The sequence below is a fragment of the Pipistrellus hanaki genome (assembly GCF_964339955.1).
Source record: "Pipistrellus hanaki genome assembly, chromosome: 18".
NCBI lineage: Eukaryota > Metazoa > Chordata > Mammalia > Chiroptera > Vespertilionidae > Pipistrellus > Pipistrellus hanaki.
The window spans coordinates 39769124-40049265 of record NC_140520.1 but is presented as its reverse complement, the minus strand read 5'-3'; the positions used below and the strand labels follow the sequence as shown (position 1 = coordinate 40049265).

General features: G+C 52.3%; 7 protein-coding genes across 22 annotated transcripts in view; 5 read left to right on the top strand and 2 right to left on the bottom strand.

The window, feature by feature from the left end:
* The window catches only part of LOC311613348 (low affinity immunoglobulin gamma Fc region receptor III-B-like), a 10046-nt gene extending 1418 nt beyond the window's left edge, over window positions 1-8628 (bottom strand). Inside the window, exons 1-4 of one of the 3 annotated variants that reach the window (XM_084867169.1) lie at window positions 8510-8628; window positions 7878-7898; window positions 7304-7561; window positions 1683-1836 (exon numbers count right to left, since the gene is read on the bottom strand). In XM_084867169.1, the coding sequence (XP_084723295.1) occupies window positions 1683-1836; window positions 7304-7561; window positions 7878-7898; window positions 8510-8549 (473 nt within the window). In that variant the 5' untranslated portion in view covers window positions 8550-8628. Of the gene's footprint in view, window positions 1-1682; window positions 1938-7303; window positions 7562-7877; window positions 7899-8509 lie in introns of all 3 variants that reach the window. The other 2 variants (XM_084867167.1, XM_084867168.1) reach the window with 2 other exon arrangements.
* An 18970-nt stretch (window positions 8629-27598) lies between these two features.
* On the top strand, window positions 27599-38794 carry LOC311612851 (low affinity immunoglobulin gamma Fc region receptor II-like). Of its 2 annotated transcripts, XM_084866142.1 has the most exons (8): window positions 27599-27821; window positions 29979-29999; window positions 31033-31287; window positions 34830-35084; window positions 35585-35698; window positions 36614-36661; window positions 38174-38211; window positions 38297-38794. In XM_084866142.1, the coding sequence occupies exons 1-8, from the start codon at window positions 27707-27709 to the stop codon at window positions 38360-38362; spliced, it is 912 nt and encodes a 303-aa protein (XP_084722268.1). In that variant the 5' UTR covers window positions 27599-27706; the 3' UTR covers window positions 38363-38794. The 2 variants fall into 2 exon arrangements, with proteins under 2 accessions (XP_084722268.1, XP_084722269.1); XM_084866143.1 differs by lacking the exon at window positions 36614-36661.
* Window positions 38795-40937: 2143 nt separating this feature from the next.
* FCRLA (Fc receptor like A) lies at window positions 40938-46000 on the top strand. 4 transcript variants are annotated; one of them, XM_084867130.1, is made up of 5 exons: window positions 40938-41231; window positions 43707-43856; window positions 44164-44388; window positions 44688-44972; window positions 45650-46000. In XM_084867130.1, the coding sequence occupies exons 1-5, from the start codon at window positions 41177-41179 to the stop codon at window positions 45949-45951; spliced, it is 1017 nt and encodes a 338-aa protein (XP_084723256.1). In that variant the 5' UTR covers window positions 40938-41176; the 3' UTR covers window positions 45952-46000. The 4 variants fall into 4 exon arrangements, with proteins under 4 accessions (XP_084723256.1, XP_084723255.1, XP_084723254.1 ...); XM_084867129.1 differs by having other exon boundaries at window positions 44122-44388; XM_084867128.1 differs by having other exon boundaries at window positions 43662-43856.
* FCRLB (Fc receptor like B) lies at window positions 45957-52903 on the top strand. Of its 2 annotated transcripts, none has more exons than XM_084867123.1 (8): window positions 45957-46068; window positions 48107-48204; window positions 49280-49383; window positions 49589-49609; window positions 49873-50127; window positions 50721-50987; window positions 51883-52152; window positions 52442-52903. In XM_084867123.1, the coding sequence occupies exons 3-8, from the start codon at window positions 49353-49355 to the stop codon at window positions 52840-52842; spliced, it is 1245 nt and encodes a 414-aa protein (XP_084723249.1). In that variant the 5' UTR covers window positions 45957-46068; window positions 48107-48204; window positions 49280-49352; the 3' UTR covers window positions 52843-52903. The 2 variants fall into 2 exon arrangements, with proteins under 2 accessions (XP_084723249.1, XP_084723248.1); XM_084867122.1 differs by lacking the exon at window positions 45957-46068 and adding an exon at window positions 46148-46265 and having other exon boundaries at window positions 46573-48204.
* A 27115-nt stretch (window positions 52904-80018) lies between these two features.
* DUSP12 (dual specificity phosphatase 12) lies at window positions 80019-85441 on the top strand. 4 transcript variants are annotated; one of them, XM_084867139.1, is made up of 6 exons: window positions 80019-80219; window positions 81530-81643; window positions 81728-81846; window positions 82437-82533; window positions 82839-83025; window positions 84820-85441. In XM_084867139.1, exons 1-6 carry the CDS (start codon window positions 80104-80106, stop codon window positions 84979-84981), a joined length of 795 nt encoding a protein of 264 aa, XP_084723265.1. In that variant the 5' UTR covers window positions 80019-80103; the 3' UTR covers window positions 84982-85441. The 4 variants fall into 4 exon arrangements, with proteins under 4 accessions (XP_084723265.1, XP_084723264.1, XP_084723267.1 ...); XM_084867138.1 differs by lacking the exon at window positions 80019-80219 and adding an exon at window positions 80367-80683; XM_084867141.1 differs by lacking the exon at window positions 80019-80219 and adding an exon at window positions 80568-80683 and having other exon boundaries at window positions 81538-81643.
* Window positions 85442-87901: 2460 nt separating this feature from the next.
* On the top strand, window positions 87902-230477 carry ATF6 (activating transcription factor 6). Of its 4 annotated transcripts, none has more exons than XM_084867063.1 (17): window positions 87902-88033; window positions 88740-89179; window positions 96872-96948; window positions 102127-102214; window positions 103698-103804; window positions 105216-105345; window positions 106177-106380; window positions 114639-114859; window positions 125840-126025; window positions 134007-134098; window positions 147998-148129; window positions 162775-162888; window positions 164188-164287; window positions 171265-171332; window positions 172934-173045; window positions 214887-214971; window positions 230096-230477. In XM_084867063.1, exons 2-17 carry the CDS (start codon window positions 89128-89130, stop codon window positions 230299-230301), a joined length of 1974 nt encoding a protein of 657 aa, XP_084723189.1. In that variant the 5' UTR covers window positions 87902-88033; window positions 88740-89127; the 3' UTR covers window positions 230302-230477. The 4 variants fall into 4 exon arrangements, with proteins under 4 accessions (XP_084723189.1, XP_084723188.1, XP_084723191.1 ...); XM_084867062.1 differs by having other exon boundaries at window positions 172931-173045; XM_084867065.1 differs by lacking the exon at window positions 230096-230477 and adding an exon at window positions 215822-216496 and having other exon boundaries at window positions 172931-173045.
* Window positions 230478-243007: 12530 nt separating this feature from the next.
* OLFML2B (olfactomedin like 2B) lies at window positions 243008-262504 on the bottom strand. Of its 3 annotated transcripts, none has more exons than XM_084867057.1 (8): window positions 261928-262504; window positions 259768-260031; window positions 258332-258439; window positions 252373-252528; window positions 248717-248948; window positions 247259-247681; window positions 244345-244521; window positions 243008-244058 (listed from the first exon to the last, which is right to left on the bottom strand). In XM_084867057.1, the coding sequence occupies exons 1-8, from the start codon at window positions 262096-262098 to the stop codon at window positions 243457-243459; spliced, it is 2133 nt and encodes a 710-aa protein (XP_084723183.1). In that variant the 5' UTR covers window positions 262099-262504; the 3' UTR covers window positions 243008-243456. The 3 variants fall into 3 exon arrangements, with proteins under 3 accessions (XP_084723183.1, XP_084723184.1, XP_084723185.1); XM_084867058.1 differs by having other exon boundaries at window positions 248717-248945; XM_084867059.1 differs by having other exon boundaries at window positions 248717-248942.
* Between the last annotated feature and the right edge of the window lie 17638 nt (window positions 262505-280142).

Here is a 280142-nt window from a genome sequence, read left to right as displayed (position 1 = left end):
TGCAAATTGACCACTCCAACACACAAGATGGCTGCCCCCATGTGGTCAAAGATGGCTGCCCCCATGTGGATACAAGATGGCCATAAGGGGAGAGAAGCTGGGAGGGACCAGGCCTGCAAGAGTGGGCAGTTGGAGGCAATCAAGCCTGCAGGGGAGAGCAGTTGGGGGGAACCCAGGCCTGCAAGGGAGGGCAGTTAAGAGTGACCAGACCTTCAGGGAAAGGTAGTTAAGGGTGACCAGGGCTGCAGGGGAGGGCAGTTAGGGGAAAACAGGCTGGCAGGGGAGCAGTTAGGCATCAATCAGGCTGGCAGGGGAGTAGTTAGGGGGTAATCAGGAAGGCAGGCAGGCAAGCAGGTGGGAGCCAGCAGTCCTGGATTGTGAGAGGGTAGTTGGACATCCCTTGAGGGGTCCCAGATTGGAGAGTTGGAGAGGGTGCAGGCTGGGCTGAGGGACACACCCTCTCTGTGCACGAATTTTGTGCACCTCTAGTGTGTGTGTGTGTGTGTGTGTGTGTGTGTATATATATATATATATATATATATATATATATATATATATATAATAGTATTTTATATATATATATATTATAGTATTTTATAATAGTATATAATAGTATATAAAATCTTGGACAGGAAGGGAAAGGGAGAGAGAATCATTGATCGCTGCTTCCTGCATGATTGGGGATCGAGCCCACACGTGGGCATGTGCCCCGACCAGGAATCAGCCATGACTTCTTGGTTCATAGGTTGATGTTCAGCCACTGGGCCACCGTGATCAGGCTATACTTGATTTTTTATTTCAACTTTTAACCCTTAATTTTGATTTAACTTCAAACTGACATACGTTATCAGAACCATACAGAAAACACTTGCCTGTTTTTTCCTGGCATTGCTAAGTGCTGGTGTTCTGGCCAGCTGCTTCATTATTTGTCTTTTCTTTCCCTCACCAGTTGAAAATTTTTTTTACTTTAAATTTAAATGCAATGAGATTATTTTCATACAAACGATGGCTTTGCTGTGTGAAAGTCGCATTAGATGTCGTTCCATCTCTGTTTGCTATGGTCTGGGTCTGGTTCCAGGTGGGTGTTTTGTGGCACCAGGAGCCCAGGAGCACTGTGTGTGTGTGTTTGTGTGAATGTGAGAATGTGTGTGTTTGTTGTGTATGTGTGAGTGTGTGTGTATGTGAGAATGTGTGTGTGAATGTGTGTGTGTATGAGTGTGTGAGTATGTGTGTGAGTGTGTGTGTGTATATGAGTGTGTGTGGCTGCTCTGACGGGTTGATGGGTGCTCTGATCCGTCATGGGCCGAGCCAGCCAGAAGACATGGGTGTGTGAACAGCACACGCACACACACTCTCACACACACACACACACACACACACACACACACGCCCCCCCCCCCACAGTCACACACTCACACGCACTCACGCGCGCGCGCACACACACACACACACACACACTCTCACACACACGTGCTGGCTGCGGCATTAGGGGCTGGACCTTAGCTGTGACCTGAGGACCGGACGCCCTCACCCAGCTCCTCCTGCGGAGGCCGCGGCCTGGCTCACCCTGTGGGGGCGCGGCCATCAGGGGCCCAGCCGTCCGCGGTCTTAGTTACAGAAATGGGGGGCTCAGAGGCTCAGAGAAATGGGGGCTCAGAGACAGGGGGACTCAGCCACCTCACCTTCCACCAGCACGGTCGCAGCCTCGGAGGACACGTTGAGCTTGCCGATGAGGCCGCGGCAGAAGTAGGAGCCGTTGTGTGCGGCGGAGGCGCGGGCCACGCTGAAGGCGTTGCTGCGGTGCGAGAATTGGCGGCCGCGGCCATCCTGGAAGAACTGCACTTTGCGCAGCGGCTTGTCCCTCCAGCTGTGGCAGCGCAGCTCCAGAGGCTCCCCCTCCCGCAGCCGCCAGCGCGCCGCCTGCAGCACCAGCCAGGCTGCGGGACAGGCGGCTCAGCCCGGGCCCGGACCCCGCCCCGCCCCGGGGGACCCCGCCCCGCCCCCGGGGACCCCCGCCCGGCCCCGGGGACCCCCGCCCCGCCCCGGGGAACCCCGCCCCGCCCCGGGGAACCCCGCCCCCGTCACCCCCGCCCCCGCCCCCGCCCCGCCCCGGGAACCCCGCCCCCTCCCCGGGGAACCCCGCCCCGCCCCGGGGGACCCCGCCCCCGCCCCCGTCACCCCCGCCCCGCCCCCGCCCCGACCCGGGGTGGGGGGGAAGGGGGGAGCACACGGCCCTTCCCAGCGGCGCTGCGGGAGGAGCGGCCGCGGTCTAACGGGCGGACGCTCGGAGGCCGGGCGAGGGGAGCCCCGGGGGCGGCTGCGGTGGCGGTGTCGGAGCAGCACCCCATTGCGCAGTGAGGGCCGGGAACGGGGACCCCCAGGCAGGCCGGAGCGGCAGTGCGGAGGGTGCGGGAGGAGAGGCGGCGGGGCTGCGTGGGAACCGGCGTGTCTGCGGCGCCGCCCCCCGGGGAGCAGCGCCCCGGGCCGGACCCACTGGCCGGCGGGGACACGGGAGGAATCGCCGGGGAGCTTCACGGCGGCAGGAGGCCCGGCCGGTGCGGCTCCGCCGCCCTAGCAACGGGGGTCCGGGGTACACGGGCAGGCTGCGGGCTTGATCCGCAGGGTGTGTGTGTGTGTGTGTGTGTGTGTGTGTGTGTGTGGCAGCCGAGCAAGGATTCTCTCTCATCAGATGTGTCTGTCTGTCTCCCTCTCCCTGCCTCTCTCTGAAATCAGTACAAATAAAGTTAAAATGACCCAGGAACATTCAGGAGACCACGTTAGGCTGAAAAGACAGCGGAGAGGACACCCCCGCGGGACACAGAAAGGCGCCTGCACTGTTTTCAGACATGACGCGTCTCCCTTTCACCTCACACGTTTATGAAAACCCAATGGCTTCTGTGAGCAGAACAAAACAGAACTAATTGTGATTTAAAGACTAGGCGCCCTTATGCTAAACAAAATTGGCAGAACATAAAAATTCTCTACCTCGAATATTGCTAAACAGGTCACCTTCATTATTTATCAATAAATATCACTTATCAGAAGAGGCCACATCGGTGTACAGCCCTGGGAGCAGAGCTGGTCGTCACTGACCACGTGGTGCTGTACGATGTGCCTGTGACCTGCTGACTCGGGCGACACACCTGTTCCTGTCTGTCCTGTCCTGGACTCACCTGTTCATCTGACAAACGTTTTATCAAGTATGTGCTCTGATGTGCAAACCCAGAGGACCAGGACCGTGATCCTAACCCCAAAGAACCTGCAGTTTGGACCCAGAAATGTCCCGCAGAGAGGTGAGTGCAGCACAGTCACGGGCTGCGAGCCCGAGCCCGGCGAGGCCCGCCAGGGGAAGTGAGCAGAGGAAAGCCCTCCGAGGAGGGTGAGATGGGCCCCCGAGGGAGAGCGGACCCACCCTGAGAGGTTAGTTAGTGGTCAGGGTCGCAGTTTAACTCAGCCCTCACTGGCTGGCCTTCTGAAGCCAGTCTTTAGACAAACTGACACTCTTAGACTTGACTTTTCTATTGCTCCCTGTTGGCAAATCCCCATTTTATTGGGCCTTAGGCGGCACTCTGCTCCCCGCTAGCTAATAACTCCTCCCGGTGCTCCGTGCTGAGGGTCAGCTCCGGACGGGCAGCCGCACTCGGCGGCAGGTCCGCTCAGGGCTCTCCCTCTGGGCTTGCTCTGCGGGCCTCCTTTAACCCGGGCAGCCTCGGCAGGAACAGGCCTGTGGTGCAGTTCCGGGGACACAGGAGAGTCCCTGCCTCTGCGCCCCTGCCCGCCTCACTGCCCCCCTGCCCGCCTCACTGCCCCCCTGCCCGCCTCACTGCCCCCCTGCCCGCCTCACTGCACCCCTGCCCGCCTCACTGCCCCCCTGCCCGCCTCACTGCCCCCCTGCCCGCCTCACTGCCCCCCTGCCTGCCTCACTGCCCCCCTGCCCGCCTCACTGCCCCCCTGCCCGCCTCACTGCCCCCCTGCCCGCCTCACTGTGCCCCCCTGCCCGCCTCACTGCCCCCCTGCCCGCCTCAGTGCGCCCCTGCCCGCCTCAGTGCCCCCCTGCCTGCCTCAGTGAGCCCCTGCCCGCCTCACTGCCCCCCTGCCCGCCTCAGTGCCCCCCCGCCCGCCTCACTGCCCCCCTGCCCGCCTCACTGCACCCCTGCCCGCCTCACGGCCCCCCTGCCCGCCTCAGTGCCCCCCTGCCCGCCTCACTGCCCCCCTGCCCGCCTCACTGCCCCCCTGCCCGCCTCAGTGCGCCCCTGCCCGCCTCACTGCGCCCCTGCCCGCCTCAGTGCGCCCCTGCCCGCCTCACTGCCCCCCTGCCCGCCTCAGTGCGCCCCTGCCCGCCTCACTGCGCCCCTGCCCGCCTCACTGCGCCCCTGCCCGCCTCACTGCGCCCCTGCCCGCCTCACTGTGCCCCTGCCCGCCTCACTGCGCCCCTGCCCGCCTCACTGCGCCCCTGCCCGCCTCACTGCGCCCCTGCCCGCCTCACTGCCCCCCTGCCCGCCTCACTGCCCCCCTGCCCGCCTCAGTGCCCCCCTGCCCGCCTCACTGCGCCCCTGCCCGCCTCACTGCCCCCCTGCCCGCCTCACTGCACCCCTGCCCGCCTCAGTGCCCCCCTGCCCGCCTCAGTGCGCCCCTGCCCGCCTCAGTGCGCCCCTGTCCGCCTCACTGCCCCCCTGCCCGCCTCAGTGCGCCCCTGCCCGCCTCACTGCCCCCCTGCCCGCCTCAGTGCGCCCCTGCCCGCCTCACTGCCCCCCTGCCCGCCTCACTGCACCCCTGCCTGCCTCACTGTGCCCCTGCCCGCCTCACTGCCCCCCTGCCCGCCTCAGTGCGCCCCTGCCCGCCTCACTGTGCCCCTGCCCGCCTCACTGCACCCCTGCCCGCCTCACTGCACCCCTGCCCGCCTCAGTGCCCCCCTGCCCGCCTCAGTGCGCCCCTGCCCGCCTCAGTGCGCCCCTGCCCGCCTCAGTGCGCCCCTGCCCGCCTCACTGCCCCCCTGCCCGCCTCACTGCCCCCCTGCCCGCCTCACTGTGCCCCTGCCCGCCTCACTGCACCCCTGCCCGCCTCACTGCACCCCTGCCCGCCTCACTGTGCCCCTGCCCGCCTCACTGTGCCCCCCTGCCCGCCTCAGTGCGCCCCTGCCCGCCTCACTGCCCCCCTGCCCGCCTCACTGCACCCCTGCCTGCCTCACTGCGCCCCTGCCCGCCTCACTGCCCCCCTGCCCGCCTCAGTGCGCCCCTGACCGCCTCACTGCGCCCCTGCCCGCCTCAGTGCCCCCTGCCCGCCTCAGTGCGCCCCTGCCCGCCTCAGTGCGCCCCTGCCCGCCTCACTGCCCCCCTGCCCGCCTCAGTGCGCCCCTGCCCGCCTCACTGCCCCCCTGCCCGCCTCACTGCACCCCTGCCCGCCTCACTGCCCCCCTGCCCGCCTCACTGCACCCCTGCCCGCCTCACTGCGCCCCTGCCCGCCTCACTGCCCCCCTGCCCGCCTCAGTGCCCCCCTGCCCGCCTCAGTGCGCCCCTGCCCGCCTCACTGCCCCCCTGCCCGCCTCACTGCCCCCCTGCCCGCCTCACTGCCCCCCTGCCCGCCTCAGTGTGCCCCTGCCCGCCTCACTGCCCCCCTGCCCGCCTCACTGCCCCCCTGCCCGCCTCACTGCACCCCTGCCCGCCTCACTGCACCCCTGCCCGCCTCAGTGCGCCCCTGCCCGCCTCACTGCACCCCTGCCCGCCTCACTGTGCCCCTGCCCGCCTCACTGTGCCCCCCTGCCCGCCTCAGTGCGCCCCTGCCCGCCTCACTGCCCCCCTGCCCGCCTCACTGCACCCCTGCCTGCCTCACTGTGCCCCTGCCCGCCTCACTGCCCCCCTGCCCGCTTCAGTGCGCCCCTGCCCGCCTCACTGTGCCCCTGCCCGCCTCACTGCACCCCTGCCCGCCTCAGTGCCCCCCTGCCCGCCTCAGTGCGCCCCTGCCCGCCTCAGTGCGCCCCTGCCCGCCTCAGTGTGCCCCTGCCCGCCTCACTGCCCCCCTGCCCGCCTCACTGCCCCCCTGCCCGCCTCAGTGCGCCCCTGCCCGCCTCACTGCGCCCCTGCCCGCCTCACTGCACCCCTGCCCGCCTCACTGCACCCCTGCCCGCCTCACTGTGCCCCTGCCCGCCTCACTGTGCCCCCCTGCCCGCCTCAGTGCGCCCCTGCCCGCCTCACTGCCCCCCTGCCCGCCTCACTGCACCCCTGCTTGCCTCACTGTGCCCCTGCCCGCCTCACTGCCCCCCTGCCCGCCTCAGTGCGCCCCTGCCCGCCTCACTGCACCCCTGCCCGCCTCAGTGCCCCCCTGCCCGCCTCAGTGCGCCCCTGCCCGCCTCAGTGCGCCCCTGCCCGCCTCACTGCCCCCCTGCCCGCCTCAGTGCGCCCCTGCCCGCCTCACTGCCCCCCTGCCCGCCTCACTGCACCCCTGCCCGCCTCACTGCGCCCCTGCCCGCCTCACTGCCCCCCTGCCCGCCTCACTGCACCCCTGCCCGCCTCACTGCCCCCCTGCCCGCCTCACTGCACCCCTGCCCGCCTCAGTGCCCCCCTGCCCGCCTCACTGCCCCCCTGCCCGCCTCACTGCACCCCTGCCCGCCTCACTGCCCCCCTGCCCGCCTCACTGCACCCCTGCCCGCCTCACTGCGCCCCTGCCCGCCTCACTGCCCCCCTGCCCGTCTCACTGCACCACTGCCCGCCTCACTGCCCCCCTGCCCGCCTCACTGCACCCCTGCCCGCCTCAGTGCCCCCCTGCCCGCCTCACTGCCCCCCTGCCCGCCTCACTGCGCCCCTGCCCACCTCACTGCCCCCTGCCCACCTCACTGCCCCCTGCCCGCCTCTGGTGCCTGAGTCCCACCGACCACACACTTTCACTCCACGGTCACTGTGCAGGGCACAAGAGGATATGTGTGTCCGGGAGACATTGATGCGGGGAGCCTGAATGTGGTGCTGACGGGAAAGAGACGACGCTCGGCCATTAGGGGTGGTGTGGGGCAGCTCAGGGCTTTGTGGGCCTGAGAGTGAGGAGGAGGTGGAGGTCCTGAGAACAGACCCACTATCTATGCGATCAGCACTGTTGTGTGTCCTCTGCGGTGCGGCTCCTGCCCGGGCAGCAGACCTGTGTCTCTACTTGCGAGGTCCCACCAGGGGCAGGACCCAACTCAAATGCACCCCACAGGGGTCACAGATCCTCTCACCTAAGTCCTAGCCCCTCGAACATCACCTGGCTCTGCCCAGCCCCTCCAGCCTCTGTGTCACCCCTTATTGGCGACGCCCCTCACCCCATCACCGCTCACCAGCGCGGACTTGCAGCTGCACCGGGTCGCTGAGGCTGGAGCGGCTGGTCTGGCACGTGTACTCCCCGCTGTCGTTCACGCTGGCCGAGGCGATGAAGTGGCTGGAGTTCTGGCTTGGCAGGAGGTGGCCATTGTGCCACCACAGTGTGGAACCGTTCCCCTCGGCCTGGGCCCCCTGGCACCACAGAGTCACGTTGTCCCTCTCGAGCAGCCTATCCCATTTCGGATGCAGGGACACCACAGCCTTCTGGAGACTTTCTGAGGAGACAGGAGAGTGTGGGTGAGGTGGCGGAGGTGGGGGGTCCCCTCCCTGCATCCCCGGACCAGCCCCCCCAAACCACAGCTGGCAGCTCTGCCTTGGTCTGGGACTCAGCCTCAGAGCATCTTGGCTTGGAGGCACTGGCCCCACTTCCGGCCTCTTTATGTTGAGGAAAACTGGTTAAAGGAGCGTAGGGCCAAGCCCACTGAGTTGGAGCAATTGTCCCTGCTGGCCCTCCACTCTGCGTGGCCACAGCGTGGCTACTGCATCCTCAGGGCCTCACTGGATCGGTCTGACACCTGGAAGCAGACTCACCAGCTTGGGTGCCGGCTGACGCTGCAGAGAAAAGAGTGAAACAGAAATTGAGCCCAGCAGGGAGTGGCGGCTGCAGGGGCTGAGCTTCAGCCCCCGCCCGCCTTGCCCCGGGCCCGCGGCGCCGGAACCAGGACACAGACAGTGGCCAGCTGTCCCGCTGCCTACGCTCTGGTCTCCGATGTCTGTGACTCCTCCCCGCCCCCATGGTCCACCCGAATCTCTGTTTTCAAAAGCATCCCGTTACTCCTCAGTCCCGTGCTAACTCCCTGACTAACAACACGGATTGGATTTCCCTGAACGAAAGCCTAGAAACAACCGCAACCAAGTCCCCTGGAGAGAAGAGATGCCAAGTCTTAGAGAGGAAGCCTAGGATGTCCCACGGAAGGGACAGGCCTTCGGGACCATCTGTCTGGTCCAGACTCTTCAGCTTGCCCATGGGGAGCCAGAGACGGAGGTGTCGCAGTCCCCTTCCCCTCCTGACAGGGCCCAGCTCAGAGCGGCTCCCTGTCTCTAGCTGCCCAGCGGGTTGTCCTACGAGCTAAGTCCAGGCTGGCGGCCTTCGAGGTGAGAAGGATCCGTCGGGGCCTGGGCCCAGGCGTCCTGAGTGTCTCCCTCAGCGGCAGCCGACTTACCCAGGAGCAGCAGGACTGCCGGCGGCAGCAGCTGCCACATGCTGGCCGGGAGAGTGAGCCGGTGCCCGGAGCTGACGGTGACTCAGCTGGCTTGAGAGTGGAAGTCAGCAGCCTCCCCCTGCACCCCACTACTAAGCAGGTTCCTTTTTCTGGGAGCATTATTGACTCCTGATAGAAACTTGGACAAGGGAGCCCAGGGTGGGGGGTGGGGCAGAGCCTGGGGGAGAAGCCGAGGTGGGTGTGTCCCTTTGGCCATGTAGGTCTGTGCTGAGGCCAGGTGGCCGTCCCTGGGGCATCCTCAGAAATCTCAGGGCATTTGCCCCACCCAGGGGGGTGGGGTCACCCAGTGCCAAGAAGGGGATAGCTGGGCCCTGGGGACAAGACTGGGACGAGGGAGGGCGTCCCCGGGGGTCTCTGTCTCCATCTCAGACCTTCTCCCTCCTGTCTCTGCTTATGTACAGAGAGCAGGCATTTCAGTTTTCAGGCTTCCAGTGTTCCCTCACCCCATATTAACTCCATTGGCATTTTCTTTCAAATTTAAAATGCCCATGCCCTGGGGTCGTGACCCTCAGAGACTCCTAACTTTCCATGTGAATTTGATCACAGGTTCCCATGGTCTGTGAAAAGAAACCCTGGCCGTGGGAGCGAAACGGGCATGGAGTTATTTTAACAGCCCAGGCAGAGGCAGGGCTTGTCTGTCAGGGCAGTGGAGACCTGGAAGCAGGTAGAGTGGGCAGGATGTGGGTGAGCCATGGGCCAGGAGGGGTGGCGGAGGGGTTTGGGCGGTGCTCAGCTTGGATGTGGGTGATCGGGAGGATGGTGTCCACTTCATGGGCTTGGAGACGGGGAGGAGGAGCAGGCTGGGCTGGGGGAGAGATGGTTGTGGTGATTTCAAGCAAGATGTCAAGTAGGCAGGAGACCCCTGGAGCTCAGAGGACAGGTCTGGACAAAGGACACGTTTAGGAGACAAGTGTATGTTTTAAACTTGATAAAAAGCTTTTGTCCTCTCCTAAGAACAAGTGAAAATGTACCCCCTTTTCCCTTAAGTCAAGGAGCTTCCTGTGAGGCCCGCCAGAGGCTCTCGGTCAGGGTGACCACAGAGGAGAATCTGGCTGGAGTGTCGGAAAGGGGAACCAGGACAGAAACTTGGCCCTGGAAGCGGTCACCAGCCGAGAGTTGCTGACAGAGCAGATCGGGAGGCGGGGCTACGAGGAAAACAGACGGGGAGCCCAGAGGCCCCTCTTCAGGGAGGGAGAAGTCACAGTGCAAAGACTGAGCAGAGCCGGCATGGTGCTGGGGAGGCGCTTAGGACATTTGCTGATCCATCTCAGGGGCCGGGGCTGGGGGACAGAAGCCTGAACAGTGCTGGTTGAAGACCGAGTAGAAACAAGAGTGTTTTAGTGAACTCTGGTCCTTTTAGCATCTCTGTTACCAGGAGCCCCTTCTTACCAGCATCTCACTCTCCCTGGGGGAGCCCTGACCCTGAGAAGCCTTAACGGAAAGCGGCGACTGCTTCCACTGCAAAAACCCGAGGGCTGCGTGCCCGTTCCCACCTCGAGCGGGAGTCCTCCCTCAGAGGACTAGCCTGTGTTCTCCCGTTTACACGTGGAAGTCCTCCCTCAGAACCTCCGCGTGGGCCTGCGTTTGACGGTGGCTGTCTCAGGGGAAGTAAGTTAAAACAAGGACATTAAGGTGGACCCTCATTCGGGAAGACTGGTGTCCATAGGGAGACATTAGGACACACATGCCCAGGGCCAACATGTGAGGACACGGACAAGACGACAGTCTCCAGCAAGGAGGGAGCCTCAGGGGAAAGCAGCCCTGACAACAGCTGCAGCTCATGCCCCCTCCTGTCCACCCGCCCTCCCTCCCCCCACCCCAGAGCCCTGGGAAAACAAAGGTCTGTTGTCTCAGCTCCTCAACTGCGGTGCTCTGTTATGGCGACCAAAGAGCAGCCACATGACCCACGCCTGGCCATGTGTCTCCGCCGGGATGGTGGTCTCAGTGGTCACAGCAGTGCGGCTGGCTGTCCTGCCTCCAGTTCCCACCAGCCAATCCCTGTTCTTCCTAATATGTCAGATTCTGAAACCACTGTTACCATCAGAGCCAGGACTTGGGGGGAAGCTCCTGGAGGGAGATTTATTTTGTCTTAAGGGAGAGGCTTGGGCTTGTCCACAGGTCACTGACCACTGCACGGCCAGTTATGATGGCCCACCCAGCTGCCAGGGTTGGAGACAGGCCTCATCTCTCTCTTTTTAAAAAAATGTATTTTCACTGATTTCAGAGAGAAAGGGAGAGGGAGAGAGAGGTAGAAACATCATTGATGAGAGAGTCATTGATTGGCTGCCTTCTGCATGCCCCACTGGGGATGGAGCTTGCAAGAACTGGAATTGAACCGTGACCTCCTGGTTCATAGGTCAACACTGAATCACCAAGCCACATCAGCTGGGCAAGAAATTTAAGTCTTTTCACAGACCACGGGAACCTGTGATCAAATTCACACCAAAAGTTTTAAGTAAATATTCTACTTTTTCATTTAATAGCAAAATATAGTAACCTCTGAACTACAAATGCATAAGATATAAAAATCATTTGTTGAAAACATTTACCATTGCGCCTGCAGTAAAAAGACAAGGGCTACAGCGGCTGCCAGGCTGGGAGCGGCCAGGCCCGGAGAAGCGGCTGCCAGGCTGGGAGCGGCCAGGCCCGGAGCAGCCGGGTCTGGTGCGGCCAGGCCCGGAGCAGCGGCTGCCAGGCTGGGAGCGGCCAGGCCCGGAGCAGCCGGGTCTGGTGCGGCCAGGCCCGGAGCAGCGGCTGCCAGGCTGGGAGCGGCCAGGCCCGGAGCAGCGGCTGCCAGGCTGGGAGCGGCCAGGCCCGGAGCAGCCGGGTCTGGTGCGGCCAGGCCCGGAGCAGCGGCTGACAGGCTGGGAGCGGCCAGGCCCGGAGCGGCCGGGACCGGAGCAGCCGGGTCGGGTGCGGCCAGGCCTATAGCAGCAACAGCCAAGTCCAGAGCAGCTAGGTCGGGAGCGGCAGTGACCAGACCCGGAGCAGCTGGTTGTGGAACGAACCAGAGCAACAGAGGCCAGGCCCGGAGCAGCCAGGCCCGAAACAGCTCACTCCTCGCCTGTACCTGCCCATGGCTGCCTCTCAGACATGGCTGGAAACTTTTGCAGGAACTTGAGGGTCTGCTGAATCAAGTGATGAAGGCTTAGATCTGGATGTGTTGAGTTAGTATAGCGCTGGGGTGTTGATCTGTGAATGCCTTGGGTGGGGCCTGGATGAGGCTGGTTGACCTATTTGGAAATGTCTTTTGTGTGAAGTGTATCATTGGGCATGTGGAGGTATTATTGATATGAGAAAATGCTAAGTAACAGATTTACTATCTGAAAAGGGATTTACTATCGGGGAAAGGGAGGGAGGAAGAGACTGAACATAAACTGTGCACCTATGGATGAGGACAATGGGGGATGGGGAGGGGTCAGAGGGTGGGGTGGGAACCTGGTGGAGGGGGGAAGAAATGAGGAACCTTTGTAATAATATGAACAATAAAGTAATAAAAAAAAAAAAAAAAAAAAAGACAAGGGCTAGGAGAAACCAAGATGGTGGCAAAGGTAAACAACTAATCTGTTGCCTCGAACAAGAATTTCAAAACTACAACTAAAAGACAAAACGTCTATCACCCAGAACCACAGGAAAGCTGGCTGAATGGAAGTCTTACAACTAGAAGGAAAGAGAAAGGAGCACAAACGTTGAAAAGCTGAGGGACAGAGGCATGCGAAATGGGCTGATGGCGAGCAACTGGGCGCGAGGCTTTTTTTTTTTTCCAAACCAAAGGGAAACAAGCTCCAATCACTTTGAAATCCAGTTTCTGGGGCCACGCGGGGGACACAGATGCCTACGGGGAGAAGCTGGTTGTTGGCCATCGGGTCCCAAAGTGAGGGTGACTTTTTTGCAGAGGTTCGTGCAGCATACCAACATCAGAATTATGGGGGTGCCAGGAAAAGAGAGAGAGCAAGACACTGAAAACCTATTTCAAGAAATAATGACAGGAAACTTCCCCCACCTGGAGAAAGAAATAGATTTACAAGTCCAGGAAGGGCATAGAACCCCAAACAAAAGTAATTCAAAGAGGACCACACCAAGACACATCATAATTAAAATGCCAAGAGCAAAAGATAAAGAGAGAATCTTACAAGCAGCAAGAGAAAAACAGTTATCTACAAGGGAGCACCCATATGATTATCAGCTGATTTCTCAACAGAAACTATGCAGGCCAGACAGGAGTGGCAAGAAATATTCAAAGTGACGAATAGTGAGAACCTACAACCAAGATTACTCTACCCAGCAAAGTTATTCAGAATTGAAGTGCAGAAAAAGAGCTTCACAGAGTTCATCACCACCAAACCAGTATTATATGAAATGCTAAAAGATGTTTTTTAAAAGAGGAAAAAGAAGAAAAAAATAAAGATAAAAATTATGAACAACAAATATATATCTATCAACAAGTGAATCTAAAAGTCAAGTGAAATAAAAATCTGAGGAACAGAATAAACTGGTGAATATAATAGAATCAGGGCTAAAAAATGGACACGGACGGGTGGGGTGTGAGAATGTGTCGCAGGAGGAAGTGAGCTCAGCTCTGGTTTCGGTCTGACAGGTGTCCCCACTTCCGTCCGAGCCCTTTCCTCATCCAGGGAGCTCCCCAGCGGCGCTGGGCGGTCCCTCCGCCTCTGCCTCCCCCTCCGCGCCCCGTGGTTCGTGGTCGGTGGTCCGGGCCGACAAAGGCCACGGGGAGCCCGGGCGGGCAGCGCCCTCTCGGAGGGGAGCCCTGGGCGCCCCAGAGCTCGGCTTCTCACTCAGGCGCAGGCGGGCCCGGGGCCGCGCAGTCCTCTCCCTCCCGCCTCCGTGGCTGTTGATGCGGAACCGGTTTTGTTTCCCACGCCCCGGCCTCGCCCGGCAGCGCCGCACAGGAGGCGCGTCCCTCCGCCGCTCCCTGCACACGTGTTCGCGCGGGCACGCGCCCCGTGTTTTGTGGTTAAATTTACACATTGTTTACATGACTTTCTGCAACTTCCACACACACACACACACACACACACACACACACACACACACACACAAATGCGCACACGTCACCAGCGACCCGCATTTCTTTCAATCGGAGGAAATGCGGGGAATGCTTCCAGGCAGGTGCGGGGGGACGGGGTGTGGGGGGGATGCCGCAGCGCTGAGCCTCCTGTCCCCCCCCCCCCCCGGAGCTCCCGCCCGGCGCCCTCCTCCGCGGGGACCGGGCTCTGCTCCGCCGCGAGGCGCCGGGCCTTGCCCAGCCCAGGGGTGACTGCGGTTTGGCTAAACCAGAGGGGCTCACATGGGAGCTGCAGGCACCCCACGGCTCAGAGGACGGTGGGAGCCTCCCCTCCGGTCTCTTGGTTCGGGGCTGAGAGGGTGCCTTTTCAGGGCGTGTCCAGCTGCTGCCGCCGGCCCAGGACCCACTGAGAACCAGGGTGCCCCCCCTGGACCGGACCGAACACCGACCCGCTCTGGCAATGGGCCCGGAGGGCACCCGCTCTGGCAATGGGCCCGCAGGGCACCCCGCGTGGGGTTCTGGGCTAAGAAGCAGACTCCCCTGCCAGGCGCGGGCGGGGAGGCGGAAGAGCGGGGGACTTGGAGCGGCCGCAGCTCCGCTGCCCAGGGCAGTGCTGCCTGCGGCCAGGAGGCCGGGCGGGAAGGGTCGGCGAAGGGCGTTCTGGAGTTACAGGAGAGTTTTGCTCTCTCCCGCCAAGCTGGCTGAAGACAGAGCAGTGACGGGGTTGGAACTGCCGTCTTCACTCACCGTGGCCTGGGAGGTGATGCTACATTCCTTCTCTCAGGAGCCATGGGGTGGAATTTTCTGGAACTTGCTGCAGGCACCTGACTGACTCATGCACTCTCAGTGCCAGGGCTTCAGTGACAGCTACAGAGCAATTCATCAAAGCCAGACTTCCAGGTTTGGGACATTTTTAGTTTTTTCTAATTTTCATTATTTTCCATAGTGCTGCAGAGACCAACAGTATTTTTTAAAAATATATATTTTGGCTTATTTCCAATGGCCATTTCCCCAGAAATAAAATTACAGTGTCACGGGTATATACATTTGTGAGCTTTTGAGCATTTCCACATTTCTTTCCAAAACAATTGTTTGAATTTACTCTCAAACAATTGGGAATCGCTTTCTCTTTCTGAATCTTCGGTGGCTCCGTGGCTGGGAGCCGGGTCTTCCATTGTAGCTGCGTGTCTTTGGTTGCTGGTGTGTCCCTGTGGTTCCCAGCATTTGCTCACTGATTGCGCTTCCTCTACTGGGTGGAGAGCTCTCAGCACAGCGCCTACCCCTGGGACAGTTCGTGTCCTTTTAGCCACATATTTTTGTGGGTCATTGTTGATATCCTGGGAGACACAGTTCAGGTTTGGATACTCTGAGTTTGGGGTGCCTGTGGCACATAGCCAAGTGAGCATATGGAAGGAGAGGTTGGGCTAGAACTAGACACAGACTGGAGCTGAACTGTGCTAAGAAAGCTAGTGACCTGGCTGGCATGGCTCAGTGGTTGAGAATCCACTCATGAACCAGGAGGCCATGGTTTGATTCCTGGTCAGGGCACATGCCCAGGTTGCGGGCTTGATCCCCAGTGGGGGCATTCAGGAAGCAGTGGGTTAATGACTCTCTATCATCATTGAGGCTTCTATCTCTCTCCCCATCTCTATTCCTCTTTGACATCAATAAAAATGTTAAAGAAGGGAGCTATTGGAAGCCATGCAGTGGTCCCTTCATTGCTGAGGATATTTTGAATCACTTAGGACCTCACTTGTCCTTCAAATGTCCTTGTTAAATATTTAGTTGATACTCAACAGCGGACAGCTTCCAGCAGCTCTCAGCTCGCTTGCCTTAGGATGGGGCCCCTCCTCCCGAGCCTCACCAGGGCTGCATGGAGACCCAGGCACAGGTATGTACAGCTTCAAGGACAATGCATCTGAGAGTCATGTGCCACAGGCACCCCAAACTCAGAGTATCCAAACCTGAACTGTGTCTCCCAGGATATCAACAGTGACCCACAAAAATATGTGGCTAAAAGGACACGAACTGTCCCACGGGTAGGCGCTGTGCTGAGAGCTCTCCACCCAGTAGAGGAAGCACAATCAGTGAGCAAATACCTGGGACCACAGGGACACACCAGCAACCAAAGACACGCAGCTACAATGGAAGACCGTGAATGTTGGGATCTGTGAGAATAAACAAATCATCTTTTCTGTAAAAGAACAGTTTAGGTGGCCACCATTTTGGATTGCCTGACTTGGTGGCCGCCATGTTGGCTGCATGGCTTGCAGCTCCCCAGTGGGCCACCATCTTGAACAAGCAAAGGCAAAGCCCTCCCTTTGAATTAGCCAATGAATCGGGAAAGAATGTGCACCTGAGCTCCAGTCAAGAGCAAGGGGCAGGTCATATGCATCAGGGATTATAGAGCAGAGCAGCCCTCCTGCTCTGTGTCCACATGCTTTCAAACCGTGTGTGCACCCTTCTACATAGAAGTAAAAATATTTGCCTTGCTGCCTGGCTCCCATGAATGTTTTGTGTTCTACCAGGACTCCTGAATTGGGGGGCTCGCCTTATTTCTAACAGATCTCACTCCTCATCTTCTTTTCTTTTTTTAAAATATATTTTTATTGATTTCAGAGAGGAAAGAAGAGGGAGAGGAAGAGAGAGAGAGAGAGAGAGAGAGAGAGAGAGAGAGAGAGAGAGAGAGAGAGACATCAATGACAAGAGAGAATCATTGATTGGCTGCCTCCTGCCCATCCCCTACTGGGGATCAAGCCTGCAACCTGGGCATGTGCCCTTGACTGGAATTGAACCCAGGACCCTTCAGTCCACATGCCGACACTCTATCCACTGAGCAAAACCAGTCAAGGCTAACTCCTCATTTTCTACTCTACCTCACATCCCATCACTAGGGGCCTAAAGCCAGACGCAGGTGAACAAAGCAAGTCTCTGCTTGCCACTTTCTGAGGTCAGGAGTTAGCCAAGTGGAAGAGCAAAGCAGTGCTTAAAACCATCTCCCCCCCACTCCACCACCTGCCCCCCCCCGCCACCTTTCCCCATCCCCCATTCTCCCGTCCCCACCCTAACTCCTGAGCCCACCTCACTCTCTTGGTGCTAAAATACTCTGATCTTTAGTTTACTTGAAAACTGGGTGTCTCAACCACTTTGTTTCAACAGAGGGCAGTAGAGCCGCAGACAGCCTACATTCCTCAGCCCAGAAATGAATAGCAGTGTTGTCTGTTGCAGCACTATCCCAATGTCAAGGTGCACAGGGCGTGGCACACCGTGCTTCCTGTGTCCCAGAGTGGGGGAGACTTGTGGAGAGTCAGCCACACCTAGACTCCCCCTCCTCTTGCAAGCAAGAGTCTAACGGTGTGCAATTTATGGAAGGGGTTGGTGCCCCATAGAGAGGGTGTTTGTCTGGAGGTCTCAGGGGAGGAGCCCAATAAATGTTCATCAGCTTTCCAGGGGCGTCCTTTCAGGGTCCTGGTCTCTACTGATTGGTCAGCTCCAGGGCGGGCCATCATCCAGTGCCGCTGGTCCTAGGCAGCCATGGCTTCCTTTGTCTGGTTTTGATGATTTTCTGGGTCTGGAGCTGAAACACAGCTGAGGCTTCTAATCAGAACCTCATTGTCCTGCGGGCTTGAGCTTAAGGGCTGTCGCTCACTCCTTGTTCATTCCTCTTCCAAGGGGTCTACCCGGCAGGATAACAACATGCCAGGGGAGAAAGGTGACCCTGGGGTGAGGCCCTTGCTTTCCGCTTTCCCAGGTTTGCCCCCTGCTAGGCCGGAGCTTTCCACCCCGGCATCCTTCTGTACCCAGACTGCTCACATCCGTCTACCTGCCTCCCACATTAGACTTCCTATACTGCTGTCTCATTGTCTGCCTCTGGCCCATGGGTCTCTCCATTGTTTCTTTAGCTGTAAAGTGAGGAGGCTTGTCTGGATTTGGTGTGTGGTAAGCATCCTCATTAGCACCAACTAAGAGCTGAGCCTCAGCTCTGCTGGAGCTGAAGGGAGCCGGAGTCAGAGTACGGAGGGGGCTGCTCTATGTCCTCATCCCCAGCTCCAGCTGAAAGCTCTCCTTGAGCTCACTCTCCCCACTGCCTGGTGCTGCTGTTTATTTTCCCTGAGGCTCTACTGTATGAAATACAAACATGGGTTTGATGTTGTGACTGTCTGACCCTTCATGGTGCAAGCTGGCCTCTCTGAGCTCACGTGTTCTTCAGTGTTTGTCACATTTATGTTAGCGTGTGATATGCAGACCTACCTTGAGATAACCTGCAGACATGTCTGAAATCAAAGCCCTTTGGATTAATACTCTGGCTTTACAATCCATATTCATTTTCTTCCTGCACTCACACTTGTCCTCAAATTTTAATCCAACCACAAACTCAAAGCTCTCTTCTGCTCCTAACACAGGTGAAGAACAGGAGGTGCTGTGCTGCTTTCGTCTGTCTCCTGCACGCACCCTCGTCCCCTATAGTGAGAGTCGTGTGAGAGACACCATCTCTGTATTTCCTCTCTTGCTCTCCCCCGCACTCTCTTCCAGGCATGGAGTCAGCATGGGGTTGAGCCCTAGGTGCGGATGGCGTCTCTGTCTGGTCAGCCCCTGCCCCTTGGGCCATTCTCCCTGGCTCAGCATCAGGTGTCTTTGCCAACCTCAGATCACTACCCTCATGTAGACTTACTTCACTCCTGCAAATATGCCAGGGCCAAACTGACTCCAGCCCGCCCACCTAGCTGTGTCGTGGCAGGGTAATCTCCGTCTGGGGCCTCCCCTGAGCGGCGGCCACAGGAAAGACAGGCACTAAGCTAGGGACTTGCATTGTCTCTGGCACAAAACAACTCCCCCCAGGTTCTGAACTGACACACAGACTTTTCCATAAAGCTCCTCAACCAGCCACAGTGCTCCTTTCGTACTCACACATTTACTCAGCTAAGGGCAGAGGACACCCCCTGCATTCGCATGTCCATCCTTTCAGGACTGCTGCTTTCCTAGTGACCTGCCAATCCGTGCACAAGAGGAATTATTGGTGGGAACTTGGTGTGGACAAGATTTGTTCCAAACCGGGTCTGGATCCACCACACTTCATCTGTCTCTGACCCCTCACCCTCCAGTACTTCTGCTCTGAAGACCCGACTAATGGGTTTGCCTCTAGCTTCTCCTGCTTTCTTCCCAGGGATGGCATACCTCTCCCCACCTGGCACAGCACCTGCGCTGGGAGCACTGTCTCTGTCTCCACCTTCCATGTACCGTCCCAAGAAGCAGCGTGCCTGGGTCAGACCTTGGGTCCCAGCTCTCTGTGTCCCTGCGGGTGTGGAAGACTGGTCACCCTCACCCTGGTAGTTATTATTGAAGAGATGGTAGAGCCTGGAGTCTGAACTGGATAAAACTAGAAATAAGTCAATGTTTATCTTCATTAACAGATAGGCTAATGAGCAGGATGAGCTCCTTGTGGAATATTATGCAACAATAAAAAAAGAATGAAATCTTGCCATTTTCTTTTTTTTTTTTTTTTTTAATATTTTATTGATTTCTTACAGAGAGGAAGAGAGAGGGATAGAGAGTTAGAAACATCAATGAGAGAGAAATATCGATCAGCTGCCTCTTGCACACCCCCTACTGGGGATGTGCCCACAACTGGGGTACATGCCCTTGACCGGAATCGAACCTGGGACCTTTCAGTCCGCAGGCCGACACTCTATCCACTGATCCAAACCGGTTTCAGCTTGCCATTCACTTTGCAGAGATGGACCTAAAGACTATTGAGCTAAGTGAAATAAGTCAGAGAAAGACAATTACCAGAACCAAGATGGTGGCATAAGTAAATGTGGTCCTCATGGCCTCCCACAACCACATCAAAATTACAACTAAAATACAGAACAACCATCATTCGGAACTGCCTGAAATCTGGCTGAATGGAGTAGTAAATAAGACACACAAAGACTGGTAGGGAGGGAGGAAGCATGGAATGAGCTGGTCTGACACCACATGTGGTGGGTTTTCCATCAGGAGGGATATCTAAGCCACAGAGGAGCAAGGGATCCCAGCCCCACACTAGCCCTGACCCAGGGTTCCAGCCTGGGAAGAGAAGTCCTTGTAACTTCAGGCTATAAAAACCGGAAGGGATGGTGGATGAGGGCACAGAGGCTGTTGAAGTCCAAGGCAATCCTCTTGACGGGTGGCACATGGACTTGGACTCGCTTCCTCTGAGCTCCATCATTGGGCAGCAGCTAGCGGGGATCCAGGGACATACTGGGAGGAACTGGATTGTCTGGCATCGCAGCAAGTAACCTGGGGAGGCTCTCTCCCAGACAACAGTGCTGGTAGAAGTCATTGTTCTTATCTTGAGACCTACCCTCTTGCAGAGCTGACTGGCAGGCGCTATATCTGAGTTTCCATGAGCCTGGCTCAAACTGTTTGCTCTGTCCTGGTTATTCCCTGAGATCTTGCCCCATCCAATTTATGACCCCACCCAAGCAGTTTTTCCATATGAACAGCCTGTCCTGGCTCAGACTTCTCAAACAAGCAGCAGGTGGTGTCAGCATGCCACATTTCTCTCAATAAGAGGCCCCAGGCTCAGATTAACATCAGCCTGCCTTATTTCACAGCATGGCCTCTCGTGGGCACTTCCAAGCCCAAAACAAGTAGCAGCCATCTGAAGATCACTCTATAGCTCCTGATAGGTGGTCCCAGGCAGTGGCTGATTTTGCACATCCTGGGGGTGGGAGGAGAGCAGAGTCACCCAGTGGACAGCTTCAGACCAGGCCAGATTACAGCTGTACACATCCACATGGGGCAGACTCAGTGAGCACCAGAGCCCCACTGAAGCAAGTTCTGCTCCATAGGGGTGTCTCCTGCACAGCAGCTCTTCTACTATAGTTGCAGCTGGTCCTCACAGCCAATTGGCTCAGGAGTCAATTCTTCCCAGTGACACCAATAGCAATCAAGGCTCAACCACAACAAGATAGTGTACACATCCCACCCAGGGGTGCACCTAGAGCTCCCAGCTCAGGTGACTAGGAAGGCTGAGCCATTGAGCCCTACAGGACACCTATTACACAAGGCCGTTCTACCAATTCCAGGAGACATAGTAGCTCTATCTAATACATAGAAACAAACACAGGGAAGCAGCCAAAATGTGGAGACAAAGAAACATGTCACAAATGAAAGAACAGAAGAAATCTTCAGAAAAAATAACTAAATTAAATGGAAGCAAGCAAACTACTGGATACAGAGTTAAAAACAATGATTATAAGGATGCTCAAAGATCTTAGTGAGAGCTTCAAGGATCTTAGTGAAAATATCAAAGTCATGAAAGAGGACCAATCAGAAAATTAAGCATACACTAACTGAATGAAGAATTATTTACAGGGAATTAATAGTAAAGGATGCCAAAAATCATATCAGCTATTTGGAATACACCCAATCAGAAGAGTAAAAAGAAAAAAAGACTCCAAAAATATGAAGATAGTGTAAGGAACCTCAGGGACAACTTCAAGAATATCAACATTCACATCATGGAGGTGTCAAAGGATAAGAGAGAGAGAAAGATACTGAAAACCTATTTGAAATAATAATGACATAACCCCCGCCCCCATGAAAGAAATAAACTCCAATTCCTGGAAGCACAGAGAGTCCCTACCAAGATGAACCCAAAGAGGCCCATATTAAGGCACACCATAATTAAAATGCCAAAAGCTAAAGACAAAGAGAGAAACTTAAATGCAGTAAGAGAGAGAAACCAAGATGGCGGCATAGATAAACAGCTAACTGCAGCCTCACACAACAATTTCAACAAAATACAACTAAAATACAAAATGGACATTACCCAGAACTACAGGAAAGTTGACTGACTGGAAATTCTACAACTACTCTGTTTCCCCAAAAATAAGACAGTGTCTTATATTAATTTTTACTCCCAAAGATGCGCTAGGTCTTATTTTCAGGGGATGTCTTATTTTTCCATGAAGAAGAATATGGTACACATTTATTGTTAAATGAAAATAAAGGAAATTTATTACCTGTATACGGTACGGTAGTTCGGTAGTTGTCAACACAAACCAGACACAACACAAACTGTGAATCCTACAGTATCAAGAATTTACTCCTTTATTCAATGACAATCATGTAATCATCTTCTGGAACATCATCATAACAATCCAATTCCTGAATTTCCTGTGATGAGATTTCTTTCAGAATCAGTGGACCAAATCTCTCATGTGTAGCCTGGGGGGGAGGGGGGGGGCTTATTTTCGGGGGATGCCTTATATTTCATTCAGATGGAAACCTGTAAGTAGGTCTTATTTTAGGAGGATGTCTTATTTTTTGGGAAACACGGTAGAAGGAAGGAGAAAACCAGAAGGAAAAGCAGAGGAGCTGTGAAAGCCTAAGGTACGGAGACACCATGCTTGTGTGGAGAGGACGGAGCCGGAGAGGAGGGAGGCTGAGTGCCTGTTGGCATTCCCTAGCGGGAAGGAGATAAAATCTCTGGACTGTGCTGAACCCCAGCTCCAACAGCACTGAACTCCAGTTCTGGGCGAGACCCTGGGGACCCAGACACATAAGGAGGGAGTCTGGGCTGTAAGGCGGAAACCCAGGGGAGCGGCAAAAGGCAGTCCCGGAGGCACGCACATTGCGTGCAGAGAACGGACTGTTGACTCTGCTGCTAGATTGCCCTGGTGGGAAGGGGACAAAAGCTCCAGACTGCTCTGAACCCCACTTCCAACTGAACTGAACCCCCGTTCCAGGCTCATTGGGGGAGACAGTTTGGTAGTGGGTGAAACTAGAGAGCACCTTTCTCTCAGAGGTGCTTGCAGCGAGTACCGAAGGATACTGAGGAACACTAAGACTCAGGAAACTCATAGGACTGGGCTGACGGAAGCCAAGGCTGTAGGCTCCACTCTGAAACTCCGCCCCATCCAAGCTGAACACAGAGACTTTTAAGGCTACCAGCTCAGGGAAGCTATGAAAATGCCGAGACAAGGAAACAGATCACAAACGAAAGAAATGGAGGGCAAAAAGCAACTGGATATAGAGTTCAAAATCACGCTTATAAGGTTTTTTAAGAATTTCCTAGAAAAGGCCGATAAAATAAACGAGACCTATGAGGATATGAAAAGGGATCAACTAGAAATAATAAGGGATCAACTAGAAATAAAGAATACATAGTCTGAAATAAAAAATATTATACAGAGTCCTAAAAACAGAATGGAAGATCACAAGAATCAAGTCAAAGATTTGGAACATAAAGAGCCAGAAAACACTCCTTCGCAGAAGCAAGAAGACAAGAGAATCCAGAAAGTTGAAGATAGTGTAAGAAACCTCTGGGACAACTTCAAGCGAACCAACATCAGAATTATGGGGGTCCCAGAGAACAGAGACAGCAAGATACCGAAAACCTACTGGAAGAAATAGTGACAGAAAACTTCTCCCACCTGGTGAAAGAATTAGACTTACAAGTCCAGGAAGTGCACAGAACCCCAAACAAAAGGAATTCAAAGAGGACCACACCAAGACACATCATAATTAAAATTCCAAGTGCAAAAGACAAAGAGAATATTAAAAGCAGCAAAAGCAGGTAGTTACCTATAAAGGAGCACCCATACGAATGTCAGCTGATTTCTCAACAGCAACCGTGCAGGCCAGATGAGAATGGCAAGAAATATTCAAGGTGATGAATAGCAAGAACTTACAGCCAAAAATACTCTACCCAGCAAATCTATCACTCAAAATCAAAAGAGCTTCACTAATAAAAAAAAAGCTAAAAGAGTTCATCACCGCCAAACCAGGATTATATGAATTGCTGAAGGGGGTTCTTTAGGAAGAGGAAGAAAATAAAGATAAAAAATATGAACAACAAATACATAACTATCAACAAGTGAAACTAAAAACCAAGGGAATTAAAAAATCTGATGAACAATATTAACTGGTGTATATAATAGAATCAGAGGTATGGAAGGGGAGTGGACTGACGATTCTCGGGGAAAAGGGGAGTGGGGGGTGCGGGAAGAGCCTAAATAAAAACTGTGCACCTATGGATGAGGATAATGGGGGGTGAGGAAAGGGCAGAGGGTAGAGTGGGAACCTGGTGGAGGGGAGCAATTGTGGGGAGAGGGAAAGAGGAACATTTGTGATAATCTGAACAATAAAGATTTATTTATTGCTTTTTTTAAAATACATTTTATTGATTTTGTACAGAGAGGAAGGGAGAGAGATAGAGAGTTAGAAACATCGATGAGAGAGAGAGTCATCGATCAGCTGCCTCTTGCACACCCCCTACTGGGGATATGCCCGCAACCAAGGTACATGCCCTTGACCGGAATCAAACCCGGGACCTTTCAGTTCCCAAGCCGATGCTCTATCCACTGAGCCAAACCGGTTTCAGCCAATAAAGATTTATTTTTAAAAAAATGTTGAGTCACCATGTTGTACACCTGAAACTAATGTAACTAGTATATTATTATATACCAACTACACTTAAATTAAAAATCTTAAAATAAATAAATGAATGCAATCTGGCCTCACCTCTCCCTTCCTAATCTGGGTTCTCCCTTTGTCCTGCATCTTGGCTTCCTGGGAAGTAGCCCTTCTCTTGGGGTTATTTCACTCTCCTCTCATCAGAAGAGTTTCAGCACTCTCCCTTCTGAAGTAGCGCTGAGCAAATCCAGGCAATGAGGTCAATGGTCACCTAGCTCAGAGCATCTGCATTTCTAAAAAGACTGTTAAAGGTGACCACGCTGTCAACAAGGACTTGAATCCCCAGAGGTGTTCTGGGTAGACTGGTGATGCTGCTGGTAGGCCTCCTCAGCTCCATTGCACTCACTTCTCCTCTGCGGTTTTCTTCCCGCCAGACTTTCTCCTTCTATGAGGTGAGCAGCTGTGGTGTTCCTCTGCTCTTGAGGAAGTGGGTGGGAGGAGGAAATTTTAGAGCCGCTGATAAAGCAATCATGGGGACCCACTGAAGGGTGGTCATAGTATGCAGAGGAAGAGAAACAACTTTCAACCAAGCAGGAAAAAAGAGAAAAGAGCAGCTTCTGAAACAAGTGACTGGAATCTCACATGCCCAGAGCTGGCGCCATTTGAGTTAATAGCACATGTCTGCCCTTCTCGCAGTGGGTTCGAAAACCCCAATCACCCCCCCCCCCCCCGCCCCCGTTCTCCTGGTCTCTAATGATGATAAACATATTTATATGCAAGGTTCTGTGTTAAGAATAGTTAAAAACAAGACAACAAGCTCAACCAGTTTCATTGGCACATTTCAGTTTTCAATAGTGTGCCCGCCCTGGTCCATTGCTCAGTTGGCCCTCGGACTGAAGGGTCTTGGGTTCAATTCCTGTCAAGGCAGCAGGTAGGTTTAGGGTGCAGGGGGCGGGAACCAATCGGTTTCTCTCTCCCTCCTCCCTCCCCTCTACTTTCAAAAATCAATGGGAAAAATATCCTGGGGAGATTAAAAATCAACCAATCAATTGACAGTGCACGCTGTTTGTGTCCATTTTTAAAAGAAACATCTCGTTTGTTTTGATCTATTTTGTTTTTTCTTTTATCTTTTCCCAGTTGTCATGGGAAGAGAGACTCCCCTTTCTGTTTTGGGTTTGGAGGGAGGAAGTGAATTGCCCTCTACCCTTCCAGGGCCCCAGCTGAGAACCTGCCAATATAAGACAGATTGAAAAACAGAATTCACATAACACGCACACCTCCCGTACACACGGAGTTCCCTAGAAAAACCGAGTAACTCCCCCAAACGGCCCTGCCACCTCCTTAAATACTGTCCTCAGCTAAAGACCAAAAAGGCTTTTTTGGGGGCGGGCAGGGTGGGAGGTCACAGGAAAAGCGGCAGAGGGAAGCGGGCTGCTGACTCCCAGCTTCTCCCTGCGATAAGAGTCCTTGTGATGGGAGCCGCCCTGATAGAGGACTCGTCCTGACCCAGGGTTTCCCGGCCGGCCCCCTGGCCGGCCCGCGCTGCTCCGGCCCGGTTCTCAGAAATCACCGCCGGGATCTGGATCCCTGAGCCCGGGGCGCAGCCTCCTCCCTCCCGCCTCCCTCCGGCGGGGCTGCGGACGCCCAGCTCTCGGTGTCGATGCTGTGCCATCGCCGGCCCAGTCCAACCGCTGACACGACTTGAGCCTTCACCCGAGGGACCGCCGCCTGGGGGCGGGCAGAGCCTCTGGGCAGCCCCCCCGCCCGCCCCCCGGGCCTGGCGGAGCGGGCGCTGCCCTCCGGGGCGCTGCGGGGCGGGCCGGGTCCTCCAGGGGTCTGCCGCCGGCGCCCAGGGGTCTGCCGCGGGCGGTCAGGGGCGGCACAGTCACCTCTCCCGCTCCGCCAGACTGGCACCAGCCCCTCGCGCCACCCCTCTGGTGGCCTGGCGCCCACAGGGTGGATGTCAGGGTCTTGGCCGGGTGGTGTCTTCACTCCCTTGGTGTCTGCCCCCCCCCCGCTGCGCCAGAAGGATGCGCCCAGCAGGGAGGCCACAGACCGCCTCTACACAGTCACCCCGACGCTGCAGGCCCCCAAACCACTCAGAGCAAAGAGCCACACGAAGACCCTTTGACCGAGCCCTTTCTCAGCCAGCCCGGCGGCTGGGTGTCAGCTGCCCCAGAACTGGGGGTCCAGGGCCGAGGCTGGGTGTCAGCTGCCCCGGAACTGGGGGTCCAGGGCCGAGGCTGGGTGTCAGCTGCCCCGGAACTGGGGGTCCAGGGCCGAGGCTGGGTGTCAGCTGCCCCGGAACTGGGGGTCCAGGGCCCGAGCGGTGGTTTCCAACGAACAGCAGCCGGTCGCCAAGGGCTTTCCTTCGCAGGAACCACTTGGCCAGAGAGTCCAGGGATTTTGGGGGCAGTACACTGCTTCGCTTTCTCTTCTCCAGGGGGGCAGGGCTGCCAAGTGACTTTGGGGTCACGCGAGCCTCCTGGGGCTCCTGCTGGTCTGAGGCAGGTTGGAGGCCAGCCCTCTCTCTCTCGTCCTGCGCAGGTGCGTTTGGACCTGGCGGTGCCCCCGACGCCCGGGGGGTGGGGGCAGGCGGCTGGGCAGCGGTGGGAAGAGCGGCTCAGACCGCTGCAGTGCCTGCTCTCCTCCGGGAGGACGGGAGGGGGGGGGGGCCTTCCTCTCCAGAGAAACTGAGGGCGGAAACAGGAGCCGTGGCCACAGGCAGAGCTCCAGGTGAGGGTCCCCGCAGGGCGCAGGGCAGCTTTCCCAGCCGCAGGGAGGGCCCGGCTCCCAGGAGGCCCTGCCCGGCGGGGGCGCAGAGGCCACCGCCTCCCCTGGGCACCGTGGCGTGGGGGTCTCTGGAGTGGGTAGAGGACCCCGTGTCAGGTGGCCCCTCTCCATGTGCTGAGCGGGGGCTCGGGGACGGGCACGAGGACAGAGCCAGAGGGGACAGCGCCTGCCCACACCCAGGTCCTCTCACTCCCCACACCCCAGGCGGCTTCTCCGCGGGCCTTTCTGTGCCCACACGGTGTCACCGCACGGGAGGCCAGCATGGCGCCCGGACAGGAATCGCCTGGCCCCGCGTCTGCCAGGAGCTTGAGGCCGTGTCCAGCCGGGGTCTGTGTGAGGCCCCGGGAGCTGGCATCCAGGCCTGGACAGGAGCCTCCGGAGCTCGCTCACCTGCCATCGAGAGGCAGCGGACGGCAGGACGGTGACACGTGAGCGGGTACGAGCATGACGAGGGGGCAGTGAGGTGACTGCTTCCTCCTCTGGGCCCCAACACTGCTCTCCCTCGTCGTCCACACCCCAAAAGGGACCCAGGGTGCTGGGTGGTCCGCAGCCGGCACCGATGTCGGGAAGGGCCCCCGTGCCGCCTCCAGGTGAGCTAGAAGCACCCCAGGGCTGCCCCGCTCCAGAGCCCCCTTTCCTGGAGGGGCTGGGAGAGGCCCCCAGGGACCCGTGGCCCCGAGGGAGAGGAAGTTGTTTCCCAGTTTCTCAGATTCCGGTGAATTTGGAGCGGGCTGAGCCAGATTCTGGGAAGGCCTGCATCTCCAGGGAGGGGGCGTTCGGAGGAAGGGGGAGGGCGCGGCCATGATAAAGCCACAGGCTTCCACTTCCCCTTCTGACTCCGCTCCTGTCTGTCCTGGGGTGCAGCCCCCAGAGGACCTGCTGGCTGAGCTGCACCCGAGCACCGCTCTGGAGTCATGGGGGTGCCCCCAGGCCTGCCGCTCCCTGCTGCAGCCAGGCACCAGGTTGGCTGTGCCCTGCACCGTCCCTGGGGACACGGGCTACTACTGTGGACGACTCTGCTGCTCCTGGGTGAGTCGGGGTCCGGGCCAGAGGGCGGGACGGGCGTGGTGCCACTTCGGTCGGTAGGTTGGAGAGGCTGAGGCTGGCGTGAGAAGCAGTCAGGCTGATGGAGACCGACCCCTGGCAGCCTGCTGGCCTGGCAGAGCACGACAGTGGCAGAGCCGGCGTTAAAAGTGTCTTTTCCTAATTCCCCTGGGCCCTGTCTCTGAGGCTCCGCCCGCCCCACATCAGAACCCGCTCCGAGGAGTCCCGGGACCAGACGTGCAAGACTCGGTGGCCGCTCTGCTTCTTCCTCAGAAACATGTTTCCAGGGCAGGGACCACGTCTCAGGGGAAGGTCACGGGGCCCCAGATTGCGTGGGAGGAAGCTGGAAGGCACGTGGCAGGCAGTGGCTATTCTCTGTCCCCTGAATCCACGCCAGGCATCGAGAGGGAGAGGCAGGCTCCTGCCAGCCCACACCACCCGTGTGTGCCAGCACCACCACACAGACCGGCCTGGTGCCCCCCCCGCCCCCCCCCCCCGGCCCTGAGCAGGGAGAAAGCCAGGGGGCCAGAGGCCAAGGCAGGGCTTGGGGCGGGGGCGGAGAGTTCAGGGCCGGCCGCTGCGGGGACCTGCCCCCAGGACCTCCCAGCTCAGTTCCTGGAGCTGTCCCCCCAACACCCCCAGGATGGCCCAGAGGAAGACACACAGCCATACCCTGCCCCCCCGGCCCCCGTCTGCCTGGCTCAGCCTCACAGGGACACGCAGCCTGTGGATGTGGGTGACCTGCGTCTCTGCCTCGGCCAAGGTCCCCACTGCGGAGACAGACGTGTGGCTTCTTCTTTCATTTGTGCTTTGGCTCCGTCACCAAGGAGCTGCCCCATCTTTTCGGTCCGGGAACCATCCTTAGCTCTTTGTTGCTCAGCGACTCAGTTTTCATAGCCCCTCTGCCTGGGTCTCCCCGACGCCATGGTGCTCCGTGCTGCACCAGTGCCTGTGGGTGCAGCTCCAGGCCCCCCCCTCCCCCCCCTCCCTCGCCTCCTGGCCTCGAGGCCCTGCCACCAGGCAGGCCCCTGCGCTCTCAGGGCCACCAGCCGCCTTGTTAAACATTAAAGGAACGCCATGCGCAGCCTGTGCTAGGGGCTCGCCAATGTGGCACAGCGGCCTCCTAGCGCCCCCGCTCCACGTCCCCCGTCCCCGGGCCTGGCCTCCCTGGTGGGGGGGGGGGGAGCAGCTGCCATGTTTCAGGGAGACGGGCCACATTCACCCCTTGAGGCTCGGAGCAGGGACCGGCCCACCAGCAGCCGTCTGTGCCGGTGTCGCTGGAGCTCAGGGAAGGGCTGGAGCGCCAGGCGCGGCCTTGCAGATGCTCGTCTTATGATATTTGAAGAGCAGAGGAAGCCGTGCAGGCTTGCACCGGGAGTGACACTGTTTAAACCACCCTCCTTCTCCAATGGGTGGGGGGACAAGAGGTGGGGAGACAAGTTGGGAGATGGCAGAGCAGAGGCCGGTGGGCACTGGGCAGCGTGGGGCCATGGATGGCGGAGACGGCATCCAAGCTCTAAGTGGGAGGCAGACAGATCGCACTGCTGTGTGAGGGCGGGGGGGGGGGGGGGAGGGGGGGGGAAACTGCAGCTTCCAGGCCCGAAAAGCAGAAAGGGGCCCACGGGCGCGGAGCGGAGCAGGGAGAGAAAGGGAGCGTGTCTCTGTGGCGGATGGAGCTGCCGGAAGGAGCGGGCAGGCGGCTGGCGCAGGAGACGGGGGACCCTGGCTGTGAAGGGGCAGAGAGGTTTGGAATTACGTGTGGGGTCAGGTGAGAGGTTTTCTTTTCATGAAAGATCCTGGTGCACTGACATCGACGAGGAAGATGTCCTTGAAAAGGGGGTGCTGGTGAGGCAGGAGGGAGTACCAGGAGGAAGGGACGGGCAGAGGGGCTGGCCCAGTGAGGTGGAGACGCGGGAGGGGGTTCGGGGACAGCAAGGAGGGCGGTGGGCAGCGAGGTCAGCCCTGGGGGCAGGAGCGTCTGGGCCAGGAGGCCTCTGCGTCCTCCTAAGAGCAGCAATGCGGTGGCTGTGAGGGTGCAGCCCCCGTCCGCCTGCTCCGCGGTCTCAGAGGAGGGCTCCGGGGAGAGGAGGGTGCACCGGTGGGGCGGCTCACAGTGACTCAGACTTTGCTTTCTCCCCCCAGCTCCTGCGGCCGGGACCCCTGGTAAGTCCTGCCCTACCTCACCTGCACAGCTGCCCCTTCCTCTGCAGGCCAGGGAGGTTAACGCTCCTCCCTCTCCCCCTCTTCTCTCCCCTCTCCCTTCTCTCCCTCCCCTCCCCCACCCCTCCCTTCTTCCCTACCCTCTCTCCTCTCCCCTACCCTCCCCCCTCCCTCTCCCTCTCCCCTCTCCCTCTCTCCCCTCTCCTCTTCCCCTTCCCCCCTTCCCCTCTCCCTTCCTCTCCCCCCTTTCCCTCTTCACCGCCCCTTCCCCTCCCCCTCCCTCCTCCCCTCTCCCTCCTCCCCTCTCCCTCCTCCCCTCTCCCTCTCCCCTCTTCCCTCCGCCCCTCTCCCTTCGCCCCTCTCCCCTCTCCCTCCTTCCCTCTCCCTCTCCCCTCTTTCCCCTCTCCCATCCCCCACTCCGCCCCCCGCCCCCCCATGGGGTCAGGCGGCAGGGGCACAAATATTGTCACAGGAACAACCCCACTTCTCTCTGTCACCTTCCTCCCTCCAATGGAAGCAACTCCATCCGGACAGGAGCCCGGCACTTCTGGTTTCAGCCTCCTGTCAGGACCCTCTGCTTTGCTGCAGGCCGGGCAGGAGCAGGAGGGCGCCCGGCTGAGCTCTCCCCTCCTGGGGGCAGGGCCTCTCCCAGGGCTGAGTCAGTCCCTGCACTGGCCCGCCTTTCTCCCTCTTCCCTGGCCTCGTGGGTGTGGGTATGGGGACCAAGGACATGCAGTCAGAACAGGAGCCAGGCCACTCCCGTTCTCACGCTGACACCCCACCACTCTCTTCATGCAGTTCTGAGTCCAGACACCCCATTCAAAGGGAGCAGCCCACAGGGGCGTGGGGGAGGTCAGGTGGTGCAGCGAGGCGTCTTTGTTTAGAGCCTGTGCCCTGTGCCTGGACTCTCTCCTTGCTCAGGAGGTGCGTGAGGGCACCTTCTCAGATGGCTGTGGCCAGTGGCAGGCCCAGGGCTTCCTGTCTGGGCTCCGAGACCCGCTCCGGGGGCTCCTCACGCTCCTCGCTCTGCCGCCAGGTCTCCCCAAGGCCGTGCTGAGCCTCCAGCCCCCCTGGCTCCAGGTGTTCCCCGAGGACAACGTGACTCTGAGCTGCCAGGGGGCCCGCAGCCCAGGGGACAACTCCACCCGGTGGTTCCACAACGGGACCGCCATCCCCGCCCAGGCCCAGCCCCGCTACAGCTTCAAGGCCAGCAGCAGCCACCGCGGGGCCTACCGGTGCCAGACGGGCCAGACCAGCCTCAGCGACCCCGTGCACCTGGACGTGACTTCCGGTCAGTGGAGGGGCCGGGACTGGGAGGCGGCCTGAGAGCCGCTGGCCTGGCAGAGGGTTCGGAAGGTGTGGCCGCTTTCTGGGAAGTGTGGCCCGCGCTGTTGGAAGTGGTTTCTGCCCAGTCATTTCCCCTCGCACCCCGCCTCTTTGCTTCTGTGGGTTCCTCAGAATACGGGAGGCTGCTTGGCCTCAGACCTGATTGAGCAAGAAGGTGACAAGGCCACAAACAGGCCACTGGGTGAGAGCAGCAGAAGGAAACCCCAACTTCCCAGAGCCCCACTTTCCTAGCCAGAGCAGGAGCACAGTGGGGTGCCAGCCGTGGAGCCTGGGCTCCTTCTGAGTCTGTTCCCCCTTTGCTCTGGGAGGTGCTGACCCCAGCAGTCTCACGGACCTGCCCACCCTCTGTGCCCTGTCCTCCTGACACAGGGCAGCTCCACGCACGTTACCGACCCAGCGGGTGTTCTCACCCTCCTGGCAAAACGTGGTTCTCCATGCAGAGCAGCTGCTCACACCGTCCCCTTCCCGCAGCCCCAGTTGTCCCCAGAAGCTCCCGCAGGCCCAGCCGGAGAGGGGCAGGCCCAGCCGGAGAGGGGCAGGCCTGGCCCCTCCGGGAAGGGGAGAGGTGAGTCCTCACCAACGACCACACCAGGCCGGGACCAGCACATGAGGTGGATGCCCCTGGGAGGACCCGAGTCCTCCAGCCTGGGGCCCCAGCCCCCCAGAAGCTCAGGTCTACCACTGAGTGTGCCAGCAGGGGCAGCTCACATGTCACCGTGTACACAGCAAGTGGGTGGCTAGGGGGCCTGCCCTCCAGGTCTTCCCAGCAGCAGGCGGCCATGCCCAGCTCCCTCACAGCAGCCCCCCTCACCCCCTAGGCTAGGGGTGTCGAACTCAATCAGAGAAGGGGCCAAAATCTAAAATCCAGCCTAAATCGCGGGCCGAATGGTTTACTGAACAGTCATAAACTGACAATGTCATAAACTGACAGCGGAGTGCAGTGATGACAGCGCGGTGCGGGCCACATTGCAAGGCCTGGCGGGCTGGATTTGGCCCGCGGGCCTCGTGTTTGACACATGTGCCCTAGGCCCTGCCCACCTTCGGCCTCCAGCTCCCAGCCAGTCCCTGGCAGGTGCTCTCTCAGCCCCACCACTCCGACCCAGTCCGGGCTCCTGGGACAGCACCTCCCAGCCGCACCCAGGCCAGGCTGGGAGACCTATGGCAGGGAGACTGGACCTGGGCCTCCCGCCTCACCCACAGGCCCTGGCAGAGGCTCCGGCCAGTGTGCGGGTGCGGGCGCTCAGCCTCCCCGAGGTCAGCAGGTGTGGCTGGGGAAGACTTGGCAGTGAGGGGCCCCAGCCCTGGCCCACAGCTCCCCTGAGGAGGGTCAAGCCCTGCCTTCACCTCCTCTGTCTGCCTCTCGCCAGGCCCTTGCTGTGGCTCAGCTTCCTCTCTGGACTCAGGCCAGTCCCTCAACCTCAGTCAAGCTGAGTGAGGTGGCAAAAATAGCACCCGAGTCCATGAGTCCAGGTGGACAGAGCCAGTACCTGGGCGTTTGGGTCATTGCCTTCCGCAGGTCCAGCCCGTTCCCCGCTTAGCAACGGCCCCGCAGCCTCAGGAGACGGGCGGGGCTCCGGCACAGCCTGCCCAGCACTGACCCCGCTGGCGGTCCCTCGGCCGCTCCTGGTCCCCGCTGCCTTCCACGTGCTGTCTGCACCTGCTGGGCAAGCCCTGTAGTGGCTGAGGAGACACGTCGAGCTCAGCGCTTGCTGCCAGACACCTCCAGTAGCTGGGCATTCATCCAGGGGTGATGCCAACACCCCCACAGTGAGCTGGCAGCCGTGCCCCACCCCCCAGGAGCACCGCCCCTGGACTAGCCACAGGACCGGACAAATGGGTGACTCAGACCTCCACAGGCCACTGGGAAGCCCCGATTGGCACCCACATCACTGAGGCTTTTGTATCCCAGGAGCAGAACTCAAGTGAGAAGCCAGCAGACAAGAGGCAAGGGCCCGAGTTGTGAGCAGTTTCCCGCTCTGAGCGGTTCTGCTCCGTGAGCTGCACCAGGAGGGCCAATGGGAGCTGTGGCCACAGATCTGGCTGAAGAGGAAAACGTGAGGAAGCTTCAAGAAGCCAGCCCACTGGGACTGCCGCAGCGGGTGTCCCTGCCGAGGCCCAGGAGAACGCTGGGGCGAAGAGCCGGGCTTGAAGAACCGGCCCTGGGAACCGTCCTGTGGCCGAGTCCCCTCCAGCTGTCCCCGCCGGAGGAGGCAGGAGCCGAGGCTCCCAGGAGACGGATGGGCGGTTTTATTACTCAACGAGGAACTCTGAGTGCCGTGAGCTGACAGGGCCTGATCCGCCACGGTCCTCCAGGAGGCCGAGGGTGGCCTTTCGCACACACCGGCCTAAGGAGGACGTGCCCAGGTCCGGGGTTTAGCCTGGGAGCCGCAGCCTCCAGGGAAGGGCCAGCTGCTCCAGCGGTGCGTCTGTCTCTGAGGAGATTCCCAGACAAGGACGCGAGAGGCAAGAACGGCTGCTTTATGCAGGCGGCAGCTTTGACATTTCCCTGGCTTCTGATCCGTGATTCTGAGCCTCCCACTTGCCCTAAGCGTATCCTGATTAAGAGGCCGCCAGGGGGCCAGGGCCGCTCGGTCCCGCCTGCAGGGGAGTCTGAGGGCTACTCCCCAGGAGGAGGAAATGCTCCGGGCTAGGCCAGAGAAGGCGGCCACAGGGCGGTGGGGAGAGCAGGGCTCTGGCTTGTGTATGCTGGTGAGCAGCAAGAGCCGGTCCTCCCGCCCACTCGGTTCCCTCTGCACCGAGCTTCCTCTCTGCTGTCCCTCTCCCGTGTCCTGCAGGCCCCCAGGCCGACTCAGGGGTCTCATGCTTGACTGGCACGCACGCCCGAGGCAGTGGTCACTCTCTGCCCCTCCCCTCCATGCCTGTAGCATCTGCTCCCTCCCTTCCTCGCCAATCCCTGCCCCTGTCTTCCGAGGAAAGCACGGGCGAGCTCAGGACGCCGCACCCTCCTTAGGCCTGTTCCCTACACCAGACAGCAAACACCCTTCCCTCCTCAGTGCAAGGGGGGAAGTGCCCCGTTGCCTCACGTTCACCAGAGAAGCGAGCATTTGTTGGATGTCCACCTACGATCCTCAGAGACCCGTCTCCATGTCAGAGCCCCTCCCTCCTGCCCAGGGGCTGCGCCGGGACCGTGTGCCTCCCTAGAGGCCTGCAGGGCAGGCCAGGGCCGAAGCATCTTTTCCCAGGACAGGAAAGCCCCTACGACATGTCAGGACTGCTGGAGGTGTGTGGTGTCCTGTGTCCATCCTCACAGCTGGGGACACAGGCCCAGAAGGGGAGTGACTTGCCCAGATGACAGAGCCCATGAGTAAGGGGCCAGGGCCGGGGCCAGGACGTCGGATTCCAGGCTTCAGCTCGTCCTGCCCACATCCTGCCCCACCAGCCGAGGCCGAGGGCTTGACGGGCACGCGCATGGCTGCTGCTGCTCTCCGGGTTTCAGAGCTTTGTCCTGTGTTCTGTGTCTTCCAGCCTGGCTGCTGCTCCAGACGCCCCGCCTGCTGGTCCCGCAGGGGGAGCCCATCGTGCTGCGGTGCCACAGCTGGAGGAACTGGCGCCTGTACAAGATCACGTTCTTCCAGGACGGGAAGCCCAAGTGGTTTGCCCACACGAACTCCAGCTTCTCCATCCCACACGCAGACGCCAGCCACAGCGGCGCGTACCACTGCTCGGGGTTCCTGGGGCAGACGCGGCACTCATCGCAGCCCGTGAGCATCACCGTCCCAGGTGGGAGCCCTGCCCAGGTGGCAGGAGGGAGGCGAGGGTTGCCTGGGCGTCTCCGGGGATGCAGAAGTGCCCCAGCAGCAGATCTGGGCCCCAGGGCTCAGGAGAGGGGCCAGTGGCTAGAGGTCGGCCCGAGCTTGCAGGGGGAGAGGCCCCACGCCTGGTGCGGCACAGAGCGGACTGCCCCCGGGCACAGGCCCGCTCCGGGACCTTCCTGGGAACGGAAGTTCTCATGTTCTGTTCCGTGCTCTAGGGAGGGCCCGTGTGGACAGCTCAGCACTGCGCTGACCGGCGGTGCCTCTCCCGCGTGGCCTCCAGGCTCCCCTCCCTCTGCGTGTGCCTTGGTCAGTGACAGCGGGTGGGACACAGTCCAGCACAGACACCGGAGCAGGCCAGGTGGCACGTGGGAGGCCCAGGCACGACGGCTGCGGGGACCAGCCTGGGCACAGCCCTGCGGCGGGTGGGGGGCGGGCATACACCTGTCTGAGTTGTGTCTTCCTCAGTGTCCAGCAAACACTTCCTGCTTGTGGTCGTGGGGGCCGTGATCGCCAGCATTGTTGCTGTGGCTGGTGTGGCTGGCGTGGCCTGGGTCTGCTTCAGGCGGCACCAGAATTCAGGTTTGTGTCTTTTCTTGATTTCTCTTACCAGCTCCTCCCTGGCCAGAACCCTTCTCTTTGGGCTGCAAAGTCTCACGTTCTTTCAGTTCTTCATCCGCCAGCAGCTCCATCCCTGAGGCTTGGCCCCACGGGCTGCAGGCGGGAAGACAGGAGCTCAACCACATCATCCAATCAGAGGGATGAGAGCAACAACAGAGAAATGGAGAGCACGGGGGAGGGGAAGGAAGAGCCCACGGAACCGCGTGGGGTGGGCCTTAGACACTTTCCTGGAGGCACACGTGCTGGCTCAGCACACGTGGGGGCTCAGCTCCATGGCTCACCGCCGGGTGGCCTTGCGACTCCTCAGCTCCCCGGAGCCTCATCTGGAAAAGGGGACAGAACGGCAGCCGCCTCCTGGGTGTTATGAGGGGATGAGGCCCAAGCTCTTACAATGAGGCCCGGCCGAGGGGGAGGGGGCCCAGAGGGGAAGGGCTGGTGCTGAGCGCCAGCAGAGGAAGCGGGGCTCTGGGAACAGCCTCCTCCCGCAGAGCCGAGAGGAGGGGCACCGGAGGCTCTGAGCTGGTCACACCGTCATGGCCTGGAAGGCAGGGGAGGCTGCTCACCAGGCAGAGCACCCCCGCCGCACCAAGCACCCTGCAGCTCCGCCAGGACCTGCGCCCTCAGTAACCGGGGAGATGCGGGACGCTGGGCGGAGGAGGCGGCGCTGTTAGGGCAGAGGGAGGCCGGAGCAGCCTGCGTAGCCTCCCGGGTTCGGCAGTGCTCAGCCGGGCGGTGCGGTCTCTCCGGACCAGGCCCCTGCCCCCTGCTGGTCCTGGGCGGAGGACCCTCTGAATGCCTAACACAGTCCTAACCTGATCCCTGGCCCTGAGGACCCAGGCCCCCCTGTAACCCACTAACCTCTGTGTGCCCTCCCAGGAGGCCCTGAGAGCAGGGAGAGGGGAGACACCCTGCCCCAGCCGCCAGGTGAGTGCAGCCCGGCTCCTCGGCCCCTGCGCCTGTGAGGGAGCTGCAGGTGCTTGTGTGTGCTCAGCGGGCAGCTTGGGAGGGGCTGAGAGGGCCGAGCTAACATCACTTCCAACCCACTCCGGGCCTGGAGAGACCTCAGGCCTGAGGAGAGGGGCAGTGAGGAGGAGAAGAGGGGCGGCGAGGAGGGGAGGGGCGGTGAGGAGAGGGGCGGTGAGGAGGAGGGGAGGGGCGGCGAGGAGGGGAGGGGCGGTGAGGAGAGGAACAGCCAGGCCAGGTAGAGGGAGGAGTTCAACAAATGTCTACTGCCACTGGCTGATCCCTCCCTCCCTCCTCGCTCCCTCCTTCCTTTTGCCGTGGTGTCATCAGATCCAGGACTAGGAGCACTGGCAAACTTCCAGAGCAGGGAATGAGAGGTAGCTTTGGCGGAGCCAGCACAGTGCAGGGGTCAGAATATGGAAGATGAGGTGCCTAGAGTGGGGTAGGACTCCAGGAGGGAAGGAGGAGGCCTGGGGACAGCCTGGCTTTGCTGAGGAGCCTGTCTCTGTGGAGTGATGGGGTCTGGGGGTTGGGCTCAGCTCTCACAGCCGCACAGAAAGTTTTGGACTTCTAGAGGCATTCACAGGCTCCACGGATGGAGCTCAGGTCTAGGCCACTGCCTGGGGGTGCCCGGGCCCTGTCCCCACTGGGCAGAGGAACCACGGCAAGTCATCCCCATGGCTCAGTCTCCTCGCTGAGGAAGCCAGCCTCCAGGTGGGACCCGGAGCCATTGGCCGCTGGCCCCGCCCAGGTGCAGCTTGGTCCTGGCTCCGCCAGCCTGCAGGCACGGCCAGCAGGCCTGCAGGAGGGGCCGGGCCTCAGGGCGGGTGGCCGGAGCAGAGCAGCAGATGTGAGAGCCCAGCCCCTGCTGTCCCGCTCGCTCTGAGCAGTCACGTCTGACCAGGCTTGGCGGGGTCGGGGGTGGGCACCCAGACCCAGAGTGGAGCCTGGCCACCATGCCTGGCCACCCCAATGTGTGGCCGTTTCCACGGGCCCAGATGTGTCCAAGGGCATTTACTTTGAAGCCAGGACGGTTGGGGCTGCCATAGGTGCAGCCAGATCAGAGGGAGTGTGCGGACGGGTCTGTGCAGAGCCTGGGGCATGGCGGACAGGTGCTTTGCCAGGCCGGGAGGATCTGCCGGCTGCCTCAGACCTCGCTGCTGCTGCAAACACGGAGGGCCCCACCAGGCACGGGGACTGGCTGCTCTCCCGCACTGGCCGCTGGCGCGCCCCGCCCTCCCTCGCTCTCCCTCTTCCTCAAGTCCCAGGAAGGACACACCTCATCGGCCAACATGGCCCACGTCTTCTCTCCCTGAAGTTTGTCCCAACACCTCAGGCCGCGGCAGCTGCCTGCTTTACCACCAGCACAGATGCCGCCTCCCTCAGCCAGCGTGGCGGGGGGCTTTGGCCGGGGGCGGCTTTGGGTTGGGGTGGCAGCACGCAGGGCCTGCTGACTGTGCTTCTCGCCCGCAGCCAACATCGAAGGCACTGACGCGGCTGCCAAAGCAGAGGTGAGCCCCCAGCCACGGCCTGCCCCCGTCTCCCCCCTCCCCCCAGTGGCTTCTCTGTGGGCCCATTGCCCCTCTGCTTCTCTAGGCGGAGAACGCCGTCACCTACTCCCTCCTGCAGCACGAGGCCCCCGAGGAAGACACCGGGCCCTAGGATTACCAGACGTGCAGCCGAGGGCAGGGCCGGGCGGCCCAGGTCTTCTGGCCGACCCCCTCGGGCAGGATTCCTGCCGTCCGAAGAGGGGGGACTCTTCCGGGGTCACCTGCGGGGATCCTGGGCCCCCCCGTCCTGACAGTACAGCCGTGGGCCCGACGACAGCCACACTGACCCCGAGTCCAGCACTCCTTGCATCACACTCCTTCCCTCGTCCACGCACACAATAAAACTTGCTTTTAAGCAGTTGTAGCAACACAGGAGCTGCTTATGTTGCAGGTTACAGGGGAAAGCACATTCCTATATATGACCTCAGAAATGCTGAAACAGGAACGCATGCTGGCCTATTAGAGTGGTGGTTTCAGGGTGCTTTTCCTTCCTGTTTCCATCAGAGCTTGTGTTACTTTTATAATAAAACACTATAAACAGTAACCCTTTACCTGGTTAAAATTTTTAATCCTCACCCAAGGGTATGTTTTTGTTGATCTTTAGATTGAGGGATACAGATTGCCTTGGTCTGTGCCCAGGTCAGGAATCGAACATGCAACCTCTGGGTGTATTCGGTGACGCTCCAACCAACTGCCCGGCCAGGACCCTCCTTTTTGAGGCTGAGCCAGAAAAACTCCCTCCCCCGCTTTTGGAGGCTGATTGATCAGCGAGTAAACCGCCCTGGCCTGCTTCCCTTCCCTTGGGAATGACCCTCTTAAAGCAGAGCACCCTTCTTCCGCTGAATTTGCCTTCTTGTGTCCGTGTCTTCCCCTTCCTCCCCGGAGGCGGATAAAGGACCAGGTTGCTTTGTAACCCAGTTCTCGGCAAGCCATGGGTCCTCAGGAGAGACTGCGACGCTTCCTGCTGCTGTTCCTGCTGCCGGCACAGGGGATGGGGCCTCAGAGAGGCCTCACAGCAGCTGGAAGAACCCGCCCCGACAGCCCTGGGGGGGTCAGTGGGTGCCCTGGAGAGGCCTTGTGTTCTGGGGACCCTGAGACATCCACGTGCGACGCTCTCGCAGTCAGGACTTAGCAGCTTCCTTTGCTGGGTGGTTGCCATGGCTTTTGGATACACTTCCTATTCCCACAGTCAGAGTTCACACTCACAGTTGGTGAGTTCACACTCACACTCGCAGTGACTGGCACTGACCTGTGGTGGGAAGAGTGGTGCCTGGACACCCACGGCCGTGGCGGAAGGAAGGGCTCAGAGCTCACTCTCCAGCTGTGCTCTTGCTTTCAAAACCATCCCTGACCCCTCTGCCATTGACTTCTGACTCCTGAGCCTGCCCTGGGGTCTTCCAGGAGAACTGTCTGGCTCAGCAGCAGCCCCTCTTTCAGGACATGAACTCAGTCCCCTGTGGCTTAGTTTCCTGTAACAACACGACCAGAACTTGTGGCCGTCCCAGTGCTCCCGTGCAGACCTCAAACAAAACACTGCTCCGTGGTCGAGTGCTAGAGACACCATGACCTCTTACTCCGTTTATCCTTATCGGACTTGCCAAAGGTTTATTTTATTGCTCTTTCCACAAAATCAGCTTTGGATTTCTGATCAAGCTGTCTCTTATATTTGCTTTCCATTTTGTACAGTGTAATGATTTTAAGCCTTGACTAATATCTCCTTTCTTATTTCTGATACTTTTGCATTTTTTTAATGAAGAAATATGTGCGACACTCCTGCCCATACTCACCTACCCTGAGTCCCAGGCCATCTGCACGGAACACAGGCCTCTCTGACACAGAGACTTCCTGTAAACGCTGGTCTTAGCCTGAGAGCTGCCTGCCCCCGGGGGCATGCCCCGCCCGTGGTTTTACAGCTGGGGGTCAGGCCCCCTACTCGCCCTGCCTTCAAGCCCAGGCCTTCCCTTCCGCATTTCTGACTGTACCTCTCACCTCTGGGCAACCACAAGGGCCTGGGGGATGAGAGGAGGGGGGTGATCCTGTGAGAAGAGGGGTGGCGGTGCCACGGGGAGCCACTGTCAGAGGGACGTCCTGAGGCAGGGCTGTGGCTCCAGGAGGCCCTGGAGCTGGGAAGTGCTGTCGCCTCTTTCTGCGGCTCCTCGGGTGTCTCCAGTCTCCTCAGGACCAGGGCCTTGGGCTGAGCCTGAGCCTGAGCCTGGGCCCCTGCTGGGTCCTCTGGATACTTCTCTTTTCCTCTAGTCTTTCCTGGAGCCAGAGAGCCATAGCCTCTGGGGCTGCAGTTCTGAGACAGGGTCCGAGAAACTGGGTGGTCAGAGCCTAGGAGGGACTCAGCTATGTTTGATGGGGTGCCATCACCGCCCTCTTCCTGTGTCCTGCCGCAACCCAGGCTCTAGAAACATGACGGAGTGTGTGTGCGTGTGCGTGTGTGTGTGTGTGGGAGGGGGGCGGCTAGAGGAAGGGGACAGGGCAGGCCCTTGAACTCTCAGGGAGCCCGCTGGGTTCTGTAGTCTTCAGCAGCTTCTGCCTCTGTTGGCTGATTGTCAGCCTCCGCCGCAGGTGCAGGGGGCGGGGACTCTCAGTGTGCAGACTGATCCTCTAACCAATGAGCAACACCAGCAAGGGCTAGTCAGGAGCTGGAGCAGGAGGCAGGACCCTCCCCCACAGGAGCAGGAGGCCGAGGGACATGTCAGACAGCATGAGCTCTGGAAGCTCCCTGAGCCCACAGGGACCAGGAGCGATGGAGCGCCCCCATTTCCCAGCCCTCCACGCAGCTGACCTGGGACCTGAAGGGTGAAGCCAATCAGAGCTGAAGAGGAGACAGTTAGACTTACTTCCTCTTTTCTAATTTGAGAGGTTTCGTGTTGACGAGGTTCGGGGTGTGAGGCCTGGAGACCTTCACACGGTCACCATGGAGCTGGGCTACTGCTTGCCTGCTGTGCTCTGGGCAGCCCAGGTGCTGCTGGGTGAGTAAGCCTGAGCGGTGGCACGGGTGGCCTGCGGGAGGCCGGCGGGAAGGAGCCTGGACCTTCTCAGGCCTCCGAGGAGGCGGGGCTGGCGGTGTGAAGTGCGGGACTGACAGGAAAACCGCCCAGCATCTCCTGCCCCCAGCCCCGGGGCCACAGAGCCTCTGCGGCAAGGATCTCAACTCTGTTCTTCCTTTTTGCACCAAAGCCGCGGATGCCTCCCTGCTCTGGTGCTCACAGTCTGGCTGCCACGGCGGCCCGGTGGCAACATCTGGTCTCAGGGGCCTTCCCGCATTGTAGTTCCTACCCTGGTGGGCTTCGCTGTCATGCATTCCATCTGGTGTTCCCCCTCCCTGCCCCCAGACATCACTCCCCCGTCCTGCAGCCTCCCTCCTGTTCCCCTCCCCGCAGCCTCCCTCCTGTTCCCCTCCCCGCAGCCTCCCTCCTGTTCCCCTCCCCGAAGCCTCCCTCCTGTTCCCCTTCCCACAGCCTCCCTCCTGTTCCCCTTCCTGCAGCCTCCCTACTGTGCTCTCCCCAGCAGGTTATTTGTCGGTTTTGTCTTCCCCGGGACAGCTGAGATCTGAGATCTGAGTCCTGAATCGCATCTCCAGCCCCAGGCCTGTGCCTGAGCGTCACATTCAAAAGCCTGGCCTCGAACAGGACACACCCACCGGCGTGTCTCCAGGTCTCCCAGCACAGGTGGCCGTGCCGACCGACCCTCCCCTCCTGTCTCTCTCCATCCCCCTCCCACCAGACATGCAGACAGGCTGGTGGACAAGCTGTTCCCTTCCGCCCGTGCTCTGCAGACAACCAGTTACCGCTGTCCCTGGAGCATAAGGAACGCCATGCTAGGACAAGCCTTGTCATTTCTGCCTGGGCCGGGCCCTGACCTCCTGAGTGCCTGGTCTCAGCCTGTGTCCTTGAAATAGTTCCGCACGCGGCCCGCCTGGCCCCAGGTAGCCTCTGTGACCTCCGGGCTCCCTGAGCAGGTGGCGCTCCAGCAAACCCCAGTTGCTTCGGTTCACTCCCTCTCCCACTGCTCTCTAACCTGTGTCCTCGCTTTGCTCACTCCACTCCGTCTGCTGAAAAGAGCACCCATGCCCGTTCCCCTCTCGCTCACAAACTCCGAGCATCCAAACCCTGGGCAAGGCGGCCCTGCCCCAGGAGCTGTCCTGGAGCCTCTGCGCAGGCTGCCTGGCGCCTCCTCCTGAGGAGACCTGGTGTGCACCCGCCTGTGCCATCCACCAAACCTGAGGGACCAGGCCTTTCCTTTGTCTTTCAACCTCGTTTTATGTCTCTGAGTTCTTGCACCTGTGAGGTCCCCATAGTAATGTCCTTGATCGTTTCACTCAACACAGAGCCAGCCCTGGGTGGCCAGCGTGTGGCCAGAGCTCCGACGGGATTCAGACATTCTGGTCTCCACGCCTCTCCCACTGAGGGTGTTTCTTTGAATAAGTCCCTTTCTATCTCTGGGCTTGGTTTTCTTATTCACAACAGGGAGTGGCGATGCCTCCGGCGTGCTCTGAGGGGAGTGTCTGGCAGCCCCGGCAGGGTTTGTGTGAAAGAAGCAGCGGAGAGCGTGTGTGTGTGTGTGTGTGTGTGTGTGTGTGTGTGTGGCGCGGGTGAGGAACCGAGTGAGGAACCGGGTGAGGAACCGAGAGGGCAGCCAGGCGGGGCAGAGGGGCAGAGGCTCTGAGGATGGCACCTGGGCCTGACGGACCAGACCAACAGCGTGGACAGATGGAAACCAGGAAGGGGGAGGGGCCTCGCTGAGAGAAGTGACAAGGTCAAGGGGGAGTGTGGGCCTTTGGGAGGCGCCAGGGCCAGGGAGGGCCAAGGCGGGTGGAGGTGGGGGAATGGAATCTCCTGGCCTGAGCTAAGAAGCAGGGGAGAGAACGGCGAGATTTTGGACTCAGACAGACAGAACTTCCTTGCTGCATTCCAACCCCTTTTAAACGTTGGTGAGTTAATCGGGGTTTCAAAGCCCATTTCTTAAAGATGTAGAAACTCGGGGTGCAGGCTCACACCTGGGAGCTTTGTGATGATGAAACCGAGGGTGTGAGGAAGAGCCGGGCTTCCGGCAGGTGATGCCCCAGCGGGGGTCAGAACTGACCTCTCCCTCCCCTCCCGTGCTGTGACTGCCGCTCGGGCCGATGGCGGGGCCTCTGGTTCCGTGCCCACAGCAGCTGGCTGTCACGCGGGTGAGTCCACCCTTTGGCCACGCTCTTCCCTGCCTCCTCCCCAAACCAGTCATTCACTGAGCACCTGCAAGCCAGTGAGCCACGTCAGAGACCCTCTGAGAGACCCTGTGGGTACCTGGGGAAAAGGTTTTGGCGTCTAAAGACCTTTCTAAAAAGGGAGATTCCTTAGGTGGAGGAGGGGGAGGAGGAGGCACCTGCTGGAGGGCCGTTTCTGCTCTCCTTCTCCAAGTCTCAGCACCGTTTCCTGGCTCCTCTGGGGCCACGCCCTCCTCAGCCGCCAGTTCTGAGACCCTGCAGTGTGAGGGCCCTGTCAGCACCGGGGACAGCACCTGCCACCCTGGGGATGACAGGGGCTCTGGGGAAGTGGACTTCCAGGCCAAGGGCTACACGTTCAGCCGACCGCTCCGTCTGGTCGTGTCCTATGGTAAGGTCCTGGGAAGGTCCACCCCCACTTCCCAGAGCTCCCCCTTCAGCCCAGACCCCTCCGGAAGGCGCCGCAGGAAACGGGCCGCGGGTGACAGCTCCCGTCCGTCTCCTCAGCCCACAGCCCCGGTGCACCCCGGCCCAGGCCCTAGAGAAGTTGTTGGGGTGAGAGCTCCCGGGCCCTCAGAGAGCTGAGGGTCCCCTGTGGGCTGCACGGAGGCTGTCACGCAGGCAGTGGGTGACTCAGCTCTTGCTCTGGGCCACAGACTGGCTGATCCTCCAAGGCCCGGCCACTCCCATCTTTGAAGGGGACCCTCTGGCTCTGCGCTGCCAGGCCTGGCGAGGCTGGCCACTGACCCAGGTCACCTTCTACCGAGATGGCTCCGCCCTGGGTGCCCCCGGGCCCCACAGGGAATTCACCATCGCCGTGGTTCGAGAGGCGGACAGCGGGCATTACCACTGCAGCGCCGTCTTCCGGAGCCCTGGTCCTGGGAGCCCAGAAACGGCATCCTCCGTGGCGGTCACCGTCCAAGGTGAGGGCTGGGGCAGAGTCGCTGGGGCAGAGCCGGGGGCACAGAGACCAGCCTCCTCACGGAGGGCAGACGCGCCAGCCCCTCGGCCCTCCGAGTCCCGGGACCCCTCTATCCCACGAGTCCTGGTCGATGATTGTCAGACGCCCCATCACTAGATCAGCTCCAGTCCAGGCCAGTGAAGATGGGACTGAAAGGGTCAGATGGAACTCTCCTGAGATGGCTCCTTCCCCAGGGAGAGTGTGAGCACCTCCCCCCCCTCCAGGGCCCCAGGCTGAGCTCTTCCTTCTTGTCTCTCCCAGAACTGTTTCCAGCTCCTGTGCTCAGAGCCATACCCTCGCCCTTGCCCCAAGAGGGCAGTGCCGTGACCTTGAGCTGCCAGACAAAGCTGCCCCTGCAGAGGTCAGCCACCCGCCTCCTCTTCTCCTTCTACAAGGGGGGCCGGGCTGTGCGTGGCCGTGGCCTGTCCCCGGAGCTGCAGGTCCCCGCAGCCTCAGAGGCCCACTCTGGCTCCTACTGGTGTGAGGCCGTCACCGAGGACAACCACGTGTGGAAAAGGAGCCCCCGGCTGGAGATCAGCGTGCAGGGTGCGTGGGCGTGTTGGCTCCTGGGTGGAAGGTGGGGGCAGAACGGTGGCCCCTGTGGGGCTGTGTGAGCAGATTCACAGGGACACAGCAGGGGCCGCAGCCAGGAGCCGGATCCCTGGGGACGGTGAGCATACTGACAGGGACTCCTCCCTAGACCAGGGACACCTCACCGAAGTCAGCTCCGCAGCTGCTGCTCACAAATGATGCTCCCAACAGGGACCGGGAGCCCCGTGTTGGTTCAGGCTGCTTCTGGAGTGAAACACACAAGAGGAGTCTGGGGAGCCGGGGAGCCCCGTCGCAGGAATCAGGGGAGGGACGGGAGGCTGGCGGGCGGGAGTGGCTCATGCACGGAGCGAGCAGGGCAGGCTGCCGGAAGAAGCTCCTGGAAGGCCATGCCCAGAGGAGGCTGCGTACTGTCCTCAGGGCAGGTGCCCCCCACATGCAGGGAATGGGGAGGGTCCATGAGGTTCACCCACCGCCCTCCGACCAGCCTCACTGACCAGCCTCACTGCTGACGGGTTTGGGACGTGAGCCAGGATGGACACGGGGTCCTTGAGTCTCCACTGCCCTGGGCCCCTCAGTGCAGTCAGAGCGCAGGAAAGAATGCTGGGGGAGGGGCGGCGGCTAGAGCCAGGCTTCCGGGTTCACTGTATGTGTGTTCCCCACCCCATACCCAGGTCCCTCGCGCTCTGGTGCACCACCTGCCTTGAACCCCGCTCCTCCGAAATCCGTGGCTCCAGGAATGCCTGCTGCGGAGCTGCCCAGACCTTTGCCTCCACCGTCCAGCCCTTCCTCAGGGGGCCCAGGCCCCCCCTCTCCCCTGCAGGCCTCCAACCCCCACCTGCAGCACCGGATGGGCCTTCTCCTCAGACAGATGCAGGATGTGCGGGTGCTCCTCGGCCACCTGGTCATGGAGCTGAGGGACCTGTCTGGCCACCTGAAGCCGGAGACCAGGAAGGGCCCCGCCAAGCAGGTGTGAGCAGGGCCCCTGCAGTGCTGCCAGCACCCAATAAAGGAGCTCTCCCGTCTCCTCTTTCTGTCCTGCACATGCGCCAGAGCTCCTCCAGGTTTCCAGTCTTGTTAGAGTCGGAGGCAGGTGAGCGTGGGTAACTGCGTGCCCCCTCAACCTGGCATCCAATTTCCTCAGCCCCCACGGCGCCCCCTGCTGCTCAGACAGAGCCCGGGCCAGAGAAGCAAGCAGACGGGCTGGGGGGCAGTCTTGATGGGACCACCCCCACCTGCCCAGGGACACTTGAGTTGTCAGTTTGGGGGGTGCTTCTGTGGTCTAGTACAGTGTTTCCCAACCTTCTCTCATGATGAGAATCACCTGGTGGAGTTGTTAAAACACAGATTCCTGAATCCCAACTAAGAAGTGCTAAACTAGAATTTTTGGGAACATATAGGTAAAATTGTATACTTAACTAGTGCTCTAACACAGATGTTATATACAGAGCACTAAGTTAGGTATGCAATTTTACCTATATGTTCTCAAAAATTCTAGTTTAGCACTTCTTAGTTGGGATTCAGGAATCTGTGTTTTAACAACTCCACCAGGTGATTCTCATCATGAGAGAAGGTTGGGAAACACTGGTCTAGTAAGTAGAACACAGGGGTGCTGCTAACAGCCTATAACACAGAGCAGGTTCTCTGGCCCCGAACCTCAATAGTGAGGAGCGGAACCCCGGCCTCATGGACGCTTGGTGTCCGAGGGGGGCTGTGCCTCTTCCACTCGCTCCCCAGCCCAGCCTCACTCAGCAACAGTTAGAGGCCGGCCTTCCTGCCTCTCCTCCTGTGGCTGTTAGGCCCGCGGTCAGCGGCGCTGCCTCTCCAGCAGCCCACAGGCCCCCGGCGCCCTGGGCTCGGGCCTCCGTGGCAGCGCTCGCCGGGGCAGCAAGGGTGTCGTCCGGGAACTGTTCTCCTTTCAAAGCTGGCAACACTCTCTCGGGGACAGAACCACACTTCCCGGTGCTGGGACGGCTGCTGTGGCGCTCAGGCTGGGACAGCGCCCGCCCGGCAGGCTCCCAGCAGCCCCTGGGCAGAGTCCCCCTGCAGCACACCCAGCCCGGCTCCCAACCCGAGCCGCCCGCCCACTTCCTGCCTCTGTGCCCACGGTTGACGGTTCTGTGCTAGTTGGACCCACGGTGCGGCACAGAAGGTGCGTCTGCCCCGCCCGGACCTGCCCCGGGAAACCAGGGCAGGGGCCCAGGCCAGGGTAGCTCAGTTGATTGAGCGTCGCCCCAGGTTTTGGGTTTGATGCCCGTCAGGGCACACATGAGAACCCACCAATGAATGCATGGATAAGTAGAACAACAAACCGAAGTTTCTCTCTGTGATCATTAAAAAAGAACAAAAGAAAAGAAACGGGGAAGGGACCCGGCTGGACCTGTGAGCGGAGCTCGGCCCACGTGGGCGGCTGTGTCAGGGGCTGGCGCCTCCTGTCCAGGAATTCGGACGCGGTAGGCTTCCAGTAGCTGCTGGGTAACCGTGGTAATGGATACGTTTCTGTGAGGCACGGGGTGGAGAGTTAGACATTCGGGGCCAAGTCCTGGATGCAGGGGTGGGGTGGGGCGGGGGATGTGGAAGGAGCGAAGAATAAAGAAATGTTGGGAAGGGTGGATTTTTCAAGTCAGACTCCGAGCACCGTGTGACATGAGCCCGGCCAGGGACCCTGGGAGCTTTGGGGGAAGATTGCACGCTTTGTGGCTTTTCTTGTGGAATTCGGTGAAGAGGCTGAGATGCCAGCTGGTGTGGACGAGGCACGGCTGACAGTGTCACGTTCTGTCATAGAGAAGGCCCTGGCAGGAGTCAGCTCTGCAGAGCTGCGGGATGCGGGCGCCCACCGGCCCAGAGGGAGGAGCAGGTGGGATCGGGGTGCGATCCAAAGCAGGCAGTCCCAGCGCATTCTCCAAGAGGCAGCTGCACTGCTGCCAGGACTGCACCTCGAGGAGGAAGGAGGGAATGCTCAGAGGGGCTCTGCCGTCCCCAGCCAGAGGGGAAGGGACCACCTTCTCCGAGCTGATGTGGGATCATCCTTTCCTGCCGGAGTCCCCAGGGAGGGAGGTGCCCCCGCTGCAGTCCGGAGAGGGGCCTGGAGACATACTATCCGGTGGAAAATCCATTAAGTATTTACACAGACCCAGGCTGCCCGCTGGCTGCTCAGCACAGGTCACGTGGCTCAGAAAGAAGTGGAGGTCAGACCAGAGGGGCCCAGGCAGTGGCTTCTCTGCTTCAGGTGAGGGTGCCGCGGGCATGGGCAGGGGTGCTGCAGGCATGGGGAGGGGTGCTGTGGGCGTGAGGAGGGTGCTGCGGGCATGGAGAGGGGTGCTGTGGGCGTGGGGAGGGTGCTGTGGGCATGAGAAGGGGTGCTGTGGGCATGGGGAGGGGTGCTGTGGGTATGGGGAGGGTGCTGTGGGCGTGGGGAGGGGTGCCGCGGGCGTGGGGAGGGAGCTGTGGGAGTGGGGAGGGTGCTGTGGGAGTGGGGAGGGGTGCCGCGGGCGTGGGGAGGGTGCTGTGGGCGTGGGCAGGGAGCTGTGGGCGTGGGGAGGGAGCTGTGGGCGTGGGGAGGGAGCTGTGGGTGTGGGGAGGGGTGCCGCGGGCGTGGGGAGGGTGCTGTGGGTGTGGGGAGGGAGCTGTGGGCGTGGGGAGGGTGCTGTGGGCGTGGGGAGGGAGCTGTGGGCGTGGGGAGGGAGCTGTGGGTGTGGGGAGGGGTGCCGCGGGTGTGGGGAGGGTGCTGTGGGTGTGGGGAGGGAGCTGTGGGCGTGGGGAGGGTGCTGTGGGCGTGGGGAGGGTGCTGTGGGAATGGGGAGGGGAGCTGTGGGCGTGGGGAGGGAGCTGTGGGCGTGCCTGGGGGTGCCCGAAAGGACAGAAGGAAGGAGGCCCCGGTGAGTGGAGGTGCCACAGGCGAGGCTCGGCGGTGGGTAGGAGAAGCTTTTCTAACTTCTGAGGGTTTGGGGTTCGGGAGGGAGAGAAGAGTGGACACATTACATTTCCTGATGGCACACTGGAGGCCTGGCTGCTGTCTGCTCACCTGTGGGAGGTGTGACCCGGGAGGGCACTTCATGCCAACCTCACACCTCACGCTGAGGTCTGTGCTGGGGCCGCGGAGAAGGCCCGGGGACCGGAGGCGTGAGGGTGTCTTCCACCTGAAGCCCAGGGGGCAGTTGGCGGGGGAGGGGGGAGAGGGATGGCTGGGGGCTGGGCGGCAGGGCAGGCTGTGCTCAGCGGGTTCTCCAGAGGCCGTGGGGCTGGCCTGAGAGGAGGTGCCTGCCTGGTGGCCCCGAGGCTGACGCACAGCGGTCCGTCTCCAGGAGCGAGGAGCTCAGTGGGCAGCACCCCGCCCCCCTCGCGTCTCCAGCTCCGGGCAGGCGCACCAGCTCCGTCATGTGGCCGCTGGCAGCCCTCCTGCTGCTGGGTGAGTCCATGGGAGCAGGGGATGGGGGGGGGGGGAGCGTGTGTGTGGTGGGGGATTTGCAATCCTCAACTCCAAGCAGTCCACCATCTTGGAGGGTGAAGCGGCGGGAGAAAGCCAGGGCCGGGCTCCTCTGAGACCTCCGGAGAGTCCCTGGCCCCCTCACAGCTCCGTCCTCCCTCTGCCTTCCCTCTCTCCTGCTGCGCAGCGCCCAGCAGTGGACACGCTGGTGAGTCCTACGCCCCCCGCGCCCCGTGTTCACACTTGGACCCCAGCCCAGTGAGCTGCGTGGGCCCCGGACTGTTCTGGGAGCTCTTTCCCACCCACACCGTCCGTGGCCGCTGGCCCACGGCTTAGGCCTGGCGCTGACGGCCGGGGCTCCCGGAGGCTGGGCCAGGGATGAGGGCTGACCGGGCGGCTTCCCGAGACTCCCCACCTCCGAGCACACCTGTGGGCACCTCGCCTTCACCCCCTTCCGCACTGCCCCCCCAGTGGCCCTGGAGAAGCCCACCCTGTCTCTGCGCCCTCCCTGGACCACCATCTTCAAGGGGGAGCGGGTGACGCTGCGGTGTGACGGGTACCACCCCCTGGTGGTGGAGCTGCGGCCCATCAGCACCCTCTGGTACTTGGGCCACCTGCTGCTGCCCTCTCACGGGAGGAGCATCGAGGTGCAGACCCCAGGGGTGTACCGGTGCCAGACGCGGGGGGCACCCGTCAGCGACCCCGTCCACCTCTCTGTATCCAACGGTGAGTGTGTGCCCCCCGGGGGGGCACAGGCGCCTGGGGTACTGGCCATCCTGTGGAGGGGCACTGGGCACTCCCGTTGGGACAGGAAAGGGGGGCACGGGGCACTGGATGCAGTCAGGCTCGCCGGTCCCCCAGGTGCCCTCAGCCTCCTGCCGCAGGGGTGGCAAATGGACATGCGCAGCCAGAGCTGGCCTGTCGGTTCCCTCAGTGCGAACACAGGCCCGGGCTCCCAGCCCGCAGGACCGGCGGGGGGCGGGCAGGGGGCAGGACCGGCGGGAGGGCAGGAGCCGCGGGGGGTGGGGGGGGCAGAAGCCTGCGGGGGGTGGGGAGGGGGCAGGAGCCTACGGGGTGGGGGGGGGAGGACAGGGGGCAGGACCGGCGGGAGGGCACCCAGCCGCCCGGGGAAAGCAGCCTGGGCACTCCTCTCCGAGGCTGGAGCCCAGCGGCCACCTGCTTCCCCTCCCCCTTATCCCCCCGCAGCCGCCACAGGCGGGCCTGGCCGGGGCGCTCAGGGGGTGGCGGCTGCGGGGCAGGGCGGTGGCGGCGGAGGCGGAGGGCCGGGCGGTCCCGGAGCCCCGTCCTGTGCCTCGCAGACTGGCTGATCCTGCAAGCACCCTACGCCGCGGTGTTCGAGGGCGAGCCGCTGGTGCTGCGCTGCCGCGGCTGGTACGACCAGGCGGTGCACCGGCTGCACTACTACCGCGACGGCCGCGCCCTGCGCCCCTCCGGCTCCGCGGCCAACTACACAGTGCCGCAGGCGCGCGCGGCCGACAGCGGGCGCTACCAGTGCTCCGGCACCATGCGCCTCCCGCTGGAGAGCGCGCCCATGTTCTCCGCGCCCGTGGCCGTCACCGTGCAAGGTGGGTGCACGGTGAGAATGGGCGCACCGTGAGAGCGGGCGCACCGTGAGGGTGGGTGCACCGCGCGAGTGAATGGACCGTGAGAGTGGGCGCACCGTGAGAGTGGGCGCACCGTGAGAGTGGGCGCACCGTGCGAGGTGGGTGCACCGTGAGAGTAGGTGCACCACGTGAGTGGGCGCACGGTGAGAGTGGGCGCACGGTGAGAGTGGGCGCACGGTGAGAGTGGGCGCACGGTGAGAGTGGGCGCACGGTGAGAGTGGGCGCACGGTGAGAGTGGGCGCACGGTGAGAGTGGGCGCACGGTGAGAGTGGGCGCACGGTGAGAGTGGGCGCACCGTGAGAGTGGGTGCACCGTGCGAGGTGGGCGGACCGGGCTCGGAAGGGAAGCTCAGGGTCGGAATCTGGTGGGGAAGGAGGAGCGGATGTCTCTGCTAACCACGTGGCTTTCCTCTCCGGCTCCGCGGCTGAGGCGCTGGGCCCGCAGCCCACGTGGAGGCGGCCCCTCACCCACCACACCGGCTCTGGTGCCGTGCAGGTCCACAGGGGCCGGGCAGTGGGGCGACCCTGCGGGGCCGGGGCGCGGCGGGCACAGAGCCCCTCCCCGGGCCGAGGCCGCGCTGGGTCCCTCCCTCGTGGCTGCGCGGCCGCCCCTCAGGAGCTTGTCCTTCCCGCGCTGAGCTCCCGGGCGAGGCGTCCTGGGGCAGGAGAGGGGGGCGCCCTCGGGGGCTGGAGAGGGGGGCGCGGGGGGCCGGAGAGGAGGGCGCAGGGGGCCGGAGAGGGAGGCGCCCTCGGGGCCGGAGAGGGGTCGCAGGGGGTCGCGGGGAGGCGTCCTCGGGGGCCGGAGGGGGAGGCGTCTGGGGGGACCCGGCCCCGGCCTCACGCCCCGCCCCCCACAGAGCTGTTCGCGGCGCCCGAGCTGAGCGCGGGCGCGGGGGCCGGCGGGCCGGTGCTCCGCTGCGAGACGCGCCTGCACCCGCGGCGGCGCGCGGTGCGGCTGCAGTTCGCCTTCTACAAGCACCGCCGCCTGGTGCGCCGCTTCGACTGGGCGCCCGAGTACCGGCCTCCCGCGGACGACGCCGGCGAGCTGGAGGCGCACTGGTGCGAGGCGGCCACGGCCTCCCGCAGCGTCCGCAAGCGCAGCGCGGGGCCCCGGCTGCCGGGACGCGGTGAGCGGGCCCCCTACTCCCCCCGCCCCGCCCCACCCCTCCACGCCCCTCTCTTATCCATCTTCCCCCCTTACCCCCCCGCCCCCCCTCCACGCCCCTCTCTTATCCATCTCCCCCCTTACCCCCCCTTACCCTCCCCGCCCCACCCCTCCACGCCCCTCTCTTATCCATTTCCCCTCTTACCCCCCCCGCCCCCCCGCCCCGCCCCGCCCCACCCCTCCACGCCCCTCTCTTATCCATCTCCCCTCCTTACCCCTCCCCCCCCCCCCCACCCCGTGTGCATCCGCAGGGCCGCCCAGCGACCCAGCTGCCACCGCCCAGGGCCCGAAGGCCGAGCCCCCGGCGCCCGGGAACCAGCCGCTTTCCTTCCGGAAGCCCCTGCCACCCACGTCGGCTCTGTCGGTCACCTCCGCCCCTGATGCCGCCTCGGCCGGGCCGCGGGCCCCCGCAGGCCGAGCCCCCGACGCCGCGCCGGCTGCCTGCGCCCCGAAGACGCCCCCGAACCCCGCCACCGGGGCCCTGAAGCCCGAGGTAGACCTGCTGCTCCGAGAAATCCGGCTGCTCAAAGCCCTGCTGAGCCGCGTGGTCCTGGGGCTGAGCGGCCCGCAGGCCTCCCCCGAGCCCCCTGCCGCACCGGGGACCCCGCAGGCCCCCCGGGCGGAGGCCCCGGAGACCCGCGCGGGGAGCTGAGAGGCGCCGCCCCCTCCGGCCAGCCCATCGCCTCCGTCCCCCGCCCCCCCGCCTCGCCCCCCGCACCGCACCTGGGGTCCTGCAGAGCCTTCTGCTCGGCCTTGGTGTTGCTGTGGTTTCCAGAAGCACATAAAGCCTGTGGGCGGATGATTCGGCAGATTCCCTCTCCACTGCACATTGGAGCTGCTTCACCACGGCCTCCCTCTGAGCCCGGAGGAGGGGCCTGGGTTCTTTCAGGGAGTTCAGGCCCCAGCTTCCCATGAGCCCCCCACCCCTACCCCCCATAGCCCACAAGGGCACGGAGGACACAGCCTCGGGACATGAGAGGGTCAAGTTGTACTTACAGATAACTAACAATGCTAATTCTAACGCATCCCTGTCTGCCTATGGGAGCGTGCATTCCCTGCAGGGAAGGTCCATGCCCTTCACCCGTGAGCTTCACACACACACACACACACACACACACACACACCCATACCAATATCCATACTACGGTAATAAAAGGGTAATATGCTAATTAGACCTGGTCAACCAGCCATCTTCTGCAGCCACCACTTGCACCTTCTGGTGCCTGGCCTGGTCCCAGTCGCTTAGAGCTGTCAGCTGGTGTGGGCCGATTGCCCCTTGGGGCTTCTCCACCTCCCCCTGCTCCTGAGGGGCGATCAGGACCAGCAGCTGCCTCTTACACCTGCTGCCCGCCCCATCTGCTTGCACCTGCTGACGGTGCTGGCCCCAGTTGCTCTGTGCCATCAGTGGGTGTGAGCGGGGGCCTGTGCCATCAGTACTCAGGGCCATCAGTGCATGGGAGCGGGGCTGCCAGCAGACAGGACTGGGATTCGTGGCAGAGGGGCTGGGTATGTGTGGAGGATGGGCCAAGACCCACTCCTGTGCCCACAGCAGCCTCATGGCCCACAGTTCTTTTCAAGGTGCACGAATTCGTGCACTAGGGCCCTTAGTCCTATATAATAAAGAGCTAATATGCAAATGGTCACTACACCCTCACACCATCATGCAGTAAAAGCTCAGACACTCAACACTGGGGAGAGAGGAATGAGACTATCCAGGCACAAATGAGCTCATAAGAGAGGAATGGGGACCAGCCAGGCTGTGGCCCAGGAGAGGGACAAGCTGCTGGCCTCACGGTCCTTGCAGGCCACAGGGCAGCTGTGCCTTGGCCCGGGAGAGGGATAAGCCACCTGCCCTGTGGTTCCGGGCGCCAGCGCCTGTGTGGTTTCGGCCAGCCCGGGTGAAGTCGGCCCAGGTCCTGGGTGCCTGCAGCTGGCTGGAGGAGGGAATCCTGGGTCCTGGGTGCGGAGTGAGGCAGAGGTGGTTAGGGATGGTTAGATCATCAGGGGAGCAGTTAGGGCCAATCAGGCTGGTAGGATAGCAATTAGGGGCAATCAGGCAGGCAGAAGGGTTGGGGCGATCATGCAGGCAGGCAGGCAGGCGAGTGGTTAGGAGCCAGCAGTTCCAGATTGTGAGAAGCAGTCAGACATCCTTCGAGTGGTCCCAGATTGGAGAGGGTGCAGGATGGGCTGAGGGACCCCCACCCCCTGTACATGAATTTTGTGCACCAGGTCACTGATATATATATATATGTCCTTCCTGGGCACCGGTGCGCCTCCTGGAGGAGGTGCTGGCTTCTAATTAGAAGCGAAGCATCAAACACACTGTTCTCAGTGAGCACTTGCTTATTTATGCCTGAGAGGTCTGTCCAGGCCCTGGGGTCCGTCCGGCTCTGAGGTTCTGGGTGTCCGGGGATTTGTGTTCTGATTCCCAGCTTCCCTGCACAGACACGTCTCACCTCTGAGAGCCTGCTCCCAGGAGCGCCTGCAGCCCCACTCCACACCTTCCTCCAGGCTGTCTGCCCTGAGGCTCGGCCACCCCTCCTCCAGCATCAGCACTAAGAGGCCTAGCAACCAGAGGGTCTCAGGGAATAAAAAGAATCAGTTGTCATTTTGTAAGACATCGAAAAAGTGAACTAGACCCTCAGAGGAGAGCTAGTGTGTCCTTCCTGGGTCCAATTGGAACTGAAGATGGGGGGAGGGGGGCAATGAAGACTGGTGGGTGAGAATGAAAGTACTTCTGACCCAACTTTTCTGTGTACGGGGTGGAGTGATGGGGTGCCCTCTGGTCACCCTGTCTAAGCTCTCACAGACCTCGGCCTCCCAGCAAGACCTGCACTTGCTGGCCGTGCTCCCCATCCTGTCTGAGGTTCCAAGAGGCACCTGGTAGACAAGCCAGGCCCGGCGCAAGGATGGCAGCACCAGGCTGGGAGCCGGGAAGAAGCTGCTTCTGTCTGCTTCTCTGATCAGCTCTGTGTCCGGCCCCACAGAGGGAGGGTGTCCATACCAGGCAGCAGACAAGGAAGCCAATGTCCTCCACCGGAGAGCAGAAGGGCCTGGCAAGTCCCCTCTGCTGTTAGCCTCACTCCCTCGTTCCGTGTTCCTCAAACCTCAATTTCTTTTATTTATTTATTTATTTTAAATTTTAAAAAATCTTCATTATTGAAAGTATTACATATGTCTCCTTTTTTCCTCTATCTCCTCCTCCAGCCCCCCTTCACCCCGGGCTATCACCGCCCCACTGTCTGTGCCCAGGGGCCATGCGTACATGCATACAAGGTCCTTGGTTGACTACCTCCCACCACCCCACCCTCCCCACCTTCCCTCCAAGATTCCACCTCTGTTCCATGCTTCCATGTTTCTGGATCCACTCCGTTCATCAGTTTATTTTGCTCATTAGATTCCACATGTGAGTGAGATCATGTGATACATGTATTTCTTTGACTTATTTCCCTTAGCATAGTACTCTCCAGGCCCCTCCATGCTGTCTCAAAGGGTGAGAGGTCCTTCTTCCTGCTGCACAGTATTCCTTGATGTAAATGTCCCACAGCTTTTTATCCACTCGTCTGCTGATGGGCACGAGGGCTGTTTTCAGATCTCAGCTGTTGTAACTTGTGCTGCTATGAACATAGGGGTGCATCCATTCTTTCTGATGGGTGTTTCGGGTTTCTTAAGATATATTCCTAAAAGTGGGATCACTGGGTCACATGGCAGTTCCATATTTAATGTTTTGAGGAAACTCCACACTGTTTTCCATAATGGCTGCACCATAATTGCATTCCCACTAGCAGTGTACTAGGGTACCCTTTTCTCCACATCCTCACCAGCACTTGTCATTTGTAGATTTGTTGATGGTAGCCATCTCTCTGATGATCAGGGACTTTGAGCATTTTCTCATATGTTCCTGGACATCTGTATGTCCCCTTTGGAGAAGTGACTATTTAGGTCCTTTGCCCATTTGTTAATTGGATTGTTTGTCTTCCTGTTGTTAGTTGTATGAGTTCCTCATATATTTTGGATATTAACCCTTTATCAGATGTATCATTGCCAAATATGTTCTCCCATAAAGGGGGCTCCCCTTTCGTTTTATTAATAGTTTCTTTTGCTGCGCAGAAGCTTTTCATTTTGACATAGTCTCATTTATTTAGTGAAGAGACTGTCTTTCCTCCTCTGTCAAATATTAATTGGGCATAATGGCTTGGTTCGATTTGTAGGGTCTCTCTTCTGGTCCATTGATCTATGTATATGACTGTTCCTGTGCCAGTACTAGGCTGTTTCAATTATGTTGGTTTTGTAGTATAACTTGAAATCTGATATTGTGACTCTTCCAAGTTTGTTCATCTTTCTCAAGATTGCTGCGGCTCTTCAGTGTCGTTCTTTTTGTTCATTTAAATTTTTGGAGTATTTGTTCTAGATCTATGAAATATGCCGTTGGTATTTTAATAGGGATTGCATTGAATCTGTTGACTGCTTTGGGTAGTATGGACATTTTAATGATGTTGAGTCTACCAATCCATGAACACGGTATATTCTTCCACTTGTTTATATCTTCCTCTATCTCTTTTTATAACGTCCTGTAGTTTTCCAAGTATAGGTCTTTTACTTCCTTGCTTAAGTTTATTCCTATGTATTGTATCTTAATTTTTTTGTTGTAATGGTAAATGGGATTGTTTGTTTATTTTTCTTTTTGAGAATTAATTATTGGTGTATAAAAAAGCCATTGATTTTTGGATGTTGATTTTGTATTCTGCTACATTGCCAAATTCATTTAAACTACTAGATTTAAAAAATCTAGTAGTTTTTTTATGGAGTCTTCAGGGATTTCTATGTACAGTATCAAGTTGTCTGAAAATAATGAGAGTTTTACTTCCTATTTTTCCAATTTGGATGCCTTTTATTTCTTTTTGTCTGATTGCTGTGGCTAGGACTTCCCATATTATCTATATACTAGAAGCCTGGTGCACTACATTCGTGCACTGGTGAGGGGTGAGGGTGGGAGGGGGTTTCCTCAGCCCGGCCTGTGCCCTTACTGAGGGAGCCCTTGGGGGATATCCAACTGATGGCTTAGGCCCGATCCCTATGGGAGCGCACTGACCACCAGGGGGCAACTCCTGTATTGAGCATCTGCTCTTTGGTGGTCAGCATGTGTCATAGCAACTGGTTGTTCTGCTGATTGGTTGATTTGCATATTACGCTTTTATTATCTATCTAATAATAGAGAGATATGCAAATTAGCCAGGACGCCGTAACATCGAACAGCAGGGACCTGAGGCTGCATGGCTCCTGGCCGGTGCAAGGGACCTCATGCCATGCCCCTTGCCCTGAGGGCTTGACAGGGACTTCAGGCTGCATCCCCAGTCCAATCATCAGGCCAGGAGACTCAGGCCGTGTCCCCCAGTACCAGGCTGGGGGACCTCAGGCTGCGCCCCTGCCTGACAGAGCTTGACAGGGGAACTCAGGGCACATCTTCTGCCTGGTAGGGCTTAATGGGGGACCTGAGAATGCACCCCCACTAGGTGCCAGGCTGGGGGACCTGAGGCTGCGCCCCCCCACCTGGAGGGGCTTAATGGGTGTGGGGCTGGCTGGGTCTGGGTCTCCTGCATTTTTGAATCACATGTGGGTGGTGGGCGGGGACTTGACTCTAGGTCCTGCAGCATGCCCTAGATTGACAGGAGGGAGATTTTCATATACATTTTACTAATTTTCTTTCATCTCTGACACTTCTTATCATAGAGAAAGGAAAATAGCAACATTAAAATATTTCCTCTAATTAATTCCCTTTTAATGTGCATGAATTTCATGCACTGGACCACTAGTCTATAGTAATAAATGGGTAATATACTAATTAGGAATGGACTTCTTCTGGATGTCCATCCAGATGTCCATCTGGACAAAGCCAAAGCAGCTGCCAGGCCCGGAACTCAGGCAGCCGTGTGCCCCCCAGGCTGTGAGGGGAGGGCACTTGGGGGCAACCAGGCCAGCAGGGGAGGGCAGTTGGGGATGGCCAGGCCAGTAGGAGAGGGCTGTTGGTGGTGCCCAGGCTGTCAGGGGAGGGCCGTTGAGGGCATTAGGCAGGCAGGCAGGTGAGTGGTTAGGAGCCTGGTCCTGAATTGCAAAAGGGATGTCTGACTGCCAGTTTAGCGGGGTCCCGGATGGAAGAGGGTGCAGGCTGGGCTGAGGGACAAATTTCATGCACCAGGCCTCTAGTATAGGATATAAAAGCCCAGTGACCAAATGGCGGAACAAGCAGATGACCGGTCAACCAGTCGCTCTGATGCACACTGACTACCAGGGGGCACAGACGCTCAATGCAGGAGCTTCCTCCTGGTGGTCAGTGTGCTCCACAGTGGAGGGCCACTTGGATGACCGGGATGAGTGGTGCTCTCACAGCGGGCTAATCCCCGCAGGCCATGCCGCCCACCAGTGCATGGGGGGGGGGGTGCACCGGGGCTCTAGTGTTGCATAAGAGTGGTGAAAGCAGACATCCCTGTTTTGTTCCTGTTCTTAGGGGAATGGTTCTAGTATTTGCCCCTTGAATATTATATTGGCTGTAGGTTTGTCATATATGGCCTTTATCCTGTTGAGATATGCTTCCTCTATTCCCACTTTGCTGAGGGTTTTTATAAAAAACTAGTAGCCCTGTGCACAATTTAGTGTGCCAGTATCTCGCCAGGAGCTTGCTGCTGCCCTCTAGTAGCTCTCTGCCTGCTGCCCTGCCCTCCCTTTCCCTGTAGCTCCCCCTGCTCCTCTCCCCCTCCCCTCTTCATAGCTTGCTGCCCTTCCCTCTCCTGTAGCTCTCTGCCTCCTGCTTGTAGCCAGTAGTTTGCTGCCGCCCTCCTGAGCTCCCCCTGCTCTCTTTTGCCCTGCCCTCCTGAGCTCCCCCTGCTCTTTTTTGCCCTGCACCCTCCTGTAGCTCCTGCCCTGCCCTCAGCTTGCTGCCCTGCCCCCGCCTGTAGCTCCTGCCCCCCCTCAGCTTGCTGCCCTGCCCCCTCCGTGTAGCTCCCGCCCCGCCCTCAGCTTGCTGCCCTGCCCCATCCTCTAGCTCGCCACAGCCAGCTTGTAGCTTGCTGCTCCACCCTCCTGCTGATCAGTGATCTGGTTGTTACATGGTTGGTCGTTACGCTTCACTGTGTAACAACTATTTGCATATTACATCTTTATTACAATATATAGGACTAGAGGCCCGGTGCATGAAATTCATGCACGGGGGTGGGAGGGTGTCCCTCAGCACAGCCTGTACCCTCTCCAATCTGGTACCCCTCGAGGGATGTCCAACTGCCCGTTTAGGCCCAATCCCATCAGGATCGGGTCTAAACGGGCAGTCGGACATCCCTTTCACAATCCAGGACTGCTGACTCCCAACTGCTCGCCTGCCTGCCTTCCTGATTGCTCCTAACCACTTTTGCTTGCCAGTGTGATCACCCCCTAACCACTCCTCTGCCAGCCTGATTGATGTCTAACTGTTCCCCTGCCAGCCTGTTTGCCCCCAACTTCTCTCCTCTGCCAGCTTGGTCACCCCTAACTACAGGCCTCCCAACTCCTCTCCCCTGCTGGCCATCTTGTGGAGGCCATCTTGTGTCCACATGGGGGCAGCCATCTTTGACCACATGGGGGCAGCCATATTGTGTGTTGGAGTGATGGTCAATCTGCATATTATTCTTTTATTAGATAGGATAGAGGCCTGGTGCATGGGTGGGGGCCAGCTTGTTTGTCCTGAAGGGTGTCCCAGATCAGGGTGGGGGTTCCCTTGGGGTGTGGGGCGGCCTGGGCAAGGGGCCTGTGGTGGTTTTCAGGCCAGCCAAGCCTCCTCCTCCCCCCCCCCCCCCCATGACCCAAGCGGAGGCCCTGGTATCTGGAATTTATGTATCTTCTATAATTGAAACTTGTAGCCTTAAGTGGAGGCCTGGGCCAGCTGGGTTCCATTGACAGGGGCAACCCTAGCCTCCCGCTCTTTCTAGCTCCATGGCTGCCACCACTTCTGTTTGCATTTATTTACCTTCTATAACTGAAACTTTGTAACCTTGAGTGGAATCTTGGGGAGCAAGGGCAGGCGGAAAGCGTGGCTTCCTCCATTGCCTGGAAAACCCAAGCCTCCCTGCTGCTTTCTGAGGCTGTAGCCATCTTGGTAGGGTTTATTTGCATACTCACTCTGATTGGCTGATGGGTGTGGCTGGTGGGCATGGCTTGTTGGTGTAGCAGAGTGATGGTTAATTTGCATATTACTTTTTTATTAGGTAGGATGGGTGTTGGATTTTGTTGAATGCTTTTTCTGTGTCTGTTGATATGAGCATGTGATTTTTGTCTCTCAATTTGTTTATGTGATGTATCACGTTTATTGATTTGCGCATATTGATTTGATGCCTTACTGCTCCCCTGCCAGCCTATTTGCCCTTAACTTGATGTACCAGCCTTGCATCCCTGGAATAAATCCCACTTGGTCATGGTATATGATCTTTTTAATATATTGCTGGATGTGATTTGCTAATATTTTGTTGAGGATTTAATAAATCTTTATTGTTCAGATTATTACAATTGTTCCTCTTTTTCCTCCCATAGCTCCCCTCTACCCAGTTCCCACCCCACCCTCTGTCCTTACCCTCCCCCCCACTGTCCTCACTCATAGGTGTACGATTTTTTATTTTTATTTATTTTATTTTATTTTATTTTTTTTAAATATATTTTATTGATTTTTTACAGAGAGGAAGGGAGAGAGATAGAGAGCTAGAAACATCGATGAGAGAGAAACATCGACCAGCTGCCTCCTGCACACCTCCCACCAGGGATGTGCCCGCAACCAATGTACATGCCCTTGACCGGAATCGAACCTGGGACCTTTCAGTCCGCAGACCGACACTCTACCAATGAGCCAAACCAGCTTCGGCGGTGTACGATTTTTGTCTAGTCTCTTCCCACATCTCCACACCCCTTTTCCCCAGAGAATTGTCAGTCCACTCCCTTTCTATGCCTCTGATTCTATTATATTCACCAGTTTATTCTGTTCATCAGATATTTTATTTACTTGATTTTTGATTCACTTGTTGATGATATGTATTTGTTGTTCATAATGTTTATCTTTACCTTCTTCTTCCTCTTCTTAGAGAATACCTTTCAACATTTCATATAATACTAGTTTGGTGGTGATGAACTCCTTTAGCTTTTTCTTATCTGTGAAGCTCTTTATCTGCCCTTCAATTCTGAATGATAGCTTTGCTGGGTTGGTTGTAGGTTCTTGCTATTTATCACTTTGAATATTTCTTGCCACTCCCATCTGGCCTACATAGTTTCTGTTGAAAAATCAGCTGACAATAATATAGGTGCTCCCTTGTATTGTAGGTAACTAACTGTTATTATTGATTTGTGCATATTGTACAGCTTGCATCCCTGGAATAAATCCCACTTAGTCATGGTGAATAATCTTTTTAATATATTGCTGGATCCGATTTGCTAATATTTTGTTGAGGATTTTAGCATCTACGTTCATCAGGGATACTGGCCTGTAATTCTGTTTCTTGGTAGAGTCTTCATCTGGTTTTGGAATCAGGATGATGCTGGCCTTATTAAAAGATCTTGGAGTATTCCTTTCTCTTGGATTTTCTGGAACAGTTTGAGGAGGATAGGTGTCAGTTCTTCTTTGGACGTTTGGTAAAACTCCCCTGTGAAGCTGTCCGGAATCTGCCTTTTGTTCACTGAGAATTTTTGATTACTGCATCTATTACATTCGTTGTTATTGGACTATTCACGTTTTCTGCTTCTTCCTGATTCAGTTTTGGGAGGTTGCATTTTACTAGGAATTTGACCATTTCACCCACATTGTCCAGCTTGTTGGCATACAGTTGTTCATAGTATTTTTTTCCAATCCTTTGTATTTTTGTGGTGTCAGTGGTTACACTTTCATTTCGGATTTTATTTGGGTCTTCTCTCTTTGTTTCTTTATTAGTCTGGTTAACAGTTCATCAACCTAATTTATCCTTTCAAAGATCTTGGTTTCATGAATCTTTTGCATTTTATTTAGTCTCTATTTCATTTATTTCTTCTATAATCTTTACCATTTCCTTCCTTTTACTTACTCTGTGCTTTTCTTGTTCTCTTTCTAGTTCTTTCAGTTGTAGGGTTAAATAGTTTATTATTAATTTCTCTTGTTTTTTTGTTTGTTTTTAGAGGTATGCCTATAGTGCTATGAACTTTCCTCTCAGAACAGCTTTTGCTGGGTCCCAGATATTTTGGGTTGTTGTGTGTTCATTTTCATTTGTTTCCAGGAAAATTTTTCTTTCTTTCTTGATCTCATTGATAATCTATTCATTATTTAATAACATGCTATTTAGCCACCATGGGGTTTACTGTTTTTACTGTAGATGATTTCTAATTTCATTCCACTGTGATCTGAGAAGATGCTGGTTATAATTTCAATCTTCTTGAACTTGTAGAGACTTGTTTTGTGTCCTAGCATGTGGTCTATTTTTGTGAATGTTCAATGTGCATTTGAGAAGAATGTATATTCTGCTGTGTTGGGGTGAAATGTTCTATAAATGTCTACTAAATCCTTCTGTTCCACTGTATCCTTAGAGTCTCTGTTTCCTTGTTAATTTTTTGTCTGGAAGATCTGTACAGTGAAGTCAGTGGGTTGTTAAAGCCCCTACTTGACTATATTGTTGTAGATCTCTCCCTTAAAGTTCTCTAGAAGTTTTTTTTTTAATATATATATTAGGTGCTCCTATAGTGGGTGCATATGTATTTACCAGGGTTACATCCTCTTATTGGATTGATCCCTTTAGTTCTATGTAGTGCCCTGTGTGTCTCTTGTGATGGCTGTCATTTTGAAGTCTGTTTTGTTGGATATGAGTATTGCTACTCCAGCTTTTTTCTTTTCCATTTGCATGGAAATTTTTTCCCCGATCCCTTCACTTTCATCCTGTGTGAGTCTTTTGTTCTGCGGTGGGTCTCTTGTAGGCAGCATATAGTTAGATCATGTTTTTGTATCCATTCATCTACCCTATGCCTTTTGATTGGAGCTTTTAATCCATTTATATTTAAGGTTATTATTAATAGATACTTATTTATTGCCATTTTAATTCTGTATGCCTATGTTTCTCTATTTATTTATCTAATCACAGCAGTCCCTTTATTTGTTATTATTTTTTAAAATATAATTTTATTGATTTCAGAGAAGAAGGGAGAGGGAAAGAAAGTTGGAAGCATCAATGAGAGAGAATCAGTGACTGGCTGCCTCCTGCATGTCTCTCACTGGGGATCAAGCCCACAACTTTGGCATGTGCCCTTGACCAGAATCAAATCCAGGACCCTTCAGTCTGCAGGCTAACATTCTATCCACGAAGCCAAACCAGCTAGGGCTACAGCAGTCTCTTTAGCATTTCTTGTAATGCTGGTTTGTTGGTGATGAACTCCTTTAGTGGGTTTTTTTTTTGTTTGTTTGTTTTGTTTTTGTTTTTTGCCTGGGAAGCTGTTTATTTCATCATCGATTTTGAGTGATAGCTTTGCTGGATATAGTAGTCTTGGTCTCAGATCCTTTTTTTTTTTTTAATATTTTATTGATTTTGTACAGAGAGGAAGGGAGAGAGATAGAGAGTTAGAAAAATCAATGAGAGAGAGTCATCGATCAGCTGCCTCTTGCACACCCCCTACTGGGGATATGCCCGCAACCAAGGTATATGCCCTTGACCGGAATCGAACCCGGGTCCCTTCAGTCCCCAAGCCGACGCTCTTCAGATCCTTGATTTCCATTACCTTGAGTATTTCATGCCATTCCCTTCTGGCCTGTAGAGTTTCTGATGAGAAATCAGCTGATGGCCTTATGGGAGCTCCTTTGTAGGTAACAGTTTGCTTTTTTCTTGCTGCCTTTAAGATTCTCTCTTTGCCTTTAATTTTTGGCATTTTAATGATGATGTGTCGGGGCGTGGGCCTGTTTGGGTTCTTCTTGCTTGGAACTCTCTGTGCCTCCTGAACTTGTGTGACATTTTCCTCCTCCAGGTTAGGGAAGTTTTCTGCCATTATTTCTTCAAACATGTTCTCTGTCCCTTTCTCCCTTTCTGCCTCTTCTGGCTATCTTATAATGCCAGCAATTTCACATCGCACATTGTCCTACAGCCCCCTTACTGTCCTCCTCTCCTTACTTGTCCTCCTGTTTTTTAACTGTTTTTCCTTTTGGGTTCTTTGGATGTGTGATTTTTTTTCTACCCATCTTGTAATTCATTGATCCGATCCTCAGCTTCCCCTTATCTGCTGTGTATCCCTTCCATTGTCATTTTTATTCACGCTGTGTCATTCTTCACAGTTATCAACACTTTTCTCATTCTATTTAGCATCTTTGTCATCATTATTCTGAACTCTATGTCTGATAAACTTTTAAAAAAATATATATTTTATTGATTTTTTTACTGAGAGGAAAGGAGAGAGAGAGTTAGAAACATCGATGAGATAGAAACATCAATCAGCTGCCTCCTGCACACTCCCCACTTGGGATGTGCCCACAACCAAGGTACATGCCTTTGAGCAGAATCGAACCTGGGACCCTTCAGTCCGCAGGCTGAAGCTCTATCCACTGAGCCAAACCGGTTTTGGCATCTGATAAACTTTTAATTTCCACTTCATTTAGCTCTTCTGGAGAATTCTGTTGTTCTTTCATTTGGGGCTTCTTTGTATCCCCATTTTGGCTGCCTTTTGGGCTTGTGATGATGCATTACCAAGTCTCAGGTTCTGATCTAGACTGTACGGAAAGAGGGAGCACGTTGGGGTTTACCTTAGGACTTTCCCCCAGAGAAGTGAATCGTCCTCTGGGTTAAATCCATCCTCCAGGCTTCCTGGCATGGCACATGGAGCCCCTTCTCCCTGTGCTGTGGCTGCCAGGGCCCTGCTCTTCCCCAGCACCAGCCTCATGCACACCTCTGTGCTTCATCCCGTGGGGTCACGGGCCTCCAGAGCCCCAGCTAACTGACGTGCAGGATGAGAGAGAGGCAGACACAGCAGATTCTTTCATTACCAGAGGCTGTAAGACAGGGATGCTGAGGTGCTTAGAAGCACAGAGGAGGGACCCTAAGCCCAACATAGGGGTCCAGAAATCTCTTCCTGAAGGTTGATGGACTTACTGAGGTTTCTGAATGTTTCCTGTTTGAAATTGTGCTGCAATGACGGTTCTCACATCTACACCCTTATGCACATATCTGACTATATCTGTGGGATAGACTAGAAGTTAATTTGCGGGACAGGAGTTTTAACAATTTTAACATTGTCAAATGATCCCTCACGGATATTTACCAATGTGCAGTTCCACTGAGTCTGCAGGAGAGAACTCGTCTCCCCTCCCCTCCCCTCAGGAGGGCACATTATCACTTTTAGTTCTAACTCGTGACCTGGTGCATGAAATCCATGCACATTAAAAGGGGATTAATTAGAGGAAATAATTAAATATTGCTATTTGCCCTTTCTCTGTAAGAAAAGTGTCAGAGATGAAAGAAAATTAGTAAAATGTACATGAAAACCTTCCTCACCACAGGACCCAGAATCAAGTCCCTGCCCACCCACATGCACTTCAAAATTGCATGAGACCCATACAAAAACTCCCCCCACCCCCTCATTGGGCTAGATCCAGACCTGGCCAGTCCCACCCTTGTCAAGCCCTTCCAGGCAGGGGGTGTAGCCTCAGGTTGCCTAGCCTGGTACCAGGATGGGGGGGGGCGTGGCCTGAGGTCCCCCAGCCCAGCTCAGGGCCAGGGGTATGCCTTTAGGTCCTCTGTCAAGCCCCATCAGGCAGGGGTGTGGCCTGAGTTCCCCCCACCCAGCACTGGGGGTGCACCTTGAGGTCCCTTGTCAAGCCCCACCTGGTGGGGGGCGTGGCCTCAGTTCTCCCGGCCTGGCGCTGGGGCGGGGGAGCAGCCTGAGGTCCCCTAGCCCAGCACCAGGATGGGAAGCGCACCTTGAGGTCCCCTGTCAAGCCCTGCCGGGTGGGGGAGGGCATAGCCTCAGGTTGTGCTGGTTGCTCATTAAGGCTTCTTGTGGGAACTTGGCCGCAGCTGTGGGTGCAGCCATCTTTGTGATGGAGTGGTGGTCAATTAGCATATTCCCTCTTTATTAGATAGGATTAGGCCTCCTGTCGCTTTCTGCACTGTTGGGTGACACCCAGTGGATCCTGTTAGCATTACAGCCTCGGGCCAAACAGCCACCCAGCAGCAGTCCCGGGTCAGTGCCTCTGCTGAAGTGCTAAGCCTCCCTTCTGAAGTCCCCCCTCGGTAGTTTCCAGGTGACTAAGGTGAAGGCACTGCTGGCTGCACTTCCTTGTTAAATGTGGACATTGTCCAAGTAAAACTCCTATTCCACGCCGGATTATCCCAGCTCGTCACCAAATTCCCACGAACCATGTGTAACGTGTGGTCTGGTTCTCTCATGTTCGCTTAGTTTGTTCTGCAGTCATGACCTGCAAAGACCATTGGTCTTGTAATAATAGTTGTACCTCTCTGGCTCAGCTGACATCCGAGGATGGAGTTGGTAGCTTCCACTTGAGTCTTTTTCAGTTCAGAGGTGCCGGAACCTGCCGGCTGATCGACCAGATAACCTGAATGAGGGGGTGAGGCTGAGAAAGAAAGATAAGAGACAGGATGGGGTTGGGAGGACTGCAGCTCAAGACTGCAGCAACTTTATTAGTTGCAAGCGTACATTTATGAGGCTTTTCTGGGCATTTCTCCAAGTGCCCCTTTCCCAGGACAAGGCCGCTCGTCAGCCCCTCAAGACATTCTTGGAAAAGATACATAGAGCAAGCGTCTGGTTAGATATCATTGAGAACAGCCTAGCTGAGAACATCCAGATAAGTCGTGCATCACGCGCACTCTCTAACAATGGGGCTATGGTCTGCCCTGTCCTTGGTTGACCCTGAAGGCTTAGGGGAGAGCAGGTAGGCGTCCCTACCCTGCGCTCAATCCCCTGTAGGAGAGCAGGTAGGCGTCCCTACCCTATGCTCCATCCTTGCCCTTGGGCCCCACGGAACACGGCTTCCCACAGCTCCCCCTTTTCTATTAATTAAGGCTAGACTCTATGTATAACTTCTAATTCCTTGGGTTTGGAAAGCAAATGCAGTTTATGCATTGCTATCTTAAGAGCTGCTACGTCTCTAGCCAGCAATCGGATAGCAAAAGGGAGCAGCAGCATTCCTAATAAAACTATCCCTGCCAGGCTCAGGAGGGCCCCCAACCCATGTTGCCAATCACTTAGCGAGGGAAATCGAGCCTGAAATCCTTCAACCATTTGTCTGGCCACTTCGGCTATGGAAGTATCCAGCTGGGGGGCCTGTCGCAGAGCAAGTATATCTTGATGTAGCTCTAACAGGTCAAGGGAAGTAGCCCCACAAGCAACATAAACAGAAACTTACATATAGCCCTTAGGCAGGAAATAACAGAAACTTGTAGATTCTGCTTCAGCTAACAAAATCTCAACTAAAGGTTAGAGCAATTAAGGTTTTTGACCAGCCTTCCTGGCTTCCTGTCAATATCTCTTTTTCAGTGGAACTGATTTGGTTTCCAGCATCTCCCCCGTTTTCTTTCCTTAAAAAATTTTGTATATGTAGACTAGAAATAAACAAAAAATGAAACAAGCAATGCTGAGAGTCAAATGAAATCAGTCTGCAGTAAGTTTCCTTCTGGGCCAACAGTTTTTGAATCCCAGATTCAATGTCAAACAGTTTTTTTAAGTCCAAATTTTAATGTCCAACAGTTCTGAGTCCATGTCAGCAATGGTGGAAAAATAGTGGCAATGCAGGTCCGACCTCTGGTTTGGTCCTGGACAACCTGCAGCGACGCACATCTGCCGACTGCTAGTATGGCAAGGCGTCGTCAGCATCTTCCATCTCTGGTCTGTTTTTCCTCCTGTCTTCATGGCTCGAGCATTCCTGCTAATTCCTCTGTTGCAGGAACCCACATGGTCTTGGAGTTTTCTGAAAATATACAAACATATCTCGACCAAAATTAATAAAGGAATCTTTTTCTATAAATTTTACTTGGGATACTTTTAATTTTTTGCCCAAACAATTTTTCTTTGACTTATTGTGGTACTATGTGTGTTTTTCATGGCTGTCTTACTGTTATCATTACAAATGAAAATTGGTTTTCAAAAGAAGAAAAATTTTTCTAGATGTAATTTACTTACAGGACATTTTTTCTTACATGGTATTTTCCACTATCCCCCTTTTTTCTATTTAATTATTAGGAGGCTTTTGGAAAAAATTTTTATAATGCTGTTTTGATAACTTAAATTTTAATTTTTTGTACAAAAACTATGACTGCTTCAGGGTTTATTGTATGTTAAACAATTTTACCATGAAATGGACTACCAATAGAAATTTTGGTTAATACTTTAGGAACAGCCTGTTGTACAATTAAATTTTCTTGAATATTAACTCACTTCATTTAGCCAATTTAAATTAATCTGAAAACGTGACTATTTTACTATCAAATTTAATACTTCAACAACAATTTTAGTTTACTCTGTAAATATTAATGGAAAAGATTATATGCATCCTTGAGAAAGCCCTGAGCACTCGTAGATTTAGGCTGGATTTAGATGTAGGACAGTCGCCATCAGCCACTTCTCTGTTGCCTGGGTTTCAATAAGAGCCGTGCCAAGTCTCTTGTTTGTAGCTGGGCCTCAATCTGAGCTGGACCAAATCTGTTTGTTGCCTGGTCCCAATCTGAGCTGGGCATGGGAAGCGTGAAGCAGCCATGGGGCAGGAGACATCCCTCAAAAGGGCGAGTGTTCAAGCCCCTACAGCGTTGGGGGGGTGAGGATCTGTGCCCCACCTCTGTTGGCCCCCAAGTTCTCTCCTGATGGCCCTCTGCGGCTGTGCCTGTCTTAGGTTGTCCCTCCCTTGAGGAATCTTACCCGTCATTGGCTAACCAGCCATCCTCCGGGGCCAAGCAGGGTGATGTGAGGTTCAGTTCTGTCTCCTTGGTAGCCTATGCCCCTATGGCCTCCATGCCCAGTACTGCCTTGGGATCCCCTCGCCTGCTGGCGGGGCCCCGGCATTGATCACATATCTTGGGGAACCCAGGTTTCTTCTCCAGGGAGGTCCCAGCTCACGCCATTGGGCGAGAGACGGATCCATGGTACCAGCCACCACGAGGCTTTAACCTCAGCATGAATTGAAAACTCAAGCAACAGCTGTGGGCAATTGGATTGTGACAAGAGGGTCCCTCTTTGCAAATAAGGCAAGAAAGGCCAATATAGAATGCTCAAGTGCCTTTCCAGTGAGGCTTTCCACACAGTGGAAGGGATTAAATCCTTTCATGTCCTTTTAAATTGCTTGGAGGAAGTTTATAGCCATTTAAATGCAAAATATCACATTCCTCAGCTTACTGGGAGAGTGGTTTTCCTTATTGGATCTCTACATGTCTCCCTTCTCCCAAATCCTCCTTGCTCTGGGGGAAGTTTCAGCAACAATTCTGGCCACACATGTTTTCATGCTTAAAAGATAAAGACAGGTCTTAAATTTTTTCTTTCTTTTTTGCTTTCTGAAGTAATAACTAGCACCCAATTTGGCCAAGATCAGCATTTCCCTGCGAATTCTTTTCTAATTTTTAAAGAAAACTTTAAGTAATCTCATTGCAGGAGAGCAGATAGCTTTGCCCTCTCCTGCCACCTTTGAATTTCTCCCTGAGACATTCACAGGTAACATGACAAAAGAAGGCTGATCTCCGGGTGACTCCAACTGGCAGGTTGCAGAAGAGGAGGATTGGGTACATAGGCCCAGTAATTGTCGGCCCGTCCTCCTGGGACTGTAGCAAGCAAGGCAAGCATGGCCAAAAACATCATCTGGGGAGTCGCCGGCTGCTGGGTACTCCTCACCAGGTTCTCAGCTTCCCTCGTGAGACTCCTCATCTGATTCCATGTGGGCAGCGTCGGCCTTGCCCCTGGGCCCCGGTTCGGGGGTTCCTCGTCTCTCAGGCTCAGCTCCTTCATCCGGGTCTCCAGCGGGCGGGCATCTCTCCGCGTGTCGAACCAGCCTCTCCGGCAGCCACCTCGGAGCTTCGGCATCCTGTGGAAAAACACAAACATGCCCTCGGCCCCAGATTAGTACCGGATCTGGCCCATACCATTTTCCATCTAAGGGGTCTTTCCACTTTACCAGTGCTTTGTCATCTTGTCCCGAAGGACACCAGAGGCGTTGGGCCGCCGAGCGGCCGTGGGCATCCAAAATTAAAAAATTTAAAATAAAGAGAGTGTGATTGATATAGTTCTGGGGTGTCAGGGGGTATAACTCCCCCCTTTTTATTTTTTCAAGCTGATTTTTGAGCGTTTGATGCGCACGCTCCACAATGCCTTGTCCTTGAGGGTTATATGGAATACCTGTTTAAGGGAGATTCTAAAAGTTGTGCAAAACTGCTGAAATTTTTTACTGCAGTAGGCAGGTGCATTATCAGTCTTAATCTGCTGTGGAATACCCAAAATGGAAAAGCAATATAATAAATGATCTATACAATGTTTGGCTCCCTCACCTGTCTGAGGTGATGCTAGGATAAAGTGAGAGAAGGTATCTTTAATTTAAAAAAAATGGCAAAGAAACTTATTCAGTAAAACTTATAGGTTTGATACTTTATTGGTCTGATCCAAAAGTATGGCTTTTGTCTTTCTTGAAATTCTACTGCTGTTGAAAAATTTGGCTATATTTAAGAAATATATTGTTTTTGCCTTTCTCACAGGTGAAAACTTTTATAATATTTAATATATACCTATTAATTTTTATTTGATAAGGCTTTCCATGCAATTTCAAGTATATTAGATCTGTTTTAAAAAGTTTTCCTATAAGAAGAGAGAATAAATTTCTTGTATTACTCCGGGCCCTTGGAGCTTTCCAAGAATCATCTCTGTTAAGGCCTTGAAATTTTAACATGGAAAAAACCATCAAATAAATATCTATATATGATTTAAATATTTTAATATTTGTTATTATTATCTATTACTATCTTAAGATATCAATTAGATTTAGACTAGTTTTTGTATAGAAAATTTTTGGCTGAGATCATAGAATTAATCCTCTTTTTAATTAGATCAATAATAAGTAACTTATTTTGAATTCCTAATTATTAGAGGAAATATAACATTTTATTTTCTTAAAAATAAGTTTTTTATGTTTTAAGTATTTAATCACTACAACTCTATAATTTCTCCCAATTTAATTTGTACTCTGAATTTTTAAAGCTGGCAAGTCAAATATATTTAATAGTTCTTAGATTAATAACATTTTATATTTCTAAGGAAAATACAAGACATAATCAATTAATAGATTCAATTCTGTTCTCTAGGTTTTTTGTGAGGTAAATTTAAACTTTAATTTTTATTTGCTAATGGCTCTGGGAAACTAGGTTTTGTTTATTCAACTGTAAATTATCACATTCTTTAAGATGGCTACTGGCAGGACACTATATTAACTGTCTGCTGGGGGAAGGGCCTTTACCCTTTCCTCCCTTAACAAAGGATGTAGCCAGTTATTTGGACTACTTAGATCTTTATAATTAATATATTATTTATTTATATTTCAGTAATCTCTTTGAGATTCTAGAATCAATTATAATTATTTTAAAGTATTTACTTTGGATAAATTCTATGACAGAGACAAATTTATTTATTTTCTTGAAGGCCTTAAAAGTTAACTTTTCAATAAGGTTCACTAGCATTTTGAAAACTACTCTTTATTATGGAAATGCAAATCTTGTTGCTGGAATCAGCTTGAATTTCTTTCAAGAAGATTTTTTTTTTTCGCTGTTTTTCTCAGGAAAAAGAATCAGTTCTGGGTTTTTCATTTTTGTAGCTCTTGTAAAGAGTTAAGGCTAGTTCAAGACTTATCTAATATCCGAAATCGGACGTGCGCGCATTCTGTCTTATACTAGCTTTCTCTTTACACGTGTACAGATATCCCAGATGTATTTCTAAATTTTCAAAACTTTTTTATGGCGAGAAAGGAAACTTTTAATTCATTATACTAGGAGAGCAGCTTCTATATTGGATCGCCTCATGTCTCTCCCTTCCCCACATCATGCTTACTTCAGGGGAAGCATCAGTAATAAATCTGGCTGAATTTCTTTTCATGCTTAAAAGATAGACAGATCTCAATTTTTTTTTTCTTCCTTTTTGGCTTTCTGAAATAATAACTAATACCCAATTTGGCCAAGATTTGCATTTCCCTGTGAGTTCTCTTATAATTTTTAAACAAGGCATTAAGTAGTCTTATTGCAAGTAATCTTAATGTGGGAGAGCAGATAGCCCTTCCCTCTTCAGCTGCCTGGAGGGGGGACAGCATCACTGGCCTAGCCTGCACCTTCCCCCATCCGGGATCATTCTTTTGTCCTGGCCCCGCTTGAGCCATAGCAACCATTAGCCTTTCCTCTTCCTTTAACACCTTCACCTTCTGAGCATACCCTGGTCTCTCATCCTCAGTACCGGATTCTGCCTCTGTGCTCTCCTCTACAGACTCTATCCCTGAACTCGCCGAGCTCGCCCCTCGGTCGTGACGGCTTCTTCTAGAGCGGGGGGCCCTACCTCTGGAGCTGGAGCTTGCCCTGCTCTCCTTGCCCTTTTTCTTCCCGCTTTTTTCCCCTGAACCTTCTTCCAGCTCCACTAACGGGGGTCCCTCCAGCCCGGCCATCTGCGAGGGCGTGGGCGTTGGCGCTCGAGCAAGGATGTTTTTCTGCGCTTGCTGTACCGCAGTTTGCAGTGCTTCCTGCAGCTGCCTAGTAAGCTGCTCCACTGCCTTCTGCATAGGATTTTCCTTTGTCCCTGCTTCCTCAGACAGCATGATCAAATCCTTTTCTCTCTTATACCGGGCAGCAGCCTCCTCTAAGTCCTGGGCGTTCTTAGGATCTAACTCTTCCCCAGCGGCCGACCCCACCACCAGAGCAGGTGGGGTGGTAGGGACAACCGGAGCCGGGGGAGTTCCCTGCGCAGCCAGCTTCTCCTTAATCTTAAGCTCCTCATGCCGGGGGTCTAAACAATCCCTCACCAGAGCCCAAAGAGAGAACGTCTCCACCGGTACCTTCTGAGGACCGTGCGCCTGATAATACCCCTGAATTCTTTCCCCAACCTTTGTCCATGTTTCTATACTGACCGTTCCCTCCTCACGGAACCACGGACACACTTCCTCCACGAACTGCAAAAAAGCTTGCAGCTGTGTGGTGCTCACCTTCGTGCCCCTAGAACGGAGCATAGCTTTAAGAACTTGTGCGAACAGCATTTTGCTATTCCCTTGCCCCATGATTTCTTACTCCCAACAATCGCGCTTAGCCGCTCCCTGAATTCTCCTTACCTTTTCAGGCGTGCAGCTGCTCCCGAGCGGCGGCCTCTACCGTTCTCCCAGGTTTTCAGGTCCCTGGTCGGGCGCCACCTGCCGGAACCTGCCGGCTGATCGACCAGATAACCTGAATGAGGGGGTGAGGCTGAGAAAGAAAGATAAGAGACAGGATGGGGTTGGGAGGACTGCAGCTCAAGACTGCAGCAACTTTATTAGTTGCAAGCGTACATTTATGAGGCTTTTCTGGGCATTTCTCCAAGTGCCCCTTTCCCAGGACAAGGCCGCTCGTCAGCCCCTCAAGACATTCTTGGAAAAGATACATAGAGCAAGCGTCTGGTTAGATATCATTGAGAACAGCCTAGCTGAGAACATCCAGATAAGTCGTGCATCACGCGCACTCTCTAACAATGGGGCTATGGTCTGCCCTGTCCTTGGTTGACCCTGAAGGCTTAGGGGAGAGCAGGTAGGCGTCCCTACCCTGCGCTCAATCCCCTGTAGGAGAGCAGGTAGGCGTCCCTACCCTATGCTCCATCCTTGCCCTTGGGCCCCACGGAACACGGCTTCCCACACAGAGGAGCAGATCTCATTGTCTCATCTCTCAACAGTAAGCATGGTCTGGACTCAGCTGCTCCAGTGTCCAGCCCAAACGCCGTACTTGTCCACAGGAGCTCTGTCTGCGGAGGAAGAGTCAGTGTGCGTCCCCCTCACCTGCTTGTCTCGTCCTCCCATGTAAAGAGACCTGGCATCAGGACAAGACTACTCTTAATAAGCTTGTGCTGCCCCCTGGTGGACGCTGCTGCTTCTTTAAATGAGATACAATGGACATACAGCATTATTTTCAAGTGTACAATGTTAAATTCAATGTTAAATTCAATATTTAAACATATTGTGAAATGATCACACTAAGTCTAGTTTTTTTAAATATATATTTTATTGATTTTTTACAGAGAGGAAGGGAGAGGGAGAGAGAGTAACATCGACCAGCAGCCTCCTGCACAACCCCCACCGGGGATGTGCCCACAGCCAATGTACATGCCCTTGACCGGATTCGAACCTGGGACCTTTCAGTCCACAGGCTGACGCTCTACCACTGAGCCAAACCGGCTTCGGCAAATGATCACACTAAGTCTAGTTAACATTCATCACTACACATAGTTACAGAATTTTTTCTTGTGATGAGAACGCTTTTTTTTTAATATATATATTTTATTGATTTTTTACAGAGAGGAAGGGAGAGAGATAGAGAGCTAGAAATGTCGATGAAAGAGACACATCGACCAGCTGCCTCTTGCACACCCCCTACCAGGGATGTGCCCGCAACCAACGTACATGCCCTTGACCGGAATCGAACCTGGGACCTTTCAGTCCGCAGACCGATGCTCTACCGCTGAGCCAAACCAGTTTCAGCTCGTAATGAGAACTTTTAAGATCCATAATCTATGGAACTTTCAGATATAAAAGACAGGATTGACTATAGTTACCATATGGTTAATATCCTATATAATAAGAAAGGAATATGCTAATTATCCATTATGCCGTAACATCACAACCAATCTACAAGTGGTAGAGAGCTACAGGAGGGCATGGCAGCGGCAGTGGGCGGGTGGTCAGCTGAAGCAAGCGGCAGTCAGGTACTCACACATGGATTTGTGTGCAGGGCTACTAGTATCCTATATAATAAAGAGGCAATATGCAAATTCACCATCACATCCTCACAAGATGCCTGCCTATGACCAGGTCAACAGGGGGAATTAATGAGGGACAACCAAATGACTGAATAAGCAGGCTGCCTGGGGTGACCAGGCTGGCAGGGAGGGGGTGCAGTTGGGGGTGACCAGGCCAGCAGGATGGGCAGTTGGGGGTGATTAGGCTGGCGGGGGGGGGGGGGAGGGTAGTGAGGGGCAACCAGAAAGGCAGGCAGGTGAGCAAGTAGGAGCCAGCAGTCCAGGATTGTGGGAGGGATGTCCAACTGCCTGTTTAGGCCCGATCCTGCAGTTGGACATCCCCCAAGGGGTCCGGGATTGGAGAGGGTGCAGGTTGGGCTGGGGGGACCCTCCACCCCCCATGCATGAATTTCATGCACTGGGCCTCTAGTAGTTAATAAAGCTGCTTGTTTTATAAGCCTGGCAAGTCACTCCTGCAATCACCTGCGCTGCAATATCATTTTGGGTTGGAGGCAACCCTGCTGGTTTGGTGGCCTGAAGCAGCAGGGCTCATCCACGCCGACCCCATGTCCCCACTAGGGGACTGTGACAGTGCAACAGGGGCCATGGGCACGAGGCCCTCCAGAGGCCGCCCCCGCCCGCTGTGTGTGCGGCCTCTTTGATGAGACAAGGCATCCTTTGCTGGACGTGTCAGTGCGTTTGGTGAGACCATCTTGTGTGTAGGCCTCTCGCCTGTGTCGCACTCCCCGACCTCCTCACCGTGCTCCATCGTCCCCTTCGCCCGGGGGAAGGCCAGCTCAAACGCCACCTTCTTGGAGCCCTTCCCCGGCTCCCCCAGCCAAAACAGAATCACGGTGTCTGCGCCCCGCATTTTGCTGTGCCGCCAGTTCAGCACACAGCTCGGCACACACCTGTCTATGTGGTGGAAGTTTGACCTTCACCTGGTCCCTGTGGTGTCCCCAGCGCTGAGCGGGCCTGGGGGCTGGGAATAACTTTCAGGAACGTGCTGCATGGGGCCACACAGAGGCCCTCCCCTGCGCACCCAGTGGTGTCTCCCCTCCGGGCGGTGTCCTCTGCCAGCTCCAGCGTGGGCAGTGGCAGCCCGTCTGCCCTCAGGCTGAGGGCAGGGGAGGCATGGGGCGGAGTGAACAGGAAACACCTGGAAGAGGGAGGAGGTGACCCGGGCAGGGAGGGCAGAGCGGCGGGGAGCCTGCCGGGAGTCACAGGCTCTGCTTTCAGGGGGAAGCCCTTCAGGGCGCAGGGAGGCTTCCTCCCTCACCGTTTTGGAGGAGACGCTCACGGCCAGAGGGCCTGGCCAACTTACACAAGTCACATAGACAGACCGACAGGCCACAGCCGGGCTTTCTGCTGGGCTCAGAGGGCTGAGAGGGGCGGCCCAGAGCTGGGGTGGGGGTGGGGGTGGGGGACTGAGCTCTGTGGTCGGGCGCAGTCGGAGCCTGGCACGCACTCTGTCCCCACTCCGCTGCCGGTCACCAGCTTCTCGGTGAGTCAGAAAGGAACTGAAAGCACAGCCACAAACCCCTAATTATCAGGGAGAGGCCGCACGTGACGACTCTGCACTGTGGGGCCTGGCTGGGGTCGGGCGGGGAGGGTGTGCTGAGTGCTGACCACGCTGTCCCCGCTCGGCAGCTCAGGTCCTGTCGCCTGTGAGCTGAGGGCATTCCCTCCCATCTCGGCACAGGCACCTTCTGGGGAGGAGGACACTGCTTTAGGGCCCGGGCTCTAGGCAGGACCAGGCTCAGGGGTGTGAGTCCGGCCTGGCCAGGGGCTGCTCGGCTCCGAAGCCCGCGGCATCGCTCTCCCCCTGCCCACCCCGCTGCCGGGGCGGGGTTCAGCCGGGTGCCTTTCTCCCAGGAACAGGACGTGCTGACAAATTACTTCTAACTAGAACTCCTCAGCATGGCCACACTTCCTCTGACTGGAGCCATCGCACCGTGTCTGAGCGCGGGCCCTGGCGGAGGTGCCGGGCGGCAGACGGTTTTCTCTGGCTTCAGACTGAGCAGATGGAACTCCGCACGCCCGAGCCCGCCTCCTCTAACAGCAAAGCCATAGAATCGCACTGTTGTTGCTTATTTACACCATTTCAATGTGAAGGCCTCAAAGCGTGCGTCACGGTATCTTCCTACGTGCCCGAGAGCAAACGCCCACCCCTGGCTCACTGGGCGTGGGCACAGGCCGTGCTGGGCAAAGAGGAACAAGGGGCAGCGAGGCCGAGCTGGGGCAGAGGAGGGGAAGTTTCCCGGCCTTCTTCTCAGCAAGTATTCTGAAAGATGGAAATGAACATGAAAATCATCCATGTGACTACATCTGCTTTAAGGTCAGAAACACCCAGAGCAGGAAGTGTGGAGAGGGCCAGGTCAGGTTACATAAAGTGGCTGTCTTCTCAACAAGCAAGCTGCCACAGAGTCGATGATCTCTTAGCAATTATACTAATTTTTATTTAATCCATATTTACCGAGGTTGCAGGTTTGCTGGTGTGTAGTGGCGGTGTGTGTGTGTGTGTGTGTGTGCGCGCGCGCACGTGCCAATCTGAGGACAGAGCCCTTTTCCTCTTTCTCTTTTTTTTGGTGTCTGTGTTAATCCTCACCTGAAGACATTTTTTTCCATTGCTCTTCAAAGAGAGTAGGAGAGAGGGAAGAGGGTGAGGGAGAGAGAGAATCTACTTTGGAAAAACACATGGACTGTTTGCCTCTACAAGCACCCCAACCACAGGTGGGAGCAAACTTGAAACTGAAGTACTTGCTCTTGACAGGGAATCAAGGCGGCTCTCTAACCACTAAGCCACACTAGCCGGGGCCTTTCTCTTCTTCTTCTTTTAACATTTTTTTTTTTTTTTTTTTTTTTTTTTTTTTTTTTTTTTTTTTTTACAGAGGGAATGGGAGAGGGATAGAGAGTTAGAAACACCCATCAGGATGTGCCCACAACCAAGGCACATGCCCTTGACTGGAATTGACCCTGGGACCCTTCAGTCCTCAGGCCGACGCTTTATCCACTGAACCAAACCTGCCAGGGCAAGCCCTTCTCTTCTTGATAGGAAGCAACTTTGACATTTCTCTAAACACATCATTTCCTTCCTCAGGTCCAACCTGCTTTTCTTTCAGGCTCCCACAAAGTACATCTTCCCGAGGGTAAATGGGGCCACCTCGTGGCCAGGAGTACAAACACCGTTTCAGATGTGTTTATCCGGGCTCCGTGGCGCTTCCTGACCATTCGAGGTGCCTTCTCGTTCTACAGAGACTTGGAACTAGGGGAGCAGCGGAAGGCAGCAGCTCCTGCCCTCCCCGCCCCCCCCTCCCCCCCCCGCCCCGGTGCCAAGACCTCTCCTGCCGCTGTGCCTTCCTCTCCTGGCTGTGGCAGTGGCTGATCTTGCCTCCTCTATCCTAAGCCCTTCCTTGAATTCACGGTCCACAACTTTAACAAACAACCTCTCAAAATCACCCACACTCCTTTCCTGAATTCTTTCCTGCTGGAGTTAAGGGCCCAACATTCCAGACTGTGCTGGGCTCAGGTAGAAACTGCTGTTTGGATTCTGTACTTATTTGTTTGCTAAAACAATAGAAAGTTATATTGATTTTCTGAACTTATGTATGCTATCCCAATACTCCATTGATGGTTTGAATGTCCCATTGATTGTGATCTCACTGGTGATCAAAGCAAAATTGCAGAGGGTGCAGGCAGAGCTGGGCGGGGCGGGGGTAGATTCCCTCAGCTCTGCCTGCACCCTCGGCAATTCAGGACCCCTACACCTTTTTATCTAGTTAGCCTCTTCACATTTATTTATTTATTTTTTAAAATATATTTTATTGATTTTACACAGAGAGGAATTGAGAGGGACAGAGAGTCAGAAACATCGACCAGCTGCCTCTTGCACACCCCCCACTGGGGATGTGCCCACAGCCAAGGTACATGACCTTGACCGGAATCGAACCCGGGACCTTTCAGTCCACAGGCCGAAGCTCTATCCACTGAGCCAAACCGGTCCTGGCTAGCCTCTTCACATTTAACTGAAGTTAACTGAAATAGCACCTACTCTAGGAAATCCTCTTTGAACAAATGTCTATATAATCTGTAGTATTTTAACAGTCTACCATTCTTTTTCTTTAACAGCTACTTAGAGTGAGTGCAATGTGGCTGCACCGCCTGTGTATGCAAATTTACCTGCAATCTTTGCTGGGTTAATTTGCATATTACTCCTGATTGGCTGTGGGCATAGCGGAGGTACGGTCAATTGGCATTTTTCTCTTTTATTAGTGTAGATTGCCCAGGTGGTCCCAGATAGTGTGTTTCTGTTGATTCAGTGATTCTTAGATACTTTAGGTAACGAATTTACTCAATTTTGCTTCTGTAAAAGCTTTGCATGAAACAGGTTCTCATTCCAGACCTAAAGACGTAATGGATACCTTTGTGATATTCTGCCAATATATCTGTTCAGGGCAAGCTGTTCAGGGCTGCGAGATTTGGAGCTTTAGCCCCTCGTATGCCGCTGGCCTTTAATAAATGACTCCATAATTTGACTTCTAGAGGCGTCCTTTGTAAGATGGGGGTACACTACAACACTGTCTCAGTCCAGGTGCCACCTTGCACCCCCTCCCCCCAATTCATCCCAGGTCCCCTCTTCCTTCTGTGTCTGTAGCTTCTCTCTCTCTCCTGGGACTTCCCCATACTTTTAAAAAGGTAAAAAAAAAAAAAAAAAAGAAAGAAAGAAAGAAAGAAAGAAAGAAAGAAAGAAAGAAATAAAGAAAGAAAGATGTCCCTCAACTCTAGCTTTCGCTCTGGCTGTAGTCCGTTCTTTCTTGAAAAGACATGGGATTGATTCCTCAAAACACAGAGCAGTGGGCAGGCTGCGGAGGACCCGCCCACGGGAGCTGGGCGGAGGAGAAAAAAGGCAAAACAGTTTCGGAGAGGGACTGCAAACGTGAGCTCACGTCGGAGGAACGCTTTTGTACTGCAGATGCACGATTACGCGGCTCATACGGCCGTGGAGCCACCGCTTCAAACTTGGCTGCAGCTGCTTCGAGCCCAACTCCACCAGGGAGGCCGTGTCCAGGAGGCGATCCTCCTCGGAACGTGAGTCCCAGGCCGGCACGTGAGCGGCGGTGGCTGCTGCGAGGCGTCTACGCGGCCCAAACAGCCCTTTCCCCAGAGCGCACTTCCGCCACCGGCCGGGTCCTCCGAGGGCGCTGCTGCAAAGCTGGCCGGGCGCAGGGTCCGCTCTAGACGCCCACTCGGTGGCGGGCGCAGGGCTGGGCGCCGCGGGGTGGGACGCGGCGCGCGGCGGAGATGCTGCAGGTCCGGCCCGGTCTGTACCTGGGCGGAGCGGCCGCCGCGGAGACGGGCCGCCTGCTGGAGGCGGGCGTCACGGACGTGCTGACTGTGGACGCGGAGGAGCCCGACCTCCAGGTGGAGGGCCTGCGGCGGCTCTTCGTGCCCGCACTGGACGAGCCCGAGACCGACCTGCTTAGCCACCTGGGCCGCTGCGTGGCCTTCCTGGGCCGGGCCCGCGCCGAGGGCCGCGCGGCGCTGGTGCACTGGTGAGCGGGCGGGCGGAGGGCGACCCTGCCCGCATCCACTCACGGTTCTATGGGCTCCTTTTGAAGCTTTTTTTTTTTTTTTAATGTTTTTATTGTTTTTAGAGAGGGAGGGAGGGAGGGAGGGTGAGGGGATGTAGGAAAATCGATAAGAACCATCGGTGGGCTGCTACCTGCACGCTCCCCATCTCGGACCGAGCTGTGACCTCCTGGTTCCTGGGCCCCGTCACGGCCGGTCTTTTGCAGCTCCTTTTTTTGGGTGGGGGGGGGGGGCAGGGGTGAGAGTGTTGGGGGGAGATCGTCAGGTGTCTAGACGGGCCCCGGCGGTGACTGAGGCCGCGGGGATGCACCGGGAAGCGCCAGCTCCCGGAGGAGCTTGTGTTTGGGTGTCGGGACGTGGTGGTTGGTGCAGCGGAGTCAGCCGTCGGTTAGGACACTCGGACCCGAGCCTTGCTCAGCGGAAGGAGCAGGTGGTCGCCGAGCGGCTAGCGTGGAAATGGGGATGGTGTGTAATAACCACAGTTTAAATCATGGGGTCAGTACAGCAGGTAGTGTGAAGAAGGACGTCTGAGTCCAGATCTGGGGCCCTTCGTGCCAAGAGCAAAGGAGTCTGGAGTTGTTCCGAAGCATTATAAAATCTTAGAGATTATCCTAGTCATATTTGGATATATAATGCATTCACATGGTTTAGAATTTAAAAAGAATAAGGAAATAAAGGAATAGTTATTTTGCACACGGGTAGTATGTCAGAAGCAGAGTTTGAAGCAGACAGTGGGCCAGAACGTGACCACAGGGGCTGAGGTGTGTGTTTGTGCTTTTTGTCTAATTGTTGCTGTTTGCTATTTGAAGTCACGCAGGAGTCAGCCGCAGTGTGGCAGTAATGACCGCTTTTCTGATGAAGACTGACCAGCTTACCTTTGAAAAAGCCTATGAACACCTCCAGACCATCCAGCCAGAGGCCAAGTGCGTTCTTTATGAGAGGAAACATTGTTTCTGTGGTGTGATTTTACTTATTTCAAGAAAACTTACCTTTGTTTGTTTTTACAGGATGAATGAGGGTTTTGAGTGGCAATTGAAATTATACCAGCTCATGGGGTGCGAAGTGGATACCTGCAGTGCAATTTATAAGCAATATCGTCTGCGAATGGTTACAGAGAAGTATCCAGGTGATAATTGCTGGCATGTATTGGGGCCTTTCTAAATCTATTTACCGACACTAAGCACTTCAGGTGTATTATCTCACTTTCCCAGCAATCCCTTGAGACAGGTCCTATTATTTCCTTTTGAAACTGTGGTTTAGCAAGAAATATCTTGTTCAGGGTCACATGGATTGTGAGTGGTGGGGTCTGGGATTTGATCTCAGGCAGTCTGCCCAGAACCCAAGGGATCTCCTACCACATCCTGCTTTTTCAACGCTGGGTGCTTTTTAAAAAAATTTCTGGCCGAAACCGGTTTGGCTCAGTGGTAGAGCGTTGGTCTGCGGACTGAAAGGTCCCAGGTTCGATTCCGGTCAGGGGCATGTATGTTGGTTGCGGGCACATCCCCAGTAGGGGGTGTGCAAGAGGCAGCTGGTCGATGTTTCTCTCTCATCGACGTTTCTAGCTCTCTATCTCTCTCCCTTCCTCTCTGTGAAAATCAATAAAATATATTTTAAAAAAAATTTCTGAGGTTAGCACTTGTTGCCTCAACATGACATTAACTGAATTTTGTCTGAAAATGCAGAGTAACCAGTAGGTACATTGTCATTGTCATGTAGAACTGCAGAGCTTACCTCGAGAGCTCTTTGCTGTTGACCCAACCATGGCTTCACAAGGATCCAAAGAGGAGGTTCTCTACAAATGTAGAAAGTGCAGGTAAAATATTTTGTATTTTCTGGAGATTTTGTTTCGGCAGCTGAAAAGTATTGAAAGTTTCAATTTATTAAATCTCTATAGGGAGAACTTTAGTTGAATACTATAGACATTTCAAATTCAAATCTGCTTCCAAGAATGCAAATTCTTAGTAGTAAAGCAATCAAGTTACTTGTAGAGACTATTGAAAATTAAAGTAGTACAATCAATGCCATATTATTTTGCCCTTTAAGAAATAACTGCACATTTAACTATTTTTTTTTATTACTTTGGAAGTCATTAATGTTTTGTTTGTTTGGAGGTTGCAGGAGGTCTTTATTTCGAAGTTCGAGCATTTTGGATCATAATGAAGGAAGCGGTTCCGTAGCCTTTGCCCACAAGAGACTGGCACCACCTCTGGGGCCTGTCCCGGGGAGTCGGGCTCAGTGCACATCCTATTTCATTGAGCCTGTGCAGTGGATGGAACCCGCCCTGCTGGGAGTGCTGGATGGGCAGGTGAGGACACACCTTATTTTCTAGTTTCATTAAATCATCTGTATTTTGTTCCTTGTTGCATTTTAAACCATATTTTATCGAGTGTTTTACTCCATCCTAACTACTTTCTTTCTGAAGATTATATCTTTTTAGTGTAGACAAGAATCTATCAAAAGTTTAGCAAAAACCACGCTGGGACCGGTTTGGCTCAGTGGATAGAGTGTCGGCCTGCGTACTGAAGGGTCCCGGGTTCGATTCTGGGCAAGGGCATGTACCTTGGTTGCGGGCACATCCCAAGTAGGGAGTGTGCAAGAGGCAGCTGATCGATGATTCTCTCTCATCGATGTTTCTAACTCTCTATCCCTCTCTCTTCCTCTCTGTGAAAAATCAATAAAATATATTAAAAAAAAAAAAAGTTTAGCAAAAAACAGCTGTTCTAAACTAGCCCTCTGCATGGGCAGCGGGTCGCCTGGGTCTGGAAGCAGCAAGCTGTGGCTGGAACCATGGCCTGGCCTCTGCCTGGGTGGCTGCAGTTACTGAAGCAGGTTGTACAGTGGAGAAAATAAAATAAAATAGTGAGCCACTTTTGACTGAGAAGTGTTGGTCTAAGTTCTTTTTAGTGTTAAGAATACATTATAAGAAAATACAATAGACTTGTTAAGCATCTTTGTTTTTATTTTTTGTTTTTTAAAAAAAAATATTTTATTGATTTTTTACAGAGAGGAAGGGAGAGAGATAGAGAGCTAGAAACATCGATGAGAGAGAAACATTGACCAGCTGCCTCTTGCACACCCCCTACCGGGGATGTATCCGCAACCAACGTACATGCCCTTGACCGGAATCGAACCTGGGACCTTTCAGTCTGCAGACCGACGCTTTACCACTGAGCCAAACCGGTTTCGGCGCATCTTTGGATTTATCTATTTTACTAGAGTATTAGTTTCTTTTGTTTTTAAATAGATAGGAATCTGAGGCCTAACTATAGGCTCTTAATATCAGAAATAGAACGTGAGAATTCTAACATGCTCTCCTGCTCTTTAGCTTTGATTGTTTTAGTTTGAAGTCTTAAGTTGCAGACTGATTTAAGTCAGCACACATGCCATATCCATGAAACATTCTATTTCATGTCTCAAGCTTCACCTCTCCCCCTGGTGCTGGAATTAATCTGTTCTTCTGTGGACCTCTCTCCGGGGCCTGATGGCGGGGATCTCCCTTTTCCGTGTCCAGCACAGAAAGAGAGATGAACGAACCCGTTCTAAGTGGAGGTGCCCAGGGATTGAGAAATATTAGAAATAAAGAAAGAAGACACAGAGATAGATTTTAAGCTGGAAACTGGGAGGGCCGCCGAACTCCTCTGCTGGAGAGGCAGACTGACGACCTCCTAAGCCAGGCAGCACATCTATACTCCAATCCAACAAGGGGTTTCACAGGAAAACGAGCCTGGGAGAGCCCAGGTCCCACTCACTCCTTCCTCCTGGACAAACACAAGCCAGGAACTAAGAACATCTCCGAAATCCCAGGGCGGGAGTACAACTGACATAATTCTGCCAATATCCTGGGCCCAGTCAGCAACAATCTAAAGAATGTCCAGGTGTCTTCCCATTTGGCCCTCTACACCTCTCAGGGTTGGGTACAGCATGCTTCTTATTCTTAGCACAGCTATTGGAGTAAATTGCTGTTCCCTGTAATCCCATCGATTAGATCTGAACTTCTTGAAGGTAGGGCCCATGTCCTGTTTCTCTGTTCTTTGTTGCCAAAGATAATTGTTTTGTACAAAGTGAATGGATGAAACAGGGAATTTGCTTCTTTTTTCAGCTGCTGTGCCCCAAATGCAGTGCCAAGTTGGGTTCTTTCAATTGGTACGGTGAGCGGTGCTCCTGTGGCACATGGATCACCCCTGCGTTCCAAATCCATAAGAACAGAGTGGATGAAATGAAGACGCTGCTGGCTCTGGGATCACAAACAAGAAAAATGTGAACTTGTGCCATTTGATATCCGAAGAAGAAACTTGCCGGATGGTACCTGCTGCTTGCTTCTTGTCATTCACATGGAGTGCCTGGTGTCAGCATTTCATTTGAAATGTGAGAAGATGAAATCACTTGATGTGCCTTGGGCACTTTAAGTAGACTACTTCATATGGAAATAAAACCTTTTTTCCCCTTTAAATCCTTACCCAAGGATACATTTTTTATTGATTTGAGAGAGAGAGAAAGGGAGAGGGAGAGAAACATTGATGTGAGAGCGGAACATGAATTGGTTGTCTTCATACCAGCCCTTAACGGGGATCAAACCTGAAACCTGGGAATGTGCCCTGACCGGGAACCAAAACCTCCACCCTTCAGTGCACAGAACAATGCTCCAACCAGTTGAGCCAGGGCTCAAAACCTCTTAATCATGTAAATGACACTTTATTCAATAATAAAATCTATAACCCAGATACTTCCTCTCATGCATTTTATTTTATTTTTTAAAAATATATTTTATTGATTTTGTACAGAGAGGAAGAGAGAGGGTTAGAGAGTTAGAAACATCGATGAGAGAGGATCATCGATCAGCTGCCTCTTGCACCCCCCCCACAGGGGATGTGCCCGCAACCCAAGTACATGCCCTTGACCGGAATCGAACCCGGGACCTTTCAGTCCACAGGCCGATGCTCTATCCACTGAGCCAAACCGGTCTCTGCTGAGTCAAACCAGTCTCTGCACTTCCTCTCATGTATTTTAAAGAATTCTGATTTTGAGAATGTTACTTAAGATCTGGACGAACAAAAGTATGTAAAAAAGTTAGAAACTACCATGTTTAATTAGATACTCTTATTTCTAGAAATCTCTCTCTCTTTAGAGATATTAGTAAATCTACATGTCTGGATTTTTCTTGGAAATGTAGATGGAAAGGCTATGAGGAAAACACTGACTATTGTGTAGTTTTTCTGCACTGTTCACGAAGCTGTTACTGAAAACTTCAGAAAAGTGTGTTTAAGACTCCTTGTTTATCTCCAATGTTTTTACTGATTTTAGAGAGAGGAAGGGTTAGGGAGAGAAACATCAATTTGGTTGCCGACCACACATGCCAGGGATCAAACCTGTGACCCAGGTACGTGCCTTTGGACAGGCATCCAACCAGAAATCCTTCAGGGAGCAGGCTATGCTCTAACCAAGGAGCCACACTGGTCAGGGCAAGTTGAGATTTTTAAGATACAAGATTGCTGTATAAAAATCAATAGTTACTCTACCCCAGGAGTAACTGAATTAAAAAGCCATGTAAATCAAGACTATAAAACTATTAAAAGGAAATTAAAAAAGACCCTAATGACCTCAGGAGTGAGAAGGGTTTCTTTAACAAGATACAAAAAGCAGAGATCACAAACAAAAAAGATGGATAAATGTGAGTTCACTGAAATGAAAACTCAAAGGATACTAGTAAAAACTCCATAAGCAAAGACAAGTGTTGGCCTAGAAGCTATCTGTAGCATATGCACCAGTGAAATGAACAGAGAGGTACACATGATTGAGAGAAAATTCAACAGCAGATCTTATAAAAGATAAGAATGGGAAACCCCCAGGAGAGGAAATAAGGTTTAATAAACACAAAATAGATGAGTCACAACTTTGTCAGAAAAATGTAGATTATAGTCACACCCTTCACGGTGGCAAAGAAGTGTAAAGTGTGACCGTATCTAGTGTTGATGAGAATGGAGAGAAGGGAACCCGTCACTGCTAGCCAGGGTGTAAATGGGCAAATATTAATGCTCCTCTATGACCTGGTGTATGTCTTAGACATGCTTGCACATGTAAATAAGGAGACTCATACAAGGATATATTTTGTGTAACAGAAAATTGAACAATTTAAATGTCAATCAGGGAAGACTATATATATATATATATATATATATATATATATCAATATATATACACACACACACACACACATAAATTCAAATAAATACTAAAAACAGTTCAAACACATATTAACAAGTAATGTTGAATGATTGTAAAGTAGAGTATGAGTGATACTTTTATATATATTAAAAACCTCAACACTAGCCGAAACCGGTTTGGCTCAGTGGATAGAGTGTTGGCCTGCAGACTGAAGGGTCCTTGGTTGCCCGCACATCCCCAGTAGGGGGTGTACAACAGGCAGCTGGTCGATGATTCTCTCTCATCAGTGTTTCTAACTATCCCTCTCTCTTCCTCTTTGTAAAAAAATCAATAAAATATTTAAAAAATAAAACCTCAACACTAAATATATGTATCTACAAACATTTAAACATAAAATAAAAAAATGGACTTGAATGGATCCTATAATATTCATAATAAACTGCCTATGTGGATGGAGGGAAAAGCAGAGCTCAACTACATAATGTTTAATTTCTGACGAAAAATCTGAAGTGAAAATGGAATATACTAATATTTGTTTATTTTTGGTGATAGGTACACATGTTTGTTTCATAATCATCTGCCTCCCCCCCCTTTTTTTGTTAATCCTTATCTGAGGACAATCTTCATTGACTTTAGGGGAGAGTGGGAGAGGGACAGACAGAAGCATCGAAGGGAGGGAAACATGGTCTGGTTGCCCCTGACTGGAATCGAATCCAGGACCCTTTGGCCCGCAGGCCGATGCTCTATCCACTGAACCAAACTGGCTAGGGCTCTGCCCCTCTTAATAAAGGGTAAACGTTTTGAAAATTAAAAAAATGAGAACTTGATGGAGTTCAGTCATGGTGGCTTATATATGGTGGGTGCAGAACAGAGAACTCTTGCGGTTTTAGGTCAGTTTTTGTCCAATGTTTGAACTTGCAGCAGGGTGAGAAGAGTGTTAGGAACTTCATCCAATGGCCGCCCTCGCGTGCGGGCGGCAACCGCCACGCCCCGGGGCCGGGCCTGTGGGGCGGGGCGGGCCGCGCAGGTGGCGGTGACGAAACCCGCGGCAACGCCGCGCGCGCGAGGGGTTCTGGGACGTGTGCGCGGCGGTGAGACGTGTTCTTAGGGGGCGCGGCGGCCGCGGCGGCGGAGGGGCGCGGACACAGCCGGTGAGTGGCGCTCTGGCTCGTGGCTGACCCTCCGGCTCAGCGTCGGGGCGGAGTGGGTGATATTTTCTGGCGATACCGAGTTTCTGCCCCGAAAAGGCTGGGCGTGCACCCCGGCGTGGGGGGCGGGGGCGCGGGGGCGCGGGGGCGCGGGGCACCGGGCACCGTCCTCCCAGTGCTGGGCGCGGGGCTGTCCCGTCCGCCCGCCCGCCCGCCCGGGTCTGGGGGGTCCTCCCCGCGGCGGCCGGGCCGCGCAGGCGTGTTTTCCGCGCGGGGGACCTGGACGCCGGTGGCGGGGGACCTGGATGCTGATGGCAGGTTCGGGAGCAGCCGGACGCCCGCTCGCAACTCCGCTGTGGTCCTGAGACCTGATGAAGGGAGTTCGCGAGCCCGCCACTTGTTCGGAACGGGCACCACTTTTCCCTTTTGATTTTTTAAAAAATGTATTTTTACTGATTTCAGAGAGGAGGTGAGAGGGAGAGAGAAACATCCCTGATGAGCGTCATTGATGGCTGCCTCCTCACGCCCCCAATGGGGGACGGGCCCGCAGTCCAAGCGTGTGCCTTTGACCAAGTCGAACCTGGGACCCTGCAGTCCGCAGGCTCACGCTCTATCCACTGAGCCACACCGGCTAGGGTCCTTTTTGGTTTTTAATTTACAAAATTTTAATTTACAGTTGACATTCAAAATTATTTCCCATTGGTTTCAGGTGTACCGCATAGCGGTGGTCTGTAGTGGTGCCGGTTATTCGCAGCCATCGCCGCGGGGCTTTCCTGTCAGCGTCAGCGCCTTCGGCACCGTGTTTCCCTGACGTACGACTACACGTCTCTCTTCCCGCTTCAAACATCCGACGGGCAGTGCGGCGAGGCGGAGGGAGCTGTCAGAGTCGCCTCGGTCCGGGCCGTCCGTCTCCGGTTCCTGCGGGACCCTCGCGGAGTGAGGCAGTTTGTCCGCGTTCGGCCACCGTCGCCCGGGCTTTGCGCTGCGTCTGTCCGCCCGCCCCGCCCCCGTCCCCGCCCCCGCCCCGCCCCGCCCCGCCCCCGCCCCCGCGTGGGCTACCGCCAGAGCGTGTGCCTGGGGGCGCGGGCGGCGTTGCGATGGCCTCGCCCTTTAGCCCTGGGCTCCCTCCGAGGCCGGAGGAGGATTGGGGTAAGTGGGTCCGAGAAAGGAGCGAGTGGCTCGGTTTCTTCCTCCCCGCCCGCCCGCGGTGGTGACAGGTGGGGACGGTCCTGTCCGTGCTCCTGAGGGTGCTGCCGACTCCCGAGGGGAATGGTGCCGATTGTCACTGTCCCCCAGGGGCGAACCAGGCAGGGATTTTGTGGGGTGGGACGTCGTCATCTAGCGCGGAGGGCAGGAGGGCCTCGGTAGAGCGTGGGACTGGTGGCTGCCGGACTGTATGTGCGTGTGTGTATGTGCGTGCGCTTGTATGTACCTCCGTGTGTACATCCGTGTGCACTTGTGTATGTATGTACCCCTGTATGGACACGTGTGCGCGTGTACATCCTCGTGTACATATGTTCATGTGTGTGCATTTGGGTACCCGTGTACGTGTGGGTGGGCTTGTGAGTACCTATGTATACCTGTGTATGCATACCTATGCATGTGTATGCACCTGTGTACGTGCATACACTTGTGTGTGATATGTACACTCGTGTGGGTATGTGTACATACATGCATGTGTCTCTGTGTGTGCACACTTGTGCATACCTATGTTCACCGAGTGCACCCATGTACCTGTGTACGTGCAGTGCTTGTGTGTGTGTACACGTGTATATGTACACATGTATATTTGTCAGTACATGTGTTTGTAAGTGTGTGCACTGTGTATGCGCACATGCACGTGTGTGTGTGTGTGTGTGTGTGAAAATGAGTGCAACAGATGTTCATCCTGCAACATCCACTGTTCTGTCTGTGTAGCAAAGAAGTAGAGACGCTCATCTGGATGGACCCACAAGCCCTGTAGTCCTGCTACAGCTGTATGTTTCCTTGCTGCATAGCGCCTTTTGCTGTCTGGGGTGGAGAAGGATTGCCATCTCTAGAGGAATGTTATCACACCTGGGAGTATGAGACCTGATGCTAATGCTCTTGGGATTTAGTGGGAGTTGGGATTGTGGAGGTCCTGGTGTGGTCCTGTGCTGAGCCTACACCACTCACCAGCTTTGGAATTTGGGGGGAACCCAGAGCATCTTCATCTTTCCTCTTGGACCATCATTCTCAGTAGCAAGAGTGGAATCTCAGTTCCATTTATTGAACTGAAGTCCTCACTTGATTTTCCAAAGGCAGAAGTTCTTTTAAACTATGTATGGTTAGAGATTTATTTCAACCGTTGGGCAGATTTTCTATGAGTTGCTAGAGAAACTTTAGACCATCTACTCCAAGAGTATTTTCCCAAGCTAAATATAAGAGAAATAAGAACAATTGCCATTTATTTAGCATTTTATTGTCAGGTGCCCTGCTGAACTCTTGCATGTATTATCTTTTTAAAAAATATATTTTTATTGATTTCAGAGAGGAAGGGAGAGAGAAATAGAAACATCAGTGATGAGGAAGAGTCATGGATGGGCTGCTCCCTGCACGCCCCCCACTGGGGATGAGCCTGTAATCCAGGCGTATGCCCTGACCGGGAATGGAGCTGTGACTTCTGGTTCATAGCTGGACGCTCAACCAGAGTCACAAATACCAGGCGCTTTATCATATTAAATCCTCCCAAGAGTCCAGTGAGGTTCTGTTCCTTTACAAGTGAGTGAACTGAGGCTGAGAGAATGAATGCTCCGTCTTAGCTCCAGAGGGAACAGTAGCAGGATCGGAACCAGGGTGGTCTACCTCTGTGCTGCTTTCCTGAACTATGTCTTCCGACTGGGTTCTTACCAAGATCTCCCAGTTATATTAGGTCATTAAGACTGTTTCTCAGCTGGTAAACGACTACATATGCATACTGTTCCTTAAGCTATAACTGGTACTTCCTGGGAGCATTGTGTTACATTTTCCTTCCGATACCCAGGCTGTACTTTCCTGACTGATCCCCACCGTTGACCCCTGGTCTCCATGTCCTCATTAAAGAGCATTCAGATCTTGTAGTCGGTCACGGCCCGCCCTGAGTGTGCCATCCCAGGCTTCCCAGGCTTACTTTCCAGCTGTCAACAGTCCCCTGTTAGTTCGCACTTTAATTCTGACTCCTTAGGACCTAAGGAATAGAAACATCAGTGATGAGGAAGAATCATGGATGGGTTGCTCCCTGCAAGCCCCCCACTGGGGATGAGCTTGCAATCCAGGCGTAAGACTTAGGTGATGAGTAAGTAGGATAGATTTTGTAGGCACCAGAGGAAACATTTCTGTCTGCTAGTGATTTTTTCAGTAGAATATGCATTTTGTTTCTGGGAAGTACTTAACTGATTTGACTTTTTATTAGAAGCTGACCAGTTAAATTTAAAGGGTCAGATTACATAATTAGTACTTCTTGTGACCCTAGCATCTGAGTAATTTAACAGAGTTGATTAGCTCAGAACAGCTGTGATGGGGAGTGCTTTTCCTACTTTCACTGGAGTAGTGAAATTTTAGAGCGTGATTTCAAAAACATTTTCTGTGAAGATCCAGATAGCAAATACTTTGGGTCATGTGGTCTCTCGCAATTCCTGGACTCCAGCATGACAGCTTTACTGTGGACACTAGGATTTGAATTTCACAGTTATTTTTAATGCTTAATCGACTTTATCTTTAGTACAGTTTTAGATTTACAGAATAAGCAAATAGTACATTGAGTTCCATGTTACACTTCCCCACCCCCATTACCTTGCATGAGTGTAGTACATTTACGGTATTATAATGATGAGCCAGTAACTGAAGTCCATAGTTTACATTAAGGTTTACTGTGAATTGTACCTTCTGTGGATTTTGACAAATGTATAGTGCCATGTATCCACTGTTACAGTATCATGGACAATAATTTCACTCCTCAAATGCCTGTTCTCCTCTCACTTCCTCCCTTCTTCCTGGGCAATCACTGATCTTTTCACTTCCTTTCTAGTTTCCAGAATATCTTATAGTTGGAGATGGGGGAGAAGAGGGAGGAGAAAGAGAGAGAGAGAAATGAGAGGGAGAGGATGAGGATAGGGGGAGAGGGAAGGGAGATGAACATTGGGGTTAGGACTTCAATGGCTAGATTTTGGTGGTCAGAAGACAGTTTGTGTATCCATTTCCCTGTTGAAGGACATCTTGGTTGGTTTAAAACACTGACAATTACATATAAAGCTGCTGTAAATATTCACGTGCAGGTTTTTGTGTGGAGGTTTTAGATCATTTGGGTAAATACCAGCAGTATGATTGCTGGGTCAAATGGTAAGAGTATTATTAGTTTTGTAAGAAATTTCCAAATTGAAGTGGCTGCACCATTTTGCATTCTCATCAGAAATGAATGAGAGTCCTGTTGTTTCACATCCTTGCCAGCACTGGGTGTTGTCAGTGCTTTGGATTTTAGCCATTCTAGCAAGTGTGCCATGGTATCTCATTGCCCCTTGAGCTGCCTTTCTCGGATGAGAGGTGATATGGAGCATCTTGTCATGTGCTTATGAAGGTGTCCATGTGTCTTTACTCTCCTCTTCTTGCTCTCTTCCTGCCCCTCCCTTGCATTTGTATAAATACTACTTCACACACATCCCTTAATTGTTAAATTTCACCTCATTTGCCCCATTTCTCTCTCAAGGGATGTGTTGACCATTACCCCTAACTCCCTCTCCTCAAACAGGATACTCCTGTATTCTTACCAAACACTCCTTCCCACCAGGATATAAACATTGGTACAGTATTGCTCTCCAGTCCATAGCCACCATTCAGATTTGGCCATCTGTCTTAATAGTGGCTTTCTCCTTTCTTGACTACGGTTCTCTCTGCAAACATGCATTGCTTTCACTTGCCTGGACTGGTTCCTTAGTCTTTTCCTGTTTCTCGTGGCCTTGACAGTCTTCAAGAGCAGTCTTTCATTCTATTAGGTGACCCTCACCCTGGGTCTGTCTACTGTCTCCTCATGATCAGAGCCAGGTGTGTGTCATGGTGGGCTCCTCTCAGTGCATTTTATCTGGAGGCATATGCCGTGGACCTGTCGCACGGTGACCATCACCTTGACTGTAAAGACAGGTTGGTATCTGCCAGGTTTCTCCACTGTCAAGTCACAGTTTTGGGGAGACAAGCTGTCATGATGCCAATATCCTGTTCTTTAGTAAGCCTACCCCCCCGGTGTCCATTGCTAACTGCAGCCTCCACCAGCTCCCCTATAATACCGAGTGGTTCACCTCTGCCATTGTCTCCATTAGTAACGGACTCTGTATTGTGAGACGTGCCTCTGTGTGTGTGTGTGTGTGTGTGTGTGTGTGTATGTGTGTGAATATGGACTCACTGACTCCTGTTTGATTCAGTGGGTTGTGATTACACTCATTTTACTTTGATGCCAGATTTTCCCAGATTTGACCAGTGGGAGTCCATTCATATTTCTTTCATTCTTTTGACATGCTCTCAATACTGTCATCATCTCTGAGAATTTTCTTTTAAAAAAAATATATTTTATTGACTTCTGGAGAATCCAAGATGGCTGCCCAGGTAGACACCTAGCCGCAGCAGCACACAACAATTTCAATAAAATAACAATTAAAATATAAAATGGACATTGCCCAGAACTACAGGAAAATCGACTGACTGGAAATTCTACAACGAGAAGCAAGGAGAAAACCAGAAGGAAGCGCGGAGGAGCTGTAAAAGCCTGAGGTACGGAGACACGCGGCGTGCGCGGAGAGGACGGAGCTGGAGAGGAGGCTGAGTGCCTGGCTGGCGTTCCCTAGCAGGAAGGAGATAAAAGCTCCAACTGTGTTGGGCCCCAGTTCCGACTGCTCTGAACCCCAGTTCTAGGCCAGACCCCGGGGACCCAGGCTCATCCATAGGGAGCTGGGCTGCAAGGCGGTACCCCGGGGGAGAGGCGAAAGGAGGTCCCGGAGGCGCAGAGAAGGGACGGTCAGCTGTGCCGCAGGATTGCCTGGCGGGAAGGAGACTGGGGCTCCAGACTGCTCTGAACGCCACCTCCAACTCCACTTCCAACTGAACTGAACCCCAATACCGGGCTCATTGGAGGAGAGCATAGACTGTTTGGTAGCAGGCGAAAATCGAGGGCACCTTTTTCTCAGAGGCGCTTGCAACTGAAGGACCCTGGGGATTACTGAGACCCAGGATCCGCATAGGGCGGGGCTGACGGAAGCCAAGGCTGTAGGCTCCACCCTGAAACCCCGCCCCATCTGTAGCTGCGAAATGCGACAACAAAATAGATCACAAACGAAAGAAATGGAGGACAAAAAGCGACTGGATATAGAGTTCAAATCTATGCTTATAAGGTTTTTCAAGAATTTCCTAGAAAAGATCGATAAGACCTATGAGGATATGAAAAGGGATCAACTAGAATTAATAAGGAATCAACAAGAAATGATAAGGGATCAACAAGAAATGATAAGGGATCAACAAGAAATAAAGAATACAATGTCTGAAATAAAAAATATTATACAGAGTCCTAAAAACAGAATGGAAGATTGCAAGAATCAAGTCAAAGATTTGGAACATAAAGAGTCAGAAGACACTCCTCCACAGAAGCTAGAAGGCAAGAGAATCCAGAAAATTGAAGATAATGTAAGAAACCTCTGGGACAACTTCAAGCGAACCAACATCAGAATTATGGGGGTCCCAGAAAATGAGAGAGAGCAAGGTATGGAAAACATACTGAAAGAAATAGTTACAGAAAACTTCCCCCACCTGGTGAAAGAATTAGACTTACAAGTCCAGGAAGTGTACAGAACTCCAAACAAAAGGAATCCAAAGAGGACCACACCAAGACAAATCATAATTAAAATTCCAAGAGCAAAAGACAAAGAATATTAAAAGCAGCAAGAGCAAAGAAGGTAGTTACCTATAAAGGAACACCTATACGATTGTCAGCTGATTTCTCAACAGAAACCATGCAGGCCAGACTGGAATGGCAAGAAATATTCAAGGTGATGAATAGTAAGAACCTACAGCCAAAGATAATCTATCCAGCAAAGCTATCACTCAGAATCGAAGGTCAGATAAAGAGCTTCACTAATAAAAGCTAAAGGAGTTCATCACCACCAAACCAGAATTATATGAATTGCTGAAGGGGGTTCTTTCAGAAGAGAAAGTAAATAAAGATAAAAATTATGAACAACAAATACATAACTATCAACAAGTGAATCTAAAAACCAAGGAAATTAAAAAAAAATCTGATGAATAATATTAACTGTTGAATATAATAGAATCAGAGGTATGGAAGGGGAGTGAACTGACGGTTCTTGGGGAAAAGGGGAGAGGGGGATGTGGGATGAGACTGAACATAAACTGTGCACCTATGGATGAGGACAATGGGGGGTGGGGAAAGGGCAGAGGGTGGGGTGGGAACCTGGTGGAGGAGAGCAATGGAGGGGGCGGGGAGGAACATTTTTAATAATATAAACAATAAAAATTTATTTAAAAAAATATATATTTTATTGACTTCTTACAGAGAGGAAGGGAGAGAGATAGAGAGCTAGAAATGTCGATGAGAGAGAAACATCGACCAGCTGCCTCTTGCACACCCCCTACCGGGGATGTGCCCGCAACCAATGTACATGCCCTTGTCTGCAATCGAACCTGGGACCTTTCAGTCCTCAGACTGACGCTCTACCGCTGAGCCAAACCGGTTTCGGCTCTGAGAATTTTCTTATCTTCTGTCACAACAACATTTTCCAGCCTCATCTTGTGTCTGCCACCCTGGCAGGGCTGAGGGAAGTGGAGGCCGCCATCTTGTGGCTGTGGGCACTGCCATCTTTGAGGTTGTAGCAGTCAATTAGCATATTCCCTCTTTATTAGATAGGATAGTAATTGATGATAGTATCCTATATAATAAAGAGCTAACACACCCTCATGCTGTCACACCATAGTGGTTCTAACACTCTACACTAGGGAGAGATGAATGGGGACCACCCAGGCACAAATGAGTTTGCGAGAGAGGAATGGGGATCAGCCAGGCTGTGGCTCAGGAGAGGAATAAGGGAGAGAGGAATGGGGGCCAGTGGCTGCGCCTGCGCCTGTGGCCTGGCACGGGAGAGGGACAAGCCACCCGCCCCTTAGTCCCAGGCACTAGTGGCTGGGGCTGTGGCCGAGGAGAGGGACAAGCTGCTTGCCCTGTTGTCCTGGGTGCCAGCGCCTGCGGCTGCAGCCCTGGAGAGGGACAAGCTGCCCACTCATGGTTCCCTGTGGCTGTGGTCGGCCTGGGTCCTGGGTGCCTGCAGCCAGCCAGAGGGAGGGAATCCCAGGTTCTGGGTGCCTGTGACTGGCTGGAGGAGGGAATCCTGGGTCCTGGGTGGGGGTTGAGGCAGAGGTGGTTAGGGGCCATCAGGCTAGCAGGGGAGCAGTTAGTGGTGATCAGGCTGGTAGGAGAGCAGTTAGGGACAATCAGGCAGGCAGAAGTGGTTAGGGGTGATCAGGAAGGTAAGCAGAGTGGTTGGGGGCGATCAGGCAGGCAGGCAGGCAGGCAGGCAAGCAGTTAGGAGCCAGTGGTTCTGGATTGCGAGAGGCGGTCGGACATCTCCCGAGGGGTACTGGATTGGAGAGGGTGCAGTCCGGGCTGAGGGGACCCCCCCCCCCCCCCCCCCCCCGTCTCCCGTGCACAAATTTCATGCACTGGGCTTCTAGTTACCAATAATAGTAATGCCAGCTCCATCAGCCTATGCCTGAGAGATCTGGCATAGGGATACAATGGTTATCCATGGGTCAGAACATGGAATTGACAGTTCATCTCTGTTCTTTTCTTCTAAGATTCTGCTTTGTTTGCTGAACTTGGTTATTTCACAGACATCGAGGACCTGCACTTGGGGGCAGCAAATGAAGCTCTGGTAAGTACCCATGAGAGGAGAAGCAGTGAAGGGTGTGATATTTCAGTTCTACCCTAGTTATTACAAGAAGTTTTCAGAATAACAGGTTAGGCTAGCTAAATTTAAGTAACTTTAAGTATGATATAGCCATTTGCTAGTCAGTATATTTAGGGTTGTAGAAAGTGCATTGGTCTTGGTGTGAGAAGACTTGTATTCTAAGTCCACATTTGGCCCAGGGGTGGGTGACCTTAGGAAAGTTCTTTTGCTGCCTGCTTCTTGGTTTCTGTAGGAAACTGGCTGTACCAGGGAGATGGTGATGGAGCCACAGACCAGTCAACAGAACTTGCTTTTTTAAGGTTATGTATCTGTAGTGGAGAATGCTCGGACATCTGGCTGTCTCCTTACTTTTTGCCTTTGAGTAGGTGGGAGTCTGTGTAAGAGCTATTGTAGAACTTTGAATCCTCAAAAATACCTTAGGTTTTCTTTTCTGGATTTGAACATTTGTGTTAGCATACAGCACGCTGGCCGAGAGAACTTTTATTTGTCTTATTCTTTAATGGACGTGGTGCTGTTTCAGTTGGGAAATAATTCGCGTGAACAGTGATTTTATGTACACATCAATTGGATTGCATATTTATCACTTATTTTTTAAGCCTGTGTTAACCTGAGTATAAAAATATGTATTGCTTTCTCAGTGGGTTTCTCAAACATTTCTCAAAGAACTAGAGGCCCGATGCATGAATTTGTGCACTGGTGGGGTCCAGTTGGCCCACCCTGCTGGGGGCCAATTAGGGGAGGGACCGCCCGGGGCGAGGGACCGTGGTTGTTACAATTGTTCCAATTATTCTGCCATTTAGTTGCTGTGCTTTTTAATATACAGGATTAGTCAGCTCAGACGGCCATAACAAATTATCATAAATTTGTGTGGCTTACACAACAGAAATGTATTTTTCTCACAGTTCTGGAGGCTGGAATTTGGGTCAGGGTACCAGCATAGCATCGTCCCATACACCAGAAACTGGTGGATCGATTGCCAGTCAGGGCACATGCCCAGATTGCAGATTCAATACCCAGTCCAGTGAGTGCAGGAAACAACGGAACAATGTTTCTCTCTCTCTCCCATCTCTCTGAGATAAATTAAAAAGAATGACAAATAAATAATGTTTTATAAGTATGGTTTTAACAGGAAAGAGATTAGTGATCTATAAAGTGAAAAACTCATTATAACACATATATACAGCATGACCCCATTTTAAAAATATTTACTGATTTTAGAGGAAGGGAGAGGAGAGATAAATAGAAACATCAATGATGAGAAAGAATCTTTGATCAGCTGCCTCCTGCATGCCCCCCAGTGAGGACTGAGCCCAAAACCTGACCGGGAATCATATCGTGACCTCCTGGTTCATAGATGGATGCTCAACCACCGAGCCTCACCAACCAGGCCCCATTTTTATCAATATCAGGCACATGAGGTACATTGGCAAGATCTCACTCCCAGACTCCTTTGCAGCTAGGTTTCTGGATATGAATTTGTTTCTGCCGATTGGATGTGCTTGCACAATATTTTGACAGCAGAAGTGGGGCAGAGGCATCTTCCCGCAGTTTGGGCTTTTTGCTGCTGGTGTCATGTTTGCAGAGATGTGGAGGTTTTCTGCAGGCTGTGCACAGGCAGCTGTGGCAGAGGCAGTGCCCGGTGACTTGTTTTGTGGGAGCTGGAGGGCACTTGCGGGGACAGCAGCTTCCTGATCCCGGGTCACAGCTGTGCCAGAGTGTCCCAGAGTTCAGTTGTGGCTGAGGGGCAGCTCCTCCTGCTGGACAGGGCGTCTCTCCTGGGAGCCCAGCCTATTACCCACTCCTCCAGCTTTCCGATGATTTCCCAAGCACCGATTCCCTGTGCTAAATTCTCTCCTGCCTAACAGAGCAAAGATCTAAAAGCATTTTGGATCCTGTACTTTCAAGGAAAGCAGTGCTGCCCAGGGTCAGAGCTGAGAAGGGGGTGAGGTGCTGTGGAAGGCTCCCTTTTTGAGTCTCAGCTTCCTCTTCTGTGGAACGAGACCAAAGATTATCAGTTCATAGTTACTGAAGACCGTGGCAGCTGTGTTTCCCAAAGATGGCCACGTTTCCCATCCCTCCCGTGGCCTTGCCACTTTCCGCCACGTCTGCTGACCTCCAGCATGCTGGTAGGCAGTACACTGGTTGCCCGCAGAATGCCAAGGCCAAGGCCAAAAAGGTGCAGGCGTGCAGTCCCGCTCACCTCGCCACGTTTTCCAGCTCCGGCCCCGCCCACGCTGCTCAGGGCTGTCTGGCACGGGCCTTGCCCTCCTGGCTGGCTTCCCCTCCCAGCTGTGGCCCAGTGCCTGGCTGCACACCATGGCCCACCTGCTGGTGCTGCTGGGTCCAGTGGACAGGTAGGAGCCCAGACTGGGCCTCGCACCTCCTGGCTCCTGTGTGTCGCTGTGCCTTGTGCCCCGAGGCCCCTATTCCTGCCGCTGCTCCAACCAGGGCCAGACGCTCAGGTGGTGTGCGTGGCCTGAGGAGGCCACCAGGAAAGCCTCCCGACCACCTCCCTGACTCCAGCGCCCTGATCCCCGGTCCACTTCCACCAAAGGAGAGCTTTGCCCACACAGCTGCCTGAGACTGAGCATCTCCAAGGTCCCTGGACTCCAAATTTCTGCCTTCCAAAGTGGTTGGCTGGCTGGCCCCACCCGGATCAGGCTGGTTGGCTGCCTCAGTGCGTGCTGGTTGTTCTGCTGTAACGGTTGCTGGATTTTTATATTTATAGATGGTTTAGTGTTGTTTTATTATGAAGAAGAGAGTGAAAACACTTGATATATTTTGTAATCAGTGCATGGGATTTTAATGTTTATATGACTTTTGTGAGACACTTAGAATGTGGTTTTTTGATTAAATTAACTTACTGTTGGCCGGTTGCCTGTGCAACTGATATTCCTTTACAACCTCTGCCTTCTAAAACGAACAAGAAACAGTGTCCTAAATTGGAAAGATCCAGAGAAATACGGTCCTGACTATAATTCACACTCTTATTTCACACAAGTCCTTCAGTTCCTTTGCTTTTCTGAGTGTTACATGGAGGATCGGTGTGATGGCTTCTGCGGGCCCTTTCTAGCTGTAAATTGTGTCTCGATGCTCAGCCACTGAGCCACGCCGGTCGGGCTGTGCCATCTTCTTGTCACACGGTAGTGGAGTTTCATAGGATAAGTCATCAAAGAGCCAGAGAACATACGTGCCAGTAATAACCCTTTACATAAAACATGCTGTGAGGGTTCCAACCAGATACTGTCCCGATGCTGTGAAAGTGTCTGTCTGTCTGGTAGCCTGGTGCTCGAGTGGCAGGCTCGGGACGTGCGGGAGCTTTGGTGCTAAACGTACAGGGCTGCCTAATTTGTGATGTGTGGATTCAAATAAGAAAACAGCAGAGGAGGTTGATTTAAAAAGTGGTTCTTTCATGACCTAAGTCGTGTTTTCTTCTCATGTGAACTTGAACAGAATTTACTCAGTGATAGACAGTGTGATAAGAGCAGTAAAAATAAACCATATGGGAAGCATTTTGAAATGTTATCCTAGAAATTATTACCAAACTAGAGGGCTGGTGCATGAGATTCCTACACTGCGTCGGGGGGTTGGAGGGGGGGTGAGGAGGGGTCCCTCAGCCCAGCCCAGGGGTCTTCAAACTACGGCCCGCGGGCCACATGCGGCCCGCAGAGGAGTCTGATCTGGCCCGCCAGGTTTTTTGGGCAGTGAGCGCAGCTGAGGTGTTACAGTAGGAATTAGTAGTTCATATAGTCCGGCCCTCCAGCTCTCTGAGGGACCGTGATCTGGCCCCCACTTTAAAAAGTTTGAGGACCCCTGGCCCAGCCTGTGCCTTCTCGCAGTGGCTGCTGCCATTTTTGTTGGGATTTATTTATCTTCTATAATTGAAACTTTGTAGCCTTGAGTGGAGGCCTGGGGCCTGCCAGGGTATGTAGAAAGCTTGGCTTCCTTCATTGCCCAGGAAACCCAAGCCTCCTGCTCGCTCTGTGGCCGAAGCAATCTTGGTTGGATTAATTTGCATATTTGCTCCTGATTGGCTGGTGGGCATGGCTTGTGGGTGTAGTGGAGTGATGGCTAATTTGATTTTACTCTTTTATTAGATAGGATCATTAATGCCCTAGCTTTTTGGTTCAGTGGATAGAGTGTTGGCCTGTGGACTGAAGGGTCTTGGGTTTGATTCCTAGCCCAGGTTGTGGAGGAAGCAGGCGATCAGTGATTCTTTCTCATCATTGGTGCTTCTGTCCCTTCCTCTCTGAAGTCAATCAATCAATAAACAAATGATTGTTAATAACTACTAGATTAATCTTTACTTTTTGCTTGAGACTTATTTTCTCTTTAATTGCTGTTTTGTTACTATTGACTTGATCGCACTGTTTGTGTATTAAGTTCACTCTGTTCTTGCCTCTGCCCCAGACACTGTAAATAGCAGTGGCATTACCTTGGCTTCCAGCTCACAGGAGGGTTCTGAAATTCCTATATATGGTCTGGGTGGGGTTCCAGATGGCCCGAGTGTGCTCATCTGTAAGGAAACATCATAATCTGAATGAAAAGAGACCTTTTAGAGGTTTGTGACCCTGACCAGAAAACTAGGTTCTACCTTCAGGGTTAAAAAATTTAGAAATTGGCAAAGTACAGGGCAGTCCAAAAAAGAGGAAAGGGGCCTATCCTCATGTGGGCCCTTGGTTCTGGCATTACCACTTCATTTGGTAACTTGAGGCTCAGCCAGAGCCCTGTGATTCCCGCCAGTCTTTTGCATGTCTGTGTTCTTTCACTGTGCATAGGACTGTGTAGTAGGCATTGGCTTTGGGTCGTTTTCCTGAATGGCAGCAGGAAAACTTATTTTATTTTGCTGGATCTCTTTTATGACAGGGACATATTTTGTGACTATTGTAATGGTCTGACCCCACTAAAAAGAATGAGGCCCGGGGATCTTCCCCAGCTGTTACTGCTGTGCTTTGGTAACTGCATTGGTTTCTCTGGCCTCTCCACGGTGAGGGTTCAAGGTGAACTGATTGACAGAAAATTATTTTTACTAAGTTTGGTGATAGCAATTTACTTATGGCAAATTGCAGCAATAGTTTGATTTCTAGATGTATATATTTTATTCTTCTAATATCTTTTGCTAATATCTTTTGAAACTTACAGGAAAACAGATTTGATAACCTTGATTTTGATTTGGATTTGATGGCATGGGAGACAGGCATTTGGGACATCAACAACCAGTTCTGTACAGGTAATGATGTATTTCATTGGTAAAAACTTTGAATGGACTAATTTTATTTTGTAGTTTAGTAATAGTCAAAATGAGGTGGGGTTATTGGGCTACCTTGGAGGGTTAAAAAATTCCAGGGACTGTATATCCTACTCCTGGTATGGCTGTGCATACATAAAATTCTTGCCATAACATAGATCAGAATTTCATAGTTATGTTTCAATCACACACAAGTAAAGAATTCCTTTCAGAAATATTGATTTTGACTTATAGTAAAAGACTAATATGCGAATTATCCCCTCGGGAGTTTGACCAGGAGTTTGACCCCTTGCTGTGATGTGCACTGACCACTAGGGGAAGCGGAATGAAGGAAGGCCCTGGCTGGCAGCCAGGGGAAGAAAGGCCTCAATCCACCCTGATTGCCAGCTAGGCCTAGGGACCCTACCCATGTACAGATTTCGTGCACCAGGCCTCTAGTATCTCTGTAAGAGATTAACCTGAGAACCAGACAGACTTAGGGAATCAAAGGAAAAATCTTGGGGTTACTAGCACTTAGGTACTTGGTGTAGGGCCCATGCGTGTGGCTATGTCCTCTAAGGAGAGGCACTCCCTGTCTGGGGAGGGGAGCTCGGGGGTGCAGGCAGGAGCTGGGGCCTGCTGCACGCTGTCACTTCGGTGAAGCTAATCAAGGATGAAAATCCCTTTCCCCTTCTGCTAGTCAGAACCCTTCTAAGGTCCCTACTGACAGCCCTAACGGAAACCAGCTGGGCCTGCAGGAGTGATTCACATCTCAGACTACAGGAGGTGGACTTGGAGCTGGGGACAGAGGGTAGATAAGCAGCAGGTCCCCACACTTCTCTGGCACTTCATGTTGTGTATTTGTGTATCTTGCTCAATGCCTGTCTTCCCTCAGAGCACTGGGCTGCACAAGGCCAGTGTCTGATCACAATTATGTAATAAATGACCCTAAAATGTAGTGGCTTAAAACCAAGGCTTTCAAACCCGGGGGTCAGGAGTTGGACAGGTGCACCAGGAAGAGCTTGTCTCTGCTCCCTGGTGTACAGGCCTCAGTGGGAAGGTCTGAAGGCTGGGGCAGCTTGACATCTCAGGGCTAGAAATCTCTTAAGGTTTCTTTACTCGCTCATTGGAGACCTCATCTGGAGTGACTTGGAGACGAGGACTGCCTAGAGTGCCTACACGTGGCCTTTCTCGGTGCTTGCTTTCCTCACACATGCTATCTCATGGTCATCTGACTTCACACGCACAGGAGTTCCCGTGCACTGCTGCTTAAGGAGCCCTGATCTCTTCGCTTCAGATGGAGGGAGCACACTCCCTCCTGGGTGGGGAGGTGGCAGGGTCTGAGTCCAGGTAGACTGCTTCTCATCTCGGATTTTTACTTGATAATAAACTTTGGTGACCTTCCCTTCTCTGGGTTTGAATTTTTAGAGTAGATTTTACCTTCCTTGTTGCTGACTTTATGGCGTTCATACTCTGTGTTTTTCAGTTAAAGATATTAAGGCAGAGCCTCTGCTGCTTTCTCCGGCCTCCTCCAGCGGCGCAGTGTCACCTCCACAGTCAGTGGACTCCTGCTCTTCAACTCAGCATGTCCCCGTGAGTGGCAATCCTGGCTGTCATGCTGCCTGGACAATGGTGGATGGGGGAAGGGGCAGGGGGCAGTTCACATTGAATGAGTGAGCTCATTATCTCTTCTGAGCCCGAGGAAACTGAGTCTCGAGGAAGGGCATTGGGATCTTGGAAGTTTCCCTGATTTTGGGTTTCCCTGGTTTTACCCTCTTTCCTGTGTCCATTGGCTCATTGTCCTTTCCCAGGATTCAGGGTTCTCCATTTATTGCTGACTAATCTTCCCTGCCACCTGCCCTGGTTGGAACAGATATTCTCTGAGGACATGAAAGGCCGAGAGAGGGTGCTTTTGTAACTCCTCAGCTATGCACCCGGAAGGAATGGTCTTCTTAGTTCAGCAATACCTAGCCTGCCTTTGAAATGACCAAGGTTTTTTCTTTAATCCTGGTGAGGATATGCTTTTGTTGATTTTAGAGAGAGAGAGCAAGGGGTAGGGGTTGGGGGAGGAGAAAAGGGGGGAGAGGGAGAGAGAGAGAAGGAAAGAGAGAAAGAGAGAGAGAAAGAGAGAGAGAGAAACATTGTTCAATTGCTTCCTGTACACTCCCGACCGGTGATGGAACTTGAATCCTGGATATGTTCCCTGACTGGGAATCAAACCCCTGACCTTTCAGTGTAGGGGACAACACTCCAACCAACTGAGATTTTTACAGAAGTCTGGTAGCTCCTTAAAAATGATTGTGCTCTCCATCCAGATCAAAGCTCTGAGGTCAGGAAAAGGATTTAGGTACTTTCTGGAATGAGGAAAAGGAAAATATAACAAGAAAAGTTCAAAAGAATATTTCTGAATGTAATATCTGGCAGGCTCTGTATCTCGTCATTTATGAAACTCCGATGATTCCGTGGACTTAATGTCTCTAGAATTCATCTTCTTGGCCCTGCCAGGCCCTCAGCATCTCAGCTGCATCAAGTAAATAGGAGTATAACTGCTCTCACTCCCCTTGCTCCCCAGACCTTCCTTAGCAGAGGAACCTTCACAGACATCTTTCAGAACCGCACATTGGAGTGTCAGTCTTTTGCTAAAACCTTTGGTGACTTCCAACCCTTCCGAGGGTGAAACTCACATCCGCCAGGTGCTGGCCCTCGTGCCGGCCCGACTTCCCTTCCAGTCTCGTTTTCCACAGTCTCCCCTGCACGCCCTCTTGCGTAGCCCTGGGAGCGTTCCCAGCGAAGAGCTGTGTTTTGCTGTTGTTCAGTGTCGGAGGACAATCTGCTTTATCTGGAATGTCTTAATACTTCATGTTGAAAGGGCTGATACATCACACCTTTGCTAGGAGTTGTCTGGAAAAATTTCTCTGTCTCTGTGGGCCTTGCCTCTCTTTCTAAATGACTTTCTGCTCAAGGATGTGTTCTTCTGGGTGATTTATGTTTGCTTTTGCTACAGGAGGAGCTGGATTTGTCTTCCGCCTCCCAGATGTCTCCCCTTTCCCTCTATGGAGAAGGTGCCAATGGTCCCTGCTCAGCTGAGCCACCGAAAGACGACCAGCCCCTCACGGGTCCCAGGAGCAAACCCGGTATTCCTCCCTCTCTCAGGGCTGCTGTGCTTTCTGGCTGCTGTGCTGCTGTGCTGCCGTGCTGCTGTGCTGCCAGAGGAACTGCGGGAGGGAGCGTGTGCTTGTGGGCCTGGCTTGTGGTTTGTCCTGAAGGCCGAGGTGGAGAGGACAGGAAAGGAGTCCTCTTCTTGGTTGTCTCTGTTTCTAGAGGCAAAAGAGACTGTACAGTAGTCTCAGCCCCTTGCCCTCCACTTACGGCTGCATGTGAGGGCCGTGGGGGTGACCTTGTGGCCTGCAGGTTGTGGTCAGGGGTTTTATATGCTTCTCACAGTTTTGCACCCCCTCCACCCAGAGCTGAGCTATCCGGAAGAGGACTCATTTCTCCATGGGATGAGCAAGTGTGGATGTCATGGACAGCTTGGTGACTGCACCTCATGGCCCTGTCGTGCACATTTGGAAGTTGCTAGGAGATAGACTTTAACAGTCTCATGACAAGAAAAGTAACTTGTCCCTGTATGTTGGCAGATGTTAACTAGACTTACTGTAATCATCACTTGGTGCTACAGATATTATATTGGATCATTATGTTGCACACTTGAAACAGATATAACATTAAATGTCAGTATTCCTCAATATAAGGAAGGTAGTCCTCAGGTTAAGGACTTTACTTCAGTTCATTAGGGTATGGAGTAGCTATACTTAAACTTCAGTTAGTTACTCTGAGGTCATAACCTCAAGATAACCGACTTTAGAGGCCAGAGTATAGAGAGAAGTGTATAATATCAATAGAACCTGTTTTCTGAGATTGGCTTCATTGTCTTCAGATTGATTTGTGGTTTGGTTTTTCTCCAGAAAATGGACTGACTCCAAAGAAAAAACTTCAGATGAATTCCAAACCTTCAATTCAGCCCAAGCCCTTATTGCTCCCAGCAGCACCCAAGACTCAAACCAACGCTTGCGTTCCGGCGAAAGCCATCATTATCCAGGCGCTGCCCACGCTGGTGCCAGTGGCCAAGCATCAGCCGGTTATCAGGATACACCCTGCACCCACGGAAGGTACAGATGCAGCTCGCGCTGCGTGGGACTCACTGGCAGCCGTCAAGGCTCGGGCCACATGATGTTTTAATCCAGGCTGTAACCCCGCAGCACGTGCCATGTGTTGGGAATGGACCTTGGTTCTAGGATGTTGCAGATGACTAATATGTGGTTCCTGTCTCAATGAGGGAGGTGGCTGTCTAGATCAATACATCCCATATGTCCTTTTCTCACAGTTTTAATTATGAAAGGCTTGTGGTTTATATAACCACTCGTAATGAACAAAATTTGTAAAACTTTCTTTTTTTTTTTTTTTTTTTTTTTTAAATCAATCTTTATTGTTCATATTATTACAAAGGTTCCTCTTTTCTTCCCCCCTCCACCAGGTTCCCACCCCACCCTCTGCCCCCTCCCCATCCCCCATTGTCCTCATCCATAGGTGCACAGTTTATGTTCAGTCTCTTCCTCCCTCCCTTTCCCCGATAGTAAATCCCTTTTCAGATAGTAAATCTGTTACTTAGCATTTTCTCATATCAATAATACCTCCACATGCCCAATGATACACTTCACACAAAAGACATTTCCAAATAGGTCAACCAGCCTCATCCAGGCCCCACCCAAGGCACTCACAGATCAGCACCCCAGCGCTATACTAACTCAACACATCCAGATCTAAGCCTTCATCACTTAATTCAGCAGACCCTCAAGTTCCCGCAAAAGTTTCCAGCCACGTCTGAGAGGCAGCTGTGGGCAGGTACAGGCGAGGAGCGAGCTGTTTCGGGCCTGGCTGCTCCGGGCCTGGCCTCTGTTGCTCTGGTTCGTTCCACAACCAGCTGCTCCGGGTCTGGTCACTGCCGCTCCCGACCTAGTTGCTCTGGACTTGGCTGTTGCTGCTACAGGCCTGGCCGCACCCGACCCGGCTGCTCTGGGACCGGTTGCTCCGGTCCCGGCCGCTCCGGGCCTGGCCGCTCCCAGCCTGACAGCTGCTGCTCCGGGCCTGGCTGCTCCCAGCCTGGCAGCCATTGCTCCTGGCCTGGCCGCACCAGACCCGGCTGCTCCGGGCCTGGCCGCTCCCAGCCTGGCAGCTGCTGCTCCGGATCTGGCCGCTCCCAGCCTGGCAGCCGCTGCTCCGGGCCTGGCCGCACCAGACCCGGCTGCTCCGGATCTGGCCGCTCCCAGCCTGGCAGCCGCTGCTCCGGGCCTGGCCGCACCAGACCCGGCTGCTCCGGGTCTGGCCGCTCCCAGCCTGGCAGCTGTTGCTCTGGGCCTGGCCGCTCCCAGCCTGGCAGCTGCTGCTCCAGGCCTGGCCACACCAGACCCAGCTGCTCCGGACCTGGCTGCTCCCAGCCTGGCAGCTGCTGCTCCGGGCCTGGCCGCTCCCAGCCTGGCAGCCGCTGCTCCAGGCCTGGCCACACCAGACCCAGCTGCTCCGGGCCTGGCCGCTCCCAGCCTGGCCGCCGCTGCTCCGGGCCTGGCCGCACCCGACCCGGCTGCTCCGAGCCTGGCCGCTCCCAGCCTGGATGCTCCGTGCTTGGCTACTGCTGTTCTGGGCCTAGCTGCTCCCAACCCGGCTGCTCTGGGCCGGGCTTCTCCGGGCCCAGCCACTCCGTGTCTGGGTGTTCCTGGAATGGCCACCCTGGGCTTGGCCGCCTCTGCCTCAGGCCTGGCTGCCACTGCCCCAGGTCTGGCTGCTCCAGTGCTGGCCGTTGATGCTCTTGTTCTGGCTGCTGCTGCTCTGGGGCCTGGCCACTGCTGCTCCAGGCCCAGCTGCCACTGCCTTGTGCCTGGCCACTCTAGGCCTGGTCGCCGCTGTTCCAACATTCTGTCCCTTTTTTCTCTTTTTTTTTTTCTTTTTTTAAAAAAAAAAACAAAACGCATTTATGTTGCAATGTTGGCTGGTGCGTTGAGTTCTGACGTAGTCTTTGATTTTTCAAGATCTTCTTTGTATTCTTTCTTAAGTAATTTTACTATCATTTGCTCTCACTTGATTTCTTCACATTGAGAACTTCTTTGGTTTCTTCCTCCTTGTCCTGGGAGCTCAGCAGGTTGGCCTGTGGCACCCCTTTGTTCTCCGCGGGCTCCCGCGCTGCTCCAGTCTGTTGCCGGGGTCGGCGCCGCCCAGGAAGTAGCCCCCGTCCTTGGCTCCGTTGCCAGCGCTCAGCAGTCGAAGGCTCAGGGGCACCCCCCCCACTGGGGGCCCCGTCGCCCAGCTCCTTGCTGGCGCCCGGCTGGCCGGTGTCCGGCAGGGGCTCCTGCTCCTCGTGGTGTTCCTCCAGTCTGGAGCTTTCTTTCTTCCTCCCACTAGGGGAGTCCAGGATCAGAGTCAACAGACTGTCCTCTGCGCACAGTGTGCGCGACTCCGGGGGCTCGGCCTTTCGCCGCGCTCCCAGGACTCCACCTCACAGCTCCGTCTCCCCCTGCCCGAGCCTGGGTCCCCAGGGACTGGCCCAGACCTGGAGTTCGTGGCGGTCTGGACTGAGGCTCAGAGCTGCCGCCGGAGGCTTTGTTTCTTCCGGCTAGGGTAATCCAGCATCAGAGTCAACATTCAGTCCTCTGCGCGCCATGTGCGCGCGACTCCGGGGGCCCCGCATTTCGCCGTCCCCCGGGATTGTCTCCCCCTGCCGGAGCCTGGGTCCCCAGGGTCTGGCACATAACTTGGGGCTCAGCGCTGCCGGTTCGGGGGTTCAGCCCAGGCTGGGGGTTCTATTTCCTTCCTGCTAGGGAACGCCAGGCAGCACCCAGCCCTCTCCTCCTCTCCGGCTGCGACCTCTCCGCGCGCGCGTGCGTGCGAGCGTGCAGCATGTCTCCGTACCTTAGGCTTTTTTTCAGCTCCTCTGATTTTCCTTCTGGTTTTCTCCCTCCTTCCTATTGTAGAGTTTTCAGTCAGTCGACTACCTGTAGCTCTGGGCAATGTCCACTCTACATTTTAGTTGTATTCCCTTGAAATTGTTGTGAGCTGCTGCGGCTAGGTGTATACCCGAGCAGCCATCTTGGATCCTCTGTAAAACTTTCTTGGTGACGTTTTGGCCTTAGACTTTTGTGTCTGTGAACATTTTGTTTTTAATGAGAGGCCAGTGTTTAAACAACAGGGTGCATTTCAGGTCTAGTGTGTGTGTTTTGGCAACAGAATCAGGCTCTTCCTCTGAGGCGTGAGCTTGGCCTGGAGCAGCTTTGGGGGTCCTGACCTCTGTCCTCAGCGAGTTACGACTGTGTGTGTTTCTACATTTTGCCCACCAGATGGCCACGCAGCCTGGATTCTCTGAGAAGCGATTTGAAGTCCGTATTGAAAGACGTTGTAGGCTTTGGTCCTGGTGCGCTTTAGGAACCATCGGCCCTCCCTGTCGCTCTGGCAGGTGACTCGTCACCCTCATGCTAACATTTATCCGCATGAGTCCAGGACACCTGTGCAGTGTCTCTCCTGGGTTTAGCTGTCCACTCCCAGGAGGACCAGGTTAATGGGGTACAGGTTGTCAGTAAACACAATATTGCATTTGCCTTTATGGCTGCATTTTCATCTCCTGCTTGCTGGCTCCTTTCTTTGGACTCTGGCTGTAATGAGTGCAAGGTCAGAAGCTTGGTTCTCTGTTCTGTTCCTCGGTCGCAGACAGTGTGACATCGATACAAAGCAGAGCCAGGAGAGACTGGGTGGCATGCAGCCTGCCCTCTCGGTGCAGGGCCACACGCTTCCTCTCCCATGGCAAGTGGCATTCCTGCTGAGTAGGCGTTCTTGTGGCCTCTGAATGGCAGAAGCGTTCATGAACTCCTTGGCATAAAGTGCAGGGCTTAGTGTGTGTCCACATGTGGACCTTTATAGGGTTCAGTGTTCTCCAAAACCGTCATCAGGGTCTCCAAAGGCCTGTCTTCCCAAAGGCTAAGATTTAAACTTGGGAAGAACCTCATTGTAGTTCCCATAAGCAGTCAGAACACGTATAAAAGTATAAGTCTAAGGCTAACTTGGTTAGTGTATAAAGCAGGGGCTGTTCTAAGGGTTTGGTCTTAGTAAACCATTGGCTGTTTAAAGTTAGGAGGTCTTACCTATAGCAAGAAGACACTCTGTTCTTTTCTGAGCTGTGTTTCCGTGTCAGGAGCTGGGACCCTGCACCCTAGGACTCAAGTGCTTTCCCAGTATCTACAGGGGGTTTCAGGGAGCATGAGTTGATTGGCCCTTGTCTGCTCTCACTGTAGATCCAGAGAGGTATCATTGTCACCCGCAGATTGAGGTGTGTGCTTCCCATTTATTTGAGAATGGGGAGGGAGGAAGATGGAAATACAGGAGAAGCGTTTTACGGCAATGAGGTGAGCTTCCATGGTCAAAATCTTACCATTGGAAACAGGAAGGAATTCTTAGAGGATCAAGTTGGGATTCTCTAGTCTGGCATTAAGGCCCCTCCTGGTTTGGCCCCCCTTTAATGTTCTCATTTTGTATTATAGCAGCATCCTTTTCTACAAACCCTCTTTCTACCCAACCAGTCTGGCTACTGTCCCTAAATTGTCTTTGTTTTTTCTAGTTTCTTGGCTCATACATTCTCTCTGCCTTGAACAACTTTTGCCACTTCCACAACTGTGCGTCCATTAGGTGTGTGAGCTGTGCCTGTGACAGGTGCTGGAGACCTGGAATGTCCTTGGACATGGCGAGGAGGGTAGAATCCCAGAGCTTGGTAACTGGCCGGTGTGTGGGGGGGAACAGGAACAGAGGGAACGTATCCTGCCCTGGGCTTTCTTGGTAGAAAATTGTGCACATCGTTGGGATGGGGGCCAGAGGTGGATACTTGCTCAGGTCACTCTGCTGCTGACAGACAGAGTGGCTGGCTCAGCGTCTGAGCCTTCAGCAGGACACTATTGTCTCTAGGAGGATGCTGAGCTCAGGAGGTGGGAGTTACAAGTTTATGGAAACAATAACAGCAGCTGGGAGAACCAGGGGATAAGAATACATGCAGGGCCCCGTGGAAGCTCTTTTGTAAGTGGATGTTCATAAAAGTAGTGGCTGGCATGAGGTGTCCAGTCTGTGCCGGCACTGCTCTGAGTGCTTCCTGTGTCCACTTATTGGTGCCTGCAGCCCCTGAGGGAGGGAGTGTTCTCCCCGCTCCCTGAGCAGCTGAGGGAGTCAGGGCGGGTGTTGGCCCCGAGGCCCAGGCGATGCTGGGCGCGCAGCGACGGTTTCCCACACCATTTGAAATCTTTGGGGCGGTCGGAAAGGAAGGACTGCCACCACACGGAGTCACTCTTAGCGGCGTCCCATTGCAGGGACCTGCATGTGAGACCTGAGGGGAGGTTGAGCAGCCTGGGGCACGTCCCGCTGAGGACCAGTGGTGACTGACTGCAGCTGCCGGCTGGGGAGCATGTCTGTGACCAGTGAGTTCCCAGGGGAGTCTTCAGTGTTTTCTCCCACACGCTCTATAGAAATTTGGGTGTTTCTCCCCATTCTGTCTTGATCCTTGACTTAGTAGATGCTGGCTGATGTGAGGATAGCTGGGCGCTGTGGGTACGGGGCCTGGTGTGCGCTGTGTGGAAAAGTAGGCAGGGAGGCTGGCAGGACTCGGAGCCATGTGGCCCCAGACCTGGAGGGGCTTGCTGGCCTGGGCCCTGGCTGCAGATGTCAGCAAGGAGACGGCCATAGCTCCACAGTGATGTCCACGTGTGGGCTGCACTTCTGCATTTGTTTAGACCGTCTAAACGTCCTCTCTGTTCCTGCCCCCCCCCCCCCCCCCCCGGCAGTGTTTCTCAAACTTTTGTCATATGTGTACCCCTTCTATAATTTTCGTAACGCTGAGTACCCTTTGTACTCATGAGAATGTAGAATTAGGTGCAGCTAAGCACGGTGCAGTGTATATCCCCACCAAACTCTTCCCGTACCCCTGGGGGTACGCGTACCACACTTTGGTTTAGAGAAATAGGACAAAGCCCTACACCTGTGAGTGATCGGGAAGGAGGGTCTGTCTTTGAAATGTTCTCCATTTGACCATGTCCTGCATTCTTTGCAGTAACAGTGTTGTTTTGGGGTCTTTTCAGTGTAGTTTGTGAACTGAGAAGATGTAGAATGCTGCTCCTGATATGCCCTTGTGGAAGGACTGGTGAGAGTCCGTGGTCTCCCCTGTAGCCCGGGACCCGGGCAGCAGAGGGAGGGAAGTCAAGGCGGCCAATGCGTGTCGGTCTGCATGGGGTGCAGGCGGCGCTTTGTCTTCTAAGTCTCCGTGCTGCTGGCTTCAGGCATGTGGCTGCCCTTCTGGTTAATGAGCTAAGATCCATTAAACTCGTTACTGAGTTCTTGCCAAAACTGGTTTGGCTCAGTGGATAGAGCATGGGCCTGCGGACTGAAGGGTCCGAGTTCGATTCTGGTCAAGGGCATGTACCTTGGTTGCGGGCACATCCCCAGTGGGGAGTGTGCAAGAGGCAGCTGATCGATGACTCTCTCTCATTGATGTTTCTCTCTCTCTCCCTTCCTCTCTGTACAAAATCAATAAAATATATTAAAAAAAAAAATAAACTCGTTACTGAGTTCTTAATAGGCTTTTCTCATCACCCCTTTGCCAATCCAAAGGAGCAGAAAGGACAGTCACGACCCTGGGGGCCGTGCTGTGGGGACGTGGTGTCTGATGTGAGACAAGGGCAGCAGGTTCTGGGTGGGGCCGTGTGAGGCTGCATTGTGATGAGCATGACTCTTCGTCATGCTCAAGTGACTAATTTCTTAGTACGTGTCATTAAAGGGCCTAACACTTGGTCAAGTGCTGTTTTATTTATTAATTATTCTTATTTGCGTATTGGCCTAATTGTGTTTATGTCAGCTTATGAGTCATTTCCTTATTTTATGTTTTTATTTCATAAAATAAGTTATTCCAGGGGAAAATAAGATAAAAATGTTTAGTGATCATTTATGCTGAAGTAAATTGTACATATTACAAATGTTAGAAATTACTCTTAGATGTGTCTTACTAATTTGTTTGGGACAAGATGCTATTAATCTGGCTACCTTTTTAAAAAATATTTTTTTAAATATTTTTTTTTAAATATTTTTTATTGATTTTTTTACAGAGAGGAAGGGAGAGGGATAGAGAGCTAGAAACATCAATGAAAGAGAACCATCGACCAGCTGCCTCCTGCATGCCCCCTACTGGGGATGTGCCCGCAACCAATGTACATGCCCTTGACGGAATCGAACCTGGGACACTTCAGTCCGCAGACCGATGCTCCATCCACTGGGCTCCTGCTCCGCTGTCTGACAGGGTAGCGCTTCCCCTTAAAGGAAATCAGAAACGCACCTGCCATTATGGTTGCCGGTTACTGCAGTGCCGTTATTTTGGTAAAGGCTCCCGCAGCTGTGGCTGTTAGGCGAGGCCTGACACCTAATCAATGGGGCAGCTCGGAAAGAAACGCCAGCAGCCAGGGAAGCGGTACGAGTCACGTTAGGTACTTCAAGTCCTCTTTAGGCTGGTTATACTGATTCTGCTCAGATTAGCATCGTTTTAACCATTTGTACGCTCTAAACATCTATAGACACAAGCGGCAGACCTTTTTGAACTCAATTCAAAATATCGTGGCAGTTAACTGGTTAAAATAATGCTAACTGAAGATAAAGAAAAGATTTGTAGGGCTGTTTTTTGGGAAAGGAAGTTATCTACAGACTATTTCACTTTTTAATTTATCTTTATTGTTGAAAGTATTACAGAAGTCCCCTTTCACCCCATTGACCCCCTCCACTCACCCCTATCTACAGACTATTTTAAATTACTATTTTAAATTTTATGTTTCCTGTGCTTGTTGGCTAAGAATTCATCTCAAATGGTTTTAACATTTTTGATATTTGTAGCCCTGTGTTTTTCAAGCATTGAATTAATGAATCTCTGTTTATTATATATATAGTTTTTGGTGGTTGTATTTCTAAAACCCATTAATTTGAAATATGGTTCTGTGTCAGTATAAAAGTTTTTTTTTTAAATTTATAATATTAAAAATCCTATTAGCACTAATAAATTTCAGGGGTTAGTACTTAGGGAAATCTGTGTATAGCTTAGCAAACTTAATATGTGTGTAGTTGAGAAAAAAATACATGGGATTATACTGTTAATGGGAACCTGAAAGGGAAGGAATCTAGTTGGGCTCATTAAAACAGGACAAGGGAAGGCACATGCGTGTGTTGCTGCTGCCTGTGCTGGGTTGGCAGTTTCACATTCCTCAGGGTCAGCTCACCTGTCACTCTACCTGCAGATCAGATCTCTGTGCTAAACAGTTCTTCCTGCCACAAAGTGGTGTGCCCTCTGACCCCTGTCTTTTCTCTCCACCAGGTCAGACCGTGGTGCTGTCTCAGCCTGCCGTGGTACAGCTGCAGGCACCCAGGGTCCTGCCCTCTCCCCAGCCTGTCCTGGCGGTCAGCGGAGGAGCTGCACCGCTCCCTAATCACGTGGTCAGTGTGGTACCGGCCCCTGTGGCCAGTAGCCCAGTAAATGGAAAACTTTCTGTGGCTAAACCTGTCCTGCAGAGTACTGTGAGAAGTGTGGGTTCAGATGTAAGTTTTGACATTTAGTGCTTTTTTAATGCTTGATTTAAAAACAAGGACAAAACACATTTTTTGTTTTTTGTTTTTTAAAGTTTGTTTCAGTGTGTCATGTGCTGAAATTGCACATCCAATCTTTAGTGGAAAGTTAGGGCGGGGTTTGTGGTGTGAGAATCTGCAGGAAGATTTAATCAAGTGTGCAGGGTCTGATAAGAAGTGTGCGTTTGTTCCTCCTCTGCCTCCTGAGCCCTCTAGTATTGACACAGTCTCTGATAGTTCCTGATAGAAGTGCTTTTGGCAATTCAGAATCTAGTTTGTAGACTCCTCCTTAGTTGGTATATTTAGTATTGCTCTTGACTTATGGAAGTGTTCTCAGCACTGCATACAATTGGCTTGCTACTCTGTGGATTAATGCTGGGGGTCTTAATCCATCATCTAGAAGGGTTCAGGAATCTGGAGAAGGTGCTGTGTATAAATTAACCAAGAGTCCAGAGATGAAACATAATTTTGGAAGGCATTTGGAGGGCCTGAGGAGCTTAGCTAAAGGAACTAAGTTCTCTCTTGTCTCAGGATCCCTTGCTTTTTATTAACACAAATTGTCCTAAGGCAAAGTATTTACACATAAAAGGCCAGGTTTAGTATATAGAATCCATTGTCAGATTGGGGAATAGCCTATGGCTGTTCAGATGTTTGGCCAATAGGAGGCAATAACATGTAGATTAAGATGCCCTCAGCTGTCTGGCAGCAAGCAATCAATTTATCCTTTTTAGGTTTGGGGAAATACCTTTAGCTATTCCCAGATGATTCAGCCCTGCTGACATGCTGGAATTGGCTTCCAGCAGGGGATTCTATCTCCTAATGATTACTTGATAGTTTTCCATCTTTACAAACCTTCAAATTTTCTAGCATGGTTGTAGAAATTTTTTATACTTTATAAATCACAGAAAGTGTCCTAAAATCTGCCACTCTCTAAAAGCAGTTATAGAACTTACTGGCTAATTTTTGCCTTCTTTAAAAGTGAATAAAATACCTCATGTTATGTATTAAACAGTAGTTGAACATCATGGCCAAAGTTTAATGAAAGTTAAAGTCAAATGATCAGTCTCTAAAGTTGTGATTGGGAAAGGAAATCCCGTAAAATAAAAGTGGGTATTGCCCTGGAAGGTTTGGCTCAGTTGGATGAGCATCATCTTGTGCCCCAAAAGGTTGTAAGTTTGATTCCCCATCAGGGCACATGTCCAGGTTGCAGGATTGATTCCCTCTAGGGGGTGTGCAGGAGGCAGCCGATCGATGCTTTTGCTCTCACATTGATGTTTCTCTCTCCCCCTCTTCCTTCCTCTCTCTTAAATTCAATAAACTTTTTTTTTTTTTTTTAAAGTTTGATATCAATGGTTGTTAATATTGCTACTTCATCTTTCTTAGGTGTTGCAAAGGTATTTAAAATCCTGTGAGTTTTGTAAGGTTGTTTATCAGACTACAGGTGCTCTGTCTACCAGAATTTAACAAGCACATCAGTAGCCCATGTAGGTGTGAAATTGCTCCACTATTGCATGAACAGCAGCAATAACCTCAGTCAGATGTAATGGAGACCCATGGAAAGGACGGGAGGAGGGGAGTGGAGGCCCTCCAGCAGTTCCCATCCTTTGTCCGGCACTGTGGCGAGCATGCCAAGGCACAGGGAGGAGGAGCATGAGTATCTGGAGCAGACGTGGGACGAACTAGACTTGACTGTGTTAGTTTATGTTGAGGCTGGGAGAGGAGAGCACGGTGCAGTGACACAGCAAGCAGCAGCACTACGTGTGTTTCAGGGGGAGATGGAAAGGTTAGGTGCTGGGATTTGCTGTAAAACCTCTGTGGGAGGAGCACAGGCAGGAGAGAAGATGGGCAAATGCTGATGATCAGTGACGTTGGGTGTGGAGGATTGCGAAAATTTCCACAATAAGTAAATAGTAACAAATCTAAAAATATTTCATGCATACATACATATATGCATATATGAATATATATATCTATGTGTATATACATTTATATGTATTTTTGTTAATACATGAGGATATTTTTTCTATTGGTTTTTCAGAGAGAGTTGAAGTGAGGGAGGATGGGGGAGAGAGAGAGAAAAAAATATTGATGTGAGAGAGACACATCGACTGATTGCCTTCCACATGCACCCCAACCAGGGGCTGGAAGCTAACCCATAACTTAAGTATGTGCCCTTAACTGGGAAACTAATCTAACACCCTTTGGTGTGTGGGCTGATGCTTTAACCATTGAACAACTGGCCAGGGCTATTCATTGTTATTTTAATTAAAAATATGTACAACCAATGGGGGGAAAAAAAGAATATTCTTTTCATAAGAAACTGAGGAGCGTAAGAATGATGAAAGAAGAATTTAGAAAAAATGATCCCTTCAAATTTTCTTTCATTTTTGAGTTTGAATGTTTCCCCTGCAATACTTCCAAATAGAACCAGCAACAGAAAATGGGCACAATTGTTTTTCTATAATGTTAGGACTTTTTTTTTTTTTTTTAAATAAATCTTTATTGTTCAGATTATTGCAAGTGTTCCTCTTTCCCTCCCAATTGCTCCCCTCCACCAGGTTCCCACCCCACCCTCTTCCCTTTCCCCACCCCCCATTGTCCTCATCCATAGGTGCACAGTTTTTGTTTAGGCTCTTCCCGCACCCCCCACTCCCCTTTTCTCCGAGAATCATCAGTCCACTCCCCTTCCATACCTTTAATTCTATTATATTCAACAGTTAATATTGTTCATCAGGATTTTTAATTCCCTTGGTTTTTAGTTTCACTTGTTGATAGTTACGTATTTGTTGATCATAATTTTTATCTTACCTTCTTCCTCTTCCTAAAGAACCCCTTTCAACATATCATATAATTCTGGTTTGGCAGTGATGAACTCCTTTAGTTTTTTTTTTATTTGTGAAGCTCTTTATCTGGCCTTCGATTCTGAGTGATAGCTTTGCTGGGTAGAGTATTTTTGGCAGTAGGTTCTTGCTATTCATCACCTTGAATATTTCTTGCCATTCCTGTCTGGCCTGCATGGTTTCTGTTGAAAAATCAGCTGACAATTGTATGGGTGCTCCTTTATAGGTAACTACCTGCTTTTCTCTTGCTGCTTTTTATATTCTCTCTTTGTCTTTTGCTCTTGGAATTTTAATTATGATGTGTCTTGGTGTGATCCTCCTTGGATTCCTTTTGTTTGGGGTTCTGTGTGCTTCCTGGACTTGTAAGTCTATTTCTTTCCCCAGGTGGGGGAAGTTTTCTGACACTATTTCTTCCAGTATTCTTTCGGTATCTTGTTCTCTCTCTTCTTCTGGGACCCCCATAATTCTGATGTTGGTTCGCTTGAAATTGTCCCAGAGGTTTCTTACACTATCTTCAACTTTCTGGATTTTCTTGTCTTCTTGCTTTTGTGGAGGAGTGTCCTCTGGCTCTTTGTGCTACAAATCTTTGACTTGATTCTTGCGATCTTCCATTCTATTTTTAGGACTCTGTATAATATTTTTTATTTCAGACGATGTATTCTTTATTTCTAGTTGCTCCCTTTTCATATTCTCATATGTCTCATTTATTTTATCGGCCTTTCCTAGGAAATTCTTGACAAACCTTATAAGCGTGGTTTTGAACTCTATATCTAGTCGCTTCTTGTCCTCCATTTCTTTTGTTTGTGATCTGTTTCCTTGTCTTGGCATTTTCCCAGCTTCCCTGAGTTGGTAGGGTGGCTTTGTGTGCTAAGGTGTCCTATATGGTTCAGTGAGTCAGCCTCCCAGTTACCTGAGGTGGACAGTCTTGGTATAGCCCTTTGTGGGCTGTATGTGCAGTCTTGTTGTTAAGCCTTGCTTGTTGTTGGTATCACTGGGAAGCGTTGATTTCCAAGCCAATTGGCTATGAGGATCAGAAGTGTCTCAGCTAGGAGGGTTTCTGTATTCTGCTTGAATGGGGCGGAGTCTCGGGGTGGCACAGACAAGCTTTGTTGAATCCTGCAAGATTGGTTGCAGGCACGCGCACCTCTTTGGTACATGCACAGACAAGCTTTGGATTTCTGTCAGACCCTCCCTAGGAGAGTCCTGTTTGCAGCGAACGAGAAAGCTAGCCACTGGAAGGGCTTCTGTGCACTCCTTGGATGGGGTGGAGTCTCGGGTAGTGCAGACAAGCATAGGTCAGCCTCTCTCTATGAGGGTCTGGTTTCTGAGTCCCGCAGTAATGGCCGCTGGCTTCACACACCTCCGAGAGATCTCTACCCGCTGCCTGACAGTCTGGCCTCTCCCTGTCTGAGGCTGTCTATCGGAGCAATAGGGTGGTTCTGTTTTCTTCCCGAACAAGAAAGCTAGCTGCGCATTAGCTGTCCGCCCTCTCTGCGCGCAGGGAGTAAGCCAGTAGCGAACTCAGCCCGGCCTGCCCTCTCCGCGCTCCGCAAGCAAGCCAGCTGTGAAATCTGGTGGCCGCCTTTTCTCGCACACAGTTTTTTGCACCTTCACAGTTCCTGAGGTTCAGTGTGCCTTTTCTCTCCTTCCCAGATGGTAGAGCCTCCTCTCAGCCAGCCATCCGGCGCTTCAGGGTGATGTTTCCCCTGTTTTCCAGTTCTAAATTCAAATTTGTTGCCAGGACTGGTTTGGCTCAATGGATAGAGGGTCGGCTTGGGGACTGAAGGGTCCCAGGTTCGATTCCGGTCAAGGGCATGTACCTTGGTTGCGGGCACATCCCCAGTAGGGGGTGTGCAAGAGGCAGCTGGTCGATGTTTCTCTCTCATTGATGTGTCTACTTCTCTATCTCTCTCCCTTCCTCTCTGTATAAAATCAATAAAAAAAATATATTAAAAAAAATAAATTCAAATTTGTTGTGGTAGGCTGCATTCAGGTGTCTATCCTATGCCGCCATCTTGGTTTCTCCTCAATGTTAGGACTTTTAAAAATATTTATTATGAAACATTTTAGACATGAAAAAGGTAATGACTATCAGAACTTTAACAACCTTAGATCTGCAATATGTCACAGTTGTTAGACACATTGATGTAACCGTAGGGTGCCTTCATGGAACTGTAGCCAGGTGGAGAGGAGTCTGGAAACAATTCCCAGGAAGAGAGTGTTCAGGTGGGCATGACAGCAAACTGAGGGCGGGCTGGGATTGTCCTGTGCAAGTGGGCTCATGCTGGCAGGGACTCCCCGGACTCCTGGCACAGGTGCCGGAGGTGCACAGAAGGTGCCCTCCCGCCCTCAGGGGCTCTGATCAGTCCTGGTGCTTACTGTCCGAACCACCAGCATCGCAGTGTGCTGCTGGCCCTGTGTATCTCTCAGCACTCCTGGAATTGTTGGTTGGTCTGTTAGCCCGACATCCTTTACTGGTGTGGGTTCTGGGTGTGAAAGACGCCTTTCCCCGCGTCTGTACTGCGAGCGCTGTGAGCGTGTGCATAGTGCACGTGGTGTTGGGGCCGTGGCGGGTGAGAAAGTGCAGAACCAACAAGGACTATCTTTTTATCAATATCTGTTGGCTAGCATTCTTACTACTTTCCACAATTTACAGTTGACAGTATTAGAAGGAAAGCTTCAAGTACTGTGTCCAATGCAATAGACACAGATGATTAGAATGAATTTCCTAGTCAACCTGCATTGAGGATTTTGTGCTTATTTTTCCCTGGCCAGCACATCAGGGAGTGAGCCGAGCCTCTACAGGGTGAGTTTGCTGGTAGAGGTTTTGACTTAGTGTTTATTTCAAGTAAAGAAACATCAGTCTGACCCATCAGCCACCAAGCCACGCAGGAACCCAGAGTGAGCCCTGCCCTGGGCCCCTCACTGCGGCCGTGTCTGCTGATGAGTCCTGCTCGGCCAGGACCACTCGGGTCAGTGTAAGTTCCTGGCTTAAAAATGGCCAAAAAGAAAAGTTTTCATTATGTGCTTCTTGTGCTTTTAAACAATAAGGGTAGTGAAAAAGGAAATAAAGGAAGAGTGTATCAGTCTTCTGTGACTTTGTACTGCTGACACGGCCCTTTCTTCCTCCCTCTGTTGTTTGTTCTCTTGTTGGCCGGCTTTGTGCTGGGCCACTGCCGCCTGGTGCATGCCTGGCGCTCCACGCTCCACAGGCTGTGCCAACTGCCGCATTGTCTTTGTGACCACTGCCTGGTTCAAATTATCTCTCTCTCGTCTTGCCTTTTGCTGGTAAGTGTGTTCTGTTTAAGTCTGGAAACCTCACCTAAGTTTTTAAGAAATATGGTTTGTTTTTGGCTCTGATTCTGATGGAAAAAGTGAACATGTCCTTGTCTCGGAGTGGAAGCTCTCACGCACGCTCCTAGTCAGTGGCAGAGGTGCCTTCCCAGGAGAGCTTGATCCTCTGGCTTCAAAGGGCTGCTGACTGTTGCCAGACCCCGACCAAGGCTTGCAAACCAGCATCTGTTTCCACCTGCAGGGCACCTTCCACGCCTCCACTGCCCACCACCCCTTCTCAGACTCCATGAAGTCCATAAGACTGCGACCTTGGCTTATTAGTACATTAGAGGCCTGGGGCATGAAAATTCATGCATTAGAGTGGGGATCCCTCAGCCAGGCTGCCCCTCTCACAGTCTGGGAGCCCTCAGGGGCGGGAGGCGACCCGGCTCAGGAGAAGACGATGCCCCCATCACAACTCTGCTGGTGCCAATGTCGGCAGCGCAAGCCTCGGCTGGCCCTGGTTACCTGAGCCTCAGGTAGCCCTGGGCGGCTGGGCAGCCGCCATCTGAGGCTTGCCTGCCCCTTGGGCCAGCCCTGGGTGGCTGGGGGTTGAGGGGACTTGAGGACACAGGAGGCTGTGGGTCTGCTGCCCTGGCGGGGCTGAGGGGACTGAGCACCACCATCTTGTGGCTATGGATGCCACCATATTTGAGGGTGTGACGGTCAATTTGCATATTCCCTTCTTATTGGCTGTGGGTACTGCCATCTTTGCAACAGCATGAGGGTCAATTAGCATAATCCCTCTTTATTAGATAGGATTCTTTTGGTTATTGGGGCAAAGGCCAGGAAAAAAGTGGTGAGATTATGTTGTACATCTTCCACGGTGGGCCAGGGGGAGCAAGGCCCTTCCTGGGAATCAGGTGGTGGGGACAGTGGGAAGAAGGACCCAGTAGCCTCAGAGGGCATGAATTAAAAGAACAGTTGCACCAATGGGGCCCAGGTCTTTCTCTCCGCCCATCTTCCAGACCTGCCTTGCTTTGCACCTCTTCCTAATTCTTTACTCAGTGATCTGGACCCTTCCCATCCCAGTCCCCACCCTTGGGAGCCCCCATGCTGGGTCACCAAGTTATCACAGGGGTGAGATCCCCGCAGGTGTTGGACATGGTGTGGAGGGGATGCCCCTGGCAGACCAGACCGGAGCTTGTATTTTTTTCCTGGAGCCATGCAGTACAGTGAAGTTCAAGATTTCAGGAGCCTCAGTGCTGAGTGTGGAGGACTGCTGAGGCTCAGTAGGTGTGTGCCACCACTCCGTTACAGCGGGAGGTGCTGAGCTGGGGCCACCGCTCCGTTACAGCGGGAGGTGCTGAGCTGGGGCCACCGCTCCGTTATAGTGGGAGGTGCTGAGCTGGGGCCACCGCTCCGTTACAGCGGGAGGTGCTGAGCTGGGGCCACCGCTCTGTTATAGCGGGAGGTGCTGAGCTGGGGCCACCGCTCTGTTATAGCGGGAGGTGCTGAGCTGGGGCCACCGCTCCGTTACAGCGGGAGGTGCTGAGCTGGGGCCACCGCTCTGTTATAGCGGGAGGTGCTGAGCTGGGGCCACCGCTCTGTTATAGCGGGAGGTGCTGACCTGGGGCCACCGCTCCGTTATAGCGGGAGGTGCTGACCTGGGGCCACCGCTCCGTTACAGCGGGAGGTGCTGAGCTGGGGCCACCGCTCTGTTATAGCGGGAGGTGCTGAGCTGGGGCCACCGCTCTGTTATAGCGGGAGGTGCTGAGCTGGGGGGTTGGGGGGGGCACTGCTCCGTTATAGCGGGAGGTGCTGAGCTGGGGGCCTGCTGCTCCGTTATAGCGGGAGGTGCTGACCTGGGGCCACCGCTCCGTTACAGCGGGAGGTGCTGAGCTGGGGGCCTGCTGCTTCGTTACAGCGGGAGGTGCTGAGTGGGGGGAGCCGGCTGCTCCTACAGGAAGCCAGAAGCAAGCCTCCTCATATCCAGAGGGAGACGTTACCTCATCTCTCAGTGCTTCTTGGTGGAAACTTGACCCTGAGAGATAGCCTGAGTAGAGGCCCAGGCCTGTGTCTGGGACCCACAGGAGTGTCTTTCCAGGAAAATATGAGCCCTGGCCGGTTTGGCTCAAAGGGTCCTGGGTTCGATTCCAGTCTTTGGCACATTGCAGGCTCCTCCCCGGTCCGGGCACTGCCTGGGGCACGTAAGGAGGCAACCAGTCAATGTGTTTCTCTCATATTGATGTTTGTCTCTGTCTTTCCCTCTTGGTTCCATTCTCTCCAAAAATCAATGGGAAAATATCCTTGGATGAAGATTAGAAAAAAAGAAAAGAAAAGAAAAAAGAAAAATATGAGTGTAAAATAACCTGTTTACAACGCAGAGCAATGCCAACAAGCTCCTAGAAGAATGGAGAGGGCCCATGTTCGGCTTCACAAAGAAAGCACCGCCTCCCGACCCTCCCAGAGGCTGCTACAATTATTTAATAGTTGTGCAGTCTTTATAAACATACCTCCAATGAGTAGCGGGCTGCACAGATGCACTGCAGGAGGCGCCTGGAGTCGGAGCTGCAGGTCTTCGCGTTGCTGGTGTTACCGTGGCTGCGCAGGGCCTTCTCCCGGGCCTTCCTCTATGTGTGGAGCGCCAGCCCCTGGCTGCTGAACAGGGCCCTTGTGGGTCTCAGTGTTCCCTCGCCGTGGCCCTTTCCTCTCGTGACTGGCTGTCCTGCTCTGTGCTTGGGGAGAGCCCATGGCTTCCTGGAATGAAATTCAGTGCCACGGAGTTCACCTTTTTCAGGTGTACAGTGGGGAGGTTTTTGGTATGCTTAGGGTTGTGCTACCTCGTATCACTGCTCTCTAGTCAGCGTGCTTTCATGACCTTCAAAAGAAACTCCGCACCCACTGGCAGTCACTCCTCCCCTTCTCCAGCCCCACAGGGACTGGTCTGCTTTCTGTCTGTATGGATTTGCCTCTTCTGGACATTTATGTCAGTGGACTTACACATGATGTGGCCTTTTGTGTATGACTTCTGTCACTCACCATAGTATTTTCAAGGTCTATTCATATTGTAACATGTATCGGTACTAATCCTTTTTCATGGCCAAATAGTATTCCATTGTTTGGCTGCACCACATTTTGGCTTATCCATTCACCAATTACTGGACATGTGGGTATTTTCACTTTTTGATTATTGTGAATAATGTTGGTTTGAACTTTCATGTACAAGTTTTTAAAAAAATATATTTTACTGATTTTTTATAGAGAGGAAGGGAGAGGGATAGAGAGTCAGAAACATCGATGAGAGAGAGAGATATCGATCAGCTGCCTCCTGCACACCCCCCACTGGGGATGTGCCCGCAACCAAGATACATGCCCTTGACTGGAATTGAACCTGGGACCTTACAGTCCGCAGGTGACGCTCTTTCCACTGAGCCAAACCAGTTTTGGCTCATGTACAAGTTTTGATAGTTTTTTAAAACCATTTGTAAAATAGAGTATTTACAAGTCATTCAGGAAAATGTGAATTAACCCAACAATCAGATGGACAAAATGCTGTGTGCAAAAAGACAGTGGCCATTTTCTCAACAAAAGGATCGGTGCTTTGTATTCTTCAGGAGTTTGCCCTCCAAAAGCAACTGTTTTACAAAAATGTGGAAAAATATTAATTGTTAACAAAAGAGAACTTTGGGTTGGTGAAAGCTGGTTACAGAATCATATGCAAGGATTAGCAGTGTAAGGCGACTTTTCTGTGGCTCTCACCGTGGACTGTGCCTTCTGAAGGAAAGTCTCTATTCTTTATGCCTTTTCAACACTCCCAAGTGCTGTGCGCGCAGCAGGTTTGGCCAGTGGGTGGTCATGTCCTGAAGGCCTGGAGAGCTGAGGGAGCAGCTGAGATGCATGATTATCTTTTTATTTCCAATACAGTAGCAGCATGGGCCTGGCTTTCCGGGGGAAGCGCTCTTAGCCATGGCAGACAGGAGGAGATCCCTGTGGTGGAGGCACAGGAGGCGGCTGCAGCGCTCAGGGATGGCCTAGGAGCCCCTGTGGGAGGGAGAGAGCAGTGGGCGGGGAGGCCCGCAGCCCAGTGCCTGCTGAGCGGGTGTGGAGAGGGCAGAGGGCGCCAATGCAGAGTGGCAGGAAAGTGAGCTAACGCTTGCTTCTCCCTGTATGCCTGGAGGCTCATGACCCCCATGGAAAATGAGAGGGATGTGGTGTGCGCACAGGAGCTGAAGCGGTGGTGGCTCCACAGTCGAGTGGCCTTATGAGCGGCTGAGGTGGTTCTGGAAAATAGCCAGTGACTTGGGTCCCGGAGGCAGCCTGATGGTTTGCGGCTGTTCTTTCGGGAGTCTCCAGGGGGAGTTGGAAGGGCGGGAAGGAGCCTAGAAGACAGGAGAGGAAGTTACCTTTCATTTAGGTTTGAGAAGCCTTACTGAATCATTGGACCTCAATTTGAGTAATGTTTTTAAAAACCTATTTAAGCCGAAACTGGTTTGGCTCAGTGGTAGAGCATCGGTCTGCGGACTGAAAGGTCCCGGGTTCGATTCCAGTCAAGGGCATGTACGTTGGTTGTGGGCACATCCCTAGTGAGGGGTGTGTAGGAGGCGGCTGGTCGATGTTTCTCTCTCATTGACGTTTCTGACTCTCTATCTCTCTCCCTTCCTCTCTGTAAAAAATCAATAAAATATATTTAAAAAAAACCAACCAACCAAACAAACAAACAAAAACCTATTTGAAACAACCAGTAACATGTTTTGAACAATTGTTTAAAATTAATTATGAAAATCTGATCTGATTGGATTTTGGACTCAGATGTTCGATTCGTCTTCACTCCTGCTAGATGGCTGTGCTGAGGAGGCAGCAGCGGATGATCAAGAACCGGGAGTCGGCCTGCCAGTCCCGCAAGAAGAAGAAGGAGTACATGCTGGGGCTGGAGGCGCGGCTGCAGGCGGCCCTGTCCGAGAACGAGAAGCTGAGGAAGGAGAACGGCTCGCTGAAGCGGCAGCTGGACCAAGTGGTGTCCGAGGTGAGGGCCGGCGGGGAGTGGGCTCGGGGTCAGTGCCCATTCTTCCTGACAGGCCTGGAGGGCGTGCTACGTTTCTGATTGAGTTGTAAACAGTCTTAGGAAGGGGGCACAGTGAGCCCTGACACGCCTGCAGGAGGGCTTCTGAGTGTCCCCGCCCTGCAGCCCAGGTGTCACCTTCCCTGCTTCCTGAGGCTTCTTTCCCCGTGGCACCTGATCATGCACCGCGCTGGGCCAGGCGGGCAGATCTCAGGTCTGTCTTGAGGCCTGGTGCTCCAGGGCCCCCCGGGGCTGTCCCCAACCAAACGCGCCTCTGCCTCTGCGGGCTCCTCTCCTGCCCGGCTGCCTGCTGCCTGGGAACAGCCCATCGCATGACTGAATGGTACTGCGGGGACAGGGACAGACGGCAGGAGCCTCAGGAGGATGCAGACTGGCTGACTCCCCATGGAAGGGGCGAGGAGGTTCTGCTCTTGTCTGAAAAGTTTACTTCCCTTTGAGTTTTCTTTTATTTATTTATTTTTTAAAATATATTTTATTGATTTTTTACAGAGAGGAAGGGAGAGAGATAGAGAGCTAGACACATCAATGAGAGAGAAACATCGACCAGCTGCCTCTTGCACACCCCCTACTGGGGATGTGCCCGCAACCACTGTACATGCCCCTGACCGGAATCGAACCTGGGACCTTTCAGTCCAAGGACCGACGCTCTACCGCTGAGCCAAACCAGTTTCGGCTATTGTTTTTTTCTTAAATTTTATTTTATTGTTTAAAGCATTACAAATAGTAGTACATATGTCTCCTTTCTTTCCTCATTGACCTTCCCCTGGCCTTCTCTACCCCCCCAGCACACCCCCATCTCCCTATCCCCCCAGTGTCTTGCGTCCATAGGTTATGTTTATATGCAAGCGTACAAGTCCTTTGGTTGATCTCTTACCAGAGATCTTATCAGAGATCCCCGCCAGTCATCTTCTGACGGGCATTAGGCTGTTTCCAAATCTTAGCTATGGTGAATTGTGCTGCTATGGACATAGGTGTGCATATATCCTTTCTGATTGGTGTTTCTAGTTTCTTGGGATATATTCCTAGAAGTGGCATTACTGGGTCAAAAGGGAGTTCCATTTGTAATTTTTTGAGGAAACACCATACTGTTCTCCACAGTGGCTGACCAGTCTACATTCCCACCAGCAGTGCATGAGGGTTCCTTTTTCTCCGCATCCTCATCCTCGCCAGCACCTGTCGTTTGTTGATTTGTTGATGATAGCCATTCTGACAGGTGTGAGATGGTACCGCATTGTCGTTTTGATTTGCATATCTCTAATGATTAGTGACTGAGCATGTTTTCATGTCTCTTGGCTATCTGAATGTCCTCTTTTGAAAGGTTTATTTAGGTCTTTTGTCCAGTTTTTGATTGGATTGTTTACCTTCCTTTTGTTAAGTTGTAGGAGTTCCCTGTAAATGTTGGAGATTAAACCCTATCGGAGATAACATTGGCAAATATGTTCTCCCATGCAGTGGGCTTTCTTATTTTATTGATGGTTTCTTTTGCTGTGCAGAAGCTTTTTATTTTGATGTAGTCCATTTGTTTATTTTTCTCCTTAGTCTCTCTTGCGCTAAGATCTGTGTGTGTAAAGATATTGCTACGACATATGTCTGCAATTTTGCTGCCTATGGAGTCTTGTAGGATTTTTATGGTTTCCCATCTTACATTCAAGTCCTTTAACCATTTTGAGTTTGTCTTTGTGTATGGTGTAAGTTGGTGATATAGTTTCATTTTTTTGCATTCATAGGACCAAATTTCCCAGCACCATTTATTAAAGAGACTGTTTTGACTCCATTGTCTGCTCTTGCCTCCTTTGTCAAATACTAATTGAGCATAATGGCTTGGGTCCATTTATGGGTCCTCTGTTCTGTTCCATTGGTCAATATATCTGTTCTTGTGCCATTATCAGGCAATTTTGAGAACCGTGGCTTGGTAATATATTATAGCTTGATATCTTGTATTTCAATCCCTTCAACTTTGTTCTTCTTTCTCAGAATTGCTGTAGGTAATTGGGGTCTTTTTTTTTTATTCCAGATGAATTTTTGGAGAGTCCGTTCTAGGTCTTTGAAATATGCCATTGATATTTTAATAAGTATTGCATTGAATCTATAGATTGCTTTAGATAGTATGGACATTTTAATGAAGTTGTTTCTACCAATCCATGAAGATGGTATGTTATTCCATTTGTTTATGTCTTCCTCCATCTCTTTTTTCAATGTCCTGTAGTTTTCTGAGTACAGTCCTTTACGTCCTTAAAGTTTATTCCTAGCTATCTTAAATTTTTTTTTGTGTGCAATGGTATGTAGGATTATTTTTTTTCATTTCTTTTTATGTGAGTTAATTATTGGCATATAAAAAGGCTATAGATTTCTGAGCATTAATTTTGTATCCTGCTACATTGCCAAATTCATTTATTAGGTCTAGTAGTTTTCTGATGGAGTCTTGGCGTTTTCTATGTATAGTATCATGTCATCTGTGAATAAGGACAGTTTTACTTCTTTTCCAATTTGGCTGCCTTTTATTTCTTCTTGTCTGTTTGAAATGGCTAGTACTTCCAGCATTATGTCGAACAGGAGTGGTGAAGGTGGGCATCCTTGTCTTGTTCTTAGGGGAAATGAGTTTAGTGTTTGGCCATTGAGTATGATGTTGGCTGTAGGTTTGTCATATAGGGCTTTTATTATGTTGAGGTATGATCCCTATATTCCCACTTGGCTGAGAGTTTTTATCAAGAAAGGGTGTTGGATTTTGTCAAATGCTATTTTTTTTTGCATTAATTGATGTGATTATGTGATTTTTGTCTCAGTTTGTTTATGTGATGTATCACATTTATTGATTTGCGTATATTGTACCATCCTTGCATCCCTGAAATAAATCCCACTTGGTCATGGTGTATGATCTTTCTAATTTATTGCTGAATCTGATTTGCTAGAATTTTGTTGAGAATTTTAGCATCTATGTTCAAGGATAGGCCTGTAGTTCGTGTGTGTGTGTGTGTGTGTGTGTGTGTGTGTGTGGTGTCTTTATCTGGTTTTGGGATTAGGGTAATGCTGGCTTCATAGAAAGAGGTTGGAGTGTGCCTTCCTCTTGAATTTTTTGAATAGTCAGGACAGGTTTTAGTTCTTTGAATGCTTGGTATAACTCCTCTGTAAAGCCATCCAGACCAGGGCTTTTGTTTGTTGGAATATTAAAAAATATATATTTCTTTATTGATTTCAGAGAGGAAGGGGGGAGGAGAGAGAGAGATAGAAACAGCTATGATGAGAGAATCATTGATCGGCTGCCTCCTGCATATCCTGCAGGCTGACGCTCTGACCCACTGAGCCAAGCTGGCTAAGGCTGTTGGAAGATTTTTGATTGCTGTTTTAATTTCTTTGGTATAGTTATCGGCCTCTTCAGGTTTTTTGATTCTTCTTGGTTGAGTTTTGGGAGCTTGTATTTTTCTAAGAATATGTCCATTTCACTTGGTTGTCCATTTTGTTGGAATAGAGTTATTCATAGTATTTTTTCATAATCATTTGTATTTCTGTGGGATCAGTTGTTACTTCACCTCTTTCATTTCTGATTTTGTTTATTTGGGTCCTCTCTCTTTGCTTCTTGGTGATCAATCTTGTTTATCCTTTCAAAGAACCAGCTCTTCGTTTTGTTGATCTTTTCTATTTTTTTGTGTCTATGTCGTTTATCTCCACTCTGATCTTTATTATTTCTTTCCTTCTGCTTACACTGGACTTTTCTTGATGCTCTCTTTTTAACTCTTTGAGTTGTAGGGTTAAATAATTTATTACCATTGTTTCTTGTTTTTTTGAGGTAGGCCTGTAGAGCTATGAACTTCCCTCTCAAGACTGCTTCCACTGTGTCCCATAGATTTTAGATTGTTGTGTTTTCATTGTCATTTGTTGCCATGAAGCTTTTTATTTTTTCTTTGATCTCTTTGGTAACCCAATCATTGTTTAATAGCATGCTGTTTAGTCTCCATGTGTTTGATTTTTTTTGGATTGTTTTTATTGTATTGATTTCTAGTTTTATGTCACTGTGATCTGAGAAGATGCTTGATATGATTTCTATCTTCTTGAATTTGAAGAGACTTTGCCTGTGTCCCAATATATGGTCTATCTTTGAAATGTCTCGTGTGCACTTGAGAAGAATGTATATTCTGTGCCTTTGGGTTGAAATATTCTGAAGATGTAAATTAATTTCATTTGATTAGTGAGGATTGATGTTTCTTTGCTAATTTTTGTTTAGAGGATTTGTCTAGTGGTGTTAGTGGGGTATTAAAGTCCCCTACTATGACTGTATTGTTGTCAATCTCTCCCTTGATATCCTCCAGGAGTTGTTTTTATGTATTTGAGTGCTCCTGTATTGGGTGCATATATGTTTACCAGAGTTACATCTTCTTGTTGGATTGCTCCCTTTAGTATTGTGAAATGGCCTTCCTTATCTCTTGTAATGTCCTTCACTTTGAGGACTAATTTTTCAGGCATAAGTATTGCTACCCCAGCTTTTTTTTCATTTCCATTCGTCTGAAAAACCTTTTTTCATCCCTTCACCATCAGTCTATGTGCATTTTTTTTTCCTGAGGTGGGTTTCTTGTAGACAGCAGATATATGGGTCGTGCTCTCCTATACAATCCATTACTCTGTGTCTTTTTTTTCTTTTTTAAATATATTTTATTGATTTTTTACAGAGAGGAAGAGAGAGTTAGAAACATCGATGAGAAAGATTCATCGATCAGCTGCCTCTTGCATACCCCCTACTGGGGATGTGCCCACAACCAAGGTATATGCCGTTGACCGGAATCGAACCTGGGACCTTTCAGTCCGCAGGCTGACGCTCTATCCACTGAGCCAAACCGGTTTCGTCTACCCTGTGTCTTTTGATTGGAGCATTTAATGCATTTACATTTAAAGTTATTATTGATAGGTACTTGTTTGTCACCATTTTTATTCTTTATGCCTGTGTTCCTTCTTCGCTTCCTATTTCTCCTTTTATAGCAGATCCTCTAGCATTTCTTGCATTGCTGATATGGAGGTGTAATAAACTGTCTTAGTCCTTTTTTGTCTGTGAAGCTCCTGATTTCACTTCAATTTTGATTGATAGCCTTGATAGGTACAGTATTTTCAGATTCAGACCTTCCTTTGCATGACTTTGTATATTTCATTTCATTCCCTTCTGGCCTGATGTGTTTCTGTTGAGAAATAAGTTGCTAGTCTGATGTGGGATCCTTTGTAGATAACTTTTTGTTTCTCCCTGGCTGCTTTTAAGATTCTTACTTTGTCGTTGGTGTTTGCAAATTTAATTATAATGTGCCTTGGCATTGGTCTTTTGGGGTTCATTTTGTTTGGGAATCTGTGAGCTTCTTGAACTTGTGTGAATTTTTTCTTCCTTATATCTGGGAAGTTTTCTGTCATTATTTCTTCAAACACATTTTCTATTCCTTGTTCAGTCTTCTCCTTCTGGCACCCGTATTAATGTGGATGTTGTTTCGTTTCATGTTGTCCCAAAATTCCCTTAGGCTCTCCTCCTATTTTTTAAGTTTTTTTCCTAGATGCTGCTGTGCTTGGGTATTTTTTTCTACCTTGTCTTCTAGCTCCCTGATGCAGTCCTCTGCTTCTTCTAGTCTACTGTTGATGCTTTCTATTGAGTTTTTTATTGCAGCAATGTCATTTTTCATTTCTTCTTGGCTCTTCTTCATTTCTTCTTGGTTCTTACATATATTGTTGAATTTGTCTTCCATTCTTTTCATCCATTTAATGACCGTTTCTCTGAATTCTTTCTCTGACAGGTTGCTTGCCTCCATTTCGTTTACTTCCTTTTCTGGTGATGCCTGCTTTTCTTTCATATGTGGGATGTTTCTTTGTTTCCTCATGATCACTCCTCTCCAGGTTATGTAGCTCTCTCTCTCCTGCATTGACTTAAAGGCACAAAATACAACACAACAAGGCACAATGCACAAGGCACTGAACACAAATGTGTTCATGATACTAATCACACCAAATAAAGGTGGCCACCAGAGAAAAGAGAATTAGGGGATTAAAAAAAAAGTGCAAAAAAAAGTAAGAAAGAAAAGAAAGAGAATAAAAAAAGGGGTGGAGGGAACCATTAATATGGTGAGGAAACTCCAATTGGACAACAACTAATCCAAAGAAATGCAAACAACAAACACCCAGAGATGAATGCAAACTACAAACAATAACTAATAACAAGCGAGGAGAGGAAACACAAGCAAAAAAACAAAACAAAAACAAGCACACAAACAAAAAAACAAACTAATCAACAGTCAAATAAATAATAACAATAGGACAGAGAGAAAGAAGGGCAAAACAAAATAAAATAAAACAAAAAACCTAAAACAAACAAGAAAAAAGGAAAAAGGAAAAGGAAGAGAGAAAAAAATTGGATAGTGAAGAAAGAGAAGAGAGAAGTTTGTATGGACTTGGATCAGGGGAGCGGAAATTAGATATATAAGTAGGATGAATTTTTAATAGGTGTAAAAAGAATGTATAGAAAAATCTAGAGCAGGATAAAATAAAATAAAATAAAGAAAAAATAAAATGGAACTTTAAAAAAGGTAAAATAATAGTAGTAATAATACTAATTAAAAATAAAAATATGATAATTAAAAAGTAATATTAAGAGGAAATTTAGTTTCTTAAGTAAAAGATAAAAAATAAAAATGTGAGGTGGTGGATGTCATTCACTTCCTCTACTCTTCTGTTTGGCATGCCTGTTTTCGTCAGGTAATCAGGACAGTATTGAAGTTCCCTGCGTTCCACTGCTCCTCTGTGTCATAAGCCACAATCCTCTTTTCAAGCAGGTGGTATTTCTTTTGTTTCTCAGCCTGCCTTTATTTGTGTTTACACAAGAGTCAATTTGTGATTCAATCCTGGTTGGCAGTGTTTCTGGGTTGACCTTTGGGGTTCTAAGTCCTCTCTAGTCAATATTTAGTTTTTGTTTTCCCTGCCGCACTTTATACTGCCCCAGAGCTGGTTTTCTGGTTATTTCTCCTCGCTCTGATCCCCAGGTTCCACAAAAACAACTTTCCCCTGAGTCTATGAGAGTGTTTTTAATTGGGAGATCCTGTGTACTGGATCTTAGTAATCAAAAGCAAGGATTTAAAGAGAAAAAAAGCCAGAGTAAGCATGGGGACTTGCTACTTTTCTCCCAGCACTGCCCACGTCTGCGCATGTCTCTGCACACATCTTTTTCCCTTGGCACTGTGACCGGTGTATTGGTAGAACTTCGGGCTGCCTTTCTGTGCTCAGCCCAGCTATGGGCTGATTTCTAGAGTTCCCTTCTGCCAGCAGCCCTGTAGACCCCCTTCCACCATTTGCAGGCTACTCTGACTCCAATAGCTACGGATTTTGTGGGGTGTTGACTTTCTTAGAAACTTTAGATCCCGCTGTGCTTTTCTTCCTTTAGCCTGGATGGCAGACCTCACCTTTCTCTGGGTGAAATCTGACCATTCGTGAGAAGGTGCAAAGCTTGTCCGAGTCTGCGTATTCGCGCTGCTTGAGATTCGGTGTTTGTGGCATTGCAGCTGGTCCCTGGGTGCTGTGGTGGTAGTGTCCCAGCAAGTATCCTAGTTCTTCCCGGTTGAAGGTGAGGCTAGGCTTCCGATCACAGCCAGTCTCCCCTTCAGCATGGTCTCTGTGGCAGAGCCAGCTGCTCTGGGAGAGATTTCAGCAGCAGTAGGGGCTGCCTTGTCAGGGGAGCTCGGTCCGGCAGTCCCCAACAGTCCCTCCCTCACAAATAGACAACCCCTGCATGTCCACGCACTCTCCTTCGTTCTCTCACACACAATCTTGCAGCCTCCTTCCCAGTGGCAGCAAGTTTTGTTTCATTGTTGAAGCGTTCCTGTAACGTGAGGAAGAACGTTCTTCTCTTAGACATTGTTCTTTGTGAGGCTGAGCTGTAGTCTAATTGTACATCATATGGTCATTTCCCTAGAACCAAAGGCTTAAGGTCCCTAGTCCGAAGCGAAGAGCCATCTGTGTGCTGGTGCTGTTGGCGTTTGTCTTCCTGAACTATGGACCCATCAGGTGAGTGTGTAGATGTGTGCTTTGATATCAACACCAAACATTTAAATTCTTGTTTACTATTTTAGCCCCAGTCATAAGCTAAAGAAAGATGGATTTGTTTTATTCTCAGAGACAAGGGAGAGGAAAGGTTGGTTTCTTCTCCTTTTCTTTGCCAAAGTCTGGATAAAGTTCATGGTTTCTCATGAAGGAAGCATAAGTCACCAAACAGATTGCTGAGGAAGCAGGAAAAGGAAATCAGGAAGCTTGGTTGACCCGTGACTTTGTTGTCTGAGGCACGCAGCTGAGTGTCTCCCAGCCTCTGCTCCCTGCCCGCAGGTGGGGTCATAGTAAGGACCTCACCTGCCTCCGTGCTGTGCTCCGGCATCAGTGCTGACAAGGCACCAGGCTGGCCCACTGCCCAGTGAGAAAGTCAGCAGTGAGACCGGTGGCTCTGTTTTCAGTTCTGCAGCTGGGAACGGTGGTCAAGAATCTAAGCATTTGTGAGTATCCCAGTTAACGGCACAGAATTTCAGCTTAGCACACGTGAGAAGCACTGCTTTTAGGTTGGAGTCAGAAGACAGAGGTCAGAGTGACCCCAGAGTTCATCTTCTCAGATTCCACCTGCTGTGCCACGTCGACACACCGTCAGCACCTGAATGTAGGGGTCAGGAGAGGTCAGGCAGGGCCAAGCTTTCCGAGGCCCATGACGCCCTAGGAGGAGAAACGTGCAGGGTGTGTGCAGGCTGGTGTGATGACCAGGTGCCTGGACACTTTGGTTGAATGGCAGTGACAAGGGAAACCCCATAGAGGAAGCTGAGTCTTGTGGCATGGCAGCAGTTTGCCAGGAGCCACGTGTGGGAAAGGCACATCAAGCTCGTTAAAGGCACCCTGATGAAGTGGTCTTACACTCTCAGAAACAGTGACAAATTCACTGTCTCATGCACATGGGAGCATGCAGGAGGGAAATTCGGCTGGAGGTGCAGGTGGGTCCAGGTTGTGTGTACAGGAGAGGCTGGCGCAGTCAGCATGTGTACTGGAAGGAGCTCTTGGGTGGCATCTGGAAAGGACTGAACTGAGCAGAGAGCATGTTTCTGTCCCCACTGCCCGAGTGCTTACCCCCGAGGCTCTCTGCGCCGTGTCCTGGGCCGCCACCTCCGATGCCACCTGCTCTGCCTTTCTCCCCTCCACAGCCCATGGCCTTCTCACCTTGGCTACATGGGTGCTCACTCCCTCATGGACTCAGACACACAGCGGGCCTTCGGGAGCGTCACTGTCTACCAGGTGCTGAGCAGGGAGCCAGGGCTGGAGGTGCAGGAATAGCTGGAGTATGAGGAACTGCTAGATGTCACGGGAGATATGGGCTTACTGTGAAGGAGCCCAGGAGTGACAGTAACTCTGACAGGGGCCTCACAGAGGCTCCATCAGCAGCCTCCAGTGAACCAGCAGACCATGGCTTTGCTGCAGAGGAAGGGGTGTGGGGAGCCCTTGTGAGTCAATAGAGATTTGAAAGAAAAGGCAAGAACATGATCATTGAGTGAAGTGATGACCCTGGCTGCAAAGGTGCACAGTGGGGGAGGGGCTGGGTCTCCTTGTCGCGAGCAGGCATCCTGGTCCCTTATGGAAGGAGAAGCTGGCTCCACTCTGTCAGTGAGGTTTGGGTAGGAAACTTAGAGCAGTGGTTCTCCACCTTTCTAATGCCGAGACCCTTTAATACAGCTCCTCATGTTGTGGTGACCCCAACCATAAAATTATTTTCGTTGCTACTTCATAACTGTAATTTTGTTACCGTTATGAATCCTAATGTAAATGTCTGTTTTCCAATGGTCTTAGGCAACTTTGCTAGCGGTTCTCAATTTGTGGTTCGAGACCCACAGGTTGAGAACTGCTGCTGTAGAGCCTAAAACACAGATATTTATGATTCATTTACAGTAGCAAAATTACAGTTATGAAGTAGCAACGAAAACAATTTTATGGTTGTGGTCACCACAACATGAGGAGCTGTATTAAAGGGTTGCAGCATTAGGAAGGTTGAGAACCACTTCTCTAGAGGGATAGCGCAGAGGGGAAGTAAGAGTGGGACCAGCGTAGTGTGGTGAAGGCCTGGTGTGGCGTGGAGGGTTCACTTGGGAAAGAAACTGGATATTTGTAAGACTTTCAGCAATAAAGGTAAATTTAAAAGAAAAAAAGAGTGGGGTGAGTTTAAACACTTGCCTCCTGAGGAGCAGCCCCAGAAGATCGGAGGCAGTGTTTGTGTGGAGATAGTAGGAAACGTTCAGATCTAAAAGCGTGTTAAAGGCTTAGATCAAAGAAAAGCAACCGTGAGAGGTGCTGGAAGGAAAAAAGACATATCAGAGCACTAACAGGCTGGAGCACCTCCAGTCCCAAGAAGGAAACAGGAGGGAACTGGCCTGACCTCACATAGCCAGGGCCTGCTCCTTCCCGAGAAAAGTCACACCCGCAGTGTGGTGTGGAAGCCCCCAGAACAACAGCAACGACTCGCACTGAAACGCGCCCCTGAGCCTAATGTGGGGATGGCCCTGCTCACGGTCTCCTCAGCGGTGGACCACGCTGGCGGCCTTTCCAGAGGCTCCCCTGGGCGGGGTCGGCCAGGGGGCAGGAGCCCCATGGAACCCGGCTTGTGCCACTTGGAAGATACTGACTGAATGCCTCCCACATCTGTGGCCTTTTGTAGGCAAGTGTTCTTATGTTTGATTGGCGCAGAAACTGTAGGGTTTTAAAACACAGGTTATGCGTACTTACTGAACTTTCCTCAGGTCCACAACTAAGTCTAGTCAGACAAAGAGAATTGAATCAGAGATTTCCAAAGCATTTGACATGCAGGAACATCAACTCTCACCAGATCGCATCACCATGTAAAGCTCATGTTTCAGACGCTCAGTACAGATTGAATGTGTGTGCTTTATTGGTGTGGGTCCAAGTGAGAAAACCTGTAACCCCAAGTTTGTTAAAATGGGTGTGCCCTAGGCCACACTTGCTGAGGCATTTGGTGATGAAATGTACATGCATCTTACATCTGAAGGGAGCGAGTTTTGTCGGGGTCATGTGCAGCAACACCGACTAGTGTAAAGAGTCTGGGTTCTGATGAGTCATGCAGAGGAAGGAGAGGAGTCGCCAGTCTCCAGGGGTAATGCTTTCTGGCTTATTGCTGTGCGGTGGTGAAGGGGGCATCGAGCTGGATTTGGCACTGGGTTCCAGGATCGGGCACTCTGGGTGGCCTGAAACTGGGACTCAAATGCGCAGAACCCTCTTCTCATGTGGAACTCATTGGGGTGGATTCTGTGAGTATTAATCCTGTTTTACCCTTGAAGAAACTGAAATATAATCCAGGTCTCCCTTAAAAACTAACCTGAAAAACCGCCTTCTCTGGAAACCAGGAAGAGTTTTCCTTCTCCCTCTCTGTAAGAAGCCCGAGGACTCTGTTTTTGGCAACATGGTGGCTAGATATGCAGAGCAGCCCTGCAGCGCAGCCCACCAGGAGGCCCGGGCCGGGGCGGGTCAGAGCTTGTGCCTGCGCGGGAGACGGGGAAGGGCTGCTTGGAGGCCAGAGCAGGAAGGCCACGTGAGCCCGACGGTGAGCTTGCACTGCAGGCGGTGCTCATCTTTCAGGGGTTTCCTGACCCTTTGGCCTAGAGTCCGGCGACAGGAAAGAAAGCTCTCGAACCAACAAGGTAGGAAGTCACAGCTGGGCCTTTCCCCTCCTGCCCCCGATAGCTGGAGCACCCAACAAGGTGGAGAGCCCTCAGAACCCATCTGGGAGCGGCGTTGAGTAGGGTGGAATAAAGCAGGTCTCCCCCAGGAATTCGTTACCAGAAGCCTAACTCGGGCAGGTGTGAGCCTGAGTTTACACTACTGGTGTGACCCCCCAAAACAAACCAAGCCAAACATGTCGTGTAGGGGCCCCTGCCTCCTTAGGGCCGTGTTTAAAGACTTGCTGATGTCTTTGTTTGACCATTTTGGCATTAGGCAAGTTTAACTTGTGCCCCAGTCCCTGAGGACTAATGTCAATGTTAGGTTTGCTGAGATGTCCAGGCTGGTGGGGGAAGGAGCAGCATTAATTTGAGATGCCTGTAAACTATTTCTTTGTAGAAGGAAGTTGAATTAATTTAATAAAAGAGAGGGATGTAAGGGAAGAGGAAGGGAAAATAGGTTAATGCTGATGGAAAACAGAACTTCCAAAAGGTTCTATTAGCAACATAAAGTTTGACCAAGAACAAGTTGTGCTGGAAGTACTTCCTCTCTATGAAACGGGGTGATGGGGAGCTGGCTGGAGGCACAGATCTGCATACACCGGCGATCAGTTGCTTATTGTCAGCTTGTGTGCTGAGCTGTGTTAACGGTTGAGTAATGGTAGGGGCTAGACCTTTTATCACAAAAGTTGGATGTTTTATTTCCCCCAATTGTTGGGGAGGCATTTTTGGTTTCCATCCGTGGCTGTACGTTATAATCACCACGGACCCTGACAATCGCTCTCTGAGCCCCACCGATGGCATGGGCCCAGGTCCCTTGTTTTGAAGACGCTGTTTTCCTCAGGTGGCCCCGCAGTGTGTCCAGCTCTGCACTGCTACGGAGGGTGGACTTCCGTTCTTTCTATACATTGGCCCCTAGGGGAGTTGGTAGAGCACTTTCGCAGTGAATTAGAAGATAAACTGTAGGAGAAGTTTACTAGATGGCTAGATTGACACTCTGTAGGTTTGTATAACTGAGGAAGTGCCTGACCTTCGTTTGGGACGGAACAGGAGCCCAGCATGGCCTGAGCGAGGGACTTCCTCGCCGGGGCGGCCTGGGCAGGCCTTGCGCTAGGTGTCCTCACCCTGCTTTCCGGCCCTGCAGTCATCATCCTCCTGCAGACCACACAGTGGCACCCCGGAGGGTTGAAACATGCTGGTCTTAAGGCTGTGGAGAGAGGCTGGGGTTGGCTGAGCCTTCTCCTCGCTTGTTCTGGGGGAGGGGGGTGCGGCCCCCTCACCAGATCAGAGGCTTTGTGGTTTGAGACATCGGACTGGGACGGGGAAGGAGGTCACACTCTGTTTTCCTAGGAGACGATGTCAGGAGAGGTGGCCACGCAGGAGGTGGTGCTGAGTGCGATTGTCTGGAACTGGGTGGAGACGGTCTCTGTTCCGTGTCCTGTGCGTTCGTCTGCTGTCCTTGTGTCACAGGAAGAATTCCAGTTCCTATCCTGATGAGTCTGCCCCCAAATCCAGCTCAGTTCTTTTTCTTTTCGTTTGCTGAACACATTTTGCTGTATGATGTCACTATTGGCTGTGGATTAAGTCACTGTCATAACTTAAATGTCAGAATTCAAGCCATCAACTCTACTTGGTTTTGTTAAGCCAGAAATTTAAATTAAATCTAATTCATGTTCAAGGCCACCAGTACCATGCACATTATCAAGCGACATGCAGACAGCATGAAGGCAGCACGTCCGAGTGCGCGTCATCCCGCTCTAAGACAGACTGCGGCAGTCGCTCCCCTTTCCCTGTAGCCTCCGTGGATCTCCTCCTTTGTTTTAAAATGTGGCTTAGTCTACCCAGTGCAGAGCCCGGTGAATTCCTGTGGTCCGCCTTCGTGTGAGTGACCCTGGCTTTGTCACGGGTGTGCAGCGGGCTCATTGGGACAGTCCATGCCTTTGTCACCTGGAACTCGGGTGCCTTTCCCCAGACTCGAATTGCTGGGACAGAAGGAAAGGCTGTTGAATGAGGACCCTCCATCCTTGGCTAACTTCCTTCTTTGCCTTGAAAGATCAGTGTCATGCTCAGAGACGAAAGGAGATAGTGTGGGCACTTCTGCTGCCTTCTGTCTGGTGAGAGGGTCAGTGGAAACTAGGCCAGATGAGAAAACCGTTGAGTGCACGTTGGATCCTTTGATATTAAGACCACAAATCAGTTCACACCAATGGGCCGGTCTGGTTTGCTGAAGGGCGTCCCAGCGCCATGCTCAGGCCAGTGTCTGCAGCAGGGTCCCCGGGGAAGCTGCGGGCATGGCAGCGAGGGATGCCCACCTCCCGGTAAGTGGCCCCCAAGCCTGAGACGGGGAGGAGGCTGTGAGGGTGTGAAGTGTACATGCATTTGTCACACATTGCTTAAGCTTCTCGATGCTGAGCCATCAGTGCCTTTTTTTTGTCTCCAGGTTTGAGCTGTTTAGTTATTTCATTTCCCATTTGACATTATTTCAAGTGCGTCACCACAAATGTCAGCGAGCGCTGCGTGCTGTCGCTTAGCCTCCTTGTGTCTGTGTGTCCTGAACACACATGGCACCGTGTCCACTGCCGGCGGGTCACTGGCCATGGCCTCCGCGAGCTGCTGCGAGGGAAGCACCTGTGTCCTTTCTCCAGCTTCTCAGAAAGAGCTCACATGCCATCATTTTTCTTTCCCGATTTTTGTGTGAATTTAAAAATGAGAGATAAATGGAAAACGAACAGGAAAAGAAGACAAATAGAAGGGAAGATATGCAGACTACTGTTCATGATCATGGTGCTTATTATTGACACTTGTGCTCTAGAATGATGCAGGTTGGCTGTGTGTTGGTGCCATCTGTTGGTAATGGTGATGATTTTGTGTGTTGGTTTTGGTAAGCTATTGATCAAACTCTTATTATGCATCTATTGGGTCGGCAGCTAAGTAATTGCGGGTTTCACACATATATGGCTTCAGTTGAATTTTTAGTTTGCAGACGTAGTACAAATGTAAAACACATTTTGTTATTTGATAGTTGGCTATTCAGCTGTTAATCAGTAAAAAAAGTTTTTTGATCTGTTTTGTAGTTTTCGTTTGGCGTTCGTTGAAAAATGGAAAATCAAAAGGAACATTTTCGTCATATTTTGCTTTTTTATTTCCGCAAAGGGAAAACGCATCGCAAGCTCATAAAAAGTTATGTGCTGTTTATGGTGACAAAGCCTTAAAAGAACGGCAGTGTCAAAATTGGTTTGCCAAATTTCGTTCTGGTGATTTTTCACTAAAAGATGAAAAACGCTCTGGTCGTCCAGTTGAAGTTGATGACGCCCTAATCAAAGCAATAATCAATTCAGACTGTCACAGTACAACACGTGAGATTGCAGAGAAGCTTCATGTATCACATACATGCATTGAAAATCACTTAAAACAACTTAGCTATGTTCAAAAACTCGATACATGGGTTCCTCACGAACTGAAAGAATCACAGTTAACGCAACGCATTAGCAGCTGCAATTTGCTAAAGAAACGTTATGAAAATGATCCATTTTTAAAACGACTGATAACTGGTGATGAAAAATGGGTTGTTTACAACAATATCAAGCGGAAAAGATCGTGGAGCAGGCCAGGTGAACCAACTCAAACAACATCAAAAGCTGATATTCATCAAAAGAAGGTTTTGTTATCAGTTTGGTGGGATTACAAAGGAATTGTCTACTTTGAACTCTTACCACCCAACCGAACGATCAATTCTGATGTCTACATTGAACAACTAACGAAATTAAACAATGCAGTTGAAGAAAAGCGGCCCGAATTGACAAATCGAAAAGGTGTTGTATTCCATCATGACAATGCAAGGCCACACACATCTTTGGTCACTCGGCAAAAATTAATGGAGCTTGGTTGGGATGTTTTGCCACATCCACCATATAGTCCTGACCTTGCACCATCTGATTACTTTTTGTTTCGATCTTTACAAAACTCCTTGAATGGTAAAAATTTCAATAATGATGATGATGTCAAATCGTACCTGATTCAGTTTTTTGCTAATAAAAACCAGAAGTTTTTTGAACGTGGGATTATGATGCTGCCTGAAAGATGGCAAAAGGTCATTGATCAAAATGGGCAATACATTACAGAATAAAGTTATTTAGTTCCATGAAAAAATTGTCTTTGATTTTCTTTAAAAAATCCGCAATTACTTAGCTGCCGACCCAATAGTACTAATCTGTGGACTTTATAGGAACAGTTTCTCCCAGGACTAGAAGGGGAGCGTGACCGTGCCCACGCTGTATTCAGGCTCTGAGGTCACGGTGGTGTGGCAGAGCCCGGATTGAGTCACAGTTGGTCTGTGGAGCCCCCGCCTTAGCCCCTGATAGAACAGCAGCTACTCGCCACGGGAGCTGGTATTTACAGACAGAGGAGTTAGGGCAAGAATCCAACGATTTTGCCCATTCCCCTAGCAGTTAGGATCGACTGGGAAATGAGAAAGCATTTATTCTGTGAATCTACTGGGTTGATGTACAGGCAGACCTTGGAGACATCGGGAGTTCAAGTCCAAACAGTGTTTGCTACCCTGCAGTTCAGTAAGTGTGCAGTCATGGTAGTATGTCTAACAAACAATGTGACGCCTTAAGTGAAAACACAGTATTGCCAAGCAACGCTGACCACCACCCAAGCCATCGGGGAGTGGGAGGCTCAGGTTGTTTCTTCTTGGGGCTTGGTGACCCTGGTGCTGGAAACGGCTGTTTAGAGCAGCGGCGCCAGCCTTTCTGACCTCACGGACCACCGGGTGGCCACCGCTGGTTAAAGGGTTGTGGGTTTATTGTTTATTTTGTTTCTGTTAATCCCCACCTGAGGATATTTTTTACATTGCATTTTAGAGATAATGAAAGGGAAGAAGGAGGGAGTTGGGGAGTGGGGAGATAAATATGGATTTGAGAGACATGTTGATTGCTTGCCTCCTGCATGTGCCCTGACTGGGGCGGAGGATTGAACCTCAACCTCTGTATGTTCCCTTGACTGGAAATTGAAGCTGAGACTGGTTGGTGTGTGGGGTGACACTAACCACTAAGCATACTGGCCAGGGCTAGAGGGTTGGTTTTTCAGTCTTTAGTTGAAGATCTACTTTTTTAGTCCTGCTTCTAGTAAATTACCCAGCATGCCGGCTGCAGACATCACCAGAGCCTCCGTGCAGAGAAGCAGCTGAGGTTTGTGGAATCCCCTGAGAGTTTTGTCTTCCCTCAGTTGCAGCGAAAAGTCACACAATTTCCCGTTCCTGGGTCCGGAGGTGGGAGGGTAATGAGATCACCATCTGTCATTTTTCAGTTTGGGGTGAGTCTTCCTAAAATAAAGATCTGGAATTTTTTCTTGGTGTGAGGTAGAATAGTACAATAAATTCATTGACTTGTTGTTAAAAAGAGTAAAACGGAATGCCTCCTATGGGCTGGGCATCCTCATTCTAGCGAGGCAGGCAGACAGCAAACTTACCACCAATAAGGGAGGCAGCTGTACACTGAGCGAAGGGATCAAGCAGGCTTACCGGGGAGGGCTGCTGGAACTCTAGTTGCCAGTAGCGATCATCGATCATCGGGAGGTAGACGTTTGGCCCAGGCAAGGCCACAGGGTGAGACGCTCCCACGGTGTGAGGGGAGGCCTTCCTGCAGCGGGAAGAGCAGGCGAGGCGGCAGGTGTGTGGCTTGTGAAGGAAGACAGCCCATGTGGCTGACAGGAGTGCGGTGCGGGGAGAGGGGGAGGTGGAGGGGGACACTGTGGAGATGACACCGGGACTCCGGTGCAGGGAGGAGTCAAGTCCAGGGGCCTCTGTCTTCGGAAGGCCTCCCAGGACAGAAGGCTGAGCCGCCGCAGGCTGAGCAGAGGAGCGTGATGGTCTGACCTCAGTCTTGCAGGCCCCGCTCTTGGCGGGTGGGAAGCCCAGCCCCCCACTCACTGCTGTGCCCTCTTTGGCCCACATGCGCCTTGGGACCTTTGAAAACCCTGTGGGATATTTGTTTCCCCGTTTTCCCCGTGAGAGGTGTGGGGTGGTTCAGAGCCACACCTGAAGCAGGCCTCTGGCTTGGCTCGTGCTCTCCTGCTCCGCTGCGTTGAGCCGGCCGGTCAGCCTCACCTGCCTCCGAGCTCACGAGCGGCCACATGCGGCTGCTCTGGGGACGAGAGCCAGTTTGCCTCTCCCCTGCGGCCGTGGCTGGACTTTGCAATTTCCTCGGCTGAACTGGTTTGCAAAGGGCGGAATCGGTTGGGTTGTGCGTGCGTGTTCTGCTCAGCTACTTGGTATTAAAATTGGATCTGAAATCATCTTAAGGATTAAATGGCTTCATAAATAATCCAAACAGTTGTTGGCTTCTAGCATTTCACAAATGAAAAAGAAAAGTAACAGTTTTCTATTGGGTCGGCAGCTAAGTAATTGCGGGTTTCACACATATATGGCTTCAGTTGAATTTTTAGGTTTGCAGACGTAGTACAAATGTAAAACACATTTTGTTATTTGATAGTTGGCTATTCAGCTGTTAATCAGTAAAAAAAGTTTTTTGATCTGTTTTGTAGTTTTCGTTTGGTGTTCGTTGAAAAATGGAAAATCAAAAGGAACATTTTCGTCATATTTTGCTTTTTTATTTCCGCAAAGGGAAAACGCATCGCAAGCTTATAAAAAGTTATGTGCTGTTTATGGTGACGAAGCCTTAAAAGAACGGCAGTGTCAAAATTGGTTTGCCAAATTTCGTTCTGGTGATTTTTCACTCAAAGATGAAAAACGCTCTGGTCGTCCAGTTGAAGTTGATGACGCCCTAATCAAAGCAATAATCAATTCAGACTGTCACAGTACAACACGTGAGATTGCAGAGAAGCTTCATGTATCACATACATGCATTGAAAATCACTTAAAACAACATGGCTATGTTCAAAAACTCGATACATGGGTTCCTCATGAACTGAAAGAATCACAGTTAACGCAATGCATTAGCAGCTGCGATTTGCTAAAGAAACGTAATGAAAATGATCCATTTTTAAAACGATTGATAACTGGCAATGAAAAATGGGTTGTTTACAACAATATCAAGCGGAAAAGATCGTGGAGCAGGCCAGGTGAACCAACTCAAACAACATCAAAAGCTGATATTCATCAAAAGAAGGTTTTGTTATCAGTTTGGTGGGATTACAAAGGAATTGTCTACTTTGAACTCTTACCACCCAACCGAACGATCAATTCTGATGTCTACATTGAACAACTAACGAAATTAAACAATGCAGTTGAAGAAAAGCGGCCCGAATTGACAAATCGAAAAGGTGTTGTATTCCATCATGACAATGCAAGGCCACACACATCTTTGGTCACTCGGCAAAAATTAATGGAGCTTGGTTGGGATGTTTTGCCACATCCACCATATAGTCCTGACCTTGCACCATCTGATTACTTTTTGTTTCGATCTTTACAAAACTCCTTGAATGGTAAAAATTTCAATAATGATGATGATGTCAAATCGTACCTGATTCAGTTTTTTGCTAATAAAAACCAGAAGTTTTTTGAACGTGGGATTATGATGCTGCCTCAAAGATGGCAAAAGGTCATTGATCAAAATGGGCAATACATTACAGAATAAAGTTATTTAGTTCCATGAAAAAATTGTCTTTGATTTTCTTTTAAAAATCCGCAATTACTTAGTTGCCGACCCAATAATACTTTTCCAGACCTTTGGGGAAATTGAAATTACTTGTGCTTTATTAATCCTTGCACTCCAGACCTGTTGGCCCATAACATGGGCAAGTTTGTTGGATGATTGTTTTGTGGCTTAAAACTGTTGTGACTCCCATGGTTTCGAGGAGTGAAGAGCAACATGTCTGGTCCTAGAGACATTCTTTTTTCCTCGTATTTATTAAAAATACTGAACAGAACCACATTTAAGCTTGTCATGAAGAGTTTGATTAGATTGCCTTGTTAGTAGTATAAACTGTCGTCAATGAATGCATGACCATTACCTTGACCTTCCTGCAATTCCGAGGCATCCCTTAGCGTTATTGGACATTTAATTTTCCCCAATTAGCAAAAGGGGATATCACATGATGTAAAAACACTCATGCCAAGAATCTAGAAGTCCACATCATCACCAGTTGTCTCATATTCTCCTGTCTGTTACTCAGATGTTAAGTTAGTGTGGCCATTTATTAGGGTTCAGGCATTTACAGCTTTTTGAGCTTGTCCTTAACTTAAGAGAAATTTCATTTCAGTACATAAAAATTACAGGGAATGGAGGCTAAATGACAAAAACAACTTAAAAAATAAGTGAAAAACTTTAAAAGATTCTTTATAAAATTTCTTGGCATATAACCTTTCCAAACTACATCCTGGGCCAATGGGTGGATAATAAAGTTGAGACTCATAGGCTGTTTGGACCCTAATTTTTGCCTGTCCATGACGCTTGCTTGTGACACTTTGTGGACTCCACAGTGAAGAGTTGTAAAGGCCATCGGGTGAGCGCTGACCCTGTGGCTGAAGAAGAGGCAGTGGCTGCAGTAGCAGGGAAGCGTCATCAGGATGACCGCGTGGGGAAGCACGGTCACTGTCAGACCAGGCAGCATCCCACTGCCTCCAGCGGGGTGGCTGCGAGTGATGCCGCCGGTCCCGTCAGGGAGTGGACCCCGCTGGCCCCGCACTCAGGCACCTGCCTGCCACAGCGCAGCTGAGAAGGATGTCCGGTCGTGATATCTTCGGAAGATCAGCCCTCAGTTCAGACCCCTGTAGGCGGGCTCTTCAGAACCTCCGAGTGTTAATAATCCTGCGCTCATTTAATTACTGGTCATCCATCCACATGCAAATGACCACTTGTGATTGTGCCTTCCTCGCATTTGGAGGCAAACGACTGTACTCTGAAGACTGTTTCTTAGGAACCACAGGCCCCAACTGCCCTCTTCCCCAGCCTCCTAGTCCTCCCCTCCTCCCTGAGCAGGTCTGGCCTCCCTCCTCCGCGCTTCCCTGTGGGTTAGAACCAGCGTGAGTTATGTGCCTGGGACTAGAATAAACTCACTACACAATAGGATACTGATGAGCCAAGTTTCCAAGCCCGCGATGAATGGTTTAGTGCAGGGGTCTTCAAACTATGGCCCGCGGGCCACATGCGGCCCACAGAGGAGTCTGATCCTGCCCGCCAGGTTTTTTGGGCAGTGAGCGCAGCCGAGGTGTTACAGTAGGAATTAGTAGTTCATATAGTCCGGCCCTCCAGCTCTCTGAGGGACCGTGATCTGGCCCCCACTTTAAAAAGTTTGAGGACCCCTGGTTTAGTGTGTTAGAAGTGTTAAAATAATTATTGCAATGTTTGAAATGTGTGTGCATGTGTATGTGTGTGTATTTGTTTGCCTCCAAATACTTAGGCCCAGCAACAGAACTTACATTGATGGATGAAAGTATTTGGGGTAGAGTGGCGACAAAGAAGTACATAGGAAATTTTATTTATTTCTTTATTTAATAATTATTTGTCCATTTATCCTCACTCGAGGATACTTTTCCCATTGCTTTTTAGAGAGAGTGGAAGAGAGGGAAGGAGGGGATGGGGGGAGAGAGAGCAAGAAGGAGGGATAGAGAGAGATCGATGTGAGAGAAACACATCGATTGCCTCCCGCACTTACCCCGACACCGGGCTATGGGATTCAACCTGCAAGTGAGATGTGTGCCCTTGACCAGGAACTGAACCCATGACCAACACTAACCATGGGCCAACACTAACCATGCCATGGTGTGAACACACTGGCAGGGCTTATCTAGGACAATAAAAATGGAAGTATTTGGTAAAATAATTTTTGTTAGCTTTATTTAATAGTCTGCTTTCTGGAATTGTGAAAGGCTAATGCATTTGGCTGTTGATGTACAGAGTACTTTCCATTTCATTTGAAGTAGCTCCTCATTGGAGAATTTCTCATTTCACTGATCTGAGTTTAGAATTTGTTTCTGTGTATGGCAACATGAGCATTGAAATGTAGAATACTGGCCTGTTTAAGCAGCCTGTAGATAAGGTACTGTCATATCTCTACAGTTCATTTTCGGAAGTGGTTTTCACATGTTCAGGGTGCTGGGCTGCAGGTCTGACCACTCAGCTTGCTGTTCTTGCTCTGTGCCCAGCATCCCGCTGTGTGCTTCAGAGCTCCCTGGAGCATGTGTGCCTGCTTTTATTTACCTCTGGTTTTGCTTTTTTTTTTTTTTTTTTTTTTTTTTTTTAACATTTAGCATGTTGGAGCAGGATTCCAGGAGAACAAATCCTAGTGTGAACCCTGCAAATCAAAGGAGGCATCTTCTCGGATTTTCCGCTCAGGAGGTGCAAGACCCACCCGACGACATCATCCGGAAAGACAGCCGCAGGTGAGAAGCATGTGTGCTGAGCCACCGAGTGAGGCTGCGCACGTCTGGCCACTGTGTGCAGTTCAGTCAGGAGAGCAGGCGGGCACAGGCCAGGCATGCATGTACTCACGGTTAAGATTGGTTCCAGGAGCAAGTTTGCTCTCTGAAACCTTTCCCTGTATTAGAATTCTCGTAGAGATGTGCTCCTAGAAGCTCGGTTTTCCTGCCCTGATACACAGTATATGTGATGCCTTTACCATACTAGAGGCCTGACGCACGAATTAATGCATGGGTGGGGTCTGACCAGCCTGCCCAATGGGGGCCCATCAGGCTGGGCTGGCCCAGAGGAGGGGCTGCGCGCAATTAGCCAGCCGGCCCTGCCGCCATCTGGGTGTTGGGGGCTGATCAGGAGCCGGGCTGCCTGGGGGTGGGAGGTCAATCAGGGCCCAGATCAGGCTGGTTGGCTTCCACAGTGTGCATCATAGCCACCAGTCATTCTGGTTGTCCTGCCTTTCCTGTATTTACATACATAACACATCTAATTGCTGCTGTATCATCTCCCCTGGATGTGATGTGATATGTGGAATGATGTGGTTAAACCTATTTTTAATGATCAAAGTCATTCACACTTGTGTATTATGATCTTTGTTGAATTTTCCTCCTTTGCTACAATTTAATACTGTCTTGGTGAATTTTCATGTAGCTTTCCAAGTAAAAGACATAATTTTATGGAAGTAGAATTTCTACGTTATGTTAACTAGAAGAAGTTAACCACTTAGTGGAGTTAGTGGACGTTTTCAGAGCTGTGAACTTCTCAGTAGCATTTCCCTGTGTTATTTGGAATTTTAATGAGAGTCAAACAGAGCCAGCAAATGGCTGACGCTTGACTGACAGCAAATGGCTGACGCTTGACGGCCATTGACCTCTCTGAGGTGATATAGGCCAAGGCCCGTAGGGAGTCCCGCTGATGTTCACTGTTTCACCCACACCACTGGCTATGATTAGTTCCATGGCCCTGCAGGCTTTCTTAGTTTAGCCTTCTTAGGAAAATGCTGATATTCATTTATCCAGGTCTCTGTGGTGTACAGCATTAATGCTGTGTATGGCGGAGGATCCGGAGAATGGTATGGTGGTCACTGTAGCACAACAGAAACGTGACAGAGGCCATGGTGTGAAACATACAACAACCCTGACACACCAATCTTAGCGACCCGTTAACGGTGGCCCAGGCATTGCTAGAGTTTCATAGTGTCTTTAACTTTACTAAGTAATCTCTCCTAGTCTGCTGCACATGCCTGCGGTTTTGAGTTCTGTTGTCTACCTTAGATACAGCAGAGTGGCATTTTAAACTTAAGGTCTTTAGGTTTGTGGGAGTTGTGCCCCTCAGGTATGTGCAGCTTGTTGATTAGATATATACTTGACGTCACAGTCAGGTGACCTTTACAAGACTTGTTTCACACCTGTCATCTGAGTTGGAGCAGGTGGCTCCCAGAAAGGCGAGCTCAGGCCACCTGTTCCACCTGCAGGTCTGGATGACTTCCAGGCGCCTGACAGCGTTCACAGTAGGACCTGAAATGCAAGCCCTCTCTGACCCCCGTCACCACTGCCCGCTCAGAGTAGGGTTCTGTAGGTCGTGGTAAAAATGAAAGAGATTATAGATTTTAACCAACTTGGGAGATTTAACTAGTTAACAGTCCAGTAAGTTGGTGTTCTTGCTTTTATCATTATAAATGCTGAATAAGAAATATCAAAAGTTTGCAAAACTTTTGAAATATGGATTTGTTTTTAATGAAATTTTAGGTGTTTTCTTTGTATTCTGCCAGGACACTTGTCTTTATTTATTTATTTGTTTGTTTGTTTGTTTGTTTTAAAGTCTTGATTGTTGAAAGTATTACATGTATGCCCCCTTTTTCCTCATTGACCCCTTCTAGCCCTCCTCTGCCCCCCGCCCCAGGCCTTCACCACCCTATTGTCTGTGTCTATGGGTTATGCATAAACATATGCATACAAGTTCTTTGGCTGATAACTTCCCACCCATCCACTCTCCCCCACCTTACCTGAGATTCCTCAGTCTGTTTATGCTTCTATGTCTCTGGATCTATATTGTTCATCAGTTTATTTTGTTCATTAGATTCCATATATGAGTGAGATCTTGTGATACTTGTCTTTGTCTGACTGGCTTATTTCCCTTAGAATAATACTCTCCAGGTCCCTCTGTGCTGTCCCAAAGGGTAAAAAACCCTTCTTCTTACTGCTGCATAGTATTCCCTGGTGTAAATGTACCACAGCTTTTTATCCACTCGTCTGCTGATGGGCCCGTGGGCTGTTTCCAGATCTCAGCTATTGTACATTGAGCAGCTATGAACATAGGGGTGCATACATTCTTTCTTATAGGTGTTTCGGGTTTCTTAGGATATATTCCTAAAAATGGGATCACTGGGTCACATGGCAGTTCCATATTTAATGTTTTGAGGAAACTCCACACTGTTTTCCATAATGGCTGCACCATAATTGCATTCCCACTAGCAGTGTACTAGGGTACCCTTTTCTCCACATCCTCACCAACACTTGTCATTTTTAGATTTGTTGATGGTAGCCATCTAACAGGTGTGAAGTGGTACCTCATTATTTTAATTTGAATCTCTCTGATGATCAGGGATTTTGAGCATTTTTTCATATGTTTCTGGACATCTGTATGTCCCCTTTGGAGAAGTGACTATTTAGATCCTCTGTCCATTTTAAAAATGGTTTGTTTATCTTCTTTTTGTTAAGTTGTATGAGTTCCTCATATATTTTAGATATTAACCCTTTATCAGATGTATCATTGCCAACTATGTTCTCCCATAGAGGGGCTTCCTTTTTGTTTTATTGATAGTTTCTTTTGCTGTGCAGAAGCTTTTCATTTTGATGTAGTCTCATTGATTTATTTTCTCCTCAATTACCTTTGCCCTAGGGCCGTGGTTGGCAAACTGTGGCTCACGAGCCACATGCGGCTCTTTGGCCCCTTGGGTGTGGCTCTTCCACAAAATACCACGGCCTGGGCGACTCTATTTTGAAGAAGTGCTTTAGAAGAAGTTTAAGTTTAAAAAATTTGGCTCTCAAAAGAAATTTCAATTGTTGTACTGTTGATATTTGGCTCTGTTTACTAATGAGTTTGCCGACCACTGGACTAGGAGATGTATCTGTAAACATATTGCTATGTGAGATGTCTGAGATTTTGCTGCCTATGGTTTCTTCTAGGATTTTTATGGTTTCCCGATTTACATTTAGGTCTTTTGTCCATTTTGAGTTTATTACTGTGTATGGGGTAAGTTGGTGATCTAGTTTCATTTTTTTGCATGTATCTGTCCAATTTTCCCAACACCATTTATTGCATTTATTGAAGAGACTGTTTTGCCTCCTCTGTCAAATATTAATTGAGCATAATAGCTGGAGTCGATTTCTGGGGTCTCTGTTCTGTTCTATTGATCTATATGACTGTTCTTGTGCCAGTACCAGGCTGTTTTGTAGTATAGCTTGATATCTGGTATTCCTCCAACTTTGTTTCCTTTCTCAATATTGCTTCAGCTATTTGGGGTCTTTTTTTGGTTCCATATAAATTTTGGAGTATTTGTCTTAGTCTTGTGAAATATGCCATTAGTATTTTAATAGGGATTGCATAAAATCTATAGATTGCCTTGGGTAGTATGGACATTTTAAAAAATTTATTATTAAAAAAAATCTTTATTGTTCAGATATTACAATTGTTTCTCCCCCCTCCCCCCATAGCTCCCCTCCACCCTCTGCCCTTACCTCCTCTCCCCTCCACCCCACCGCTGTCCTCATCCATAGGTATATAATTTTTGTCCAGTCTCTTCCTGTACCCCCCCCCCCCCGCCAGGCACCCCTTTTTCCCTGAGAATTATCAATCCCCTCCCATTCTATGCCCCTGATTCTGTTATATTCACCAGATTATTCTGTTCCTCAGATTTTTAATTCACTTGACTTTTAGATTCACTTGTTCATAGATATGTATTTGTTGTTCATAATTTTTATCTTTACGCTTTTCTTCTTTTTCCTCTTTTTAAAGAACATCTTTTAGCATTTCATATAATACTGGTTTGGTGGTGATGAACTCCTTTAGCTTTTTCTGATCTGTGAAGCTCTTTATCTGCCCTTCAATTCTGAATGATAGCTTTGCTAGGTAGAGAGTAATCTTGGTTGTAGGTTCTTGCTATTCATCACTTTGAATATTTCTTGCCACTCCTGTCTGGCCTGCATAATCGTATGGATGCTCCCTTGTAGGTAACTGTTTTTCTTTTGCTGCTTGTAAGATTCCCTCTTTGTCTTTTGCTCTTGGCATTTTAATTATGATGTGTCTTGGTGTGGTCCTCTTTGGATTCCTTTTGTTTGGGGTTCTGTGCGCTTCTTGGACTTATAAGTCTAATTCTTTCACCAGGTGGGGGAAGTTTTCTGTCATTATTTCTTCAAGTAGGTTTTCAGTGTCTTGCTCTCTCTCTTCTTCAAGCACCCCCATAATTCTGATGTTGGTTTGCTTGAAGTTGTCCCAGAGGCTCCTTACACTATCTTCAACTTTCTGGATTCTCTTTTCTTCTTGATTCTCTGGAGGAGTGTTCTTTGCCTTTAGATTTGTATTCTAAATCTTTGACTTGATTCTTGCATTCCTCTAGTCTGCTGTTGGGTCTCTGTATAATATTTTCTATTTCAGTCAGTGTATGTTTAATTTCTCATTGGTCCAATTTCTTTTTCATATCCTTGAGGGTCTCGTTAAATTGATTGGTCTTTTCTAGGAAATTCTTGAAAAACCTTATAACCGTGGTTTTGAACTCTATATCCAGTCTTTTGTTCTCCTCCATGTCTTTTGTTTGAGACCTCCTTCCTTGTCTCGGTATTTTCACTGCTTCCCTGAGTTGGTAGGGTAGTTTTGTGGGCCTGGGTGTCCTATATGGTTCAATGGGTCAGCCTCCCAATTGCCTGATGTGGACACTCTCGGTGCACCCCTTTGTGGACTGCGTGTACACCCTTGTAGTTAAGTCTTGATTGTTGTTGGTGTCACTGGGAGGAATTGACCTCCAGGCCAATTGGCTGTGAGGATCCACTGTGTCTATAATGGAAGAATTGCTGTGCTGGAGACACGTTTATGGGGGAGGACTTGTTCCCGTAGGGCTTTGGTGCTCACTGAGTCTGTCTCTTGAATGTGTCCCTTATGAGAGTAGTTGAAATCTGGTGTCATCTCCCACCGACCACTAGATATACTAATTTCCGGATCTCCAGTGGGGTGCAGGTCAGCTATTGTCTGAGACTACCCAGGAGGAGCTACAGCAATAACCACAGTTCTCTCCTCCCTGCTTGGAGCTTGGAAGCTTTGGAGCTGTCTGTACCAGGCCTCTCTGACCATGTCCCCGTGTCTCATGCCCCAGCACAGCAAACAATTATTCTTGCATGCAGCTCTGCAAGCAAGCCACTCTCACTTTCCGACCTGATGGCAGATAGTCTAGCTTCTCTCCAGAAACTGGATTTCAGAGAGATTGGGAGCTTGTCTCTCTTTGGGTTGAAGAAAGCAACGCCCTCCGCCAGCCGGAATCCGCTGCCTGCCTGTATCGCGCTCGCGCCCCTGTACCTCAGTTTTTCAGCTCTTGTGCCTGAATGCTCCTTTCTCTTTCAGTCTTGTTGAAGAGCTTCCTTTCAGAAAGTTTTCCCGTGGTTCTGGGTGATAGACTTTTTGTTTTTAGTTGTAGTTTTAAAAATGTGCGCTGCAGCAGTTTAGGTGAGTTTACCTAAGCTGCCATCTTGGATCTCTAGTATGGACATTTTAATAATGTTGATTCTACCAACCCATTAATATGGTATATTCTTCCACTTGTTTATATTTTCTTCTATCTCTTTTTTCCATATCTTGTAGTTTTCCAAGTACAAGTCTTTTTACCCTTGGTTAAGTTTATTCCTTAGTATCTTAATTTTTTTGTTGCAGTGGTAAATTGGATTGTTTATTTTCTCTTTTTGATAATCCGTTATCGGTGTATGAAAAAGTCATTGATTTTTGGGTGTTGATTTTGTATTCTGCTACATTGCCAAATTCATTTGTTAAATCTATTAGTTGTTTGATGGAATCTTTAGGGTTTCCTATGTACAATATCATGTTGTCTGTGAATAATGAGAGTTTTACTTTCTTTCCAATTTGGATGTCTTTTATTTTTTTCTTCTTGTCTGGTTGCTGTGGCTAGCACTTCTAGTACTAGCCTATATAATAAAGAGGTAATATGCAAATTGACCCTCTCACCCTCGCACAAGATGGCCGCCCCCATGTGGTCAAAGGTGGCCACTACGAAATGGCTGGCAGGGAAGGGTAGTTGTAGGTAATTAGACCAGCAGGGGAGGGCAGTTAGAGGCAACCAGTTCAGCAGTTGAGGGCAGTTGGGAGAGAACAGGCCAGCAGGGGAGGGCAGTTGGGTGCAATCGGGCCGGCAGCGGAGCAGTTCGATGTTGATCAGGTTGGCAGGGGAGTTGTTAGGGGGTGATCAGGTTGGCAGACAGGCGAGCGGTTGGGAGCCAGCAGTTCCTGATTGTGAGAAGGACGTCTGACTGCCGGTTTAGGCCTGATGCGTGTAGGATCGGGCCTAAACTGGCAGTCGGATATCCCCCGATTGGAGAGGGTGCAGGCTGGCTGAAGCACAACACCCCTGCCCCCCCCCCCCGCTCCCCCCTCTCCCCCCAGTGCACAAATTTCATGCACTGGGCCTCTAGTCCTCTATAATACAACCCTAATATTTAAATCTACTGAATGGTGGAATGACACGCACTGACCACCAGGGGGCAGATGCTCAATGCATAAGCTTCTTCCTGGTGGTTAGTGAGCTCCCATGGGGTTAGTGTTGCTCAGCCAGAAGCCTGGCTCACAGCTGCTAGTGTAGCGGCCGCGGCGGTGGGAACATCTACCTCCGCTACAGGTGGGAGGTAAGGAATGAGGGGTCCCAGACTGCAAGAGTCCCGGAGTATGAGAGGATTCTGGACTGTGAGAGGACACAGGCTGGGCTGAGGCTGCTTCTCCCTGCACCCTCCACTCCCCATTTCCCAGTTCACGGATGTAGTGTACTGGGCCTCTAGTGGTGAATACGAGTGGACATCACTGTCTTGTTCTTGTTCTTAGGGGAAATGGTTTTAGTTTTTGCCCATTGAGTGTGATGTTCGCTGTAGGTTTGTCATATATAGCTTTTATCCTGTTGAGATATGGTCCCTCTATTCCCACTTTGCTGAGAGTTTGTATCAAAATGGGTGTTGGGTTTTGTTGAATGCTTTTTCTGTGCCTATTGATATGAGCATGTGGTTTTTGTCTCTCAGTTTGTTTATGTGATGTATCACATTTATTGATTTGTGCATATTGTACCAGCATTGCCCTCCTGGAATAAATCCCACTTGGTCATGGTGTGTGATCTTTTTAATATATTGCTGGATCCGATTTGCTAATATTTTGTTGAGGATTTTAGCATCTACATTCATCAGGGATACTGTAATTCTGTTTCTTGGTAGAGTCTTCATCTGGTTTTGGAATCAGGATGATGCTGGCCTTATAAAAAGAGCTTAAAGTATTCCTTTCTCTTGGATTTTCTGGAACAGTTTGAGGAGGATAGGTGTCAGTTCTTTGGACGTTTGGTAAAACTCCCCTGTGAAGCTGTCCGGACTCGGGCTTTTGTTCACTGAGAATTTTTGATTACTGCATCTATTACATTCGTTGTTATTGGCCTATTCACGTTTTCTGCTTCTTTCTGATTCAGTTTTGGGAGGTTGCATTTTACTAGGAATTTGTGCATTTCACCCACATTGTCCAGCTTGTTGGCATACAGTTGTTCATAGTAATTTTTTCCAATTCTTTGTATTTCTGTGGTGTCCGTGGTTTCTTCTCCACTTCCATTTCTGATTTTGTTTATTTGGGTCCTCTCTCTTTGTTTCTTTATTAGTCTGGTTAACAATTCATCAATCTTATTTATCCTTTCAAAGAAGCAGCTCTTGGTTTCATGGATCTTTTTATTTTTTTATTTTTTTTATTTTTATTTTTTAAAGTCTTCTATTTAATTTATTTCTTCTCTAATCTTTATTATTTCCTTCCTTCCACTTATTCTGGGCTTTTCTTCTCTTTCTAGTTCTTTAATTTGTAGGGTTAAATAATTTTTTATTTTTTTTTTAGATTGGCCTGTAGTGCCCTCTTAGGACTGCTTTTGTTGGGTCCCAGATATCTTGGGTTGTTATGTATTCATTTTCATTTGTTTCCAGGAAATTTCTTTCTTTTTTGATCTCATTGGTAATCTATCATCTATAATAATAAAAGCATGATATGCTATTTAGACCTGACATCCTTCTAGACGACCTTCCGGATGAAGCTGGGACTGCGAGGGAAGCCTGGGTCCAGGGTGATGGAGGGAAGCTCGGGTCCTGGGTGCCAGAGGGAAGCCAGTGCCAGCAGTCAGGGGAAGGAAGGCCTACTCTTGCACAAATTTCATGCATCTGGCCTCTGGTTGTTTAATAACATGCCATTTAGCCTCCATGAGTTTGAATGTTTTGGGGTGTTTTTACTGTAGTTGACTTCTAATTTCATTTCACTGTGATCTGAGAAGATGCTTGATATGACTTTAATCTTCTTGAATTTGTAGAGACTTGTTTTATGTCGTAACATGTAGTCTATCTTTGAGAATGTTCCATGTACACTTGGGAAGAATGTATATTCTGCAGCTTTGGGGTGAAATGTTCTATAAATGTCAATTAAATCCACCTGAAAATGTGTCATTTAGAGTTATTATTTCCTTTTTACATTTTGTCTGGAAGATCTATCCAGTGAAGTCAGTGGGGGTTAAAGTCCCCTACTATTGTATTGTTGTCTATCTCTCCCTTAAAGTCCTCTAGAACAGTGTTTCCCAACCTTCTCTCATGATGAGAATCACCTGGTGGAGTTGTTAAAACACAGATTCCTGAATCCCAACTAAGAAGTGCTAAACTAGAATTTTTGAGAACATATAGGTAAAATTGCATATCTAACTTAGTGCTCTGTATATAACATCTGTGTTAGAGCGCTAGTTAAGTATACAATTTTACCTATATGTTCCCAAAAATTCTAGTTTAGCACTTCTTAGTTGGGATTCAGGAATCTGTGTTTTAACAACTCCACCAGGTGATTCTCATCATGAGAGAAGGTTGGGAAACACTGCTCTAGAAGTTTGTTTTTTTAAAAAAATATATGTATCTTTAGGTGCTCTTATATTGGGTACATATATGTTTACCAGGGTTATATCCTCTTATTAGATTGATCCCTTTAGTTTTATGTAGTGACTTTTGTTTTCTGTTGTGATGGCCTTCATTTTGAAGTCTATTTGTTGGATATGAATATTGCTACCCCAGCTATATTTTTGTTTCTATTCGCATGGATAATTTGTTTCATACCTTTACTTTCATCCTGTGAGTCTTTTGTTCTGAGGTGGGTCTCTTGTAGACAGCATATGGTTAGGTCATGTTTTTGTATCCATTCAGCTACCCTATGTTTTTTGATTGGAGCATTTACATTTAAGGTTATTGTTGACTAGAAGCCCGATACACGAAATTTGTGCACTGGGAAGGGGGGTCCCTGTGGGAGCGCACTGATCGCCAGGGGAAAGCTCCTGCATTGAGCATCTGCCCCCTGGTGATCATTGTGTGTCATAGCGACTGGTTGTCCTGCTGTTCTGTCGATTTACATGTTAACCTTTATTATATAGGATAGGTACTTATTTATTGCCATTTTAATTCTGTGTGCCTATGTTTCTCTACTGCTTCTCATTACAGCAGTCTCTTTAGCGTTTCTTGTAATGCTGGCTTGGTGGTGATGAACTCTTTTAGTGTTTTTTTTTTTTTTGTTTTGTTTTTTTTTGTTTTGTTTTTGCCTGGGAAGCTGTTTATTTCACCACCTATTTTGAGTGATAGTTTTGCTGGATATGGTAATCTTGGTCTCAGATCCTTGATTTCCATTACCTTGAGTATTTCATGCCATTCCCTTCTGGCCTGTAGAGTTTCTGATGAGAAATCAGCTGATAGCCTTATGGGAGCTCCTTTGTAGGTAACAGTTTGCTTTTTTCTTGCTGCCTTTAAGATTCTCTCTTTGCCTTTAATTTTTGGCATTTTAATGATGATGTGTTGGGGCGTGGGCCTGTTTGGGTTCTTCTTGCTCGGAACTCTCTGTGCCTCCTGAACTTGTGTGACATTTTCCTCCTCCAGGTTAGGGAAGTTATCTGCCATTATTTCTTCAAACATGTTCTCTTCTGGCTATCCTATAATGCCAGTAATTTTACATTGCACATTGTCCTATAGTCCCCTTAGTTGTATTCCTGTTTTTTAATTGATTTTTTCCTTTTGGTTTTCTGGATGTGTGATTTTTTTTCTACCCATCTTGTAATTTACTGATCCAATCCTCAGCTTCCCCTAATCTGCTGTGTATCCCTTCCATTGTCCTTTTTATTCACGCTGTGTCATTCTTCATACTTATCAACACTTTTCTCATTCTATTTAGCATCTTTGTCATCATTATTCTGAACTGTATGTCTGATAAACTTTTAGTTTCCACTTCATTTAGCTCTTCTTCTGGAGAATTCTGTTGTTCTTTCATTTGGGGCTTATTTGTCTCCCCATTTTGGCTGCCTTTTGGGCTTGTGAAGATGTATTAGGTAGATCTACTGCACCTTCCAACCTCTAGTGCACTGCTGTGTCAGGTGCTGTTTCTGACTTAGGCAAAGATCAGGCAATGACTCAAAATTTCCAGTCAGATTGTATTATATTCTGTCTTGAGTAGCTGAAAGTAATTGTTCACAGGTGGAATGTGAGGTTTTCCAATAGGGTGGGGCAATTGCTTCTGCCTGGGTGTGTGTGTGCGGGGAGGCTAATTGTTATTTTCAGTCTCTTAATGAGCCTCAGAAACTCCACAGGTTGTGGCAAGGGATTTTCCAATAGAGTGGGCAACTGTCTTACCTCCGGGCAAAAACCACCTGGACAGTAAAGCTCTTCCTGAGAGAGTTGACCTCTGCTCTGTGATGGAACAGCTTAGCACAGGAAACCGGGGTGTTTTTCCTCTGAGCTCTACACCAGCAATCTCCAACCCTGGCTTCTGCTCAGAGAGCTCCAGTCCACTCTGCCCTCCTTCTGCTGGAGCCCAGGGTGAGTGGCTGCATTGGAAATTTTGTGCATTGGCTCTTTAAGAGACTGCCTGAATTTCTAACCATCTCTTCCTGGCAGACAGCAAGCAACCCTACCGCTTTTCACAGCCAGATGTTATGTGGCCAACTTTCTCAGTTTTGGTGCTCTCTGCTGGGGGGCTCAGCTTGGGGGTTACACCCCAGAGTTCTCAGTGGCAACCCTTCACGGCTGAGATGTCCCTCTGGGACTTGAGCTGCTCTCTGTGGGAGCCCAGCCAGCCCTTTCACGCCTCTGCCCCTCCTACCAATGTGTTTCCTCTTACAGTCCTTGGTATCAGGGTTCTCTCCAACTTTCAGTTGATTGTTCAGGATTTTTTTTTTTTTTGTATTTTAGTTGTAATTTCAATTTGATCTTGGGAGCATGTCTATGTATCCACTTACACTGCCACCATTTTCAATCTCTATTTATTTCTTAGTGCAGCTTATTTCATAATATGTGTTTTTTAGAAGCATTATGAGAACTGGTTCAAATAAAAAAGTAGACTCCTCCCTTCATTTATAATAAATATTGTATTTGCCTGTCATTTAATAGTTAGCTGCATATGTTGTTTCAATCTTAGAAATGTTTGGTGCCTTGTTTGGAGTGGCTTAGTGGTTAGAACCAGGAGGTCTTGGATTCAATTCCTGGTCAAGGGTACATACCTGCATTGCAGGTCTCATCCCTTCCCCCTCATGGGCACATGTGGGAGGCAACCAATCAGTGTGTCTCTGTCACATCAGTGTTTCTCTCCCTCCCCTCCCTCCCCCCCTCTCCCCATCTTCCCTTCCTTCCATTCTCTCTAAAAATCAGTGTGTGTGGGGGGGGTGGTGGTGGTGGTGGGGTGGGGTGGGAGAATCCTCCTTCCTTGGATCAAGGTTAGGAAAAAAATATGTGGTATAGAATAAGGTGACCATAAGATTGTCACCCAAATTAGGACACTTTTTAGAATGAAAGATAACGCTAGTAATAATTATGCCAGGACATTGGGGTCCCGTCAGGACTGTCTTGGGTAAACGAGAAAGGACTGTCCCCAATAGAAGGCTTTAGCCAGGACCTTCCCTGACTCGAGGAATTCTGTTTGCACTACCCTTGACTCTGGAGCTTCATTTACTAAGATTTTACCATCGAGTGGTTCGCCAGCCGCCTGGAGCTCGGGCCACTTCAGGGTGGTGTGGACCTAATTGTCTCCAGATGGACGCTGGCTGAGTGTCTCTTTTCCTCCCCTTCAGCTCCACCCAGACTCTTTCCTGGTATTTCTTCTGTTGGATTTTTCTTTCTTTTCCAAAGAATATTTTGGCTGATAGAACAAAGCCAGTCAGCACAGATGTGCAGAAATCATTACTAGAGTTTATCACATGGAAATACAATTATAAATCAGAAATGTATTTTCCAAACTGTTTTGGACTTTTCTGATGGACGACAGCATCTGTACTTCTGTCAGTGTGCAGACCTGGTTTCGGAAATAACTCCCATGTGACGGCTCTTTGTTCTGGTTGTCCGTGTGGCAGACAGCTTCTGCTGGTGTTCGGGATTTACCACGTCCGAGGCAGACTTTTCTTCTCCCTCCACCATTGAATTTAGGCCGGTCACCTTTGTGAGCGCCGTCATTGCCTGTGTAGACACTGTTTCATTCCAAACAACCACCGACGGCGGGAGAAAGGCCGTGGGTCATGTTGCAGGAAGACTACCTTAAGTTACTTTTCCACTTGGCCAAGTATTTCTCTCCGGGGGCCGGCAACCCAGTGTTGCCAAAGCCAGTGGAAACTTGTTCGGTCTTCCCTCTGCACTCGGCGTGGGCCCTCCTTCCTGGAGACGTGTGCTCTGCTGCATGTTCGAGTTCCAGTCTCTTCGCAGCCCCTCCTCTGTCCAGGCCCTCGGTGTTGGCTGGGAGCCCTTCTGTCTTTTTTCTGCCTGGCGCCTGTCTACCACCTCGCACCCAGTCCAGGCCTCTGGGTCCCCTCCCAGATGGGCTTCCCTCCTTGCTTCCGAGGGTGGCAATTTCCACTTCTCCGTGTTAGCCTTGCAGAGTGTGCACACGCAGGTGGACTCGACCCTCTCCATGCTCTGCCGCCAGCCATCCTGCAGCGGAAACTCTGACTCCTCCCTTTCGCAAGTACTGTCAGTAGTTTCCAGAAATTTCCTTGCCGGGCACCTGCCTTCACCTCCTATGCCACTCTCAATATCTTCCTCAGCCCCCCTGGCTCACCCAGTTCTCTGCTTTCGGGCCCCCAGCCCCCTGTCTCCGTCAAATCCGTTGGATATAGTGATGAGGAGATGACATAAATGGGAAGAAATCCCTTTAGTGGGTTCTCATTAGGTCAGCAATTCCTTATCTCATGTGCCTCCCTTGCCTGCTCAGTTCCTGGGGGTGAGCGTCTCCTTCACTTCCTTCACCTCGCCTCCTCCCCCCGCAGGTGCTTCCTCTCCTCCGGCGTGTTCTCTACAGGAGATGCTGCCACGGTCTCCTTCCACTGTCTCCTTCCATCCCAGCGCTTGCATGTTTGTTTCCTTGTATCTGGCCGTCTTCCACATCAAGGTCTTGAGGACTGAGATCCCATTTCTCATGTTTCCAGTTGGATTCCTAGCACCCAGCACTGTGCCTGGCACAGAGCTGGTATTCAGCAAACATTTGTGGAATGAATTAATGAAAAGTATGAATTTAGCCATGTCCAATTTTGTGTTAATATTTTTTCTTTCTTGGTTTTAGCATATCTAATTTTCTAAATCCAGAGCATCATATGTAGAGAAACTCCAGGAGATCTAAGATTTCTTAGTGAGGAAGGTTTAAAGAGCAAACTGAGGAGTGATGTGCCAGTTCTGGTTCTCTCTTCACCATGGGCTCTGCTTCACGTATGAAGCAGAGCCCACAGTGCCCTGGGTATGAATGCATAAGGCGAAGATCAGGGTGACCCTCAAGGAAGTCTTCTTTTTAAGCTAATGGAACAGCTGGTTAACGTTACCCTCGTGATTATCAGCGATTCAGATTCTTCTTGTGTTCAGTTTTCTCCTGAACACAAGTATGTTGTGTACCCTTCCTCACCACACAGTTTTAGGGAGACTGTTCAGTTTTATGGTCACAAGGTTGTGAGTGACCACAGAACTTTAGTCCTGGTACATGCTGCTGTCCTTCCTGTCAGTCAGCAGGGACTTTCCGTTTCCTCGTCACTGTGCCTCCTCTGTCTCAGTAGCACTGTGTGTGCCTTGAGCTTACTGCACACTTGAGCCACATGTTATTACATGCTCTGACACATAATAATTGCTCAATAAATGGTGTCTGGATAAACAGCTTACAAAATGACATATGTGATGTGTGGTCTATACTTCCCTCCTTTTCTGTTACATTTGCTTCTATCTTATAGTATGTTCTGTCTGTTACGTTTTTGTTTTCATAAAAAGTTAATATTAGCGATAGTCTTCTTATTGCAAAGTTCTTGGGAGTTTAGGATGCAAGGAGAGATGTGTGCGTTTATTTGTTTCAGCTATGACCATTCTGTCTCCAACGACAAAGCCCTGATGGTGCTGAGTGAGGAGCCAGTGCTGTATCTCCCGCCCCCTCCATGTCGGCCACTCATCAACACCACAGAGTCCCTCAGGTCAGTAGGCCTATGTTTGCTTTGGGGCCCAGGAAAGGATTCAGGTCGAGTAGCTGGGAGAATCTGTCAGTTGCTCGTTAGGTAACCACAGGCATGTCTGGTATCCCCACCAATGGATCAAGATGGTGTGCTCATTCCATGTGATGGTATTGGGGGTGCAGACTTCAGACTTCTCCTTTGAAAACCAGGGTGGTTTAACTAATAAAAGAGGAATATGCAAATTGTCCGGGACGCTGTCATACTAACAGTAACAACCAGCAGGCTGCGTGGGGTAACCAGGCTGGCAGGGGGAGCAGTTGAGGGTGACCAGGCCGGCAGGTGAATAGTTAGGAGCCAGCAGTCCCGGATTGTGAGAGGGATGTCCAACTGCCGGTTTAGGCCTGATCTCCGGCAGTCGGCCATTCCCCATGGGGTCCCGGATTGGAGAGGGTGCAGGCTGTGCTTAGAGCCTCCCCTGTCCCCCCGTGCACAAATTTGTGCACCGGGTCTCTAGTGTTAATATAAAAATTCAGGTAAGTGTTAGACTGGTGGGTGATGACCCCCCAGTGGAAGGGCCCTTTTTCTCATGAGGAAGATGATCATTGGAATACATGTGACTCTGCGGACACTTCCCACCATGCACTTAGCTGCTTCTCCCTTATTTTTTTTCTGTGATTTTGGACCCTACCCTTGAACTTCAGAAACTGCTAATGTTTTTATGTGACTAGTAGTGACCCAGCTGAGATAAGGAGACATGGTCACACTGCTTCTCAGCTGCTCCTGAGGAAGGACAACAGAGTGCAATTCCAGCAGAACCAGGCTCTGTACATTGCTGGGTGGAAAATTGGAAAACTGGGATTATAGTACCTTAACATTTCCTCTGTACCTGTCTCCACTGCACCTGCCTCCACTGCACCTGCCTTCTCCATTGTGCCTGTTTGTATCCACTGTGCCTGCTTCTACTGAACCTTCCCCATTGCACCTGTCTGTCTCCACTGCACCTTCTCCACTGTGCCTGTAGTGGCCCAGGAGTAGGAACAGGAAATACTTTCATCCTCCATTTATATGTGGGAGGCATTAGACTATGGTTTTCTTTGAATTTTGATCTCATGACTGAGGAGGTTAGCATATAGCAATTCATGGCTTATTAAGAACAACTGAACTTTAAGTATCTTAGCTTTTTCAATTCATAAAGTAATGTTGAATCCTCATGCACTTGGCATACTTGTTGGAATCTATAGAATGTGGTTAAACTTATTTCTAAATGGGTGAGACATTTACTTCTGTGTAATGTACGAAACTAATGAGGCTGTTTTACAGGTTAAATCATGAACTTCGAGGCTGGGTTCACAGACACGAGGTGGAAAGGACCAAGTTGAGAAGAATGACGAACACTCAGCAGAAAACACACATTCTTCAGGTGGGCTGTCTTCCCAAGGGGCTGGTGCCTGCTGGGAGGCTTCCCCCAGCTGCTGCTCTGTCCCTGGAAGATTTGGGAAGCCTGGCCTTTAGCTGCCTCCCACGACCTCCTGTGCTCCCTCTGCAGGGCCGCCAGCACGGGTCAGGCTGCATGCTCTCAGATTTCCTGTGCAGCCCACTACTGCTTCCTGCTCTCACCCCCAAACTTGCTTTCAAGACATCCATACCAAATATTTGGGCACGAATGGTATAATAGAAAATACTGTATATCTTTTTTTTCTTAGAGCTTTTAAAAAAAGAGGGTGTTGAAGCACGGGCAGCTTGGAAAGTAGGCCCTCCCCATGGAGGGTGTCCCTGAACTTCTTTAGGACCCGTGTAGGTGGCGTGTTCATTGTCACTCCATCATTCCTCAGCTGTTCACCACAGCACCCGGCAAGCATTTCCTGTGCTGGCAGCACAGGGCAGGTGCTTTCCCAGATGCTGGGGCTGCAGCAGTTAGTAATCCAGTCCCTGCCTTCGTGGCACTTACATTCTGGTGGGAGAGAAAAACAGCAAGCATACAAATGTTTCAGTGACCTCAGGGTGAGAGATGTGCCCTCAAAAGAAGCCGCAGGCTGGAGGGGAAAGTGAATTGAGACATGGTGACTGTTTTAGAGTGGGTGTTTAGTGAAGGTTTCTCTAGAGTAGGGGTGTCGAACTCAATCAGAGAAGGGGCCAAAATCTAAAATCCAGCCTAAATCGCGGGCCGAATGGTTTACTGAACAGTCATAAACTGACAATGTCATAAACTGACAGCGGAGTGCAGTGATGACAGCGCGGTTCGGGCCACATTGCAAGGCCTGGCGGGCTGGATTTGGCCCGCGGGCCTTGTGTTTGACACATGTGCTCTAGAGAGATTCCACTCGAGTGAGGTATTGGCAAGGTAATTAACACTGGCAGATGTAACATCTGGCCTCAAATTCTCAGTAGCTTAATGGAATAAAAATTTGTTTCTCACCCTCACACAATCTGATGCACATGCGCATGGTTTCCTCTGCACAGTGACTGAGAGTCCAGGTCTAGATGAGCTCAGGTTCTGATATCCTTAGTTTCTAGGATTATCCAGTGTGTGCCACTCTGGCCTCTCTAGTACTATTTGTTCACGGATCATGGCAGCTTGATTGGTGGTTAGTACTTCTGGAGGCTCCTGACAGTCACTGCCAGTGTTGCAGGCAGTGCAGCGTCCCACAGTGGCTCCTGGCATGGCGTGCAGCAGACAGTCCCCAGGAACTCCCGCTCTCGCAGCTGCTTGTTGGCCACCGTGGCCAGAGGAGAAGTGCTCTGTATCCTTCCGCTTCCAATCTGGGGCAGCGAGCACAGCTGTGGGCAGGAGCAAAATAATATCCAGATCTGGGAGAAAACCAAGATGGCGGCCTAGGTAAGCGCCAAAACTGCCAACTCGCACAACAATTTTAAAACAACAACTAAAAGACAGGACATCATCCACAACCACAGGAAAACTGGCTGAGTGGGAAATATACAACTAGAAAGAAGGAGAGAGGCTCACGGATCAGGGGAGCCACAAAGCGCTGAGGTAGGGAGCCGTGCGCACAGAGAGGAAAGGCGGCTGAGTGCCTGGCTGGCAGGAGAGGAATGGAAGCCCCTGATTGCACTGAACCCCAGCCCCGGCCGAAACCCTGTGGACCCAGGCTCATACGGGTGGAGTCTGGACTGTAGAGAAAGGCACCCTGAGACTCAGAGACTGGGAAACTTGGAGGAGCCGGGAGCCGCAGCGGGCAGAGTCTAGAGTTATGCGCGAGTGAGTGCACGAAGAGAGATATGACTGTGGAGGTTGCTCCAGTTTCTCCATAGTGGAAGGGGTTGGAAGCTCCTGACTGCACTGAATTCCAGTTTGGACTGCACTGAGCACTGAAACCCAGTTCAGGGTGAGCCCCTGGAGCACCCACACTCTTACAAGGGGAATCTGGACTGTCAGGCAGAAACTCAGGGGATCGTGGAAGGCAGAGGTCTGAGGCACGCACACAAGGGCAGGGGTACGCACACAAGGGCAGGGCTGACGGGAAGCCAAGACTGTCTGCTCATCCCTGAGACTCCGCCCCATCCAAGCTGAGCTCAGAGGCTTTTGTACTTTTGAAAGTCTGATCCTATTAAGACTGTCTCCAATACAGAAGGTATCCGGCATAGACACAGCTGATACTCACCTCCAATTGGCCTGGAGGTCAATTCCTCCCAATGATACCAACAACAATCAAGACTTAACTACAACAAGAGTGTACACGCAGTCCACAAAGGGGAGCACCAAGAGTGTCTACCTCAGGTAACTGGGGAGGCTGACCCACTGGGCCATATGGGACACCAAGCACACAAAGCCACCCTACCAACTCAGGGAAGCAGCGAAAATGCCGAGACAAGGAAACAGATCTCAAACGAAAGAAATGGAGGAGAACAAAAGACTGGATATAGAGTTCAAAACCACGGTTATAAGGTTTTTCAAGAATTTTCTAGAAAAGACCAATCAATTTAACGAGACCCTCAAGGATATGAAAAAGGACAACTATTATAGAAATTAAACATACACTGACTGAAATAGAAAATATTATACAGAGACCCAACAGCAGACTAGAGGAATGCAAGAATCAAGTCAAAGATTTAGAATACAAATCTAAAGGCAAAGAACACTCCTCTGGAGAATCAAGAAGAGAAGAGAATCCAGAAAGTTGAAGATAGTGTAAGGAGCCTCTGGGACAACTTCAAGCAAACCACCATCAGAATTATGGGGGTGCTTGAAGAAGAGAGAGAGCAAGACACTGAAAACCTACTTGAAGAAATAATGACAGAAAACTTCCCCCACCTGGTGAAAGAATTAGACTCACAAGTCCAAGAAGCGTTTTATGTAAAATCTCATTTCCAAACAAAAGGAATCCAAAGAGGACCACACCAAGACACATCATAATTAAAATGCCAAGAGCAAAAGACAAAGAGGGAATCTTACAAGCAGCAAAAGAAAAACAGTTACCTACAAGGGAGCACCCATACGATTATCAGCTGATTTCTCAACAGAAACTATGCAGGCCAGACAGGAGTGGCAAGAAATATTCAAAGTGATGAATAGCAAGAACCTACAACCAAGATTACTCTACCCAGCAAAGCTGTCATTCAGAATTGAAGGGCAGATAAAGAGCTTCACAGATCAGAGAAAGCTAAAGGAGTTCATCACCACCAAACCAGTATTATATGAAATGCTGAAAGGTATTCTTTAAGAAGAGGAGGAAGAAGAAAAAAGTTAAAAATTATGAACAACAAATACATATCAACAAGTGAATCTAAAAGTCAAGTGAATTAAAAATTAGAGGAACAGAATAAACTGGTGAATATAATATAATCAGGAGCAAAGAAAGGGAGTGGATTGATAATTATCAGGAGGAAAAGGGTGTGGGGGTGCAGGAAGAGACTGGATTAAAATCGTACACCTATGGATGAGGACAATGGGGGGGAGCGGTAAGGGCAGAGGGTGGGGTAGTAACTGGGTGGAAGGGAGCTATGGGGGCAAAAAGGAGAAACAATTGTAATAATCCGTGCAATAAAGGTTTATTAAATTTTAAAAAAAAAATAGTATCCAGAACCCTGATGGCTAAACGTGCGGCAGCATCATTTTGGGGCTTGCGTCCTTGCTGTGCAGGTAAGAGCGAGAATTGCACAGCTGATGCATGGGCTTTATGACTCAAGATTGGCCTGAATGAGTTGCTTTACTTTATCTTTTGATATAATTTCTTGTGATTGTATCCTGTTCATTAGATGAATAAATAGAACTTACTGTGTAAGGGTGGTTGATGTTCCATATTCTGGAAGGAATTTTAATGCAACAAAGGTAGTTTTGTTTAATTTTACAGCCTTGAAACATTTGAGGGAGATTTGTAGTTTAGTTCTGTCCCTTTCTCTGCACCTTGGGTGCATGTCTGTCTGTGTGAGGTCCCGCAGAACTGTCCGCTGCACGGATGGAGGTCAGAAATGTGGGCCTGAAAGACGGTGGGGTGGGGAGGACCTGTGTTAGCTGAGGGGCCAAGTCCCACTCAGTCAGAGGAGGAAAGGGTCCTCGCTCAGGCTGCTGTACACACCTGAGCTCACAGCATTCCTCAACGCACCTCAGCACCGACCCTGCAGCTGCTCTGCCTAGTTCCCTTCCCCCTCCCAACCTTTCCTTCACATCTCCCCTCTCGGATGCTAGATGCACCCAGGAGTACACTAGATATTTTGATACTGACATTTCTTTGAAATTTCTGTCATTTCTAAACTTTATATTCATGGTTTGGCTTGTGTCATTTTATAATTCTACCTCTTCCTAGACTGAACTTTTAGAAAAGTTAGAGGGTCAACTCAGTGAAAATATTTTTCAAAATGAAAGCAAAATAAAGATGTTTCCAGGTGGATGAAACTATTACACATTGTCTGTAGAAGATCTGCATTGTAAGGAACACTAAAAGAGGATGTTTGGACAAAAGGAAATAGGCTCAGGTAGGATTGGTGAATGTTGGTGAAAATAAATGCCCCTTGAAGTGTCTTTATTTGTGTTTGTATATAAATGTCTTTAGGAGACTTTTTTTTTTTTTTTTTTTTTTTTAAAGCAAAACAGGGTTTTGTGTTTTGTAGGGTTTACAGGTTATGTAGGAGTAAAATACACAACAATAAGAACAGGAAGGTATAGAGGCAGTAAGTACAGTATGCTGTTACAAAGTTTTTATATGTTCAAATAATACTTCAAGGTTGGCTATAGTAATTTAAAGATCAAAGTATAGTATCAAGAGCAACCACTAAAAACTAACACAAAGAAGTACAACCATAAAACCAGTACAGGAAATATAAATGGAATACTAAAAAAAATTCATAAGAAAGCAGGAAAGAACAAACAAAAAGCAAATAGAAAATACATACCACGATAGTAGACTTAAGCCCAGCCACATTTGCAATAAAATGTAATAAGGTAAATAAACCCATCAATTTAAAAGGAGAGATTGTCAAACTAGGTTTTTTGAAAGGTAAGACCCAACTATATGCTGTTTGCAAGAAATAACATCTCTCTATATAAAAGGCTAATATGCAAAGTGTCCCCTCAGGAGTTCAACTGGAAGACTGGGAGTTTGATTGCTTGCTATGATGTGCGCTGACCACAAGGGGGTGGCACAGAACATGGCAGTGACCAGCAGCAGTGGTGGAGCGCTGAGGGAGCGAGGGAAGGAGGAGGCGGGGAGGCATGGAGGCAGGGCCCTTATTATTGGCCCTTATCACTGGCCAGGCCTAGGGGCCCTATCTATGCATGAATTTTGTGCACCAAGCCTCTATATAATAAAAGCCTAAGTGACGATTATGGCAGAACGACCTGAATGACCACTTGCTCTGATGTGCACTGGCTACCAGGGGCAGATGCTCAACACAGGAGCTGCCCCCTGGTGGTCAGTGCACTCCCACAGGAGGAGCAGCCGCTCAGCCAGAAGCTGGGATCACGGCTGGTGAGTGCAGCAGTGGTGGGAGCCTCTCCTGCCTCCACAGCAGCGCTAAGGAGCAGTGAGCTGAGTGATAAGGAACGAGGGATCCTGGATTGTTTGAGATGTCTGACGGCTTAGGCCAGCAGTCAGACATCCTCCGAGAGGTCCCCGACTGCGAGAGGGGCTAGGCTGAGGGACCCCCCCCCCCCCTCCAGTGCACGAGGTTTGTGTAACGGGCCTCTCATTTTATATATAAGCACACACAGATGAAAAATTAGTGGGTGAAAAAGTGTGATACTATGCAAAGATTAAGTACTAGAAAGCTGCCAAAACTGGTTTGGCTCAGTAGATAGAGCGTCGGCTTGCGGACTCAAGGTTATCAGGTTCGATTCCAGTCAAGGGCATGTACCTTAGTTGTAGGCACATCCCTAGTGGGGGGTGTGCAGGAGGCAGCTGATCGATGTTTCTCTCTCATCAACGTTTCTAACTCTCTGTCCCTCTCCATTCCTCTCTGTAAAAAATCAATAAAATATATATTTTTAAAAAGTATTAGAAAGCTGCTGTGGCTACATTAGTCAGACAAACTAGACTCCCAGTCAGAGAATTTTATAAGAAGAGAAGATGGAAATTTCAGAGTGATGAGAGTACGCTTAATCAAGAAGACAGAGTTCTAAATACATAGGCTCTTAATAAAAGCTTCAACATGCGTAAAGCACAATGGACGGGACTAAATGGAAAAGTGGACAAATCTACAACAAAATGGAATGTTTTATGTAAAAGCTCATTTCCATGTTACTATCTACCTCATGTTTTTGCTGATTTTCACCTTTTGTCCAATCCCTGTAGCTACTAATGCCAAAGCTCTACTAGTTTTTCAGAGGTTTCTATGTTAACTGGTGTTAAGTCTTTGATAGCTAAATGGCTTGTTCAGTTCTACTTGCCTAATGTCTGTGTGAGTCGGTTTTCACAGCCTGGTCATGTCTGAGTCTAGGGACAAGTCTTGCTTATTTTGGGGAGCTCTCCTTACTGATGCTGCATCCACAGCTGTATTTAGCATGAAGGGTTTTGCGTTTAACCCAGTAAACAGTAGGATCTAGCTTTATTAAGGATCTTCTGCACTGCAGGAACGAAATTTCCATTGGGAAAATAATTATTTTAGCAAACATAAATTGTTATATTTCCAATAATACTTATCTGACCTGGTCATAAAACTTGTGATGCTTGGACTAAGCTTTCGGGCTATTTAAAAAAAAAACCTTTATGGGAAGTGTCTTAAATGTCACCCTCCATAAGACACATCCCTCAGTCCAGAATATGATCACAGGAGTTCTGATTTCTGTCTTGGCATTTGAGTCATATAAACTCAATATGTCAGACTACTCATGAAAAAACTATACAAATGCTTTAATGTGAGTTCAGTAAACATAAATGCGGAATGAGTTGTTATCGGAAGGTCTTCATATGGTTTCATTACAATAAGTCCTTTGTTCTCTCCCAGGGCGCTCTGGGACAGGGCTCCGGCTCTCAGCTCGTGGCTGTCCAGTACACAGAGACCACCAGCATCAGGTGAGAGAATGTGGCTGCACCTGGTCATGGATTCTGTATCTGTGAACCCACCTATTAGCTAAGATGTCCTTGTGACCCCAAAATCAATATGCAAATTGCTTTCTCGGTCGTTTGCAAATGCGTGTAGCTGTTCCCAGGTGAGGGTCACCAGGGCAGCGCCCTGCTCCTGGGGCAGGCGTCTTCCCAGGTATCAGTGCCATGGTCCCTATATCCCTATGCTTTTTGTTGGCAATTTCACCATTTAAAACGGTTAAGTGCCTGCCGGAGTGCTGGTGTTGCCAGGCGTGGAGGCCAGATTGGTGACCTGGAGAAAGGGCTTGTTGGGGAGCTGCAGTCAGGCCCGAGCCACCCAAGGTCAGAGTTAGCGAGCAACAGTACACGGTCAGAAGGTGTCTGAACAGAACACAAAACCAGGTGACACGTTGGTCAGTTGATGACAGCGCTGCAGCCAGGGGCTTGCTGACCCTGCTGTCCCTTCGGGAGTGGTTCACTGTTTGCTGAGCCTGTGTCCACAGAACGTAAGTGTCACAAGGAATAGCTGATGGTATATTCAAGACACTGTAGACAAATGGCCTACTGAACAGATGGAATTATTTCAGAGGAAGTTCTTATGACTCACTTTTAATTAATTTCCTTTTAGGCCCCTCTTTTCTCCTAAGTTAACAAAGATTAACTGAAAAAATAAATGCATTGAAAACACAATAGAAAACTGTAGAAAAAAAATGTAAGCTTTCTTTTGGGAGAAAAATAAGCATTATTTCTTTAACTCCTCTTTAACCTATATGTGCCGGCTTTTGGGCTGAACAGTGAAAGACCCTCATTGCCGAGAATGCGTCCCTGAGTGTGAGTGGACCTGGGGCCGGGCGCGGGGTGAGGCGCTGAGCGGCTGTCCTGGCTCTGCAGGAGCGGGCAGAGCAGGCCGGGCGTGTCATGCACCGTCTCAGCCTCCACCCAGTTGCATCCTTTTGTTGAGGAAATGGGGTTGCTCAAAGCTGGACACCCCCTGGAAGAGGAGGGCAGGCACTCAGCCAGGCCTGCTGTTCTCCAGTCCCAAGCCGGCGGCAGGAGCAGTGCTGTCCTCAGGCGTGGCTCTCAGAGAGCAGCATCATGCACGCACGCACGCATGCACGCTGCGCCAAAAGCTGCTGGCGGAGGCTCCGTGACCTCCACGTGCTTCCCAGCACACATGACTATCTGGGACGGCTTAGAGCAGGGTTCTTCAAACTACGGCCCGCGGGCCACATGCAGCCCCCAGGGGAGTCTGATCCTGCCCGCCAGGTTTTTTGGGCAGTGAGCGCAGCCAAGGTGTTACAGTAGGGATTAGTAGTTCATATAGTCCGGCCCTCCAGCTCTCTGAGGGACCGTGATCTGGCCCCCACTTTAAAAAGTTTGAGGACCCCTGGCTTAGAGGCTTGACTCAGAAGCGACTCAGCCTCAGTGAATTGATCTTACAGATATCTGACTGTGGGCTGTTCAGACTGTTCTAGAAAACTGCCCAAGGCTGCTCGTGTTTGGTTGAGATTCCGTAGGCAGATGCGGCTCAGATGGATACTGCTGAGACGTGTGCCAATCTGCTGTAACATGCCCTCCTCTCTCAGCAGGCCCTCGGGGAGAGAGCTCCAAGTGTACTACGCCTCCCCCCGAAGCTACCAGGACTTCTTCGACGCCATCCACAGGCGGGGAGACACGTTTTACGTCGTGTCGTTTCGAAGGGTAAGTGCGTTGGGGAGGTTAAAGGTCACATTTCGAGCACCCGCCCTGCACAGGCGGCGGCCCTGGAGAGGGAGCCGTGGGAGCGTCCGAGCTGGCGCAGTGCTGCAGCTCCTGCCTGACCCGCTGCCGCCTCGGTGGGCGTGGGCTTGGTGCCAGGTAGGGATGTGCTTTAGGCAATGTAAACGCCTCCCTGATGGCATTGTCATCCCCTAGCCATACTGTTTAAGACCAAGGGGGCGGTAAAAAAACATACAGGTTTCTGTTAGGCTTGTGGTGGGATTCCCAGCAGGTAATGAGAAATTTAAGTCGAGTTTCAGGTGGCCAGGGCCTGGGTAATGCAGTGGCCGTGGGCTGGGGAGTGCAGTGGCCATGGGCTGGGGAGTGCAGTGGTCCTGGGCTGGGGAGTGCAGTGGTCCTGGGCTGGGGAATGCAGTGGTCCTGGGCTGGATAGTGCAGTGGCCGTGGGCTGGATAGTGCAGTGGCCGTGTGCTGGATAGTGCAGTGGCCGTGGGCTGGGGTGTGCAGTGGCCGTGGGCTGGGGAGTGCAGTGGCCGTGGGCTGTTTGGTTCTGGGTCCTGAGGTTCTTTTCCTCTCTCTCCTTCAACAGATGTTTATTCCTGTTAGTGAAGGGTGTGTCAGACACTAGGCAGGTTATGTAAAAGTCAGTGTTTATATGAGCACTTCTGAATGTTACACGTTAAAGCAAATGGAAAAACACATGGTTTATTTCATTTTTACTACAAAACGAAAACATATTCTTCATGGAGTTGCCGTATGAATACCTCTGTGCTGTCTGTTAAACCAGAAACAAACGGATGAGCTAGAATTGGTGGTTTGTGTCCTAGGTTTTCCTTTTCTCATATTTCTTTGGGAACGTGGAGGGTGCGGATCCAATCAGCGTGTTCCAGCAGCGGCGGTCCACAGTGCACTGTCTGCTCTGTCCCTCTGAGCTTCCCGGGAGCCGCTCTCTTCCTCAGGCATCAGTAGCCAGGTGCCTGGGACTGCAGCACCGCGACTGGGCCCTTGAACATGAGGGAAATCAACCTTCCATATGTTCTGGCCTTGGACCCAGGCTGTGTTCTGCCAAAGCAGCAGCCAGCCGCTCAGCAGCAGGGGGCAGTCGAGAGTGGGTTTCCTGATGACTCAGCAATGGTGCCGGCTGGTAGAACCAGTGTCTGCTTTAGGTCCACACAGTCCTGTTCACATAGAGGAACAGGAAACTTAAACATGGTCCAGCGCCAGGAGTGTCTTAGGATGAGTGCATTCACTGCAATGCACTCATCCTGAGACACTCCTGGGTCTCAAGATGAGTGCATTGCAGTGAATGTGACAGAAGCTACCCCAGAGGGAAGTGTGAACACTCAGGCAGCAGAACCCTTAGGTGCAGGATGCTTTCTCTGCCGCTTCATCAGGACAGGAGAATCAGCGGAGCCGCTGTGCAGCCACGGGCTGCAGTCGGGTGAGCAGTGGGCCCCCAGGAAAGAGGACACGTGCTTGTTCCTGTTTGTTCAGGGATGTTCTCATGAAGGAAGGGGATGGAGTTCTTCTTCAGTATGTGCTTCACACGCAGCCTGTGTGGGGCCAGTGCCCATCAGTCTACATGCGGCCTGTGTGGGGCCAGTGCCCATCAGTCTACACGGCTGTATTTGTGTAGCCAGTGCCCATCAGTCTACACAGATGCATGTGTGTAGCCAGTGCCCATCAGTCTACATGGATGCATGTGTGTAGCCAGTGCCCATCAGTCTACACGGCTGTATGTGTGGAGCCAGTGCCCATCAGTCTACACGGATGCATGTGTGTAGCCAGTGCCCATCAGTCTACACCACATGTGTCAAACACAAGGCCCGCGGGCCAAATCCAGCCCGCCAGGCCTTGCAATGTGGCCCGCACCGCGCTGTCATCACTGCACTCCGCTGTCAGTTTATGACATTGTCAGTTTATGACTGTTCAGTAAACCATTCGGCCCGCGATTTAGGCTGGATTTTAGATTTTGGCCCCTTCTCTGATTGAGTTCAACACCCCTATCTACATGGATGCATGTGTGTAGCCAGTGCCCATCAGTCTACACGGCTGTATGTGTGGAGCCAGTGCCCATCAGTCTACATGCGGCCTGTGTGGGGCCAGTGCCCATCAGTCTACATGCGGCCTGTGTGGGGCAGTGGCCATCAGCTTACAGTGTGAAGAACTGTTGGAGAATTGTGGATCCCCGTAACCTCATGTTCTAGTAGAAACAGTGTTTTTCTCACCCGGGGAACTATAGGACTGTCCCTGTTTGGATTCTTAATTTCCGGGTGACTGATGATCACATCTCGGTGAGCTTCATTAGATAACAGTCTCTTTCTGGGTTTGTTTTCACAGCGGGGTGAGGAGTTAATTTTATTGTGATGACCATACAATGTGTCATGGGAAAGGAATTTGGTTCTTAAATCCTGGGTTATTCCTTTGTTTTTGCTGAAATGAAAATGAAAGAAGTAATGCTTCTTAACAGTCCATTGTTGAGTGTTAATTGTTATATTTAATGAACCCCTTTCCAAGACGCCCACCCCTTACATCCCCTTCTTGGGGCCTCCCACCCAGCTCGTTAGAGAAAGCTGAGCGCTTCCCCAGCACATTCTTGCTCCCGAGGGAGAGGTGCTTGTGTCCCTGCCTCTTCCGCGTCCCCCGTGGGCCTGCAGACCACGCCAGCTCATCCCTTTGACTCCACGGAAGTGTCACCCCACTTGGTGACCTACCTACTCGATTTAGTTCCGGGAATTCCAACTTGTCTCCCTGTCAGAGCTCCTCTTTCTCTCGCTCTGTGTCACTGTGATTTGGGGGAGGAGTGGTAAAATATAACTTTCCTTCCGATTGTTGAATGTGGTATAACTGATACATTGATAAGAAAAAGTCCAAGTTTAATGCGCCTTTGTCTTAATGCTCCACACAGCAGTGTGTTTGGGGAGGAGGGTTTCAGGAGCCCGGAACAGAAACGGTACTCACGAACAAAGCTGTAATTGGTCGGACAGGCAGGTGGCTGCGGGGTGTGAGGCAGCACTGGCAGGAAGGTGGGGGAGGGCACGTCTTTGTGAGACCACAGCGCACGCTGAAGACTGTCCAGCCACTGGCCCCGGAGAGGGAGCCTTCCCTGGCTGCTGCCCATCCCGAGCAGGCTCTCTGGCGCTGGTGACTGCGGAGGCCGCGTTAGCACCTCCCCCCTCCCCCTGCTTCTTCCCGTGAGACAGTGCTGCCAGTGGAGCACGCCTGACTTCTGTGACCTCTGTGTCCAGCACCTGACCCTTCTCATCTGTTTCACATGTGCACACAGCGAAACCTACACGTGAGAACCTAAGCTATCGCTGTGCCTGCCTCCAATGTCTCCCCCGTTAGGCATATATCATGTTTTCCAGAGCAAGTGCCATTTGGGTGTCATATAAAAACCCACTGTATGTGTCCTGTGGGCGGACTCTAAGGTAATCGTAGGTAGTAGGTCTCACTGTGATGGAAGAAGCACAGGAACCATCCCTCTGTCTCCTGGGTCATGGCGGCATGTGCCCTGGTCCTTGTAGCCGCTGTGGTCACTCCTGACTCTGAAGCAGCCCCTTCAAGCCGCTGCTGTCTTTTTCACACGTGGCTCCTTCAGGCTACCCAACAGCAGGAGCACCTGGACGTGTGTCTGGTTATTGCCTCGTGCACAGACTTGAGATCCCTGGCCACTCCCCGGGAGCAGGGAGGCAGGCTGGGGCCAGGCATCCTCTGAGGAGTGAGGGTGGCGGCTCTTAGGGCCTTCTGAACTGTCCACTACATTCTGCACCCTGGTTCTAAAGAACTTCTTAATTGTTCGATCTAAAGAGCTTGTCTTCTCATTCATCTCACAAGCCTCTTAAAAGCAGGATGAGCCTAATTGGCATGGCTCAGTGGTTGAGCATTGACCTATGACCCAGTAGGTCATGGTTTGATTTCTGGTCAGGGCACATGCCTGGGTTGTGGACTTGATCCCCAGTGTGGAGTGTGCAGGAGGCAGCTGATCAGTGATTCTCTCTCATTATTGATGTTTCTATCTCTCTCCCTCTCCCTTCCTCTCTGAAATCAATGGAAATATTAAATAAATAAATAAATAAATAAAGGCAGACAGTGCCACATGCTTTTTCATTACCACCCCTGACACTGTGCAATGCCTTCCCCTCAGGACAATAGTCGATGTGTGACTAAGAGAAGTCACAGTGATGAAGTTTGATGCTTTCCATCCTCATTTGATGGGTATTTTCACATCTAAGTTGTGTGCAAAAATGTGAACCTGTTGACTGGACCATGCAGCAGCTGAGGCAGAGCTGGGTTCCAGGGTAGCTCTGCCAGGCGGCTGGCCTGTTCCTGCCTCTGGATCCAGCTTCAGAGCCGTGGGAGTCAACCTGTGAAATGTACGTCTGTCCCTGTAGTGTGTGGTGCTAGCAACCCCAGTTTTTAATATTTGGCAAAAACATTTTGGCGTGGACTCTCCTTAGAGCTCACTGCTCTCTTTTATGGAGAAGGTTGGTGACCAGTGTCTGTGTGGGCTCAGGCATTGTGAGCCTGACATTTCCAACTTCAGACAAAGTACAGGAAAACTCTACTTTGTGCGCAGGAAGGTCAATGGTGATGTTCTTGGTTCAAAAGTTCATCCCCATCCAAGTCCTCGAGAAGAATGTCACAAAATAGCAGTGAGAACAGACAATAAAGAATTGTGGCAGAGTAAGTGGATGCTGCATGGACATGCTTCCAGGACCAAACTGGAATTACAACTGAAATATAGAAAATTTTCTAGAATAATCAACAGAGACTCACTGGAGAGAGCCCTAATAACAGAGGACCGAAAGTGGAGACTGTAAGGAGAGGAAACCAAGATGGCGGCATAGGGTAGAAACTCGAATGCAGCCTACCACAACAAATTTGAATTTAGAACTGGAAAACAGGGGAGGCATTGCCCTGAAGCACCAGAAGGCTAGCTGAGAGGAGGCTCTGCCATCTGGGAAGGAGAGAGAAGGTGCGCCAACCCTCAGAAACTGTGAAGGTACCGAAGAAACTGTGCGTGCGAAAAGGCACTGGCTTAATCCGGCGTGTGAAGAAGCCAGGCCGGGCTGAGTTCGCTACTGGCATACTCCTGGTGCGCGAAGAGGCCAGGCCGGGCTAAGTTTGCTACTGGCTTATTCCCAGCACGCAGAGAGGGCGGACAGCTAACTCGTGGCTGGCTTTCTTGTTAGAGAGGAAAACAGAATCACCCTATTGCTCTGATAGATGGCCCTAGTCTTGGAGAGGCCAGACTGTCAGGCAGCGGGCAGAGATCTCTCAGAGGTGTGTGAAGCCAGAGGCCATTACTGTGGGACTTGGGGAGGAGCCACTTGGGGAGAAGGCGACGGGAAAACAAAGCTTGCCTGCACCACCCCCAGACTCCACCCATCCAAGCTGAGCATGGAAGCTCTCCCAGAGGCTGGCTTTCTCTAAGGAGGGACTGGCCGGAATCTAAAGCTTGTCTGTGCCTTTACCAAAGAAGTGCGCGAGCCTGCAACCAGTCTGGTGAGACTCAACGTGAACAGGACTTTTCTAAGGCGAGACTGACAGGGAACCAAAGATTGCCTGCGCTACCCCGAGACTCCGCCCCATCCAAGCGGAGTACGGAAGCCTTCCTAGCTTCTGAGGAGACACTGCTAATTCTCACAGCCAATTGGCTTGGAGATCAAGGCTTCCCAGTGATAAGCAAGGCTTAACAACAAGACTGCACATATAGCCCACAAAGGGCTACACCAAGACTGTCCACCGCACAGGGAACTGGGACAGCTGTGCTACTGAGCTCTACCAGAACACCTAACACACAAAACTATTCCATCAAATCAGGAAAACAACTAAAATGCAGAGAAGAGGCAGGACACAAAGGAAGGAGATGGAGGAAAAGGAAAGAATGAACATTGAGTTCAAAACTACTGTTATAAGGCTTTTCAATAATATCCTAAAAAAGGCTGATAAAATAAATGAGACCTATGAGGATATGAAAAGGGAGCAACTAGAAATAATAAGGGATCAACTAGAAATGAAGAAAACATTGTCTGAAATAAAAAATATTACACAAAGTCCTAAAAACAGATTGGAAGATCTCAAGAATCAAGACAAAGATTTAGAACACAAAGAGCCAGAGGACACTCCTCCATGGAAGCAAAAAGATAAGAGAATCCAGAAAGTTGAAGATAGTGTAAGAAACCTCTGGGACAATTTTAAGCGAACCAACATCAGAATTATGGGGGTCCCAGAAGAAGAGAGAGAGCAAGATACCAAAAGAATACTGGAAGAAATAGTGACAGAAGGCTGATAAAATAAGGCTTTTTTTCTTCCCACCTGGGGAAAGAAATAGACTTACAAGTCCAGGAAGCCCGCAGAACCCCAAACAAAAGGAATCCAAGGAGTACCACACCAAGACACATCATAATTAAAATTCCAAGAGCAAAAGACAAAGAGAATATTAAAAGTAGCAAGAGAAAAGCAGGTAGTTACCTATAAAGGAACACTACGATTGTTAGCTGATTTTTCAACAGAAACCATGCAGGCCAGATGGGAAAGGCAAGAAATATTCAAAGTGATGAATAGCAAGAACTTACAGCCAAAAATACTCTACTCAGCAAAGCTATCATTCAGAATCGAAGGCCAGATAAAGAGCTTCACAAATAAAAAAAAAAGCTAAAAGAGTTCATCATCGCCAAACCAGAATTATGTGAATTGCTGAAGGGGTTTATTTAGGAAGAGGAAGAAAATAAAAATAAAAATTATGAACAACAAATACATAACTATCAACAAGTAAAACTAAAAACCAAGGGAATTAAAAAACCTGATGAACAACATTAACTATTGAATATAATAGAATCAGAGGTATGGAAGGGGAGTGGACTGATGATTCTCAGGGAAAAGGGGAGTGGGGGTGCGGGAAGAGACTGAACAAAAATTGTACACCTGTGCATGAGGACAATGAGCAATGGGGAAAGGAAAGAGGGTGGGGTGGGAATCTGGTGAAGGGGTGCAATTGAGGGGGGTGGGGGGGGAAGAGGAACACATTTGTAATAATCTGAACAATAAAGATATATTTTAAAAAAAGAAAAAGAAAATAAAAGAAAGTGGAGACTGTACAGCGAGTGGAAGGAGGCACGAAAGGACTGGCTGAGTTCCCACAGACAGCAACTGAAGGTCGGGAAAGATACCTCAGCTGTAGAGTTTGCCACTGGGAACTCTGGGGTCTAACACGCAAGCTGGGCGCCCCAGCAGAGAGCACCAGAACTGAGAAGATACCATGTAACATCTGGCTGTGAAAAGCAGCAGGATTGCTATCTGCTAGGGAGAGACAGCTGGAAATTCAGGCACCCTCTTAAAGGGCCAAAGTACAAAATTCCCTGTAGAGCCACTCACCTTGTGCTCCTGCAAAGGGAGGGCAGAGTGGACTGGAGCTGTGTGAGCAGAAGCCAGGATCAGGGGCTCTGGAGTTAGAGCTAGGAAGGCAGACACCCCGGCTTCCTGGGCTGAGCTATTCCCTCACATTGCGGAGGTCATCTTTCTCACACAGACATTTGCTATACAGGTGGCCTTGCCTGGGGGGAAGACAGGTGACCCACCCTCTTAGAAGTGATGTGGAGTTTCTGAGTCCAATTAAGAGACTAAGAATAACAATTAGCCTCCAGACAGAAGCAGTTGCCCCACCAGGATGATTGCCTGAGGGAATCAAGATGGAATCTGATCAGTCTGTAGACAGAGGCATCTTCTGGAGGCTTTGAGTCTTTGCCTAATCCTGTGGTAGGCAAACTGCGGCTCTCGAGTCACTTGAGGCTCTTTGGCCCCTTGAGTGTGGCTCTTACACAAAATACCACAGGCTGGGCAAGTCTATTTTGAAGAAGTGGCATTAGAAGAAGTTTAAGTTTAAAAAATTTGGGTCTCAAAATAAATTTCAATTATTGTCCTGTTGATATTTGGCTCTGTTGACTAATGAGTTTGCCAACCACTGCTCCTAACCTAATTAGTCAGAAACAGCGTTTGATACTGTCCTGCACTTGAGATTGAGAGGCATAGCAGATCTACCTCATACATAGTCACAGTCCGAAATAGGCAGCCAAAATGAGGAGACAAACAACCCACAAATGAAAGACAAGAGAATTCTTCAGAAGAGATAAATGAAATGGAGATAAGAAATGTTTCTGATATAGAATTCAGAATAAAGATGCTCAACAGCATGAGAAAAGATATAGTAACTATGAAAACAGAAATAAAGAATGTGATAGCACAAATAAAGAACACATCGGAAGGAGTACACAGCAAATTAGGGGAAACTGAGGATCAAATCAGTGAATTAGAAGACAGGGTTGAAAAAAATCATTCAGAGAACCCATAAAGCTGACACGTGATTTCTCATCAGAAACTCTGTATGTCAGAAAGGATGGCATGAAGTACTCAAGGTAATGGAAAGCAAGGATCTGAAACCAAGGTTACTATAACCAGCAAGGCTATCATTCAAAATAGATAGTCAAATAGCTTACCCGGGGGGTGGGGGGTGGGGATGGGGGGGTGGGGGGGGGAATGGCTAAAGGAGTACATCACCACCAAGCCAGCATTACAAGAAATGCTAAAGGGACTGCTGTGATGAGAAGAAGAGAGAGAGAGAGAGAAACCTAGGCATACAGAATTAAAATGGCAATAAATAAGTACTACCAATAATAACCCTGAATGTAAATGGATTAAATGTTCCAATCAAAAGGCATAGAGTAACTGAATGGATACAAAAACATGACCCTACTATATGCTGTCTACAAGAGACCCACTCAGAACAAAAGACACACACTGGATGAGAGTGAAGGGATGGCAAAAAAATTTCCATTCAAGTGGGAAAGAAAAAAGCTGGAGTAGCAATACTCACATAGACAAAATAGACTTCATAATGAAGGCCATCACAAGAGACAACATAGGGCATTAAGTAATTGTAAGGTTTGAGGCGCAGGAAACTGACTACCAAGGAGTTTTAAAGTAAAGTTTATTCCCCAGTAATGAACGGGACTCATTACGGAGGTAGAGAAATCAGAATTGAAGGAGTTGGGAGGGGGGATGGACCCAGCCGGGCTGCCACCTGGACATGGAGGATCAGCAGCACGTGGCTGTCTGGGGGTCTTTTTAAGGGGAGGAACAGGAGAGGTTTGGACCCAAGGCAGAACAGGAAGGGGTGGGCTCCAGGATACTTTGGCAGGCGCTGATTGATGGCTCAATGGCTTGGAGATGTCTCTGTGACAGATGGAAGGCTTCACAGGGGAGTTTTACCAAACGTCCAAAGAAGAACTGACACCTATCCTCCTCAAACTGTTCCAGAAAATCCAAGAGGAAGGAACACTCCAAGCTCTTTTTATGAGGCCAGCATCCTGATTCCAAAACCAGATGAAGACTCTACCAAGAAAGAGAATTACAAGCCAGTATCTATGATGAACATAGATGCTAAAATCCTCAACAAAATATTAGCAAATAGGATCCAGCAATATATTAAAAAGATCACACACCATGACCAAATGGGATTTATTCCAGGGATGCAAACCTGGTTCAATATTTGCAAATCAATAAATGTGATACATCACAAACTGAGAGATAAAAACCACATGCTCATATCAATAGGCACAGAAAAAGCATTCAACAAAATCCAACACCCATTTTTGATACAAACTCTCAGCAAAGAGGGAATAGAGGGAGCATATCTCAACAGGATAAAGGCTATATATGACAAACCTACAGCCAACATCACACTCAGTGGGCAAAAACAAACCATTTCCCCTAAGAACAGGAACAGGACAGCGATGTCCATTCTTATTCACCACTCCTATTCAGCACAGGAAGTCCTAGCCACAGCGTTCAGATAAGAAGAAGAAATAAAAGGCATCCAAATTGGAAAGGAGGAAGTAAAACTCCCATTTTTCACAGACAGCATGATATTGTACATAGAAAATTCTAAAGACTCCATCAAATAACTACTAGATTTAATAAATGAATTAGATAATGTAACAGGATACAAAAGCAACACCCAAAAATTTGATTTTTTTAATACACCAATAATAAATTCTCAGAAAGATAAACTAAACAAATTTCATTTATCATTGCAACAACAACAACAAAATTAAGATATTTAGGAATAAACTTTACCAAGGAGGCAAAAGACCTGTATTTAGAAAACTACGGACGTTGTAAAAAGAGATAGAAGATGATATAAACAAGTGGAAGAATAGACCATATTAATGGATTGGTAGACTCAACAAAATTAAAATGCCCATACTACCCTAGGCAATCAACAGATTCAATGCAATCCCTATTAAAATACCAACAGCATATTTCACAGATCTAGAACTAATACTCCCAAAAATTTATATAGAACCAAAAAAGATCTTGAATAGCTGCAGCAATCTTGAAAACAAAAAAACAAAGTTGGAGGAATCACAATACCAGATATCAAGTAATACTACAAAGCCAACGTTATCGAAACAGCCTGGTACTGACACAAGTACAGTCATATAGATCAATGGAACAGAACAGAGACCCCAGAAAGCGATCCAAGCCATTACACCAAATTAATATTTGACCAAGGAGACAAGAGCATACGATGGAGTCAAGACAGTCTCTTCAATAAATGGTGTTGGGAAAATTGGACAGATACATGCAAAAAAATGAAACTAGACCACCAACTCACTCCGTTATCAAGAATAAACTCAAAATGGATAATAAACTTAAATGTAAGTTGTGAAACCATAAAAATCCCAGAAGAAACCATATGTAGCAAAGCCTCAGACATTTCTTGTAGCAAGATGTTTACAGATACATCTCCTAGGGCAGTGGTTGGCGAACTCATTAGTCAACAGAGCCAAATATCAACAATACAACGATTGAAATTTCTTTGGAGAGCCGAAAACCGACTTCTGCGCATGGGTCACGAAGTTTCAATCGCACTGTACATGCACCGCCCGCACATGGTATTTTGTGGAAGAGCCACACTCAAGGGGCCAAAGAGCTGCATGTGCGGTATGGAAGCCCCCAGAACAACAGCAACGACTGTTTGCTGACCACTGTTCTAGGGCAAAAAAAAAACTAAGGAGAAAATAAACAAATGGGACTACATCAAAATAATAACACAATCAAAATACATAAAAAGCTTCTGTGCATCCCAACAAAATGAAAAGGGAGCCCACTGTATGGGAGAACATATTTGGCAATGATACATCTAGGAACAGGTTACTATCCAAAGTATATAAGGAATTCATACAATTTCACAATAGGAAGACAAACAACCCAATTAAAAAATGGGCAAAGGACCTAGTTAGACACTTCTTCACAGCGGACATACAGATGGCCAGAACCATATGAAAAAATGCTCAAAGTCCCTGATCATCAGAGAGATGCTAATTAAAAGGACAATGAGGTTTCACCTGACACCTGTCAGATGGCTATCATCAACAAATCAACAAACTGACAAGTGCTGGTGAGGATGTGGAGAAAAGGGAACCCTAGTGCACTGTGGTGGGAATGCAGACTGGTGCAGCCACTGTGGAGAACAGTGTGGAGTTTCCTCAAAAAATTAAAAATGGCCGAAACCGGTTTGGCTCAGTGGATAGAGCGTTGGCCAGTGGACTGAAAGGTCTCGGGTTCAATTCCGGTCAAGGGCACGTACCTTGGTTGTGGGCACATCCCCAGTAGGGGGTGTGCAAGAGGCAGCTGATCGATGACACTCTCTCATCGATGTTTCTGACTCTTTGTTCCTCTCTCTTCCTCTCTGTAAAAAATCAATAAAATATATATTTTTAAAATTAAAAATCGAACTGCCATTTGACCCAGTGATCCCACTTCTAGGAATATATCCTAAGAAATCTGAAACACTGATCAGAAAGGATATATGTACCCCTATGTTCATAGCAGCACAAGTTACAATAGCTGAGATCTGGAAACAGCCCACGTGCCCATCAGCAGACGAGTGGATAAAAAGCTATGGTACATTTACACCAGGGAATACTGTGCAGCAGTAAGAAGGAGGACCTTTCACCCTTTGAGACAGCATGGAGGGGCCTGGAGAGTATCATGTTAAGGGAATAAGCCAGTCAGAGAAAAACAAGTATCACACAATATCACTCATATGTGGAATCTAATGAACAAAATAAACTGTTGAACGAAGTGGATCCAGAAACATGGAAGCATAGAACAGAGTGTGGAATCTTGGAGGGAAGGCGGGGGAGGGTGAGGTGGTGGAAGGTAGTCAACCAATGACCTTGTATGCATATACACATGGCCCCTGGACACAGACAGTGGGGCGGTGAGGGCCTGGGCTGGGGGCAGGCTGGAAGGAGCGATAGAGGGAAAAGGGGACATATGTAATACCGTCAACAATAAAGAATTATTAAACAAACAAAGTAGTGGTATTTCCTACAGTAATGCCTCAATTAATATCTAAGACATGCTTAGAAGAATGGTTTATTTTCCTAAGGCATATTATTTATTTATTGGAAATTTCTGTTTAGTATATATACTTTTATGTAAAGTCTTCAGAGGCAAGAATGATTTCCTTAGTCTCTTTTGAAAGGGACATAGATCTCTTGTTTTGGGACTTTGCAGCTTACTTGGGTCTAAAGTTTGGGCATTTTGTTATCTATACTTTCATGGCCTTTTAGTCAAATTCTTTCTCTAGCTGGAGAAAAATGTGAATATATGAGTTTTGAAAAATACGTGCTTTAAAAAAATGTTTTATCTAAGAAGCATGACATAGATTTTTTGTTAATTTTTTTGGCTTTGGATATATATTTTAATACTGTCCCTCAGTTATCAGTTTTGCTTATGAAACTATTTTACTTAAATCTAAAAACTGTAGGTATTGTGATAAGAAGAGTTCCCAGTTTGATAGGTAAAAAATGCTACCAAACTACTATTTTGATTTGTACTTCCTTTCTGACTGGTGAGTTTAAGTTTCTTCCTCCCTCTCTCCCTTCCACTTCTGTTGACTTTATTGGGGTGAGATTGGTTAATAGTTACACAGGTGTCAGGTGTCCCATTGTATAACACATCGTCCACATGTTGTGTGTTCACCGCCCCGAGTCAAGTCTCCTTCAGCCACCATGACTCCTCCCTGTGCCCTCTCCCGCCCCCCATTCCCTTCCCCTGGTGTTTTTGTTTTTTTTGCTTAATCCCTTCAACTCTTCACCCAGCTCCCAGCCTCCCCGTCAATTGTTCAGTTACTGTGAAATGCACGCTCCCTCAGGTCTGAAGCGCAGTGTAACAACGTGCAGAGGTGTCTCAGCACCCACTGTGACCTTCCCCCACCGACTCCGTCAGTGACATCTCGTGTTCCTTTTCTGTCTCAGTTCACTCTGTTCAAACACTGACACCTCCACGTAAGGCCCAGTGTGGCTCACAGGCCTCTTCCACCTTTGGCTCCGTGTGAGCCCCCTCTGGGAATGAGCGCATTTCCAGGCCTGTTTGCAGATTAAGGTGAGGCTGGGGTCATGGAGTGGCTTGTTGAGGACACAGATGGTAAATGGCAGTGACCGAGCTGTGTGCTCAGCCAGTGCTCTCCTTGCCCTTGGGGGCTGCCTGCCAGCTCACAGTAGACGGAAGAGCCACTCTCAGGCGGCAGCGGCGGCGGCCAGTTCTTGCGGGGCAGTTACATGGGCTCTGCCGGCCCATCTCCTGACTGTAGACGAGGCCCTTGTCTAGGTCACACTTGCACAACCTGAAAGTCACTGGAGGTCTGGAAGATTGGTGCTTCAGATTCCAAACAGGGAACAGGACTGCCAGGCTTTGAGAGTTTCTGGTTTCTTTTTAAAACAATTGGAAAACATATCTTTGCTGTTTATTAACAAGGAAATAATTCAGCCAAAACGATCACTACCTTAGCGGTCGGTCTCCAGAACTCCTCCGAGTGAAGTGTGGTCCTATGCGTGTGTGCAGGCACCCGTTACAGCCTGTGTGTGCGGGCCAGATCCCTGAGAGGAGGAACGTTTGATCTGAAACGCCTCGTTAAGTGTGAGTTACTGCTGTGGTTTTGGGATTTAGTCATTTGTTCCTTGGCACTGTCACAGACTGCTGGTAACCAAAAGAATCAATTATTTGGGCTTTTCAGTTGCAAACTCTAAAATAGCTTGCATGTTTGAGAGAGAATTATTCAGTCGGCTCTGTAACTAGACTTGTGCCTAGAATGCTCGGGTACAAAGGACTACACTCTCCCGTGGTGAGAAGCCTCGGGATTCCCAGGCAGGTGTCCCACCGGCTGCTGTTGCCGGCCCCGCTGCGCAGGCTGCGCACCAGGGACCGAGCTGTCCATCGGTCTGTGCGCCAGGCCCGCAGCGGGGAGGCAGGCCGGGGGACTGGCACTCGCTGTCTTATTCAGGCCCTTGAACATGGGGTTCTGTGTTCTACGATTCAGAAGGTCACTAGAGCTGGGGTTTGCGGAAACAAAGGACACTTTTCTCAGTGATGTTTAAAATTACTTTTGTAATTTGAGTAACAATCAACTTTTTGGAAGCTGGTTGGATGTGGACGGACTTTTAGCTGCGGAGTAGTCATTCCTGAGACCCAGTCTCCTGCGGACAGGGGAGGAACTGCTCGTTTCCTGATCAAAGGTCAGCCTTTTGTGCCGAGGAAGAAAACATTTCCTGAAAGCAGAACTGCACTCGCAGAAAGAGTACTTCTTCACAGCACGAGTATGTGAAGGAAATGCTTAAAAACAGAACAAAACATTTTTATTGATTTCAGAAGGAAAGGAGAGGGAGAGAGCAACATCACTGATGCGAGAGAATCTTTGATTAGCTGCATCCTGCACGCCTCTGGGGATGGAGCCCACAACCCGAGCACATGCCCTGATTGGGATCCAAACCATGACCTCCTGGTTCATAGGTCGATGCTCAACCACTGAGCACGGCGGCCAGGCAGAAAATGTTTTTTTAAACAATTCATCTCTGCAGACATTGGAGTCCTGCACTGTCCTGGACTCTGCCACTCACCCTGTGCCTGCGGACAGATCACGGTCCCTCCTGTGTTAGATCCTGCTGTGTAGACAGTGCTGCTCGTCCAGCTCCCGAATCTGTCATTCTGTGTGACTGCGTGTGCGCACATGCATGAAGATCTGTAATGTGTTAAAACACCTTAAGTTACTGAAGTGAGTCAACCAAATGGAGTTAGTGCACTTGAAGGGTTTTGAAAAACAACCATAATGAAACAACAAAATGCCAAGTTACAAGGTGGCATTGTAAATTGACGAGTTTGATTTTTTAATGGCTGGTGATCTCATAATGTATTTACTGGTCCCTTTCACAGTGTCCACAGGGGCCAGCCTGGCCTCCTCACGGGGTCCCTCGGAAGCCGGCGCTGTGCTCATCCCCTCTTACGGACGGGGCTCTGGAGGCACAGAGGGCCACTCATTGTCTGGGGGCGGCTTGGAAGGGAGCGTTGAGCTCCAGGGCCTGTGTCTCTCTGACCACGTCCCTGTATTGCCCTTTTAGAACTTTTATATCCAAGAATTCAACCTGGATGTTAATTCCATTGATCTTTCTGTTCACAACATACTTTGAGTTGTTTTAGGTTTATTTCCCAAAGAGAACAAGACAGAGCCTGAGGAAATGGAGCCACATGCAACTTAAAACAATGTGATGGAGGAAGAAGGACCCGCAGGAAGCAGGAAGCGATTGGAGGGGTGGGAGAGGTTTGCTAGTGCATCATTGATGAAGGGGAAAAGACTTGTTTGTTTTAAAACATGGAGGTCAGGAGAGAAGAGTTTACAGAGGAGGCGGTCAGCAGCAGCGGCTATCGGAGCGCATGAGGAGAAGGGAGAAAGCCCTTTTGTCTGTAAGGACAGACCACTCACAGGAAGGAGTCAGGACAGAACCTGAGGCGCTGGGCGAGGCTGGGAAGGAGTTGGTGGGGTTTTGGCAGCTGGTCTGGAAGGGAGGGCGGTGTGTGGGCAGAGGGTGTGCTTAAGGCCAGAAGAGAGAGAGGCGAAGCGTGGGTAGACAAAGGCCACCGTGGCTTATTGATACTTGTAAACGTCCGAGGACAGAGCATGCATCCTGTGTTTTAAAGGAGCTCTGGTCTGTATTTGTTCCTCATCGGAACTGACGTTTTCTTTTTAAAACAAAGCCTGAGAAATCGAGAACAGTTTCTGTTTGTTTATTTGCAGTAGTGGGACTACAACAAAATAAGAGTATGGAATTAAAACCAGATCTTAAAAAATAAAATAATATTTAAAATATTGCTTAAGATATTAAAAGTCATTTAAATCTTACATAAGGACCTGGCTTTTAATAATGGTAAAGAGTTTTAAAAATATAAAGGTCAATAGATCTATTTCTAATTTAATTTATATACAGATGGTCTTGGAGTTGTTCCTCAATTAAAGTCAGAGAACTAGCCAAGTAGCTGTTAAATCAGCCACGTTTGGTGTGAGCTTGTAGCTGATGTCACAGGCTAATTAAGGAGGCAGCGGTTATGATCATTAGGAAAAGTGGTGATTTATGACCTGACTCTGGATGAAGGTCTGAAGCACTGTGTCATTTCTTCCCCTCCCCCACACAGTGATTTGTTCATTTTGGACTCTGATTTGTTTAACTTTGACACCGTCAGCACATCTGAACACTGACACTTACTTGGTGTTTAGTTGTGTGACATTTATTTCCAGGCCTGGATGCTAATCCGTAAGGGCCTGTTGTGGGTGGGCTCAGAGCTCGGGAATCACACGCAGCAGCAGGTGATGGTGGGCTTGCCGAGGCTGGGGGATGGTGTTGGTCTAATAACCGAGCGATTATTGCTTAATGTCTGTTCCCCTGCCAGCCTTACTCACCCTGCGGGCAGGGACTCTCTTAGTCATCCCTCTGTGCTCAGCACCCAGGCATGGAGCAGGTCGGAAGGACTGAGGGAGTGGACCCACAAACGGATGCCAAATCCACCAGTTTTCCACAGATTCTAAGTTAATCTTCACAGCGCCGGAATGTGGTAGAGAATTTGTGATAGACAAGCTTCTGGAGTGCTTTCACCAGGGCCACCAATGTCTCAGGGCCAGTCTAGGAATCAGTATTTGAACCAGTGGATTCAGTTAACATTTCTAAGAGGCCAGGCACCATTGGCACAAAAATCAGGCCTGCAGACATGGAGAGAGGATTTGAGTGAGGGTGCCAACCAGACTGCATGCCACCTGCACTCTGGAGTGGTGAGCGCAGGCTGAACAGCCGTATCTGCAGAGCCCTCTGTGAGGGGTGTGAGGGGTCTGGGACGGGTGGGCAGTGCCGGGGTCTCGTCCCCTACACAGTGTTTACTTTGATCATGGGAGGTATCCACGCAAAGCTTATCCACGTAAACTGGGACATCTTCCAGAGCCTATATTGTGAATAATTTTAGTCATCTATGTCTGATTAGAATATGCCTAGTAATAAATCTTAAAACTAAGACTAAAATATATGATACAGAATAAACAGGCCTCTGTTATTCAGGCTAAGTTTTATAGATATTTCTCTTCCAGTTCCATTTATTTTTTAATTTAATAAATCTTTATTGTTCAGATTATTACAATTGTTCCTATTTTTCCCCCCATAGCTCCCCTCAACCTGGTTCCCCTCTTCCCTTACCCCCACCACTGTCCTCGTCCATAGGTGTACGATTTTTGTCCAGTCTCTTCCTTTCCCCCTGAGAGTTGTCAGTCCACTTTCTTTCTATGCCCCTGATTCTATTATATTCACCAGTTTATTCTGTTCATCAGATTTTTAATTCACTTGATTTTTAGATTCACTTGTTGATAGATATGTATTTGTTGTACATAATATCTATATTTACCTTTTTCTTTTTCTTCTTCTTAGAGAATACCTTTCAGCATTTCATATAATACTGGTTTGGTGTTGATGAACTCCTTTAGCTTTTTCTTATCTGATAAGCTCTTTAGCTGACCTTCAATTCTTAATGTCAGCTTGGCTGGGTAGAGTAATCTTGGTTGTAGGTTCTTGCTATTCATCACTTTGACTATTTCTTGCCACTCCCGTCTGGCCTGCATAATTTCTGTTGCGATATCAGCCAACAATCATATGGGTGCTCCATTATAGGTAATTAACTTTTTCTCTTGCTGCTTGTAAGATTCCCTCTTTGTCTTTTGCTCTTGGCATTTTAATTATGATGTGTCTTGGTGTGGTCCTCTTTGGATTCCTTTTGTTTGGGGTTCTGTGCGCTTCTTGGACTTGTAAGTCTAATTCTTTCACCAGGTGGAGGAAGTTTTCTGTCATTATTTCTTCAAATAGGTTTTCAGTGTCTTGCTCTCTTTCTTCTTCTGGCACCCCCATAATTCTGATTTTGGTTCGCTTGAAGTTGTTTCAGAGGCATCTTACACTATCTTCAAATTTTTTAAATTCTTTTTTCTTTTAGCTTTTCCAGTTGAGTGATTTTTGCTTCTGTGTATTTCAAATCTTTTTTTTTAAAAATAAACCTTTATTGTTCATATTATTATAAAAGTTCCTCATCCCCCCCCCCCACCAGGTTCCTACCCCACCCTCTGCCCTTTCCCCACCCCCCATTGTCCTCATCCATAGGTGCACAGTTTATGTTCAGTCTATTCCCGCACACCCCACTCCTCTTTTCCCTGAGAATCATCAGTCCACTCCCCTTCCATACCTCTGATTCTATTATATTCAACAGTTAATATTGTTCATCAGGTTTTTTAATTCCCTTGGTTTTTAGATTCACTTGTTGATAGTTATGTATTTGTTGTTCATAATTTTTATCTTTATTTTCTTTCTCTTCCAAAAGAACCCCCTTCAGCAATTCATATAATTCTGGTTTGGCAGTGATAAATTCCTTTAGCTTTTTTTTTTTTTTTTTTATTAGTGAAGTTCTTTATCTGGCCTTCGATTCTGAGTGATAGCTTTGCTGGGTAGAGTATTTTTGGCTGTAAGTTCTTGCTATTCATCACCTAGAATATTTCTTGCCATTCCCGTCTGGCCTGCATGGTTTCTGTTGAGAAATCAGCTGACAATCGTATGGGTGTTCCTTTATAGGTAACTACCTGCTTTGCTCTTGCTGCTTTTAATATTATCTCTTTGTCTTTTGCTCTTGGAATTTTAATTATGATGTGTCTTGGTGTGGTCCTCTTTGAATTCCTTTTGTTTGGGGTTCTGTGTGCTTCCTGGACTTGTAAGTCTAATTCTTTCACCAGATGGGGGAAGTTTTCTGTAACTATTTCTTTCAGTATGTTTTCGGTATCTTGTTCTCTCTCTTCTTCTGGGACCCCATAATTCTGATCTTGGTTCGCTTGATGTTGTCCCAGAGGTTTCTTACATCATCTTCAACTTTCTGGATTCTCTTGTCTTCTTGCTTCTGCAGAGGAGTGTCTTCTGGCTCTTTATGTTCTAAATCTTTGACTTGATTCTTGCTTTCCTCTAGTTTGCTGTTGGGTGTCTGTATAACATTTTTTATTTCAGTCAGTGTATGTTTAATTTCTAGTTGGTCCTTTTCCAACTAGAGGGTCTCTCTCATATCCTTGATGGTCTCACTAAATTTATTGGCCTTTTCTAGGAAATTTTTGAAAAACCTTATAACCTTGGTTTTGAACTCTATCTCCATTTATTTGTACTCCTCTATTTCTTTTGTTTGTGATCTGCTTCTTTGTCTCTGCATTTTCACTGCTTCCCTGAATTGGTAGGATAGCTTTGTGTGCTAGGTGTCCTATATGGGCCAGGGGCTCGGCCTCCCCGGTTACCTGAAGTGGACACTCTTTGTGGATTGTATGTACAGCCTTGTTTTAGTTAAATCTTGATTGTTGTTGGTATCAGTGGGACTAGTTGACTTTCAGGCCAATTTTCTGTGAGGATTAGCTGTGTCTACGCCAGGAGACAGCCTTATTTGACTAGACATGCAAAATTGCAAAAGCCTCTGTGCTCAGCTTGGATGGGCAGAGTTTCAGGGTGGAGCCTACAGGCTTGGCTTCCCATCAGCCCCGCACTATGAGGTTCCTCGGTCTCAGTGTTTCTCAGTGTCCCCTTGATACTCGCTGCAAGCACCTCTGAGAAAAAGGTGCCCTTGAGTTTTGCCCACCGCCAGACAGTCTAGTCTCTCCTCCAATGAATCTGGATTCCCAGATTCTCACCCGGAACTGGGGTTCAGTGCACTCGGAACTGGAGTTCAGCACAGTCTGGAGCTTTTATCTCCTTCTCGCTAGGGCAGTCTAACCTCTGTGCGCATTCACATGCGCACCTCTGGAGCTCTGCCTTTTGCCACTCCCCTAAGTTTCCACCTTACAGCCCAGATTCCCCCAGTGTGAGCCTGGGTCCCCAGGGTCTGGCCCGGAATTGGGCTTCAGTGCAGTCAGAACTGGGATTTAGCGCAGTCCAGAGCTTTTATCTCCTTCCCGCTAGCGTACACTAGCCAGGCACTCAGCTGCCCCCTCCTCTCTGACTTCGTCCTCTCTGCACGCATGCCCCCGTGTCTCCGTACCTTAGCCTTTTACAGCTCCTCTGATTTTCCTTGTGTTTTTCTTTCCTTCTAATTGTAGAATTTCCAGTCAGCCAGCCTTCCTGTGGTTCTGGATGATGTCCGTTTTGTCTTTTAGTTGTATTTTTGAAATTGTTGTGTGAGGCCTCAGTGTAGGTCTTTCCCTATGCTGCCATCTTGGTTTCTCTCTCCATTTACTTTTTAAATATATATATATATATATATTTATTGATTTCAGAGAGGAGGTGAGAGGGAGAGAGAGAAAGAAACATCAATGATGAGAGAGAATCACCGATCAGCTGCCTCCTGCATGCCCTCTACTCAGATCGAGCCTACAACCCCTGACCGGAATCAAACCTGGGACCCTTCATTATGTAGTTTGACGCTCTATCCACTGAGCCAAACCAGCTAGGGCCCAGTTCCATTTACTTGTGAAGAAGTTCAGCACCTTTTCCTTGTTAAGAGTGAGTCTGTCTTGGAGCTGGTGTCATAGTTTGCTGTGATGCTCTGGGAGGAGCCTGCAGCTCCTGAGTGTGGTTCAAGGTAGTGACCTCATTTCCCTCACACTATCCCCAGAAGTGGGGTTGCTCGAGCATAGAGTAGCTCTCTTTTTTATTTTCCAGGCACCTCCCTACTGTTTTCCATGGTGGGTTAGTTTTTTTAGACGGCTTTATTGAGGTAAAATGGACATACGGGAAACGGCAAATATGTAACTACGCGCTTTAGGCGTTTTCATGTCCATGTTTATCGGTGACATCACCACGGTCCAGATACTCAGCTTGCCTGCCTTTCCCAATGGTCCCCGCCATGACCACTCATTTTCCTGTTACTATGCGTCGTTTACATTAAAAACATAATTTTAAGTGAAGGAACCTACATGATGTAGTGTTTCTTGGGGCCTAATTGTCAGACCCATTCACCCAGTGGCTGCAGCGGTGGCTCTCTCCTCTGCTGTGTGGCATTCCGCGTGGGTCATGCGTCCACTTTCTGCTTTGGTCACCACAGGTGAAGCCACGGCGCTGTCTGTGCACAGGACTTTGCAAGGCATTGGCTCCCATTTCTGTTGTGTAGAATCTCAGCACCAGATTGGTGTGGTTCCATGGTAGGTGTGTGTTTGTCACTTTAAGAAGCTGCCAAATTGTTCTCTAAAGTGGTTGAGAGTCCAGAGGCCGTTTCCTCAAACACTTGACATGGCCAGCCTTCCACGCTTCTCTTCAGTTACATTTTCTTGATGACTCATCATTTAACCATCTTTTCATGTGCTTATTTGCCATCATGTCTCTTCTTCAGTGAAGTGTCTGTTCAGATCTTTTGCTCATTTTTAGTTGGGTTGTTTGTTTTCTTGTAATTGATTTGAGATTCTCTTATATATTCTGGATATAAGTCCATTGTCAGATACGTGATTTGGATCTATTTTCTCCCAGTCTGTTGCTCGTCTTTTCTATTTCTTATCAGTGCTTTTCAAAGAGCAGAATTTCTTAATTTTGATGAAGTCCAATTAATCAGCTTTTTCTTTTATGGATTATGTTTCTGTTGTCTTAAGAAATCTTTGCCTAACCCAAGGTCACAAAGATTTTCTCATTTTCACTTCTGAGTTTTTATAAGTTTAGTTTTACATGTAGCTCTGTAATTCATTTTGAGTTGCTTTTTGCATATGGCACAGGGACGTATGGATACGTATGGATACCCGGTGTTTATGATGTTGAACGTTGTGTTCTAATCCAGGAGCTTGTACTAGAAGAATCAAAGTAAAGCCAGGTATAAAAGGTTGTCAGGTTGTTTATTAACTTATTATGTATTTATTTTAAATCCTAACCTGAGGATATTTTTTCCATTGATTTTCAGAAGAAGTTGGAAGGGAGGGAGGAAGGGGGAGAGAGAGAGAAACGTCGATTGTACCTGCCCTACAGGGGCTGGGGATCAAACCCACAACCAAGATACATGCCCTTGACAAGGAATCAGACCCGAGTCCCGTTAGTCCGTGGGCCACGCTCTAACTGCTGAGCACACTGGCCAGGGCAGGCTGTCAGGCTTTTGGGTCATTTCACTTTGTGGTTCGGCTGTACATTTTGTTGGAACTTCTTAAGAAGTATCCTGTGACTGAACTTCAACCTCAAATTTCAGTCTTTATACTTAACCAATGAAATGTTATTTATGTCCTCTTTGGAAACATAACACACACTGTAGGTAATTATAGTACAAATGTAATGGGTAGCAGGAAATATTGCCAAACCAAGATTCTGGAGCCCAGATGAAATAAACACACATGTGCCTCTCTCCATCACCATGCTAGGACAGACACAGAAAAGGAAATAAAGAGGAACTAAAAATAAAGCTCTTTAAATTAGAGCTTTCTCTGCTTTTGTCTAATTTACTGATGGGGGTTTTTCTTTGTTTGATGAAAGAGAATTAGACCTTAGAATTAACCTTTTAAAAACATATGTGTTTTGTATGCATGAGTGTCTGTGTATGCGCACACACACACACACACACACACACACGATCTTGGGCATTGGGTTCAAGAGCAGACAAGCAGCACGGCGCTGGTTTATCCTGAGCTGGGCCGCCTCATCAGAAACAGGAAACACGCTTCCCACGCGTCATCCCTTTCTGGTTGTGGAGAAATGGCTTTGGGGCTGAGACAGCACTTTCTGTAGTAGCCACGTAGACCTAGGCTGAGGGGCAGAGAGCATGGATGTCTGACTTTAGGGAAACACTTCTCAGAGCCAGGTGCCCTTCTCTAACAGCAATAGCAGCAGCCACCTCTCTCGTAGGCTCGGAAGGTGAATGAAATGGTAAGTCAGGCACAGCACAGCACTCACACCCAGCCGGTGTTCATGGGCTGAGCTCAGAAGCACGCGGCCAGCTTCAGGAACCCGTGACGGTGGGACAAGGGAGAGAGTTTGCTTGTCATCAGATGTGACATAATCATCTGAGAGGCATCCTCACCCCAACTCCCCACATTCATTTAATCTTAGGATTATTTTTATCATCCAAAGGACAGAAAATTAGCACATCTACAAGGTTTTACAGCTGTGGCTTTTCATGACTATTATCGAACGAGGTTCATGAAGGCTTGGTTTGGAATTATTCTTTAAAACAGATGTGCTATGAACGTATGATGTGTATCTGTTCCTCTTCCCTCTGGGAGGAACAGAACCAAATGGGGAAGGAGGAGCCCCTTCCAAACAGAAAGGTGGCGGGAACCCCTCCGTGGCCCCAGCGCAGTGCAGCCTCTGGCGCGGCTGGAGCTCTCCCACCTCTGCCTGCAGCGACTCTGCGTCAGCGTCCGCCGAAGGCTGCTGGCAGGGACAGAGACAGATCCCTGTCAGGCCCTGAGTCACCGCCACACGGGCTTCCTGCAGTTTCCGGGTTTACTCAGATTGATCAGGAGCACACTGATTCTGATGGATTCAGTGACATCAGCTGGTGAATGAAAAGAAACTCTGTAGTCCTTAATCTGACTTTTCCGTATCGATATCAGACTTTACCATATGACTGGTAAGTCATGAGTTCATCCATAAAATTTAATAGACATTATTTTTATCTGTAGCATAAAGCCAGTGCTTTCTCACAAGTATTAACACATACATATAATTATATACAGATTTAAAAAATGACATCAGTATAACTTTAATTGTCAGTGATGTTTGACAAAGTTGTGATTCCTCCTCATTTTCAGATGAAGCCTGTCACCTGACATTTCATATATAAAATAGATGTTCCTAGGATAGTAAGAGAATAAAAATTAATGATAAAATTATTTGAATTTAGATAATAAAGTAGGTCAAGTCTATTCTGATGAAACAACTTAAGTCTGAGACTCTGGGGTCAGCTCTTTAGTTATAAAGTTTATTTTGAATAATTTTTTTAGTAAAAAATGTAAGTATATATAATACTGTCCCACATAGAAAGAAGTGGTCAACCTATTTTCTGTGCATACATGATTGCTGATTATTTTAAAGCGATTATCCTCTTAGGATAATTTTACCAATTTTGTGTTCCATTTAGATTAGAGAGAATATAGTGTCTCTTTAAGCAAAATACTTATTAGAACTCAAACAAATCTAGACTCAATTGTTTTTGAAACAACAATCCCATATTAAGAAAGTCTAGTGCCCTGGCCAGGTGGCTCAGTTGGTTGGCGCTTCCTCCCATACACCAAAAGGATGCAGGTTCAATTCCCAGTCAAGGCACATGCCTAGGTTTCCGGTTTGATCTTGGTCAGGGACACACACAGGGGCAGCCAGTCGATGTTCTTGCTCTTACATCGGTGTCTGTCTCTTTCTCTCTAGAATACCATCAATGAAAACATAGCCTTAGTTGAAGATTAAAAAAAACAAGGGAAAAAAAAAGGTAAATGGTAGGAATTAATACCAAAATCCAAAATTTTAAAACAAGTAAAGCCTATCATTGCTCTTTAGGAGAAAATATAAATATGACAAATCTTCAGAGCATAAAAGATTTCTTCATACATTTTAAGAATTTTATTATAAAAAACTATGCTGTGGTGACTATTTGAATAATTGCGTTACTTTTATAATTACAAAAAGTTCTTAATGCAGCTATCCTCAAAGAATTTTTATTTTATCAAGAGTTTAATAAATTCTGTCATTCATCCACCCAAGTATTTGAGGGGCCATTATGTTCCTGGCTGTTCTCACTGCCAAAAAAATCCATTGATAAACAAAACAAATGTCCTAGCGACAGGTACAACGAATACACAATGAACAGGAAAAAGAATTCAGTTTGTGCTGAGGAGAAAAAAAGAGGACAGACAGTTTTAAGTGAACATTGAGAAAGGGCATTTTTTCAGGGTGGAGCTTATACATCCTTTTGCTTTCTTTTTTTCCTTTTGACTATTACTATTGTTGGTGAAAATTACTTAGAAACTCAGCATATGTATTATATTTTGTGTGTTAATTTAAAAATGTAGTCCCAAGTAGTGAATTTAACATTTATAGTGGATGTGACTATGGAGGAGTAAAATCTTTAATCCCCACTTTATTTTTAGCAATAAAGTATGCATCTCATAGAACTTGTGATTCTGGAGTGGTTTCAGCTCGCACTGTCCCAGGAACCTGTTGATACAGCACAGATGATTGTTCGGCAGTACGAATTTTATTCTGAGGCATTTGCTTACATCTTTTCTCTCAGTCAGGTGAGGGCTTGTATTTTTGCCAAATAAAACAAACCCCGTACTAACAAGAAGCTATCCGTAAGCAGTAGGAGCGTGCGTTGGGGCCAGCTTCACCCTCATTCTTCGCATGTACCTCCCTGGAAGCCCCTGATTAGTTCATTTTGCACAAACATGAAGTACTGCTAACTACTGTTCCACACCAGCTCCAGTTACGAAGTTCCTATGGATGCCTGTAGAATGAAGCAACACCGTGACCGGTGGAGTTCTGGCATATTACCGCGGTCAAAAGCAGAATGTGAAACTGCATGCTGCTGGTGGGAGGAAAAAGAACTACGATTCCCGCCTCTCCTGTTGCTCAGAAGACTTCTGGAAGGCCTCCCACGCGGTGTCTGTAGGGGGTAGCATAGTTCAGGGAAAGGAAAAGGTGTGTGAGAGTCCTTTCTCTTCTGCTGCTCAGGTCCTGATAAATGTTATCTGACTTTGCTTCATTAACTCACTTATTCACACAGTAGGTGTTCATTGAACATTTATTATTGTCAGGCTGTGAACTACCATAGACGCATTTACTGTCATAGACGTTTCATGGAAGTTTTTCATTTAGTCTCGCACCACTTTGTGAGATGGCTATTATTGCAGTATGTAATGTGTGCCGAGTGCTAACTGCGTTTGGGAAGGGGAGGGTGATTTGGGAGGTTTCTGAGTTGGCTGTGGGGGTGGAGAGTGGGAGGGAGGTGAGGCCTGTGGCATTCAGAGCACATGCTGTTGGAAGCAGAGCGGGTTCTGGAAATAAAGGCCCAGGACTCCCATCAGGAGGAACCGGAACCGCCTTCCTAGAAGACGGGAGCAGACATGCGCCTGTGAAGGAAACCAGCCCTCCCTGCACGGGCATGGGAAGAGCACTTTACCTTTAAAGGAGGCATTTCTCTGGCATTGATTTATGTTTAAGTCCATATAGACGTCAAACTCAGAAACATACTTTCTTGTTTTACAATTACAAAAGCAAGTAACTGTACAAGTTAAATATAAATAATATTATACAGTTAAAGTTGAAATCAGCAGCATGAAGTAAAGTGACATCATGTCTTTGTGAAAGTCACTGCCTGGCCGGATGGGGAGGTCCTGCTTGACAGGAAAGCAAGCTCTGTCTGAGGGAGGGCTGTGGGAGGGCGGGGAGGCTAGGGCCCTCTCCTCTCAGTTCCAGGAGGGAGTTGGGCCCCAAGATCGCAGGCATCGCAAGAGGAGCCCAGTGCTCGCCCCTCACCTGTTCCCTCTGGGAACGTAGAGGCACACGTGGTCCCGGACCGATGGCCCCGCCGGAGAAGTGGGTCCGCAGGGCTCCTCGGCCACCCTAACAGTGTCCACCCAGGACCTGCGGACAGGAGCATGGGGTCCTGGCCAAAGCAGCTTAGAAGCCGGGCGTGTGGAACTGTGTTTCTGTCGTTCGGAGGCGGGCAGTGCGGAGGTGCCTCCCCGCTCCGGTGGTGTGACCTCGGCGCTGGCTTCACCCGCGTCCGGGACGCCGCCCTGGCGCGGGGGTCTCAGAAAATCCGTTTTCCACACTTGGCTTCAGCGCTGCAGCATGTCATCCCTGCTGCACCCGGGCCACAGGAGACTCCTGCCGGTTGTTTGTGCAGAATCCGTGGCTCCCATGGAAAGGACATGGGGGCAGATGGCGGTGGCCCTGCCCCAGGCGCTGGGGGCCCTGGCAGCCGGGCCCAGCGCGCAGGTGCCCGGGAGAGCGCTCCCTGCGAGGCTGGCTCCTGCCTGGCCCTCCCCGCGGCCTGGGAGAGATCAGCGCAAAGGTCTTCAAGCGTTTGACCCAGGACAAGTTGCGAGGTCACACAGAAGGTCACCCTGGACCTGTGTCACTTCCGGTGTGGTGGGCAGGGCCTGTGGGGAGCCGGGAAGCAGGGCTGGGGTTAGGGTTAGGGTTACGCCGGGAGAGGGCGCCGGGGAGCAGGCGCCGACGTAGGAGGCCGAGGCCTGGTGTCCACCCTCTTCCTGCAGAAGCTCTGCCTGCAGGGCTGCACCTCCCGCCACCCTGGATGTGGGGTGCGGTGGAGGGCGCCGCGCTGTGCCCTCACCAGCAGCGGGTGCAGAGCTGCGCATGAGGCTGGAGGAAGGCAACGGTTTCCGGTGTCTCTCAGCTGGACACGGTGACGCCAAGCTGGTGTCCAAGCTGGTCAAGTACCCAGAGTTGGACAAGAACCATACCCGAGCTCGCGCCAGAACCTGCTGCCAGTGTGCCACCCTGCACCACGCCATCCTCAGAACCATCTAGATCGAGACTGCAGCGCCGCCGCCGCCCCTGCACTGAGCGTCCGGCCGCTCTGCTGGGAGGCGCTTACCAGTGACCCCAGGTCCCTGAACCTCATGCCCAGTCTCGTTGGGTGTCATTTTTAGTTGATTTTCCTTTGGGGGAGAAAATGGGGACACACCATCTGGTGCAAGGCCGTAAGGTTGGCCCAGGAGAAAAGATAGTGTTTTTATTTTTTTTATTTTTAATAAATATATTTTTAAAGTTTATGTCAGAGAGGAAGAGAGAGAGAGAAGCATCAGTGATGAGAGAATCGTTGGTGGGCTGCCTAATGCAGCCTGCACATGCCCTCAACCAGAATCAGCCGAGGACCTTCCGTGTGCAGGCTGCTGCTCCGACCCTGAGCCAGACCCGCTAGGGCAAGAGTTGTTTTAAAAAGCAGCTTTATAGGTCAGTGTTGCCACGGGCTTTTTTGTTTTTTGTATTTGTGACATTGAATGGTCAGGGCTTACTAAAAAAACTAATATTTAAAAGAAGATTAAATGAAGCTTTTCCTAAGATTGTGCTATGTGTTACTTTGTTCAGACCTCAAAAATGCTCCTTTTTACGCCATCATGTTTGTGTTTGGGCCAGGATGGGGTGAAGTGGGTGTGTGGGTCCCTGTGCCTCCAGCTTAGCGGATTGGAATAGAACTCGGTGTTAGCGTTTGTGGTGCCCTCAGTTGCTTCCCTGCACATCAGCTTTCCGATGTCTAGAGTTTCTTTTTCTCAGTTGGACTGTGATTGTTCCTTTGCTATTTTTTAATTCTGATATACAAGAAAAATGAGCATATAACGAGGAATAGACCTGCGATGCTAAAGAAGCGGACATCACACCTCCCTTAAGGGAGAGGAGGCCGTGACAACCATCTAGATCGAGGCCAGTCGCGCAGTCTCTGCCGCTTAGGCTGCCCCGTGCCGCCCGCGCCCCTGCTAACCCTCTGGCTTTCTTCGCCCTTTTGGTTCGCAGTTGATGTGCATTTCTGGTCTCTTTTTGTCCCTTAAGATATTTCCTTATGAGCGTTTTCCCCTCACACGACATGGATCATTCCTGGGAACTGAAGACTGAACGTGCCTGGGCTTTGCCTCCTGAGGGAAACACGGGTGTCTTCTCGGCAGGAAGCTCTCCTGTGGGCATTTTTCAGTTTGGCCTTTCCCGCTTTCACTTGCAGGTCAGTCACAGCCCTGGGGTCACCTCCTGCTGCAGGGAGAATTCTCACTTGTGATGCAGTCTGATGAGTTCTGTCTCCATAATGGTTTTCCTTCAGAATTGTATCTTTTCTGATGATAAAAGTACCGGGCCAGCTGAAGTACCGTTTGTTTGTTTGTTTGTTTGTTTATTTATTTATTTATTTATTTATTTATTTAGTATTAGAACCATTTGAGGAAGTGACGTAATACAAATTTGGAAAAGCATCCGTGTGGGAGGTGTTTTTGATGTCTTGTTACATAGCGCTGACTCAGTGCTCTGACCCCTCGCACCGTTGGAAATTCTGTATAACTTTTGACTCCCTAGAAATGTATCGAATAGCCTGCCAATAGCACAGTAGGTGAACACATATTCTCCTGTTGTATGTAATATTCTCTGTATTCTTTTAAAAATATATATATTTTATTGATTTTTTACAGAGAGGAAGGGAGAGAGATAGAGAGCTAGAAATGTTGATGAGAGAGAAACATCGACCAGCTGCCTCTTGCACACCCCCTACCGGGGATGTGCCCACAACCAACGTACATGCCCTTGACTGGAATCGAACCTGAGACCTTTCAGTCCTCAGACCGACGCTCTACCGCTGAGCCAAACCGGTTTCGGCAATATTCTCTGTATTCTTACAAACAAGTGAGGTAGAGAAAAATACTAAGAAATAATAAGAAAATCACAAGGAAGAGAAATTATATGTCAGTTATATTGAAAAAGATACTCATGTAAGTGGACTTGGCATCTCAAACCTTTATTGTTCAAAGGTCACTGGTGTAGGAGGGAGGTCATTTCTGTACTCAACTGACAGCTTCATTATTCCTAGCCAACTAACTGTGTCTCCATCTTCTCAATATTTTGGAGGCTTCATGTATACATAAGTTATGATCTTAATATTTTAATTATTTATAGTAATACTACCAAGCAATAAATAATTTTCTTAAATGAGTTTGTGGGAAAATGATGAGGGATTAAATTTATCCTTTGTGAGAAATGAGAATGCATTTCCCATCGAAATGTTTTCCACATAATATAAGACCCTCTGTGACTAGGTGGCCATGTGAGTCAGAGTGGATTATTCAGACTTACTTAGAATTCTGCCTTTCCCCCTTTGCCATCTCTTCCTGAGGATATATTCTTTGCTATAAATGAAGTCATGTCTTCAGATCTTGCTATAAGTAGAGTCATTAGATGATGATTCCTTCTTTTGCTTGGGCCTGACCACCTCTCTGCCTTGCCCTTTACTAAGTCACGTCATTGAAGGTGTGTCACTCTCTGCCAGCACGGGCCTCATGACGCCTGGTGCTGCTTTCGCTTCTTGTCTCCTTATCTGCTCACTCGCGGCAGGAAGAGAAGGTCACAGTGATTCTGCCTCAACCACCTTGTTTTTGTGTTTCATCTGCAGTTATATCTAGAAAATGTGCCTCACACTGACTCAAATGGCTGTGAATGCTTGTCCATTCTAACCCATAGAGTGAGCAAGATTTGTAAAGTGGTGTAGTGGAAACTATTTTCCAAGTAAACTCCTGAAAAATGATATGGCAAAACAACTTTATTCTTCAGCTGAACTTCTTGAAAAGCTTGAGCCTTTAAAACAACCAAATATTACCTAATAGGAAGACATCTGTTTGCATTTGACACCCCCGCCCCCAGAGCATTCCGTGTTTCCTGCTTGTGTCTCATTCAGATGAGTGCCAGGAGCCCAATCTGTTCAGATCGCTTGGCAATGCCTCATTGCACACAGTGTGAAATGGACAGTGAGGGAAGTCCCTGTTTGCTTAGTTTTCAACCATAGTTGATTGTTTAAGATTTAAAATATCTGTTCCACAGCCCTAGCCAGTGTGGCTCAGTGGGTAGAGCGTCAGCCTGTGAACTCGAGTCCTGGGTTTGATTCTGGTCAAGGGCAAATGTCTGGCTTTGCTGGCTCGATCCCCAGAAGGGGGTGTGCAGGAGGCATCCAGTCAATGATTCTCTCTCATCATTGACGTTTCTATCTCTTCCTCTTTCTTCCTCTCTGAAGTCAATAAAAAGAAAAAACAAACCCTAAAAAAACCACCTGTTCCACACATAATATAACCATCATCTTTTGCTTGTTCTTTTTGCTCTTAAGCTGTCAAATTTTGTGCCAGATTGAAATAAATTGTTTCTAATACCCAGGCATGTCTTTAAGAAAATGTGCATGTCCTTTGTAGTTAAAGATTTTTGGTATTCACATTTTTCTGCCTGCTCTAACACTGTATCAAGATAAGTTGGAGCTGCAATCCTATATAGTAAAGAGATAATATGCTAATTAGACCAAACAGACCAACCGTCCGGATGACCTTCTGGACGAAGCCAGGGCTGCGAGGGCTGCGTCCCTTGCACGAATTTCATGCACCGGGCCTCTAATGTTTTTATGAAGTCCCTTTTTATGCAATAATTAAGCCCTTTGTGATTTTACCCTTTCTTACAAATGGTTGCAAAAGCTTTTATAATAAACTTATCTTATAAACTTGTATTAAAAGATGGTATCCAAAAGAATTCATTTGCCTATAAGTAGTACTTAAATCCCTTTTTTGGTTCCTTTTAAAAAGATGGCTGAATCAAGTGTATGTGTTTGGTTTTTGCTCTTAAGAAATGGTTTTAAAAACTCATTTAGGAATTACATAAATTTAAATTGTTTTTGCAATTCATGAAAGCTACTCAGATTTTGATTGGAAACTCTGAAATCGGTAAATGTGGCTTTAGATCTCGGTGGAATTCCTTTCTTAAACCACACAACTGGTGTAAAAGAGGCTTAATCTTCAAGTTCTTAAGCTTGGAGCTTGGAGCTTTTACAGATTACTGAATTGCTTATAAATGCTTTGGTTGTTGAAGGTAACATTTAAAAAATAGTCTTTATGAGGTTTCATGTTTATATAGAATTCTTACCAATGGTCTCAACTAGGGGTGTCGAACTCAATCAGAGAAGGGGCCAAAATCTAAAATCCAGCCTAAATTGCGGGCCGAATGGTTTACTGAACAGTCATAAACTGACAATGTCATAAACTGACAGTGGAGTGCAGTGATGACAGCGCGGTGCGGGCCACATTGCAAGGCCTGGCGGGCTGGATTTGGCCCGCGGGCCTTGTGTTTGACACATGTGGTCTCAACCATTGTTAGATAACTGTGGTAAATTTTAATTTTTTTAAATTTCAAAAGGACTATCTCAATGCTCAGAAATATGAAAAGTAAACAAGAGGAAGTTACCCATAACCCACTAGTTCAGTAAAATTATTGAAATGTACATGTGTGTTTCACTTATTTAAAACAATATACATATGTTTTTACATCATTGCAATTTAGGCTATGCATATTTCTGTGGAGAATAAACATTTAAATGCAGTCTTATCAATATTATATTTCATTTGACTGCTCTCTTCAGATTCAGATGGTAATAGAGAAACCTTCCTTTCATTGTGACTTCCAGGGATTATCCAGGCTCCCACAGTAACTGAGAGGCTGGGTCCGAGGCAGGGGTTTGGACAGAGGGTAGAAAGGAGACCAGGTGTCCAGGAGGGGTGTGTCTGGGTGGCTGAGGACATCTGGGCGTTTAGATAGGACTTCCCTCTGCTTGTGCGTTGGGCTCTGTAGTGGGGTTGTCTCTATATCTGTGATAATTTTTAAAGAATATGTTTTTTAGAGAGAGAGGAAGGGAGAGGGATAGGGAGATGGAAACATCGATCACCGATCAGCTGCCTCCTCCATGCGCCCCACAGGGGATCAAGCCTCCAACCTGGATATGCCCCCTACCCATGAATCGATCTGGTGGCCTCTTGGTTCCTGGCTTGCCTCTCAAAGAGCTACACCAGCTGGGCACTGTGATCATTTTATTATTTAGTATTTCCTCCCGCAATCCCCCAAAAGGTCATTTAATTGCCTGTAAAACATAAACAAGGAAACCATCCTCACATGGTTTGTGAGTAGGAGGAAACCCCACTTCCTCTGCCATGTTTAAGCATTTCTGAAAGATGCTATTGTGCACTGACATCTAGGCTTTTTACAAAACTCCTTATCTTTCTGAAAAGACAAAGGGCCCAGTCACTTACAGAAACAGGTGCGGGACCACCCTTGCGGCCTGAGCCGAGCACCGTGCTGCTGGCGCCGACCCTCCCTCGGCTGGCCGGCCGGCCGGGACCGCGCTGTGTGTGCGGAGCCTGTTCATGTGTGTGCTCTCTCTGCTGCTGTGCTGTGAGCAGTCTCCATGCCCCAAGTGCACTCAGCTCAGTGGCCCAGCAACTCCAGTGTAAAGTTCCCGAGATGAAGCTCACAGTTCTCTCACAGGGAGCGGAGCGTTGTCCTTCCTTCGGGGGAAAGCTACCGGAGCAAAGAACAGGAATTGAACCTACAATCAGAATTAGGTTCCTTTCACGATTTGGCCATTTATTTTGACATCATTAGTTAATTTCACTTTTGTAAAATTTTACAACTTTATCTGGGGAATAAAAATGTGCTTTAATTAATATTGTTATGGCAGAATAGCCCAGAGACAGGAAGATAGACCGCCAAGCACTCGGAAGATGCAGAAATCCACCTTTATTCAGAAGCAGCGGTGCTGTGACTCAGGAATCAGTTCCCAAAGCTGAGCCCCCAGCTCTGCTGAACCCAGTCTTATATGGCCCCAGGTTCTGTTTCTTGCTCTGGGTCTTTGTGTGGTTTTTAACTTTCTGTTCTGCTAAAAGCTGTTTCTGTGAGGCAAGGTTGCAGCAGACACCTCGCTGACACCAGCTGCTAAGCTTCAGCCAAAGCCTCTGCAAACTTCTTGTTCCAGGACGGTGGCCTGTGTGGCACAGCAGGTGGGAGCCAGCATCCTGTTACTGCAGAGGTTGGGTTAAGCTGCCCTTACGTTATTGCTTTCAAAGTGTAAAGCATTTTGAAGTTCTTGAGAAAATGTGTATTTCCATTGAGATTCTGAGGTGGCGGGATGTACCTTGGCCCCTTCCTTTCACAGAGGAAGGGATGCTGCCCCAGCGGTGACGGGCATCAGGCTTCTGTAACTCCTCCAGAGACGTTTTCTAGAAATGTGCAGAGTGCCACAGATTAACATATCCTTACCAAGTTATTTTATGCCGTGAAATTTAAGAGAAGGTTAAATAATTCTAAACCAGAATGGGTTGGCATATTTTAAATTAAATGTTATTAGAGAAATCTAAAAATAATCTCTAAGTTTATGTTAGAGGTAACTTAATTTTGGTTATGAAAATGACCCAGACTACACAAAATCCAGGGGTTTGGGCCCCAAACTCTCTCTTCCGAGGAGGGGGCGCCCCGGGGGGGACGGAACATGGCTTCCTTGAGCTATTTTTATGTATAAGCATATCCTCCAGATAACTTCGAAAAAAGTGAGGGCTTGAAAATGCACTCTTCATCCCTTACGGTGTTTGGCAACTAGTAAGTATAAAGTATTTTTAATTGAAGTTGGATCAAACTAAAAAGACATTTCTCCCTTTACTTCCAGACACGGGTGCGGGGGGCTCCCTGCACTGAGCGTCCTAGAAACCTGGCTCAGGGCTCCCGGCTGCTCTGAGCTTCTGGTCACCGTGCTCCTAACGCAGCATGCTAAGCGGTGTAGCGTGGCGCTGCCATTCCCCGTCAGCATGCCCGTTCCATGCAGCACGGCGGTTACTCCAAACATGGTGCTGACCCAGTGCAAGCGCCGGCAGGCATCGTTCGCCTGTGACTTCCGGCCGCGCGTTAGAAACAGGCAAGTTCATGTGTCCGGGAGTGGAGCCTGCAGCCTGTTCCAGACGTGGCCGTGGACTTAGTTCCTTAACTCACCCGCCAGGCTTCTCTGCTTCAAATGTGAACCGCTACTTTCTTACATGTGTGAAGTGACAGAGTCTGCTAAATACTTAAGAAGGAATTCTTTTAGATTTTATTTGCTAACATAAATAAAACGTTCTGGGTAAAAGCTATTTCATGGCTTTGAGCAGTTAGACAGAGTTCTGTGGTGGACACATCCTGCTTCCCTGTGTGAGATCTCTCTCTGCTAGTTCCTGCTTTTTGTGTGGTGAGATCAGACAGAATTACCGAACCCATTCCCCATGTATTTCACATCTTCCTGCCGTACTTCCCAGGCACCGTCCCGATCTGGGCATTGGCAGTGCATGGCCACAGTGCTGTGGGGAGTACTGCTCAGTGTGTGCTTGTAAAGAATTAATAGTTGGCATGAAAAGACCTCTTAGAAAGCCATTTTATGAGCCTTACCAGCTGGGGGTTAATATAATATTTTCAGTAAGAAGCCAGTAAACAGAATATAATCTTTTGCATTTAAACTCCACATTATTGCATTGCATTAAAAGAAACCTGAAGACCAAACACTATGGTAAGAAGAATAAAATATTAATTAGAGCCCTGCCAGTGTGGCTCAGTGGTTGAGCATCGACCCAGGAACCAAGAGGTTACTGATTGGATTCCCAGTTGGGACATAGGCCCAGCTTGCAGGCTTGATCTCCAGTGGGGGGCTTGTGGGAGGTGGCTGGTCAATGAAGTTTCTCTTTCCATGTTTCTTTCTCTTCCTCTCTCTAAAAATCAATAAAAACATTAAAAACAAACAAAAAACATTATTTAGAAATTTTTTGGTAATTTATGTTTATACTTTTAGAAAGAAGATTAAGTGCATTGGCAACAAAATGAAATCAGATACCTTGATTAAAGCGAGCGAACAGTTGTAGTTTCTTAGAAGAGCAGCTCCTCACCTTTGCTTTGTAAGGGCCCTGCCCCCCCCCCCCCCCCCCCCCCGCTCCCGCACGCGCATGCAGATCCGTCGGAAAATGTAAAACTTTGGAAATGAAAAATGACATTGGAGAACTGAAAAATGAAAACATTGATAAAAGCAGAGGCTATGTGATTTATCATAGAAAGATATATTATATTACTCATTCCTTTTAGCTGTTCTGTTCCTACCTCAGAAATCATTAAACTTTACTGAAAAATATTTAATTTAAAAGTTTTGCCTAGAAAGTAAATTTGAAGTTTTTAGTACTATTTCACAGTAGTGCCATTTGATCTCTTACTTTAAGCATTTCATAAACATCCTATATAATAAAAGGTTAATATGCAAATTGACCAAACAGCAGAATGACTGGTCACTATGACATGCACTGACCACCACGGGGCAGATGCTCAATGCAGGAGCTGTCCCCTGGTGGTCAGTGTGCTCTCCTATGGGGAGCAGGCCTAAGCCATCAGTCAGATATCCCCTGAGAGCTCCTGGACTGCAAGAGGATGCAGTTCGGGCTGAGGGACCTCCCCCCCCCCGCACGAATTTCGTGCACTGGGCCTCTAGTGTTTATATAATAGGCAGATTGGTATTCATTTTATCATTATCATTATTTTTTATATTTTTACTGATTTCAGAGAGGAAGAGGGAGGGGGAGAGAGAGAGAGAGAGAGAGAGAGAGAGAGAGAGAGAAACATCAATGATGAGAGAGAATCATCAATTGGCTGCCTCCATCACGCCTCCCACTGGGAATCAAGCCTGCAACCCAGGCATGTGCCCTTGACTGGAATCGAACCCGGGGCACTTTGGTCTACAGGCTGACACTCTGTCCGCTGAGCCAAACCAGCTAGGGCTGGTGTTCCTTTTAATGAATTAATGCCAGGATATAGTTATTTATTTAGTCTTTTTGGAACTTCACTGATTTCTGTACTAAATTTACTCTGACATTTTAAGCAGGAATGCACAGGGATATACCAGAAATTTAAGGGATGTACTTTATTTCCACTTGTAGTTTGCCTTGTCAAGACCAGCCTTTCCTAGCACGTTCTTTAGGGAAATTTTACAGTCCTCCCGGTTTCTTTGTGTGAAACAAAAAGATCAGAGTTGCTTTGGAAAAGAAGGGATCACATTCTCTAGTGAAGACAGGGAGGAAGGGGCACTCTAAATGCACATCACTAAGATTTGGTTCCCAGTCTTGCAGTGAAAGAAAAATGTTAACTGTTCACTTTTATTAAATCTTGGTGTCTTTCACACTGTATTTTAACAGTTTATGTAATATTTTATTAAATTACACAATTACACTAACAAATACAAATAACAATAGTTTTGGAAATCACACAGATCTAGTCATGAGCTGCACAGTGTGCTTCGGGCGTCGGTCAGTGGGTTTTAGGGGCGAAAGGGCCATTTATTCTAGCAAGTCCCCCTAAATGGGGCCGGTTTCTCCTCTACCCAACATGCAGAACCCACACTTCACAGCACTTCCTGGGCCTCAGTTTTCTAGAGCGTTCCCTTCCTGACCTCCAGCTGAGCAGGTGTGTTCTGCTCTTTTGTAAGTTAGTCTCCAAAACCAGGAAGCGCTGCCTGGGAAGCGGTTAGGCGCTAACAGTGTGCCTTTCTCTATGGCGTGCCTGCAAGAGGGAACTGGGAGGGTTGTAGGAAAATAGCATATTTTCTCAGGCACAGCATTGCCTAATGTTGGAAAGCTGATACTCTGTTCCCATGGTGGAATGCGTGGGTGTTTCCCACCAGGCCTCTCTGGCTCCAGGGCCTGAGGGACAGCCTTGATTGTGTCCACATGGCGCTCCCTGCAGAGGTCCCAGCCCTCAGGCAGCCAAGGCTCTGTGGAGTCTGCTAAGATGTCTTAACACCTTCTTAGTGACATAGCTCAGAGTGACAGTGCCAAAATGTACCATATTTATCTTCACGGCAACCTCTTTTCTCTTGTCTTTTTATTTTTAAGTAGCTTCATCTTTATTGCAGCTGGATTATTTTAACTGACTTAATAGGAAGCTAAGAGTTTCGTTCAAATTCATCAAATTGTATTTCTTCTTTTCCAGGATTTAATTTCCTCTGCAAGTTCTTTAATAAAATAAGTAAAAACTAGAGGGAGTAGAATATCAAGAAAGCTAAATAATAAATTTTTTTTAATGCAGTTAAGAAAGAGGAATGCTGTCTCCGATGAACTCTAATTGAAACCCCTCTTGACTAAATATCTATAGTGCTGTTTTGCAAATTTTTAATACAACTAACAATTAGCTGTAGATTTAGCTATGAGTAACAGAAAATCCAAAATAATAGTGTCTTAGACAAATTATAATTTTACTTCTCTCTCATTATGTCAGTTCCAGAGATCTGGTGGCAGCTTCGATTGTCAGGATGTGTAGTTCCTTCTGCCACGTGGCCCCCCTCATGATCTGAGAGGGCTGCCCAGCCCCAGCCGCAGTGCCTGCACTTCAGCTGCAGAAGTGGGGTGGGGTGCCTCCATAATCCGCAGTCATTGGCCAGAATCTAGTGTGTGGCCGCAAAGGAGGCTTGGAATGTGGTCTGGGTTCTGGGTGGCTTTGTGCCCAACTAAACCTGGAACGGAGAGCCGATTGGGGCACAAATGGCAGGTTCTGGCACCGTGAGCATTGTTTCCCCAACAGCATGGAAGCCTGGACGTACACGCTTCGGCAGAAACAGGCTCTGCGGTGCCATGCTGAGGAGACAGGTCCCTGTGGGCACCAGTTCTTTAGTGAGTGGGCAGAAATCCTTTGTTTCCGAAGATGCCGCTGATGGGATGGGGCAGTGAGTTGCTGAAAAGGAGTGAGGTAAACAGAGTAGAGGGGAAAAGGACTCAAGATTCATGGTTGTGGCAAAGAACTTTAATTGGAGGAAGTGAACGTGGGCATTCAATAAAACAGCTGTGCTGTCCAGGTGTGTGTCCGCATGTGTGCACACGTGTGTGTGCATTCGTGTGTATGAGCTACTTTACCGTGTGGCGTGCCAGCTCTGTCCCCTGCGGTGCTCGTAGTGAGGCCTCGTGGGAAGGAGCACTGCTCGCAGGCTTCCTCCCGTCCGCGGCCTTTCAGAATTCAAGGGCAGGCAGGGAGGTGTGAGGACTTTTGTGCATTCATAGGTGACTGACTCTTCTTTTTCCTAAGTGATGTGCTCTTTTGGCTTTCTGCTTCAAAAGTAACTACTTTGTTTGAAATTCAATGAAGAGAGAAAGTAGGAGATATTATGTTCAGGAAAGGAAATTTAAAAACAAAGTTTAGGTGGTATCCAGATTGCAGCAGGAAATCCAGACTTAGGTCTGAGCCTGATTTTAACCCGTGACCAGTGGAATCTGAATGTGTTTATTTTTATCATAGACTTACTTTGGGGGACCCTGAAGCAATATTTTAATTATAGTATTTGTAAGTTTCATGGCATGAAGATCAGCAAATTTTGTTTTTTCTTGGCTATAATATGTTATCTGACTCTCAGAACTTGTGATCTTTGTGTCTAACAATGTGTTTAAAAAAACTTTCTGCAGCACTGGGATTCTAGGGCCCCAGGACTCCTCCCCTTTAAAGAACATGTTCTCTGGGGAATGTTGCCCGAGTTAGACAAAGCATGCAGTTACTGGAAATGTTTTCCGTATTGTTCTGCGCACATTACATTAATTTCAGTTTGTTCACATTCTAGATTTTTTCTTAGCTTTGCTGGCAATTACATTTCATAATCACATTAACTGCCAACTAAGTTGCATTGAATTTTGCCGCTCTCGGTGGCTTTTTGATGAGCCCTCTCTTAGAGGAGTATGTTGAGTGAATGATCAGACAGATGAACAAAGTAACAAGAAAGCCAGAGTTAAACTCACACTCTGCTTCATCTCTGGTTAGCTTGCTCCCTCAAATGGAAACACAAATGTACATTTTTGTCTTTTTCTTTGTTCTGTTACAATTCCTGCTTTTGCTAGGAAAAGGGAATTATTGAAAACAGTAGTTAATATCCAAGTCATCTATCTATTCTATCTAATAAAAGAGTAATATGCAAATTAACCATTACTCTGCCACACCCACAAGTCACACCCACCAGCCAATCAGGAGAGGAAATGCAAATTACCCCAACCAAGATGGTTGCCACCATGGAGCAAACAAGAGGCTTGGGTTTTCCTGGCAATGGAGGAAGCCAAGCTTTCCACACACACTGGCCGGCCCAGGCCTCCACTTGAGGCTACAAAGTTTCAATTATAGAAGATAAATTCCAACAAAAATGGCTGCGGCCACAGAGCAAGCAGGAAGCTTGGCTCTGCTGAAGGCTACAAAGTTTCAATTATAGAAGATAAATAAATCCCAGATACCAGGGCCTCCTCTTGGGTCGCCAGGGGTCGTTTCTGGCCTGCCAACCACTATAGGCCCCTCGCCCAGGCCACTTCACACCCCAAGGAAACCCTCACCCTGAGCTGGGACACTCTTCAGGGCAAACCAGCTGGCCCCCACCCATGCATCAGGTCTCTATCCTATCTAATAAAAGAGTAATATGCAAATTGACTATCACTCCAACACAAGATGGCTGCCCCCATGTGGACACAAGATGGCTTCCACAAGTTGGCCAGCAGGGGAGGGCAGTTGGGAGGGACCAGGCCTGCAAGGGAGGGCAGTTGAGGGCGATCAAGCTTGCAGGGGAGGGCATTAGGGGTGACCAGGCCGGCAAAGGAAGTTCTGGGTGACCGGAACTGAATGGAAGGGCAGTTGGGGATGACCAAGCCTGCAGGGGAGAGTAGTTGGGGGGGACCAGGCCTGTAGGGGAGGGCAGTTAGGGGTGACCAGGTATGCAGGGGAGGGCAGTTATGGGCAAACAGGCTGTCAGGGGAGTGGTTAGGGGGTTATCAGGCTGGCAGGCAGAAGTGGTTAGGGGCAATCAGGAAGGTGAGCAGTTGGGAGCCAGCAGTTCTGGATTATGAGAGGAATATAACAGTTTATGTAGTATTTTATTACAACTGTTATAAAATAACATAGACACATGTACACACATACATGACATATGTATGTCATCCTCGAGGGGTCCCAGATTGGAGAGGGTGCATGCTGGGCTGAGGGACACACCTCCTCCCCATGCATATATAAAAGCCTAAGCAACAGTCCAATGGTTGGACCATTCAACTGGTAGCTATGACGTGCACTGACCACCAGGGAGCAGATGCTCAACAAACAGGCATGGAAACATGGAATAGACAGATGAATCTCAGAGAGAAGGGGGAAGGATGGAGGGTGGGAAGAGATTAATCAAAGATCTTATATGCATACTAGAGGCATGGTGCATGGATTCGTGCACCGGTGGGATCCTCTGCCTGGCCTGCGCCCTTTCGCAATCTGGGACCCCTCGGGGGATATTGGATTACCAGTTTCAGCCTGATCCCTGCAGGCCAGGTCGAGGTACCCCACCAGTGCACAAATTTGTGCACCGGGCCTCTAGTAGGTCATAATCAACCTTGGAATACCGACAGAGGTACATACCTTTTCCCCTTTAGAAGTCACACTCCACTTGGCCTGCTCTCACTTCCCATATCTGTGTGGTTGGGAACCTGAACCCTCAGCTGCCAGTCTAGATGGGGATTGTCAGAAGCTGGTAGGATTACATTTAATTGTGCTCAACATGCGTCCTTAATTTTGTAAATTCTCCTACTAAACTATGCTTTTTAAGAGCAAGAATTATGCATTTGTAGGCCATATGGACCTTATGGAAAATGTGTACAGCTGTGGCCACTTTAGAGGGACAGATGAGGCCAAGCTATGTGGCCAGGCCCCTCCCCTGCTTCTGTCTCTTGTGTATAGTGTTAATTTGGGAACAGTAGTTTTTTTTTGGAAAATGTTTCTCTTCTTTAAAAAAAGTTTAAAAATGACTGTTGAGTAGATAACTCTAGGCCAAATTCAACTAAAAATTGCAATTTTTTATGATGCCACTGAACATTGGTGTCTTAGACATGATGGCTATGATCTGTTCCCGAGTTAAGCCAATTGTTACATTTAACAGATTGTTCTCTGATAATCTCAGGATCACCTGCTGCTACCAGCGACCACCCATAACAAGACCAGCAGACCAAAGATGTCCATTGTATTGCCAGCAATAAACATCAACGGTAAGGTGACCTTTTGGTGTATAAACGAGATTGCTTTGTTTAACTGCGATTCCATGAATTAATTAAAAGAAATGTAAAAGGTTCAGTTGGTTGGGTATACACTGAGTGGCCAGATTGTTATGATCCCTGAATGAATAATAATCTGGCCACTAAGTGAGTGAGTGTGTGTGTGTGTGTGTGTGTGTGTGTGTGTATCTCCTATATAATAAAAGAGTAGTATGCAAATTAACCACCACTCTACTATGCCCACAAGCCACACCTACAAACCAATCAGCAGTGAGTATGCAAATGAACCCAACAAAGATGGCTGCGGCCACAGAGTGAACAGGAGGCTTGGGTTTCCCTGGCAATGGAGGAAGCCAAGTTTGCCACACACCCTGGCTGGCCAAGGTCTTCACTCAAGGCTACAAAGTTTAAATTATAGAAGATAAATAAATTCCAGATACCAGGGCCTCTTCTTGGGTTGTCAGGGGGCGTGGGCAGCCTGCAAATCACCATAGGCCCTTGCCCAGGCCGCCCCACGCCCCACCCTGATCCAGGACACCCTTCAGGGCAAATCAGCCGGCCCCCACCCATGCACCAGGTCTCTATCCTATATAATAAAAGAGTAATATGCAAATTGACTATCACTCCAATACACAAGATGACTGCCCCCCATGTGGTCAAAGATGGCTGCCCCCATGTGGACGCAAGATGGCCTGCAAGGGAGGGAAGTTACGGGTGATCAGGCTGGCAGAGGAGGGAAGTTGGGGGCGACCGGGCCTGTAGGGTTGGGCAGTTGGGGGCGATCAAGCCTGCAGGGGAGGGCAGTTAGGGGTCTGTGACCTTGAACCAGCTCTTTTTCTCTTAGGTCCCACTTGCCTGTAAAATCCCACAGTCCTTTCTGTGGTAGGAAGTTGCTAGAGTCACTTCTGGTCTGTGACCTTGAACTCCAGCAGCACCCAGTTCTGCCCATGAATCCCCTCCTGCTCCCTCATCTCCCCCCGCCCTGTCTGCACCGCAGTCTCCTGCTGCTGGTGGGAGCCAGCTCCCTGTCTGCAGAGGAGGCATGAGCAGCCCGCCTCAGCTGCTGAGAGTTCAGTGGTGACGACACGTCGGGCAGTGCCAGCTGTCTCCAGTTAAAGGCTGTTGTCATCCCCTCCATCCTCTGCGGAAGCTCCTTCCTGTGGGCCCCGCGTCCTGCCCTGTGCGCCCCCTCAGCCATCGCTCGGCTCTGGGGGGGTCGCTGCGCTGGCCTCTCTCCTCCGCGCAGCACAGCGGAGCCTCAGGAGCCGCTTGCATCGCCCCTTTGCTGCCTCCTGCCCAGCCCACTCCGCTCTGCGTTTGCCCTTCATTCCCCGAAGGCTCCTGCAAAGGGGACATTGCTGGCTAAGTTCTTGCCAAGGCCAGAGGTCATGTCTGTTCCCTTCACCTGACGCCTCAACAGGTTGACATGGTCGCTGATTCCTTCTTTTTTCCGGTCCTCCAGTTTTTGTTTTTAAAATGTCAAATGGATAGAACAGTGGGAAGACGAGTGGAGGGGGTTTCCTCAGGCCCTCCGCCTGGACCTCACTCTGGTAAACGTCTCTCCACATTTGCTTTGAGAGTAAATTACAGGCATTCTGACACGACCCCCAATCACATGACGTGTGTCTCCTAAGAAAGGGATCTTCTCCTCCATACGCACAGCCATGTGGCCGCCCTCTAAGGAGCGTAACCTCACACAGCTCAGCTCGCTGCATCGTCCTCGTCCCGTCTCACACCTGCCTCAGACGCGCACGGCTTTGGGCGGGTTCAGGATCCAGGCAGGTGGTGCATTGCCTCCGCCGTCAGGGCTCCGCGGGCCCCGCCCTAGACAGCCCCCTTGTCCTTGGGGACAGACTGTGCCTTAGAACCACGCGGCGAGGTGCCGGCTCGTGCACGGGAAGCCTGCAGCCGCTGTGTGGCAGCGGAGGAGTTGCAATGCCATCCCTCATCGTGGTGTGACTGTTGCCTTGCTGCACAGAGGTCCGAGACACGTGGCGGTGGGCTCCAGGATGCCACGCTGATGTCAGTCAGCCCTGTGTCTCCACGTCACAGGTGAGACATCGAAGCTCAGAGTGCCCGGTGCCATTAACACAACACATGTCGCCGGAGCCAGGACTACACACACGTGTAAAATGTCTTCCCATCAGTTATGTCATTAGAGACAGGTGTGCGGATGTTGCAGCGCGTAAGGTGGATCTTGTGCCCGGGTCCCTGCCGTCAGTGGCGCCAGTCCTTGGCATTTGTGGCTTGGCTCCGCCAGGCAGTGTTGTGGAGGGACAGGGGAAGGGTGAACCTCACTCCATCATTACTTTGTGCCATTTGGATATTTTGCTATTTTAATTTATGCTCAGTTCCGTCTTTGCGAATGTGAAGCCATGGGCTGCCTTTCTCTCACCGAGTTGCTGGGGTTGGAAACTCACAGTAAAGAGTGAACTGAAATGGTTAATGTCCTTTCCAGCAATTGCTCTTAAAGGAGAACCCATGTAACAGCTGTCTACAGAACCCTCCGAGACCCAGGGCAGGCCTCTGGCTTATTAGGCATAGGAACTTGGCCTTTTAGCGTGTAAATTATGTCATTTACGATCTGGAGAGGACAGGTTATAGGCCCAGAGAGTTTGGGCAGCACCGATGACAGAGCAGCCGGCGGAGGCAGCTCTGGCACCAGCAGTTCCCCTTGAGCAGTGAGCGGGAGCACCGGGCACAGGTGACTGCAGTGTTTTTTCTGCCATTTTTTAGTTAAAAGTTCCATGTGATTTGGAAAGAAAAGCGAGTTGTGGGTGTCTCCCCTCTGAAGCAGGGAGCCTGTAGTGCGGAGAGGGTGGTGGTGGGGGGTGAAGTCAGGTTTTATGGAGCAGCTGGTGTGTGGGATCCTGGAGAGGCTGTTCGGGAAGAGGACTTGACCTTCCTGTTTTAGCAAAGTAAATTCCATCCCCAGGTCAGTGTCTGGTTTTGAGCTGGAAAGATGTCTACAGAAGAGGAAGCTGGAGAGAGTAGGGCATGGTTGTGAGGCTCATGCCATGAGGAGACACTAGTCACACCACTCTGCTCTCTGGTGTGGTTTTGTAGTTCTTCCTTCTGCATTCTGTGTTATTTAATTTCTTTGTGTCATAGAGGACTGAGAACAGGTTAGTGAGCTGCAGGGGGTCTTTCTTTGTCTGATGGAATCTGAGCTGCTCCTTTCTTTCCGGTCTTGATAAATTCAGCAGAACAGCCCGGAGGAGATTTCAGATGCAGCTCCCGTGTGGAGCTCCTTCAGGGAGGGAGCGCCCGACTGCAGCTGCTCTTCTCACGCATGCGTGTGGCAGGGTGGCCTAGGAGTGAGTGGAATGAGCTGCCTGGGTCCACCCTGTCGTTACTGAGGGCCCCTGCAGGTGAACTAACGGCTTCCAGGCCACACAGCAGTTATCTTTAACCTCCAAGTCATTGCCACGTAAGGAAGACAGAAAGAACTTACGAGCAATGGAGCTGTTTGGTGGGAGAGGCTAAGCGGGCAGCAGCAGAGAGGAGCCGCCCTGCTGGGGACAGAGGCTTGTGCCTGATGCTGTGCCTGTGCTCTTACAAGCCCGTTTCCCCTAAAGGCCCACAGGTCAGCTGCTTCCTTAAACGCATTCATAATGCTGAGTTTTCATGGACGTGCATTCCGTTCCAATGTTGTGTAATTGTATCCACACCGTCGAGTGAATGGAATCTTCTCCCAAAACCATGTGTTAGTTTGCTGTTGCAGACAGGGATGGTGGTCTGAGTTCAGACTCTCGGCCAGAAGCAGCAGAACCCCACACTGACCTTCCCACTGACAAGGAGAAAGGCCAGTAGACAACTGAGAAAAAAAAGTTTTCTCTCAAAGATGCCCCGCTCTGACGGGCACGCAGGCCTGAGTGCGTGGCAGTTTCCCGGGAGAAGAGAGCCGCTAAGGGGCAGAGTCTGTAGAATTTGGGTAAAACTTGGCTTAGTCCTTAGATCCTGTTGCTCTGTCCCCTGTGGCTCAGCCCCATGGAGGCTGGATCACCAGGTGGGCCTGGGCCTCAGTGGTGGTTTAGTTCTATCCCAGAAAAGCCAACAACACGCTGCTTGGCTTTTAAGAGAGAAATCAGTTAGGTACTGGTAGTTACAAACCCAATGCTTATGGTATAGGATCAAACATTAGGAGAACAGGCCCTAGCCAGCTTTGCCCAGGGGACAGAGCACTGCCTGTGGATTGAAGGACACATATCTCAGTTGCAGGTTTGATCCCTGGCCTGGTCGGGCACAAGCAGGAGACAGCCAAATTTGTCTCTCTTATATCTATACTAGAGGTCTGGTGCACCAAATGTGTGCACGGGGGCTGTGGGGGTTGGGAGGGGGCGGGTGGTGGCCCTCAGCCTAGGCCTGGCTGGCAATCGGCCTAGCAGGGCATTCCTTCCCCCCCCCGGCTGCTGGCAGCTGGCCCCGACCCTGCCACTGCCACTGCTTGCCATCTCTGTGGCACTGTTCCCCCCCTCCCCCCCTCACCTGGTTGCCTCCCTCTTTGGGTGACAGGCGATCACTTGTCTGGCCGGGGCATCCCTCTGGGGGGGCAATTGCTGGCCGGCCCCGCACACCTTCCACAGCGTCAGTGGCTAGTGGCCTGGGCCTCCCTTTTTGGGGCGATTGGTCATGGAGCCCCCCATCGATCGCCCCCTGAGGGTGGTGCGGACCTCCCTCTGCAGGGCGATCATGGGGTGATGGCAGGACCCCCCTGACGAATCGCATCACACCCGCTTTGGCTGGCTTGGCGCAAGCATGGTTGTTGAAGGTCATCCGGGTGGTCCTTCTGCTGTTGGGTCGTTCGGTCGATTTGCATATTACCCTTTTATTATTACAGATTTTTCTCTCTGTCTCCCTTCCATTCTCTCTAAAAGTCAATGGAAAAATATCCTCAGGTGAGGATTAACAACAACAACAAATTAGAAGAATGTGATAGATGATAGGATCTTGGTAGTAATAATATCAGTTGATACCCTGAGAGGTGAACATGGACTGTAAAGGAAATCTTAGGGTGTAGGGATGAGGACAGGATAAGATATCTGCATAAGGATTGCATTCAGCTACAAGTGACAGAAACCTTGCTATTTGCTGGTGTATGTGCACTGGGTTTATTCCCCTGCGTGCTGAGATGTCTGTGCAGTGAGCCAGCCTGGGCTGCTCTGATGCAGCCATGTAAGGATGGCAGCCAGGACCAAGGCTGCTGCCCTGTGGCAGCCGTTCCCGGCTGATGCCAAAGTGCCTGCTGCAGCTCAAGCCGCATATCTGTATTTTAGACAGAAAAGGGGGGAAGGCATGGCACTTGTCAGGAAAGTAACATTTTCCAGAAATTTCTAGCAGACTTCTGCTTGTCTCATTGGATGTAAACTGCTTATGCTCAGCTTCAAGGCAGGCTCAGGAATGTACCGTTTCACTTAACTGGGCACGTTGCAATGTGCAAAAAGCATGAAGTCCTCTTAGCGTGGAAAGTGATGGTGCCAGGCGGGTGGGTGGGCAGCTGCTGCTTGCCACACATCCCGATCCCTGAGCTGGGACCGAGGTTGGGGTCTGGGCGGAGACGTGGAGAGGAGCGAGACTTAGGTCATTACATGAGCTCAGGGAGTGGTTTAACCCATTAGACAAAAATCACTCTGTTGGCAGCACTGCTGCAGACTATGGGTCTGGCTGAGGCCTGCAGACTGAGGGAGCTGGGAGGGAAGATGAGCTGGAGGAAGACCAGAGCCTGGCAGCTGCAGGCAGGAGCTGGGAGACGTGGCAGCAGCGGGTGAGGTCATTGCAGGCCTGGAATGGAGAGGAAGGGACAGGGTCCAAGGATGTTTTGAGGGGGGGTCTGTGGCTCGTGGCCGCTGGGCGGGGCGGGGCGGGGCAGCATGGTGTGGCCCAGACTCGGGCTGAGCAAGGACCCGGGCTCACAGCTCAGAGCGGAGCTCCCTGGAGGTGGGCGTGGCTCTGCAGTTCTGACTTGCATGTGCGGCTGGCGATGCGTCTTTAAGCTGTGTTTCGGAAAGAAGATAAACGACGCGCTCGGTTTCTGACGACAGTCAGCTCCCATGACCCCAGAGAGCTGCTGCCCACGCCCGCTAGAGCAGTGTTTTTCAACCTTTTTTGGGCAAAGGCACACTTGTTTCATGAAAAAAATCACGAGGCACACCACCATTAGAAAATGTTAAAAAATTTAACTCTGTGCCTATATTGACTATATATAAAGTAATTCTCTTGAATAGGAATCAAATAAACACAAAGAAAGTATTTTATAATTACTTTATTATGAAATATTAAGTAAACAAAATAGTGAAAAATTATAAAATTCTTGTCTTGTCTGCACCTACGGCACACCAGGCAATATGTCGCGGCACACTACGGAACAGCGGTTGAAAAACGCTGCGCTAGAGAGTGCTGAGCAGCGGGTTTCCCACGCGGCGCGGGAGCCGGCTGCCGCAGGGGAAATGCCAGTGGGGTTCGTCATTGCTGTTCTTGGCGTCTGTTTTTATGAGAGCCGTTTTAAGGTCCTGCTTCAATAATCTATTTCTCAAGAAGATTTTAAGCCATAACAAACCTTATTTAACATTTGTGGATTACGTTGCATTTATGATAATGAATTTGAATGTTATGTCTCTTTAAAAAAAAGTGTTATCTCAACATGGAATACGAGATTCTTCACATTTGTTATGAAGTAGAGACTTTTGGAGACATTCTGTGTTCACTGGTCAGCTGTTTTCCTGTTTCGATTCAGTTGATGCATTGATGGAAAAGGTAGCAAATTGTGCATTTGAAATAAATACCGTCAATCAATCAAATAAATGCAAGCTGTACCTGTGTGTTCCCAGCAGTTGTGTCAAAGGTCCTGTGCTCTCTACGTCCGAGCAGCACTGACTGACCACTGTCTGTCCTGACCACAGCTGTCCAGGGGCTGCGTCCACGCTGGTGGTGGTTTGCATTTTGCTTTGGGCTTGATTCTTCCTCCATCTCTGGAGAAAGTCTCAGCTCATTTGCCATTTAAAACCTGGGCTGCTGTCTTATGATTGGGCTGTAGGAGCTCTTTACACGCTGTAGATACAAGGTCCTTATCAGGCTTATGATTTGCAAATATTTTCACTATCTTTGGTTTGTTTTTTCTCTCTCCTGAGCAAGTCTTATTCTTACCTCAGGTGAAATTTCGGTTTCTGGAACTTTCTGCTAAATTTTCTCAGTGCCTCAAGTTGTGAAGTAATCTGAAATTCTTTGAAAGTAGGGCTAGAGTGTAAGACATAAAGTGTTAGTCACACTTTAAGAAATATTATAAAGGTAAACTTGCTTACTACAACATGAATAAATGTATACATCAGACACTTTAAATTCTTTTGGGTAGGCCACTGTTAAGTCAGCTGACCCACTGCTCATTAAAATGTGCTGACAGCTCAGTGTATTAGTACAGAGCTGTAGCAAATCACCCCAAGCTTAGTGGCTTAGCACAGCCTTAGTGTCGGAGTTTCAGTGGGTCAGAACCAGGCAGAGCCTCGCTGGGCCTCGGGCTTAAGGTCCCACCTGAGGTGCGGGTTGTGCTAGGAGCTGGGCTGGGTTTCAGGTGAAGGCTCCGCCTGGAGGGCACGCCCAGGTCCCCTCGGGGCTGTCTGGGCCCCGATGCCTGTGAGCTGTGGGCTGCGGGCTGCATTTTCCTGCTGCTGCTGGCCTGGGCCTCCCTCTGTCCCGGCCCCAGGATGAGCCACCCAGAGTGTCTGATAGGGATCCCGTGTCTTTGTCACCTCATGGCACAGCCGCTCTCCGTCCCTTTCGTCACAGTCTGCTCTTCAGAAGGAAACCATTCGGCCACACTCAACAGGAAGGCACTCCGAGCGTGAGCCCAGGTCGAGGCCCCAGGTGCTCTCGGCGCTGCCTGTCACACTCAGGGAACCCATCTTGCAAACAAGTGAAAACTTGTTTTCAGAAAATGTGCTAAAATATATGTGTATGTGTATGCACACATAATATCCGAGAGCCTCGTCACTGAGCATTCACTATGCACTGACCCAATGTTATCCAGAGATGGCACTGAAGTTCTGAGACAATAGGAATGTGTATGTGCCACTTCCCCTTTCCCTTAATTGTAGTAATGGAAAACTTGGGGCAAAGTGCAGATGACTTTGATTTAAGCATGTTCAACATGCGAAGAACATGTCCTTCCTCTGAAGCCATGCTGTAAACCTGGTGCTGACGTAACAGTCAGTCGTTCTGAGGGGACGCTCATGCTGCCTGATGGGCTCCTCCTGGAGCTCCCGAGCCATGCCTGTGAGCGCCCACATCCCAGCTCTGCCTCCACAGCCCACGGAGCGCCCAGCTGCCCCTGCCCCCCTCTCCACCCGTCCTCCCCTGCGGGCCCCGGGCCCTCCTCCCCTGACTGCTCGTGCTGCTGGGCTTCTCCGTCTTTCTGGAAACCTCTTCCCCCGCTGCTGCCTGGCTCACACCGTTCTCACAAGCAGAGGCAGCCCTGGCTCTGCACCGGCACCGTTTCAGGCGCAGAGGCCACGGCCTCATGGAGCTGAGATCTGGGGGTTGAGGAAGAGGCACCTGCTGGCAGCAGGACAACTCACTCAGGTCACCTGAGGCCCTCCCCTCCCAGGATGCTCCACAGCAGCCTGGCCAGGAGGGAGGTTGGGACGTGTTCTCTCTCCGTTTAATTTTTTTATTGATACGTTTAAAGAGAGAGGAAGGGAGAGGGAGAGAGACCTGTATGAGAGAAAGAGGCATTAATCGGCTGCCTCCTTGTGCACCCCTCCTCCCCCGACAGGGATCAAACCCAGCCCGTGCACGTGCCCTCACCAGGAGTGGAACCGCTGCACTCGACAGTGTCAGCTAACGGAGCCCCCCGCGGGGCTGGATGCTCCTCCCTCCTAAGCAGGCCCCAGCGCACGGCAGAGAGCCGGCTCCTGCCGAACCCTGGCTCCTCAGGGGCTTGTTTGTAAAGGACCGTCTAGCTCTTTGCTCACAGTTTGGTCCATCTCGTTGCCTTTGCCTCAGGCTTGTCCCTGAGAGATGCTTCCCTCGTGACCACGGTGGGGAAGGACGTGGGGTCTCCGTGGGCTCTGTGATCAGCTGTTTAGCTTGGGGGCTCTGTCTCAGCGTCAAGGGAGACACACGCCAACGGCCTTCCGTCCCCCGTGGTCAGTGAGCACCCTTAGGCTCCGTCCTCTCGCCGCTCTGTCTGCGCCCGCACCTGGGCCATGCCGGCCTGGCCTGGTGCTTCTGCCACGGCCTGGGCGTCTCTTAGGCCATTTTTGTGGCCGTCACTCTGGTTTCTGTTTTGTTCTTCGTACACTGTTTCCCCCGCCAGCTGCGCCCAGGCCTCTGAGAGTGCAGAAGTGTCCCTGTGGCGGGTCTGCTGGGAAAGATGTGCCCAGACCCCGAGACAATGAATTAGGCAGCTTTAACTCAGTACATTTATTTCATCATGAAATCCCTGGAATCCGGCGAGCGAGCTGCCTCCAGGGTGCGAGCTGCCTCCAGGGTGCGAGCTGCCTCCAGCGTGTGTGCTGCCTCCTGCGTGTGTGCTGCCTCCTGCGTGTGTGCTGCCTCCTGCGTGTGTGCTGCCTCCTGCGTGCTGCCTCCAGGGTGCGAGCTGCCTCCAGGGTGCGAGCTGCCTCCAGGGTGTGTGCTGCCTCCTGCGTGTGTGCTGCCTCCTGCGTGTGTGCTGCCTCCTGCGTGTGTGCTGCCTCCTGCGTGCTGCCTCCAGGGTGCGAGCTGCCTCCAGCGTGTGTGCTGCCTCCTGCGTGTGTGCTGCCTCCTGCGTGTGTGCTGCCTCCTGCGTGTGTGCTGCCTCCTGCGTGTGTGCTGCCTCCTGCGAGCTGCCTCCAGGGTGTGTGCTGCCTCCAGGGTGCGAGCTGCCTCCAGCGTGTGTGCTGCCTCCTGCGTGTGTGCTGCCTCCTGCGTGTGTGCTGCCTCCAGCGTGTGTGCTGCCTCCTGCGTGTGTGCTGCCTCCTGCGAGCTGCCTCCAGGGTGCGAGCTGTCTCCAGGGTGCGAGCTGCCTCCTGCGTGTGTGCTGCCTCCTGCGTGTGTGCTGCCTCCTGCGTGTGTGCTGCCTCCTGCGTGCTGCCTCCAGGGTGCGAGCTGCCTCCAGGGTGTGTGCTGCCTCCAGCGTGCGTGCTGCCGAGCTGCCTCCAGGGTGCGAGCTGCCTCCCGCCCTCATGGGTCCTCGTGTGGTTGGCTCCACAGGGTGGGGTTCTCACGGAGGAGCGGGCGGCCCCGCACTGGCGGGAGAACCTGGCGGGAGAGGAAACGGCCGTGCCGGGCTGCTCAGGCTCACGGGGCCTCCGTCCATGCTTCCCCAGGCTCCTATAGTCCCACCGCCCTTTCTTCTGTTCTGCTTTCTTTGCACATTGAATCATGGGACTCAGGCTCTGGGTCACGTCGTCAGGACAAACACATCCATCCGCTGTTCCCGTTGCTGTCCCCCCACTGGTCTGGTCACTGTGCGCCGTGCAGTGGCAGCTTCTCGCACACACAGGGCCTGGCCCCCCACGCCCCAAGGCCTGAGGTCATGGCAGGTCTGTGCTCTTCTCTGACTCGGCTGGCGTGCCCCACCTGCACACTGGCTCCCTCAGGCCTCCTTCTCACCAGAGACCACCTTCCTGCCAGTCCTCTTTCTGAGGCCCCTCCAGCCCCCTTCCCTCTGCTCCAGCTTCAGCTCGTCCTTGGTCTGTGGCACCCACACATCACGGGCTACTGTGTTCACTTCTGCCCACTGGGCTGGGTCACGCTCCACGCCAGCGGGGGCCACGGGTGCGGCAGCTCATGGGCACTGTGCGAGGGGGGAGTGACGGCGGAGGAGCCTGCGCCGGGACAGCGCCTTCTCTGACGCCCAGCTCAGGCTCAGTTCCCAGCAGCACCCAGGATGCTCCCAGCAGCAGAGGCCAGCGTCCCGGCCTCGCCACAGGGCCATGGCCTTGTTCGTAGCTGCTCAGCGGGTGCACGCTGCCTCTGCCCAGCAGACGGAGGTCCTGCTGTCTGTGCGTGCAGCCCGGGAGGGCATCGGGTCAGAGGCAGCTCCTGGGCCCTGCCCTGGGCCTGGGCCGCTTCGTGGCCGTGGAGGGAGAGGCTCTTCCTGAGGGAAAGGTGCTGCACAAACAGCCTCCACTCCCACCAGGCCAGGCTCTTCGTGAACTTGCAGCGCCAGCGTCACGCCGTCGTACCCTGTGGACAGTGGTTTCCAGCATCCGAGCGAGCTTTCTGAGCAGCCTGTCCTGCGTGATGCCTGCAGAACGTCGGGCTTGGCTTTATGAGTAAGAAGGACGTGAGGCTTTCTGCGGGAGCCTGTGAGGCTCCTGTGGTCTGGAACTCTGGTCTGCGATTCCTGTGGGAAGCTGAGCCTTCTGAGCATGAAGGCAGAGATCTGCAGAGAGAGGAAGGGAGAGGGAGAGAAGCATCGATGTGAGCGTGCAGCACGCCCCACCAGGGATTGAACCTGCAACCCTGGTATGACCCTGACTGGGAATTGAACCTCCACCTTCTGGTGCACGGGCGACGCTCAGCCAGCTGAGCCCCCGCCAGGGCGAGAAGGCCTTCCTGACGCTCCGAGAAGGTGTGATGCACACACGTGGGCTGAATGCAGTTAGGAGCGCTGCTGTCCGGAGGAAGGGCTCTGGCCCCGCGTGGTCACACCCAGGTCCCGCCGCCTCTGCTGGCGGGTGGTGGGGCCTGGTGGGAAATGCCTCTGAATGCTGGTCCCGTTCCCATGGTCCTGGTCCAGTGGCTTGTTGACGAGAAGCAGGAAAGCTGGCCAAGTCTGGGCTCGAGCCCGGCCAAAGCTCCAGGCTGGCGGTTTCCCCGTGGGCTTGGCCGCACTCCTGTGTGAGGCCACTACCCGTCTTCCTTCCAATGGCGGAGCTCGCTGACCTGAGCATGGAGCAGCCCGGTGGGGCTTACAGGGACACGGGTGACACCTCCGCCCGCCTCCCCGTCAGGGCGGCTCCATCTGTAATTCCTCTGGCAGAGGCAGAGTAGAGTGCTCGTTGCTAGGAGCTCCCTGTGTCTCCAGAAGGTTCCGTTGCCGCGAGCAGCATGACTCACTTGCTCACATTCTTCCTGGCTGATGGGGAGGTTCCGTTCTACACAAGTGATGCCAGCTGTTTCCTCAAGGAGCCCAACTCTCGGGGAGTGGAGTCGGGAGCAGCACGGTGTGTGTGTATGGTGACAGGGAAGAGACCGCTGGCTCCCAGGGAGGGTCTCGGAGGTGGCACTTGAAATGGGCCGGAATGTTCACAGGGCTCTTCCCTGGAGAGAAGTCCCTGGGCCCAACCTCCTGTCCGTCCTGCCGCTTTGTCCCCCTTCCCTACCCTTTTGGGGTCTTGTTTTTCCATTTCCCCCACACACCCACTGGGCTTGGGCACAGACCCCTCTGCTGGTCACTGCCCGTCCCGGCCTGCCTCGCAGAGCGCCGGTCTCTTGCGGGGCTCAGCCCGGGGCCCTGTTGGTCCGATGTGCTTCTCTGCAAACACAGGGAAGCCTTGTCACTTCCCGCAGAGCCGCCGTGAGCCTGCGCGTTAGCTCTGCTGTGATCAGGGCCCTGGACGTGTGGTCATCTCAGCACGGTGTACGGGATGGGCACCCCGCCACCCGCGCCCACGGCTCACACACCAGTTGCCTGAAGCCTCTGAGCGGCGCTCCTCTCCAGACTCAGGGTCGCCCTGCTCACTGGGGGGCTCACCGTTCAGGAGAGGGGTCGAGTCAGCCTCTCCCTTCACTTCGTTCTCTTCCTTCTGCCCCCGTTGTTCCCAAGCAGCCACTGTCCTGTTCGTCCCGCCACAGAACGGCCAGTCTCCCCGGACCCCACACGCCCGCCTGCCAGAGCCTGGAGCGTTGGCGTTTTTTCTGGTTGTTGGGGTGCCCACGCCGGGCCCGCCCTCCTGTCTGAGCCCCAGAGCTGAGGTCCTCATCCTTGTCAGCGCTGTTCTGCGCCGACTGCTCCCCCTGAGGCCCAGGCCAGAGCAGCCCTCGGAAATGCCGTCCTGCAGCCTGGCGGTGTCAGTGTGGCCAGAGCCTTTGAGGAAGGAAGGGCTGCAAGGAGCTGGTCTGCCCGCCTGTGCAGGGGTGCAGCTGGCACACCCGTCGGTCAGATCCCGCAGCAGGCCTGAGCCCTGCCCTGCCCCGCAGCTGCACCTGAAGTGCTGGTTGACTGGGGCTCGGACGGCCTGAAGGGGCCACTTGTCATTCAGAAGGGGCTCCCGGACTCAGCTCAAGGCAGACACGCCCTCTCTTCCACTAACCCCACCTGCTGCCTTGGCCCTGCGTGCGCCTTCAGAACGGAGCTGAGCACGGAGTCCGTCTCCAAGCAGCCACTGGCCCAGCCCAGCCTCCTCCTGGCCAGCGGCCACGGCTGGGACTCCTGGCTTTGGAATCAGTTGCAGTTTTCATTTCCTCAAAGCATCTGAGCTCTTGTCCCAGTCCTCCAGCTCTTGATACTTAAGGCGCTCAGGAACTCTGGTCGCCCGTTCACACTGCGGCGGGCACACCACTCCAGTGACTTCTGCAGGCCTGGACGTGCCCCGGCTCTTAGGCTGTCGTATGGGCCCTGAGGTCATCCAGGAAAGCAGTAAAATTAGTGTGGCACCCCTCTAATCCATGTGCCTTCCCTCATCAGGTCACCTGTGTCCAGTGTGGGTGCGCACACACACATACACATACACATGCACATGCGCACACACTTAAGTTTTTCTAAAATGGTGGGGACACCCTAGTGGGTTTGGTTCAGTGTTGGCCCATGGACTGAAGGGTCCTGGGTTCAATGTCAGTCAAGGGCACAGACCTCCATTGCAGGCTCCATCTCTGGCCCTGGTCAGCGTGCATGAGGGAGGCAACCAGTTGATGTGTCTCTTTCACATTGATGTCTCTCTCTGTGTGTGTGTCTTTCCCACTCCCTTCCACTCTCTAAGAATCAATGGAGAAATATCCTCGGGTGAGGATTACAAAAGGTGAGAATGAAATGGAATAAATGGGAGGGGCCCTGGTTCTAAAAGATGACTGTGTGGTGTCTGGAAATTGACTGTGGTGTCTGAATTAAGTGATTACAAGCACATCGGCAGCTTGTCTTCCTTTTGCCTCCTTTTGGGGAAGAAACACGTTGCTAGGGAACAGCTCCCTCACAGCTCTGCTGCGTTCTCCAGAGAGGAAAGGCCTGCTCGGCCCGAGGAGCTGCAGCAGAGCCCGGGCAGGGAGCTGCTCTGACTGTAACGAGAGGCGGTGCGAGCTGGGAACTCATCAGCCTGAGATTGTCGTAAGGATTGGAACAGATAACCAACCCATAAAAGTGGGGGAGTGATGTCTCTGTCAGCTTTAAACTGGAGCATCTGCTCAAGACCTAGTTATGGGTGATGAGATCTGATTAGTTCTTAACATTTGCGGGGGGTGCTCCCTGAGATGACGGGGCGTCTCAGAAGTGCACCTGCAGCTCGGAGCGTGGGCTCCCAAAGCCGCACACAGGCCTCCCCGAGCGCCCGGTCCCAGGCGCCCCGCTGGCGCCCGGCAGACACCGCTTTCTTCCCGCTGACGCGTGGCGCTCCCAGCAGCCCCAGGAAAGGGAGGTGACAGGAGAGAGTTCCACCTCCCCTTCCGTCGTGTCCCCTGCTGGGCCTCGCAGGATGAGGCTGCCCCCAGCCCCGGATTCACCGATGGAAATGCAGATGAGCGTCCACGTGGCTGCCCAGCGCGTGTCACGCTGACAGCCCCTCGGGCTCACTGCGGCCGGCCAGTGGGCGGGAGAGGCGCTGTCTGTGACCCTCACAGGGCTGCTGCCGTGTGCCGTGCACCACAGTTAGAAAGTGGCCCTCCCTGAAGGGAGGGCTTCGGCCCGCTGGGAGTGAGCGTGGCCGTGGCCGTGTCCGCCGCAGTGGCCTCCTGATAAGTGGTCTCCCCACACGTGCAGATGTGGCTGTGTGTGGCTTTTCGTTTCCTTCTGCAATGAGCCTGCCTTTTCCCTATAAGTCCCTTCAGTCCCCGCTGGACATTGCTTGTCCCCCAACCAGGCCATTCCATGCAGCCCCAGCCCAGGGCCGCTGCTCGCTGGCCGGGGCGCTGGGCCTGGGTGGGGTGCGGGCTCCTTTGTGTCACTGGGCCGGCGCCGGGGCCAGCTCACCTGCTGTTTCCTTCACAGAGAACGTCATCAACGGGCAGGACTACGAGGTGATGATGCAGATCGACTGCCAGGTGATGGACACCAGGGTCCTCCACATCAAGAGCTCCTCGGTGCCGCCCCCGCTCCGAGCCGAGCAGCAGAACCAGACCGGCTCCCTCAGCTCGCCGCCCGCAGCCGCTGAGGCCGCCCGCCTGCTCAGCACCCTCCCGGGCTCGCTGCAGTAGCACCCGCAGCCTGGGAGCCGCAGGTGCTGCGCTGCCCGCCAGGGGCTCCGAGAGCTCCCGGACGGATCTGGCTACTGAGAAGAGCTGCTCGTCTCCGCGGGCCTGTCCCGGAGAGCCTTGTGCAGCCCCAGGCGCCTCTGGCCGTGTGGCCTCAAGTACATTCTCCGCCACTCCGAGCTGCCTGCGCCTCCATGTGTGAGTGTGTGTGAGTGTGAGTCCCTTCCCGTGGGCTCAGCCCGGGCAGCCCTCCCCCCCAAGCCCCCCAGCGCGTTCAGTGCACCCCCTGGCGGGGCCACAGCCAGGAGCGTGCTGTCCGCGATGGGTCTTCCCTGCTGACCGGGTGCGGAGCCGCCGCTGCCGCCAGGGCACTCCCTCAGCGGAGCCCAGGGCTTCGCCGCGTGAGGGGCTGCGGGCATTTCACTCCCAGCTCATTCATGGTCACCTCTCCGGAGAGAAGAGGGCAGAGCGCCCTGCTGCCGCCCCTGCGGGCGGAGCTGTAACCACTGGGCAGCTCCTCTCCCTCCTCTTCCTCCCTTCCACCCCCTTCCTCCTCCTCCCCCTCCCCCTCTTCTTCCTCACCCTCCTTCTCCCCCTCCTCCTCCCCCCTCTTCTCCTCTCCCTCCTCCCCTCCTTCTCTCCTCCACTTCCCCCTCCTCGTCTTCCTCACACTCCTTCTCCCCCTCCTCCTCCTCTCCCTCCTCCCCTCCTTCCCTCCACCCCCCTCCTCCACCTCCCCCTCCACTTCCCCCACCTCCTCTTCTTCCTCCTTCTCCCCCTCCTCTCCTCCTTTTCCTCCCCCTCCACTTCCCCCTCCTCCTCTTCCTCTCCCACCCTCTCCCCCTCTCCCTCCTCCTCTCCCTCCTCCCCTCCTTCCCCCCTCCTCCTCCCCTCCTTCTTCTCCCCCTCCCCCTTCCTTTTCCTTCCTCTCTCTCCTCCCCCTCCACCCCCCTCCTCCTTCTCTCCCTCCTCCTCCTCCTCCCCTCCCCCTCCTCTTCCTCACCCTCCTTCTCCCCCTCCTCCTCTCCCTTCTCCCCTCCCCCCTCCTCCCCCTCCACTTCCCCCTTCTTCCTCCCTCCTCCCCCTCCCCCTCTCCTTCCCCCTCCTCTTCCTCCTCCCCCTCTTTCTCCCCTCCTCCTCCTCTCCCTCCTCCCCTCCTTTCCTCCTCCTCCTCCCCCTGCCCCTCCTCCTCTCCTCCCCCCTCCTCCTCCTCCCCCTCCACCTCCACCTTCACCTCCTCCTCCTCGCCCTTCTCCTCCCCCTCCTCCTCCCCTCCTTCTCCCCTCCTCCTTCTTCTCTCCCCTCCCTCCTCCTCCTCTCCTCGCCCTCCTTCTCCACCTCCTCCACCTCCCCCCTCCTCCTTCTCCTCCCCCCCCCTCCTCCTCTTTTTCCCCCTCCTTCTCCTCCCCCCTCCTCCCCCTTCTCCACCTCCTCCACCCCACCTCCTCCTCCTCCCAGCTCTGCCCTTTCCTGCAGCAAGGCTCCCCCTGTCCCCATGGTAGGTCATTACCCACAGAGCTCCTCCACCTCCCCATGGCCACTCCCACCTCTCTCTCCTCAGACCCCCCTCCCCTCCCCCACACTCTCCCTTCCCCTCCACACTGTCAGTGCCCCCCCTTACGAGGGAGGGGAAGATGCAGTGTCTGGGGGACCCAGCAGCAGGGGTTCTGCCTCGGGAATTGGAAGCTCTCGCCACCCGGGGGGCTGCCTGGGTTCAGCCCTGGGAGGGGCGGCTCTTGCTGCTGCTCAGAGGCGGGGGTGTGCCGTCCCTTTCCCAGTGCTGACCTGGTCTTCGCACCTCTGACCTGGCACCTGGCTGTGCCACAGGCCATTCCCTAAGGCACTGGCTCCTGGGGCGCGTCCTCCGTCATGTGATGAGCTGGGCAAGGGCTGTGATGGAGCAGGTGTGGACACTGTGGGTGGTCTTCGGGCACCCACCTCTGCACTGAGCCGCGCAGGGCTCTGCCTCCCCTCCTCCCTCCCTCCCCCTCCCCGCAGCTCTGCCCGTGCCCAGCTTCCGTCCGTCCGTCCGCCCGTCCGCGCCGGCCGCAGTGCTCGGGACCTGCTCCCCCGCCAAGGAAGCGGCCTGTCCGCAGCTGGCAGCACCTCCGCGTGGGGTCGGGGCATCAGGCGCGGGCGGGTGGGACAGAGGCTGCGCTGTCCGGTCCCATGGCTGGGAGCCCTTCTCTCCGAGACGAGGGGCTTCTGGGGAACGTGTGTATATGACGGTTTAATTTATTCCTTTCTTAGTGGAGTGTGCGTGCTCTTGAGGAGCACAGGCTGCTCTGGGGGGAGGCAGGTCGGCTGCCCCAGGTGTGCTGCCTGCGGAGTCGGGGTCTCAGGTCAGCGAGGCAAGCTCGCCTCCGGGACTGAGGGGGGCCCAGCGGCTGCGGCATGGCCTCCACGCCCGGCGTCCGCCACGCGCCTGTCACTCGCTGTGCCTGTAGCTGTAACCTGTGGTGCGCATAGGCACACAGCCTCTGACCTTGGCAGTGCCCACAGGCCCCACTGAGCGGCGCTGCTTGTTGGCAAAAGGAGGCAGGGAGGTGTGTGAGGCGGCGAAGGGAGCCTGAGCAGCGTTCCTTAGGAGCAGCAGAGGGTTGGGGCTCCGTGTCTCCGTCCTTGTAGAGGTGCTGTGCCGCCTGAGCTCCAGCCGGCTCTGCCTCGCCGCAGCCCTGCTCCCCTCCTCCCACGCTCACATGGGACAGCGAGACTGGAAAGCTGCAGGGACCGGCTTGTCCTCATACGTGATCTCTCATACATGGGAGTGTGAGCGGCCTCCGCCTCCCAGTTCCTCCCGGGACGGCCCCCTCCCACCGGCAGCAGGCTCGGAGGAGCTGGCACTGAAGTGGCCTTTGGTTCTCGGCTGTTTGACACGCATTAGCCGGCAGGGAGTCCGCTTGTCCCCCTCAAGGGCCCCTCGTTACTTTCACCAAAAGGACACTGTTGTCAGTGATGGGTCCTTTTAATCTACAGAAATCAAGGATCTTGCTTCTAACAAGGATGCTAATTATCCAGGCCTAAGAGAAAGACCATGGATAGAAATTTTCATTCCTGCCCCAGTAAACGTGGGGTGGGCATTTCTGGCCCCTCCCTGGCTGTGTGGTGGCTTTAATTTGCTGGGAAGCAGAATCCCGACTCGGCCCAGGGCGCTGCCCAGCAGGTTCGCTCCGGGTGAGAGCAGGATCCCGGGCTGTGCATGGTGCCCCGGCCCTTGGGGCGGCTGTCGGGTGAGGACAAGGCGGTGGGAAGGCTCTGCACAGGCCGCAGCTCGTGGGACCGCTCAGCCCCCGACTGCTCCGCGTGTGTTTGCTGTGAGCATTAGGGAGTCAGCACCTCGAGAGCCACAGAATCATTTCCAGGGTCACGAGCTCCCCATTTTGCACTTGTCCCTGAAGTTGGCGGCCATCAGTTCAACCAGGAGGCTGGGCCTGTCCCGCTGTGAACTCCCGACAGGTCAGCAGGCCCCTCTCGGCAGGCGCACCTGGGACATTTGGCCCGCAGGGTGCCCGGACTTGCAAGTGGATCACCAGCACGGGAGACTGCCTGGCACCTCGGTGGTTTCCTGCTGGCATCACGCTGGCAGAGTGGCTGGGCCGCCAGGGCGCCAGGCGGGAAGGTGAGGCCCGAGAGGAAGGGCCCTGTGCCGGTGCTGGCAGAGGAGCTGAGGGCGAGCGGTGTGCGGCTCCTGGTAGCCGTGTTGGTTTGCGGCACAAGAAGCAGCAGTGGCGACAGACTGTGCCTCCAGGCACCCTGAAGTGCACCACTCACCTGTGTCTGAAATGCAAATAAAGAGTTTTTAAACTTCCTTGTTTTGCTCTGTGAAAAGAAGATTAAATGAGTTTTTCATGTGAAGGGGTCAGTAACGAGGCAGAGCCTAAAGCCGCTGACTGGAGGTGGAGTGGCTGAATTCTCCAGCTGGTGACTAAGAGTTTCCTTTCCTGTGTCCAGATATTTGAACTGTGGTCCTTGTAAGGAAAACAAATGATCTAAAAACTCACTTTTTATCCTCCTGTGGAGCTGGGGATTCAGCCCTGATAGATCCTCCCTTCCCCCAACTGATGGAGAGAGATGACATAACCTGTACCTGCAGCCGGACATTCCTGAGCTCCTAACCAGGCACCTGATATGGACTGTGCATTGAACCACCAATCAGCACCTGCCAAATATCCTAAGCCCCGATTCCTAATCATGTGCCTTACATGAAACCACCAACCAGCGTGTGCTGAGTGCCCTAAGCCCGTCCCTTCCTTCTCCTCCCCTCAAAGGCGTGTTCACCCAGCTCTTTCTCCTTGGAAGGCAGCCCGGCAGGGTCTTCTCAATAAAGCCTGTGTCCTGGTACCCTGGTATCCAGCCCCCTGTTTCGTCTTTCATATTTGTGTCCAAGAACCTGGCCCCCGAGCTTCTGACTCCTACTCTGGGCCTGCTCGGTGATTGGCCCGTTCAGAACATTTCTCAAAACCTGCTGTACCAGGACACGTGGGAATCTCGTCGCCTCCTTCTAACCAGTAGGTTTCAGGGATCTTCCTGCCCCCCAACTGGTTCCCTTGACCTGGAAGGGCCTCAGAGTTTCCCTGTCTCCTCGGCTACACGTTCTATGTTCTATGAAAGCAGGTGCCTGGCCGGGGAAACTGCTCTTCTCCACGGGAAAGGTTTCCGGGTGACGACTCTGGAACCTTCTCTCCTCTCTCTCTCTATGGTTGGCTGAGAGAAAAGAAGATGCTTCTTATTCCTTCCCCAGCTTCTCGGGGCCCTTTCCCTCAGTCATGGGAACCTCTCGATCCACACCTTTCAGTTTTGCCACCGGACAAGCCTCAGAGATTCCTACGAACAGGCTTCCCCTCCCCCCACCTCCGCGCTCACCCCTCGCTTTACTCCGCATGTTCCTCCACCAGATCCTCCTCTGGAAGTCCTCTTTGCCCTCTCAAACCCCTTTCTCTGTCTTCTGACTCTTTCAACCCAGCAGATCATATATCTCCATGTGTCCCACCTCCTTACAACCCTAAACCTGTCCCTCTGACTGAGCACTCTTACCCAGGTCCGCCGGAGTGCAGGGCTGGGAGTACATTTAACCATTTTTTCTCCTTCACACACACTGGTCCCGCCCACCGACCAGCAGCGGTGCTTGCACACCCCCCTGCGCAGCCCCTCCTAGCCCTGCTCTCATTATGGGAGGAGACAGCTCCTGAGCCTGCCTTCCCCTGTGCTCTCTGCCTAATCTCTGCCCCGTGACTGCCAGCAACCTAATTCACAGGCGGCTGGCCATTTCCCTTCTCACTCTGATCTCTCTCAAATTGAAAAATGCCTAAGCTCTTTCTCTTCAGACCCTCTTAACCAGCAGCTGTCTTCTCCCCAGTCCCTGAGAGCTCAAATCCTAAGAACCTGAGCTCCAAAACAGCTTTTTCATCCAACACTCATTCTCAGGCCCAAAGACTGCCTTCCTCCACTGCCTCTTCTATTCCTGCGTCCGCTCTACCTGAGGAACCCATCATGTCTGACATAAAAGGGCAGTCCAGATAACCCCTCTCCTCACAACCCTTGGCATCACAGCAGGAGTTGGAACTGCCTCAGGGAGCTAACCACTGCTCTACCTACTTTGAAACCCTGTCTCAGGACCTACAAGAAACACGGATGCCCAGCAAGGGGCAAAACTGGGAAAACAAGAACCTCACTCCCAGGGTAACCTATTCTCCCCTTTCATATCCCTAGTGAGGCCACTGAAACCCCTACTCTTTTCCCCTAAAAATAGCATCTAGGTCTCAGTTGTATTTCAGCTCCAGAAAAGCAGCAAAAGCAGACAAGTGATGCTGTGGCAGCCTCAGGACCGCTTTTACGTCCCAAGTGACAACAGGGTTGCTCTCAAGATGTCACCAACCAGTCCCTTGGGGAAATCATGCTGCACCACTCATCCAGCACGGAAACACTCCCAGTTTTTTTCTCACATACCCCATGACTCCACTATTAGGCCCACTGGTATCTATACTCTTAATTTTGCTCTTTGGCCCATGTCTCATGCTTTGTTTCACTAGTTTCTTGAAGAACAGAATGCAGGCATTTGCCAGCCAAAAGGTGGGAGAGATCTATCTGGCACTGAATTCAGAACCGAATCCTTGAGACGCCGGTTAGATGCCCCTAATGATGCCCCCTCTCAGCTGGAAGCAGTTAACGGAAGATGGACCTTCACTCCCTGACCTTGCCCAGACTTTCATTTTTATTTTTTTTTAATTTTATCAAAAGCCTGGAACGATAGATCCTCCCTTCCCCCAACTGATGGAGGATGACATAACCTGTACCTGCAGCCAGACATTCCTGAGCACCTAACCAGGCACCTGATATGGACTGTGCATTGAACCACCAATCAGCACCTGCCAAATACCCTAAGCCCCCGATCCCCAAGTCCCTAGGTCTCTAAGCCCCGTCCCTTCCTTTTCCTCCCCTCAAAGGCGTGTTCACCCAGCACGTGTGCTCTTTCTCCTTGGAAGGCAGCCCGACAGGGTCTTCTCCTCAATAAAGCCTGTGTCCTGGTCTCTGGCCTCAGTCTTATCTTTCAAGCCCACCCAGGCCTCTGCCCTGCATGCCGCCGCCCGTGTTCACTCATGCTGCCCTTCGTCCTCCCGAACCCGCTTCCAGGCTGGTGTGTGGGCCCTGCACGCTCCTCACCCCCTGGTCTGCCTCCTGAGTTCATGTTCATTCGTGAGCCAGACACATGCATACAGTTACTGTACAAGCTCAGATGCTTGAGTGACAACACCAGCCCTGGTCAGGTCCTACCCCCTCCTCCCAGCCCTGACCAGGTCCTACCCCCCCAGCCCTGAACCAGCCCCCAGGTTCTACCGCCGCCCCTCCCCCGCCCCCCATACACACACACCCAGCCACCCTGCTGAAAGGGGATGTGGTTGTAACAAATTTGGGGATCTCAAAGGACAATCACAAGTGGCATTGGCCGCACCATCCGTGGTGCCGTAAGCAGGCTCTTCTGGCTCGCACCCTGTCATTATCTGACGGCGCCTCCATTGTTGGCCCGGGCCACGTCCTGTGTTTGTGTTGCGTCCGCTCTTTGTGCATCTGGTGAGATCTCCCTCGTACCCACAGCGTGGCCTTCGCCCGGTCGCCTCTACAGTGAGGCCACTGACCTGCATGGAGCCTTAGAGGTGTGCAGCCTCATGACATGGGTCCCTGTCCCGTATCCCAGTGGAGACATGGGCAGCTGGCCAAGCTGGCCTGCCTCAGGGCCACGCCCTTCCTCCTGTGCCATGTTGCCTGGCCTTTATAGCTGGAAGGAGGCACCAGCAGCGAAGAACGCAGCACAGGTTCCGGGAGAGTGGGTGTGAAACAGGCTCAGGGTCGGGTCCCCGGCCGGGGCCAGTGCTGGCAGGTTCTGGGACAGCTCATCCCCTCAGAGGTGTGTGCTGAGGGCGCGGGGGAAGCTCTGCCCAGGGCTGCTGTCTGGCTGCCCGGACCTCAGTCCCATCCTGGCGTGTCCCCCAGAGGTGAAGAGCTGGCTGCTGCCAGGATTGAAGGCCCGCTTCTGCGCAAGTCCCAGAGCTCGGCTGACATTCCCGCCTCCTGGGCTGCTGCTGGCCCTTTGGGTCCCGCGTTCTCGCTGCAGAGCTGCATCCAGGCGTGGATGCTGGGCTAGGAGATGGTGAGGAGGCTGGTGTCGAAATCACCATCTGCAGACCCAGCACTGAAGGCTTTGGCCCAGAGGAGAGGATGCCATGGTGGAGTCTCACCCACATTCAGCCACGGGCGGGGCCCATGCAGGCCCCGAGGCTGACAGCTCCGCTGGTCCTCAGGCCCAGCCTGTCTGCAAACGTCAGCTGTCCCACGGGGAGACCGAGGGCCTCCAGGCCACCCTGATTCTCCTGTCTTAGCTGCCTCGCTGGGTGTCCATGGACCCGAGGGAAGTGGGCTGGCGAACCGGGCCAAGCCCTTGTCCTCAAAGACACGTGAATGTGGTCTCTTGCAGGGGCCACACTCCCACCGGCAGTGCGGATCCACGCGAGGGTGGGCTCCTGAGACTGAGAGGCGGTGCTGCCAGACGCAGCTGCTCCCGGAGCGCCGGGTGGCTGCGGAGCTCGCCGCACGCCGGCTGCTGGTTCCAGGACAGGCAAACGCCATCCCACTGTCTGGTTTCTCAGAGACGCTGGAATCTCCTGCTCTGACCAGCTCCCTCAGACTTGAGGGAGCCTCGTCCCAGCTCCTCCTGTGCTGTTTCCACGCCATGCTCCGCAGGGCCCTGAGTTTGCCCACCGTGTGAGCAGGAAGGAAGTGGAAACGCTGGACCTCCGGCCCCACCGGCCCCACAGCCACCTGGGCGCCCACAGCTGGCGGCGCATCCACCTCCCCAGGACGCACAGTCTGGCACAAGCGGGGGTGCAGGGGCCAAGGGAAACCCTGCAGGAAGTTGGATGTTTTTGCTCCCAGAGCAGAACCCAGTCCTCCTTTCCAAACCCTGAGATGGGACCCCCAGGCTCTGCCCAGAGCCTGGCACGCCAGGCTAACCCGGTGCTTTTGGTTGAGTTGAATTACTGAGCGCTTAGGAAGCCACAGACAGATGTCGTTTTTCCCGGCTCTTCCTGGTGTGGCAGCCCTGACACCACATGCCCCCCCACGGGCACGCTGCCCAGTGCTGAGGCAGGCTGTGGGGACTGGGGGGCGGAGGCGGCGCGGTTCCCTGGCCCCATCGCTGAGCCTCTGTCTGGAGCGGTGGTGGTGGCCCAGGAGGAGGCTGGGGAGGAGGCCGGGGCCAGCGGATCTGCAGCGGCGGCACCAGAACTTACTACCTCGAGTTCTGTGGCCTGACTCAGGCCTCCCGAGTCGGCTGAGGTGGGCACAGCCATCGGATGGACTTGAGTGTGAGAAGCCCCGGGCAGGCCCCTGTTGGAGAGGAGGCTGAGGGACATGTCAGATGGAGGCAGGCCTGCTGGTGGCTGCTGGGGTTAGCAATATTGCCCACCACTCTCCTTCTGAAGGCCCACAGGGTCCATCTTGAGATTCAGGGGCTCAGGGGCTGCACATCAGCTGAGGGCAGGAACCAGAGATGAGCCCTCACAGCCAGGGCTGTGTCCAGGGAGGAGGGGAGAAGGTGTTGGTCCGTCTGGTGCCAGCACCGGCCTGCCATGGTGGTGGGTACCCTGTCAGCCAGCCCTGGAGCAGGTGCTCCCTGAGAGCCCAGTGCCCTTGGTGGGCACCCAGGGCAGCTCCCCTGGCTGGGGACGAGGCTCTGAAGACCGGTCAGTCTGAGCCTCCCACACGTTGCTGTGAGCTGGAGCCCTGGGCGAAGGGTCTCTTCAGAAATGCTGCTGCCTGGCTCCACCCCACACTCTCAGGTCCTGGTCCGGATGTGACCTGGCCACGGGCCTGCTGGCACCCCCCCAGGTGATGGCTGTTGCAGGAAAGTTCCACAGCCGGGCGCTGTCTTCTGAGGCCAAGACCTAGCACATGCTCCAAGGTGCACAGAGCAACGTGGCCCTAGAGGTGAAGGCGGAGAGGGAACCAGCCGCTGTGTGAATCCTCAGTCAGGTCAGCAAAGAGCTGGACCAGGGGGTGGGCCAGAGGAGGGCGGGGCAGACCAGAGGAGGGCGGGGCTGACCAGAAGAGGGCGGGACTGACCAGAAGAGGGCGGGGCTTGCCAGAGGAGGGCGTGGCTGACCAGAAGAGGGCGGGGCTGACCAGAGAAGGGCGGGACTTGAGCTGGACTTGCTGGTGGAGTTGATGTCGGAACTGGGGAAATGCCTGAAAGTAACAGTGGCTGTGAATATGGAACTTTCTGTGAAATGGCATTTTCTTGGAAGAAGAGGGAAGGGGGAGGGGAAAGGGAAAGAGGAGGAGGGTGGGGGTCCTGCCCGGAACAAGAGGAGATTTGCTCCCAGGCTTCTGGTCTCCGGAAAAGTATAAAAACATGAAGATGGGAGAGGGCGGTCCTGGCGGGCGGAGGAGGGGTGCAGGAGCAGGCGGAGGAGGGGGCAGAGGAGGGGCAGCAGGCGGAGGAGGGGATGGAGGAGCGGGCGGAGGAGTGGGCGCAGGAGGGGGCGGAGGAGCGGGAGGAGGATTGAGAGGAGGAGGGGCCCGAGGATTGGGAGGAGGAGGGGGCAGAGGAGGGGCAGCGGGCGGAGGAGGGGGCAGAGGAGGGGCAGCGGGCGGAGGAGGGGCCAGAGGAGGGGGAGCGGGCGGAGGAAGGGGATGGAGGAGGGGTGCAGGAGCGGGCGGAGGATTGGGAGGAGGAGGGGGCGGAGGAGCGGGGCAGAGGAGGGGCAGCGGGCGGAGGAGGGGCCAGAGGAGGGGGAGCGGGCGGAGGAAGGGGATGGAGGAGGGGTGCAGGAGCGGGCGGAGGATTGGGAGGAGGAGGGGGCGGAGGAGGGGCAGCGGGCGGAGGAGGGGCCAGAGGAGGGGGAGCGGGCGGAGGAAGGGGATGGAGGAGGGGTGCAGGAGCGGGCGGAGGATTGGGAGGAGGAGGGGGCGGAGGAGGGGTGCAGGAGCGGGCGGAGGATTGGGAGGAGGAGGGGGCGGAGGAGCGGGGCAGAGGAGGGGGAGCGGGCGGAGGAGGGGTGCAGGAGCGGGCGGAGGAGGGGGTAGAGGAGGGGGTGCAGGAGGGGGTGCAGGAGGGGGTGCAGGAGCGGGCGGAGGAGCGGGCGGAGGGGGCGGAGGAGGGGGAGGAGGAGTTGGGGGCAGAAGAGGGGGTGCTGGAGCGGGTGGAGGAGGGGTGTAGGATCGTGTGGATTAGGGGGTGCAGCAGCTGTGGCCCAAAGCGGCCGCAGGGACCAGTGCCGGCTCGTGAGCAGGGCCACGGCTCCTCAGCAGCGCCGCATGGCCAGTCCTTCGTCTGTCGGCTGGGCAGGGCTCACAGAGGAAGTCCCCGCTCGGGACCCGGCCCCGCACCAGCTCTGGTGGCTTCCCGCTGGGCCAGCGTTCCTGTGCTGAGTCCCTGGGGAGAGTCTTGCAGACAAAACCCTGACCGGGTATGACCATCACCACGTGCTCGGGACATGCCATCTGCACAGAACAGCGGGCACACGCTGTGCCTGGCAGCTAGCTGGCACAGCAGGCAGAAGACGCAGGGCCGCTGGTAGAGGGCACAGGACGGTGGGGTGTCAGGCACAGCCCCCAGTTCTGCGGTCAGCACTCCCGTCAGAGCTGCTTTCTGAGAGCCGAGGTGGGGCCGGGGCCAGGAGCCTTAGGCCTCCGCGTGTCTGCCCGTTTCCGCCGGGGTCTCCTGGGGGGGCGTGGTCCCGGGCGGCCGCGCAGGAACGGGTGGTGAGAGGTGACCCCCAGGGGGGCCTTCCCAGGGGTGGCTGGCGAGGCCTCTGGGAAGGGGCTCGGGGAACTGGTGCCCAGGAACGGCTGCATCTCCAAGCACCCCTCCGGCCTCGTGCTGAGAGCCACCCGAGTGGCTCCTCGGCGGAGGGTGTGTGCGTAGAGCCCTGGGAGGGCAGCCAGGACACCCTGGGGTCCTCAGCCCCCCAGCAGGAATCACGTCCACGCACCGAGGGAGGCGGAGACACGCTGGGAGGCTGCGCGGCTCCTGGCACAGCTGAGCGGCCATGCTGGGCACGTGCAGGGCGAGGGGCAGAGAGAAGAGGGGCAGCTTGAGTGCCCCGTGGGGTGGAAATGCCGTCCAGGTCCCAGAGGGGACGGTGCACCCCCCGCCCCCCAGGCATGGCCTGTATCCTTACAACTCCCTCCCAGTGGCCTCTGACCTCTGACCAGGAGACAGAGGTTGCACCTCCCGCCTCTGGCTTTGAGGCCTCTGTGCTCCGGGGGCGCAGGAGGCTGAGGATGGAGCTGGTTCCCAGGCAGCAGGCGGACCTCCTGCTCCCTCCAGCCCAGCCTCACCTGCCACCACCCAGCAGCCTTCCGGCCGGCCCGGCCCTGCCCTGCGGCGGCGGCCCTCCAGCTTCCCAGGCACTGCCAGGCTCCTGGTGCTCAGCAGGCCCAGCCTCCAGCCAAGCTCAGCCAGGTCACAGGGAAAACGGCCCCCAGGGCCTTGCTCCGCCCCCACCCAGCCAACCCCCCCCCCCCCCCCCCCACACACACACACACAGGCCAGCTCGCGGTGCCACCCTCCGGGAGCGTGTGTGCGGCCGGCCCGGCGGCCAGACGCAGCTTCCGGAGGAACTCAGTGCATTCCCGCAGAGCTGGGCCACGAGCACCACGCAAACCGTGCTCGCCGATGGCCGCTCGAGAAAGGACGTGGACAGTGTGGAGGACAGACAACAGACAGCACCGCCCTCGCCTGCCACACGGCACCCGGCCCAGCTTCCCGCTCTGCCACGAACAGTCCCGCACAAACCAAACAGAAATGGCACCGCTCCGGTCTGCTCGTGGCGGTGCCGTGGGGGCCAGGAGGCCTGTGCACGCCGCGTGGAGCCGCCTGCCCCAGCCTCAGGAGGCCCTGTCTGTCCCGTGTCTGTGTGTCTGTGCTTGGAGGACGGGCAGGCCTGCGGGCAGCACACCTCTTGTCTCAGACCAGCCCCCTCTGAGGGGAAGAGGGAGGAAGCCTGGTTGACGGTGACTGCCGGGCGAGGAGGGGACTCTGGACTGACAGGGAGTGCCTGATGGCGAGCTCCGGGGAGAGCAGGACCAGCCCCACCGCTGGGCGTCTGGGCACAAGCACCCGCCCCGCCCCGGGGGGGACGGGCAGGAAGAACAGGCTCCCCGGTGTGGGTCCTCCTCCCCAAGGGCCCAGCCACGGACAGGCACACACGGGTCATTTTAAATTCTTCTTTATTTAAAAAAGCATTTTCTGGGGTTTTGAAACTTCTCCAGCACATAACTTTTCCCGCCCCTGCCGTCCTGCCTCCCTCGCTCCCTGCGGTGCCTTGGCCACTAGCCCCACATGGAGGCCTCACCAGCGGGGGCCAGAGGGCGGAGGCTCAGAGGGAGGGGGTCACTGGCCCAAGGAGAAGTTCATTTGCTCAAAAATATAAACTGCGGAGGATGAGCCAGCACACACGCGCGGGTCGATCTACAACCCATATAAAAAAATAGACCCGAACTGCCATTTTACATATACAAACAACACGTTTTTGAACAGCACTTGCCCATCTGCACACACACGTGCACACATGTAAACACACACACATTCACACACACGTGCAGTGCACACACACGTGCAATGCACTAAAGGTGCAGCGGCCGGGCACACTGCTCGGCGGGTCAGTAGGCGAAGATGACGTGGTAGGTGACCTGGTGGCCGTTGTCCCAGGCGTAGAGCAGCCGGTCCTTGGGGTTGTAGTCGACCTGCGTGGTGTGGGAATACTGGTTCTCGAACAGCAGCCGCGGCACGATCTGCGTGTTGGTGTGCGTGTCGAAGGCGTAGGAGATGCTGGCGTTGCGCTGGCGGTGGCTGTCCACGGCGTACAGCACGCCGCAGATGACGAAGCAGTGGCCGTACAGGCTGCGCCGCAGCCCCGTGCGCCACGTCGTCTCCTTCCGCGTGCTCAGGTCCGCGGCGTTGAGCTTGCTCAGCACGATCACCTCCTGGCCCAGGCCCTCCTCGTCCAGGGCGGGATAGATGAGCCACAGCCCGTTCTCGTCCACGGCAAAGTCCACGTCCGAGCGGCCCTGCCAGCTGCGGGGCGCGGCCTCCTCGTAGGCCACGTCGTGCAGCAGGGCCCAGGCGGCCACGAAGCGGCGGCGCAGGTCGTACTTGATGAGGGTGCGGGCGAAGGCGCGGCTGTAGAAGAAGGCGCCGCCGTACACCGCGTGGCCCGTGCCCGCCCAGCTGTAGGGCAGCTTGTACGAGTTGCTCCAGCGGCCTGCGGGGGCAGGGGCTCAGCAGCGCTGCCCGGGCGCGGGGACCAGCGAGGGTCTGCACCCGGGCTGTCCGGGCTCCCCACCCCCACCCGGCCCCGGCCCGGCAGCTCTGGTCCCAGGCCGAGCCGCTCCCGGCCCCGGGGGAGCGGGTGGCGCGCTCGGGGCCGCCCCGTCCAGGCGTGAGGGAGGCGGGGGGGAGGGGGGGTGCGCGGGCAGAGGCCCCTCCCGGCCAGGCACACCCGGCGGCGTGGCTGGGGGCAGAGGGGGGGACGGGCTGGGGGCACGCACCCTGCCGGAAGTTGTCCAGGTTCCGGAACTCCACCAGCGTGCTGCCGTACGCCGAGTCGGTGACGTAGATGCGCTCGTCGCTGGCCAGCGGGTCCTTCATCCAGGCGCCCTCACTCCGCCCGAAGGTGTTCTGGGTGGTGGGCCCCGTGATGGTGGACAGCGTGTCCTTGCACCTTCCTGGGGCGGGAGGTGGGTGAGGAGGACAGCCCTGCCTCCGCCGGTTCCTCCGGGGCCTGGACTCCGGGCTCAGCCGCAGCCACCAGCCCGGGCTCTGCCACTCCGCTCCGGCCTGCGCGCCTGCCTCCCGGGCCGCCCGCGCCCGCCGCCCACCCGGCCCTGCAGACCCAGCGGTGCCCTTCCCGATGCCACAGCCTCTCCGCCCCGCGCTCCTCTCACAGGCACACCCCGCACCTCCCCCAGCACAGGCCGACGCCTGGGGCTCGAGAGGACAGGACAGCAGGCGGGGCTCCCCGGTCCACAGCCCTGAGCTGCCCCGGAGGCTCGGCCCAGAGACCAGCCCTCTGGACCCTCGTGCCTGTGCCCTCCACAGGGCGTGTCAGCGCTCGCTCAGGGCTGGGCCCCGGTGAGGTCAGTCTGCCTCAATGGCCAGCAGCTCAGCAGCCCCGCGCGGCTCTTTGGAGCAACCTGGGCCCAATCGAGGCCTCGCAGCCCAAGGACATGCTGGCTCTGGGCCGAGCGAAAGCTTGAATGTCCAAGACCATGCGTGACGACAGAGGGCACACGCTCGTCCTGCTGCACCCGTGGGTCTGAGCCGCCGGGGAAAGGCAGGGGGAGAGCCAGTGTCTGACTCTGCCAGCCTGGCAGCCAGACCGACACCTCACTGCCTGGGCCCCAGCTGCTCCCTGACATCCAGCCCGGTTCTCACAGTCCCAGCCCCTATTTCCAAGCTGACCCAGTCTGTCCTGTGGCTCTGCTCCCGCCAGCGGTCCAGGAAGGACCCCGCGGTCAGGACGGGACAGCCAGGCTGCGAGAGGACAGTGGTTGTTTCCTGTCGGACCCGCAGTGGGGGACTGTGCACTGGGTGCAGGAGGCTGGAGGGGCTTAGGCCCTGGCCGGACAGTGGAGGGGACCCTGTCCCCGTGAGACCATCAGCAGGGCCACCCGCCGAGCTCATCGGCTCGACAACGAAATGGACCGTCGGTGGGAAGCACTGCCTCCCGACGCCGGCCCAGCGGCTGCGGGGAAGCCAGGTGTCCTGTGCCTGGTGAGCCCCCTCCAGGGAGGGCCGTGCCGCTGCCCAGGGGAGGGGGGCAGGGGAGCTGCTGGGCAGAGGACTGGGCAGTGACTAGGGCAGTGGTCGGTAAACTGTGGCTCGCCAGCTACATGTGGCCCGAGGGCTGCGGTTTGCCGCTCTGTTGACGAATGAGTTTGCCGACCACTGTGTAAGGCGTTACCCTTACCCAGAAGTTTTGACTTCAGGTTAAAGACATTAGTACATTATTAAAATGTTTTTGTAAGTGTTTTTCCCTAAGGCAATGGTTGGCAAACTCATTAGTCAACAGAGCGGCAAACCGTGGCTTGCACTGGACTAGGGCATTTCTGGTCTGGGTGCCCGCCAGGGCATACCGCCCTCCCCAGGTTGGTGCTTGGTGGGGAGTCCTTCTCCCCCAGATCCTGATCATGGTGTTTCCCAGCTGTGAGAGCCAGGCCACCCCGCCGACTGTCCAGCTCCTCCGACGGCTCACCCGGGACGGCCAACCTCCCCGTCGCTCACGCAGCCCGGCTGCGGCGGGAGTGCCGCCCGAGGCGCGGCCGGCCCCCAGGCCCTCCTCCCGCCGCGCCGGGCTCCACTGGCTCGTTAACCAGCCAGCGGTCGGCTCTGAGCGCTTGTTCTGGAATGTCTCTGTTTCAGTTTCCCTGAGGACAAGGGTCGGCCTTTTGGGGGGTCACAGCATCCGGTCTGGGCACCGTGGGATAGGAGGTTCCTTTCAAAGTAGCCACACGGCTCAGCCCCAAATCCCAACTGCCACCTCGTCACCCAGGGGCCGAGCCACTCCGCCAGATGGCGGCCACCTGCGTGGCACTGGGTCCGCGGCCCGGCGGTTGCTGCAGCAGGCACAGGCTGGGCCTGCAGGGAAAGTTCTGGAAAGGGAATGTCGCCCACACGGGGACGGGCACTCGACAGCGATGGGCAGTGAGCGGTGACTGCGGGAACCAGACCTGCAGGAACCGGCGCCCGCCCCTCGGGTTAAAGGAACCCAAGATGCAGGAGGCAGCGCGGCTCCGAGGCCGCAGGCCGTCCCTCTGGTTGGACAGGGCGCTGCCCCACAGGAGAGAAGGTCCCCTCCCCCTCCCCGCGGCCTCAGCCCTCAGCCACCTGCTGGCGGGAGCCGCAGGCGTGTTGGGGTCAAACCAGAAAACCCACTAGTGGCAACACCCAGGGCGGGACGGGCAGAGGCCGGCGGGGCCAGGCCGGCGGGTGGACGGGGATGGCGGCGAGGGGAGGGGCTGCAGCCACAGCGGAGGCCCAGGGGCAGGTTCCTGGTTCCCGGCAAACTGGCCCCCCCAAGGTGACCGTTGGGAAGGTCCGGCACGCTCCCCCAGGGCAGGAGGACTGCCCGGGGCACGCGAGCTGCCCGGCCGGGTGGCCGTGGCCCCTCAGATCGCGGCCGAAGTCGAGCAGGACACGGCCTCCCACTGTCCATGCGGAGCGGCAGCCCAGCCACAGGCAGCCCCCCTCCCGGCCCCACCGTGCCCTCCCCGGTGGCCTCAGCCAACTCCTCCCCGGACCCAGGGCACCCATGCAGGCGGGAAGCGCGGGCAGCCAGGCCCCGGCCCCGCTGGCTCTGTGCACCTGACAAAGGACGGCCCTTTGGTCTGGGACCGGGGAGGCGGGCCAGCCAAGGGCAGGTCGGCCTCGCACGCTGAGCGGCGGCCGGCAGGCGGCGCTCACCTATGACGTTCTGGACGTCGTCCTCCGGGAGCGCGCTGGGGCCGGCGGTGCCCGGGGAGCCTGTCCCGGCCGCCGTGGGGGGCGCTGCGGACCGGCGTGGGTCCCCAGGAGCCGCTGGCAGGGAAGCTGGGGCCGGAGGAGAGGGGGTGGCCGTGGGGGCCACGGTGGGGGGCGGGGCCCCCCCGGGGGCTGGAGGGACAGTGGCTGGCCGTGGCGTGGGGACTGGCTCGGCGGAGGCAGCAGGGACACGGGGGGCTGAGGGGGAGGCCTGAGGCTGCGGGGCGGACACGCCGGCGGGTGCAGCGGTGCCGTGGCGGGCGGCTGCCGGCCTGCGGGGCTCAGTGTGCAGCAGGCTGTTGTGTCTCAGCAGCTGGTCCTCGATCAGCAAGTCCACACCGCTGTCCCCGCCGGAGAACGGGTCCTCTGGGGGGCAAACAGGCTCGCGTGACTCGGAGAACGGCCAGGGCCGGACAAGAGCACCGAGTCAGGGATGGGCCCTCCGAGGAAGGCGGGCGGTGGGGGTGGGAGGACAGAAAGTGAAGGCCCTGCCGGACCCATCGTCCACTCATCCGTGTTTGCGGCACAGACGACGGTGAGCGGAGGAAGGCCTTGCTCCCGCAGCCGCCCAGTGGGGGACACACCGACAGCAGCCCGGCGATGCTGTGTGTGTCTGGAGGGAAGCTGGTGGGCCTGGGTGGGGGGTACTGTGGTCAGCACTGCTCGCTGGAGGGAGATGAGCAGAGGCCTGGGGACACGAGGGAGCGGAGCAGACACAGGAAGTGAGCTCTGGGGAACAGCCGCTGTGCGGAGGCCCCGGGCCAGAACATGCCTGGAGGCTGATGCAGACAAAGAGGCGGGTGGGGGGGGCAGCAGGAGGAAGGCAGAGGGACGTGGGAGCCGGTGGGGGGCTGGGGGGCTGCGTGTGGACTTCAGCCGTGATCCTGGGGAAAGGGGAGGCGCAGGGTGCGAGTGGAGAAGGAACGTGGAGGCAGATCTCCACGGAGCTGGTGGGTGAGCGGTGAGCCTCTGTTCATCCAGGCACCGAGGTGCAGCCGTAGGCAGCATGACGGCCTGGCAGCTCACGTGACTGACAAGGTGTTGTCCTCAAACACCCAGCCTCCCAAACCAACGATAAAAAGACAAGCTAAAGATGGGCAAAAGGATTATGGCAGCAACTGGGTGAGCAGGGCTGGGGACCAGCTCGGGGTGCGAGGAGGGGAGTGGGGGGAGGGGAGTGGGGGGCAGCCAGGGCCTCTGGGAGTCAGAGGTGGGAGTGCGCGTGTCCGGCAGGAGGCCAGGCCGGGAAGGGGCAGGCAGGGGAGTGACTCCACACCGCCACGTGGTCTCTGAACTGTGAGGGCAGGGCCTGGCCGCGCCCAGAGGACACGGCTTCTCGGACAGGCGGCTCAGACCGCACAGCCCGGCGCCCGCCCGGCCTGGCCTGCTGGCCCCACTCACGCTGCTCTTCGATGTCGTTCTCGTCCTCGGGGTCCTGGGCTTTGTAGTAGGTGATGCCCCGGATGACGGCAGGCTTGGAGGCCGGCCGGCCCCTCAGGGACACCTGCCTCTGGACGGGCTGCCGTGGCCGCACCAGCTCGGGCGGAGCCAGGGGCTGCGTCCGCAGGAGCTCGATGGCGTTGACGTGCTGGGACACGGTCTCCTCCCGCAGGAACTCCTCTTCATACTGCTCCTCAGAGAGAGGGGGCCAGGCCACGGTCAGGCTCAGGGGCAGCGGCCAGGCCACGGCCAGGCTCAGGGACAGCGGCCAGGCCACGGTCAGGCTCAGGGGCACAGCGGCCAGGCCAGGCCACAGTCAGGCTCAGGGGCAGCGGCCAGGCCACGGCCAGGCTCAGGGACAGCGGCCAGGCCATGGTCAGGCTCAGGGGCAGCGGCCAGGCCACGGTCAGGCTCAGGGGCACAGCGGCCAGGCCACAGTCAGGCTCAGGGACACAGCGGCAGGTCAGGTGGGGCAGCATGGAGCCCAGGCAACAGCAAGGACAGACTCAGCTTTCATCTCAGAGCCAGGCCTCCTTCTCCACGCCCGTGGCTCCTCCGAGGACGGAGCTTCGCCCACTGCGGACGAGGAGACAGGCACACGGCTCTGAGCAGGGCCTGGGCCAGTGCGCTCAAAACCAGGCCCCCAAGGCTGCAGCTCCCGAGGGCAGGGGCCCATCCAGGAGGTGGAGGGGACCTCGGGGTGTGGCCCAGCCCAGCTCTCAGCCACCGAAGCCCCAAAAGGCCCCTCCCAGGAGGAGGCCCGTCAGGCCGGGCGCCAGTGAAATCACCAAGAGCAGAGCCGCCTGGAAACAAAGCCTCCGTCCCAGTCCCTGAGCCGCTGCGGGTCCACCGCTGACCCTCCCAGCCACAGACACGCACCCTGGCTGCTGGCAGCAAGTGGAGACCAAGTGCTGGAAGGCAGGGGTCCCTGGCTGGGGCCTGAGAGGGCCTGCCCCCTCCTGCTGCCCCCACTTCCTGCTTCTGGCTGTCGAGGTGACTTGGGAGTCAGGAGGACCAGAGGTGCAAGGGCCATCCCCATCTCGCTGGCCCCGGTGCCCCGCTATAGCTGCCCCTGGTGCCCCTGTATCTCTGGCCCCGGTGCCCCCGTATCTCTGGCCCCGGTGCCCCCGTATCTCTGGCCCCGGTGCCCCCGTATCGCTGGCCCCGGTGCCCCTGTATCGCTGGCCCCGGTGCCCCCGTATCTCTGGCCCCGGTGCCCCCGTATCTCTGGCCCCGGTGCCCCCGTATCTCTGGCCCCGGTGCCCCGCTATAGCTGCCCCTGGTGCCCCCGTATCTCTGGCCCCGGGTGCCCCCGTATCTCTGGCCCCGGGTGCCCCGTATCTCTGGCCCCGGGTGCCCCCGTATCGCTGGCCCCGGTGCCCCCGTATCTCTGGCCCCGGTGCCCCCGTATCTCTGGCCCCGGTGCCCCCGTATCGCCTGGCCCCGGTGCCCCTGTATCGCTGGCCCCGGTGCACCCGTCTTGCTGGCCCCGGTGCTCCTGTATCGCTGGCCCCGGTGCACCCGTATCGTTGGCCCCGTTGCTCTCTGCATCTCAAAGCCTCATCGCCGGGCAGACCTCTGGAGCTGGCTTTAGTCTGGGCTCTGAGGGCGGGCAGGGCGCGGCGCCTGCTGGGAGCGCCGGGAAGAGGCCCTCGCACTGCCCAGCCAGACCGTGTGTCATTCCCTGCCTTCCTGGCACGGCTCTCGGCCGCAGTGGCTCCCTCGTTCCGTTAACCCAAGACTCTGCATGTGATTTCATTCCTGGCGCCTGGCTGTCCCTCTCCCGCCCGCGCCCAGAGCCCTCACCACCTCCAGGCCACGACCTTCTTGGCGAGAGGTCTCCGGACGGCCGCCCACACCACGGTCCTGAGAAGCTGGGAATGGGCTACAAGAACCTGGGCGCCTTGGCCCCCCCGGGCTCATGGACGGGGGGCGGGGGGGGGAGAGAGGACGAGCCCAGGGGCCCCCCTCGCTGGTCCCCTCGGGTCCTGGCTCTGTCCCCACAGCCGGGCCGGGTGGACTGTGCTGCCTGCAGTGATGACTGGGCCTCGGAGGGACTGGCCTCTGCTGAGCAAGGAGGGATGGGAGTCTGGCTGGTTTGCTGTCTGCCCTCAGGAAACCCGAGCTGGTTCACACCACAGCACAGCACACCACACGGTGCGTCAGCGAGACCGCGGCGAGCTCAGCCGGGCCGCCGGGGCAGGGCCAGGGGCAGCAGCCGCCCGCGCTGGGCAGCAGGGGGTGCCCAGGGCCATGGAGGTGCCCCCAGCTTCTCTTCCAGCCCAAACGTCCGCCCCGGGGGGTTTGAGCTCAGACCTGCTCCAGTGGCCCAGCAGGCAGCACATGGGACACCCCGACGTGTGTGTGTGTGTGTGTGTGTGTGTGTGTCTGTGTGTGTGTGTCTGTGTTTTCTCTGTGTGTGTGCGCCTCTGTGTGTGTGTGTGTGTGTGTCTGTGTTTTCTCTGTGTTGTCTGTGTGTGTGTGTGTGTGTCTCTGTGTGTGTGTCTCTGTGTGTGTGTCTCTGTGTGTGTGTGTCTGTGTGTGTGTGTGTGTCTCTGTGTGTGTGTGTCTGTGTTTTCTCTGTGTGTGTGCCTCTGTGTGTGTGTGTCTCTGTGTTGTCTGTGTGTGTGTGTGTGTGTGTGTGTCTCTGTGTGTGTGTGTCTCTCTGTGTGTGTGTCTCTGTGTGTGTGTGTGTCTGTGTGTGTGTGTGTGTGTGTGTCTCTCTGTGTGTGTGTCTCTGTGTGTGTGTGTGTCTGTGTGTGTGTGTGTGTGTCTGTGTCTGAAGGACTATGATTCCCCCAAAGCCTCAGAGCAGTCATCGTGGACACAGCCAGGAGCTAGAGGCCTCCCTCGCCCTGCTCTCTGGTCGGGAACTGGTTGGTTCTGAGTCACGTGCTGGGCAGGGTGCAGGCGCCATACTGTCCGCAGGGCCAAGCTGCCTGCTGTCCTGCCCTCGGAGCCCAGTTCCCCAAATGGCGGCACTGTCCACCCGGCACCCCTAGACGGGCTGCGCTGCCTGCACGTGCCAGGCCCGGGGAACGCAGCCCTCCCAGGTGCCAGCAGCCGCAGCCCCGCCCGCGCGCCCGGCCTGGCCGCTGGGGCCCTGCCGTCCACCGCCCGGGGCCCCAGGACAGCCTGTGAGTGGCCCTCACGGCTCCTCCCGCCGCCGCCCCGGCCCCTGGTGGCGTCCGCACTCGCTCCCGCTGCCCCTCCGCCCTCCCAGTGAGCTCCGCATTAGCTGTGTCCGGGCCCGTAGGGACAGCCCGGCACAGGTGGCACCGCGGGTCACCCAGCACATAACGCGGAGCAGACCGGTCGCAAATGGGAGGAACTTTGAAGCAAGTGGGTCGTTGGGCGTCAATCAAATCGCATCAGACGGAGTCCATTTCCCGCGGGGTCGGCGGCCGGGACACTCCCCGCCGAGCCAGGGCGCCTGGGAGCTCCTGCTCTGTCTCCTCACCTGCCCCCTGCGCCCGCAAGTCCGGCACCCACACGGCCCGCAGCCCTCCCTGGCCTCTGCACTGAGCAAATGGCTAGCCCACCCCGAGCCGCAGAGGTGCCTGTGGCAGGAGGGGTCGGCTCGGTGCACGGCCCGGCCCCGCTGGGGAGGCGCGTACCTCGGGGTGGGCGTAGGCGGCCGCGTCCCTCTGCAGGGCCGAGCCGGCCGCCCGGGAGCAGTTCTGCCCGCCTCCTCGCTCCTTCGCCTCCGCGCGGACTCCTCCCGCGTCCTCTCTGGTTTGCTCCTTTTCCTTGGTGAGGTTTTTAGAAACTTCCTGAGAAAACATTTAAAAAGAGGGTCCGTTACTGCGCTGAAGACGAGCCGCCATCAGCTCAGAGCACAGACCGGGCAGGCAGGCTGGACACGGCCGAGGAGCCGTTGGGCCTGCGTGTGTCCAGCCCAGAGCTGAGGAACAGCCGGGTCCCCGGCCCAAGCCCCACATCCAGGGCCCAGGAGGGGCATGGACCGGGCAGCAGGGCACTTCCCCGGGGGTGGGCTGCGGCTTGGGTCACGGCCAGCTGTGGACAGGCTCCCGGGTGCCCTTTCTCCTCTCAGTTGAGAGCCGTGAGCTGCACTCAGGACCACTTTGTCCCGCTCCGGCCCCTTCTAAGGCTCCCATGAGCCTCTGAACTGCCCAGTGCTCTGTCCTCTGGGCCGTGTGCGGGAGGCAGCCACAGGGAGGGGGAGGGGAGCCAGACTTGCTTCCTGTCTCTCTGACACACATACTCGGCCTGGCCATGCGGCCGTGATCTCAGAGGAAGCCAGGCGCCCAGGGCGAGGCGACAGACCCCTGGTGGGCTCCTGTAGGGCCGGCCTCTGACTGCACGGAACTCACTGTGCAGACAAGAGCCGTGAGAAAGAGATCTTGCTTCAGGCCCAGGTGAGCCATCTCATGGTGTGTGTGTGTGTGTGTGTGTGTGTGTGTGTAGGGTGGGGAGGCATGTACCTCGGGGGGGGAGGGGGTCACTCCTGACACAGTGGGGTGGCCAAGGGCCACCATGAGGAGAGCAGATCCCGGAGGGGATGTGCAGCTCCCATCCCACTGCGGCTGCCGGGCCAGCGTCCACGGTGAGTGAGGAAGCCCTGCGCTTCCCGTGGCTGTCACGGGAGTCAGTGAGTCCATGGAGTGGGCACACCGAGCGGCTGAGTTTTCATAGAGGTCAGAGCTGGCCCGGACCCCACAGCTCAAGCCTAACCTTTAGTTGCAAGAAGGGGACATGGAGACCCCAGCGAGGAGGTGGCTTGCCTGAGGATCTTTTCAAACAAGTGTCAGAGGAAGAACCAAGATGGCGGTATAGGTCAACGCCTATCCTCACCGCTTCCCACAACTACGTCAAAATTACAACTAAAACACAGAACCACCAGCATTCAGAACCGCCTGAAACCTGGCTGATGGCAATCCTACGCCTAGAAAACTAAAGAAAGCTCACGGACTGGGAGGAGGCACAGATGGGCTGGACCAGCACCCACATGTGGCATTTTTTTTTTTAAATCAGGAGGGAGATTCTCTGAGGAGGCGCCTGTGAGGAGAAGGGGTCTCAGCCCCATACCAGACCCCAGCCCAGGCTCCCAGAGCTAGGAAGAGAAGTCTCCACAACTTTGGGCTGTAAAAGCCAGAGGGGGTTGGGGTTCAGTGACAAGGAGATTGCTGGAGTTCCAGGTGTTCCTCTTAAAGGTCCCTCTTGCTCTGAGCTCCGGTGCAGAGCAGTGGCTTTGGGGGCCCAGACAGACATAGGGAGGAACTGGACTGTCAGGCATCAGGGTAGGAACTTGGGGCGGCTTTCACCCAGATGGAGGTGCTCTCAGAGATAATTGTTGCTGTACTGGGTCCTCTCTGATTGCAGAGCTGACTGGCAGGGACAATATCTGTTTGCTCCCTCCTGATGATTCCCAGAGACCCTGCCCCATCCAATTTGCACCCCCCAACCTGTTTGCAGTGGCTTTTGCATACAAATGGCCTGTCCTTACTCAGGCTTCCGACTTTGCTAAAACCTCTTAAGCAAGCTGCAGCTGGTGGCAGTGTGCCCCATACTTATCAACAAGAGGCTCAAGATCCTGCAATAGTAGGAGCCTGTTTGCTTCACGGCTGGGCTTCACCTGGGCACCTCCATGCCCAATACCAGTAGTTCCTGCAGAAGGGCCCAGGCAGTGGCTAACTTTGCATCTCCCTGGAGGCCTTACAGCCAGTACATCTGGCCGACAGCTTCAATTATAGCCAATTACAACTCCACACTTCTATAAGTGACCACTCAAGGGGCAGACTCATGAGCACCAAAGCCCCACTGAAGCAAGTCCTGCTCCATAGGGGTGTCTCCTGCACAGCAGCATTCTCCTACTGTAGTCGCAGCTGGTCCTCACAACCCATCGGCCTGGAGGTCAATTCCTCCAGTGATGCCAACAGCAATCAAGGCTCAACTACAACAAGATTGTGCATACAGCCCACACAGGGGTACACCTAGAATACCCAGCTCAGGTGACTGGGGAGTCTGAGCCACTGGGCTCTACAGGACACCTGTTACACAAGGCCACTCTACCAATTCCAGGAGACATAGTAGCTCTACCTAATACATAGAAACAGACACAAGGAAGCAGCCAAAATGGGGAGACAAAAACAAAACAAAACAAAACGTCACAAATGAAATAAATGGAAGAGAGCAAACTTTTGGATACAGAGTTCAAAACCACAGTTAAAAGGTTACTCAAGGATCTTCATGAGACTTTCAAGGCTCTTAGTGAGAAAGTCAAAGACATGAAAAAGGACCAGTTAGCAATGAAACCTACACCAACTGAAATAAATAATTTACAGGGATTCAACAGTACAGTAGAGTAGTCTCAGAATCAAATCAACAATGTGGAATATGAGGAAGCAAAAAACACAATCAGAAGAGCAAAAAGAAAAAAGAATCCAAAAATATAAAGATAGTGTAAGGAGCCTCTGGGACAACTTCAAGTGCACCAACATCAGAATTATGGGGGTGTCAGAAGGAGAGAGAGAGAGAGAGCAAGATATTGAAAACTTATTTAGAGAAATAATGACTGAAAACTTCCCCTACCTGGTGAAAAAAATAGATTTACAAGTCCAGGAAGCACAGAGAACCCCAAACAAGAGGAATCAAAAGAGGACCACATCAAGACACATCATAATTAAAATGTCAAAGGCAAAAGACAAAGAGAGAATATTAAAAGCAGCAAGAAAAAAAAACAAACAGTTAGTTACCTACAAGGGAGCACCCATACGACTGTCAGCTGATTTCTCAACAGAAAATATGCAGGCCAGACAGGAGTGGCAAGAAATATTCAAAGTGACGAATAGCGAGAACCTACAACCAAGATTACTCTACCCAGCAAAGCTATCATTCAGAATTGAAGGGCAGATAAAGAGCTTCACAGCTAAAGGAGTTAATCACCACCAAACCAGTATTATATGAAATGCTGAAGGGTATTCTTTAAGAAGAGGAAGAAGAAGATAAAATATATGAACAATAAAATGGCAAGAAATACATATTTACCAACAACTAACTATAAAAATAAAAATAATGAGCAAGAAATCTAACGAACAAAATAACTGGTGAATGAAAGAGAGATATGGAGACATGAAGCAGACTGACGATTCTCAGGGGAAAGGGGGAAGGGCGGGAAGAGATCAATCACAGATCTTACTGTGGACATGGACAGCAAGGGAGTGAAGGCCTGGGGCAGGTTGGGAACTGGGTAGAGTGGGGGGAGGGGGGACATCTGTCATACTCTCAACTATAAAATTAAAAAAAACACGCACAACAACGTGGCAGAGCGGAGCCCAGGTCCTGGCCTCCTGAGAACTCAGCCAGTTCTTGAGCAGCACGGAGGGCACCAAAGTGGACAGGGAGGGTATTCTTGCTGCTTGAGTTGGTCCAAAGGCCAGCAGCAGGTGCCACCCACCAAGGGAGCTGGTTAGAGATGCTGGTGATCCAAGCGCCTCCCAGCAAGCCCAGGTGCTCTTCATGCAGAGGGACTGCAGCTGCCTGAGCTGGGCTGGGGCCTGAGCCGGGCAGGGGGTGGTCCTGAGCCGGGCAGGGGGTGGTCCTGAGCCGGGCAGGGGGCTGAGCCGGGCAGGGGGTGGGCCTGAGCCGGGCAGGGACCTGAGCCGGGCAGGGGGTGGGCCTGAGCCGGGAAAGGGCAGAGAGGTCCTGGTGGGTTCGGGCGGCTGCCTCGGTGCGCACTTCTGGAGAGCGGCCCAGGGTCTCTGTGACCCGGGGTGCGCTCTGTGGAGGGGCCAGTGGTCCACCCGCTTGGTGATACCCCCTCTGGGAGGGGGAGTTTGCAGGAAGCAGATGAACCACAGGGTCCACCCACGAGAATGTGAGTCAGGTGGCGTGACCGAGGCAGGTGCTGACCCTCCCAGGCAGTGCGCATCTTGGGGGCACCAAGGTGTGTCCCTTTCTGCCCACAGGGCCCAGGGCTCCCCTGGGCACCCCAGTGGCGTTGCCTCGTTACCCACACAAGGCCACGATCCTGGCAGCCTGAGGTGGCGTTGCCGTGTGCTGGCGGCCCCATCGTGCATGGCTGGGCCCCTGCGGCCCGGCACTGATAGTCCCGGTGCCCCTCGGGCCGGCGAGAGCCGTCTCTGGGTTTGCACAGAGCAGGTTGGGGCAGCCGGCTCCCGAGCCCAGAGGTCACCCCTCATGGGAACAGCAGAGCCCGTCCGCCACCTTAATAAATGCCAGGCTGGGTGGCATCACCCACCAGCCACCCCCAGGCCCCCTTGCCCTGGCCTCCTTCCTGGCTCAGGCCCCTCCTACCCTGGGCCTACGTGGGCCACTTCCCAGGGGTGCTGGGAAGTCCCCACACGGGGCCCTCTCGGTGCACCTGGCAGAAGGGAGGGCCCATGGCCTCCTCCTCAGGCTCTTCCCTGGCACAGCTGCGACCCTAACGAGTACGGTGTGTGCGGCTGGGCTCACGGCTGGGCGGGGCAGGCGCTGTGGTGGCAGGGGGCCTAGCTGGCAGGAGACCCTTCCCCTGGTCCCTGCGAGGTCCCTGGGCAGAGCAGTGTGCAAGGGGAGGAGAGCCGCCGGGCGGGCACAGGCCAGGGGCCTGGAGGCCTGGGAAGTCTGCCCCGAGCCCTTGGGTGCGGCCCAGCAGGGGGCAGGGAGGTGTGCACAGAGAGGGGCCAGGTGCCGGGCAGACTGTGCAGACACCCCTCGGGAGGGGGGAAGTGTGAGAGTGAGGCAGGGTTGCGGGCCGGGGGACTGGATGTGGTGGCCTCGGGGTCCAGGGCTGGTGGAGACTGACCTCGTCCAGCGCAGGACAGGTGTGTGCCTAGCTGAGATGAAGCCGAGAGCGCTGGGTCCGGGGAAGGTGAGTGGGCACACCGGACGGCGGGTGTGCAGGAGGTCCTCAGAGCCCGGGCACCGGGAGCAGAGGCGGCTCTGGCGCCGAAGGGAAGGCAGGGGTGGGGACACCCGCCTTCTCCCCAGGCCCGGGCAGGACAATGATGGGGCTGCTGCTTGGCAGCTGTGGCGAGGCGGAGGGAGGGCCCTCGGGGCAGGGCGAGGTGGGCCCCGAGCCCTCTCCAGCCCCTCCGGGAGCAGGCGGGGCCTGGGTGAAGGGAGCGAGGGGAGCCAGCCTGGGGCCCTGGGCCCCGGGGGAGGCTGGTAGCTCAGTCTGCTCTCCCCACTTCAGCCCCCCAGGACCAGGGGGCAGGGACAGGACAGCACCCCTGGCAGCTGTCTCCAGCCCCGGCGCAGCGGTGTTCAGACTGTCAGCAGAGGCAGGACGAGGCCCGTCCCTCTGACCACAGCTGAGATGGTAGCGGCCGGGCGGAGCCGCCAGCTGCCGAGACCAGCTGCTCCCCAAGCAGACGGCTGACGGGCCAGGTGCTGGCTGAGACCGGGACCCTGGTGCTTGGGGCAGCAGGCCCTGCGATGGCTGTCCCTGGGGGACCACCCTGCACTGTAGCCACTTGGGCACACGGTTCCATTTCGCTGGCTCTCTGGCCACCAGTGATGTGCCCTCTGTCGGAACACGGGGAGGTTGGATACACTTTGGGCCTTGATCAGGAGAAAGACGTGGAGACCCTTACCTCCCAGGATGCTCCTTACCTCCTCCAGTTTGTCCACGCGCCCCACCAGCTTGGTGGTGACCGAATGCAGCTTCAGGAGGTCCAGGCCGTAGAACGCGCCCTCCAGCATGTCTATGATGGTGGCGAGCTGCGGAACAGGGCGGTTAGTCTGGGCCAGAGCACCAGGGTGAGCCCGGCAGGGAAGTCCCGGGGACTGAGAGGTGGCCTCAGAGGGGGCATTTGTCTTGGCATACACGCAGCAGACACCGTGGGTGAGTGTACCCGCCTGCTGGGGCTCTGGTGAGTCTCCATCATCTGTCTTTCCTCCGAGGTTGTCAGTCCTGTCTGTCAGCACAGCACCTGCTGGGGGTTCTGTGGACACCCAGGGGTGGCTGGAGCCTCGGGACCTGTGCTTGCGCCCTGGCACACTGCACGGGGGCACCCGCAGGCCCACTGAGGGCCCTGGAGGCAGCGTGTTCTCTTCGCACCGAGAGCACTGACCCTGGCCTGAAAGAGCCTGGTGACCCAGCTCTGAGGTGGCACGCTGGTCCTCCAGGGCCGCCCCTCCTGCCAGCCAGAGGCCCTGGGGAGGGAGGCCAGCGGCTTGGCACATCCTGGGCTCGGGGGCAGGTGCGGGAGAAGGCAGGTGCTCCCCGCAGCCTCCTGCCGAGGCCCCAGAACAGCCGCCGGCCGCCGGTCCGCCCTCTGCCCCCCGCTCCCGCCTCGGGTCAGACAGAACCTGAGCACAAGGTCTCCGCCCACGGCGCCGCACGGCCCTGGCGAGGCCACGGGGCGGTTCTCTGTGCTGGGAGGCTGTTTCCATCCCTGGCGGAAGTCCTGCCGCCCGTCCCAGGGGCCCAGCGCCCATCCCACAGCAGGGTGGCACCTTTGGTTCAGAAACGAGCAGAGCTTCAGCCCCCAGGGTGTGACTGAGTCGGGCGGGGTCACTCGCTGCCTCTCAAACACCACTCTGCCTAGCGGGTACCGATGACCACCAACGGCACGTGAGGGAGTCCCTGGCACAGCACGTGCCCATGCTGTGCCCCCTCGCTCGGTGGCCGTCACAGCGCTCCGGCCAACCCGCAGGCAGGAGTTCCCGCTGTGCATTCAGGGGCCAGACAAGCAGGTGGACCTGAGTCAACGCTGCAAGTGGTGCCGATGATGACGGACCCGTCGTCTGACTCCTAACCCCAGCTCCTCCCACCGCGAGCGTGGCCAGGAGCCGGACGGAGCCGCCCCGGTGGGCTGCGGGCACGTGCTTTAGGCGTGGGGCCTGGCAGCTGCCCCAAGGCGGCCTCCGGCTCCACTGGCAACATGGGCGGACTTGGCTCTCACCAGGTCCCTTGGGTGTCAGGGCTGAAAGTGACCGCTGTGCAAAGGCTGACGCGGGTCCCTCACTCAGAGGCCTGCGTCCCCAGGCTGGTGACTCGGGGGCCCGGCGGCACCTCACCCACGGCATGGCCCCACCAGGCCCACCTTCAAGTCGCGGCTGTCGGCCTCCCGGAGCTTCTGGAGCCTGAAGTCCCCCTCGCAGGGGTTGAGGGCGGAGGGCGGGGCGACGCAGGCGCACTTGCAGGACGGGCCGGAGGTGATGGTCTCCACGGTGTAGAAGTCCTCCTTCCTGGAGGCCCCGGCGTTGACCCTCTTGCAGGCGTCGTGGCCCATGGGTCTCACCACGCATTTGCACTGGCAGTCGGAGCCCTCGGACACAGCCTTGACCTTGTCATAGTCGCCCAGCAACTGGACAGACAGAGAGAGGATGGCAGGGCATGTGGACACAGGCCTCCGAGCCAGAGACCTCAGACACCTGACCGCCCACGGTCATCACAAGACCACCCGCTGACCGCGCCGTTGCCTGGAAGGCACCGTGGCCGCCAGCTCTTGTCCGAGGAAGCGGCGTGTCTCAGGCCTCGGCCTTTCATCATTGTAAGGAAAGACCAGTGAGCCCCAGTGTCCTCCCAGCAGCCCTGCCCAGCGGGCGCCCAGGTTAGAGCGAGGAGGGAAAGGCGGTGCCTGCTGAGGCCACTGCCCACATCGGACCTGAAGCTGCTCCTTCCTGTCACCACGTACCCCCTCCACTCCCAGGCGCCCCTGGGACTGCGCTGGGTGCCCATGCGCCAGGCGGAGTGCAGAGGGAGAGGGTGCGCCCAGTGCCCAGCAGGGGGTGAGCTTGCGCTGGACTGCAGCCCACAGCGCACCGAGGAGGGGGCGTTTGAGCTGGGCCTCGAAGCGTGGGTTCGGGTTGGAGAAGGGGAGCTGGGTGGAGAAGCGGTGAGGACTCCTCCGTGTGAGGAGTGAGTTGGCTCCTAGAGCGGCTTCTGGACCCAGAGTCCAGGCAAAGCTCAGACGCCCGGCAGCCTCTGCTCCGAGGAGGCGGGCCATGTCCTCAGCCTGCCGCTCGCAGGGCAGCTTCTGGGGGTCCCCTGGGGGCCATGCTTCTCCCAGCTGCTCTCCGGCAGGCCCCGAACCCACACCCGCACCCGCACAGCCTCCCTTTCTGGGCACCGAGAGGGGCTCCTTCCGTCCGGCCCGTGACCTGCTGGAGGCCAGGAGATTGTGGGGAGCCTCGCTGGCTGGGGGGTGGGGAACGGCTGGCCATGTTTTCCTTGCGGAGTCTGGGTTTCTGCTAACGCTCATTTTTTTCAGGGCTGTTATCAAACGCAGCGGACGGCGGCTTATAGTTCGAGGTGATGATGCGGCTGGCCTCCCGCCTCTGAAGCTCTGCTCCGCTCCCTCCCTGACCGCACAGAGCCCCCTGCAGCCTTCCTCCAGAGCAGCGGTTCTCAGCCTTCCTAAGGCTCCTCAGGTTGTGGTGACCCCAGCCATAACATTACTTTCGTTGCTACCTCACAGGTTGAGAATCGCTAGCAGGGTCTCCTAAGACGATCGGAAAACACAGGTATTTACAGTACGATTCACAACAGGAGCAGAGTTACAGTTATGAAGTAGCAACGGAAGTAACGTTACTGTTGGGGGTCACCATGACATGAGGAGCCGTATTGAAGGCCGCGGCATGAGAAAGGAGGGGAACCACTGCTCCAGAGGCTCGGCTCTCAGGAAGCTTTGCCCATGGCCCCACAGGACCCCGATGCCAGGTGCTTCCGGAGGCTGTGGGCGGGCACGGGGCAGTGTTAGCATGTTATGCGGGGAGGGCCAGGAGAGGGTGAGAGCCGGGCAGGGCTTTGGAGTCCTTCCTCGGGGTCCTTCCTCGGCAGCCGCTGCCACAGGTCATGGGATAAACAGCCCGGAGAGCCCCCCAGGAGAGGGGTCTGACTGAAACTCCGAACCGGCCCTGTCCACCCCTCCCCCTTCTAACCATCGGCGCCTGATGGTCTTTAGCTGAAAACTGGGACTAGGGCTGGGGACTGAGCCCTCAAACAGGACAGTCCTTTACTGCCCAGGTCCACCGTCTTCTCCGGGCCTCTCACTCCGGTGGGCGACATCGCCCAGGGGTCCCGCCATCCGCCCTGCCGTTCCCACAGACAGCCTGCAGGCCAGAGGGTCTCCTCCCATTCCTCCCCCACTCTCTCCTCCCGGTCCCTTCCCCTAAGCAAACAGTCTGCCACCAGACACCGGTGCCCTCCGGCCGGCCGTGGCCCACCTGGCGGGGCAGGCAGGTGGCCTTACGGCGCCTACCTGAGACAGGACGTTCTCCTGGTTGTCGGCCTCGCTCTGCAGGGTCTCGGCCTCCGTGGGGGCCACGGTCGGCGCGGTAGGGGGCTCGCTGGTGCCTGCGGGGGTCACAGTGGCCACACTGAGGGCCACTCCCAGAGCCAGCCAGAGAGCCAGCAGCAGAGGCTGGGCCATGAGGGCGAGACAGAGGGGCTGGGCCGGATCGGCTGGGGATGGGTCCGGCAGCGGCTGTGCCAGAGGACGGCTGGTCAGGAGGAGCTCAGAGCGCCTTCCCCGGCCGGGTGCAGGCGAGCGCGCGTGGCCGGGGCGCCCCCGGGACCCGGGTCATCTCCGTCCGGGTGGGTGCGAGCGGCCCTGGACGCAGGGAAGTGGAGGTGACGGCGTCCTCAGGCGGGAGGCTGGGTCCGGCAGCGCCGGGCGGAGCTCGGCCAGCGGCAGGGAGCCCGGGGTGGCCCAGAGCGGGCTGCCGGGAACCTGGGGCGAGGACCGCCTGATGCGGAGGGACTGCGAGCAGCGCAGAGGGAGGCGGAGCCTCTATTGTGCAGGCCGCGGAGGTGCAGCCAGTGGCCGCGAGGAGAAGGAGGAGGAGGAGGAGGAGGAGGAGGAGGAGGAGGAGGAGGAGGAGGAGGAGGAGCGGGAGGGAGGGGAGGATGCGGAGTGGTGTCCTGACCCGCCCCTGGGGCTCTGGCCTTCGCCCGGGGTGGGTGGCGTCGCGGAGGGGCCGGGGGGAGGCTGTGCTTCATCTGACCGCGGACGGAGGAGCAGAGATCCTGGCCAGCCGCTCTCCTGCCGGAAGCCCTGCACCCCGGGCTCAGCTTTAGACCCGGCGCTGCCCGAGCCCGGCGCCCGGGAGCCGCGGGGGACAGCGCGGGACGCCCACTCAGGCGGCGGAGACGGAGCGGGACAGGCTGCGCGGGGCCCTGACACTGGCCCCGGGGGCGGAGAGGAGCAGCCTGGCCCTCTGGACGTCCCCAGGGCGCCCCCTGCAGCACCGAGTCCTCACAGCCTTCCGGACACACCGGGGCGGCAGACACTCAGAGGTGTGCCGGCGCGGCTGGGCCGAGAAGCGACAGCACCTGCCTCTTCTGCTCAAGAAGAGGCTGTGACAACCTGCGCGAAGGAGACTTTTTCAAACAAGTGGTCACAGTCGACAGAATTAACAACCCGGAGCTGGGTGTCGGGCTTGTGGAAAGGTCATTACCCCTCCAACGGCCCACCCCGTGAGCTCACAGACCTTCTGTGAAGCTGGATGGGGGCACACATCCGTAAATACAGGTTTCAATTCAGTTAAGTGGTGAACGCTGGCTAAGCACAGTCAACATGCTAGGTTGCCATCTGAGCCAGGAGTTCCTGGGATTGAACTTTAACCAATAGGATTGAGACTGTCCCCATCTAATTGGGCTGCACAGTTATAGTGCCATGGGCATCTTCACCAGCCAATCAGAATGGCCCTGTTTTGACCAATTAGGATGGCCCCTTTGGACCAATCACACTGTGACTATTTAGAGTCCTCATTTGCATGAGGGCAAACCAATCAGGGACCAGGGGCAGAGAGTTCTGGCTACATAAGCCGGCTCTCCTCGGCTCCCTTTGATGATGACTGTTCTCCTTTGGCTGGAGCTGAAACATGAAGATGGCTCACCAGAGCAGAGCAGCCCAGGGCAGCCCAGGGCAGGTCACACTAGACCAGACCAGGGCTGACCGCGGCCCTGCCCGGGGCTGCCTCACAGCCGGCCGCTTCTTCCTGAGATCTGCACAGAGTTTTCTCACGCTTGTGCTCTGTCACAACTGAGCTGTTTGCACTGAACAACAGTTCCTTCTGCACCCTCTCCGAGCTGGGTTCCTGTTGGCATTGAGTCAGCGCCAAGCACCATTAGTGGACAATGTCAATTAATTTTAGCCTCATCAGGCGGCCTGGAGCCCAGGGAGCCTGGCTTTGGGGTCAGACAGATTGGCTGTGGGATCTGGGTTCACCATGCTTACTGTTGAACGTGGGTGAGTCACTCAGCTTCTGGGAACTTGGCCTCTTTGTGCCAACTCGGGGACCACACAAACATCCCTGCTGGTGGCTGTGTGCGGCCACTGTCCTTCCCTTCCCCTCCCAGGGTGACCCTGACCCCATCCCGGGCTGGGGATTGTGAGCACAGAGAGATCACAGAGGCTTAACGAAGGGTGATTGGATTTAGCATGGAAACAGGAGAGGGGATTCTATTCTGAGCTTCAGAGGGGCTCCAGCCTGCAGGCGGGTCTGAGCTGGATCCTGTCGCCCGTCTGTGGTGACCCAGGGCCTTTTCTCCGTGGGCCTCGGGGAGATTGACGGGCAGTCGTGGGGACGGGATGTATACAAACTCCTCAGCCCGGGCGGTTTGACCAGCTGGTCCTTCTGCTCTGGGTCTGGCTCTGGTGGAGCCGCCGCAGGAAGCAGTGGCTCTGCGTCGCCGGACAGTGTTGCTATGTGAGACGGGGAAGGGGAGATGGTCTGTGGTTTTCAGGGCTCATTGTTCTACACGTTAGGGGCTGGTCTTATGGTCATCAATGTTAATGGTTGATTTTATTTTAAAATAAATGTGTTAGAAAAACAGGACACATATCATAGGATATATGCACCCCTATGTTCATAGCAGCACACTTCACCATAGCTAAGATTTGGAAACAGCCTAAGTGCCCATCAGCAGATGAGTGGATCAGAAAACTCTGGTACATCTACACAATGGAATGCTACGCTGTGGTAAAAAAGAAGGAACTCTTACCATTTGCAGCAGCATAGATGGGACTGGAGAGCATTGTGCTAAGTGAAATAAGCCAGGCAGAGAAAGATAACTATCACATAAACTCACTCATTTGTGGAATATAATGAGCAACACAAACTGATGAACAAAAACAGCTCCAGAGACAGAGAAGCATCGATCAGATCATCAAACCTCAGAGGGACGGCAGGGAAGGGTGGAGGAAGGGAGAAAGATCAACCAGAGGACTTGTATGCATGCATATAAGACTAACCAATGGACACAGGGCACGAGCTGTGGGGGGTGGGGTCAACGAGGCGATAAGGACACACATGTAACACCGTAATCAATAAAGAAAACAAATTTAAAAAGAAGGTGACCAGATAGTCTCAGCCAATGAGGAGCTGGAGGAGGGGCTATGTAAACAGGTTGTCCCCTGCCCCACCACAATCCTGTATAGTGGGCGCCTGCTCTCGAGAGTGGTGTTAAAAGTCTCATTTTCACCATAAAAAAAAAAAGAAAGAAAGAAAGAAAAAAAGAAAAAGACGACACATAAAGCTCGCTGGGCCGTAGATCCGGCCGGGACAGCCCCGCAGGAGGCGCAGTGACGGAGGGCATTGAAGGAAGGTTGGGCCGGTCCAGGTGACGGCAGAACCGTGGAGGCGGCACCTCACAGGCCCTGAGGCCAGGGCCAAGTCAGAGGGAGGGCCCCGTAGGCCCTGAGCCCCGCACAGCCAGCTCCCGGCATTCCAGCCCTTTCCATGGGAGACCGACCGACTGATGGCTGTGTGCACAGAGTCACTGCCCAGGGCCTGGCCACCCCTGCAGCCCCGCCCGCCGCTCCTCGGGCTGTGCTCTCAGCATCGTCGCGTCCTGTGCGAAGCTCACAGGGGAGCTGCACGCTGTCTGGCTGCGGCGCTGGTTGGCCAGCGCAGCGGCTGTTTCTGATTTCTGAGTTTGTGCCCACACCTGGCCGCTCCGTGTGTGCCATCCTGGCCACGCCCACCTCTGCAGGCACGAAGGCGGTGTCCTGGTCTCAGGTCTTACCTTCCAGCCCTGGGCGCGGGGCTCTGTGGTGGAGTTCAGAGCCCAAGCTCTCGGGTCAGCCCGGCCGACACCTTCACAGCGGCCTGTTGCGTGAGGGTCTCTGAGCCAGCCCGCCTGTGGGCTCAGGGCAGGAGGCAGCAAGGAGGCGGTGGCACCAGCTTTCCGGGGGCTGTTGCCTGCAGGGCTGGTGCCTCCGGGGCTGGGGCCTGCGGGGCTGCTTGGTGATACTCAGACCGGGAGGACAGTGACACCTGGTGTCCGATGTCATCCCTCAAACCCGCCAGCCCCAGCGGAGCTCCCCTCTCCAACCACCAGCCTTCCCGCGGAACGCCCCTGTCTGACACAGGCAGCCTGGACTGGTGTCACCGGGACCCTCTACCCCCGGCTCAGCCCCTGCCAAACAGCTCACCTGACTTGTGGTTTTGTGTGTTTTGCCTCCTCTTGGCTCCTGAATTCATCTCTCCTGAGTTCTCGCCCGAAACTGCCTGATTAATGTTTCTACCGTGCGGTTCCACCGATCCTCTGCCCAAGGTCGCAGCCCCGCCCCACGGCTGTGGCCTCGGCCTGCCCACGACCGGCCCGGTCCCTCCGGCAGGCTTCCTCGCCTCCTCATGGACCATTCTTTGGAGAGGAGGAGAGAAGACGCTGCCGTCATTCTGATGGCAGAGGTGAAGACTGTCCAGCCCAGGGCCAGGGCGGGCAGGCGGCTGCCAGGCGGAGGGCACCGCGGCTGACCCGCCTCAGACAGGGACACTGAGGCCCACCTCAGCCAGCGGGCACCAGCCTGCTGTACCCCCGGGCAGGAGAGGGCGGAGGAGGGGGAGGAAGAGGAGGCCTGAGGCTCAGGGGAGAGGGAAGTGGGCGTGCTCCCGCTGACAGACCAGGGACAGAACAGGGAGCGTGTCTGTCAGCCATCAAGCTCCTTTTCAGTCTGTCCTTCCCCTTCGCAGTTTGTGCCCAGGTCCAGCTTCATGGTGCGGGTGGCTCCGAGTACAACTGTCTCGGGTGCTGGGTGGCCTGAGACCCGGGCACGCCCAGACCTGCACACCCCCAGGAGCCAGTCTTTGCAGAATTAAGAATTTATAAATCAGACCACAGTTCCTGTTATTTTGTCTCTCATAGTAGAAATTCAATGCCTAGACAGAATGGCTACCATCAACACATCAACAAACGACAAGTGCTGGCAAGGATGTGGAGAAAAGGGAGCCCTTGTGCATTGGGGTGAGCCACTATGGAGTTTCCTCAAAAAATTAAAAATGGAACTGCCATGTGACCCAGTGGTTCCACTTCTAGGAATATATCCTAAGAAACCCGAAACACCTATAAGAAAGAATGTATGCACCCCTATGTTCATAGCTGCTCAATGTACAACAGCTGAGATCTGGAAACAGCCCACGTGCCCATCAGCAGACAAGTGAATAAAAAGCTGTGGTACATTTATACCAGGGAACACTGTGCAACAGTAAGAAGGACCTCTCACCCTTTGAGACAGCATGGAGGGGCCTGGAGAGTATCATGTTAAGGGAAATAAGCCAGTCAGAGAAAGACAAGTATCACATGATCTCACTCATATATGGAATCTAATGAACAAAACAAACTGATGAGCAAAGTGGATCCAGAAACATGGAAGCATGGAACAGAGGCGGAATCTCGTGGGGAGGGAGGGTGGTGGGAAGACATCAACCAAAGACACAGACAATGGGGTGGCGAGGGCCTGGGGCAGGGGCTAGCGGGCTAGAGGGTCAGTGGGAAGAAGGGACACTTACAATACTGTCAGCAACAAGGATGGAGAACATCCGATGCCTCATTAGCCCATGTGCTGTCGGGCAGCGTGGCCGGCCCCACTCTCGTGTTCCCCTCCGAGGGGCCAGGCCTCGGCTCCCGGGCGTGTGGGCGGGGCCTGGGCCGGTCCTCCCGGGAGGCCAGGGCAGCGGGGAGCTGTGCTCCATGGCTCTGACCGTCTCCTGGCTGCACACAGCACCCAGTCGGGGGTCAGGAGTACCCTGGGCCGGCCAGCCTTCAGAAAAGAGCTGCCTGGGTCCGCCGAGGGGAGCGCCCGCTCCATGCCTGTGAGGGAGCAGCCTTTAGGGTGCCCGATGCTGAGACTGGGGGCGTCACAGCAGCTACTCAACTGCGCTGACTCGTGCAACCTCCTCCTCCGAAAGGGGCAAATGAGGGCAGCCTGTTGGTCAGCCGTGAGAACAAACTCCTAACCAGCAAGCCTCATGCCCAGAAGTCCAGACCTGAAATGGGAGCAGCACCCTCACGGCCCTGCCCGACGGTCCTGCTGACCAGGAGCCCCATGCCACCACAGGGCACTGGGGATGCCGTCTCTCCCAGCGCCTGGCCTGGGGGCACCGGTCCATCCAGTCTAAGGGGAGGTCTGAGAGTCTGACCCGAAACGAGCTGCCACATAAGCTAAGTGTGCAAATGGCGGGAACAGGTACCACACGCCTCGCCTGCGCTGGCCACAGTTTCTGGCTGTCACTCACAAGCACAGCCCGGCCCAGGTGGGTGGCCCTGCAGCCACGGCCGCTCCCGGGACTCCCAGGTCTCCTGAGTCCTCCTCCAGCGGCCCGGGCCACCCGCCTGCCAGCAACGCACCCTCCTGGCCCCTCTGCCCTCTGTGTCCTTGGTGAGAGGGTGGCACTGGGCTCTCAGGATGCCCACATCCCGTCTCCCACAGTCACCTCGCCACAGCCTCCTCTGCTCACATATTTGAAGTTCAGGTTCTGGAGAGGCCATGGGGGAGCAATAGGGCAGTTTGTGTTCAGACACGTCTCGGTGTCTGTCCGCATGTCCCAAGACTTCTAAAACGAAGAGGGGAAGTCTGCAGAAGGTGCAGGAGGGGAGCGGATGGGTGCTCCTGTCTGTGGGTGAAGCAGTCCGCCACTACTCAGTTCTGCCAGCGGAGGGCAGCAGAGACTGCTTTTCTGCAGCTGTGCGGCCAGGCTGGAAACAGATTTGGGGGGCCTGTGGTGGTGGCTCAGCCCTGGTGAGCTCTGCACAGCACGTGGAGGGCAGCATGTCCCTGGAGTCAGGACAGGACCTGGAGCCTGAGTTCAAGCTCCAGCTGGGCTCTCAGCTGCTCTGTGGCTTTTTGAAAGTCACTCAACTTCTCTGGGGGCGTCACAGCAGCTACTCAACTGCGCTGACTCCTGCAACCTCCTCCTCCAAAAGGGGCAAATGAGCGCAGCCTGTTGGTCACCCGTGAGAACAAACTCCTAACCAGCAAGCCTTTTAGTTTCCTTGTCTGGAAAAGGATGAGTGGAAGGAGCTGGTCCAGTATGTGTCTTCCTTCAGTGATTAAAAATATATACTTTTATTGACTTTAGAGAGAGGAAGGGAGAGGACAGAGAGATAGAAACATCCCTGAGAGAGGTACATCAATTGACTGCCTCCTGCATGCTCCCCAAAGGGGATCAAGCCTGCAACTGGGCACATGCCCTGACCAGGAATTGAACTGTGACCTCCTGGTTCATGGGCCGACACTCACCACTGAGCAATACCAGCCGGCCCTTTAAAGCTTTGAACTGCTCCAAATGCTAAGGGAAACGGAGACACGATAGATTAGAGATCCTTATGTCCTGGAACCTATGACAGGCCCCACACGACCAGGAACAAGAACGGCAGGGACGGAGGCAATGTCAGGGCTGTGAATAACCAGGCGGTAAATGAGGGCCTGGAGAGAAATGGGGTGGGGATCTCCCTGTCTCTCTAACCCAGGAACCCAGACACCACTGGGAGCAGGCGCTGGAGGCACGGACAGCCTCTCTATAACCGGGAGCAAGCTCTCAAGCCGCCCGCTGTGTATGAAGCCATGGCTCTGAGCCACAGCGGGACTCAGACGTACTCGGCAGGTGGGCACGGCTCAGCGGCGCAGGGCGCGGTCTTCTGAGGCACACGCGCACTTCCTTCACAATCCCCACACCCACATCGGGCACCATGTTTTATTTCACAGCACTCATTGGCGTGGGACATGACCTGCATACAGGTAGCATTCTCCCTGGATGGATGGGTGGGTGGATGGATGGATGGATGGGTGGATGGGGGGTGAGGGGATGGATGAATGGATGGATGGGTGGGTGGATGGGGGGGTGAGGGGATGGATGAATGGATGGATGGGTGGGTGGATGGATGGGTGGATGGGTGGATGGGTGGGTGGATGGGTGGGTGGATGGATGGATGGATGGGTGGATGGATGGATGGATGGATGGGTGGATGGATGGAAGAATGAAGGACTAAGGAGTGAGCTCTGAGTCAGGGTGTCAGGCTGAGAGGACAGGAAAGGCAGCTCTGATTCGCACAAGGTTCATCTGGGGATTGGTCTCCTCCTGGGGAGAGAGGACGTGGTGGCTGGTCACTGGGGTCCAGTCCACTGGTCCAGGCCGGTGACACCTAGGGATTGCCGCAAAGACCTCTAAAGAGACCCATGGGCAAGGGGAGGACGGTCCGGAATTGTAAGCCTGGAGGCAGAGGGCGGCAGCAGGAGTGGGATGCTGGCACCCTCGTCGTAGTGCTGGGCAATGTGGGCACACTTACCCCTGGTCTTGTAGGGCACCCTGTGGGACACGGGTGAGTCCAGGCCAGGATGGGCGGGGGGGTTTAGGGGGGAGGAACCTGCTCCCTGAGGATCATCAGGAAGAGAGGCCCTGCCCCAGGCACAGGCTTCCCTTGGCAGAGGTGTGTGTGTGTGGGGTGCAGGATGACTCCTGGGCCTGGCACCATGGTGGACCCAGCAAGCTCCAGCAGAGATTGGGCCTGTGACAGTGCGGCCAGCAGTCTGGCCTGGGGTCTGCCTGGCTGTCCTCTTACGGTCCCGCCCACGGAAGGAAGAGACGCCTTTGGCGCCGAGTCTAAGGGCCTCCTTGGGGAAGCTGTCCTGGCCTCTCCCGCCTTCCACCAGCACCCCCTTCTGCGAACAGGGGTTCCCTCGCTCAGAGCCCTTGTGGTGTCAGGCACCGTATCGCTTTTCCTTTTCAAGTCTGAATGCCCATCTTAATTTTTAAAAAAAATATATTTTATTGATTTTGTACAGAGAGGAAGGGAGAGAGACAGAGAGTTAGAAACATCGATGAGAGAGTCATCGATCAGCTGCCTCTTGCACACCCCCTACTGGGGATATGCCCGCAACCAAGGTACATGCCCTTGACCAGAATCGAACCCGGGACCCTCAGTCCCCAAGCCGACGTTCTATCCATTGAGCCAAACCGGTCTCGGCCCGTCTTAATTTTTGATAGGCCAGCGAGCCTGAGCACAGGGCTCTGGTTTCTGCTGCTCCCGGGACCACAGGCCGTAGCCGGCACCGCTGCGAGTAGGTGGGACCTGAAGCAGAGCACCCGGAGATGCACACCGTGGGCGGCACACCTGTCCCTGCAGCTGACACCCCCCTCCCCCACATTCCATGGAAATCGATGACCCTCCAGCTCTAAATGTGGGCCACCCATGGGAGTAACTCAGAATCAGCCGGGTCGCTATGAGATGGTCTCAGAGGTCATTTCAAGTATTCTACTGGCCGCGTGTCCCAGAGATCCTGACGTCTCCCAAAGCAGAGCACATGTGCCACGTGGGGTCATCCTGCTCCAGCGTGGGACTAGCCAGTCCTTTTCTGATGCCAGCAGAGCAATGACTGATGTTTGTACCAGTGACCCTTTAGTCCCACCAGAAACAAACGCCTTATGCAGCCAGTTACAATAGCTAGAGAAATATGTTTTCTAAAAACCATCCTATTTTATTTTTCCAATTTTAAATCTTCATTGTTGAGTATGATAACTGTCTCTCCGCCCTTCCCCCCATTCCTCCCTCCACCTGGCTCCCGCCCACCCCAGGCCTTCACCATCCCGCTGTCTGTGTCCATAGGTAATGCATACATGCATGTAAAATCTTTGGTTAATCTCTTCCTACCCACCCCCCTTCTACCCTCTGAAATTCCTCAGTCTCTGCCATGTTTCTATGTCTCTGGTTCTATTTTATTCATCAGTTTATTTTGTTCAGTAGATTTCTTGTTAGGTTTTTATTTTTTTTAAAATCCAATTGTTGATAGATGTGTATTTATCGCCACTTTATTATTCATGTTTTTTTTTTTATCTCCTCCTCCTCCTCCTCCTCCTCCTCCTCCTCCTCCTCCTCCTCCTCCTCCTCCTCTTGAAGACTCTTCAGCATTTCATGTAATACTGGTTTGGTGGTTATGAACTCCTTTAGCTTTTTCTTATCTGCAAACCTCTTTATCTGACCTTCATTTCTGAATGATAGCTTTGCTGGGTAGAGTAATCTTGGTTGTAGGTTCTCACTGTTCATCACTTTGAATGTTTCTTGCCACTCCCTCTGGCCTGCATAGCTTCTGTTGAGAAATCAGCTGACAATCATATGGGTGCTCCCTTGTAAGTAACTAACTCTTTTTCTCTTGCTGCTTTCAAGATTCTCTCTTTGTCTTTTGCTCTTGGCATTTTAATTATCATGTGTCTTGGTGTGGCCCTCTTTGGATTCCTTTTGTTTGGGGTTCTCTGCACTTCCTGAACTTGTAAGTCTATTTCTTTCACCAGGTGGGGGAAGTTTTCTGTCACTATTTATTCAAATAGGTTTTCAGTATCTTGCTCTCTCTCTTCTGGCACCCCCCTAATCCTGATTTTGGTATGCTTAAAGTTGTCCCAAAGGCTCCTGACACTATTTTTATATTTTTGGATTCTTTTTTCTTTTTGCTCTTCTGATTAAGTGTTTTTTGCTTCCTCAAATTCCCAATCGCTGATTTGATTTGTGGTGTCCTCTACTCTACTGCTAATTCCCTGTAAATTATTCTTCATTTCAGTTAGAGTATCCTTCACTGCTGACTGGTCCTTTTCCTGTCTTTGACTTTCTCACAAAGGTCCTTGAAATGTCACTGAGCCCCTTGAAGCTCTTGTTAAGATCTTGATTATCATTATAACCATTGTTTTGAATTCTGTTTCCAGTAGTTTGCTTGCTTCCATTTCATTTAGATATTTTTCTGGATATTTCTTAGGTTCTTTCATTTGTGACATGTTCCATTGTCACAACATTTTGACTGCTCTGTGTTTGTTTCTATGTATTAGGTAGAGCTGCTATGTCTCCTGGAATTGAGAGAGTGACCTTGTGTAGTAGGTGTCCTGTAGGGCCCAGTGGCCTAGCCTCTCCAGTCACCTGAGCTGGGCACTCTAGGTACACCCTGTGTGGGCTGTGAGCATAGTCTCTTAGTTGAGCCTTGATTGCTGATGGTGTCACTGGGAGAAATGGACCTCTAGGCCAAATGGCTGTGAGGACCAGTTGTGGCTACGGTGGAAGAGCTGTTGTGCAAGAGACACCCATGGAGCAGGACTTACTTCATCAGGGCTTTGGTGCTCACTGGGTCTGCCCCTCAAGTGTGGCACTAGTGGTAGACTTGTATTTTTTTAAAATATATTTTATTGACTTTTTACAGAGAGGAAGAGAGAGAGAGAGAGGGATAAAGAGTTAGAAACATCGATGAGAGAGAGAATCATTGATCAGCTGCCTCTTGCACACCCCCTAATGGGGATGTGCCTGCAACCAAGGTACATGCCCTTGACTGGAATCGAACATGGGACCTTTCAGTCTGCAGGCTGATGCTCTTCTCCACTGAGCCAAACTGGTTTTGGCTGGTGGTAGACTTGTAATCTGGTATAGTCTGACCACCTGGTGCACTGGCACTGTGGCTTCCTGGAGGTACAAAGTCAGCCACTGCCTGTGTCCTGCCTGGGGCCACCCAGCACAACCTACAGAGTGATATGCAGATGGCTGCTACCTATGTTGGGCTTGGAGGTGCCCAGGAGAGGCCAAACTGTGAAGCAAGGCAGGCTGCTGCTAGAGCCCAGTCTTGGGTCTCTCGTTGAGAAGTATGGCACACACTGATGCCAGCTGCTGCTTGTTTGAGAGATTTTAGAAAAGTGTAAAGCCTGAGCCAGGACAGGCCATTCATATGGTAAGACCACTGCAAACAGTTTGGGTGGAGCTGCAAGTGGAATGGGGCAGGAGGACAGTGTGAGCCAGGTTGGTGGTGACTCAGATTTGGCCCCGGCCATTCAGCTCTTCGATGAGGGTGGTCTCAGCAGAGGAACAACGACCACTGTGTGCACATTTGTCTGGGAGAAAGATGCCTCTGAGTCCCTGCCCTGACACCAGACAACCCAGTTCTTTCCTGTGTGTCCCTGGATCCTTTCAAGCTGCTGCCACAGCGCTGGAGCTCAGAGGAAGCAGGAGCGTGGAAGTGTGTGTGCTGGCCCTTTAAGAGGAACTAGTTGGGGCTCCAGCCACAATCCCTGCTGGTTTTTATAGCCCGAAGTTATGGGACTTCTCTTCCCAGCTCTGGAACCCTGGGCTGGGGCTGTTGTGGGGCTGGGACCTTTGGCTCCTCACAGGAGGCCTCTGCAGCCAAGATATTCCTCATGATTGAAAAGAACACCACTTTTGGCACCTCTGTCCCACCTGCCAATCTCAGTACGGCTTCCTCTTTAATTCTCTGGTTGTAGGACTTTCACTTAGCCAGGTTTCAGGCAGCTCTGAATGATGGCTGTTCTGTAGTTTAGTTGCAATTTTGATGTGGGCCATTTAAACCATCGAACAAAGGACAGTTCATGGCACAAAATATAGCCACATTGTTGGTAACAACCGTTACCACATTGTCTCCAGAACGCTCCCATCATCCTCACCAAACCCTGACCCCCACCTTCCTCGGGCCCGGGGCCTGGGCAGAGGGAATCCCACAGCACCCGTTCTTTTGTGACTCAGCACGACGTCCTGGGTCCTCTGCGTACAGCCGTGTCAGGGTGCCCTTGCTGAAGGCTGGGTGACACCCCCACACGGATGGCCGCTCTGTGCTTCTATCGCCTGCTGAGGGTTTCACCTCTGGCTCCTGTGAGCCTGCTGCTGCGAGCCCTGGAGTACACGGATCTGTCCAGCAACAGACTCCACCAGACTCCGCGTTCCCGCTGGGAACCCTCCATCCCTGGGCGCTCCAACACCCCGCCCCCACCCCCTCTACAAGCAAGACGCTGGTCGTCGGGACAGCTAGCGGGTGTGAAGGCCGTTCCTGGAATGTGTGGCGGGTGCACCCTGGTCAGTGCTGGGCGATGCCCTGGCTCCTGGAGGGCCGGCCCGCAGGAAGCCCAGGACTGGACCCCGGGCACGGCAGTGACAGGCCGGCACGTGGGGTGGACAGCAGGTTTGGTCAGGATCCCCCACCCTCTCTGTCTGGCTGTGAGATGGTGGCGTCCCCATGGGCACCGGCGTCCGCCGGGAACATTGGCTCTGAGTCTAACGTGGCTGCAGGGCCCGTGCTCCTGTGCGTGGAGCGGCCCCAGCTGCCTCGCCTGTGCTGGCACCGAGGCTGCGCGGAGGTGCGCTCCGAGCCCTGCGCGTTTCGGAAAAGCCTTGAGGGGCACGGAGCGGCCAGCTGGGGTGGAGAGAGTTAGTGGAGGGATGGCGAGACCTTCACGGGAGACAGAAACCTCCGGAGCTGATGTGGAGAGGCCGGCTTGCTTTGCTTGTCATCCTGAGATGCTGTCACTCTTAAGTGACCTTTGTGCCACTCCCGTGGGTTCAGAGGTCAAGGTCAGAGCCTCGAGAGGATCTGTTAGCTGACTGGAGTCTGGGTAACTGTAACTCCCCTCCCAGAACTCATAAAGCCCGAGTGGGCAGCTCAGGCCTGGGCGGGAGCATCGGACGCCCAAACGCAGGCCCGCGCACACTGCAGTCTGTCCTGGTTCTTTCTGAGCTCTCTCAGGCGGAGGCTCTGCAGAAAGTGTTCCTTTTTAAGCAGCTGCAAAGCTCTCTATTTCCAAGGAGATCTGAAATGAAACAGGAACTTAGAGTGCGTTTCCAGGTCTGCACAGTCTTCCCACAGCGTCAGCCTTCAGACCCCTCGTGCAGAGATCTAGCCGAGCAGGGAGCCGGGCTCACTTTGGGCGTAAATAGACAGGAAATGGAAACAGGCCCAATTTCAGATGGAGAGCCAGGTGCGGAGGCGCAAAGCCAGGGCCTGACATCAGCTCGGCAGGATCGCTCCCAGCTCTCTGACCCCGATGGGCCTGACCATGTGCCTCATCCAGGAGAGGGCCAGGCCGACGTTGGGGGGGTGGGAGGTGGGTTGTGGGACCCAGGACCATGGCCGGCACCGAGGCTGCCGGTCCCGGCACGAGTGCCCGTGGGACAGAGCAGCGCAGTCCAGGGCTGACCGGCCCTCTGCCTGTGGGCTCCACCTGTCCGCTCCAGAGCGACACTTCCCATCGTCACTGAAACACCTGGACTCACATTGTTCTCCTTTGTGTTTACTCAGGATGGGGGTGGGCGTCTTCCTGCGTCCACACCGTCGGCCTCCAGCCGTCTCCCACGCAGGCAGACACACCTCCCACGCAGGGAAGACATCTCACGTGCCGGGACCACCTGTGCCAGCACCCGCCATCCGGCCCCCCACCCTGTGTAGCTTCGGGTCTCTGTAGACCCTGTCTCCACATCTTCTGCCCCTGCTGCTGTGTTCTTTAGTGAAATTAAATTTTATTTTATTTATTTATTTTTAAATCAATTTTCTTTTCTTTTAAAAAAATATATTTTATTGATTTTTTTTTTTACAGAGAGGAAGGGAGAGGAGAGAGATAGAGAGCTAGAAACATCGATGAGAGAGAGACATCGACCAGCTGCCTCCTGCACATCCCTCACTGGGGATGAGCCGGCAACCAAGGTACATGCCCTTGACAGGAATCGAACCTGGGACCTTTCAGTCTGCAGACCGATGCTCTATCCACTGAGCAAACCGGTTTCGGCTGAAATTAAAATTTAATAAAGTTCTGCCTATCAATCATCTATCTGTCAGCTATCTACTTACACAACCACCCACCCACCTATTTATCTGTCCATCTGTCTATATATCTATCATCTATCATTCTATCATCTGTCTATCTACCTATCTACTTATCCATCTACCCCGTCTCTTTGTCCATCTGTCTAACATATTTCTATCATTCTATCTATCTGTCTATGTGTCTATCTATCATCTATCTATCTACTTATCCATCCATCCACCCACTCATCCACCCATCCCCTTGTCTGTCTGTCCATTGTCTGTCTGTCATCTACCTACCTATCATTCTTTCTATCTACCTTTCAATCGATAAGTGAAAAAGCATGTAGGTCAGCATGAGCATCAGAATCTGTAATACCTTTTACAGCAATCTTTCTTAAGTGGAGAATATCCCAAATTATTGCGCATGTAATAAAACTCCATGATCAAACAAACTCTGATTACAGGCCTTTAGTGACAGGGGTACTCTCTATCTACCTGTCTGTCTATCCACCTACCTGCCTATGATTATTTGTTATTCTGTTGTTCGTCTATCTATCTATCTATCTATCTATCTATCTATCTATCTATCATTATCTTTCTATCATCTATCTATCATCTATCTATCTATCTATCTATCATCTATCTATCTATCTATCTATCTATTATCTATCTATCTTCTACCTGCCTATTTTTGCAGAGAAATCACTTAATAGTTTTATTGCCACCTTTTAAAATGGGCTCCTGACTCTCTCTCTGTAACTCAGGTATAAATGCTCCATGAGATAATCATTTGAAGTTTGGGGGCTATGTTTTATCTAACGGGAGGAAATCATTATGGCTTAAGAATTAAAACTCCTGTTTGTACAGCCGAAACCGGTTTGGCTCAGCGGTAGAGCATCGGTCTGCGGACTGAAAGGTCCCAGGTTCGATTCCGGTCGGGGGCATGTACATTGGTTGCGACACATCCCCGGTAGGGGGGTGTGCAGGAGGCAGCTGGCTGATGTTTCTTTCTCATTGACGTTTCTAGCTCTCTATCTCTCTCCATTCTCTCTGTAAAAAATCAATAAAATATATTTTAAAACTCCTGTTTATACAAAGACTTTGTGAGTTCTTTTGTGCGTATCCACAAGTTCACATACTCTTCACTCCTTGTTGTCCTGCTCCTGGTAGATCCCTCTGGCTTCTGCTCTGAAACCCCCACTGTCTCAGGGGCTGCCTCTGGGAAGTAGGGACCTGGCCGTTCTGCCTCCGGTGGGCACCGGAGCCCTGCACAGGAAGTGCTCAGCCAGCAAAGCAGGTTTTGTGATGAAAAGTGAATCCATTTTCTCAGCTCAAACCTGGCTAGCAGGAGCGTGTGCTGGTGAAGAGTGTAAGGCTCATGGTTGTGTAATGCCCAGATCCCGAGTTAGGAGCTCAGCCTAGAACGACCAGGAATTCCTGAGCTGCTCTGGGTTTCCTGTTCCTGTTTGTAACGAAGGAGCTCGGTTAGGGGATGACTGAGTAACATCCGGGTGCCATGTTCTGTCATTCAGGATTTTTTTTAAATGTTAACAAAATTTAACACAGGAAGTATTGTGTGCTTTTGCAATTTATATTTTAACCAAATGCCAACTACAAATAAAATTTGTATTATACAAAGTTTAAAATACAAGAGAATATGGAAAAAAAACATCTACTTGTCATTTGCTTTAAGAAATAAAATTTGGCTGGCCAGTGTAGCTCAGTTGGTGGGGCATCGTCCCAGGAACCGGGAGGTCCCGGCTGGGGTCCTGGCCAGGCACATGCCTGAGTTGTGGGCTTGGTCCCCAGTGGGGGCATGCAGGGGGCGCTGATCAATGCTCTCTCTCTTCTCACTCTGAAATCAATAAAAACATATTTAAAAAAGAAATAAAACTTGATTTGATTTTTATAGATTTGAAATGCTTTGGGTGAAATGATCAAAGGAGCACAAGCCACGTTGGAGTCACCGCTGACAGGAGACGGCTCCGCATTGTCCTGGACGCGGGGGTCCGCGCCTGCGCCATTCGGGCTGACTTCCAGACGTCAGCTTCTGCGATGCAGGGTTTTTTTGAATTTATTTTAACACAAAGTTTTAATAAAATTTAACACAGGAAGTATCATATGCTTTGGCAAATTAACCCTTTAATCAGACTGCCATTGTGTCCACAGGGTTTACCGTACGGAGGCTCGCACAGCAGACCGCGGCCCACACAGAGCCGGCGTCTCCTCGAGCCCAAGTGGCAGGACCGTAGTTCGGAGCAGACGCGCCCGGAGCACCCGTCGCTGCGTCTGTGGTGCCGTGACCGCAGCCAGAGCCTCTGGCACCCTGGGCCTCGGGCAGCACTTCTAGGCAGAGCTGGGTTTGAATTCCGGTTCATTTGCTCCCTAAGTGTGTGACCCTGGGCATACTATGGAATGCCCCGAGCCTCAGCTTCGTAATCAGTGTGCTCACCTGCCCGGGCCAGTGGCTCGTGGTGGGGTTTGACTGCAGTCAGGGCACAAACCTAGACCATGGGTTTGCTCCCCAGTCAGGGCACATACCGAGAAAGCTTCTCTCTCACGTCGATGTTTCTAAACTCTCTCTTCCTCTCTCTCTAAAAATCAATAAAAACATAGCCCTGGGTAAGGATTTCAAAAAAAGTAAAAAGGAATGGAGCTAACCTTAGGCTGTTGTGAACATTACTGAGATGGTACTTGTGAGTCTAAGAACAGTGCCTGCCACAGAGACAGCGCAGTGAGTGCAGCTGTTACTGTCACTCCATTCCATCGCTGGTTTCTGATGTCTGCTGTGCCGGAGTCTCTGCACGAGGCCCTGAAATGCTTTGGGGCTCAGTTGTTGTGTCTGGTCTGCAAGCTGTGTAACAGCTCTAGACCAGAAGTCGCGGCAGTCCAGTCCAGAGGCCCACGTTGGTCCAGAAAAAGGCTGTTGGAGTCAGAGGACACTCTGGACTCAGGAGGGCGGGTGAGCTGTACACAAGCAGCTACTCAGGGGGTTGCTTTCGCTGCTGGACTCCCTGGGCCCAGGTTGGGAGAGCGCCCTGTGATGCCTATGAAAACCCCTTAGGCATTCAGAGAGGCGGCCTGCCTGACCAGCTCCTGTCTGTATTTATAAAAAGGCTGGTGGTGCATTTCCTTCGTGCAAATCATTTTTGGCTCTTGCTAATATTCAGGAATATAGTAAAACTGTACACATGATGCATGTGACCCATCGGCTCCAGCCCCCGCTGCTTTCATTGAAGGAGACACCCCAGAAGATGCTGCACCTTGACCGGTGATTTCAGTAAATAGAGAGTCGGCAATTTACAGGAAAGGACGAGATGAGAAATATAATTATGGCAAGAGTGCCTTTTCCTATAAATTTATCATGGAAACGGTGTGGGAAGACGTGCCTTCTGCAAGCAGCTTCTCTGGGAGCTTCCTGGGAGCTATTCCACAAGCAGCCGGGGACCTCAGTGGGCTTTGGCCCCGACTGGCGTGATTGCTCTGGTGACTTTGGGTCACCACTAAGCCACGTAGAGGATAGCGACCTGCCTGTGCCCAGGGGCTTTTGGCAGATGTTGAATACTGGTCACTGATCCCTCCTCGGGCCCTTCATTTGCACGACTTTCATGGGAAAAGCCCAGGCAAAGGAGGGAAGT

Coding starts and splice junctions, on each gene's coding strand:
- LOC311612851 (XM_084866142.1), top strand. CDS start 27,707: ATGGGGGTGCCCCCAGGCCTGCCGCTCCCTGCTGCAGCCAGGCACCAG. Junction 27,822..29,978: donor GACGACTCTGCTGCTCCTGG/GTGAGTCGGGGT, acceptor TTCTCCCCCCAG/CTCCTGCGGCCGGGACCCCT. Junction 36,662..38,173: donor CACCCTGCCCCAGCCGCCAG/GTGAGTGCAGCC, acceptor TCTCGCCCGCAG/CCAACATCGAAGGCACTGAC.
- FCRLA (XM_084867127.1), top strand. CDS start 41,177: ATGGAGCTGGGCTACTGCTTGCCTGCTGTGCTCTGGGCAGCCCAGGTG. Junction 43,857..44,121: donor CCGTCTGGTCGTGTCCTATG/GTAAGGTCCTGG, acceptor TCTGGGCCACAG/ACTGGCTGATCCTCCAAGGC. Junction 44,389..44,687: donor CGTGGCGGTCACCGTCCAAG/GTGAGGGCTGGG, acceptor TGTCTCTCCCAG/AACTGTTTCCAGCTCCTGTG.
- FCRLB (XM_084867123.1), top strand. CDS start 49,353: ATGTGGCCGCTGGCAGCCCTCCTGCTGCTGG. Junction 49,384..49,588: donor GGCAGCCCTCCTGCTGCTGG/GTGAGTCCATGG, acceptor CCTGCTGCGCAG/CGCCCAGCAGTGGACACGCT. Junction 50,128..50,720: donor CCACCTCTCTGTATCCAACG/GTGAGTGTGTGC, acceptor TGTGCCTCGCAG/ACTGGCTGATCCTGCAAGCA.
- DUSP12 (XM_084867138.1), top strand. CDS start 80,433: ATGCTGCAGGTCCGGCCCGGTCTGTACCTGGGCGGAGCGGCCGCCGCG. Junction 81,644..81,727: donor ACCATCCAGCCAGAGGCCAA/GTGCGTTCTTTA, acceptor TTGTTTTTACAG/GATGAATGAGGGTTTTGAGT. Junction 81,847..82,436: donor GGTTACAGAGAAGTATCCAG/GTGATAATTGCT, acceptor ATTGTCATGTAG/AACTGCAGAGCTTACCTCGA.
- ATF6 (XM_084867062.1), top strand. CDS start 89,128: ATGGCCTCGCCCTTTAGCCCTGGGCTCCCTCCGAGGCCGGAGGAGGAT. Junction 148,130..162,774: donor ATCCGGAAAGACAGCCGCAG/GTGAGAAGCATG, acceptor TATTTGTTTCAG/CTATGACCATTCTGTCTCCA. Junction 214,972..230,095: donor GCCAGCAATAAACATCAACG/GTAAGGTGACCT, acceptor TTTCCTTCACAG/AGAACGTCATCAACGGGCAG.
- OLFML2B (XM_084867057.1), bottom strand. CDS start 262,098: ATGGCCCAGCCTCTGCTGCTGGCTCTCTGGCTGGCTCTGGGAGTGGCC. Junction 252,529..258,331: donor GCGTGGACAAACTGGAGGAG/GTAAGGAGCATC, acceptor ATGTTTTCTCAG/GAAGTTTCTAAAAACCTCAC. Junction 244,059..244,344: donor CCTGGACAACTTCCGGCAGG/GTGCGTGCCCCC, acceptor CTGCCCCCGCAG/GCCGCTGGAGCAACTCGTAC.